Raw genomic sequence first — 229,708 nt, forward strand, 5'->3', positions numbered from 1 at the left:
TGAATTAAATAAACCCATCACAAAAAGGGAAATATTGTGTGATTCTGCTCTTGAGATATTTAAAAATGATTAGCATGGCAAGTTCATATTTTAACACAATTTAAGAAAAGCGCAAGGAAATCTCTAATCAGTCTTGTAACGCTCACATTTCTGGTGGGGAGCAACTCTTGCAGATAAGCTAAGCTTTTGCACAACAGCTTCCAAGGGCTGTCTGTACCAGAGGCAGGCGCAGAGCAGGAGATGCGCCCAGAGGCAAATTGGCTCTGCGTTAAGTGAAAGAAAACCCAGCGTCAAAGGGTGGGGGGATGGGATTAAAGGGGAAAGGAAGATGTTCTAAATTTTGTCACCAGGTTAACTTTCCTTAAGAATCACTCCACTAGGATAGAGAATTCTCTAGTGAAACCCTTGAGTCTCCTTTCCTTTCACAACTTCCTTCCTAATCAAAAATGTCCTTAACGTCAGGAATGCCTCTTCTGCCCGTTCCCATCTCTCACGAACCGCACCCCTCGGACCCCAGTTCCCAAAGATTCCATTTCTCATTCCAGACGGCTCTGGGCCACAGTCAGACCAACCGTCAAGGGTTACGACCCCGCCCAGCGAGTGCCAGAACTTGTGGGCGGGAGGACGGCCTCAAGCGCCCCGGAAGTCACCACCCCTCAGGCGGGCGGAGGCCCCCGGGCCTCGCCGCTTCGGATTGGCCTGAAGGTGGTGATGATGCGTTACGCGCAGGGTCTGGCCCCGCCCCTACGCCCCTGCGCGCGCCAAGCGTGAGGCGGGGCGGAGTGGGTGGCCCCTGGCGGCCATTACCCGGAACAATCCCCGGCCTCGGGTCAGGTGACCCTCGGCGGGGCAGGCGGGAGGGAGGGGGCGGGAAGAGGGCGTGAGGAGGGAAGGGAAGGGAGGGGAGGAGAGAGGAGAAGGGCGGAGTAAGAGGGAGGGGAAGGGGGCGGGGTGGGAGCGGGTCACGTGATTCGGCATGGAGGCGGTGGCGGCGCCCGGGAGGAGCCGCCGGGGCAGAAGCCGCACTTGTTAGTGTTGGGGGAGGTGGGGACCGGGGGACGCCGACACCGTCAGTCAGGGACGCCGAGGAGAAGGCGGGAGGGGGGTGGGGGCAAGAGCGGGCTCCGACCCCCGGCCGAGGGGATGAAGGGAGCATGGGCGCCAAGGAGTCACGGATCGGATTCCTCAGCTACGAGGAGGCGCTGAGGAGAGGTGAGGGGGGGAGGGGTCTGGGCGAGCTGCCGGGGAGGCCGGCGACGGGCCGCCCGGAGGGTGGGTGACCGGGGAAGGGGAGGGGAGCTTGAGGGCGTGGGGCGCCTGAGGCGGAAGGGAAAGGAGGCCACGATGGGGATTTTTGCGGGGGAGCAGGGTCGGGTGGGAGCAGTGTTTGGGGATTAGGATCGGGTGGACGGGGGCGAAGCTTTCCCAGAGAGAGGGGTGTCAGGCGCTGACAGGGCGCTGACCGTGCTCTCTGGTGGCGTTGTTCTCCTGGATATGTCCAGGGAAGTCCTCCTCCCCTTTTCCTTGGGTGGCACCAGCCCTTTGCAGCCCCCACCCCTTCCTTTACTGCCATTTTCTCCTATCACTCGTTCATAAACCCTCCAGCAACATCCTAACCTCGTACCTAACAGCCCTGGCTGGAAGGCAGGGAGAAGGCGGCTGCAATGCTCTCTGTTCGCTTGCAGAAGCCCCTTCCAGTTGTGTGCTGTCTCTGCCGTTTCCAAGGGCTTTTTGCCAGTCTCTTGGGGGGCTGTCACCACCCACTACCTGTCACCCCCTCACCCTTTGAGCGGCTGACTTTGATGAGAACGACCTGCAATTGAGTTGTGTTTGAGGTGAGATGAGACTGGACAGCTGGTGTTGCCACAAGACCTTGTCTTCGGTTTCATCGCCTCAGACATTGGTCAGAACCTTTCATTGCACTTGATCCCCAGTTCGCCTCCCCTCTCTGCCCATAAAATGGCATTCGGAAATCCAGCATTCTGATACTGTGTTATAGCTCCCTTTAGAGACCGGCCTTCTTGCTGCCAGTTCTAGCCTGCTACTTATCGGCTCTGATGCAGTGTGTTGTTAACAGCGCCAACCCCCTACCACTTAATCTGATACCACTGTCCATGATCACTAAAGCACACGCTAACTGGAAGTGTCTATTGCTCAGTTTATGGCCGGAATGTGACTTAATTTTTCATGACTGGGATTTGAGCGTGTGTGTGTGTGTGTGTGCACGCGCGCACACGCGCTTGTGCTTGTATTTCTTGGTGAAAAGTAAAAAAAAAAAAAAATTAAGCAGCTTAGGTGTTAGGCATTTATTGTTAACAGGTTTCTAAGTCAAGAAACCAGCCATGCTCCAGGTGATGGTATTAGTAGCTGAAGAAAAGAACTAGATTACAAAACAGGCATTCAGTATGAGAATTTAGTAGCAAACTCTTATTCGTATGTTGGAAGGAAAGGGGTAAGTTCATTGGGCCATCACCTGAAATTACATACAGAATTTTGATATATCCTTGTGAAATGACCAGAGTAACAAAAATACGCCTTTTAGGTCTTTTTTCACCCTGTGGAACAGTATACTGATTGTTCTTATGGGCAGTGTTGCTTGAACTTTTTCCTTGCTTCAATATGAGAAATAGTCCAAATTCTTGATGTGTTTCCAGCTCTAGTAGGCTAGTCATTTCCGGGATGCTGTTGAGCCTGACAGGTCTGGCCTCAATTAGGCAATGGCTTACATGGCATGGAAGAGGACTTCAGTCAAACTGATATACAACTTCAAGGTTTAGAGGTGTTTAGTTTAAGTTTGAGGGTGATTTAGCTGACATTAAGGAATTCTGAAATTAAGCTTTTATCTAACTCTAGCCACATATAAAATAAGATTCTCCCTTATATAAAGGAAATTAACAATTGGTGTATTTTAAACTGATTTGACTGAAGGTCTTTGTTCAGTTTGTTAGTTAGTTGTCTGCTTGTTGAATTTTAAAACCTATCTTTGAAGAGGTAGCAAAATATTTGTTAAAATCTTATTTAACTTGTTTGAATGAATTTATGTTTTATCATTTTTGCTGCAGAGGAAGATTAAGGCAAGAAAGAGAAGCAAGTTGACAAAACAGCATTTCTAAATGTAAACCAGGAGCTTTTTAAAAAAACAACCTTTTATTTTGTATTGTGGTATAGCCAATTAGCAATGTTGTGATAGCTTCCGGTGAACAGGGAAAAGACTCAGCCATACATTTGCCTATATCCATTCTCCCCCAAACTCCCCTCCCATCTAGGCTGCCACTGTATAACATTGAAAAGAGATGAGCTTTTTAAATAAATAAAAATAAATAAAGTGGGTAGTTCTTTTGAATGTGATACTGTTTGTTAAATGTCAGACTTAGATATAGAATTTTTTTAGTAAGGTTGTAGAAGGAATTTATAAAGCTTTTGATAGAGCTAGAAAATAGTTTGAGAACTTTTTTGAGGCATGTAAATTATCTAAATAGGTACTAAAACTTATATCTGTTAGTCTTAGCTGCTTGCTTATATTGTATAAGGTGAATGGGGAGGGTGATAGGACAAATACACAATGTGTGTTATATGAATCATTGTACAAGTAAAAAGCTATCTTGACAGACTATTGAAATACCTACTTGCTTGGCTTTACTTAAAAGTAGCCAGCCCTAAATAATGCCTAACCATAATTAGGTGGTATTAAAAAAAAGTCAAGTACGTATTGCCACCTTCAAATATGGAGTTACTGGCTGTTTATCTTGCTGAATGGGGCCTTGGAAATGCAGTGTTATGTTAATGACAGATAACACCTACTGGACCTGAGTGAAAGGGCAGTCTAGTGACTTCTTGTTTACATTTCATAAGCTCTCGAAATTAGAAGATTGCTTTTGGATACTATTTTAGCTACACTTTATATCAGCTTAATAAAAATTAATAGTTTCCTTGAAGTGTACCTTAACCTTTTTTTTTTTTTCCAAAGGAGATGTATTAGTGGTAACTTTTATTTTTGGCTCGTATCTCTATCTTTCTTAAATAGAACACAAGCTTTCCCTTGAAGGCTTGACTCTAGTTAAATTGCATATATTATCTAAAGTATAATATACTTACTATACTTTATGGATAGTGAAAATTTTAGCAGATAAGTTCTGGATTTCTTTACTTCAGTTCTTTATTGCATCTTAAGTTTGTGGCTGTGTATTCCTAAAAATGTATTCTAAATGCTTGGAGCATAGCATTAAAAAAACAAACAAACAAATGGAAGGAGTTGCAGTTTAGAGCATTTCAGAACTCAGAATATCTTCTCCAATTTTTTAGTTCTTTTTTCATGCTCCTCCTTTCCTTGCATCATTCTGGAAATAGAATTATAAGGCTTTTTTTTTTTTTTAAGGTAAGAATTGGCTAAATTAAAATTGTCCTTAGCTTTTAAATTTTGGTAATACAATACAGTGGGTAAATTTCTTCCAATCCTTTTCTTTGAGTAGAATTTGGCAGTTATATTAGACTAAGCAGCTAGGCGATGTCAGGAAATTTTGTTGTGGATTCACATTTTGAAGTGTCTCTTTACTACATTCAGCAAATTTTTACTGAGCATTGGCTACTTAGACATTGAAGGAATAGAGATGACTGAGACCCCCTCTCTTATAACCTGGGTCAATGCTTTCCACTGAAATACACAGTATATACTTCAAAGTGTATGTAGGACTATCCATGGGAGGTGGGAATAAAATATTAGGAATTCTATTTTAAGGTTCTTTTTTTGTGTTTATTTGATAATGGGCATAATAACTTCTAAATGTTTTACGAATTAAACTTATAAATAACACACAATATATTTAAGTGCTACAGTACTATAGAAGGGAGTACTGTGGGAGTGCAGTGTGTGGGAATATTTGGTGACCTGGAAGTGCCCTGCCACCATACTCATTTCATAGTATGTGCTCAATAATTGTTTGTTAAAGAATTTAGCACTTAAAGGTCATTGTGTTTGCTAGTGGAATGATTAAGCATGTAATAGTTGAAGATTGCAGAACTTCTCATTTTTCTTACCCACCAACCCTAATGTGCTCTAAGATGTTGACTCTTCAAGATTTTATCCTCCATGTTTTATAGTATTAATATTAAATTTTCATTAGTATTACACTAACTCTGATGTGATGTTAGCTGGTTTAGTGTAACATATCATTGTGTAAATGGAAATTGAATTTCACAGTTGGTACTTTCTGGGATGCACTGTTCTCTTTTATTAAGACACTAATTTGCCTTCATTGAAATTTGCTAAATTTACCAGTGAACTCTGTAGCATTAATGTGGAATGGTAGGTCTAGCCTGTTGCAAGTATGCCTCACCAACTGTTATTATAGGTAAAGGAGAAAAACAGAGCAGTTTTAAAAAAAATTTATTTGGCTGTACCAGATCTTCGCTGCAGTGTGTGTGCTCTAGATCAGTGTGTGGGCTCTAGATCCCTGAGCAGGGACTGAACCCACCTACCTGCATTGGGGGGCTTCCCTGGAGGCTCAGACGCTGAAGAATCCGCCTGCAAGGTTGGAGACCTGGGTTCCGTCCCTGGGTTGGGAAGATCCCTTGGAGGAGGGCGTGGCAACCCACTCCCATATTCTTGCCTGGAGAATCCCCGTGGACAGAGGAGCCTAGTGGGCTACAGTCCATGGAGTCGCACCCCTGCATTGGGAGCATGGAGTGTTAGCCACTGGGTTAGTTTGCTTATATGTAGTCACCTAAGTAGTTACAAAGATACTCTTCTTCATCATCTCCAGTTTGACACTCCATATGGAGTGTCAGTGACAAAGAGGAGATAAATACACCAGTGAACCCTGGATTTGGGGGGGATGAGCAGAATGAGGTGACATCACTTGACCATTAACGGCCTCGCCATTTACCAAACTGGACAGCTGTTGTTTGTTTTTTCTTGTTCATTGTTTGCCCTTGTGCTTGGTTAGTGAAACTTCACAGTGACAGCATTCAGGGTTGCCTTCCAGAAAGATGTGTAAGTTCCTTAGAGTTGGGAATATTGTGACTAGCCTATAGCCAGGTGTTTTCTCAAGAGACAGGAAAGGATTTTGGCCCTTGATTTTATGATAGGTCACTGGAAGAGTTAGGAACGTGATTATTTTCGTTGCTGTGGCTGTAGAAAATCTGTTTTTGGAGTACTAGAGTTTAATGCTGAGAGTTTAAACTGCATTGTTAGCCAGCTGCAGAGGTGGAGAGATTTTTATTTATGAATTAAAAATTGGTGGTTTGATAGTGGTACTGAGAAGGCTAAGATAGGACTTATTTTTTTAAAATTATATCTTACATTTAAAAAAATTACATTGGAGTATAGTTGATTTATAATGTTGTGTTAGTTTCCAGTGAACAGCAAAGTGATTCAGTATTCATGTATACATATATCTATTCTTTTTCAGATTCCTATCCCATTTAGGTTATTACAGGAAATTGAGTAGAGTTGTCTGTGCTATACAGTGGATCTTTGTTGATGACAGTTCTTTCCATACCGTTTCCAGAAAGCGTGGCTTCTCTTTTCAGGGCTTGTTTATGCTTCTGTTTTTACCTTTTGGGCTTCATGATATTTGTGTTTAAATTGGGCCACCCACTCAGCCTCTTTTCCTTTCTTCTACTAAGAAAGAGCCCTTGGAGGTTGGAGGTAGATAGTTGGTTACTGATCCCAAAACCTGACAAAACCAGCTTTATGGTATTTACTGATAGTCAGGAGCCTTCTGTTAGAAGATCCATCTATTCAAAGATGAAGACCTTCCCTTGTCACCCATTTTTATTAGGAATTTAATATTAATACAAGGCTCTCTTTATTTTAGAGAAATCCCGTGTTTATCACTATCTTGTGAACAAGGTTCAGGAAAATTGATGGTGGTTGGAGTCCTTGATGCTGGACTGCACTAGGAGCAAAACTGTGAGGTGTTACAGAGGAAGTTCTTCTGTTTCATTTCCATAAAGTTAGATTGTGTTAACATCTTACCCCTTGCAGAAAAAAGCTTCTAAGGTCTGCTGTGGTGTCTTGCGTTTTCCTAATAACTTGTAAAAGGGTCTAGAGAGATTGCATTGTGAGAAGGACTCTTCTATCAAGCTGGGCCTCTCCTAGTCTTTCATGTGACAGTACATGGCATCGCTATTCCAACACAATTCCTAAAGCCCAAAATTGATAGACATCCTCACTTCCTCTCTTTCACCATCTGACCTATCCGCTTATCCCCAGTTTGAGTCTGTTGCCTATTGTGTTATCTAGTCCAGTCTGTCAACTTCTGCGCATCCTCACTGCCACTACTCAACTGCCATCATCTCTTGCTAGTTTCCCATAGTTTCCTAGTTTTACATCGAAGCCAGTGTAATCATAAAATTCAGACGGGATCCTGTCATCCCTTTGCTGTCAACCTGTTTTCCTGTCAGCCTAGAAAGACTGTTTACAAATTTTCCCACATCTGGCTCATTCTTCATACCTGAAGTCCCAGCTCGAATTGCCTCACATCGGCCTTCTCATATCATCTTACATGAAGAGGTCTTCTGTCAGGGTTGGGCTGTTCTGCATAGTTCATAACTTGTGATTGTTATGTTCATTGTCAGTCATGATGCTGCATTCCCAGTAGTACCAAGATAGATTCAGTACCTAGTGTATTTTGTACTCAGCAAATATTGCCTGATTGGGTGAATATATAAATGATGGAGAGAGGATTTGGAGAACCACATGTTTGTGGAGGGTAAAGAGTGAAGCGCTGACAGGGATGAGTATACTGAACAATATAGCCATCCCAGAATTTCTTTTCCTTTCATCAACTTTGAAAAAAATTGCTAAAGATTTTGAATTGTAGTTAAAAACATGGGATCCTTAAAACTACCACATAATTTTGTGTGTTTAATTCAGGTATTTAACCTAATAATGTACATTCCTGAACAGTCATTGAGAGACTAGAATGGCAGTCAATATTGTGTTTATGAACGCTTAAGAATGTCTTTTAGTAATATATAGTATTTAGTAATTTTGTTCATGAAGTGATTTTTTTGGAAAGAGATTTATTTATATCCAATTTATTTTTATAGATTGATATCCAGATACTTTTCATCCATAGTGACAAGTATCATTCTATTGCTGGATGTGAGGTTAGAGTTGGAAACTTAGTGCTTCAAGTGTTGTACAGAGTTATTTTGGAAGCCGAGAATAAAATTCACATCAACATATAGAGTGTTTTCATTAGTTGTAAATAATCCAAATGATTTTAAACTAAATTTTATGAATAGCTTTAAAAAACAAATCTAACCTTATTTTTCTTACACTCCATGGCTAATGCCTTTCTTTCTCTTAGTCTTTTAGTTTTAATCTTTATCACAATGATATACGCACATAATTTAAAATCAAATGATTTTATAGGGCTTGTTATGGAAACAATAGTACTGTTATTCCCTCTCCCAGTTTTCATCTAGCCAGTTTTCCTCTAGCCATCAGCCAGTACTTTGAACACTTTATTAATTTGGTCCTTATGTCTTGAAATAATATGACGAGGACTTGGATTTTTTTTTTTAACACTGCTACCACTCCCCAACACACACATACGTGCTCCTGTCCTCCCGTTTTCTCTTCTTAGTATGTGTATATTTTAATTTTGTTTAGAGATAGTTGTTAACTCTTTATATATTAGGCCTTTGTAAGTGCTCTTCTCAGCTAAGCTATTTAATATACTGTGAATAGGATTACTTCCCTTTCCTGTACACTTTATTTCCTCTTAAATATTTTCTTATTAATTGCTTTTATTTTATTTGTGTAGGTTTCTATTTACTTTAATTCAGCCCCCAGAGTTGCCACCAAATGTTAAATCTATTCCATATGTTAATATACCTCAGATGTTCACTCAGTTCACCATATTAGGAAAAAACATTTTCTGGAGCCTCCTGGCCTGCTCCAGTCTGTACCTTTTGCCCTTGTGATTAAAGCCTAGCTGCTGTCCTGGAGATTTCCTTTGCTGTCCTGTGTTGGATCCTGTTGTCTGAATAGCTCTTTTCCTCTTTTTTGGTTTACTTTTCCATTTTGGTGAGGCCACACCACACGGATTGTGGGTCTTAGTTCCCCAACCAGGGATTGAACCCATGCCCCTCTGCAGTCAAGGCTTGGAGTCTTAACCTCTGGACTGCCAGGGAAGGCCCTAAGCTGGTGCTGTCCTTAAAGTTATTTTTATTTCTCTAGTCTTTAGTATCCGAGAAGCCCTCTTGTTTTGATCAACTAATTATCTTGAAGTTCCTATTGAATAATCCTAACACTTAATCTCCAGTCATGTGGGTCTTAATTTAAGGCTCAGGGAAGGTTCACTGCAGTGATCAGTTAGAGAGAGACTGGGGTGGACGGAAGACATTGCTCTAGAATGCAGTTTTCATGATCATATATGGTTCAGTGGTAAAGAACCCACCTGCTAATAAGGAGACATAAGAGATACGAGTTCAGTCCCTGGGTCAGGAAGATTCCCCTGGAGAAGGAAATGGCAACCCACTCTAGTATTCTTGCGTGGGAGATCCCATGGACAGAGGAACCTGACAGACCACAGTCCAAGCAATTGCAGAATCAGACACAACTTAGTGACTGATCAACGACAACGTACCACTACTACTATGGTATAAAACTCCACGAGGGTGGGGACATGTATGTCTTACTCACTGCTGTATCCCTCGCCCTTACACAGGGCCTGTCATATATTAGCTACTCAGTATACATTTGTCATGTTTTTGTTTTTAAGAATTACTTATTTATATATATATTTTTGATTGCACTGGGTCTTCATTGCTGTGCTGGGCTTTCTCTAGTTGTGACGAGCAGGAGCTGCTCTTCATTGTGGTGCACGAGCTTCTCATTGCGGTGGCTTCTCGTTGGGGAGCACAGGCTCTATCTAAGTGCACAGTCTTCAATAGTTGCAGCACTTGGGCTCAGTAGTTGTGGCACATGGGCTTAGTTGCTGTGCGGCATGTGGAATCTTCCTGGAGGGGGATTTGAACCCATGTGCCCTGCATTGGCAGGCAGATTCTTATCCACTGTACAACCAGGGAAGTCCTCAATGCCTATTTGTTGAATGAGTGAATTGCATATCAAAACAATCTTTTCTAAAAACTAGATTGAATTTTTAGAGGAAGCTTGGTTTGGATATATGTGTGTGTGTGCCCAGAGGCCTAAAACTCATGTTTTCATATCTATAGTATATATGTATTTAAATGCACCTTTTACTTTTAAAAAATGGTTAGTTGTATTAGGCATGTTATTATGTCATTTTTGGCTCTGCTTTAAAGTTGGTTTTGGAATCTATTGGTGAGCAGCTGTGGCGGGAAACTGTGATGGGTTTAGAACAGTTGTTTGATTAATAAATCTGGTTTAGAGATTCTTTACTTTATGTAAGCGTCTATAAATGAAGTCTTTCACTCTGTGGAATTTTATAGATCAGAAGTTATTCATTTTGTCAGATGTTGACTCAACCTCTTTATAGCTGATTATGGAAGGACAAATTGCCTATTCTTTATAGGCTTAGAGGTGTAGTAAGGAGCAGTTACCTAATGGTGATGCATTTTATATTGTTATATCACTGATACCATCTTAGAGATTCAAATAGAAGTTGACAGGTGATTGCCAAGCAGATATATTTAAATTACAAAGAAATAAGACATCATCTGAATGAACACTTGGCAGTGAATAACATCTCAGAAAAATGTTCCATTTTGATTGGAGCATATTTCTTATTTCAGTAGAGTGTAAAACTAAATGCAACCTCTTTTTCTACAAATCTGCTTTTATAATGCATATCTCTGTGATTTACCCCTGGGCCCAGGCCAGAAACCTAGTCATCAATTGAGACTCTTCCTTTCTTTCCTCTGTTCACATTTAATCAGTCACAGTGTCCCTTTGGTGCTGCCTTCTTACTGTCTTCTGTTCCTTTTCCACCTTTAAAGTCGTTGCCTTAGAAAAGACCTTCATCTGTCTCCTGGACTATTACCCTTCCAGTCCATTATTTATTTTTCCACCAGGATAGTCTTTCTGAAATTCTCAACTGCCTTGCAGCGGAAGGCACCTGTACCCTCTGGTTTAAAGTCAGCCTAGCACAGCAAGCACTTGTGGTTTCTGTGTTCTGGTCCTGGCCTGAATGCTCTTTGCCTTTGAGAATGCTGCTTCCCAGATGTGGGAATGCCTTCCTATCACTTACATATAGTTAAGTGCACAAGTCTGACTGTACAGCTTGATGAAATCTTAGATGTGTACCCAAGTAACCACCATGTAAAAGCTAGAAAAAGAACATTTTCCACACCCCACTAGGCTCCTTCCTGCCCTCTCCCAGTTGATACTACCCCTCAGAGGTAACCAGTGTTTTGACTTCTGTCACTGTAGATTAGTTTTGCCTATTTTTGAGTCTCGTGTAAATAGGATCATGTAATAATGGCTTTTTTTGTGCACAGTGAACTCATTTTTTTAAAAGTTGAGTGTAAACTCATTTTTAAGGCCAAATTTTGAGCCCTTTCTCTATGAAGTAAATTCTTGAGAAGGTTACTAGTGTCTTGAAATTAGGGTCAGTGTGTATTATTTTTATTTCTAGAAGCTGACATAGAGGCTGGCATGAATTGATGGGCATCTTTCTTCCTGCACTAGCTACCTCATCAGATCCTCATCCCTCAAAACTAAACCCAGGCATCAAGTCCTCTCAGAAGCCTTCCCTGATGCTGCTCCTACTTTCTCTCCTGCTGTAATACCCTTTTATTGTAGTAGTTATTCCACTGCATCACAGCTCCTGGTTTATTTGTTACCTCTAACTTACATTGAGTTCTGAAATTCTTGAGAATGAGAACTCTGGGATCTAGAAGGTACCTGGCAGAGCTTATATTAAAATGTTCACAGAATGAATGGGCCAGCTTAGTGCCTTTTGAATTATGAAGAAAGCAGACAGAATGAAGCTAATAGTAACAATCTGGTAAATTGTGTTTTTACAGGATAAATTATGGTTGTTTCATGACATTTATGCAAATATTTAAATGCTCCAGGAATATAAATATTTAAAATTGAGTTACAAACTGTCTCTAAACTAAAATTATCGGAATCCATGAAGCACTTCATAGAAAATATGAAGGAAAACAAACACAACCTTATGTGCAAGGACTAGTAGATTTCTAATTTGTGTTATAATTAGCACCTTTGATTAAGGTTGAGTGCCCACTTTTTGCAGATGAGCAAAAAGTTTTATTGGTTCTGAGACACTCATGTTTCTCATAAGCTGTAAAGACTAGTATGAATAGATACAAGAGAAAAGTCATGTCAGAAGTCCATGTAATTTTTAGAAATGTTTTCCATGTGATTTACACAATTTGATATTACTCCTACTTTAAAAATTTTAACTTCTCCATAATAAGCATTAAATGGGCTAGTTGGTTGGTTCTCATTTCAAATTTGTCATTTGCCTGGGTGACGTTTTCTCTACTTTGATCTATTTTAGTAATTTTATATTGTATGAAGTGTTGGACAAGCCTGATGAGGCTGGAGTATGAATGATTTCATCTCATTCTGCTCATCTTTTTGGACTTCTAGATTTGCCTAAATCTTCCTGTCTTCTCTGGAACATTACTGAACTATCCAGAGCTTACTACCCTTGAATTCCTGTGACTCTTAATTTGTATCCTTATTATTTTAGCATATGTATGGTGATGTTTTATGTGTATTAATTCAGTCTTCCTGCTAGAGTGCAAGTTTCTTGAGGAGGAATCTTTTCAAAGTCGCTTTGCAGAGATAGATGTTCAGCATTTCTTGGGTGACCTGGTGGCTAAGACAGTAAAGAATCTGCCTGCAATGTGGGAGACCTAGGTTTGATCCCTGGGTTGGGAAGATCCCCTGGAGGAGGGCATGGCAGCCCACTCCAGTATTCTTACCTGGAGAATCCCCATGGACAGACGAGCCTGGCAGGTCGCACAGTCCACGGGGTCGCAAAGAGTCAGACACGACTCAGTGACTGAGCACACAGCACAGGAGACCCAGATGGTTACAGTCATTGGTGTCTTTATATGATTATGATGTGTTGTACTTTATATAAAATCAGTAGTTATTTTTTAGTTTTCTTTTAAGATACATGCTTGACCCTCTGTGTTCTGTGGGTTTTGTGTCTGCTGATACGGAGGACTGACTGTATTCATTGTACTGCTCCATTTAACGTAAAGGACTTGAGCATCTGTGGATTTTGGTATTCTGGAACCAGTTCCCCACAGATACCAAGGGACAACTGTACCTTTTAAATTTCATTTCCGTGTCTTCATCTGAATGTTTAAATAACATGTGGCTCACACCTCAAACTTTGTAGAAATGTAACTGAAGGTTACAATTATAGGTTCAAGAGAACTGCACTGCATAGCAGTTCTGTATGTATTAGAAGAATTTATTAGAAGACAGGCACTTGTAGGTGGCACTGGGATTTAGAAGACTTTTGCTCATCTTACATATTTGTGTCAGTTTGAGGATTGGAAAATGAATGCAGGATATCTACTACTCTCTGGTGCCTTTGTGATCCTGACGGGGTAAGCTAAGCTGAAAGGATAGACTTGTCTGTTTATCTTAGTATCCTGAGTCCCTCTACCTGGAATGATAGATATTTATGCATTTTCCTATGCAGGTGAAAACACTGCAAGTGGATTTTTCAGCCTTTCAAAGTTCTCACATTTATTAAGTCCTTCACAATTATTTCCTGATAGTTAAAAAGGAAAACTGATTTGATGGTTGCACATCTGTAAAACCCTTTCTAAACACTGTGTGTGTGTATTCCTAATATTAACAAATAAATATACTTTTCTCACACATATGAGAGAAAGCAAAATTGTACTCAATTATGATTGCTGATTGTAATAGGAATATATATAGCTTTATGACTAGTATTTTCAACTGTCTTAACCTTGTAAGGAACTTCTGAAATGTTTCATGTGAATTTTTGTCTCATCTTCACAAACTCAGGTGTGTATGTCATTTTTTTTTCTGACTTCAGTAATTTATTATTACTATAGTAAACTACTATAGTAAACTGTCTATAATATGAACTTTACTCTTTGAACCATTTAGAAGTGCATACTTCACTGCCATTAAGTGCATTTCATGATATTGTGCAACCATCACCAGTATCTATTTCAAGAACTTGTTCATTGTCCCAGACAGAAACTCTATAATTGTTAAATAGTAACCCCTCACATCTGCCACCCCCCAAGCCCCTGTTAACCTTTATTCTGTTTCTACTCTGAATTTGTCTCTTCTAGGTACCTCAGGCGGAATCTTGCAATATTTATCCTTTCATGTCTCATTTCACTTAGCATAATGTTTTCAGGGTTAATCCATGTTGTAACATGTAGCAGATTTCATTCCTTTTTATGGCTGAATAATACATATATACTACATTTTGTTTATCCATTCATCTGGACATTTGAATTGTTTTTACCTTTTTGGTTATTGTGAATAATCCTTCTAGGAACATTGGTATACAAATATCTCTTCAAGACCCTGTTTCAGTTCTTTTGATATATACCTTGGAATGTTGTCCAGTCGCTAAGTCGTGTCCAACTCTTTGTGACCCCATGGACTGCAGCACGCCAGGCTCCCCTGTCCTTCACTGTCTCCTGGAGTTTGCTTAGATTCATATCCATTGAGTCAGTGATGCTATCTAGTCATTTCATCTTCTGCCACCCTTTTCTCCTGCCCTCTGTCTTTCCTTGAATCAAGGTCTTTTCCAGTGAGTCAGCTCTTTGCATCAGGTGGCCAAAGTACTGGAGCTTCAGCTTCAGCATTAATCCTTCCAGTGAATAGTCAGGGTTGATTTCCTTTAGGGTTGACGGGTTTGATATCCTTGCTGTCCAGTGGATTCTCAAGAGTCTTCTCCAACACCGCAATTTGAAAGCATGTTTTTTGGTGCTCATCCTTCTTTATGGTCCAGCTCTCACATCTGTACGTGACTACTGAAAAAACCATAGCTTTGACTATATGGACTTTGTTTGCAAAGTGATATCTCTGCTTTTTAATACACTGTCTAGGTTTGTCATAGCTTTCCTCCCAAGGAGCAAGTGTCTTTTAATTTCATGGCTGTAGCGCTGTCCACTCAACGTTAAACAGTTCGATGAACTGCCAAATTGTTTTCCAAAGTGGCTGCACTGTTTTACACTCCCACCAGGAGTGTATTTGAGATTGCAGTTTTTCCATAACCTTGTCTACACTTGTTATTTGTCTTTCTTTTTTCTTCTTTGTTTTTGATGTTTATTTTTTATTTGGCTGTGTGGGGTCTCAAGTTGCAGCAGATGGGATCTTCGTTGTGGCCTGTGGCTCTGTTAGTTGTGGCACGTGGAACTTTGTTCCCCAACCAGAGATCTGACCCGCATCTGCTGCATTGCGTGCAGGGCGGATTCTCCAGAGAAGTACCTATTTGCCTTTCTTACTTTAGCCACCCTAGTGGATAGCCGTTTTGATTTGTATTTCCTTAGTGGCTAGTGATGGTTGACCATCTTTTTCTGTGCTCTGTCATTTGTGTATTTTCTTTGCTTATTTTTGAAATGAGTTGTTTGCTTTGTTGTTGTTGTACAAGTTCTTTATATATTCTAGATATTAATCCCATATTGGATATATGATTTGCAAATATTGTCTCCCTTTGTGGGGGATGTTTTTCATGCTCTTGATAGTGTCTTTGGTGGTCAAAATTTTGATGATGTCAGGTATTTAGTTTTGTTTTTAAGTGTTATAGTGTTACAGAGTGTGTAGAAGATAAAACTGTAAATCCACAAAAAATTGAACCCACAGCTGTAGAAAGCCAGAGGAGAAAGAAGCCTACTTCCTATATCCAAAAGACCTCCCCAAATAACAGAATCCTTTGGACATAAGTAATATGCACAGGCTGTGGGTAAATTAAAAGCAAACAATATTCATAAAGGCAGTGCTGTCTGAAATGAAAGTTCTGGAGAGCCAACTTCATGATTACATTTAGCCAGGCTGGAAAATTGGGATATTCATTGAGGAACATTGTAAAGATCAACCTTTGTCATTGCAAGTCAGTTCAGTCACTCAGTCGTGCCTGACTCTTTGCGACCGCATGGACTGCAGCACACCAGACTTCCCTGTCCATCACCAGCTCCTGGAGCTTCTGCAGACTCACGTCCTTTGAGTCGGTAATGCCATCCAACCATCTCATCCTCTGTCGTCCGCTTCTCCTCCTGCCTTCAGTCTTTCCCAGCATCAGGGTCAGTTCTTCTCATCAAGTGGCCAAAGTGTTGATTTCCTTTAGGATTGACTGGTTTATCTCCTTGCAGTCCAAGGGATTCTCAAGAGTCTTCTCCAACACCATAGTTCAAAAGCATTAATTCTTTGGCACTCAGCTTTCTTTATAGTCCACATTCATGGAAGTAGACTCCCATGACTACTGGAAAAATAATAGCTTTAACTAGATCCTTTGTTGGCAAACATGTGCACAAATGATAATTGGTAGCCTCACAAGGAATGAGATGTGACTTGTGTCTTTATCAATGCTAAGGAGGCCTAAAGCCTATGTTGTTATATATGCTGTCAGAGTAGAGACCATTTTATTGTTAAGATGGTACTTAGTGATGCAAATAACGTTTATATGTCTTAAAATCTTACGTTTTTGTAGGCACTCTTTTAAAGAAAGTTTTGCCTTTTTTTTTTTTTTTTTAAACTTTCTACCTGGAAATAGATTCTCAAAAGTTATATCTTAATGGGCATATAGAGATTAATAGGTGAGTAATACTGGGTGATAACTACTTGCTGTAAGAGGTTTCTTTTTTAGCTCTGTAACCTCACAGATGTAGTTCTTTGCCATATCAAAATTGTACTATAGCAGTGTTCTTTGTGTGATTTTATTAGAGGTTGTCAGCCATTCATATAATGATTCTTACTTCCAGAAGATTTTATCTCTTGGCAGTGGCTTTTTAAAACTTAATATATTGGAGAAAACTTCTTTTCTAGACTTAAGGCTGATATTCTGTGTTAGTCTGAATATTTTTTCCCCAGGTTTTGAATGTTGTTTAACTGAATAGCTGACTTTAATCAATTATTAATACTTTAATGTTGCAATTTAGTGCAATTACAGTAGAATAGAATACTCCAAGGAAGAAGTTAAATTTTCTTCATTTTAAAAAAGTTGAAAAAATTCAAATATAATTGGCAAAAAAATTGATAGGAAAAATGCAGTGCATATTCTGACCTACTGTTTTTTGATTACATATATTGAGAGATATGAGTTATCCTTTATTTCCAAATTAATGTAGAAATTAGAAATTTGTTGGAAAAATAAAAAAAGACATGTCAAATTAGTATTTACTTTTTTCACCTTCCTCCTGCTGACATTGTGTGCTTAGAATTCACATCTCAATTTTGATTGTCATGTTAGACTTATTTCTACAGCTTTCTGTCAGATTGCTTCTACCAGTGTTGATGGGATAAGGGTAATCATAACTCTGGCCTTATCCATAGAGTATACTCAGCTCTACTACATTTAAAATAGGAAAAGGAAAAACAGTTTTAACCAGAGATAATTTAGTATATGTTATTTATACACTTTATGGGTTTGTGTATATATGTGTTTGATCTTAGAATGCAAATTCCAGCATTATGCTATATAATTTATGGTGCGTTATAGGTATTTCTTTAAATGCTCCATAATACTGTTCATGTAGTACACTATAACTTAAATTATCAGAATTAGTGTTTATTTTTTTGTAATAAAACAACTTACCAAGAGTAGTTTCAGGCTTCCTTCTTGTATAACTTAAAATATGGAGTGGACCTCTTTTGTGAATTGTCATATTCCTTTCTAAATTGGATTAACTTCCAGTACTTTTTCTTTTGTGCTTCCAGTGTTGTGAAAGTAACTCTGAGGTTTCCTTAAAGGTGGTTTTTTTTTTTGCATCTGTGTTGCTTCCTTTGGGACATCATCATTTTCAACACAACCACTGTCCTTATTTACCTTTCACCAAGTTCCTCTAAATGCATATCTAGTGTCTCTTAAAAATTAGTAATATCAATATTTCTATGGTCAGCTGTTACTTCTAAATCTCCATTTATGTTCATTTTGAATTTAGCATTATTTCTTCATTTATTTGCTACATTTTTTATCTTTATGAGTTCCCTCTTTTGATTATCCATTTTCATAAAACATGGGTTTATCATGCAAGTACCTTTGCTCTCCACGTGAGAACTACATTAACAGATGCTAAGTGACCAATTATAGACAGACTTTTAGAGAAGTGACATCATTTATCACTGATCATGATGTGCCTGTTTACATAGAGATTTGTGCACTGAAGAGATAGCAGTGAAGTTTGGACTTTATGCAGTTATTTACAGTTAATGTAATGTGATAACTGAAATTTAAGCTATGTTTTGGGGGGACTTGGGTTATTCAGCTCAACTGTTGTAACTGAAATTCATGCATGTGGTAACCATACAAAGCAAGGAATGCCTTTGTATTAGGAAGAATAACTAGTTTCTCTACAGTTTGTAAAATAAATGCTTTGGTGAGGATTTGATTTCTCAAGAAGGGAATAAATGTGTCTGTGGTTTGTAGAATAAAAAAGGACATGTGTGCTCAGGCACTCAGTTGTGTCTGACTCTTTTGAGACCCCATGGACTGTAGCCTGCCAGGCTCCTCTATCTTTGGGATTCTCCCTGCAAAAAGAATGAAGTGGGTTGTCACTTCCTTCTCCAGCTGATTTTCCTGACCAGGGATGGAACCCGGGTGTCGCGCCTTGCAGGTAGGTTCTTTACCTGTTGAGCCGCTAGGGAAGCCAGAGGACATGAGGCTTCCTGTATAACCTGGGCTTTTTCTCCCACTCAGAAACTCTGCAGCTTGTTGCTTTCAACATGGACAGTGTGTGATGTGCTTGCATTCTGTGGGTGGATTTTTAGATGCTTTTGGTTTCTCACCTACCTTATGAAATTGATTAACAAAGATAATGTTATTTCACCCCCAAATTTAGTAATGATTATTTGTTTTATATTGTTTATAGTTAAAATAATTATGAACAGTTTGTGTCCACCAGTAGATTAGTAAAGTGAATTATATTCACACAATAACTATCATATGCTCATTAAAACTGATACTGTAGAAGAATATTTAATAGCATGGAATGCTGTTCAAAATATGGTTCAGTGAGGAAAACAGTATAATGTGTGATCTCATTTTTGTAAAAATGGTATACATGTAAAGGAAAACAAATTTGAAGAATATGTTGCAAAATATTAACAGATTATCACTGTGTTTGAAGTTGATGGTGTTTTTCTTGTCTCCTTGTACGTGTGTTTTTCAAAAAAGCTTAAGTTGTATTTTCTCATTACCAAAAAAAGAGGCAGTATCACGTTTTATGCCACTTCATGAATGATGTGTGTTTCTTTCATATTTAGCTATAATAAGGAGTTCCATGTCTTTTGATATTCCAGTGGAATTAAAGTCCCTTTGAAATTTTAAATATTTATTTGTTTTTGGCTGTGTTGGGTCTTAGTTGAGGCATGTGGGATCTTCGTTGTCACGTGCAGGCTTCTGTCCAGTTGTGGGGTGTGGGCGCCAGAGCACAAGTGCTCTGTAGGTTGCAGCATGTCGGCTCCCTTGCTGGGGCTCATGGGCTCAGCTGCCCCAGTGCAGGTGGGATCTTAGTTGCCCAACCGGAGATCAGACTTGCATCCCCTGAATTGGAAGGTGGATTCTCACCCACTAGGCCACCAGGGAAGTCCCCCACTGTAAATTTTCTGTGACTTTTTTTTAAGATTAAATTTTCAGGTTAATGTATAAATATGTTTAGTGTGCTTTCTAGCCATTATGAACATGGAGTTGTGTTTTATGGAGCTTTCAACAGCTTTTATTAATTTATTCCCTTTACCATTTAACAACTTTTCAAAGTTTTTTGTGCTGCAGAAAAATAGAGGCTATTTGCTGGTATCACAATTTAAAGTGTTTCTGTTGACAGAATATCAGGTTAAGAGCTTTAGGACTTATTGAAAAGTATTCAGTTTTTTTCAATATAATTGAAGAAATTTTTCTAAAAATGTAGTATATTTTCTTCAGAATCACAGTTTGGAGAATGATTTGATAGCTGCCTCTCTCATTAGCTTATAAAAAAGATGTTTTATCATTAAAGTAATCTATATAAGTTCCTATCAAACATTTGAATACTACTTTGTTAATCTGAGTTATATAGAAAAGTTAAAGGTAAATTATTTTTAAAGTGTTCAAGTAGAAAAAATAAAGTTGAACAGTAAGAAATCACATTTCTTTCACAAATCTCTTCTGTGTGTAATTTGTAAGTTCCTTTTGCCCTTTCCCCCCTTTTAAAACCTTTACAGTTTGTTAGATTTGACAAAAGCACTTAGATTTCTTATTGAAATGAATAATTGGATGATTAATTTTTTTACTAAATGCCTATGTACTGTTCTAGGCTCTGTTGTGAGTGCTAGTTGTACCAAGATAAGACATGATATGACCTTCAGGGCCTTATAATTCATGTAAGATAAAGCACGGTCATGAAGGAGAGTTTGGGGGTGAAAGGAAAGAGGACTGAAAGATGATGAGGTGACCAGGTGGCATTGTAAAAAGTAGGGTAGTATCTATTGAGAAGGAGGGAGCATTGTAAACAAAGGCAAACAGGATGTCGTCTAACACCCAATAGCACTTCTGTCAAATGTGTTTAAAAATTAAAAAGCAGCACAATAGCATCACTGAAGAACTGGAAAAGAGGGAGAGAATTTCACTGATGATCCTGTCACCGGACATAGCCAGTCATTTGCTTTTACTTTTTTTTTCCGATAAATGTTTTATATTATTTTGCATGTAGCACATGCAGTTTTATATCTTCTAGTGTTTTCTGAGATGTCTGTTTTTATTGGTGCCATACATGCATATAGCTCAAAGGGGTAAATAATTTAAGATTTGTTGAATAATAAGCAGTTGCTTTATCTTCATATTTTCTCCTTCTCACAAGAGACTATATTCTAGGCATTATCTGTTGACTTCCCGACTTCTTAGCATGTGAATTTAGTTTTCTTCCCCTCCTTCCCTGTGAACTGCTTCTCCATTCACCTCTCCCTATTACTTCACCCTACCACTACAGTAATATGGTAATTTTGATTAGATATATATTCAGTGTTTACCTTAGGACCATGTACATATCATTCACAGTCAGTGTTATGTAGTGAGCTGTGATTTTTCTAGCGCAATTTTTTTTTCTTAGTGCTAATAAGGGTGGTTTTATTTGCATTTGTTTAGTGTTCCTAAGTAAGAATCACTAATTCAACCCTATACTCACCTCTCAAGATTATCAGATGTTATCAGTTTCTTCTAATGTTTTCCTGTAGCCTTGGAACTCAGCTCAAACTAGACTGGTTACTCTTTGAACCTAGTCCATAGTTAGGATCCTGGGAATTCCTTCTACCCTTATCCTGGGGCTTCTTCTGTACTAGATCTTTGTTACTTCTGTCAGGAGAGTGTATGTATGCTCCTCGGTTCTTTGTCTCGTCACTACAAAGATTTGGAGTGATGGACGTTAAAGCCCCCTCGGCGGGTCACAGCTCTCAGGTCTCGAACAGACCATGTTATAGCTCTTAGAGAAATCAGTGTTACAGCTCTACTTTATTTAGAAGATAGCAGGAAAATCCATCTTCGAGGCGTGAGGGCACGTGGATCCAAAGACGCGAAGAGAAGAGCACCCCATCGCGCAGGGGGGAGGGAGAGAGAGAGAGAACGAGCGTACGCACGCATGGGAGACAGAGAGCGAGCCCTTTGGCTCCTATTTTTATATGGTTTTTTCTCCCCCCTGGGCCTGTCCTATGCAAATTGGGCTTAGGCTGGAGCGCTGTTCTACCTGAAGTCCTCACGGCCCTCGGACCTTCCTTTGACCTTCCTCTCTTCTATTTTTGCAGGCTTTTCCCTTCCTGTCTTTTAGCCACCGGCGTTTTGGATTCCTTTTCCTTATTCTAACTACCTAACACTTCTATCCCATATCTTCTGCTTTCTAGATTTTGCCTTGTTTTGATTTCCTTGAGGAACTTTTTGAGCATGAGTTTATCTAAGGTAAATTATTAAAAATTTTAAGTCTGAAAATGTATACTTTTTAACAGTGTAAGCCTTTTTATTTTCATAGCTGGCATATTGATAAAAACAAAACAAAAAAAACCACTGTACTCCACAAATTCCTGACTGTTACTGTGACCACATCATTGAAGCTGTATGGACTCCTCTGCTTCATACTTTTTATTTCATTCAGCAGCTGTGGATATATGTAAATCTGAAAACATCTTAATTCTGTCCTCATACTTAACTGAAAGTTTGTCTGAGTTAGAATTCTAAGTTAGAAATCAGTTTTCTTCAGAATTTTGAAAAAGTGTTGCTTCATTTTTACCCTGGCTTCCCACTTGCTGTTGAGATATCCAGTGCCATTCTAATTCTTGAACCGTTATATTTGTTTCTGTTTCTGGACGGTTACAGGATTTTTATCTAAAATGTTCTGAAATTTCACAGTGATGTCCTTTAGTATGGCTCTGTTTTCACCTGTTTACCACTAAAAATGGAATCCTTTAATCTGAACAGGAAATGAAAAAGAATTATCTCATAGATGATTTCCTCTCTCAGATTTTCTTTCTTCTTGCAGCTCTTATTTGGATATTGAACCTCCTGGACTAATCCTCTACTTTTCTTAGCTTTTTCCATCTTTGTCTTTTACCACTTTGAGGGAGATTTCTTTAAATTCACCTTACAGTTTTTCAATTGATCTTTGCTTTTCTGCTCTCATTTTTTTTTAATTTTTAAGAGCTCAATTTTTTATTGAAAATTTTCATGTGGTAAATTTATGTGTGGTGAAATGCACAGATCTTAAGTGTACACTTCAATGAGTTTAAAAAACATGCATTCATGTAACCTACACTACTTTCAAAATAAATCTTAAATGTTTAGTTCAGTGAATTCTGACAAATGCTTTACAATTATGTTGTTACCCAATTCAAGATATAGAATATTTCCATCACCCCAGAAAGACCCTTTATGCTTTTTTCCCACCATGCAATTATTCCCACCCACCAACTGCTGCTGCTAAGTCACTTCAGTCGTGTCCGACTCTGTGCAACCCGATGGACAGCAGCCCACCAGGCTCCTCTGTCCCCGGGATTCTCCAGGCAAGAATACTGGAGTGGGTTGCCATTTCCTTCTCCTCCACCCACCAGAGGCTTCAACTTTTCTGATTTCTGTCGCCATATATTAGTTTTGTTCATTTTTACACTTAATAAAAGTGGAATCATATAGTATGTATCCTTTTGCATCTGGCTTTTTTTGCTCAAAAAATGTCTGAGAGATGTGATATTCATCCATGTTGTTGCTGAGAAGTATTCTCCTGTGTGAATTTAGTTTTCTTCAGTAGGACATTTGGGTTTCCTCGTTTTGGCTATTATGAATGAAACTGCTATAAATATTTTTTTACAAGTCTTTCTGAACATATCCTTTCATATATACCTAGGAGTGGAGTGGAATGGTTGGGGCATAGTATCGGTACATGTTTACCCTTATTAGAAACCGTCTAGTAGTTTTTCAAAGTGACTGTATGGTTTTTTCACTTTGACCAGTTTCAGTTGCCCTGCTTCCTTATCAGTGCTTGGTATTGTGAGACTTTTTAATTTCAAACATTCAGATTAGTGGGAAGTAGTATCTCAGTGTGATTTTAATTTGCATTTCCTTAAAGACTAATAATGGTAAATACTTTTACTTGTGTGTGTTGGCTATTTGTATGTCCTTAAGAGCCCTTTTTGTTCTGTGAATTTTGTTTAATAGTGTTGCTTTTTTCATTCATCTTTATATTTTATCTTTGAGGATATTAATAGTATGTTTTTATTAACAGGTTTTTTCCCCTCGCTCTATAGACTATTTCCTTAACTTTTTTCCTTTTTTTTTTTTTTTTTGCTTCTTTCATATTAGAGGCATTTTGCAGATGCCTAATCATCTTGTTTCTCTGCTCATAATGCTGATTAGAAGTTCTGTATTAGGCTTGTTGCTGAGCATTTTTATTGTGAAACCCTCCCACCTCCAACTCAGTATATTTAGGTCTTTTCTCAGAGAAAAGTCCCCTCCAGTCTTTTGTCTGGAGGGTAAATTTGTGACTGTTAGGCTCCGGAAGCTCAGAGGAGGAAGAGGAGAGATGTCTCTCCGTTCCCATTCATGTATTCAGTTAATACCCTTGTTTTTAGAATGGCTTGTCTAACCTCATTTATGTCTGATGTCCAGAGTAGTGTTTCGTATCTTCTAGACAATCAACTTTTTAGTCTTTTGCAGTGGCTGGGGAGGCTTAGTGGCCAGGCTGTGTGAAATGGAGTTGGAGATCTCTGGAATATCACAGTTTCTTAAATAGCTTTGAGCCAATAGCACAACTACCTTCTTTATTCTCATCCTTCTACACATTCTAGAGGTACCCTGGTCCCACTCATTCTGAGCCCTTATAGGATTCTGTCATATAAAAAGCTCACCTCCTGTTGTCAGCTTAGGGGTTCAGCTTTATTACATCTACTAAGTTCTGTATTTTATATGTGCCCATCCTTTATAACTTCAAAAAATTTTCTTAGCTTTATCTCCTATGCTGATTTCTTTTTTTTGGGGGGGGGGGGTTATGCATTTAAAGAAGAAAACAGTCCCTTTATTGAGTTTTAGTGGATTCTTATGAAGGGAGTGAAATTAAATATTTCAATCTAATATTCTTTTATTCAAACTCTGTTTTTTGTCACATAGTGTGTCGTATGTTAGTTTTTCAAATTGTTACATTTTCATATTTGTAATTATTCTTGGTTGCCTTATATTTGCATTGCCTGAATTGCCTATAATTTACTTTTGCCTTAGTACTAGATATTTAAATTTATTCCGGTTTTTCATTTATTACATTATGCTGAAATGAACGTCTTCATTCATTGAAGATTCTCCCAAATTTAGGTTTATTTCCTTAGGATAGAATTCAAGCAGTAACATCTTTTGTCTGAATCATTTCCTTTTTTAAAAATTAATTTTATTGGAGTATAGTTGATTTACAAAGTTGTGTTAATTTCTGCTGTATAGAAAAGTGACTCAATTATATCAATACATGTATATATTCTTTTTCATGTTCTTTTTCATTATGTTTGTTATAGAATATTGAATATTGTTTCATGTGCTGTATATATAATAGGACCTTGTTTTGATATAATTTTCTGAAAATGGTATGAGTGTTGGTTTTTTTGGTAATATAATTTGCCAAAAAAATTATTTGCTAATTGAATAGTCTAAAATGGCAACTTATTTTATTTTGTACTTTTTTATTTAGTTGTCAGACTAGAAGATTTCCTGTCATTTTTGGTAGCTGTATTTACTCATTGTCTTTTTGTCATTTTTCTTACCAACATTTTAAGTTTAAAAAAATATCATCTTGTAGAACCTCTTTATAATAAATGTTTTAAATGTAAATTGTCTGACAGATTTGCTATATTTTCTCCAGTTGGTTTACCATTTTATTGATTTCTTTTTGCTATTTTTTAATATGCATAAGTTTAAAATTTGTATATAGTCAAACCTGTGAACTGTATTTTGTACACTTTGGAAATTTCACATTTTTACTCATAACAGATGTCAAAAAAATTATCAATTTGAATTTATGACTTTATATTTTTAGTATGGAGCCTTAAAAAAATTTACCTGAAATTTATTTTAGAGTGTAGTGAAAGTTAGTATCTGAATTTATGTTTTTTTTTTAACTGCTAAGCAACTAATCCAATATGAGCCAGGGAAACATTTCCATTTTCTAAAAAGTCTTTAAAAAGAATTTGAATATGTGTAGTAACTCCTATTTTGCCTCATAAATTTTGTTCTGATTATTCCTCCGTGTAGTCTTGCCACAGAAACTTGTGTATTTTCTCAGAGAAACTTGAATTGCATCATATGTAATCTAGACTTCCTTATTTTAAATTATTTTGTTCTGCTTTGGTTGTTTGGGAAGTGTTTGTACACTTTTGGTTTTGTGTAATAACTTCAGAATGTTGCCATCTTGAGGTTGTTTATAAAGCCATGTATGGTTATCAGGAAATTGCTGACAATTATGAAGTGCTTATTGTGTGCAATAGAGAAGAGAAACTCCTAGGCTTGTTTTATGTTTATTTTTTGAAGACCAGATTCAGTTCTTGGTTTTAATAGTTTGTTTTGTTTTATTTTTGTTTCTTTAGCTGGGACCTTAGTTTAAAATATATTTTCCTGATAGCCTTTATCCCCCCTACTTATAATGGCCATATAACTGGTAGCCTTGTTTCTTTTGAACCAGGGCCTTTTGGTGAAAAGATTTTCTTCTAATAGTAAAGCTCCTTTAGATCTTTATGTCAGGATTTCTTACTAACAATAGAACCTCTCTTTCCCTTGATTGCTAGAAAGAAAAACGTAAAAACCCCACTTCATATTGAAAGGAAATTTAGTGTTTATATAATTCTGTCAAGTTTAACAAATTTTTACATTAAAATAAACAGCAAGTGGCACTCTATCCAGTAGTGTTGTGCAGCGTGAAATGCTTCATTATCTCTAAATACTGTATTTTTCTTGCAGCAGAAAGGATGAGATTGTGTTTATGAAACAAGGTGAACTTCGTTATATGAAATTTTTACTTACTGTCAACCCTTGCATTTTCTTTTTATTTGTTTATTGCCTATTAGCTTAATGGTTCTCTGAGATATATGGGTTTCTTTATTTTTATTTAAATTTTTTTTTATTTTTTATTTTTATTTAAAATTTAAAAAAAAATTTTGGCTCTGTGGGGTCTTGGTTGCTGTGCAAGCATTTCTCTAGTTTGGACAAGGTAAGGGGCAGGGCAGCTCTCTAGTTGCAGTGCTCTTGGTTCTCATTGTGCTGGCTTCTTTTTTGGAGCAGCGGTTCTAGGGTGCGAAGGCTTCCATAGTTGCTACTCCCGGACTCTAGAGCACGCTCAATAATTGTGACGTGTGGGCTTAGTTGCTCTGCATGTGGGATCTTCCCGGATCTGGGATCGAACCCATGCATCCTACATTGGCGTGACTTCCCTGGTGGCTCAGACGGTAAAGCGTCTGCCTACAATGCGGGAGACCCGAGTTCAGTCCCTGGGTTGGGAAGATCTCCTGGAGAAGGAAATGGCAACCCACTCCGGTATTCTTGCCTGGAACATCCCATGGACAGAGGAACCTGGTAGGCTGCAGTCAATGAGGTCGCAAAGAGTCAGACGTGACTTCATTTCATTTTCATTTTCATCCTGCATTGTCAGACAGATTCTTTACCACTGAGCCACCAGGGAAGCCTATGGATTTCTTTTAAAATGTGGGTTTAACCACAATGAGGTACCATTACACGCCAGTCAGGATGGCTGCTATCCAAAAGTCTACAAGCAATAAATGCTGGAGAGGGTGTGGAGAAAAGGGAACCCTCTTACACTGTTGGTGGGAATGCAAATTAGTACAGCCACTATGGAAAACAGTGTGTAGATTCCTTAAAAAGCTGGAAATAGAACTGCCATATGACCCAGCAATACCACTTCTGGGCATACACACCAAGGAAACCAGATCTGAAAGAGACACGTGCACCCCAATGTTCATCGCAGCACTGTTTATAATAGCCAGGACATGGAAGCAACCCAGATGCCCATCAGCAGACGAATGGATGAGGAAGCTGTGGTACATATACTCCATGGAATATTACTCAGCCATTAAAAAGAATTCATTTGAATCAGTTCTAATGAGATGGATGAAACTGGAGCCCATTATACAGAGCGAAGTAAGCCAGAAAGATAAAGACCATTACAGTATACTAACACATATATATGGACTTTAGAAAGATGGTAACGATAACCCTATATGCAAAACAGAAAAAGAGACTCAGATGTATAGAACAGACTTGTGGACTCTGGGAGAAGGCGAGGGTGGGATGTTTCAAGAGAACAGCATTGAAACATGTATATTATCTAGGGTGAAACAGATCACCAGCCCAGGTTGGGTACATGAGACAAGTGCTCTGGCCTGGTGCACTGGGAAGACCCAGAGGGATCGGGTGGAGAGGGAGGTGGGAAGGGGGACTGGGATGGGGAATACATGTAAATCCATGGCTAATTCATTTCAATGTATAACAAAAACTACTGTAATGATGTAAAGTAATTAGCCTCCAACTAATAAAAATAAATGGGAAAAAAAAATAAAAAAATAAAATGTGGGTTTAAGATGCTTATCCACTTTAATAATAGCAGCATGTTTCTGTTTCTGGGAGAAAAACACCAGCACCACAATTTTCAAAAATAGACTCAAATTAGAATATTTTTAGAATTATAAAAATCAGGAATCAATAGCAGGCTCTTACCAAATCTCAGTTATATTTATTTTTCCTAAAAATGCAGTGAAATATTCATTTCAGTTTTAAATAAAACTATTACTATTAAAAATATGATCTAATTTCTTCAAAAGGCAGAAGTTCGACAAACTCTTTTTGATACCCCTGTTCTAATTTTTCCTCTTATATATTTATTCCATGGCATTATTTTGGATATTTTAATAAATTTATGTATAAAATTTTATTTGTAAAAAATGCCTCTCTGAATGAATCCTTCTCGTAATTAGTTTCCTGACGACTTAATAACCACTGCTATGAGTAGAGTTATGAAGAGAGTGTAGAGTTATGATAAAAGTAATAAAATTTTCGTACATAACTAGGACAGGAATTCCTTGGGGAAATATTGAGTGAATGATTACAGGAAAGATAATTATTTAGTTACAGATTAATTGTCTTGAAAGTCAAATTCAACTTTAAAACACAGTCATTTTTAAAGAAACAAAATCATTTATGAAACTAAATTAACTGATTAATTAGAGCTTGGTTGACAAGGAAAGCTGGAAAGCAATACATGTTTTCTTCATTTGAACAAAATTAACTTTCACTTGTTGAAATAACTTCCTTTTCATTTTTGTTCAAACCATAAGTTGTGTTGTCGGTAACTCTGAGTATTTTGTAGAATAGTAATGGCTTTTCCTTCTAGGGCTTGTTGATACTTATTGCTATTAGAAAATCCGAGAGAAGAGAACTGGTAAGGGACAATATCTAAAATACTCAAGAAAATTAAGTGTCTATGGTATAAGAATCCTTCCTATAAAAATTTGAAGCTGTTAGATTTATTATAATTTTAATTAAAAATTTTCAGATTAAAGCATTTGTTATTACCAAGTTGGTGTGCACCTTATCATAAAGTATGCGTAAACTATTGAGAAAATATAAAGCGGAAACTCAGTTTGACAGTGTTAATATGTGAATTTCTTTAAAGAATTCAAAATTGTCCACATCTGACTCTTACCCATTTAAATAATTTTTTCAAAATTGCTTTTGGTATCCAAAGGAATACCATATGAAAGTTCGTCAGTTGTTATATGTTATTATCATTAGTACTGAACATGACATTTTCCCCTGTCTTTTAATAGGTGTAGTAGTTGCCAAGGCATTGGTTTATTTTCAACACTATTTCTTCCTAAATGACAGCAGTGTTGAGAATAGAGGCACTATATGTGTTCTTTTTCACTAGTTTTCCAGGACAGTTAAAAATTAGTTATTTCCACTCTGTATGGAAATTAAAAGAACAATTCCAAATTTCATTCATTTGTTTTCTTCTAATACATTTTTTTATTTCCACAGTTCATTAACTTGTTCTCTTCTAAAGTGGTTTTCTTTGTTGTGCCTGTCATCAAGGATCTTAGTGAAACATAAAGATAGGTGAATTCTCTTAGAATTGTGGGAAATTTTTCATGGTTTCTTAATTGAAAAGTATAAAAAAATAACTTTAAACTTGAATACTATGGATTTAGTTAGTACTGGTAGTAGAATACAGAATGTCAGGCTTTTAATTCTGTAATTAATTGCTAAAGATATACACCTGTGTTGTTATTTGTGATTTTTCTTTACCAAAGGGCCACAGATAACAACACAGGAAAACTGCTCAGAGGTTAAAGTGTCTGCCTGCAATTCGGGAGACCCGGGTTCGATCCCTGGGTTGGGAAGATCCCCTGGAGAAGGAAATGGCAACCCACTCCAGTATTCCTGCCTGGAGAATCCCATCGACAGAGGAGCCTGGTGGGCTACATTAATCCGTGGGGTCGCAAAGAGTCGGACACAACTGAGCGACTTCACTTTCTTTCTTTACCAAAGGGAGTCTGAAATATAAAATTTGACTTACTTGGAAGATGATGTCATTGGAGAACTGAGCTTTCATTTCTTTGCAGACATCTCAGTGAATAGTAAAATTTCTAAAAGGGGGAGATTTAGGATATACAGTAAGTCCCCTACGTATGAATCTCCGAATTGTGAACTTTCAAAGATGCGAACCTGCATTTGCATATCCAGTCACATAAGTTAGTTCATGTGTCTGGGATACATTGTCATGTGTGTGCATCCTCTAGAAGTACTTGTGCTTTTAAGTAGTTTACAGTACTGTATAGCCTACAGTAGTACAGTATCTTTTTTTCAAACCCAGATGTCTGGAAGCAAGCATAAAAGCAGCAGTGAGTTAGCTGGTACTGCTAAGAAACGCCAGGTGATGTAACGATGAAAGCAAAAATGAAAATGATTGAGAGAGTGGAGTGAGGCGAAAAGATGGAATTGGAGACCCAGAGAAAGGGCAGAGAGAGACAAGAAGAAGAAGAAATAACTGAAGAACCAAAGAGATTCACAATGCAGGAGATGCCACTGGGATTTTATTTATCTGAGGAGGCACTGTTAGTTTTGGAGGCACAGGACCTGAACATAGAACAGTACACAAAGATTGCAGCAGCCATTCCGAATGCAATCCCGTGCTACCTTGTCATCTGTGATGAGAAAAGAGCTCCTACCCAGGTATCACTGGATCATCTTTTCAGGATTTTCAGGGGTCAGTAGAATTGAAATCAGCAAAGATCTAGAACCTGTGCCATTAACTTCAGGTGTGAGTGAAATCGCAGCTTGCCATCTGTCTCCTATTACTGATGATCCTTCAGCTGTGCCATCTCTGACCTCCCCTCCCTCCTCTAGTTCACTGGATGCCAGCCCCTGTATGCCAGCTGTTGTACTTACCACTGTACTTTTCAAGGTACTGTACTGTGAAATTAAAAATATTTTCTTTACTTTTTGTGTTTGTTTTGTTAATGTACTATTTGTGTGAAAAGTATAAACCTATTGGGGCTTCCCAGGTTGCGCAGTGGTAAAGAATCTGCCTGCCAGTGCAGGAGACGCAAGAGACAGTTTCGATCCCTGGGTGGGGAAGATTCCCTGGAGGAGGAAATGACAACCCACTCCAGTATTCTTGCCTGGAAAATTCTATGGACAGAGGATCCTGGCGGGCTATGGTCCAGGGTCTTGGCAAAGGGTCGGACATGACTGAGCGCATGTGCGTGCGTGCACACACACACAGGTACAGTACTGTACTATAATATATAGCCTATTGTGTTAGTTGGATTACTAACTTTGTCAGACTTATGACCGAATTGGACTTGCAGATGTGCAGTTGGAATAAAACTTGTTTGTATGTAGGGAACTTACTGTATTATGTTATAAAAAAACTTAAAGAGAAAGAATGAAAGTAGTAAATGATTTTAATTTTAAATTCATGGATATTAAATGTGACTGGCTTAGCAGGTTTTAGGGGATAGTGGTGAAAGAAACATCATTGGTTCCCTTAGGAAACCTGAAACCAGTGTGTGGGCTGGCCTTCTCTTCCTCCCTCCCTCCCACCTTCCCATCTGTCTTTCCTCCTTACCCCTCCCCCTTCTTTCCTTCCTTCCCTTTTTCTTGCCTTTCTGCTTCCTCCTTCCCCTCCCTCCTTGCTTTCAGTCTTTTTCTCTCTCCTCAGAAGAACCAGTACAGATATATATGTTCGCCTTATCTGACTCTGTTCAGTTCAGTCGCTCAGTTGTGTCCGACTCTTTGTGACCCCATGAACCGCAGCTCGCCAGACCTCCCTGTCCATCACCAGCTCCCGGAGTCCACTCAGACTCATGTCCCTTGAGTCAGTGCCCTTCATTCTCTCTGGAGTTATTTCTCCACTGATCTCCAGGAGCATACTGGGCACCTACCGACCTGGGGAGTTCCTCTTTCAGTGTCCTATCATTTTGCCTTTTCATGCTGTTCATGGGGCTCTCAAGGCAAGAATACTGAAGTGGTTTGCCATTCCCGTCTCCAGTGGACCACATTCTGTCAGACCTCTCCACCATGACCCGTCCGTCTTGGGTGGCCCCACACAGCATGGCTTAGTTTCACTGAGTTAGACAAGCTGTGGCCCGTGCTTATCTGACTAAACAATTGCAAAAATCCATTTTTTTGGGGGGGGGGCATCCCCAGCAGTTTGTGGGATCTTAGTTCCTGGACTAGTGATTGAACCCTAGGACCTTGGCAGTGAAAGCTCGGAGTCCTAACCACTGGACTTCCATGGAATTCCGCCGCCCTGCGCGCCGCCCCCCCCCCCACTTATTTTGGAAGAATCTTACGAGATTGTATCTGTGAAAATGCCTTTAAAGTGTAAAATGCTAGGTTAGATAGAACATATATTCTTTTTTTATTTTAGAGATTAAAGGCACTGATGACAACTTGTCATTACATTTGGCTAGATTTGCAGAGAAATTTGGGCTACTGGCTGTCTTTTGACTAAGTTTTTCTATCTCTGGGGGAAAGGAGAGTACTTGGAAACATATATTTTAGTGTAGTTGAACTGATGAGTGCAATGTTGCTGATAGCTCAAAAGTTTATGAACCAGGAGAATGATAAATTGTGTGTGTGATTTGAAAAACTGCTGGAAGCAAGTGAGTGAACTAAAAAACTTGTCATCAACATATGTTAAATAGTCATTTTGTTATATTATGGAGAATAAAAAAAGCTAAGTGAATACTTAAAGGCTTTCTTTCCATGACATTTTTAAGACTCTCCTGCAGCATTTTAAGTATACAGCAGATTTCCTGTGAGCATAAACTAAGTGGTGTCTTTTCTGATTTATGCTCTTATGGGCAGTTTTCAAAGACATATTCATTCCCAGAAATTATCTGGGATTGTTAACTGTTAAGTGACATATTTGGTGTGTTTCAGAATGTGAGCTGCCATTCTTAGTAGAAGAAAACCTGTACAACTTGCCTGTTTCTCCATTTGTGCTCTAAGCTGATGAGTTGTTACTGGGACATTCATTGATAAAGTAGCTTAGCTGTCCAGCACACATATTCCATTCTGTATTTTTTTTTCACATTTTTATGCTTGTTAATAGAAACTAATAGGAAGACACAGAATTTTCTCTTCAGCTACTGCAATTTTTATGCATTGCAGCAAAGTTCAGGGATGCTGGGGAAGCAGAAGTCATGGCAGATGGTCCAACCTGATGCTCTGCAAAGATAGAGTGGTTCCTTTTGATTACAGACACTGGCAGTCTGTGAAGTGAAGATACCGAGCCAATCTACTCTACAGCATGCACTAACCATGTGTGTTGTGGTAAAGCCAAGAACAACTGTGTATGGGCATCGTAGAAGTGATGCCTTCACTTTTCCACACACCCACACAGAGCAACACTGACAACATTATATCTTTGAGTGCTAAGGCTAAATGGCATTTACATTGCCACACTGTTTTCTGCTTTGAATTACAGATGATTTAAAACTAGTACATAAGAGCAGGGAACTAGATTTTTACCTTCTCAATAACAAGAGAAATGGAGATTTCTTTTCTCCATTATTTGAATAGCTAACTTACAGGGCCATACAGGATAGATTCTTTTAGAAACTTTTGTTTGAATTATAGAGACTATATAAACAACAGTGAATAAAAGGCTAGGAAAAGCACAGTTGTAGGGATGTAATTTGGTAGAGCCATTTGGAAGGAAGTTTGTTATTTATTAAATGAAAGAAATGTGAATGACCTAGTTAGCGCTTTCAAAAGAAGCATAATATATGTGTATATGTATTTATTTTATTAGGAGGCATGATTTTTCATGGCAAATGTATGAAGGAAAAAATGAGAAACAAGATAAATGTCCAACAATAAGTGAATATCTAGACTATCTGTAGTATTGTTGCATAATGGAACACTATGCAACACATAAAGGAAGGAGCTACAATTCTATGAGTACTTCTTAAAAAGGTGTGAAAAAAGATCTGAAAGGAGGTAGACCAAACACTGATTATCCCTAGGAGAAGGGTACAGGATCAAAACTAGTGGGAGGAAGTAACAAGGATTTGGTAGTGGTGAGACCTTTAGCCTTATCTGTGTGCAGTTTGAATTTAAAAGAAGAATGCTTTTAATTATTATTTGTATTAAAAAAAAGTTAATCAAAAAACTATCCCAAAGTACTGTCCAATACAACAACCACTTTGTTTTTGTATAATATCATTCATCGTGTATATATTTTGTACACTTTAAATAATCTTTGTTCAGTTTATCTTATAAACATGTTTTCAAGGGTCTATGAAGTCTTTTTTTTTTTCCCATCTTGAATGTTATTCTTAAATTGAAACTCCCAGGAATGAACCATGTGATCAGAGCATATGAACATTTCCTGCTCTTAAGTATTTCTATATTAATTTACAAAAGGATTTTTACCAGTGTGTGATGCTACCAGCAAAGGTGAAGTACTCTAACTTCATAACCTCAGCATTCAAATTTCTTATTAAAAGCATAACATAGAGATTAACAGTATGGACCCTAGAAACTGAGTCCTTGGGTGCAGATCACATTTCTGCCACTCAGCTGCCTGATCTTGGCAAGTGACTTACCTTTTGTTCTTCAACTTCCTCATCTGTAAAATGGGAATAATAAGTGTCTACTCTGTAGGGAAATTACAAGGATTATATGAAATAATATTTGTAAAACACCTGGAATAGTGCCTCCCATAGAGCATATGTTAGATAAAAATTTAAAAAAAAATAATTTGGAGGTGCCTTGGAGCAAGACTGTGTCATATCTAGTTTGTATCTTATCTGACTTGTTTGATATTGCGTGATTCTTTTTCTTTTAAAATTTGTCACTTTTTATCTTGAAGCAAAAAACATACCATGAAAATGTATAAATACATAATTTTTGAGTACATGGTATCTGTTTTAATGATAAGGAAAGAGGTGCATTTATCAAAGTTAAGAGATTCTGAGTCATCATTTGATTTTCTGCCTTTGCACAAGCAAATGTCTAAATTATACCTATTTCACAGCACTTTTAAGAATTAACATATTATATTTCCCACCTGGGTTTCATTTAGTAGGATACTAAATGAAAGAGGAGGGAGATAACTTTTAGTGATGACAAACATTAGGTATAAGATAATGAGAAAACAGTTTTATTGAGCCCCATTGTGAGTCAGTATTTGTTTTAGATGCTGTGATTCAGTAATGAAAGGCTGTGAATAGGAGAATAGATAGGACATTTATTTGATCATTAAAAGAAATTGAAATCTTTATCCAAAAATTTATTGAACATCAGTAGTATTTAAGATTCTTTGATTGGTGTTGGCATATAGATTAATAAGGTCTTTTCTTTGTTCTCATGAGAAGAGGGGCTATACAAAATTAAATCAACGAATACAGTGTAAGTTGTATTATTTAAAGGGTGAAGCATTGAAAAATTGATGCTGAGTAAATTGCGATAAGGAAGGTCATTCTATGGGAGGATCACCTAACTTTTTAGGTAGTGGGGCATGGAAGCCTTTAGAATATGCTTCTAGGAAAAGCCCAAGAGAGACATTCAGCCCCGTCTTGAAGGATGTTGGGCCTCTCTAATAGGCAGTGCAAGAATGACAAGTATAATATTGTTGGGGAATGGTAAGTACAGTTAATCAACTCAGGTTTGAACTGCACAAGTCCATTTGTACTCAGGTTTTTTTTCAGTAGTAAATACATGTATGTATGATCATGACTGGTTGAATCTGAGAATGTGGGGCTGAAGATACAGAGGAACCATGTATTCAGAAAAACTGCACATACAGAGAACCAACTATAAGTTATACATGAATTTTTCAATTGCATGGAGGGTTGGTACCCTAGCCTCCCCCCTACTCTCACCCCTTTCATTCATTATTCAAGAGTCTACTGTAACTTGGGATAGTTGGAGCTTTTGTGTCAATACTTCTCATTCTAAGTTCTACAGTTAAATTTTTCCAAAAAAAAAGGACTTCCCTGACAGTCTGGTGGTTAGGACTCCATGCTTCCACTGCAGGGGGCATAGGTTTGATCCCTGGTTGGGGAACTAGGATTCCATATGCCAAGCGGCCAAAAAAAATATATAAAAAATGTCTGCTATTGCATGCTAAAACATCTTAGATCCTTTTGGTCTAAGACAAGGATCATCATCAGTATTCTAGTCTTGGCTAGTTTCTCCAAAATCAATATAGAATAAACTCTTTCTGTAAAAATTAATTTCATTTAAAATCTAATTTTTAGATGTAAAAACTGTTGCGTGGGGCTTGTATTCTTGATGTACAGAGTAATGTTACTTTTATTAACCCTTGCCTTTACTGGTTTTCTGATCCTTTGAATTTTGCATTATCTACATTTTTCTAGTACTGTTTCTCAGTTGTGAGGTTCTGACCTATAACTGATTTTTTCTGATTGCTGCCTTTATATTTTATATATTCAAGTAACCATTAAATTACATGCCACCCTGGTGGCTCAGACAGTAAACAATCTGCCTGCAATGTGGGAGACTTGGGTTCGATCCCTGGGTTGGGAAGATCCCCTGGAGGAGGGCATGGCAACCCACTCCAGTACTCTTGCCTGGAGGGTATCCATGGACAGAGGAGGTTGGCGGGCTCCACGCAGTCCATGGGGTCGCAAAGAGTTGGACACAACTGAGTGACTAAGCACAGCATAGCACAACCATTAAATTATCTTTTATATGCGCTCCTGATTAGATATCCAGATTTAGTTCAGAAGTTTTTCTTTTATGCTAGGTTAATGTATCTTGTACTTACCTTTGCAATGTGTTCATGACAGACATAGTTTATTCACCACTACTTTGCTTTTTACCATTTTCCTGTGTCATATTTGTAGAAATTTCTTTGTTTCTTTTGAGGGATTTCTGTTTTATTACTTGTGCTTTTATGTTTAGTTAACTGTTTATATTTTACCATTCTTTTCCTCTCTGTTAGATACTTTGAGAACTTTGAAAGAATGGTTATTTTGACTTTTCCTTCAAAATGCTGTATTTCTGTGTTTTAGAGTCAAACAAAATACTGTGAATGCTTAAAGGGATTTGTGAAAATTTATCTTGGTAGACGTGTTCAACTATCAGAAATTAGATTTATACTCTTGAGTGATTTAATGAGGCTAAGAGAAACTATTGGATTAACTGAGCAATTGAAATGTGTTTTTAAAAAATTAATTTTTTTAGTTAAACTTTTATTTTGGCTGTGCTGCACTTCGTTGCTGCTCCTGGGTTTTCTCTTGTTGCAATGGGTAGGGGCTCCTCTCTATAGTTTCAGTTCGCAGGCTTCTCATTGTGGTGGCTTCTCCTGTTGCAGAGCAAGGCTCTCGGGTGAGGGCTCAGTAGTTGTGGCACATGGGCCCAGTTGCCCTGTGGCATGTGAACTCTTCCCTTACCAGGGATTGAACCTGTGTCCCCTGCATTGGCAGGCAGATTCTTAACCACTGAACCGCCAGGAAAGTCTGAAATGTATTTTTATGTATATATAAGAGAGAGTGAGCTAGTTTTAAAGTACTCTACAAAAAAAATAAAATAAATAAATAAAGTACTCTACGCATTGAGTTCCGTAAGTTTATTTGGAATTTAAAATTTATTTCTCCATAGAAACAGTGTTAGAAATGATGATTAGATTCATAGGGTGGTGATTTACAGAAATTTAAGTCACTGTGTATCTGAAGTATTGTATATTTGCAATTAAAAAAGTAATAGAAACAATCCTGTGGGGATACTAGATGAACTACAGTAACAATAAAGTTGGAAAAGTTATTTGAAAATATATCTAAATGCTAATATTTGAATGTGTGGAATACTTTTCCCTGCTAAGTCAGTGAGTGCTTTTCAGATGCAGCCTCAGAGTGTTTATCAACTGCCATTAGTCACAAGGTTAAGAGTATTCTTAAGGAATTTTTGTCTATTTGTAAATAGCTGGGGAGTTGTCAGTAAGTCAGGTGTTTGTAGGAATGTTCCCGTGCATTTGGGTTAGATTTTTCACATGGGTAGAATCTATTCTTTTTTTAAATCAGCCTTATTTTGCTCAGTATAATAACAACTTCATCCATGTTGTTAACTTGGTTCAGTAGCTTTTGCCTCTTCTGTGCTGAATAGTATTCTGTGATATTAATGTATAATGCTCTTGTTAACCTGTTCTGTGAACATTTGGGTCATTTCCAGTTTTTTGCTGTTATCAGTGAAATTACTATGAACATTTTGTACAAGTCCTTTGGGGTCATATAGTTTTATTTCTCTTAGGTAAATACTTAGGAGTGAAATTGCTGGGTCATAGGATAGGTATGTGTTGATAAGAAACAGCTAAAATTTTTCTGAAGCAAGGTGTGCCATTTTATTACATCCCCACTGGCAGTGAGTACAAGTTTCACTTCCTCTGCATCCTTGTCAACATTTGATGTTCTCAGCCTTTGAAGTTTTAGCCATTTTAATAGTTGTGTAATAGTGTCTCATCAATGGTTTTATTTCTTGAGGAAGTTTTTTTTTTTTTTTAATGTGGACCATTTTGACAGTCTTTATGGAATTCATTGCAATGTTGTTTCTGATTTATGTTTTGGTTTTTTGGCTCTGAAGCATGTGGGATCTTAGCACCCTGTCTAGGAATGGAACCTGCACCTCCTAAGACTCCTGGAAGGGGGAGTCTTAACTGCTGGGCCGCCAGGGAAGCTTCCTCATCAGTGGTTTTAATTTGCATTTCCTATCTTCTTCTATGAAATGCTCATTTAAGTCTTTTCCCCCCATCTTTCAGTTGCGCTCTCTGTCTTTCTAATATTTGCTTTAAAGGAAGGTAATAAAAGGAGTCTGATACTTAGAAATGAAGTTGTAGATGTTCAGAAGTAATGTAGTTAATACTCTTAAACCAGGCAGTGATGTTTTCTGTATTGATGAGAGGGCTGGAGATTGGACTTTCAGTGATCTCATTTGCTTTCTGTGTTATGATGGGTAGAATTTAGAATAGAAAGCTTACTAATTTAGACTGTAATAATGGAATTTAAACTTTGGGTTCCCAGGTTAGAGCCGTAGCCATATCTGCCATAGCAGCAGTTTGTATGAGCATTGTTAGGACTCCTACGAGCCTTTAGGTTTTTTAATGGTCATATTTCTTAGAGATCACAATCAGTACTTACAATACTAGCATTGTCCTTGATTAACCAAATCAGTCTTTTTTTGGCCTCATGTCTTTTTAGAAGATTAAATACATAATCATTAAAATTAGTTTTTTTACTTTACCTTATTTAGAGTTAATTTCCTGTGTCAAAATGAATGTCTGCTTAAAAGGAGTTGATCCTTTATATTAGAAACTCTAGTTTATGGAACAAATGTTAGGCCAGATTCAGAACTTCTAATTTTGTGCTGCTTGATTAAAGATTATGAATGTGTGTGTGATTTTAATCCTTCAACTTTGCTTTTCCCCTTCTTATGAGAGGAAAAACTCATGTATCATTTGACCCTAGATATATTCTGAAACTTTTTAATTTTTAAAAAAAAATTTAAAATTTTAATTTATTATTTTCATCTGTGCTGGGTCTTCATTGCTGCGTGTGGGCTCTCTCTAGTTGTGGTGAGTGGGGGCTACTCTCTAGTTGCAGTGCGAGGGCTTCTTGTTGCAGTGGCTTCTTTTGTTTTGGAGCATGGGCTCTAAGGTACCTGGACTTCAGTAGTTGTGGTGCACAGGCCTAGTTGCCGCGTGGCAGGTGGAATCTTCCTGGATCAGGGTTCAAACCCATGTCTCCTGCATTGGCAGGCTGAATCTTAACCGCTGGACCACAAGGGAAGTCCATATTCTGAAACTCTTATTTTCTGAAGTCACTAGTGGCAAAAAAAAAACCCCGCTGTTCCCTGGTGGCTTAATGGTAAAGAATCCACCTGCTAATGCAGGAGACATGGGTTTGATCCCTAGGTCGGATCAGGAAGATCTCCTGGAGAAGGAAATGGCAACCCACTCCAGTATCCTTGCCTAGAAAATCCCACGGTCAGAGGAGCCTGGTGGGCTGCAGTCCATGGGGTTGCAAAAAAGAGTCGACATGACTTAGTGACGAAACAATAACAATAAGGATCACCTCTCCTCCAGTTTCTTCTTCCTCATTTCTATCTGATATCCTTTTTACCCAACTGAACTTGGGTTTATTTGCCTACCACTCAGCAAAGCAGTCTACTGACACCAGGTAGTGGTGAAAAAATGCATGGCCTTTCTTTACAGGGCGCTGAGCAAGGAGGGTGCACAGCTAGTGATTGAAAGACCTGAACTCCCCTGTGGCCTTCAGCAGGGTTTTAAAAGGCAGCAGTTGGGGGTTAGGGTCATGGAGTGCATGATCAGCTAGTGGACATCTTTCTGACTGGTTGGTGCTGATGTTCCGGAATCTTAATCAGCAATTTTCTGGTTTCAGTCAGCTTGGGGTCTTTGTACTTGTGGTCAGCTTGTAGTTACAACCCTCCACTGGGTAGGCATCTTAGTTTCTGTAGAACAGCTCAAAGATACATGTCAGACTGTCATCTGTATCCCTTCAGTGACTTAGTTTTGTGACTCTGTTCAAGCTATTACTACTTTTCTTGCTTGACTGCTTTTCCTTTGTTTCTGCATTTTCTGCTTCTTTAATTGTTAACTACTTGAGTCTCCTCTTTGGCCAAAACAGAGAGGGACACAGAGGGGCTAGTACCCAGGAAGATTCTGTGAGGTCCCACTTGATGTCCGTCTCCTCCTTTTCTTTGATGCTTCTCAGTCACGAGGGGCAGGGGTGGTACAGAAAGGGAATAAAGTTTCTTTTTAATTAATTAGTTTATTTTAATTGGAGGCTAATTACTTTACAATATTGTAGTGGTTTTCGCCATACATTGACATGAATCAGCCATGGGTGTACATTGTTCCCCATCCTGAACCCCCCTCCCACCTCCCTCCCCATCCCATCCCTCAGGGTCATCCCAGTGCACCAGCCCGGAGCATCCTGTCTCATGCATCTAACCTGGACTGGCGATCTATTCCATATATGATAATATACAATGCTATTCTCTCAAATCATCCCACCCTTGCCTTCTCCCACAGAGTCCAAAAGTCTGTTCTTTACATTTGTGTCTCTTTTGCTGTCTTGCATATAAGGTCATCGTTATCATCTTTCTAAATTCCATATATATGTGTTAATATACTGTATTGGTGTTTTTCTTTCTGACTGACTTCACTCTGTGTAATAGGCTCCAGTTTCATCCATCTCATCAGAACTGATTCAAATGCATTCTTTTTAATAGCTGAGTAATATTCCGTTGTGTGTATGTACCATAAGTTTCTTATCCATTTGTCTGCCGATAGACATCTATGTTGCTTCTATGTCCTAGCTATAGTAAACAGTGCTGTGATGAACACTGGGGTGCACGTGTCTCTTTCAGTTCTGGTTTCCTCGGTGTGTATGCCCAGCAGTGGGATTGCTGGGTCGTATGGCCGTTCTATTTCCAGTTTTTTGAGGAATCTCCACACTGTTCCCCAAAGTGGCTGTACTAGTTTGCATTCCTGCCAACAGTGTAAGAGGGTTCCCTTTTCTCCACACCCTCTCCACCATTTATTGTTTGTAGACTTTTTTGATAGCAGCTGGGAATGAAGTTTTGGATAGAGAGGTTAATCATAAACTCTGCAGGGGAACTTGGTTTCAGTGGGACTTGGGTTCAGTCTCACCAGAATGGCATTAAGCATTCATATTCCTAACCAACATTCTGTTAATAATGTGTTCTTTAAGATGTTGGAGACTTTCTCTGTAGCCCTCTTCTTTCTAAGCTTGCCCTGGAGTTGCCTTTGATGTCCATACTTTTGCCAACAGTTCCTTAACAGCAGTCTAAGCCTTTTCTATAAAGTATCTCAAAACTCCTCCAGCCTCTAACCGTTGTTGTTCAGTCACTAAGTCGTGCCCAGCTCTTTGAGATTCCATGGACTGCAGCACATCAGACTCCTCTGTCCTTCACTGTCTCCTGGAGTTTGCGCAAATTCATGTCCATTGAGTAGGTGATGCTATCTAACCGTCTCATCCTCTGCTGCCCCCTTCTCCTTTTGCCTTCAGTCTTTTCCAGCATCAGGATCCTTTCCAATGAATCAGCTCTTTGCGTCAGGTGGCAAAGTACTGGAGCTTCAGTTTCAGCATTAGTCCTTCCAGTGAATACTCAGGGTTGATTTCCTTTCGGATCTGCTTCCACATTTTTATACATTTGTTACAATAGCAGCTCACTTCTCTGTACCAAATTCTGTACCTGTTAATCATCTTGGGCTGCCATAACAAAGGACTTTCCTGGTGGCTCAGCAGTAGTGAACCTGCTCCTGTAGGAGATGTAGGCTCAATCCCTGGGTCAGAAAAATCCCCTGGCATAGGAAATGGCAACCAACTCTGGTATTCTTGCCTTGTAAACTCCATGGATAGAGGAGCCTGGCAGGCTACAGTCCATGGGTCTCAAAAGAGTCAGACTCGACTGAGTAACTAAACAATACCACCACCATAACAAATATCATAGACTGGTTGGCATAAAAAACATTTATTTTGTCTCAGTTCTGGAGACTGAAAGTCTACAAAAGTTTAGATTCTAGAAGAGTTTGGTTTCTGGTAAGGACTATTCTTGGCTTGCAGATGGCTGCCTTCTTTCTGAGCTCCTCACATGGCCTTCTCTGTATGTGGGAAGGTCCTAGAGACACTGTGAGTCATGTTGCTAATTATGTGGACTTTAATCTGATTGGCCTCACCCTTATAATCTCATTTAACAGGAGTTACTTCTTAACTTAAAAAGCAGAGACATTACTTTACCAACAAAGGTTCGTCTAGTCAAAGCTATGATTTTTCCAGTAGTCATGTATGGATGTGAGAGTTGGACTATAAAGAAAGCTGAGTGCCAAAGAATTGATGCTTTTGAACTGTGGTGTTGGAGAAGACTCTTGAGAGTCTCTTGGACTGCAAGGAGATCCAACCAGTCCATCCTAAAGGAAATCAGTCCTGAATATTCACTGGAAGGACTGACGTTGAAGCTGAAACTCCAATACTTTGGCCACCTGATGCGAAGAACTGACTCATTTGAAAAGACCCTCATGCTGGGAAAGATTGAGGGCAGGAGGACAAGGGGATGACAGAGGATGAGATGGTTGGATGGCATCACCGTCTCAACGAACATGAGTTTGAGTAAACTCTGGCAGTTGGTGTTGGACAGGGAGGCCTGGAGTGCTGCAGTCTATGGGGTCGCAAAAAGTCAGACACAACTGAACGACTGAACTGAACTGACTTCTTAACTCCAAATGCAGTCACACTGGGGGTTAGGGCTTCAGCATGTGAATTTTGTTAGTGACACATACATTTGATCCATAACAGAAATGTAATTATGGTCGACCTTTGATTAACCTGGGGGTTCAGGGTGCTGACCCACCACCCTAGTTAAATTTGGGTATAGTTAAATATGGGTTAACAATGAAATGTATGTTAATTTCCGATGCCTCTTTGTCTAATATTTTCTGTTTAACCTTTCTATTTTCACTTTATTAACTTTCTTATTTCATTTGCCTTCATTTCTTCAATCTTCTTCTGCTTCTACTTCCTGCATTATTTCTTTCTTAGGCCAGACAACTGATGGTGGGAATTTTGGTCAATATTTTTCCATAATGCTGGAGATCTCAAATCAGGGCCCAGAGGCCCTTCTTTCTTCTCTGTTATTGGAAGATGACATAAAATGAGGAGGGATGGATTTGTATGAGGGCTAATGTATATCTCTTTGGCTTTCTTTACAAATTTTTCAAATGTTTAGAGCAGGGGTCCCCAAACCTCCAGGATCTAAGGCCTCGTGATATGATTTGGGGTCTATACGTGGAATGTGTTGTGTTCATATGAACAGTGAGCACTTAATATAGAAGTCTTAAATCAGATTTAATTTTTCATTAGCTTCCAGGTGTGCATTCCAAATTTTAAAAATTTACACTTTTTTCACACTCTTACCAGAATAACTCCTGAAAACATAAAAACTCATTAGCATATTTATCACCCTAGATATTCTTTCCACTTCTCTTCCCAATACTTTTCTTTCACCATTCCCACACTTTGCATTCCAGCCTCTCAAACTGTCCTGCAAACCAGTGGTCTTCAGCCTTTCTGGCTCCAGGGACCTGTTCGTGGAAGACTGGGGATGGGGGTGGGGGTGGGGATGGTTTGGGGATGATTCAGGTGACTTACTCTGCACTTTATTTCTATTGTTATTACATCCGCTCCACCTCAGATCACCAGGCCTTAGATCCTGGAGACTGGGGACCCCTGCTCTAAACATTCCTAACATCCTCTGACCTCTGTGTTCACTCCCTTCCTGATACTTGACTGTTCTTCCCGTTTCTCTGTCTTGGGCTCATTCTTAATTTTCTGGCATGAGAATGGCCTCCTTTTATGAAACTTTCCTAGATTCCTCTGTAACCTTCTGTACTCCTGTATCACTTGCTTATACACTTTATTTATTATATTCTACTTTGTGTTATTAGAATGTTACTTATATGTTCATTTACTTAGCAAACATTTGAATCCCTGGGTTCTACTTACAGACTTCAGTTTATTGTTTTGGTTTGGAGCCTGGGCATTCGAATTCTTTCAACACTCCTCAGGTGATTCCAGGATTAAGAATTTATGGAATAAAGACATAACAGTGCCCACAGACAGAGTTCAGAGCTGTGGTGGCTTGCTGCTGAGATGCTGGTGGAGTGCCTAGGGATGGAGCGTGGCAGTGCCCCTCTTGCTGCTTGGGGTGCATGATGCCTCTCTAATAGTTCTTTGCAAAACAAATGCTGAAAGCTGTTTTCTCTTGTCACCTTTTTTTCATAAAAGCAAACATCCTCAGATTTCTTTTGGTTAATGAAAACAGGTGCCAATGCAAATTTCTCATTAAAAGTGAAGTGGTATAAAGTGAACCTTTGAAAAGTGGGGGATACCTGTGTATGCGTGCATGCAGAGTTGCTTCAGTTGTGTTCTGCTGTTTGCGACCCTTTGGACTGTAGCCTGCTTGGATGCTATGGCTTCTCTGTCCATGGGATTCTCCAGGCAAGAGTACTGGAGTCAATTGTTAACCTCGCCTTCCCCCAGGGGATCTTCCCGACCCAGGGATCGAACCCGTGTCTCTTATGTCTCCTTCGTTGGCAGGCGAGTTCTTTACCACTAGCTCTTCCTGGGCAGCCCCACCTGTATATAATTAGTGGAAATACATAGTTTTGTTCAGTTTTTCTGATATATTATGTAGCTATATGGGCCATTCAGAATATGCTTGGATTACTGTGTAACTGGAAACAGCTAGACAAACAGCAGTGAAATGTTTTTTCTGCTCTTGTTGATATTTTTGTTGTTGTTATTTAGTCACTCAGTCATGTCCTACTCTTTGTGACCCTATGGACTGCAGCACACCAGGCTTCCCCATCCTTCACCATCTCCTGGAGTTTGCCCAAACTCATGTCCACTGAGTTGGTGATGCCATCTAACCATCTCATCATCTGTTGTCCTCTTCTCCTCCTGACTTTAGTCTTTCCCAGGATCAGCGTCTTTTCCAGTAAGTCGGCTTTTAGCAAGTGGCCAAGGTATTGGAGCTTCAGCTTCAACATCAGTCTTTACAATGAATATTCAGGATTGATTTCCTTTAGGATTGACTGGTTTGATCTCCAAGGGACTCTCAAGAGTCTTCTCCAACACCACTGTTCGAAAGCATCAGTTCTTTAGTGCTCAGCCTTCTTTATGGTCCAACTCTCACATCCATACATGACTACTGGAAAAACCATAGCTTTGACTAGACAGACCTTTGTTGGCAAAGTAATGTCTCTGCTTTTTAATACGCTGTGTAGGTTTGTCATAGCTTTTCTTCCAAGGGGCAAGTATCTTTTAATTTCGTGGCTTCAGTCACCATCTGCAGTGATTATGGAGCCCAAAAAAATAAAGTCTGTCACTGTTTCCATTGTTTCCCCATCTATTTGCCATGAAGTGATGGGACCGGATGCATGTTCTTGGTTTTTTGAATGTTGAGTTTTAGCCAGCTTTTTCACTCATCTCTTTCGCCTTCATCAAGAGGCTCTTTAGTTCCCCTTCGCTCTCTACTGTAAGGATGGTGTCATCTGCATATCTGAAGTTACTGGTATTTCTCCTGGCAATCTTGATTCCAGCTTGTGCTTCATCCATCCCGGCAGTTCTCATGATGTACTCTGCATATAAATAAATAAGGTGGCAGCATACAGCCTTGATGCACACCTTTCCCAGTTTTGAACCTGTCCACTGTTCCATGTCTGGTTCGAACTTTTGCTTCTTGACCTGCCTGCAGGTTTCTCAGGCAGCAGGTAAGGTGGTCTGGTATTCCCATATCTTTGAGAATTTTACACAATATGTTGTGATCTACACAGTCAAAGGCCTTATATTTTTAAAATCCATTTAAAAACACCCTCTGGAGAGGCTATTTGGGAGGAAAAATTCCAGAAATTTCCAAAAAAAACAAAACTTCAATTTACCAGTCCTGTTACATGCAGACAACTATTTATATATTGATAGTATCTACACTGTGTTTGCAATTTACCTCACATTTATATTGTATTAGGTATTATGAGGAATTGTTTAGTTGCTAAGTCATGTCCAACTCTTTGTAACCCCATGGACTGTAACCTGCCAGGCTTTTCTGTCTATGGGATTTCCAAGGCAAGAATACTGGAGTGATTTGCCATTTCCTTCTCTAGGGGATCTTTCAGTTTCTTGTGTTGACAGGCAGATTCTTTACCACTGAGCCACCAGGGAAGTCCATTAGAAAGTATAGGGAGATGATTTAAAATACAGAGTATAAAAAAAAAAATCTAGAGAAGGACTTCTTTAGATCATATGCAAATACTACACCATTTTATATAAGTGATTTTGTTCTTCTCTGGATTTTGGTGGGTGGAGTGGAGGTGCTTGTCCTGGAACAAATTCCCTGAGGATACTAAGAGTTGACTTGGGTGCTTTCTTTACAATTAATGAAAATACTTTCTCTATGCTTTTCTGTCATACCTGCCGAAATTGCCTCCTTTTTCTTGATATTTCCCCTCTTCGCTTTCTCTTTTCCTTTCCTCCCTTTGTTCCAGGGTTAGGTGGGTCTGCTGGGATAGTAATATTCATCTGTAGGTAAGGAGGAAAAGGACAGGGGCAGAAAAAAATTGTTCTTTTTTGAACTTTTACCTCCTTCCTCCAGACCTCATTTTCACAACTTTCTTCCAGAGTTAGGAGTGGAATGTGAACAGGGCTGCTCTCATTACTGCTGGAAAGTCCTCCTCTCCTCCTAGACTGTCATTATCAGACATCCATCCCCTTCCTGTTTTTATTTCTTTATATATATATGTATACACACACACACACACACACACGTAAGTGACAGTGTTAGATTCAAATATATGTATGTTTTGTTTGTGCTCATAACCATTTAACCAGAGGTTTCCAAACTTGGCAGCTCATGGGCCATATTAAGACTGCATGTTGGTTAATTTTTATTTAATTAACTGCTAATACTTTTAAAGTAGAGAGATTTCACAAAAATTTTATATTCTTGGGTTCCTCATTGCTACATTGCAGCTTAGGCCTGGAACTTAGTAGCAGCTTCATGCTGGGGAAGGAATATGTGCTTTTTTGGGTTCCACCGACCCTACCTGGCCCACTTCATCATTTATGTTACCAGTATTTCCGTTTTTGAGCTTTGCATCATTAGTCTTTACTACCACCAGTAATTCCTTTTATTCTTGAACTTGTGTTCCAGAGCAGAGGAGCTACAGAATATTTTTTTTTTTTTAGAATATTTTATTCATACAACTTTTTTCCCCAGTGTCAGAACTGAGAATAGTCAGGTATAAAGGAGATGCCTTATGTTTCTGGCCTTTTGCGTTGGAATTACACATGTATGTTCATTTATTTGGACAGTATTTATTGATAGTGATGGTAGAGGATCAAATGAAATTCGGTTCAGAAATAGTGGAGAGTGTTAAAGAAGCACACGTTTCTTGTTAGTGCCCACCACCCTGACTATGTAATCTTTCACTGGGATATAGACTGCCTGGAGTGACGTCAGCATCCTCCCCTCAGCTCACTGCAGTATACTGTTACTTTCATCCTGCACTGAAAACCAAGTCATGAGAGAGGGTGGGAAAGTCTTGGATGAGAAGGTGTCCAGGAAACACAGATTTGTGGTTAAGTTTAAGCCAAATCCAGCCACATCAGTCACTGTTACATCAGTTGATACAACCTGTAAATCTTACTTCTCTATTCCCAAGTGGCACAGTGGTAAAGAATCCACCCGCCAATGCAGGAGATGCAAGAGACGCAGGTTTGATCCCTAGGTTGAAAAGATTTCCTGGAGTTCAGTTCAGTTCAGTCGCTCAGTCATGTCCAACTCTTTGCCACCCCGTGAGTCGCAGCACGCCAGGCCTCCCTGTCCATCACCAACTCCCGCAGTCTACCCAAACCCATGTTCATCGAGTCAGTGATGCCATCTAGCCATCTCATCCTCTGTTTTCCCCTTCTCCTCCTGCCCCTAATCCTTCCCAGCATTAGGGCCTTTTCCAGTGAGTCAACTCTTTGCATGAGATGGCCAAAGTATTGGAGTTTCAGTTTCAACATCAGTCCTTCCAATGAACACCCAGGACTGATCTCCTTTAGGATGGACTGGTTGGATCTTCTTGCAGTCCAAGGGACTCTCAAGAGTCTTCTCCAACACCACAGTTCAAAAGCATCAATTCTTCGGTGCTCAGCTTTCTTCACCGTCCAACTCTCACATCCATACATGACCACTGGAAAAACCATAAACTTGACTAGACGGACCTTTGTTGGCAAAGTTAATGTCTCTGCTTTTAAATATGCTATTTAGGTTGGTCATAACTTTCTTTCCAAGGAGTAAGCGTCTTTTAATTTCATGGCTGCAATCACCATCTGCAGTGGTTTTGGAGCCCCAAAAAAGAAAGTCTGACACTGTTTCCACTGTTTCCCCATCTATTTCCCATGGAGTGATGGGACCAGATGCCATGATCTTAGTTTTCTGAATGTTGAGCTTTAAGCCCCATTTCCAGTATTCTTGCTTGGAAAATTCCATGGGCAAAGGAACCTGGTGGGTTACAGTCCATGGTGTCACAAAGAGTCAGACATGACTGAGGGACTGAGCACGCATGCATATAAATCCTACTTAGCTCAAAAGACAGCTATTTTCTCTTGTAAACATAACTGGTGATTAGGTTGTTTATATTGATAAGTTGCTATATTAGGTTTATTATAGGTCATCTAGGTCTTGAGAATGTCATGCTATGGATGCCCAAAGGTGAGAAGAAATCACAATAAGGAAATCTAGATATGAAATAGATATATATGGAAATAGTCACTAGGTACACAACTGGCTATCTGCTTTGCTCTTAGTTGTACTTAGTAATGTAGTTTGGGAGCGCTCCTTCCCCTTTTTAGGTGTTCTTCCTCTGTGCACAGATGTGTCTTTTATGTTTACTGTACTGTCATTGCTTATTCATGAGTCTGTCTCTTGGCTGAGTTCCTCGAAGGCAAAGTTGGCATATTAGTTTTGTGTTCCTCATGGCCTAGCACAGTTTTTGGGCATGTGATCAGTAAGGGCCCAGTAACCTTTAATTAATGATTGATTGACTGATTGCATTTCAGAGGGTCTTATTGGAGGGATTCTGTTTCTGTGGTAAACACCATAATCTTTCTTTTATTTCTGTTTCAGTATTTGCCCTTTCTGTGTAATTGCTTTTTTCAATACTTTCGTGCTCTAATCATTAAGTGACTATCAAGTACTTTCTTTTTCTTACCATATCTTGTCTTTGATTGTGAGTTGCTAATTCTCACCAATTGAATATTTTGAAAACTGAGATGTCTTGAAATCAGGCTTTTTGTTGAATGAGGTTTGTGTTCAGTTCTCTTGAAATTTTGTTTTGATATGAGAAGAGCAAACTCTCCCTTATTCCCTGTTTTATTCACTTCCTGTTTGAGTGACTTTCACTTTGACTTTTCCTGTTTGAGAAAGGATTTTAGTTCTGTTTCTATAGTTTTCAATAAGATTCTAGTTGGTTTCTTAACTCTTATGAGTGTTATAGGTGTAGTTGAAATGTTTCTACGGTTCCTTAGATTAAGAAAAACCTGAAGTAAAACCAGTCCTTGAGATTTATTTATTTGGCTGAGCTGGGTCTTCAGTAGCAGCATGTGGAATCCCTGACCAGGGATTGAACCCGAGCCCCCTGCATTGGGAGCAAAGAGTCCAAGCCACTGGACCACCATGGAAGTCCCAAGATTTATTTTTTTTGAAGGTGAAATACCTCTTTCAGCTATTCTCATCATGGTCAGATGTGTTAGTTTACTGTCAGACTTTCCATCTTTATTCTGGAGTCCTTTCTTCATTTTTCATCTGGTCTTGTTCTCTATGCTTACTGCATAGCTGTCCTCCTCAGATACCGTAATCATCCTGGGAATTTCCTTCACCTATCTTCTGCTGCAGTCAGTCCAGCTCTCACATCCACACATGACCACTGGAAAAGCCACAGCTTTGACTAGACGGACCTTTGTTGGCAAAGTAATGTCTCTGCTTTTTAATATGCTGTTTAGGTTGGTCATAGCTTTTCTTCCAAGGAGCAAGCATCTTTTAATTTCATGGCTGCAGTCACCATCTGCAGTGATATGGGAGCCCAGAAAAATAAAGTCTGTCATTCTTTCCATTGTTTCCATCTGTTTGCCATGAAGTGATGGGACCAGATGCTATGATCTTAGTTTTCTGAATGTTGAGTTTTAAGCCAGCGTTTTCACTCTTCTCTTTCACTTTCATCAAGAGGCTCTTTAGTTCTTCTTTGCTTTCTGCCATATGGGTGGTGTCTTCTGGGTATCTGAGGTTATTGATATTTCTCCTGGCCATCTTGATTCCAGCTTGTGCTTCATCCAGCCTGTATTTTGCATGATGTATTCTGCAAATAAATTAAATAAGCAAGTTGACAATATACAGCTTTGATGTACTCTTATAAAGAAAGCTGAGCACCAAAGGATTGATGCTTTTGAACTGTGGTGTTGGAGAAGACTCTTGAGAATCCCTTGGGCAGCATGGAGATCCAACCAGTCCATTCTAAAGGAAATCAGTCCTGAATATTCATTGGAAGGACTGATGCCAAAGCTGAAACTCCAGTACTTTGGCCACCTGATGTCAAGAACTGATTCATTGGAAAAGACCCTGATGCTGGGAAGGATTGAAGGCAGGAGGAGAAGGGGACGACAGAGGATGAGATGGTTGGATGGCATCACCTACTCAATAGACATGAGTTTGAGTAAGCTCTGGGAGCTGGTGATGGACAGGAGGCCTGGTGTGCTGCGGTCCATGGGGTCACAAAGAGTTGGACATGACTGAGCAACTGAACTGACCTGAACTGAACTGAACTGACTAAACTGGACTGGACTGGATTGAACTGAACCACTGCAGTCAGTGTTTACAGGCTCTGTCTTCTTTCCTTTGTTTACCCCCTCATTTTGTTGTAGGACAGTCTCCTGTAGCTCTCTGGAAAAGGTGCAAGAGAGTGTTGTACTTTCTTTCCTTGTTATATTTTTATAGTACCCTATTCTTATTTGGATGTAATTTTCTTATTCTCTTTTTCTGAGAATCTTTGGAGGTTTTCACTTTTTTTCATCCTTTATCATTATTTCTACTTACCCCTCCTTTCCCCTTATTTGTTTGTCTTGATAATTTTCTTTCTTTTTTTTTTTTTTGGTGTTATATGATTCTTTTTTATTGAGAAGCTTTATTTAATACAATGGGTATCTTGCCATGAGCATCTGCTATACTGTTGTTCCTACAGAATTATTTGATCCTTTATCCATTCTGTGGCTGATCAATCTGGAAAGCTCCAAACTGGGATTTTTCCTTCTGGCAGGCATTGCTCTTCCACCTCCAATTTGAGGATGAGATCTGGTTTGGTAACCTGATGCCCTGCTACAGAGACCAGGTTGCTGTAGGTCTCCAGCATCACATCTTTGTACAGGGTCCTCTGTGGAGGGTTCAGGTACTGCCACTCCTCTGGGGTTCCGCCATTCCCTCCTCTTGTTGGGAAAAACAAGAGATGTGTGAAGACTGAGCTCACTGGGGCCATCTTGCCCCAGGAGTCAGAAAGAAGCCCTCAGGTGCAGATTCACTTCAACTGGAGCATTCAAAACAGGCCCCTACTTGGGGGCTCAGAAAAGGGGATATGGGCAGGAGAGGTGGGAGTGCCTAGGCAGGAGCTTGAGGATGCGTATAAACCCTTAGCTCTTTTTCGACGACAGATTTTTCTGTTCAGTGCAGAGGAGACAGTTACGAGAACTGCTGTTTGTCTTGGTAATTTTCTTATTGAAATCTTCCTCAATATTTGGTGTTCCTTGACCATTCATTTTTTTTCGGTCTATGCTATTGATACATAATTTATATACAATAAAATGCATAGATTTTAAGAATTCAGTAAGTGAACAGTTGTTCACTTTTGTAGCCACCACCCCAATCAAATATATAAAAATTTCCACACCTCAGAACAGTTCCCTCCTATCTCTTTGCAGGTGTCTGTTTCCTACAACTCCAGTCACATACTGCCCACTTCACTACCTGTCAACTGCTGTCTTTGATGCCATAAGTGGTTTTGCCTCTTTGCGACTTTTATATATAATGTAGTCATATGGTATATCCTCTTCTGTGTCTGGCTTAGTTTGCTCAGTGTAGTTTTTGAGATTCATTTATGTTGATGCATGGATCAGTGGTTTCTTCATGTTTATTGTAGAATACTATTTCATTGTATGAATATACCACATTTACTTCATCACCTGTTCCTTTATCAAGGGGTTGTTGTTTCTAGGGTTTTTTTTTTTTCTATGTATATTTCTGTGCTGTATTTTCTTGTGTAATTAACAAGGAGTGGAATTAATTGGGTCATAAGGTTAAGTATATGCTTAATTTTATAATGACTATCAAACTGACTTTTTATTTTAAATAGTTTATGCATTAAAAGATTGATTGGAAGACTTAAATGTTTGAGTATATCCCTTGTTGACTTGTGGATTTTCCTTTTGGGGACCCAGCCATTTTTAAAAGGGGAATGGAGGAATCCCCCTTACCCCATGTCAGTAACAGTAGGTCTTTGTTCTAGGATCATTTACTTTCTTCAGAGAAGAATACTCATTGATTCTGTCCAGGTGATACATATGTCAGAATAGGGGGAGGGAGGGCAGCGAGATGCAGATGCTCACTTAATCTTCACCTTTTTTCATACCTCATTGTCCTTCCTGTAGCTGTCAGCTAAACCTGGTGTGGTCGAGTACGGAGCCTTTGTGTCTCAGTGTTTCAGAGAATGTGTCTTTGGTTTCTTGATGTATATCTACATCTAAAAGTGGTGTGTGGTGGCTAGATGGTAGATTGGTTCCTGACTCTGTTGTGCTTTAAGGGACCTGAGATTAGTCTAAGCACTTCTCTTGTAACTTTCAACCAATTTCTCTTCCATCCCAGTTTTTACCACCACCTCCACCCCCTTTTTTTTGTGGAAATTGGTACGGTGAATTCCTGAGCCTTTTTTGGGTGCTCTAGACAGGGTAAGTTAGTTTACTTTCTTGTTCATATTTCTCAACTGGTTTCGATTGCTTAGGTTTCAATTTTCATGGGTCTGCTTAAGTTAGTCACCACTCCTCCAGACACTAATGTTCCCCAGAAAAAAATTGACTGTCTCATCGTTCCTCAGTTCTTTTTTCTCCTATTTTCTTTGTCTTTGTGAGTTTGTGTCCTTTCTCATTCTTGCTGGAATTTTAGTGAAGCCTGTAGAAAGGAGGTAAAGAAAAATCCCACGTGTGTTGAACTTTCTAATTTTTCCAGAAATTGCCTTTTTGTTCTAAAATAAGTGCATTAGTATTATGTTTTCCTACCTTAAATTTTCTAGACTTGATTCTCTTTTGTTTTCCATCCTGCCTAAATTTTTATTTTTAAAGTTTTCAAGGTTTCACTTGTATAGTGAACACTTTTAGGTATTCCTTGTCTACAGGTGAACTAATTGTCAGACTTTATTTTTTAATAAAAATACTGTTTATTTTCAGTAAATATGGACCTCTGGCAGTATGTTAGTGTCTGATAGTCTATTTTGTGTCTATACAATAACTTATTCAGTCTGTCTGTTTGCTTTTATTGTTTGGTCACTCAGTCGTATCGGACTCTTTTGGCTATCATAGACTGTAACCCGCCAAGTTTCCCTGTCCATGAGATTTCCCAGGCAAGAATATTGGAATGGGTTGCCATTTCCTTCTCCAGGGGATCTTCCTAACCCAGGGATTGAACCTGCGTCTCTTGCTTTGGCAGGCGGATTCTTTACTACTGAGCCACCAGGGAATCCCTGTTTGCTTTTACAAATGCTTTAAAAAATTTATGTGTGTGTCTTCTCATGTTATAAATTAATAGATTCATTAGTCATCAGTCATCATTGCCTTTTTTTTTATCATTTTTTTTAACATATTTCCAAGCATTCCTTCAAATGTCTGTAACCAACAGTGTATAGCTTATCATTTTATATCACAGTGATTGATTTTTCTTGTCTCCTCCTCTGTACTAGGAGCATCCTAATTTGTTAGTAAAGCCATTAATGAAAAGTAGGCATACTGAAGAAATAGATATTCCAGTAGCTGAAGTAACTTCTTCTCCATAACTGTAATTTATAAAATTACCTTTGTTTTGTTTTTTCACTTTTGCATTCTAAAAAGGGGGGAAAATCAGTAAATTGGGGATGTTAATATTATGAATTCATTTTTTTATTGAATTAAGCATCTAGTAGTTATACTTTTCTGTAGCTGCTTATTTGAGTATTAGTTCTTATTATTTTATCATTGCCCTACAGGTTGTAGAATTTGTGAACTTTCCCTCCCTACCACAGAGTTTTCTTGAATGATAATCTGTGGGCCAGGCACTCTTCAGTCTTTATCTTGCTGGCCCTTTCTGCCTTACTTGAGACTGTAGACCAGCCCCTTCTTCTTGTCCTTTGGAAACTGTGCTTTTGTTTTTCCTAAGTATTCCTTGTCAATCTTATTTGAATATTTTTTTCTTTCTCAGCAGGTACTGTAAGCATTGCTTTCTTCCAGTTTTGTCTCTATCTCATTTATGCTCTTTATTCATGACTTTAATTGCCGCCTACATGCTTATGACTTTCATCAAACCTTTCCTAAACTTTACACTCATAATTGTAAAAACTCATTGGGTCTCCTGAAGGTTCCTCATTTTCAGTATGTCCATATCATTTCAGTTCAGTTCAGTCGCTCAGTCGGGTCCAACTCTTTGCGACCCCATGGACTGCAGCATGCCAGACCTCCTTGTCCATCACCAACTCCCGGAGTTTACCCAAATTCATGTCCTTTGAGTTGGTGATGCCGTCCAACCATCTCATCCTCTTTCGTCCCCTTCTTCTCCTGCCCTTAGTCTTTCCCAGCATCAGGGTCTTTTCAAATGAGTCAGCTGTCTGCATCAGGTGGCCAAAGTATTGGAGTTTCAGCTTCAACTTTAGTCCTTCCAGTGAACACCCAGGACTGATCTCCTTTAGGATGGACTGATTGGATCTCTTTGCAGTCCAAGGGACTCTCAAGAGTCTTCTCCAACACCACAGTTCAAAAGCATCAATTCTTTGGTGCTCAGCTTTCTTTACAGTCCTACTCTTACGTCCATACATGACTAATCATTTAATTTATTATTTATTATTTTTCCTTCCTCACTTTTTTTTTCTTCCATTCCCTTTCTACATGCTAAGACCATCCTTCCAGGTTTCTCAGGGTAGAATCCTGAATGTTATTCTACATTGGTTCTACTTTTCAGTTAAGTTTCAAATTCTGTTGACTTTTCCTTCTAAATAGTTCCTGAATAGCTCCTCCTTTTTCTTCTCATATTAGCAGTCCACCTTTTGCTTCCACATTTTGCTTACCACAGAACTGGTAAACTACCTGAATTTTATCTGACTGTGTTCTGTTTCCTATCTGCCTGGAGTTCATACCTGAATTGTGTCTGACTGAATCCCTTCCTTATTGTGTTAGAATTTCTATGACTTGGTCAGTGACTGCCTTAGGTTTATCTTTTACAACTCCCAGCTTTGTTCATTTTGTTCTGGTAACATGCAGTTCTCTGTAGCTCTATACATCATCCTCTGTATACTTTGAAACAAAACTATTATCTCTGCGTGGCATGCCCTTGTCTATTTTGCTTGGGTTAGCCTTTATAATTTTATGTAATCATCCTCTCCATCCAGAAGTCTATCTTTCTTCTCTAGCATGGGCTAAAGGTACCATTTGTGATACCTTCACTGACCACGTAGTACTAAAGAATATTTTTCTCTCCTTGTAGTCAGAGATTGTTCTATTCAATGAAAGCCTTCAATGCCTAAAATAAAGTAATGGCTCAGTAATTTTTTTGTTAGTGGGTGTCTAAAAATTATAGTGTATTAGCATCATCTATTTATAGGTTACTTTGTTGAGGATGACACAGTTTAAGCTAAACTTGGGAGCATGGATAAATACGTATTCAAAGAGTACAAATAATATAATTTTTATTCCAGAGGAAATGAGTACATTGCTGCTGAAAAGGTATTAATGCCAGAGCCTAATGCCATTCAGCTTACCTGCTAATTGTTACCTCTTCTTTACCCCTGCCTAAAATTTGTATGCATAACTTAATGTTCTGCCATTTGAAGACAGTGGGTCAAGAATTTTCATATTTATTTTTAAGATTAAATTTGAAAATATTAGAATTATGAAAAATATCTTTGGGTTTATTTTACTTATCTGGGAAGAGAAGTAATGTTTGCTAGTTTTTGTTAGGAACTGGATTGAAAAAAAAGTAAAGATTTTGAGAGACGTCTTTTCTCCTCAGGTTTCTCACCTGTCTTCTGTTTCTGAATTGCAGTTACAGATGTGGAGCTGAAACGACTGAAAGATGCCTTCAAGAGGACTTGTGGACTCTCGTATTACATGGGCCAGCACTGCTTCATCAGGGAAGTGCTTGGGGATGGAGTGCCTCCAAAAGTTGCCGAGGTAATCTTCATGCTCTCAGTTTTCCTGTGAGATAGTTAGCCACCAGTCTGAATTCTTGAGGGTTCTCCTGGTCTTGACCGATTTAATCTTCCCGACAGTTATTTTTCTTGCTAAGTAGGTAAATAGGTCTTGCTTTAGGTGTCAGTAGGGCTGTGTTCTCAGAGGCCACATGGGGGAACTGCAGGAGCGCAGCTCTGCTTCTGTGTCCTTCTGATCTTTAAGAGCTGCAGATCATAATCATGGGGCCATTTATATGATTGGCTTCTTATTCTCATGAACTTTGTCACTCTGACATGTCCTTTTTATGTTGGGAGTATTTTTTATAAACTTAGAGTTTTAAACCTTTCCATATAGTAAAACCTAATTAAATTAATTCTGTAAAATTTAGTGTTGTATATGAAACACTAGCTTATTGGAAGTTGTAAAGTCTTGTTTAGATTCCATGAAAAATTTTTAAGTAGAGATACAGTGAGCTAAGTTGGTATAAATATCCCCTTTCTAACAGTAAATTCACTGCCTTATAAAGTGAATAAAGTATATATAGTTAGGTATATATACAGTTATGTAATATGTCATTTGAAAGGAGAACTGAGAATACAATTAATAAAACAGTGAAATTGTAATAAGAATTTTAAGCTTAGTGTATTTCATAAACCTTAATTCACTATTCCTAATTAGTGACAGTTGCAATTTCTAACCTATGCTATGTGCTTTTGAGTCTATGGTTTATACTATAGAAAGTATATTTATTGCTTTTTTATGTGTGTTTTACTTTTTTTCTTGGTGGAGATATATGTTGTGTTAATTTTATCATGTATTCTTGTGTAGAATTATGTACTTTTTTGTTGTCTTTAGTTTGGATTTATGACAATTAATTTTTTCCTAATTACTATTTATTGGGACTTTTTTTTCAGTATGAATTCATCCTCCTGTTTTGCCTTAAATGCTAGTATAATATAAAAATCTGGAATTTAGAATTTTTCATTTTAGGATATAACTAGCAATTTAACGAGTTAATAAAAGTTGCCAATTAGAGGAAGGGATTTAAACTGAATCCATAGTAATTAAAACAACATTCTTCCAAATTCAAATATATACTAACTTAAGCCTTTCTTTTTCTTCAGTTTCTTCCTTAAAGTCGAAATTGTCAGACTGTAAATTTGTGGTGCAGAGAAAACTTACGTTAGAATAGCTGATTTATTTCTTTGGATCATGTATAAAGATTTACATGTGTCCATCTACATAGCTATAAATAGATGTCCATTCAGGTCCTTGTCCAGTTTTTAATTGGGTTGTTTGTCTTTTTAATACTTGAGTTGTAAGAGTTCTTTAAGTGTTCTAGATCCCAGTCCCTTATAAGATATGTGGTTTGCAAAAATATTCATCCATTCCATAATTCACTCTCTTGATGGGCTTACCCATTCTTCCTTTCATCCCTTGTTTCATCTGGGAAACTAAGGTCACAAAGACTTACTCTTATGTTTCCCTGTGAGAATTTTAGCTTTTACTTTTAGGTCTCATCTGTTTTGTGCTAATTTTTGTGTATGGTGCGATGAGTCCAACTTCATTCTTTTGGAAATAGCTTTTTAGTTGTCCTGTTACCAAGTCCAAGCTCCTATTGCTCATTGCATGACAGGTCAGTAAACCAAGAGATGTGTTGTTGGTGCAAGAAATAGTGACTTTTTCGAGAAGCCAGCAGATCAGGAAGATGGTCAGCTAGTGTCCCAGAGAACCGTCTTAACCTGAATTAGAAGTTAGTCTTTTATACTGAAAGCGGGGAGAGTGTGTGGCAGGTTGTTGCAAACTTTTTGGTACCTTTGTGCTTATAGCTGTCCAGGCAGGTCGAATCACAATGTTCCTAGACCTTCTATGAGATAACTATTATTCTCCATTCTACAGCTTTTTATCTCTATATGAGTGAGCCTTGAGAATGGGCTCTCCTGTGTGTTTCAGGCTATAGCAGCATTCTTTTACAAAAGGTGCAGAGCCTGCATGGCTAAGCAGAGGCAGCAGAGCACACGGGTTAAAGGAGTGGATTCAGCATGGAGTCAAGTTTCTTCTCGTCAGTTACAGTCCCATCACTGTTGGGAAGATTATTCTTTCCCACTGAACTGTCTTACCACTGTTGTTGAAAATCAGTTGACCATAAGCATACGGTTTTATTTCTGAACTCTCAATTCTATTCCATTGATTTCTGTCTGTCCTTGCATCAATATTGCATTATCTCGATTATGCTGGCTTTGTAGCAAGTTTTTAAATCAGAAAGTGTCATCTCCTCATCTTTATTCTTTTTCAAGTTGTGTCTGTTCTGGGTCCCTTGCATTTACATACGAATTTTAGTATCAGCTTTTCAGTTTCTGCAAAAGAGGCAGCTGAGATTTTGATAAGGGTTGTATTGAATCAGAGTACTGCCATTTTAACAATATATTAAATCTTCTGATTCATGAAATTAGAATGCCTTTTCATTGCTTTAGATTTTTAATTTCTTTCAGTGATGTTTTATAGTTTTCAGTGTACAAGTCAAATGTCCATCAATAGAACAAAATGTGGTGTATCTGTAGAAAGGAATATTCTTAATAAAAAAGGAGTGAAGTTTTCTGTTACATTCATGGATAAACTTTTAAAACATTCTAAGTCAAAGAAGCCAAGCACAAAGACCACATAATTTTTTGTTCCATTTGCATAAAAATGGCCAGGATATTAAAACATTCTAAGTCAAAGAAGCCAAACACAAAAGACCACATATTTTTTTGTTCCACTTGGATGAAATGGCCAGGATAGCCAACTCTATAGAAACAGGAAATAGATTAATGGCACTTTCATTAAAATTTTAGCCAACTTTTTTTTCTTACTTGCTTGCACAGTAGTTGCCTCTTCCCCCTGTTGTTTTGGAGGAATCTATCCTTCTTGAAATGTCAAATACAGGTTTTCCTGTTATTTCAGCTCTCTGATATGCTCAAGAAATGTAAGATGATAGTTAAACGTTTTTTTCTTGTTTTTTGGTTAGGAGTGATACTCAGGCTTTCTGCAGCTAAGGTGGAAATGGAACTCCCTGGAGTATCATTTATATGTGAATATTTTGTAAATTTCATTTTACTGAAAACTATTTCAAGAGTCTCTGTCCTTTGGACTATGTGTTAAGAATTATCACTGGCTAGATTAACTAAAGTAATTGTTTTACAAGAATGATCTTAATTTTAAATTGTAAAATCTACAGTGATAGTTTCAAAATTTCAATTTCTTTGCAGCTAACACGTTTTTGTGTGTAAACTCTAGCACAGTATTAAACACAAAAATAATTTTATAAATGCTTTTAGTGATGATGGTGTGAGCTTCATTTATCCTATTATTTACTGACCTAGGCTTATTTTAAGTGAGGAGTACTTTAGCATGTGAGTATTGATTAGTATATATAACATAGTGTAAGTTTTAAAGTACTATAAGGAATTAAGTACTTCTGTCTTTGATCTCTGGTATTTTCTCGTGGAATGGGTGCCTGTATAGTGTCTCATACAATAATCTCAAAGAACGAGTGACCCCATTGAGCTCAGTTCTGGAACAGTTTCAGCATTTGTATAAAATGAGCCTTTTGCTTATTTCAGGCATCTCTCCAAGGCAGGCAGGTTAATAGATAAATTTCATCAACTTTTGTTTGTATTTGGGAAAAGGAATGAATTTATGAGTATGTTTCTCCTTGCAGAGTACATAGTTATTTGCTAAAGAAGAAATAGTACATTTGAAGTAGACAGACTCATAGAATGGAGGATCTGTATTCTCTAGTTGCAGGGAAATCAAGGGAAATGAGGGAATTTCTAAACAAAGTGATTAGCTGCAAAGCTAAGGAAATAATCATTCCACTTTATATAGTCATTGTGAGATCTTTCTTAAAATCCTCTGGAGAGTTTGGGCCTTAAATCTGGGTGAAGAGGGTCACCTACTCCTGGTGAGAGTATGAAAATAATGTTTTGAGGCAATAGTTGTGTTTTAACACCAGTATCTCTATATAAGAAAAGCCACAAGCCAGAAAGATAAAGACCAATACAGTATACTAACGAATATATATGGAATTTAAAAAGATGGTAACGATAACCCTATATGCAAAACAGAAAAAGAGACACAGATGTAGAGAACAGACTTTGGGACTCTGTGGGAGAAGCGAGGGTGGGATGTTCAGAGAGAACAGCATTGAAACAAGTATACTACCAAGGGTGAAACAGATCACCAGCCCAGGTTGGATGCCTGAGACAAGTGCTCAGGGCTGGTGCACTGGGAAGACCCAGAGGGATGGGATGGGGAGGGAGGTGGGAGGGGGGGTTCAGGATGGGGAACACATGTAAATCCATGGCTGATTCATGTCAATGTATGGCAAAAACCACTACAATATTGTAAAGTAATTAGCCTCCAACTAATAAAAATAAATGAAAAGACAATAAAATAAAAGAAAGAAAAGCCATAGAACCCCTATAAGCTGCCAATTGTGGATGGAGAAAGAACTTTATTCCCTAGTTAATTAGAGTTTTTCTTTACAGTAGTAGTAATAACATAATATCAAGAGCAAGGAAAGGTAGTTTTGGCATCTTTGTGCAGAAGGATGCTGAAACCACAGTCCTCTTTGAACATTGAATCTTTTTCAAATTAGAGGAAAATGCACATTTTAAGCAAAAACAATCACAGACCCTGGAGTGTTTTTAGCATAGTGATCAACATGTGCAAACAAGCAACTGATTAGTAGTATATTTTTCCATTAGTATTGGTAAATTTATGCTGAGGTATTCGTATTGCATTTAGATGCCTCTTGGGACTAGAGACATGCATTTACTAGACAGTCTAGGTTTAGGGGGACTACCCATAGAATACTGATTTGTGATTTTTTTGGTTTGTTTTCATGTTTGTTGATCTGTATTATTGACTACATTTCTTTATGTTGGATTTACTAGCATCATGGGTAACAACTTTCTTGACAACTCTAGTCATTGACTGTTATCTTTTGATGCTATTGATCATTGACTGTTATAAAATCTAAAGTAGTATATCAACCAGAGAAAAGCAACTGATGTTTTCATTTGTCACAATAAATCCTAATCTTGACCTTACGGCTAATAGGAGAAAACTAAGCAGGCTACTGATTTAAAATCTTTCCTTGGAACTAGAATCTGTAAAATATCCACTGGTCTTTATCTTAACTGCGTCACTTAAAAAAAAAAATTTATTTGGTTGTGTTGGTTGTGGCATGTGAAATCTTTGATATTTGTTGTGGCATGCAGACTCTAAGTTGTGACATGTGGGATCTAGTTCCTCTCCCAGGGATTGAACTTGGTCGCTCTGCATTGGGAGATGGAGTCTTAGCCACTGGACCACCAAGGAAGTCCAAGTGAATCACTTTTGTTCATAGTGTAATATTCGTGCTATTTCTTAAATTTAATTTTTAAAAAATATTTCTCTTTGTATGACTGGTCAAAAAAGATTCCTAAGGCTCTGTTAGAGGAAGATAGTAAGAGAATATATCACTCCCTTCTTGTAAAATTATATATAGACTTTTTTAAAAAGTACATTATTGTCTTGATGGTACTTAACTGCCAAGTTTTATCCTAGAGCAATTTTTTCCCTTGTCTGTAGATACCACTTATTGAACAATGGGGTGCACATTTAGTTGGCAGTTCTATAGTTCGCATGGATTTCTGGTTTCACATCAGACGATGCTTAAAAGCTTGTTGACCACACTTTCCATGGACTTGTAGCTTGCATTCAGTTCTTTTATCTTCTTCAGTGTTTCCACTTCTGTTTCTCCTGATGTGTGTTTCTGTCAAAACTGCTGATTTTTCATTCTATACTGGTCAGTAGCTGCTGTCTCCTCTTACTTGGCTTGGTGCAATCATCTTGGTTTTTCTCTTCTTGACTTCCTTGAGTTTGTCCTTGTCCCTTTTCTCTGCCTGGAGGAGCTGCTGGATTCCCTGTGACTGGCTGGTCATGGTGGCAGCTTCAAGTCAGGCAGCTTCTGTGACTCTGGGAAGTGATGGATCTATTCATCCTTAGAGAAATCACTGCACATCTCACACTGTTGTGTCAACAGTGAGTTCTGAGCATAGCTGCCTGTTACAAATGGCCTGACAGAGTGGGCTCTCCTAGAGGAGTTTTTCAACAGTTTCATAAACTGTTGAAAAACAAAGTTTATAGTAGAAGAGCTGACATGTCATTAAACATAATGGGACTAGGGAACTCCTTGTATAAAACATTGCGTCAAATACATTACATAAATTATGAATGTTCTAAGTGGTATGCCAGATGTCAAAGAAGTTACTTATTTACATTGGTACTAAAAATTACTCTTATAGAAAATAACTTATGCATAATCACTTATTTTGAATCCTGGGTATATTAAGTGAGCTACTGACATGATGAGTGAAGTAGATAATGAAAATAATTAGTATCTTTTTCAAGTCAGTCTTGATAAGACACTTCTATCCAATAGCATATTCCTAATTGGTATTATAAGATAAAATAAGGTTGATTTAATAGGTAGTTGAGAGTGTTAAAAACCTCTGCCTAAATTTAGCTGATAAAATTCAGCCAAGTTTGACAATAGAAGCTGGAAATTTTTTATAAAATGAATTCTAAATGGGGGGAAAAATAACAACCCAAGTTTTCTATTCTAAACTTGGGTGAATGTAGAAGGAAAGCATATTCATTGTTATCCTTTTCCCCCTTTCTGCTTGCCCATGGAATAAATACAGCTGTAATTTATTGAGTGCCTACCTAATAAATTTCTGTTTGTAACAGAAATGGAGTGGTTTTATGTTTGCCTTGTATATGGTAGTTATTATCTTTTAGACTATCATCTTTGAGTAGTATGAGTTATTATATTCTGTATTTAGATTAAAATGTAAGGAGGAGGGTTATAAAATACAGTTGAACTTTATATATTTCCATGTTTTTGTCATTAAGTGGTAAATATGAGTATCCTTTTTTTTTTGAGTATCCTTTCTTAATGTACTTCTAAATGTGATTTCTTGATGCTTTATATTTTATGAGTAGCTGCCTGAAAATATGAAGAGAGAAGAATTTGTGTTCAGAGTCATTTATACTTATAGCTTTCAGGTATACTTTTTCGTGCCTGGGTCTCTCTCAAGTCATAGCAACATCCTGAAGCACCTTTCTGAGAATCTGAGGTGTAGTCCCAAATATTCTATTATAAAAAACGATGGACATAATTGTTAACTGTAATGGTTAACTTTTTCATACTATATTTATGTTGTGATTTTGAATACAAATATATACAATACATATGTTGTAGTTTCAAAAATATATAACACTTTATAGTCATCAAAAATTGTGATTTTTAGGGTTAACTTTGCAATGAAGGAACATTTCACTCAATTTTGAGACTTTCAAGGGTGTATTCTCAAGAAATAAATGGCCTGAAGAAACAACAGTGTATCCTCCTATATTCACACAAACTAATACAGGATAGCAAATTATTTATTGAAAAATGTTTATGTATGATGGCTTAAAAGGAAGTCCTTCTATAGTCTATCCTTTTCTTTAGTGTTGTTTTTAGTAAGAGTCTCATTTATTCCCATTATTTAAAATAGTTATTTGTTGTAAAATGATTTTTTGTGAATATATAAAAGGTTTTTGAAATGAATTCAAAATAATAGTGCGTAATAAATGAGTTACAATACATACACTAGTATGTTATCACTGTATTTTCTCCCATATTAGTTACCTTTTCTCAGCAATGTACATTTAATAACTAATTCATGGGAATATATTTTAAATAAGTCTTGTCCTATATTTTTAGCTGCTAAAGCTAAATTAGTGAAGTCTTTAATTTATTCTTACTTTTCCTGAGAGTTTGATACTAGTAAAATATATTTCTTCATTAGGCAATCTTTGACATTCTTCCTTTTAAAACAGAAGTATATTGAAAATGTTCATTCTGCTCATTATACATGTAGTACGATGTTTTTTCCTAGAGTATTCTTTTTTTTTAGACTATTGAGTCCTTTTTTAAAAAATTTATTTATTTATTTTTGATTGCCCCGAGTCTTTGCTGGGTGTGGACTTTGTCTAGTTGTGGCCAGCTGGAGCCGCCCGTGGGTGTGGTGCACGGGCTTCTCAGTGTGGCGGCTTTCCTTGTCACAGGGCACAGGCTGTAGGTGCCTTGGCCCCGGCAGTGCTGCGGGCGGGCTCAGTAGTTGTGGCTTACGGGCTCTGGGCGTGTGGGCTTTAGTAGTTTTGGCACAGGGGCTTAGTTACTCAGCGGCATGTGGACTCTTCCTGGACCAGGGATCAAATCTGTGTCCCCTTGCATTGGCAGGCAGATTATTATCCACTGCACCACCGGGAAAGTCCACAAGGAATTTTTTTAACTACTTTATAAAATTATATTCAATGACTTAGCAGTAAAAAGGAAGATTATTGTACACTCAACAGTATGAGTGAATCTCACAATAATTATGCTAAATGAAAACATAATTGGTAAAAATAGAGCACGTGCTATGATTCCATTCATATAAAATTCTTTAAAATACAGAGTCTGTCATGAAATGACGCTTACCTAGAGACTGGGTACTGATGCTGGTGCAGGAGGAAGGAGAGGGAAGGATAATTCCTCAGGGATAAGAAACTTCTGAGGTGATAGAAATGTTGGAAACTTTTCTTGATGGTGGTGATTTCAATGATATGGCATGACATATGACAAAATGGATAAATTGTAAACATAGAATATGTGAGGGTAATTGTATTTCAGTTATTCCTCAAAAACTTTGTAAAACATTTGATTGGATGTATTTTTTGAGCTTTTCAGGAAGAATACTTAATCTACTTGGAAAAGTGAGCCAGAAATATAAAAATTGATTATTGACAGATGTATGATTTCCTTTTCAGTCTTTGTTAGGATACGTGGGTTTTAGTTCTAACTTTTATTATTTACTTCATGATCTTTTACTAGTCACTTAAGTTCTGAGGCAAAAGAACCTCTAAACCTTTCATCAGAATCATTGTAGGAATTTATAGGTTTATGACCAGCTTGACTGTAATTAGAAGAGTTTGAAGTGCAGTTAAATTGTGATGTTCTTCTGTTGAGTCTGAGATCTGCCTGAATTGGAACAGAGAAGGTTGTGAGCTCGGATAGTCTGGGAAAGTTGGAGCAGTGAAAGGAAGGAATTCCCAATGATAAATTTGGAGTTCTACCTTTTTCTCCTAATTTAAAGTCATGGGTTAAATTAAACTTTTAGAAAACAAAAGTTACAGCAAGGCAATTCTAGAATGAGATCATTGATCATAAAAGGTCTAGGATAATTAGCTTCTAAGTATGGATAATAAAGTAGGTAAGGACAGACAGGGGAGCCAGTGTAAAGACAAAGATCCAATGTTACCATCATGGATCAAGATGTGGAACAGCAAAGAAGAAAGCTAGCCAAGAAGTCTCTCTAGACAGAATTCAGGAATACTAACTCCAGGGGGAACAATTTTCACTTGAAACTTAGTAGCTGAATTTGTAGCATATTAACAGGTTTCTTTCTTCAACCATCAGTGGGTTTACGGAAAATTCCATTAAGTCAGGGCCAAGCTAATTGAGAGGGTATACCAATAATTTACCTCACTGATGTCTAGTGACGCTGTAGTTTATACTCTGAGTCTCTTTTCTAGTTGTGTATTTGAATAGACTTCAGTAGGCAAGATATCTTTAGAGATGAGAAAGGAGGGTATAAACTGAATCTCAGGACTTGCCATCCATTGTGATGGAAGCAGAAATTTACTTAAGACAGAGGTAATAATCTGGTTTGTTTAGTCATTCCTGGGAGTAGTTTATTGGTTTGACAGTCTGTGAGATATAAAATAAGTAAGGTACAGAGGTATTCTGGATGTTTTGTTTAGGCAAGGCTCCTTGACTTTTGGACTTGAGGAAAAGAGAGAAGATTTTCTATGTTTGAAAAGAATATTTCTTAGTAACTTACTTTCTGACTCTTACATAAACATTTAATGGCATGGATTCATGACTAGCATATAACAGTCAACAGTTTTGTGGGATATATATCTGACACAGGTCTGGGATAATTCTTAACATGAAAAATAGTGGGTTGTAGGACAAATATTAGTGAAATAAATATACCAGGAATATGGAGCAACTAACATGTTTTAATTTTTTCTGAAAATAATATTTAATGTTTTCCCTTTAATAATAAATTTCAAAATTTATTCTTTAACAATCAAGTTGACAGGATAGTAATTTATATAAATAAAATTAATATCTGTATCTTATACTATCCTGTGAAAATAACCAGAGTTGTGCCACAAAACCTGGTTAAGTATGTTTGGGGAGCTAGGACTTACAAACTATTCTGTATTCTGTGCATGAACTTTTCTTCTTTAGGATAATTTCAAGGAGAGAGGCATCTTACAGAATATCTCATACTGAGATCCATGTGACTTAACACAAGTATTAAGTCTCAGCAGAATGAGAAAATAAACCATGATTTCAAATATGGACCTTAAATCAAGTGATAAGGGTAGATGGGCTGACATACTATCAATAAATAATAAACCACCTTCTCCCACCTAAAATCCACAGTGACTAAATATATTAATTTTTTCTTTTATGTAAAAGAATTTCAAAGGTAGGTATTCTAGGGCTTGAGTGGCAGCTGCCCTTTATCATTAGGGTTGTTGTTGTTGTTTAGTTGCTAAGTTAATTTGGAAGTCAACCCTGAGTATTTATTGGAAGGACTGATGCTGAAGCTGAAGCTCCAATACTTTGGCTGGCTACCCATTGCAAAGAGCAAACTGATTGGAAAAGACCCTGATGCTGGGAAAGATTGAAGGCAGAAGGATAAGACTCTTTGCGACCACATGGACTGTAGCCTATCAGGCTCCTCTGTCCATGGGATTTCCCAGGCAAGAATACTGGAGTGGGTTGCTATTTCCTTCTCTGTGGCATCTTCCTGACCCACTGCCATCTCCTGTTTGGCAGGCAGTCTTTCTACTGCTGAGCCACCAGGGAAAACTGTATTATTAGGGACCAAGGCCATATTTGATCAGAGTCTTTTTGGAAGTCCATCCGTTGACTTTCAGTTTTATCTCATTGGTTCTCTCCAGTTGCAAGAGATGCTAGAAAATGGATCTCAGAAAAAATTAGGGTTAAAGAAAATAGAATTATATAGATAACTAAGGTTTCTGCGATGTGCTGTATCATACAGGGTGTATTATGATCCAGGATAAGTAGCAACAGGAATATACTTAAATATATTGGACAGTTGAATATATTATTTAATAAAACTGCCTTTAAAAAAAGTATGCAATAAATGTTTATGTTATACTATTTATACTGAATAGTATAAATATGTATAGTGCTCTTCTGTTAATTGCTCTATACTTCATGTTTTATAATCCTATGAACTCTTATTTATGATCTGAATTATTATTTTTATCATAGTGATATATGCATATAGTTCAAGTGGAATCAGAGATTTAAAAACAAGAATCCTTGTTCCCACCTATTTAAATCTTATCATGGTTCCAGAAGCAACCACTTTCTAGTAATAGTTTCTTATATACATATTTCCATTTTCTAAATACTATTCTTTACTGCTAACTCTTAATTTTAGATTTTATCCTTTGCTTTCCAATGATGGTGGTGGTTGTTCAGTTGCTCAGTCGTGTCTGACTTTTTGTGACCCCATGGACTGCAGCATGTTAGGCTTCCCTGTCCTTCAGCATCTCCTGGAGTTTGCTCCAACTCATGTCCATTGAGTTGGTGATGCCATAGAACTACCTCATCCTCTGTTGTCCCCTCCTCCTTCTGCCTTTCTTTCCCAGCATCAGGGTCTTTTCCAATGAGTTGGCTCTTCGCATCAGGTGGCCAAAGTATTGGAGCCTCAGCTTCAGCGTCAGTCCTTCCAAGGAATATTCAGAGTTGATTTCCTTTAGGATTGACTGGTTTGATCTCCTTGCAGTCCAGGGAACTCTCAAGAGTCTTTTTCAACACCACAGTTCAAAGGCATCAATTCTTTGACACTCAAGCCTTTTTTATTGCCCAGCTCTCACATCTGTACATGAGTACTGGAAAAACCATAGCTTTGACTATATGAACCTTTGTCAGCAAAGTAATGTCTCTGCTCTTTAACACACTGTCTAGGTTTGTCATAGCTTTCTTCCAAGGAGCAAGTGTCTTTTAATTTCATGGCTGCAGACAGCATCCACAGTGATTTTGGAACCCAAGAAAATAAAGTCTGTCACTGTTTCCATTGTTTCCCCATCTGTTTGCCACGAAGTGATGGAGCCGGGTGCCATGATCTTCATTTTTGGATGTTGAGTTTTAAGCCAGCTTTTTTACTCTCCTCTTTCACCTTCATCAAGAGGCTCTCTGATTCCTCTTCGCTTTCTGCCATAGGGGTGGTGTCATCTGCATATGTGGGGTTATTGATATTTCTCCCCGCTCTGCCGGGTCTTAGTTGCAGCATGTGGGATCTAACTCCCTGATCCTCCTGGATCAAATCTGGTCCCCCTGCATTGGGAGTGCACAGTCTTAGCTATTGGACCACCAGGGAAGTTCCTTTCCAATGGTAGAAGATATTTAACATCCTTGCACACTCCATACCATGTCATCCCAATGCAATTGTATCATAATCTTTGATTAAATTGATACTTGTTATTTATAGCATTATGACTGTAGATATTCTCTGCAACATGTCGTAGTATTATTTAATTTTTTATTTCTTTGGTTTTTTTCCTGGAATTATAACAGTTTCCTTCTTTTTTAAAAAAATTGAGGTGTAGTTTATTTACCATGTTTTATAATGTTCAACAGAGTAATTCACAATTTTTAAAGATTATGCTCCATTTATAGCTGCTATAAAATATTGCCTATATTTTTATTTGCTTAGGTTTCTTTTCTTTTTTTTTTTTCCATTTATTTTTATTAGTTGGAGGCTAATTACTTTACAACATTGCAGTGGTTTTTGTCATACTTGCTTAGGTTTCGTACCTGTGGCTAAATCGTTCTACACCTTCCAACAGCTTTTTGGTTTAATTTTCTGTGAGATGGTGGTTAACTTTTTACACTGATCTTTTAAATGTATTTTTAGTTTAAGTATTTTTGTTGTGGTAGATACATATATGCATGTCATATTCTTCTATTTATATCAGGCTGTCTTTGTTTCCTCTAATATTCCATGGATTTTTGTGCTTTTTGAACTTCTTTGTCCTAACCATGAATGAAGAAAAAATTTGATGCAAGATTTAATTAGTGAGTTTTCCTTACTTGCTATTGAAGTAATGTGGGACATTGAGATAAAATATAGGAGGTGAATTGAGGGTGAATTTTAATCACATCATTTGCATGTTGTTAAATCACCGTTAATGACAACAGTGGGAATATACTAGGTATAAAATTCTATCTGTACAAAGCAGCTGACCTCAGAGGAAGGAGAAATCAGGCTTAAGAATTGTTTAATTTAACCCTAAAGACTCTACCAGAAAATTACTAGAGCTAATCAACGAATACAGTAAAGTTGCAGGATATAAAATTAACACACAGAAATCTCTTGCATTCCTATAAACTAACAATGAGAAAACAGAAAGAGAAATTAAGAAAATGATACCATTCACCACTGCAACAAAAAGAATAAAAAACTTAGGAGTATATCTACCTAAAGAAACAAAAGACCTATACATAGAAAACTATAAAACACTGATGAAAGAAATCAAAGAGGACATAAACAGATGGAGAAATATACCGTGTTCATGGATTGGAAGAATCAATATTGTCAAAATGGCTATACTACCCAAAGCAATCTATAGATTCAATGCAATCCCTATCAAACTACCAACGGTATTTTTCACAGAACTAGAACAAATAATTTCACAATTTGTATGGAAATAACAAAAAACCTTGAATAGCCAAAGTAACCTTGAGAAAGAAGAATGGAACTGGAGGAATCAACCTGCCTGACTTCAGACTATACTACAAAGCCACAGTCATCAAGACAGTATGGTACTGGCACAAAGACAGAAATATAGATCAATGGAACAGAATAGAAAGCCCAGAGATAAATCCACGAATCTATGGTCACCTTATCTTCGACAAAGGAGGCAAGGATAGACAATGGAAAAAAGATAACCTCTTTAACAAGTGGTGCTGGGAAAACTGGTCAACCACCTGTAAAAGAATGAAACTAGAACACTTTCTAACACCATACACAAAAATAAACTCAAAATGGATTAAAGATCTAAATGTAAGACCAGAAACTATCAAACTCCTAGAGGAGAACATAGGCAAAACACTCTCCGACATAAATCACAGCAGGATCCTCTATGACCCACATCCCAGAATTTTAGAAACAAAAACAAAAATATAAACAAATGGGACCTAATGAAACTTAAAAGCTTTTGCACAACAAAGGAAACTATAAGCAAGGTGAAAAGACAGCCCTCAGATTGGGAGAAAATAATAGCAAATGAAGCAACAGACAAAGGATTAATCTCAAAAATATACAAGCAACTCCTGCAGCTCAATTCCAGAAAAATTAATGACCCAATCAAAAAATGGGCCAAAGAACTAAACAGACATTTCTCCAAGGAAGACATACAGATGGCAAAGAAACACATGAAAAGATGCTCAACATCACTCATTATCAGAGAAATGCAAATCAAAACCACAATGAGGTACCATTACACGCCAGTCAGGATGGCTCCTATCCAAAAGTCTACAAGCAATAAATGCTGGAGAGGGTGTGGAGAAAAGGGAACCCTCTTACACTGTTGGTGGGAATGCAAATTAGTACAGCCACTATGGAAAACAGTGTGGAGATTCCTTAAAAAGCTGGAAATAGAACTGCCATATGACCCAGCAATACCACTTCTAGGCATACACACTGAGGAAACCAGATCTGAAAGAGACACGTGCACCCCAATGTTCATTGCAGCACTGTTTATAATAGCCAGGACATGGAAGCAACCTAGATGCCCATCAGCAGATGAATGGATGAGGAAGCTGTGGTACATATACACCATGGAATATTACTCAGCCATTAAAAAGAATTCATTTGAATCAGTTCTAATGAGATGGATGAAACTGGAGCCCATTATACAGAGCGAAGTAAGCCAGAAAGATAAAGACCATTACAGTATACTAACACATATATATGGACTTTAGAAAGATGGTAACGATAACCCTATATGCAAAACAGAAAAAGAGACTCAGATGTATAGAACAGACTTGTGGACTCTGTGGGTGAAGGTGAGGGTGGGATGTTTCAAAAGAACAGCATCGAAACATGTATATCTAGGGTGAAACAGATCACCAGCCCAGGTTGGATGCATGAGACAAGTGCTCTGGCCTGGTGCACTGGGAAGACCCAGAGGGATGGGGTGGAGAGGGAGGTGGGAGGGGGGACCGGGATGGGGAATACATGTAAATCCATGGCTAATTCATTTCAATGTATGACAGAAACCACTGCAATGTTGTAAAGTAATTAGCCTCCAACTAATAAAAATAAATGGAAAAAATAAAAAAACACACAGTCCTCAGCAAAAAAAAAAAAAAGAATTGTTTAATTTTATTTTTTTCCCCTCATGAAAGAAGCTGAAATATCCTTTAAAATCAGGTTAGTAGCATCTCTGAAAATGTTTTTGTTTTTTTCTAGATTCTGGCTAGAAATCTTCAAATAGTTTACAAATCTAAAAATCAGTTTATAATTTGTGCTGTTTGTAGAAATTAGTAGTAGGAAAATAGTTTTATTTTATGTATGGGTGGCAAATTTAATAGTATTCTGTCTTTGAAGAATAATTTTTTCGTAAGTTTCCGAATGACAGAAGCAGTAAAGGTATTTTGACAGTTGTACAGAAAACTATACTGGCATATAATACCTCATGTTAAGATTCATCCTGAACTGTTTTTCCCATCTTTGCTTTTTCTTGTAGTTACATTTGATTTTCAGAAATTTCAGATTAGGAATCAAAAGACTTACAGGAGCAGTCTTCAGAAAAGTGTATTAAACCAACTTTGCTATGGATGCCCCGTCTTTGCTTTAAATGAAATAGTAGTATTTCTTTCCCAAGCAGCTTTTTCCTTAACAGTTTCCTAATTATTGAATTACAATATATGCTCTTTAATTCACCCATTTAAAGTATATAGTTAATGGTTTTTAGTTGGTTCACAACATTGTGCAACCATCACCACAGTCAGTTTTATCACCCTAAAAGAAACCTTTTTTTCTCCATCCCCTCGTCTGCCAGGCCCTAAGCTAACGAATATGCTAGATACTTTCCATCTCTATAGATTTACCTGTTCTGGACATTTCGTATAAGTAGAATCACATCATATATGGTCTTTAGTGACTGACTTCTTTGACTTGGTGTCTATTTTGCAGCATGTATCACTTCTTCATTCCCTTTTATAGAATAATATTCTATTATGTGGATATATCACATTTTGTTTATTTGTTAATCTATGGTTGGATATTTGAGTTATTTTCACTTTGGGCTGTTATAAATAATGATGCTATGAACATTCATGTGCATTTGTGTGGATGTATGTTTTCATTACTCTTGAGTATATACCGTGGATGGAATCTTATGTATCTTATGATAACTCTGTGTTTAACCTTTTGAAGAACTGCCAGATTGTTCTGCAAAGTCACTGCACCATTTCACATAACCATCAACAGTGTGTGAGGGTCCAGTATTTCTCTACATCCTTGCCAACCTTGTTATTTGTTGTTTTAGTTGGTAAGTTGTGTCCAGATCTTTTTGCGACCCATTGGACTGTAGCCCGCCAGGCTCCTCTGTCCATGGGATTTCCCAGGCAAGAATACTGGAGTGGGTTGCTATTTCCTTTTCCAGGGAATCTTTCCAACCAAAGGTGGAACCTGTGTCTCTTGTGTCTCCTGCGTTGGCAGGTAGATTCTTTACCATTGAGCCACCTGGGAAGCCCAATTTTGTTATTAACTATATTTGATTATAGTCATCCCAGTGTGTGTGAAGTAGTATGTCATTGTGGTTTTGATTTGCATTTTGTTGAATAGTGGTATCCTGAAATAAAGTTTTTATTTTCTTAAAGAAGAGTGTTTGAAAAGAGTAACTGTTCAGGTATCCTGACTAAATACATGAGTGGATCTACAATGTATAGTAAAGGTTTATACATTCTGTGGTATACATGTAAGTGAGAGTTTGTATTTGGCTTGGTTGGCTCAAGCCATTTCAGGGCACTGAAGAATTTGAGGTTTTCTGTATTTCATCAATAGATACTTTTGAAAAAACAGTGAACTTGTTTTGTACCTAGTAGTCACATTTTACTTATTTTTTCTTCTCATAAGGACTTAAATTTTGATATTATTTATTTTTGTTTGTTAACATTATTCAGTAGTCATTTATTGCAAGCTATAGGCCCTTTATCAAAAAGGGGTGACTAATGTTGTGACAAAGTTGAATACAATGTCTCAGAGTTATGAAGAAAGTCATCTCATTAAAATAACACTGAGGTGTTAATAATATAGTTGGTCTTCAAGGAGTTGTCACTCTTAAAAGATGAACTTGTTTTCCCAGATTTCTAATCAGTTGATCTAGGGAAATGAATTCTATTTTTTATTTTTTTGGTTGTTGTATACTTCAATACTAAAATTTCCATTCGGTTCCTGTGTTGAGACTTTCCATCTTTCCGTTCAAGAGTGTTCTCATTTCTTTGGGCTCCTCCAAAATCTTTGGTAAGTCTGATATCTGTCTTGTGTAATTGTTGATTCCTACTGATTGTAGTTTCCTAGTTGAATTGAAACTTTACTGGTTCTTTATATAATGAGTAATTTTGGATTATATTCTAGATATTAAAAAATTTTTTTTTTTCTTCTTTTAAATTTCTGGCTGTGCCATGAAGCTTGTGGGATCTCAGTTCCCCTTCCAGAGGTCAGATCCGGGCTACAGCAGTGAACATGCCAAGTCGTAACCACCAGGCCACCGGGGACTCCCTCTAGGCCTTTTCAGGATTATGTTATGGAACGCTGCATCTCTTTACATACCATGGGGATGTTGCTGCAGTCGACCTTCCAGGTCTTCTAGGTCTTCCAAGTGAGGATTCAACCAACTATGGTCAAAAACACTTGGAAAAAAATTCTAGAAATTTCCGAAAAAGCAAAACTTGAATTTGCCATAGGCTAGCACTTACAATTGTATTTGCAACTATTTACATAGAATTTACATTGTACTAGGTATTATAAGTAATCTAGAGATGATTTAAAAGTGTAGAGAGAATTTCATAGGTTATGGGCAAATACTACTCCTTATTTATTTATTTGGCTTATTTATTTATTTTACTTATTATTTATTTGTTGGGTCTTAGTTGTGGCACACAGACTCTTTAGTTATCGTGCATGAGCTCGGTAGTTGTGACGCTTAGGCTTAGTTGCTCCATGGCGTATGGGATCTTAGTTCCCTGACCAGAGATTGAACCCACAGATTCTTAACCCCCGGACCACCAGGGAAGTCCCATTGCTCCATTATATGTAAGGGACTTGAGCATCCATGGATTTTGGCATCTTCCAAGAGCTTGAAACCAGTCCTTCATGGACACCAAGGGACAACTGTATATTTACTTTTATCATGCTGTGGGTATTGATGGGTTCAAGCTGCAAGTTGCAACCAGTCTTCTTTTGCTTGTGTCAGTGAAGGTTTCACAGCCTTTGCAGTGCTGTTTGGATCTGTACCACATGTGCAGCCCACCCAGTGGACAGTCTGGAACCTGGGTGTTGATCTCTCTTCAATTTGAAATTCTGTTTAGGGTCAGTCCATGCTGGTTAGGGCCACATCCGTGCATGTGCAGTTTGGAGCCAAACCCAGAAGTTCAAAAACATCTTTCCTGAGCTCCTTCCTCCTCTCAATATCCATAATACTTTTCCTTTCTTTGAGCTCCCATTTCTAGTCCTCCTATCAAAGCCAAGCCAGAGGACAACAGAGAGAGGAAAAAACCAATCATGAGAGTTTGTCTCACCCTCTTGGGACTGAGCTACTCTAATTGGAGAGTATGACAGGCTGAATCATGGACCCCCAACTGTCCAGCTAGTTCCTGGAGTCCACATGTGGCGTGTGTCTGTGGAATTGTGGTAATAAATGTGCATGTTCTAAAATGCCAGGTTCATTACTTTACCTGAAAATATTTTTATTTATTTAATTGAAAAAATCTTCCTTGACTACTGGAAATAGGTTTACATAATTATGTATTCTTGGTTGTTTCTCAATTAGAGATTTTCAACAGTGATTATTCTCTGAAAATTTATTGTGTGGGTGGCATTGTGCTAATGATGATATTGAAGGTATTTATAACCTGTCCTCTTTGGTTTTGTAATAAGTATTCTAGTTGCCCTTGTGATTTAGTTGAATAAAATTTGGCTGTTTACACAGTGTTTATCACATCCTCATATAAATTGTTGAGTTGGGTCTTGATATTCCCATTTCACAGAGAGTTATGTAGTATTTACCTATACCTAATAGTTACGTGGCATGGTGTTTAGGTCAGTATAAGCTACCAAAGGTTGTAGGTGAGGGCATGGACTGGCCTAAGTTTCGGATGATTGTGGTCTGAGCCTTCCTGGCTCTTAGCTGGAGGGACAGGTCAAGCTAATAACAGTATAATACTGTAATTTGCTCATTTTTTGTCTCAGTGAGAGGTATTGACTATGAAAGTAGTTCTCAGAAGAGCTGTCCTTACTGCAAATTTTACATTTAAGAAATAAGATTGACAGGAATTGCCTGCTGATCCAGTGGCTAAGACTCCATGCTCCCCATGCAGGGAACCTGGGTATGATCTCTGGTCTGGAAACTAGATCCCACATGCCGCAACCAAGAGTTCTGATGCCGCAACCAGAGCCTGCATGCCACAATGGAAGACATGGCACAGCACCTCCCCCCAAAAAATTCTCTAAGAAAAATAAATAGGGATGACATGCCAGTGGATCAAATAAATCTATTTCCATTTCAAAGGACTTTTAAAAAATCTACAAGAAAAAGTTCCAAGACACTTTTAACAAGATGAAGATGTAGACTGAGGAAGCAAATCAGGCACATGGAACAGAAGAGGTATATGTCAGTTTCTGATAAAGTTCAACAAAATGTTGGTGCCAAGAAAGATCAATTAAGTTGTTTGTTCTTTACTGTCTCTCCATTTGATGCCTGGCACATAGATAATATTAATATTTGTTATGTGGGGTATAATTTTATTACTTTTTTGGCTTTATAAATAATTTCTTTCTTTCTTTTTGGCTCCGCTGTGCAGCATGTGGGATCTTGGTTCCTAACCAGGGGTCAAACCCATGCCCCTTGCATTGGGGGCACAGAATTTGAACCACTGGACAGTGAGGGAAGTCTCAGTTTGATTCTTCTTTTTAATTGGAGAAGTGTTATATTATTTTTTGTTTTCAAATACACTCATGTTGTAAGTGTGTGGATCTTTGTGGAATTTTTTCCCGTGGTCACTTGCCCTCTAGGAGAAAAACTAGCTATTATAGCTAATAGTAGAGAGAAAATATTATGTAGAATACATTTAATAGAAAATTTTTCCTAAAAATTCTTTCTGTGGTACATTTACTCAAATATTAAGATCTGTTCATCCTAAATTTTTTAACTGAAATTTTTAGTAAGATAAATACAGATTCACATGCACTTAATAACAAAGAAAAGAGCACTTAATAACAACACAAAAATATATTTTGCCATTTTTCCATGAAGATAACATTTTCCAAATGCAAGAAAACCACAACCAAGTATTGTCACTGGTATTATCCACTAACCTCATTTTGCTTTCCGTTTGTGTGTGTGTGTGTGTGTGTGTTTAATTCTGTATAGTTTTATAACTGTGTGGGTGCATGTATCTACCACCACAATCAAGATATTAGATAGTTGGTAAAGTCATCAAAGCTTGATAGCTTGATAACCTGTGGGTTTTCTGTTGGTAGAAGTCGCAACATGGAACCGCATGCAGTATGATTTACCACAGTCCATTTATCAGTCTTCCAGCAAAGTTCTTTTGGTTTCTGGTTCTGATTGGTCTGGGGCACTTCTCATGATACCCTTTAGTTCCTAAGAATTGAAGTCTCTCATTCAAGTGTGTTTGGGGATCCTTTCATTTGTCCAAGAGAGCCCTGAAAAAGGGCTGGCAGCTTAATTGTACTGATATTTTGAAAGTGCTGTATTGAATGTTTTTGGACCTAAAAATCGTCCCCATTACTGATTTTTATTGTCTCTTTTTTTTCCCTTATTAGGATCAAGAATATTTTTTCAGTCACCCCTGGGAACCACATTAAGCCCTCACCAGCCTGTTTATTTGGAGGATAATAGGGCATTTATTTCATGTGCTTGAATCCCGAAGAGATACAACCTGGGCTTATTACCATTAGCCTTTTCTCCACTAGGTCACTTGAGAGCATCATGCTATGATGACCAAGGTTGTTTGTTTTATCCTTCTATGGATAATTTTAGCTCAACCCAAAACTGTCAATATCAGAGTTGTATATGATAACATGGTTTGCAAACATTACAGGAGGTACAAATAAAAGTAATTTGTTTATTTGAAACCAAACCTTTCCCTCAGATATTATATGACCGTGAGAGACTTTGGTGCTTGTTTATTAATATTATATGCTGCTTTGCAAATATATCTTTTAATATTATACTTTGAACAAGCACATAATGCTGTTAATGGGGATATTAACTTTGATTACTTGGTAAAAATTGTGTTTGCCTAGTAAATTCACAATTTTTTATCTTTTCATTTAACTTACACATTTGTATATATTACATTTTTCATAATGCAAGTACTAATGTTACTGCCATTTATGAATGAGAAAAAGATACCAAGTCTTAAGGATGTTTGGTTACTTGCCCCAGTATTAAAGCTAATGAGGAGATCCAGGATTCAGGTCTAGGTATCCAAATCCTTATTAGCTACTGTTCTGTGTTGCCTCCCATGGATGATGATAATGACTAAAATGTATGGAGTTATTTACTATGTACCTGGCTTAGGATAATTATTTTATGTAAATTATCTCATTTAATTTTCACCATACTATGTGACTGGTGTTATTATTAATAGCACCATGGAGGTTCTGTTAGTCCCATTATCTAGACTAGCAAATTGAAGTTACATAATTTATATGACCAGACAACTCCTAATTAGAAGAGCTAAGATTTGACCCCAGATCTTTTTGGTTCCAGAGTTGGTAACAATTATGTTTCACTAAAAACTTACTGCAGTTGCAAGAACGTATGTTTATTTGTCATGTTAATTTTTTTACCCTCATAAGATGCACAACACTGTCTTCTATTGAAAAACTGCCTTCTCTGGTGACCATGGCTTCATTTTTTATATGATTTATATCCCTGTCAGTATGATATGGCCAGTGAGGACAATTAGAAAATATATTTTTTTTTTCTTGTTCTCTTTCTGTACTTTTAAACAAATGATGCATTCTCATGGTTCAAAATTTATAAAAGAACAGACAGTGAAAAAAATCTCCTTTCCACTCAGTCCCCTAAGGCACCTCATTTTCCTTCCCAGAAGGAAGAATATTTCTTTCCAGGATTTTTTTTTCCTTGGCCTAGTGTGTAGCTTGTGGAATCTTAGCTACTTGACCCAGCCCCCGGCGGTGAACCCAGTCCCCTGACAGTGGAAGCGTGGAGTCCTAACCACTGGACCAACCGCCAGGGAATTCCCTCTTACTGATTTTTGATATATCCTTTTAAGAGTAAAGATGTATCTTAGAAGTATGAATTGGGATATTTACTCCATTTTTTAAAAAATTGCCATCACAGCAGTTTCTTTAAATTTCCAAAACAGTTTGTTATCCTGGAATTTACAAAATCTAACTCTTGGGATTTTTTTTGTTTGTTTTGGTAAGAACACTTAAGTTCTAACAAATTTGAATTAGTAGTATATAATGTATTAATAGTGTTATCAACTATATTCATGTTGTACGTTAGGTTCTCAGACGTGCTTCTTCATCTTATAGCTGAGAAGTCTGTGCCTTTCCTTGGGGGAACAAGGACCCCCAAGCCTTGGTAACTACTTTTCCACTCGGTTTCTAAGAGTTTGACCTTTTTTTATTTCCCTTGAAAGATTTCACATGTCAGTGACACCAGAATTTTTCTTTCCCTTTCTGGTTTATTACTTGTAGTATAGCGCCCTCAAGCTTTATCCATGTTGCTGAAAATGACAGGATTTTCTTCTTTCTTGGGGCTGAATAATACTCCATTGTAAATGTATGTGTGCTTAGTCGCATCTGACTCTGTGACCCCATGGACTGTAGTCTGCCAGGCTGTTTTGTCCATGGGATTTTTCAGATAAGTATACTGGAGTGGGTTGCCATTTTCTCTTCAAGGGGATACCACATCTTTATTCATTTATCTGTTGATGGATACTTAAGTTGTTTACATATCTTGGCTATTGTGAATAATACTTGCTGCATTGAAAGTGGGAGTACATATATGTCCTGACACCCTGTTTTTGATTCCTTGGATATATTCCCAGAAATGGGATTGCTGGATTATATGGTAATCCTATTTTTAACTTTTTGAGGAACCACCATACTGTTTCCATAATGACCGCACCAATTTACATTCCTGCCAATAGTGCCCTGGGGCTCCATTTTCTCCACAGCCTCACCACTTTGTTTCTTTCCCAGTTTTATCAAGATACAAATTGACATACAGCATTGAAGGTGTACAGCATAATGATTTGACTTACATATTTCTTGAAATGTTGCCACAGGAAATTTAAACGTCATTCTATATAGATATCAAAAAGAAAAAAAATTTTTAAGACCTCTTTCAGTTTGCTCTCTTGACAACTTTCATGTACACCATATAGCAATGTCTCATATCTTTTAATGACAGCTATTCTAACAGGTGTGAGGTGATATTTTCTTGTGATTTGATTTGTATTTTCCTAATGACTAGTGGTGTACCTAATAGACCTGTCGGTCATTTGTATGTCTTTGGAAGAATGTCTATATTCCATTCCTCTGTCCTTATCCAAACCTGGTTTCCTTTTTGTTTTGTTTCTTTTGGTTATTGAGTTCTTTATATATTTTGGATATTAACCCCTTATCATATCATGACTTGCAACTGTTTTTCCCGTTGCTTCGTTGTCTTTTCATTTTGTTATTGATCTCCTTTGCTGTGCGTAAGCATTGTAGTTTGATGTAGTTATTTATTTTTGTCTTTGTTGTCTGGAATGAATGTGTGTTTGGGTTTGTGTGGTGGTTCTCAAATTGCCTGGTGATAAGATATCCCAGAATGTTATTTATTTGTTGAATGCATATTTTTGGCTACTGGGGGAAATAGGAATATAAGAATATCTTGGCACAAAGACATCTCAGTTCTTTAAAATGGCATTTTAGAGCCCATATATTCTTAAGTGTAGCTACAAGGGAGCAGTTGCATATGACAGTGCCTTGCTGGTTCTCTTAGTTTCGCTGTTGACTTCCCTCCAGGTTTATTTTTACCAGTAACCAGTGTACATGTGTGCAGAAAGAGCACTGTATGCTCAATTACTTCTCTTTTTAAAAATTTGTTTTATTAATGTATAGTTGCTTTACATCACTGTATTAGTTTCTAGTATACAGTAAAGTATTCAGTTATACTTCTGTTAGGTTGGTGCAAAAGTAATTGGGGTTTTGCATTAATTTTGCCATTTGATATTGAAATACATTCTTAAATAGATGTGGTTTCATGATACATTATTTTAATGCACATTTCTTGCTTTTATGTTTTTTGCTAATGAATTATTACTTCTGTTTATTTTATGTTTATTTGAGACTAGGGAAATAATGTTAGACAACAAGCAAATTCGAGCGATTTTGTTACTCAAGTTCAAAATGGCTCATAAAGCAGCAGAGACACCTTACAACATCAACGTGTTTGGCCCAGGAGCTGCTAATGAATGTACAGTGCAGCAGTGGTTCAAAAAGTTTTGCAAAGAAGATGAGAGCCTTGAAGATGAGAAGTATAGTGGCCGGCCATCAGAAATTGACAACACCCAACGGAGAGCATAACTTCAACAAGCTAACCTTCTTACAACTTACATGAGAAGTTGCTCAAGAACTCAACTTTTGATCATTCTAAGGTCATTTGGCATTTGAAGCAAATTGGAAAGGTGAAAAAGCTCGATAAGTGGGTGCCTCATGAGCTGACCACAAATCAAAAAAAAAATTGTTTTGAAGTGTCATCTTCTTTTATTCTACGCAACAAGGAACCATTTTGTGATCGGATTGTGATGTGCGATAAAAAGTGGATTTTATGCAGCTACCAGTGATGACTGACTCAGCACTTGGACTGAGAAGAAGCTCCAGAGCACTTCCCAAAGTCAAACTTGCTCCCCAAAAAAGGGTCATGGTCACTGTTTGGTGGTCTGCTGGCTGTCTGATCCACTACAGCTTTCTGAATCCCAGTGAAACCATTACATCTGTGAAGTATGCTCAGCAAATCAATGAGATGCCCCCAAAACTGCAACGTCTGCCACTGGCATTGATCAACAGAAAGGGTCCAGTTCTTCTCCACGACAATGTGTGACTGCATGTTACATATCCAATGCTTCGAAAGCTGAACGAATTGAGCTATGAAGTTTTGCCTCATCCTCCATATTTACCTGACATATCACCAACCAATTACTACTTCTTCAAGCATCTCAACAACTTTTTGCAGGAAAAATGCTTCCACAACTAACAGTATGCAGAAAATGCTTTCCAAGAATTTGTCAAATTCCTAAACAAGGATTTTTATGCTCCAAGAATAAACAAACTTACTTCTCATTGACAGAAATGTATTTACTGTAATGGTTCCTATTTTGACTAATAAAGATGTGTTTGAGCCTAGTTATAATGATTTCAAATTTGGGGTCCAAAACTGCTATTACTTTTCACCAACCTAATAGATAATAGTATCATACTCATTACTTCTTGACTTGAACTGATTCCTGAATGAGAATAAGACATGGAAAAAGGATAACCAAACATGTTAGTATCTTGCTTGCTTGATCAATCTTCAGAGGAATGGTAGTCTAGGTTCTGGAAATGTGATTTTAGATAGATGTATTATCAAGGACACTTCTGGCATGTAGGGACTTGATTATTTCCTCTGTGGCTATTCCAACTGCTCACTTTTTCTTTAGCTTTCTTTTGTCTGATTAATAATCTCAGCAGTGGGACTTCCCTGGTGGTCCAGTGGTTAAAAATCCACCTTGCAATGCAAAGGACACTGGCTCAGTCCCTGGTCCAGGAAGACCCCACATGCTGTGGGGCAGCTAAGCCTGTGCACCTTAGTGCCTGAGCCCATGGGCTGCAACTGCTGATGCCCACACACCCTGGAGTCGGGGCTCTGCAACAAGAGAAGCCAATGCACTGAGAAGCCCAGGTACCAAGCTGCAGAGTAGCACTCCACTCAGAGCAACCAGAGAAAGCCCAGGACAGCAGCAAAGAACCAGTGCAGCCAAAAACAAAATTAAAAAAAACAAACAAACAAAAAAAAACATCTGAGCAGTGGGGACTGCATAGGGCCAGGGTAAAGAGGAGAAATGGACTGAGACATTCATATTGTCTTTTTATTTCCTTTTCACCACATAGTGTACGATATTTGTAAATAATGACTGCATTCTTATACTTAGCCCCTAAACTTATTTAGTTCATAACACAGATGAAATGAATATGTTCACAGTCGTATACTTTTAAAGTGTTTTTTAAATTATTGTTACTTACTCAGTATTTTAACCATGTTATAATTTATGTAGAATTCATGGGGTTAACCAGGGAAATCTGATCATTGGTTATGAAGGAAAATGCATTCTGAATTCTAAGCAATTCTCTCCATAAGGTGTAGTTTGTGAGTGGGGAATGATTTCCTTCTTTCTTAATAACTAAATAACTTAATAATTAATTGCTTGAGTTGTTTTAAGAGCTACTTATATGTGAAATCATACACATGGCTTTTTGTGTAATGTTTTTAGCATTCATCCACATTGTATGTGTTAGAACGTCATTTCTTTTAATGGCTGAATAATATTCCATTGTAACTGATAACTTGCTTATTTTTTAATTAGTTTTTGGCTGTGCTGGGTCTTCATTGCAATGCATTAGCTTTCTCTAGTTGCAGTGAGCAGGGGCTTCTCTCTAGATGCAGTGCTCGGGCTCCTCATTTTGGTGACTTCTCTTGTTGTGGAGCCTGGGCTGTAGGCACTCAGTCTCAGTGGTTGCGGTACATGGGCTTAGTTGCCCTGTGGCATGTGTGATCTTCCCGGACCAGGGATTGATCACATGTCCCCTGCATTGGCAGGCAGATGTCAACCACTGGACCACCAGGGGAATGCAATAACTTTTAGTAACGGTCAGTTTTATCTCAAACATCCTTCTCTGTTTAACATTTCTCTTATGTTGTTAAAGTTTTTGTGTCTTGCTAAGTGTTAGATGTTATAAACTGATGTGACACATCACCTTGAAAATGTAAAATATCATTAATTCAGTGAAATTTTTGCTTTTCATTTACCCCCTTTAATTTGGGGCATTGAAACAGATCTGTATAGTCACCTGACATAGTCCCAGCCTCATTTTCCGGTTCTAGAGATAGGGATGGAGATAGAAGTCACTGGGAATTTTGGCATGTTATCATGAATCCGTTTTTTTTGCTGTCACCACTAGAACCCCCCATTGGAAATTTACTACTACTCAGAGGTGGAATTCAACTATTTGAATTGCAAAATGGGAACCTGAACAAGTCCTTTTCCCCTACTGCTCCTTAACCATAGTTGATATGCATACTGGTTAATCCCATGCTGTTCTCTAAATGGAATTAGATTAGTGTACAGTAAGAGAATATTCTTTAATCACTACCATGCAGCATAAAATTGTATTAGCTTAAGCAAAAAGGTCATAGCTTTGTTGGCTAAAATTTCCAAGCTTGATCTTGTTCTTCTATCCTCACATATAATTCTGACTTTTTAAAAAATCCTGAATACATTACATTTAATCTTGTTGCATTTAGCCTTGTGTTCCTGCCTAAGATGAAGTTAATTCTGTATTCAATTACCTATTTTATTAGTCATTCATTCCTCCCAGCTTTGTCTTTTATGAAATTAATACACATGCCTTCTATGTCATAATCCAAATCACTGATTTGTTGTTGTTGTTCAGTCGCTAAGTCATGTCCAACTCTTCGTGACCCCAGGGACTATAGCACACCAGGCTCCTCTGTCCTTCACCATCCTCCCAGAGTTTGCTGAAATTCATGTCCATAGCGTCAGTATTGCTAGCCAACCATCTCATCCTCTGCTGCTCCCTTCTCCTTTTGCCTTCAGGCTTTTTCAGCATCAGGGTCTTTTCCAGTGAGTCGGCTCTTCGCATCAGGTGGCCACAATATTGGAGCTTCAGCTTCATCATCAATCCTTCCAGTGAATATTCAGGCTTGATTTCCTTTAAGATTGACTGGTTTGTCACCTTGCAGTTCAAGGGACTGTGCAAGAGTCATCTCCAACAAAAAGTGTTTAATAGTTGGCAGGTTGGCACTTCTTTAGACCTATTTTTTCCAAAAAGATGTAGAATTTTAATCAACACTCTTTTGTATTTGAGTTTCAATGAAATTTGCATGACCCTAACTCTTAATTATTCAGTCCACAATTTATTATCTAAAATGTGTTGTTATTGATATGAGACATTGTCAAAAACTTTCCTAAATAAAGTCAGCATGTTCATCTTAATTCTTATTAGTTAATTTAATCATTGTACCATTTTAATTTTCTGGAACATGATCTTTGTCATAATATGGACTGTAATTAACTTTTTTATAACTTCTAGGCTAGCTTTATAGCTAGGTATATGAAGAAATTGGTTTACTCTTATGTGATCTCTTAAAGGGAAAGATATTTTTTAAAATTTTACTTTTCAGCTTTTTTTTGTCTGGTTTTCTTTTTGTTTTTGGCTGCACTCAGTCTTCATTGTATGTCCTCTGAAGGGGATGACAGAGGATGGGATGGTTGGATGGCATCACCAACTTGATGGACATGAGTTTGAGCAAGCTCTGGGTGTTGGTGAAGGACAGGGAAGCCTGGGATGCTGCAGTCCATGGGGTCACAAAGAGTTGGACACGACTGAGCAACTGGACTGACTGACATTTTTTTTAAATTTTAATTTTCAGCGTTTTTTCTTCTGTTTTTCTTTTTGGCCGCACTGAGTCTTTGTTGTGCGTGCAGTCTTTGTCTAGTTGCCCTGAGTCGGGGCTACCCTTCCCTGGGGTGTGAGGGCTTCTCATGCGGCGGCTCCTCTTGTTGAGGAGCGCAGGCTCTAGGCGTGCAGACTCCGTAGTTCTGGTGCGTGGGCTTAGTTGCCTTGCAGCACGTGGGATCTTCCTGGACCAGGGATTTAACACTTGTTCTCTGCATAAGCAGGCAGATTCTTAACCACTGGACCACCAGGGAATTCCTCCACATTAATATTTTTAAAAGTAAGCAATTTTTTTTGGTCACACAGTGCTGCTTGCTGGATCTTAGTTCCCCACCACAGATCAAACCCGGGCCCCCTCCAGTGGAATCTTGGAGTCCTAACCACTGGACCTTAAGGGAATTCTCATAAAAATTCGCTTTTATAGAGATTTGAATGAATCCTTTTTCAAAATAGGTGTAGAAAAATATAAGAATTGATATATTCAGTTATTATTAGAAGATTGTTTCATTTACTTGAAAATAGTTGCTTCTTATGTTATGGTAAATCAAAGAATATGTCAAGTTGACCTTTTGTCAGTGCTATAGATTGTTTATTTTTCCAAATTAAACATTCATCTCATTATTTCAGGAGAATCTGAAGCATAAGATTAATTCAAGTCTAAAATTGATTTTGCTAAGATTTCTGTATAAGATTCAAAATCATTTGAAGTAAAAACAAGTGGTATAAATTTGATCTAAAAGGAACTACTTAAGGAGAAAACAAATGATTTGTCTATTATAATTATCTTTGAAAATGTGTTTTTCTAATAGCATTTATATAAAGAGGAATAGTGAGTGCTGAATAGCAGTTAATAGTCACATAGAATCCCTGCCCCTTGTATAACTTACATTTTTCTCAGGAGAGACAGATAATAAGTAAAACATACAAAGTGAAAAACTGCCAGTCTTTTAAAACTCCCAAATAACTATATTTTGTGTAATTTCAGCTTTCCTTTAAGACAACATAAACAGAAGGATATATGTCATTAGTTCTTTTGATCCTAAGCAGCCAGAGAATCCAGTTTCCTGAAGTAATGGGTTATAAGTAATACAAGGCTTCCTCAATGGCTCAGGCGGTAAAGAATCCACCTGCAATGTAGGAGATGCAGGAGATGGGGGTTCGAGCCTTGTTTTGGGAACATCCCCTGAAGGCGGTGGCAGCCGACTCCAGCATTCTTGCCTGGAAAATCCTATGGATAGAAGAGCCTGGTGGCTACAGCCCATAGGGTTCAAAGGACTCTGACACAACTGAGCATACACGAAGACAGAAATCTTAGACTACTGCTATGTGTGGTTTCAACACTGAATTCAGAGTTCACATTCGGACGAAGGGAATGGACTTCAGGAACTTCAAAATTGTCTAGGATCTTATGTATTTTAATTATTAGTATGTCCCATGAATCTACTCCTAATTTCTTGTAGTTGTAACATTTTAATGGAAAGTAGGTTTGCACAATGGGACTCTAGCTGCTGATAAACCTGAATACTGGGGTGAAATGTCTATTTTCTTAAGAGCACTCAATAATTCAAAAAATATTTGTTGTCTGTAATGTATGAAGCACTAAAAGATTTATTGCAATCTTTAAGATCTAGCAGAAGCATAAAGAAATAAAGCAGACTGAAGCATTTTGTTTTTTGAATGTGCAACTGCGGTTTTTGAAATTTTTATTTATTTATTTATGACTGCTTTGGGTCTTCGTTGCTGTGCAGGCTTTTCTCTGGTTGCCTGAGAGCAGATGCTGCTCTTTGTCGCGGTGCTTGGTTTTCTCATTGCCATGGCTTCTCTCATTGCAGGGCACGGGCGTGCAGGCCTCAGTAATTTTGACACATGGGCTTGTTAGCAGTGGCTCTTGGACTCCAGAGCACAGTCTCAGTAGTTGTGGCACTGGGTTTAGCTGTCCCGTGGCATGTGAGATCTTCCTGGCATGCATTCATGGTTAGTGACTCAGTCATGTCCATCCATGTTGTAGCAGATTGCAAAATTTCATTCTTTTTTATGGCTGAGTAGCATTCCATTGTGTATATGTAGGTATATACACACACCCCACATCTTTATCCATTCATCTGTTAATGAATACTTAGGTTGCTTCCATATCTTGGAAGCATTATTGTAATAATGCTATGAACATTAGGATACTTGTATCTTTTTGAATTAGTGGCTTTGCTTGGCAATGTCAAATCTTTGGCACTTAACATATCAGAAAGAGCTCTGTAAGTCAGTAGTGTAGTAATGGAGGGCATGCTCATTACTCATGCAATTAGGTACTTGGCCCAAAAGTGGTGACTGTCATTTCTCTATATAACCTTTTAGCCAGAAGTCATTACACAGCCCTGTTCATCTGCAAGAAGCATGAAGGAAATGTCTCCATGCCTTATGTCCCCAAGGAAAGGGGAACTATGTTTGTGAGAGCATCAGAAGTCTCTTTTACAAATATCTAGGTCCAGTATTCTCATGCTTTATGTTCTCAGAGCATAAAAAAGAAAATTTTTACTTATTTGGCTATGCCAGATCTTAGTTGCGGCACACGGGCTCTTCCATCTTCATTGCAGCATTTGTGTTCTTTGAGTTGCAGCATGCGGGATCTTTATTTGTGGCATGCGAACCCTTAGTTGTGGCATAAGGGATCTAGTTCTCCAACCAAGGATTGAACTCGGGCTGCCTGCCTTGGGAGCACTGAGTCTTAGCCACTGGACCACCAGGGAAATCCCTAGATTCCCTTTGGAAGTTATCCTTTAGAATTATCTTCTTGTTATCCTACTTCTCTGTTACCTGAGTTCAGTAATGTCCTATACATTGTTAATATTGAAATATTTAATCTATCAAAGGCAGTCATTAACTTAGTTGGAGATTAAATGGAAAAGACTGTATATATGTGGGAGTATTAGTATACATTATTCTGGGTTTTACTTTCCTAGATCTGTCCACTGAAAAGTTTGAGAAACAGTCAGTAATACCCAAGCAGCAAGCACCCTTAGTATCCTGATTGTGATCTCTAAATAGAACTTCCCACTTAAAAGAACCAGACTGCTTTGGGGAAATGTCTGATTCTAGGTTTGGGTCCGGAAATTTATAAAGTGAGCTTAGAACATCTTGTACCAGAAAGGAAGGAAAGTGTCAGACAATACTTAGAGTCATAAAAAATGGATTCAGGAGCCAATTTGAAGAACAGTCTTCCTCTACAAAGGGATAGGGAAATTGATCATGGCTAAATGAAGTATGAGTGTAAGGAAATTGAAACATATCAAATATATTTTAAACATTACCCTTTTAAAGGGGATTAAGGGAGAATGGAGACGTGTATATGTGTGGCTGAGTTCCTTTGCTGTTTATCTGAAATTGTCACACATTGTTAATCAGCTATACCCCAACAAAATAAAAATTGCAAAAGAAAATAAATACCCCTTTTGGATACAGATTTCTAAGACCAATCCCAGATTCATGATTCATAGGAAGGGCTCCTAGGACTGAGCATAGTCATACTCAACTATTCTGTTTCATTATCACAAAAGGATACAAAGCAAAATCAGCAAAGAGAAAAGGAATATGGGGCAAAGTCTGGAAGAGACCAGGTGTAAGCTTCTTCCATTCCTCTTCTGGAGAGGATATACTTAGTTTCTCTAGCAGTAAGTTGTGACAACAGGTGTGAAATGTTATCACCAGGGACGCTCTTTAGAGAGACATGCATTGCTTAGGGCTTTTATTGGTCACCTGGACACCTACTTACCACAGGCCAAAATTCCAAACTTCCAAAAGAAAGCAGATGTTGAGCATAAACCACATTGTTTTCATAAACAGTTTTGGCAGTTAACCTCATTTAACATTTAGGGAGCAGTTAGATTCAGGAAGTCTCCCCAAAATCCAAGTTCACAGATACCAGTCAAGAGCCAAACTTGAAAATGGATTTAAGGATAACAGTCTCAGGTAGTCTTTATTTTCTTCTTTCTGCACAGATACCTCTGAAAGATGCTGGGATATTTTAAAAACTGATTAATGAAGGAAAAGAAGTGCATCTCAGGGTAACCAAAAAGAGTGATAAGAAGTCATTATGTGCCTCCTGATGAAAATACAATAGCGCCAACTGGGAGATGGTTCTTGGCAAAAAATATAATTTAAACGTGATCAGTTTTCTGGGTCTAACTGCTTATTTACAGGAACTACAGAGGACAGACAATACAGTCATCAAAATGTCGACCCTGGGAAACTCCCCAGGACAGATGTCTTTGTTTCTTTAGCGAATCAATTGTGTTGAAAAAGAGAGGGAGAGAGAAAGAAAACCTACAGATCCAGAGAGTTAAGAGACTAGCAATCAATTATGTATTTTAGATCTTAAGTTAAAAAAAAAAATGAGATAGTAGGAGAAATTTGAATACTAACTAGATATTTGATGATACTAAGGAATTTTTGTTAGTGTTGTCTCAGTCCATTTTTAGGCTGCTATAATGATACCATGTTCTGGGTAGGTTATAAACAGAAGTTTATTTCCCATAGTTCTGGAGGCTGAGAATTTCAGGATTAAGGTGCCTGCAGATTCTGTGTCCGGTGAGGGCCCACTTCTGGTCATAGATGGCCATCTTTTTGCTGTGTCCTCCAGCGGCTGGAGAGGTAAAGGAGCTTTCCGAGGCCTCTCATGTATGAGAGTACTGGTCCCCTGAGGACCCCAACTACTGAGCTCACATGCTGCAACTGCTGCGGCCCGTGCGTCCCAGAGCCTGCGCTCTGCGACAGGAGAGGCCGCCACAAAGAGAAGCCCGTGCGCTGTGACTGGGGAGTAGCCTCTGTTCGCTGAAACAAGAGAAAGCCTGCTCAGCAACGAAGACCCAGGGCAGCCAAAAATAAGTAAATTTAAAAAAAAAAGACCACCCATCCCACTGATAAGGGCTTTGCCCTCATCACCTCCTGAAAGTCCCATTACTGGGTTTCAACATAGGAATTTGGGAAGAGAGGGTTTTTTTAGTTGTGATAATGATATTATGTGTTATATTTTAAAAGTATCTTGTGGAGAGAGACAATATTTTCATATCAAATTAAGATAAGCTGTAACAAGTTTTAAAATTTTATTTACTTATAAAAAATTTTTTTTGTAATGGAAAAATAGTTGATTCATAATGTGTTAGTTTTTGGTATATAGCACAGTGATTCTATACACACACACTATTTTATATTCTTTTACAAGACATTGAATATAGTTCCCTGTGCTGTACAGTAAGACTTTGTTGTTTATCCATTCTATGTGTAATAGTTTGCATCTGCTAATTCAAAACTGCCAATCCATCCCTTCTCCCCTCCCACTGTTGACAACCGCAAGTCTGTTTCCTGTTTCTGTGAGTCTGTTTCTGTTTCATAAATAAGTCCATTGTGTCGTGTTTTTTATTTTTTAAAATCTCTTCTTTGGCCACACTGTGCCGCTTGTGGGATCTTAGTTCCTCAACCAAGGACTGAACCTGGGTCCTCAGCATTGAAAGCATGGAGTCCTAATCACTGGGCTGTCAGGGAATTTCTTGTGTCATATTTTAAATTCCACTTATAAGCGATACCATAGTATGAAACCTGGCATGAATTTGCATGTCATTCTTGCGCAGGGGCCATTCTGATCTCCTCTGTATCATTCCAGTTTTAGTACATGTGCTGCTGAAGTGAGCACTGCAGGTGGTTTTTGTTTTTATTCAGGCACACAGTTAAGAGTTTGTTGTTGTTTAGACATTTCTAGAAAAATCAATTTTTCACCAACAAACTTAGATCAGCTAAATTTGATGTAAGAAGACTAGGTTTGATAGTTCAGAAAGTTTTGATGTGAATAAAACCCAGCTGACAATCAAATATCTATTAAAAATTTAAATGGAAAAATTAGATTCTCTTGAAAATTATATAAAATGAATGAAAATTTGAAGATATTAATTTGGTTCTTTTGACTGTGAATCAAAATCGTTTAAAAAATGTAATATTGTTTACTCAGGAAAAATTGTATCCAAGGGAGAAGCCATGAGCTCATCAATGCTGAATTAATTCTTACTGATAAACAGAATGGAGTCAGGCTCCAGTCTGCCTTCTGCCCTAAGAGTAGCCTTTCTCACACAGGGGCTGCTCTTCCACCTGGGTTCTAGAATGAGAAGACATGTGACACATAGCCTCATAGGACTGGAACTAAGGCTCAGATAGTTCAGTGATTTGCCCAAGATCACGTAGCTGGTAAATTAGTAAAGCCTGGCTTCAACTCAGGAATGCCTGACCCCAAAGGCAATGCTATGAAACAATTTGCATCACTTACTGCTTTCCCCTAGGAATAGTGGTGTATCCTTGTACTTTATGTCCAAAAGATGCTAAAAGGAGGACGAGGATCGTAGAACATCAGTTAAAACATGGCACAGTCTTTCCTTCACACTGGACACCTACGTACATCTGCCTTTTAAACCTTCTAACGATATGGAGAGGGTTAAGTTCTTCGTATATTATAGTATAAGTCTTTCTCTTTTAAAATGCAGACTAATTCCCCAGTCTTTTCAACTAATCATATTATTTACTGGATGATATCATTGTCTGAAAAGAGGCTAGTGAGATCATTACCATAAGCGTCAATTTTACACATTAGTGTAACAGTATGCCAAAGTCTCAATCCAGATGTTAACGGCTACCAAATGTTTAAGAAAATATGTTTTTTATTCTTCTTCATTTTTAATAGCTACAGAAACTTATTAGAGGGATTTTAAAATAAAGATCTTATAACAGATTATAGTAATAAGTTAACACCTAACCTTTTCAAAAGTAGCATCAAAGTTGCTTATCCTGTACAGCCTCTCTCAGTGGATCCTAAGGACAGTGTAATGAGCGCGGCACTTAATATTTCATTAATGTTAGAGTATTGTCAGTTATAAGGTGACTGTTGATATAAAAATAACTTCTGCAGAGTGAATGAAAGATATTACACATTTAATGTTAGATGCATAATGATTTCTGGAACATTAATAAAAGGTGGAAAATACATTCATCTTAGAATTCAGGGGATATGGTAATTTTCTTGGGCCTGCCTTCATCATCTGTTAAATGAACTTTTGAACTTTGTGGTTTTAGAAAGTTATTGCTGTTCTTATATTTTGGGTATGAGGGACCACTGTATTCATTCCAGCATTCCATCCAGATGTATTCAAAACAAAATCTACAATTTACAGATACTTGCAAAACTGAAAAATCATATCTTACTCAGACTTTCTTGGTTAAGTTTACTTTTACGACTTTGCTGTCTTTGTATAAAAGCCAGTGAAGTGACCACATTATCAAGTTAAAGTGAAAGAAAGGGATGCCAAAAACATAGTGTCTGTAGATGGGGTTTGTGAATACTTTGAAATTTCTTTTGTTTAATCTTCAGTATATTTGACCAAAATGGTGTACATCCTGCTGGTGATATTTTTCATTTTATATGCTAGAGAATGTGTATAATGGTACTGTGGAACAGTGAAGGGGTTAAGAGTTCAGTGTTGGGAACCTTGGTTTCAACCTTGACCCTGCTACTTCATTGATGTATGACTTGGGAAAGGTTATTTCAGTCTCCTTGGGCTCTAGTTTTTCTCAGCCATAAAATAGGGACACCAGTAATATCTTCCCCGTGGAATCATCTTGAGGCTTAATACTGGTGAAGCAAAGCACTTGGATTAATACCAGACTTCCCTGGTGGCTCAGGTGGTAAAGAATCTGCCTACAGTGTGGGAGACTGGGTTCAGTCTCTGGGTCAGGAAGATCCCTTGGAGAAAGGAACGGCAACCCACTCCTCCAGTATTATTGCCTGGAGAATCCCATTAACAGAAGAGCCTGGCGGGCTACAGTCTGTGGGGTTGCAGAGAGTCAGACATGACTGAGCAACTAACACAATAATAGTTATATGCCTTATAATAGCCATTTAAATGTATTAACTATTGTTTTTATAATAATTTATTAATGGAGTTGATGTTGGGTTAAACACTGTGCTGTGATTAATTTCTCACTGACTGGCAATGTGAAGACTGAGCCACAACATGGTATAACATTTTAGAATACAGTAGTAAACTTCCAATTCCTCTGTCCCATGTTCTATTGTCATGTGTTTTACATATGCTATAAACACATTAAAATTGTACTGTTATTCCTTCCCTAGTAGCTCAGCTGATAAAGAATCCGCCTGTGATGCAGGAGACCCGGATTCGATTCCTGTCTCAGGAAAATCCTCTGGAGAAGGGATAGGCTACCCACTCCAGTGTTCTTGGGCTTCCCTGGTGGCCCAGGAGGTAAAGAATCCACCTGCAATGAGGGAGACCTGGGTTTGATCCCTGGGTTGGGAAGATGCCCTGGAGAAGGGAACAGCTACCCACTCTAGTATTCTGGCCTGGAGAATTCCATAGACTGTATGGTCCATGAGGTGGCAGAGTCGGACATGACTGAGCAACTTTCACTTTCTTTATTTCATTAGCCAGCCAATTATCTTTTAAACCAGTGAAAAATAAGGAAATTTCATATTTACTTTCATTTATTTCCTATTTCCTACTCATTTTTCTTTGTGTTGATACAGTTATTTTGTTTGATAACTTATTTCCTTCAACCTGAAGTACTTTCTTTCACCCTTTTATGTAGTATACGTTTGCTTCTCTGTTTTTATTTTCCTGAAAAAGTCTACTTTTTCTTTTTAAAAGGTATTTTCACTGGGAATAGAATTCTCAGCTTTTTTTTTCTGTTTTTAATTGCTGTAGAATTGTCATTCCACTGCTGTGTGGTTTATGTAGTTTTCAATGAGAAATGTTTTTCTCAATGTGATGCATCCTTTTTCCTCTGGCTGCCTTAAAGGTTTTCTTTTTATTTTTGCTTTGAATAGCTTGGATATGATTTGTCTAGCTGGTTTTGGGGAGTTAAAACTGTGATTGTCCTACCTGTTCTCTGAACAACTTATATCTGTGGTTTTGTGTCTTTATTTTATTTTATTTTTCCATTTATTTTTATTAGTTGGAGGCTAATTACTTTACAATATTGTAGTGGTTTTTGCCATACATTGACATGAATCAGCCGTGGATTTACATGTGTTCCCCATCCTGAACCCCCTCCCACCTCCCTCCCCATCCCATCCCTCTGGGTCTTCCCAGTGCACCAGCCCTGAGCACTTGTCTCATGCATCCAACCTGGGCTGGTGCTGTTCACCCTTGGTAGTATACTTGTTTCAATGCTGTTCTCTCAGAACATCCCACCCTCGCCTTCTCCCACAGAGTCCCAAAGTCTGTTCTCTACATCTGTGTTTCTTTTTCTGTTTTGCATATAGGGTTATCGTTACCATCTTTTTAAATTCCATATATGTGCATTAGTTTCCTCGGTGTGTATGCCCAGAAGTGGGATTGCTGGGTCATATGGCAGTTCTATTTCCAGTTTTTTAAGGAATCTCCACACTCTTCTCCAGCGGCTCGGGCCTGGTACACTGGGAAGACCCAGAGGGATCAGGTGGAGAGGGAGGTGGGAGGGGGGACCGGGATGGGGAATACATGTAAATCCATGGCTAATTCATTTCAATGTATGACAAAAACCACTGCAATGATGTAAAGTAATTAGCCTCCAACTAATAAAAATTAAAAAAAAAATTCCATATATATGCATTAGTATACTGTATTGGTCTTTATCTTTCTGGCTTACTTCACTCTGTATAATGGGCTCCAGTTTTATCCATCTCATTAGAACTGATTCAAATGAATTCTTTTTAATGGCTGAGTAATATTCCATTGTGTATATGTACCACAGCTTCCTTATCCATTCGTCTGCTGATGGGCATCTAGGTTGCTTCCATGTCCTGGCTATTATAAACAGTGCTGCGATGAACATTGGGGTACACGTGTCTCTTTCAGATCTGGTTTCCTTGGTGTGTATGCCCAGGAGTGGGATTGCTGGGTCATATGGCAGTTCTGTTTCCAGTTTTTTAAGGAATCTCCACACTCTTCTCCATAGCGGCTGTACTAGTTTGCATTCCCACCAACAGTGTAAGAGGGTTCCCTTTTCTCCACACCCTCTCCAGCATTTATTGTTTGTAGACTTTTGAATAGCAGCCATTCTGACTGGCGTGTAATGGTACCTCATTGAGGTTTTGATTTGCATTTCTCTGATAATGAGTGATGTTGAGCATCTTTTCATATGTTTGTTAGCCATCTGTATGTCTTCTTTGGAGAAATGTCTGTCTAGGTCTTTGGCCCATTTTTTGATTGGGTCATTTATTTTTCTGGAATTGAGCTGTAGGAGTTGCTTGTATATTTTTTAGATTAATCCTTTGTCTGTTTCTTCATTTGCTATTATTTTCTCCCATTCTGAAGGCTGTCTTTTCACCTTGCTTATAGTTTTTTTCACCTTGCTTACAGTTTTTGTGTCTTTATTAGTTTTGGAAAATTCTCAACCTTTATCTTTTCAGCTATTCTGTTCCATTCTCTTTTACTTCTTGGATTTCAGTTGCATGTATGTTAAATCATTTGGTATTTTCTCACAGCCTTTGGATTTTCTGTTTTGTTCCCTCCCATCTCCATACGTCTCCCCCTGTGTTTTGTTTGGATAATCTCTAACTTGAGCCTGATGAGTTTGCTATTGAGCCATTCCAGAGCTTTATAAAACTATTTGTATGTTTTTCCTTTGTCAGTATGTGAGGTTTTGGGTTTTTCTCTGCTTCCTTGTGTGACTTATAATTTGTGGTGGGAAGATAGATGTTTTATGTAGGACAGTAGAGACTTGAGCTAAACAGTATTTATGCCTGGCTGAGTCTTCAGCACAAGTAGTTGAGTCAGTCTAGTCTTAGTTGAGCTGGGTTTTTAGTGTGTTGTTATGACTGCCTGCAGTGCACACTACAGGCTTCAAATTCCACACTGAGGTTACCTCTTTTAGATTAGAGGCCCGTTTGCCAGGGGAGATCTGTAATGTCTGCTCTACCTTTAACTTGTGATCTTATTTTCTCTTTGGTACCGTAACTCAGAGAAGATCTCTCCACACTCTTTCCTCTCCTTTAGCGGTAGACTGCTGTTATTGATTGCCCAGTGTCTGCTAGCACAGTGGTGGAGGTGGGTGAGGGGTACCAGGGTGGGGGATTCCCTGTTGTCCTGTTGCTGTCTCAGTTTTAGGCGGTCCTTACGTCTCTGCAACTTGGAGGGCGAGACTTTCTCACTGATTCTGCCGCTTGTCAAATGGCAGGGGCCTTTTAAAGGTCTGTGGCTATGATGTTTTCCTGACCTCCCTCAGGGGTGGAGGGTGCCTTCCTCTTGGGCAGTAAAGAGCCTGCCTGCAATGCTGGAGACCCAGGTTCCATCCCTGGGGTGGGAAGCTCCCCTGGAGAAGGAAATGGAAACCCACTCCGATATCCTTGCCTGGGAAATCTCATGGACAGAGGAGCCTGGTGGGCTGCAGTTCATGGGGGTCACAAAAGAGTTGGACATGAATGAGGGACTATTACTTTTTCCCCTGGTTATGCAGGGGCCAACTTGAAATAGTTATTCTACAAAATATACTTGTTGCATTCTTTTTATGTTTTGTATATTCTGATTTGGAAACATCTCCCTATGCTAGTTTTTGCTGAGTTTGCTATCAGTGGCACTGTAGACACACAGTTTTTAGCATCAGCTGTCATAGTGTTATTAAATATATTTATAAATATCATTTAATGAATATGTATTTTCATATGTTGACTCTCTAAGTTTTATTCCTTGAATTATCTTTTAATCATGTATTTTAATGACAGATTCTTCTTGGCAGATACTAGGTCAGGTTTTTTTCTTTTTTAAGCCACACAGTACTTCTAACACCAAATGTGTGAAGTTTTTTCCCCACATCAATCAGTTCTCCAACTCTCTGGACATCAGCTGGGTGTCCTATAAATCAATTCATTTCTGATACTAACTACCCAGAGTTAGGCAGATGCCCAGGTCTGCCCCCCACTTCAGAAGATGCCAGTTTCAGGTCCCCAACTTCTTCTACTTCTGACCACTCAGCTGTAAGTCAGGGGTTCCCATGTATCCCTCCTGGGATGCAGTAATTTGCTGGAAAGGACCCACGGAGCTCAGGAAGGCATTGTGTTCCCTGTTACCAGTTTACCACAGAGGATACAGCTCAAAACAGCCAGATGGAAAGAGATGCATGGGATGGTGGATAGCGTGGGGGCGGGGGGACAGTTCGGAAGGAGATGGTGCACAGTACTTCTGTGTCCTGGTGTTCCATCCTTCTTGCACCATGATATGTTCACCAACATACCCATAGTTTAGGGCTTCTTCTGGAAGTTCCATTACGTAGGCATGGTGGTGATTAGCTCCGTCTTCACCCCTTTGCTCCTTCCTTGACTCTGGAAAGTGGGGCTGAAAGTTCTAACCCTCTAATCATATCATTAGTTCCTCTGACTACCAGCGCCCATTCTAAAGCTTTGTAAGGACCCACCAAGGGTCACCTTATTAGCATAAATTCAGGTGTGGTTTAAAGAGGCTTATTATCAATAACAAAAGATGCTCCTTTCATCTGTGGTGGTGGTGGTAGTGGTTTAGTCGCTAAGTCGTGTCCAGCTCTTGTGACCCCATGCCAGGCTCCTCTGTCCTTGGGATTCTCCAGTCAGGAATACTGGAGTGGGTTGCCATTTCCTTCACCTTTCATCTGTACCACTCTGGGAATTCCAAAGATTTTAGAAGCTCTTGCGTTGTTTTTTTTTGGAACCTGGCAGAAGACCAAAATACGTTTGTTATATGACAGTATCACACTAGGCTCTCAACACGGAACTGTTGAATAAATGAATTTATGTGACTGCTGTTACTGTCACTTTCTTATGAATCGCTTTTCTTCTTTATTTCTGATTATTATAATATTCAATTTTCAGAGTATAAAAATGTCTTTATTTTCTTTTCTTTTACTTAAAAGTTGAATATATTTCGGAGAAGGCAATGGCAACCCACTCCAGTACTCTTGCCTGGAAAATCCCATGGACGGAGGAGCCTGGTAGGCTGCAGTCCATGGGGTCTCAAAGAGTCCAACAGGACTGAGCTACTTCACTTTCACTTTTCGCTTGCATACATTGGAGAAGGAAATGGCAACCCACTCCAGTGTTCTTGCCTGGAGAATCCCAGGGACGGGGGAGCCTGGTGGGCTGCTGTCTATGGGGTTGCACAGAGTCGGACACGACTGAAGCGACTTAGCAGCAGCAGCGGCTGCAGCGGCATGTTAATTAGGTGCATTTATATATTGTAGTATAGTTGCCATTGTATTCCTGAACATCTATTTACAGAATGTTGATTTTTCAAATCAAAATGATGTATAGACATTTAACAGAGTTGAAGGAGTTTCTCTGTTCAAAATTCTCACCACATTATGGGACTGTTGAAGGGCAGGAACTTACCTTCTCGGGCTTTGATGAGGACTCCCAAGAGAAAGGAAATTCAGCGTGTCAGCCAGTGGTGCATATACTTCAGGGTGGACACAGTATGTTCTTAACTGAGTGCGATAACAGGCATAAGGGAGGAAGATGAGGGAGAAGTTTAACATCACTGCACTGAAGTTTACCAGGACCTTGTTTGGAGATGGAGACAAGATTTATTAAAGGTGATGGTGCCAGCCTCAAATTCCTCAACAACTGAAACGTCTAAGGTTGGCTTTACCATTTATTTTCTCCTAGGTGATTTACTGTTCTTTTGGTGGAACATCCAAAGGACTGCACTTCAATAACTTAATAGTTGGACTTGTCCTTCTTACAAGAGGCAGAGATGAAGAGAAAGCAAAATGTAAGTACTTTTATTATCTCAAAATGTTAAAATACTACTTTTATGTACAGAATAATCTACCTCAAAATTTTGATGACTGTCAAAGGATTTGAATTGATGTTTCTTCAAAGAAGATATACAAATAGCCAATAAGCACTTGAAAAAATGTTAAACATAAGTAGTTATTTGGGAAATGTAAAGTAAAATTGCAATGAGATACCGCTTAAGTGTAAGATAGATAATGCAGCCGTTTTGGAAAACTTAACTGGCAGTTTCTCAAACTGTTGAACATTGAGTTTTCAATTTCATTCCTAGATATATACCCAAGGAAACTGAAACCATATATTCATTCAAAAAAAGTTCATAACAGCACATTCATAATGGTTACAAAATGGAAACAATCCTAATGCCCATCAACTGATGCATTTATCATAAACAAAGTGTAATATAACCAGCAGTAGAATATTGCTTGACAGTAGGAAGAAATAAGTACTGTGAAAGAGCAGAAAAAACTTCCTTTTTAGGTTCTTTGGCTGATTTAATAATTAAGTTGATGTAAGACAGATTAACAGGAGAAAACCAAACACTTTTCACATGTACGTATTTGTTGTAGTCTTTCGTTATGGCTTTTCTTCCAAAGTGCAAGTGTTTTCCTTTTGTGACTGCAGTCACCGTCCACAGTGATTTTGGAGCCCAAGAAAATAAAGTCTGTCCCTGTTTCCACTGTTTCCCCATCTATTTACCATGAAGCTATGCAACCAGATGCCATGATCTTAGTTTTTTGAATGTCAAGTTTTAAAAATCAGCTTTTTCACTCTCCTGTGTCACTCTCATCAAGAGGCTCTTTAGTTCCCCTTTGCTTTCTGCCGTTAGAGTGGTATCATCTGCATATCTGAGGTGGTTGATACTTTTCCTGGCAGTCCTTAGTTCCAGCTTGTGATTCATCCAACCTGGCATTTCGCATGATGTACTCTGCATATAAGTTAAATAAACAGGGTGACAACATACAGCCTTGACATACTCCTTTCCTAGTTTTGAACCAATCTATTGTTGCATGTCCGGTTCTAACTGTTGCTTCTTGACCTGCATACAGATTTCTCAGGAGACAGGTAAGTGGTCTGGTAGTCCCATCTCTTTTAAGAATTTTCCACAGTTTGTTGTGATCCACAGTCAAGGACTTTGGCATAGTCAATGAAGCAGAAGTAGGCATTTTTCTTGAATTCTCTTGCTTTTTCTGTGATCCAGTAGATGTTGGCAACTTGATCTCTGGTTCCTCTGTCTTTTCTAAATCCGACTTGTACATCAGGAAGTTCTCAGTTCATGTGTTGTTGAAGCCTAGCTTGAAGGATTTTTGAGCATTACCTTGCTGTCATGTGAAATGAGTGCAATTGTCCATGACAAACTAGACAGTGTATTAAAAAGCAGAGACATCACTTTGCCAACAGCAGTCCTTATAGTCAAAGCTCTGGTTTTTCCAGTAGTCATGTACAAATGTGATAGTTACACCATAAAGAAGGCTGAGTGCCAAATAATTGATGCTTTTGAACTGTGGTGCTGAAGAAGACTCTTGGGAGTCCCTTAGACTGCAAGGAGATCAAACCAGTCAATCCTAAAGAAAATCAACCCTGATTGTTCATTGTAAGGACTGATGCACCAATACTTTGTGCATCTGATGTAAAGAACCAATTCATTGGAAAAGACCCTGAAGCTGGGGAAGATTGAGGGGAAGAGGAGAAGGGGGTGGCAGATGAGATGGTCAGATAACATCAGTGACTCAATGGACCTAAGTTTGAGCAAACTCCAGGAGATAATAAAGGACAGGGAAGCCTGGCTTGCTACAGTCCACGGTGTTGCAAAGAGTTGGACATGACTTAGTGACTCAACAACGAACAACAAATTTGTGTTGTTATTTAGTTGCTGAGTTGTGATCCACATAGTCAAAGGCTTTAGTGTAGTAGTTGAAGCAGAAGTACATATTTTTCTGGAATTCCCTTGCTTTCTCCATGATCCAACAAATGTTGGCAATTTGATCTCTGGTTGCTCTGCCTTTTCTAAACCCAGCTTCTACATCTGGAAGTTCTTGGTTCACGTACTGCTGAAGCCCAACTTGAAGGATTTGAGCATTATCCTGCTAGTCTGTGATATGAGCACAGTTGTACAGGAGAAGTCCAAAATTAAGATATTAGCAGAGTTTTGTTCCCTCTGAAATCCACAGGGAAGAATCCTTCCTTTTTCCTAACTTCAGGTGGTAGCCCTCAATGCTTGGTGTTCCTTGACTTGCCAGTTGCTTCCCTCCACTCTCTCACTCTGTCATCAAGATGGCTTTCTTTCTACTGTTTCTGTCTTCTGTTCTTATAATTAGTCATATTGAATTAGGACCCAGCCTAATAACCTCATCTTAATTTGATTTTATCTGTAGAGACCCTTTTTCAAATAAAGTCACATTCGTGAGTACTGGGGTTAAGACTTCCAACATTTTTTTTTGGGGGGGGGTATAATTTAATCCATAACAGATGGTCAGAGCCTTCCAGCAGAGATTCCCCCTAATGGAATCAGCTATGGCATGTGGGTGGGCAGGCAAGAAACCCAGTGGGCCTCCAGAGGAATGGAATGTCTCTTTTTTCTGTCACCTATGTTTCCAAATAAATTCAAATTCTCAGGTGCTTGGAGATAAGGATTTCAGCATATCTTTTGGGTGGATGCAGTTCAACCCTTAACAGCAGTGTTTCAAACATAATAAGTACTTCTACCCGACTTTATTATTTCTTACCGTTGTGTCGTATTTGTCCCAGATCTTTTTTTTTTTTTATAGAATTAAAGATCATGGCCAAACCAAATAAATGGTATACTATACAGATTTTTCAGTTTGCTTTTTGTACTGAAGATTATTGATATTTACTCAGTTGGAACATTAATTCATTTATTCTGATTGCTATATAGTATTTCATTGTGTGTGTGTCTCAGGTTACCTATTTTTTTGTTGGTAGACATTTATCTTTTCTTTTCCCCCCCTAAATTTTGCTATTACAAAGATTGCTTCAGTGTCTGTTGTACTTCATGCAGATATGTATGAGAGTTTTTCACAAGTGGAGGTGGAGTTGCCTAGAAATTGAACTTCTAGCATAAATCTTCATCTTTACATTTTGGCAAGATACATTTTGTTACAGTAATATATATTCATTAACAGTATATAAGAGTTCCAGTTTGTCCTAGTTTATTGCTAACACTTTGTATTGTCACACTTAAACATTTTTTGCAAATTTGGTATGTGAAAAGATACCACATTGCTGTTGTAATTATCATTGTTTTTTTTTTTTAAGGGATAAATTGTATATTTATAAAATGCTTAACACTAGTAGTCACCCAATAATTGTTACCTTTCTCTTTCCTCCCTACATCCACCAGGGTACGTTTAATCTATGATAAAATTAATTCGTTCTTTCTTTTTCCTAGACATTTTTAGTCTTTTTGCAAGTGAATCCGGGAGCTATGTTATACGGGAAGAAATGGAAAGAATGCTTCATGTGGTGGATGGTAAAGTCCCAGATACACTCAGGAAGTGTTTCTCAGAGGTACATTTAAAGATTTAAATTGCATCCCTACCTGTAGACAGAGTATTAAATCTTAGTTGTAAAATGAGTTTAGCTGTGATGAATAGACGTTTATGTGTGGCATATTCTTGACATTTTTGTATCTAATGATTGAAGTTTTTTAACGATTTGTGTGCTAGGCTCAAAGGTCCATGACCCACACTACTGCTATGTTTGTGAATCTGAAAATTCCCAATTCTACTGTAAAGGCAACTATCTCTACTTATGGTGTAATGAAACATATTCCCCCACTCTCACATCAGCATGCGCACACACACTCACAGGTGATCCTGCAAACACCTGAGCATTGCTTCAGTTGTGGTGCTGTTCGTTGCTTTTCCTCATGAGCACGTAGAAATAGCACTCTTTGGCCTTGAGCTGTAGGTGACCTCTGTGATCCATCAATGCCTAGTTTATCATGAATGCATTTTATAATTTATTTTTTTAATTGGTTTTCATAGTGAAATATTTGGGTTTTAAAAACCGGTCATTTTCCTGTTTTCATAAATAATATATTCTCATTGTAAAAAAAACTTTAACAACAAAAAATGTGTATCTTTAACAGAGAAAATTTTTCTTTAATTTCTTTTCAGAGGTCTGCTCACATGGGAAAAGTCCCAAGAGGTGGCAAAATAAAGCTCTTTTACAAGTTTTTGATCCTTTCCTGCAGCACTCAGTGCTAATTTCTTATGGTCATTTGAGTCTTTCACTGCTGTTGGTTTTATTCAGACTTTTTATTCAGTTTAGTTTAGTCTCCTTCCTAACTATATAAGCATTGATTATTAATACTCCAGCCATGTGCATATATCTGGTTCTAATATCTGTTAGGACTCTCTGGCTTTAGCTTTTCATCACTCTGGCTTTAAGTTTCCTCTGTGTTGATAGCACCTGAAGATTTCCCTTTCTTGCTTTTCAGCAGTTTTTGGTAGTAGTTATGCTATTACGTTTTACTCAGCGATTCTACATGTTTGGTGCTAGAAGGATTGTCTTTTGCATTTTTGGTTGTCTTATTGACTGGAAGTTGCTGTGATGATATTTCAGTACCTTAAGACAAACTAGATCATATTTTTTGTTTTTCCTCTCTAAAATTTGCTGGCCAAATTTTATTAGGAAAAAAAAAGAGTTATCTAATCTTTGCAAGCCTGATAAATTGGATTTTTCACAGAAATAGCAGGTGGTTTGCTTATTTTAGGGGAGAATATTTTTTCATTTTAATAAGGTTTATGCAGACATTCCTATTTTATAGACAGGGATTTAAGTTGGTTAGCCACCCAGTTCTCCTAAAATTTAGGCACAATAGCAGGTACGTATGCTAAGATAATAATTAGTGCTATACAGAAAAATTAAGTAGACTACAGGAGACAGGTGGTAATAGGGAGGCGATGACCAGGTATAGGTATTTTTTAATAGGATGGTTAGGAACAGCTTATAAGAGAAAGGGACATTAGAACAAAGAATTTTAAGGAAATGACTATGGTAGTAAGTGGCTAGGGAAGTCTTATATGAAGAACAAGGTCTTTGGAAGAGAGGAGATCAAAGAAATGAGAGGCCAAGGTTTGGGGATACTCATGTATGTAGCTATTTACATCATTAGGTACTTATGGTTGTTTAAAGAAAAAAAAAAGACTGTGAATGGGCTAATTTTACCTAATTCAACTATTTGATGTATTTACCTACATAATTTTTGAGTAAGGTATATGATGTGACCCACACTCTTGCTTTTTGAGTTATCATGTTTCCAGTAACTTGAGATGAAGGAAATCTACATAGGAGTTACACTCGTTTTTTTCTTACTGAATTTTTTTGGTTGTTGATTCTCATGGTGGGAATTCATACTTTACATTGCTCTTCAAAGATGTATCAATTTCAGAAGTTTGTTTGTTTTTAATTGCCTTTTATAGTACTGGAAGCTTTTTCCTAGACTGCTACTGTGACAGTTTATAAAAGGAGATTTCCGTTTTGCTTCCTTATTTAGAGCGACTCAAGAACATAGAAAGTCATGTTTGACAGATAGGATTTTAGTACTGCCAGTTATATGGAGTGATCCTAATGGACAAGCAGATTTGAGAGGTCACTTTGTATTTCACTAAGTTGCCAGGCAGCATATATAGTGTGTAATTCAAGCACAGAGACTTTGGAGCTTAGACTGCTTGGGTTCAGTTCTATCTCTGCCACTGTATAACCTTGAACATACAGCTTTCAGAGCTTCAGTTTTCCCATGTGTAAAATGGGGATAATAGTATCTCCTATTATTGCTTGAGGGTTGCTTGAGGATTAAATGAGTATAAAAATACTTCGAATTGTGCTTACGGCATTGTAAATACTCATTAAATATTAACTATATGTGAAGTTGTTAGAAGTACCTTATTATAATGGGCAGTTTTTTCCTTAGTGGTACATGAAGGTGCATCTTATAATAGCATCTTAGCTTCATAAAACCATTAAAACTACCGTGTTCACTGAATATAAGATGCTTTTGATTAATAAGATGTGCTTTTATGTATTACTATAAAGAACAAAAAAACTACCAGTTACAATTAAAGGGTATTATTGATTTTAAGACTTAGCCCAATGTCAGAGATGTTAACGTGTAAAAATGTGCATCAGCTTTTGGAATTTATGCTGTAAACCCTCTTTGTAGACCAAATATGGGTAGAGAAAGAAAATGGGTCTGATCCTCTAAACATGCAGCAATGTCCTCATGTCCCTGCAGCAAGTCTGAGTGCCATATTCCTCCATTTAGAAAACTAGACTTCCAGTGTTGTCTTATTTATTTATTGGCTGCTCTGGGTATTCGTTGCTGTGTGTGGACTTTCTAATTGCAACCAATGAGGGCTCTTCTATGTTGTGATGCATCAGTTTCTCTTTGTTGTGGAACACAGATTCTAGGCGCACGGGCTTCAGTAGTTGCAGCACACAGGCTCAGTAATTGTGGCCCATGGGCTTAGTTGCTCCTTGGCATGTGGGATCTTAGTTCGATAACCAGGGATTAAACCTGTGTCCTCTGCATTGGCAGGTGTTTTCTTAACCGCTGGACCACCAGGGAAGTCCCTCCAATGTTGTCTTGATTTCTCGGATTGTACTGTTAAATATTCTGAAACCATGAAGCTAAGCATATTACTGTACTTAATAGGATGCTACTGCTGCTGCTGCTAAGTCGCTTCAGTCATGTCCGACTCTGTGCGACCCCATAGACGGCAGCCCACCAGGTTCCCCCGTCCCTGGGATTCTCCAGGCAAGAACACTGGAGTGGGTTGCCATTTCCTTCTCCAGTGCATGAAAGTGAAAAGTGAAAGTGAAGTCGCTCAGTCGTGTCCGACTCTTAGCGACCCCATGGACTGCCACCTACCAGGCTCCTCCGTCCATGGGATATTCCAGGCAAGAGCACTGGAGTGGGGTACATGCTACTAACAATATAGAAATTATTTCTACCATAACTCTTTTAGGTTATAAGTTATTTGTATCACTTAATAGCTCCATCAGGATTATAGCTACTAGGTTCTTGAGTGTCGTTCTTCATTATATTTCTGTGTGGGTTGCTTCTGCCTTTTTCTCATAGAAATATCTGGCCCTTACTCTTGTCTTCCAGTCAAAGAGATTGAGTTGCACAGCCATATGATGTTTTTTCTCAGCCTGGACACTTTTTCTCCACAGATTTAGCAAGACAAGTACTTGGAAAGAAAGCAAAGAAATAGAAACCTCCTTGCTTCTTTTTTGTATTCTAGTTGACTTGTGAATGTATGTTTTCAGTGATGACTTTTGGAAGGGGACTCCTGGATAGTTTTTAATTCACCAGTGAAATTTAAAATATTGTTTATATTCCATACACATTGATTAAAATGTGCTAATTCTAACCAATGGAAGTGTTGAAGAAGCAAAATAAAGCAAATGAAATTGCTTTTATTAAGTATTGAAAGAAATGCAGTTTACTGATTGCAAAATGTACCTTAGCAAATAAAATGTGACTTAGTAGAAATTCATTGCTTTAATGAATTGATAAAATAATTTGCAGTTAGCATATAGGTTTTATACAAATAAAAGTTCTGAAATAGTTAATTTGAAAACAGTTTTTTTTTCCAAATACATACCTAACCTATAATGGCATGTAGATTATTCTTCTATAGATAGTAGAAGGGAGTAAACATTAATTAAATGCAAATTTAAAATTGTGTAAGTTCCAAGTAAGAGGTACCTTGAAGTTTAACTAAGCCTGTGTTTTCTTGTTTTAATTTTAGGGTGAAAAGGTAAACTATGAAAAGTTTAGAAATTGGCTTCTTCTAAACAAAGATGCTTTTACCTTCTCTCGTTGGCTACTGTCTGGAGGTGTATATGTGACCCTCACTGATGATAGTGATACTCCCACTTTCTACCAAACTCTGGCTGGAGTCACACATTGTAAGTAATGGCATTTTATTGTGCTCTGTTCACTTTTTAATACAATTGCCTGGTAATATGAGAATATGCCTGTTATCAGTGTGGCTTTTTTTTTCTTCCAAAGAGTAATAACATGGAATGCTGGAGGCTTGAGTACATAACTGAAAAAGATAAACTTTTTTTTGTTTACTCACTGAATACTTTTGTACTCCAAACATGTGAGTTTTTTCCCCCCACATCAAGCAATTCTCCAGTGCTCTGTGGACACCAGCTGGGTATCCTACACTTTAGTTCAGTTCTGACACTGCCTGCCTCGGGTTAGCACAGACCCACCCCACAGGTTAGGTCTCAGTCCCAAAAGACTGCCCCTCTGCCCTCCCCGCTTCAGATGCTAAGTCCAGACTGTGACCTGTGCTTCTGACTGACCACCTATAGATGAGACTTCCCATGACCCTTTCCTTGGGTTTGGTAATTTACTAGAACTTCAGGGGACATTTACCTGTACTGATTTAATATACAATAAAAGCTGTATTAAAGGATACAGATGAATAGCTGGGTGAACGGATACACAGGATGGACTCTGGAAGGGTCCCAAACACGGGTGCTCTGTCCACATGGAGCTGTGTTGCTCCCCTCTTGGCATGTCGATGTGTCTAGACGCCCTCCAGACCCTGTGCTTTGGGGTTTTTGTGCAGGCTTTGTTACATAAGCATCATCATTTATTAACTGTATTTCTAAATCTTTTCTTCTTTCCAGAAAATGGGGGGGAATGGGGTTGAAAGTTCCAAGTTTCTAGTTTATGGCTTCGTCTTTCTAGTGACCAGCCCTTTTCCAGGAACCTACCGAGAGTTAACTTCAGGCATCAGAAAAAGGTTCCCGTCACCCAGAAAATTCTGAGGGATTTAGGAATGTCTGCATCAGACATTCCTGTCACTCAGGAAATTAAAGAAATTTCCTCAAAGAAAATATTAGCAAGAACTGGGATCAATATCACTTATTTCACAGCAGCCCTCTACTAACTGTTCTTGACCAAACTGTATTAGTTCCCTAGGGCTGCTGTAGCAAATTGACACAATCCATAAACTGAAAAAACAGAAATCTACTCTCTCACAGTTCTGGAAGCTGAAATCAAAGTGTTAATAGAGCCATGTTCCCTCTGAAGATCCCAGGGAAGCATCTTTCCTTGCCTCTCCCAGCTTCTTGTGAACCCAGGCTTTGCTTTCATACAGCTGTGTGTGTGTGTGTGTGTGTGTGTGTGTGTGTGTGTGTGTGTGTGTGTCTGTCCTCTCCCCTTCTTTTAAAGACACCATGCATTGGATTTAGTGCCCAGTCTAAATTTAGGATGATTTTAACTCTAGAGCCCTAATTCATTACATCTGCAAAGACCCTATTTCCAACTGAGGGAGGTCACATTCTGTGATTCCAGATGATAGTGAACTTCCGAGGGATGCTGTTTAGTCCACCACAGCACAGGCTTGAATGTTAACTTCTACTGTTCTTTTCTGTGGTTACAGAAATGGATGTACTCTGGGCTTTTGCTTGTGCTACTTCTTAACACTAGAAGGAATGCTTGTCCCTTTTTTTCTTCCTGTAAACCCTAGTCATCTTTGAAGATTAAGTCACATGCTGCTTGCTTTGCATAAAATGTTTTCTTGCCTTTCTGTGAGAAATCATCTATCCTTCCTCTGAACTCTCATAACACTTTCTTTTGTACTCTTCTTGGATGAACTTACCACTTTCATCTTTGTATTCTAATTATTTATAACATTTTATTTATTTGTACATGTCATTTCTCTTAAATCATAGAGAGTCTGTATTATTCTTTTATTCACTCTCAGTGTCAAGCCTTAAATAAGTATTTGTTGACCTAGTAGAGGACCTTGGTTATCAAGCACTGTTTGTATTTATTTTTTCTTGTAATTTATGAGTTGGCTACTAATTATTCACCAGCTGCTTTCCCTCTCATTTTTATTCCATTGTTACCAAAAATTCTGACACATAAATTCTGGCATGAATAGGCAATTAATTTGATGCTCCTACTTTTTCAGCACTACCGTCTTTATTTTGAGAGGAAAGCCTTTTTAAAAAAATCGTTCTGTATAAAAAATTAGGAAATCTTTTTATACTTTAAGCTCTATCATTGTCAGTCATATGGATGTTCTGCTGAACTCTTGCTTTCATTTGTAATTGTATGGTAAATTATTTTTCTATTATTGGCTAAGGGTGTGATTACTTTCCTTGAATGACTCACATTATAGAAAAAATTGTCCTGGTACTTAATGAAATGATAAACAAGACTTTAAAAAAAAAGTATTTATTTTTGGTTGCTCCTCGTCTTTGTTGCTGTGCTCAGGCTTTCTCTAGTTGCGGATGTGGGCTCTAGGGCTCTCAGGCTCCAGGAGTTGTACCGCACGATCTCAGTTGCTCAGCATGTGGAATCTTCCCAAACCAGGGATGGAACCCGTGTCCCCTGGATTGGCAGGCGAATTCTTATCCACTGTGCCACTAGTGCAGTCCCATAAACAAAACTTGATTCAAGATTTTTGCAGTAGCATATTGCAGTAGTGGAGAGAGATTGGTCTTACCTCCAGATGTTACAGGAAAGCAACTTACAGCCCAGGAACAAGGTGAGGTGATCAGTGGAAGGAAAATTACTAAGAGAAATCACCAAGGGTGGGGCAATTCTTACTGAAGGCGGGCCAAAGACTTATTTGTTAAATATGTGGTATTCCTTGATCAGGTATCAAGGGTGGGGGATGATGCAGCAGGGTTCTTAGCTAAGATTCAGCTGGGCAGGCCAAAGACAGAATAAGGGGCCAACTTCTGGGCCTAGTAGAAAAGAGGGCTCAAAGGAGTGGGACTAAATTTTAGTCAAGGAGAGAGTCTCTGTCAGTTGCTTCAAGTTGAATTAGTCTGACACACTTTGCAAATGCAAATGCTGCTTATTGCTTGTTTTTCAAAGCACCGTGTCAAAGATTACAGGCTTGTGTAAATTTAATCAGTCAAAATAATTATCAAAATATTAAAAATGTTATCCCATTATATGGCTCCATTTTAATTTGAAAATGACCTTTTAATTTTTTATCAGTTGGGAAGATTTTTGGATTTTTAATGGCATCTAAAAGTATGTGACCTTTGCCTTGTTAAAAAATATTTTATCTTGAATTTATGCATTGTTTCATCTGAAATAATGACCTGATTTCTAAACTGAGTGACTTTCTCCTAGGCTTATTGTACCTACTAATATCTCTGCAGCATTTTAGCACTATTGACAGTTTTCTTGAAATTCTCTTCTCCCTTGATTTTGAAACATTGTAGCTTTAAGTTATTTCTCATGAATCAGCCTTTAGCTCTATTCTATTCTTAACTGGCATGCATACTTTTGCTTCATTACAGCCATTTCTTTTGCTTCATGTCTTTGCAGGTGATACCTAGTGAAGTTTACTGATCTTGAGGTGTCAAACTGTATATTCATTTTAATAAATGCCTCCTGGATGTGTATTCTAACATGTTAATTTCATATCTAACACCTTTCCTTACTTCAGTCTATTTATAGGTCAAAAAAAGCAAACATCCTGTTCCTCCTATGATTTTTTTTTCTCTCTTTTTTTAAATTGAAGTATAGTTTTTGCTTTTTTTTGCCAAATTGTGTCCAACTCTTTTTGCAACCCCATGGACTGTAGCCTGCCCGACTCCTCTGTCCATGGAATTCTTCAGGCAGGGGTACTGGAGTGGGGAGCCATTCCCTTCTCCGGGGATCTTGCCGACCCAGGGACTGAGCCTGGGTCTCCTGCATTGCAGGCAGGTTCCTTCCTGTCTGAGCCACCAGGGACGCCCTTACATCTCTGTAACTAGGCTCAGACACATTCTTATTAACCGAGATAGTAAACAGTGCAGTCAACTCATTTTTACCAACGAGAATAAGCTTGTTTATTCCTCTCGTATAAAAATCCTTGCTTCAGGATTCGACGAACTCTTGGAAAGCATTTTCTGGATCCTGCTGATTGTGAAAGCGTTTTCACTGCAAAAGAAGTTGTTGAGATACTTGAAGAAGTAGTAGTCAGTTGGCTGAACATCGGATGAATGTGGCAGATGAGGCAAAGCTTAGTAGCCCAATTCATTCAACTTCTGAATTACTGGTTGTGTGATGGTCGGTCAGGTGTTATGGAGAAGAATCAGGCTCTTTCTGTTGACCAATGTTGGCTGCAGGCACTGCAGTTTTAGGTGCATCTCATCGATCTGCTGAGTATAGTTCTCAGGTATAATGGTTTCACCAGGATTCAGAATGCTGTGGTGAAGCAGACTGATTTCAGACATGCACAGCAGTAAATGGCAGTTTAACAGTAAGCAGCAGCGAGCAATAGCTGGAAGCAAGGTCTTAGTTTCCCAGACTGGGAGTCCTAACCAGTGGACCACAGAGGCCAGCAGTGAAGGCTAAAGTCCCTTCCTAGTCCTTGCCTAACTAGTTAAAAACGAATTCAGGCAAGGAGGCAGAAGGTAAAGAGTAGAGTAAGAAGTTTTTGTCTTCCTTCAGGCCAATCATCTTGCTTTGTTCCCCTCCCCCCGCTAATTTGTATCAGGATATCAGGACTCTCCTCTGGGGTGTACATGCACCCCTTTAGCCAAGATGAGTCTTGAAGCAGACTTCTGGGAGGAGCAGGACTCACTATGGCCTGGAATTATCCTCTGACTTTTGATCCCAAGAAGCCTTTGTGGAAATGTATAGTGTCTCCCTTATCCTAAAAAGGGGGAAGCGGAGATCCTTCAGTCTTTACTCAGAAAGGGTTTTGCCTCTCAGTCCTTGCCATAATTATTTCCTCGCCGTAATTATATTTCCTCAAGATGTTTACAAGAGAAAAAGACTGGCTGTTTACCTTGTTTCTGTTGTTACTACCATTTCGGAGGGCGATTGTAAATTCCTCAACTGGATCCCACATAGCTCTTGTCTCAGGAAATGCAGACAGGAGGCTGGCTGATTGTAAATGTCCAACTTGGAACCCATCTGTCTCCTATCTTAAGGTGGGCAGCAGACCACCAAACAGTGACCATGATCTTTTTTTGATGCAAGTTTGGCTTTGGAAAGTGCTTTGGAGCTTCTTCTCAGTCCAGCCACTGAGCTGGTCATCGCCAGTTTTTGTAGAAAATCCACTGTTCGTCACCCATCACAATCCAATTGAGAAATGGTTCATTTTTGTTGAGTGGCATAAGACAATAACTTCAGAATGACGATTTTTTTGATTTGCTGTCAGTTAATGAGGCACTCACTCATCAAGCCTTTTCACTTTTCCAATTTGCTTCAAATGCCAAATGACTATAGAGTGGTCAACATTGAGTTCTTCAGCAGCTTCTTGGGTAGTTGTAAGAGGATCAGGTGTGATGCTTGCTCTCACGCAATGCAGGAGACCCGGGTTTGATCCCTGGGTCGGGAAGATCCCCTGGAGAAGGAAATGTCCACTCACTCCAGTATTCTTGCCTGGAGAATTACACGGACAGAGGAGCCTGGTGGGCTGCAGTCCATGGAGTCACAAAGAGTCGGACACGACTGAGCGACTAATACACACACTCAATTGGTTGTTGTCAACTTCCGACGGCCGGCCACTATGCTCCTCATCTTCAAGGCTCTCGTCTCTTTTGCAAAACTTCTTAAACCACCACTGCACTGTATGGTTGTTAGCAGTTCCTGGGCCAAATGGATTGTTGACATTGCGAGTTGTTTCTACTGCTTTAGGACCCATTTAGAACTGGAATAACAAAATTGCTTGAATTTGCTTTTTGTCTAACATATCCCTGCTGCTGCTAAGTCACTTCAGTTGTGTCCGACTCTGTGCGACCCCATGGACTGCAGCCTACCAGGCTCCTCCGTCCATGGGATTTTCCAGGCAAGAGTACTGGAGTGGGGTGCCATTGCCGTCTCTGAACATATCCCTAGTCTAAAATAAATATGAAATACACATCAAGTAGTAAGTCATTAGCAAAAAATATAAAGTGAGAAATGTGTATTAAAATGCTGTGTAACATAACCACGTTTATTTAAGGATGTATTCCAGTATTAAACGGCAAATTTCAGCAATGCAAAAACTGGAATTACATTTGCACCAACCTAATAATTCTAGTAATCCAATTTGAAGTTACCTTTGACTTTTCTTATCAAGCTTCATATTGAATCCTATCAATCTTAACTCAGCCATATTTCTTGCATCTTTCTTTGCTACTGTCATCATTATAATAGTTTTTCTTACTTATCTGACCTGACAGTGGTTTGATAATAGGAGTAATGAAAGACACATTTCTGTTTTTGTTTATTTAGTTTGCATAAAAGCAAAAACAAATCATTCTTACTTCCCTGCTTTGAAACCTTTGAGAAATCATATTCTGTAGAACAAAGTTTTAAACTCCTTAATATGACTCTAAAGTCTCTTAGTTTATTATTCTTAATTTTCAATACCCCTTTCTCCTCACTTATGTTCTCAGCTTCAACTGAAGAGCACTGGTCAGTATTCCATGACTGTACCATCAACTTTCATGGCTACCCTATCTACCATCACTCCTAATATTCCTTCATATAAGAATACATTCCATCTTTCAGTTCTTGACAGGTAAAATACTTTTTCATCAATCCTAACTCAAATGCCATAACCCGTTTGTCATGCCTTCTCCATTTTTCTGCATTTGTAATTAATCACTTTTTCTCTTTGCATTCCTTCGCACTTTATTTTTGAATTAAAGTATTTAAGATGCTTTTTGCCTTACTGTAAAGTCAGTTGAAAATGGCTTTATTTCTCAGCAGAAGTTACAAGTCTCTTGAGGACAAGGATTATATTCTATTCATCTTTGGCTTTTTCTTAGTTCAGTGAACCACAGTGCATGTTGCTGGACTGAACTGTGTTGGAAAATTTTCAACAACCAAAAGTCTGCATTCTGAGTATTGATTTAAACATTTGAATTCCCCAGGAGAGAGCAGAAGGAATATGTTGTTTTAGGATTGTGGGATTAAACCCATAGGAGGGAGAAGGACCAAGATAAATCATCATGTTTGAATAAAGTTTAACAACTTCATAGTATGTAAGTGTTCATATAAAGACCTACCATATTTTTAGGGTGAAAATTAATTGTATATGTCAATTTAAAGAACTGTTTAAGATTGCAAAATAGTTGTTCATAGATCTTCCCTTTAAAACTTTTGGTTAAAAAAATTATGTGAGCTACGGAAAATTGGTTAGCAGTAACTCGAGGCGCACAGAGATCAGTCTACTTTAAATACTATAGGGAAAAAGAAGATATGTGTATACATACAACTGATTTACTTTGCTGTACAGTAGAAACTAACATTGTAAAGCAACTATACTCCAATAAATATTAATTTTAAAAATATATAAAATTTTGTCAAAGAAAACAAACACTGCACAGAATAAGCTGTCTGAACTAATTATTTTATCTCCTTCTATAATGTACCTGTTGGTTTCCTTGGTGGCTATAGGAGTAAGTTGGCAGTATTTGGTAAAAACCTGAAGAAACAACTTATACTTTTTATTTTCTCGCTTATTTATAATATTTTTAATTGTTGACCTCTTAGCTGAATTTTATTGTATCCTTATTTTTTGTAAGAAGGATATACCAAAATAATCAACTATTCAACCACTATTTTGTAGTTAATGGCCTTTATCTTGAGCATTAGAATTATTTGAAGAGTGTGTTAAAAGTGCAGGTTACTGGTTCTGTCTTCAAAGATTTTTTATCTGTGGGCCGTAGGGCTCTGTACTTTTAACTCTGGGTAATTCTGATATGGATGGACCATGAACTGCATTTTGAGAAATAATTTGTTATTGTTCAGTCACTCAGTTGTGTTCAACTCTTTGCAACCCCATGGACTTCAGCCTCTCAGAGCTTGCTCAAACTCATATCTATTGAGTCAGTGATGCCATCCAACCATCTTGTCCTCTATCGTCCCCTTCTCCTGCCTTCAATCTCTCCCAGCATCAGAGTCTTTTCTAGTGAATCGGTTCTTTGCCTCAGGTGACCAAAGTATTGGAGCTTCAGCTTCAGTATCAGTTCTTCCAATGAATATTCAGGGTTGATTTCCTTTAGGATGGACTGGTTTGACCTCCTTGCTGTTCAAGGGACTCTCAAGAGTCTTCTCCAGCACCACAATTCAAAAGCATCAGTTCTTTGGTGTGCTCAGCCTTCTTTATGGTTCAACTCTCACATTCATACATGATTACTGGAAAAACCGTAGCTTTGACTATACAGACCTTTGTTGGCAAAGTAGCGTCTCTGCTTTTTAATACGCCGTCTAGATTTGTCATTGCTTTTCTTCCAAGGCGCAGTGAAAGTGAAAGTTGCTCAGTTGTGTCTGACTCTTTGTGACCCCTTGCACAGTCCATGGAATTCTCTAGGCCAGAATACTTTAGTGGGTAGCCTTTCTCCTCTCCAGGGGATCTTACCAACCCAGGGATTGAACCCAGGTCTTCCACATTGCAGGTAAATTCTTTCCCAGCTGAGCCACAAGGGAAACCCAAGAATCATGGAGAGGGTAGCCTATCCCTTCCACCAGTGGATCTTCCCAACACAGGAATTGAACCAGGGTTTTCTGCACTGCAGGTGGATTCTTTACGAACTAAGCTTTCAGGGAAGCCAGAATACTGGAGTGAGTAGCCATTCCCTTCTCCAGGGGATCTTCCCAACCCAGGGATCCAACCCCGGTCTCCTGCATTGCAGGCAGATTCTTTACCAGCTGAGCCACCAGGGAAGCCCTCCAGAGAGCAAGTGTCTTAATTTCAGGGCTGCAGTCACCATCTGCAATGATTTTGGAAGCTAAAAAAAGTCATCACTGTTTCCTTTGTTTCCCCATCTATTTGCTATGAAGTGCTGGGACCAGATGCCATGATTTTAGTTTTTGAATGTTGAGTTTTAAGCCAGCTTTTTCTCTCTCCCCTTTCACTTTCATCAAGAGGCTCTTTAGTTCTTCTTCACTTTCTGCCATAAGGGTGGTGTCATCTGTATTTGTGAGGTTATTGATATTTCTCCTGGCAGTCTTGATTCCAGCTTGTGATTCATCCAGCCAGGCATTATGCATGTGCTGCACTCTGCATATAAGTTAAATAAACAGGGTAATAATATACATACTCCTTTCTCAATTTGGAACCAGTCTGCTGTTCCATGTTCAGTCCTAACTGTTGTTTCTTGACCTGCATACAGGTTTCACAGGAGGCAGGTGGTATGATATTTCCATCCCTTTCAGAAATTTTTCACAATTTGTTGTGGTCCACACAGTCAAAAGTTTAGCGTAGTCAATGAAGCAGAAGTAGATGTTTTTCTGGAATTTCCTTGCTTTCTCTATGATCCAGTGGATGTTGGCAGTTTGATCTCTGGTTCCTCTACCTTTTCTAAATTCAGCTTGTACATCTGAAAGTTCTCGGTTGATGTACTGTTGAAGCCTAGCTTGAAGGATTTTGAGCATTACTTGCTAGCATGTGATTTAAGTGCCATTGTGGGGTAGTTTGAACATTCTTTGGCATTGCCCTTCTTTGAGATTGGCATGAAAAGTGACCTTTTACAGTCCTGTGCCCACTGCCAAGTTTTCCAAATTTGCTGGCATATTGACTGTAGCACTTTAACGTCATCATCTTTTAAGAGTTGAAACAGCTCAGCTGGAATTCCATCACTTCCACTAGCTTTGTTCATAGTGATACTTCCTAAGGGCCACTTGACTTCACACTCTATGATGTCTGGCTCTAGGTGAGTGATCATATACCATCATGATTATTTGGGTCATTAAGATCTTATTTGTATAGTTATTGTTCTGTGTATTCTTGCCACCTCATCTTAACATCTACTGCTTCTGTTAGGTCCATACAGTTTCCGTCCTTTATTGTGCCTGTCTTTGCATGAAATACTCCCTTGGTATCTCTGATTTTCTTGGAGAAATCTCTGGTCTTTCTCATTCTATTGTTTTCCTCTCTCTTTGCAGAGTTCAGTGAGCCACTTATTTAGTCTGCAGACCTCTTCTTACTTTGTCTATGGAAAACAGGGATAATGATACAACTTACGTCATAGATTTGTGGTAAGGAGGGCAGGGAAGGAAGAGTATTTTCCTCTACTCATCCTGGGTTCCTTGGGTGGGGACCTTTAAATTAGACTAACAAAAGACAGAAAACAAGAGAAAAATATAAGCTTACTTATTACTTACTTAATTACTTACACACTGGAACATTTAGTGATGAATAACTCAAAAGGGGTGGTTAGAGCTTGAGCTTACATAGCATCTTAGCAAAGAACAACAATTTTGTGGAGAAGTGACAAAACAAAGGAAAAGAACTTTGAGCTGCTAGGGGTGGCACATTGTGGGAAAACAAATACATGGAAGAACTATTGCTTGATGTATGTGTGTTAGTCACTCAGATGTGTTCAGCTCTTTGCAACCCCATGGGCTGTCCATGGAATTCTCTAGGCAAGAATACTGGAGTGGTTTGCCATACACTTTTCCAGAAGATCTTCCCAACTCAGGGATCGAACCTGGGTTTCCTGCATTCCTGGGAATCCTGCAGATTCTTTACTGTCTGCGCTACTAGAGAAGCCTTTGGTTGATTTGGCTGGTTAATAAGATTTGTTATGTAGATTCTTTCTTCTGGTGCCATCTCCAGGTTGATAAGAATCTAGAGTTTTCTCTGGTGATTAACATTTATTCTTCCTGGTAGAAGAGTTATTATTGTTCAGTTGCTCAGTCTTTGCAACCTTGTGGACTGTACACTCCAGGCTTACCTGTCCTTGACCGTCTCCTGGAGCTTGCTCAAACTCAGGTCCATTGAGTCGGTAATGTCACCCAGACATCTCGTCCTCTGTCGTCCCCTTCTCCTCCTGCCTTCAATCTTTCCCAACATCAGGGTCTTTTCTGATGAGTCGGTTCTTCGCATCAGGTGGCCAGACTATTGGAGCTTCAGCATCAGTCCTTCCAATGAATATTCAGGGTTGATTTCCTTTAGGATGGACTGGTTTGATCTCCTTGCAGTCCAGGAACTCTCAAGAGTCTTCTCCAGCACCACAGTTCAAAAGGATTGGTTATTCAATGCTCAACCTTCTTTATGGTCCAACTCTCACATCCATACATGACTACGGAAAAACCATAGATTGGACTGTATGGACTTTGTTGGCAAAGTAGTATCTCTGCTTTTAATACACTTTCTAGGTTTGTCATAGCCTTTCTTCCAGGGGGCAGGCGTCTTTTAATTTCATGGCTGCTGTGATTTTGGAAGCTAAGAAAGTAAAGTCTTGTCACTGTTTCCATTGTTTCCCCATCTGTTTGCCATGAAGTAATGGGACTGGACTCCATGGTCTTAGTTTTTTCAGTGTTGAGTTTTAAGCCAGCTTTTTTTACTCTCCTTTTCACCTTCATCAAGAGGATCTTTAGTTCCTCTTCACTTTTTTCCATAAAGGTGGTGTCATCTGCATATCTGAGGTTATTGATACTTTCCTGGCAATCTTGAATTCAACTTCTGCTTCATCCAGCTCAGGATTTCGCATGATGTATGTACTCTGCATATAAGTTAAATAAGCAGGGTGACAATATACAGTACTCCTTTCCCAGTTTGGAGCCAATCCATTGTTCCATATCTGGTTCTAACAGTTGCTTTTTGACCTGCATACATGCTTCTCAGGAGACAAGTGAGATGGTCTGGTATTCCCATCTCTTTAAGAATTTGCCACAGTTTGTTGTGATGCACACAGTCAAAGGCTTTTGCATAAGTCAGTGAAGCAGAAGTAGTTGTTTTTCTGGAATTCTCTTGCTTTTTTTTTATGATCCAATGGATTTTGGCATTTTGATCTCTGATTCCTCTGCTTATTCTAAATCCCGCTTGAACATCTGGAAATACTTGGTTCGTGTACTGTTGAAGCCTAGCATGGAGAATTTTGAGCATTACTTTGCTAGTGTGTGAAATGAGTACAGTTGTGCGGTAGCTTAAACATTCTTTGACACTGTCTTTCTTTAGGATTGGAATGAAAACTGACCTTTTCCAGTACTGTGGTCACTGCTGGATTTTCCAAATTTGCTGTTATATTGAGTACACCACTTTAACAGCATCATCTCTCAGGATTTGAAATAGTTCAGCTGGAATACCATCATTCCACTAGCTTTGTTCGTAGTAATACTTCCTAAGGCCCACTTGACTTGGCCCTCCAGAATGTATAGGTGAGTTATCACACTATCATGGTTATCTGAGTCATTAAGATCTTTTTTGTATAGTTCTTCTGTGTACTCTTGCTACCTCTTCTTATTATCTTCTGCAGGCCATACTGTTTCTGTCCTTTATTGTACCCATCTTTGCATTAAATATTCCCTTGATATCTCTAGTTTTCTTGAAGAGATCTCTAGTCTTTCCCATTCTATTATTTTCCTCTATTTCTTTGCATTGGTCCCTGAGGAAGGCTTTTTTCTCTCTCCTTGCTATTCTCTGGAACTCTGCATTTAGATGGGTATGTCTTTCTTTTTCTCCTTTGCCTTTAGCTTCTCTTTTTTTCTCAGCTATTTGTGAGGCCTCCTCAGACAACCATTTTGCCTTTTTTGCATTTCTGTTTCTTGGGGATGGTTTTGATCACTGCCCCCTGTACAGTGTTATGAACCTTTGGTCATAGTTCCTCAGGCATTCTATCAGATCTGATCCCTTGAATCTATTTGTCACTTCTGTATAATCGTAAGGCATTTGATTTAGGTCATACTGTTATGGCCTAGTAGTAGTTTTCCCTACTTTCTTCAATTTAAGTTGAATTTTGCAATAAGGAATTCATGATCTGAGCCACAGTCAGCTCCCAGTCTAGTTTTTGCTAACTATATAGAGCCTCTCCATCTTTGGCTGCAAAGAATATAAAAGTCTGATTTTGGTATTGACCATCTGGCGATATCCATGTATGGAGTTGTCTCTTTGTGTTATTGGAAAAGGGTGTTTGCTACGACCAGTGTGTTCTCTTGGCAAAACTCTTGCCCTGCTTCATTTTGTACTCCAAGGCCAAACTTGTACTCCAGGTATCTCTTGACTTCCTACTTTTGCATTCCAGTCCCCTGTGATGAAAAGGACATCTTTTTTTGGTGGTAGTTCTAGAAGGTCTTATAGGTTGTCATAGAACCGTTCAACTTCAGCTTCTTCCACATTAGTGGTTGGGGCATAAACTTGAATTACTGTGATACAGAGTGGTTTGGCTTGGAAATGAGCAGAGATCATTCCATCATTTTTGAGATTGCACCCAAGTAGTGCATTTCAGACTCCTGTTGACTGTGATGGCTACTCCATTTCTTCTAAGGGATTCTTGCCCACAGTAGTAGGTATAATGGTCATCTGAAGTAAATTCACCTATTCTTATCCATTTTAGTTCACTGATTCCTAAAATGTCAGTATTCACTCTTACCATCTCCTATTTGACCACTTACAGTTTACCTTGATTCATGAACCTAACATTCCAGATTCCTATGCAGTATTTATTGTTCTTTATAGCATCAGATTTTACTTTCACCACCAGACATCCAACTGGATGTTGTTTCCATTTTGGCTCAGCCTCTTCATGCTGTCTGGAGTTATTTCTCCACTCTTCTTCAGTAGCATCTTGGTCACCTACTGACCTGGGTAGTTCATCTCTCAGTGAGGCCAAACTATGGTAGGGATAATGACGGCCTCCTGCAGAAGGACTTAGGCCAGCGTGCTGCAGCTCTCAGGGCTATTGTAGTCAGTGCCTCTGACCTCGAGGCCGGCTCCTGTCGACACGCATCTCAGCCGGAGATTCCTGGGCTCTCCCTTGTGAGTCTGACTCCGTCTCTTGTGGGCTCACCGCTCCTTTCTCCTGGGTCCTGGTGTGCACACTGTTTTGTTTGTGCCCTCCTAGGGTGTTTCCCCCGTCCTGTGGAAGTTCTGTAATCAAATCCCACTGTCCTTCAAAGTCAGATTCCCTGGGGGTTCTCAGTCCTTTTGCTGGATCCCCAGGTTGGGAAATCTGTTGTGGGCACCAGAACTTTTCCAAGAGTGCGAGAACGTCTTTGTTATAATTGTTCTCCAGTTTGTCGTCTGCTCAGCGGCTCTATAGTGAAGCTAATGGTGACCTCCTCCAAGAGGACTTATGCCATACACCGCGCCTCCCAGGTCTACTGCAGCCAGAGGCCCTGTCCTCGAAGCAGAACACTGCTGATCCGTGCCTCCACAGGAGACCCTCAAACACTCAAAGGCAGGTCTGGCTCAGTCTCTTGTGGAGGTCACTGCTCCTTTCCCTGGGTGCAGGTAGAGGGGTCGGGAAGCCATCTTTTTAAAATTAGGCCAGTAGGGGGAACTATAGGGCTATTCTTATATCTGCTGCTTCTCATTTGCCTTCAACTCAAAATAATCCTTATGCTGAAGCAGCATTTCTGGTAGCATATGGTGCTACGTGAGATACTACTTTTTTTAAAGGACTCAGCATTGTGCCTGGTATAGAATGGGTGCCTTACAATGAATATGCATCCTCTTTTTTTTTTTTTTTGGAGGTGCCGCAAGGCATGTGAGATCTTAGTTCCCTGACCAGAGATTGAACCTGTGCCCCCTGCATTGGAAGCACAAAGTCCTAACAAGTGGACCACCAAGGGATTCCCTTCATCCTCTTGTGTTAGTGAACGCTTGGCTAGGAAATGTCAGTGAGCGTCATCCCACTTTCTCAGAGAGTCATTGTTTTGGGGACAAGCAATTTTCTAACAGGACTGTGGATCACTACAAGAATTAACTCATCCGTGTCAATAGGAAGAAAATGTTTTCCTTACCAATTTGCTTTCCTTTACAATTTATGAAAATAAAGGTGTAACAGACAGCTCAGTTGCTCCTGGCTTCAGCAAATAGCTGCTTTCTTAGTGAACTTTCCTATGAAAGCATTATCATAAAATCAGAATTACTGCTAAATTTCTTATAGAAATTCTGACATGGGCAGGTTTATATTCTGATGACTGTGATTTATTGTATTAGTTTAAATTCTAAGTTTCTGGCAAAGCAGTTCACTGTGGACCACTTGGCAGGGTTTTCCACTCAAAAATATTTGGTACATTAAATTTTTCAAATAGTATATTAGGAATGTGGAAAATTGGGATAAAAATAGAGAATGTTATTAACTTATCATTTATAAGTAGACATTTATTTTAAAGCATCAGTGATTCCATTAAAATTTGTGTAATAAGCCAGGGTATCTAGGAAACAAAAAGGAGTTATAAGTTTTCACTTGTAAATAACATTTATGTTAGAGTACAATTGCATTTAGTTACTTTTTCACATACTATTCTAAAGTAAAACTTGAAGTCCAGTAAGTTGAACATACTGCCATTTTTAATCAAATTTTTTCTCTTTTATATATATCACAGATGAAACTGAGGCACTTTTTATATTATTATACACTGAATACTGCATATTCAGTACAGAGTTTAGAATAATTAACTGATTTGATTTATTCAAGACTTTAGGTTTTTTCATGGCCAGTAATTTTTAGAACTTAAGATTCCAAACTATTGTTACTTTACCTTTTATTTAAATTTAAGAAATTGAATGAGAACTTTTTGGATTTTTGGCCATGCCACCCACAGTGCAGGATTTTAGTTCCCCAACCAGGGACTCAGTGAAAGCACTGAACCCTAACTATTGGACTGCCAGGGAATTTAATGAATTAGAACTTCAGCCAAAAGGTCAAGTTGTTAAACAGGTTTTTATCAAGTTTTTATACAGATTTTTATGATATGTTTTTATTTTGTAATTTGCTACTTAAATACCTACGATTAGATTTCCTAAAAAGATCTTTTTTGTCAAATGTTAATATATATATATATATATATATATATATATATATATACAGTGTTTTATTGACAAGTTAATTTTTACACATTTTGATGATATTCCAAATTGGAGAACATGTATAGATAACATAAACATTTTCTATATAGTTTAAATATTTGAAAGAGTTTGTACAGATTTTGTTGTTGTTGTCATCATTATTATTGATATCTGAAAGAAGATTCTACTTTCTAAGACTTAACTAATCATTTGGTTTTTTTCTTGTAATATGCTTTCCTCACCCATTTTGTTCATGATTATTTAGCATCACGTAGTGTTGAATTTTGGAGACACAGACTATAAACTCAAAATGTAATTTGTTTTAATCAGCTTTTTACAAATTTAGTATATTGAATCCCCTACTATTGTACATACATGTCAAAGTGAAGTCGCTCAGTCGTGTCTGACTCTTTGCAACCCCGTGGACTGTAGCCAACCAGACTCCTCCGTCCATGGGATTCTCCAGGCAGGAATACTGGAGTGGGTTGCCATTTCCTTCTCCAGGGGATCTTCCCGACCCAGGGATCGAACCCAGGTCTCCCGCATTCCGGGCAGACGCTTTAACCTCTGAGCCACCAGGAAAACCCATTGTACATGCATAGTCCTATCTAAACACAGTTTGGAAGCTCTGCTTGAGTTTAAAGGTTCATCCTTTAGATGCTAACCTTTGGAATGTCTACATTTGAACTAAACTGTCTACTAATTCTAGGTTGAATTGCCATCTTTAACATTCCTTTTTTTTTTTTTTTGACAGGGCGTGGGGAGGTGTCACTCACTGGAAAGTGAAGTTCTTTCTTGTTTTTTGTCTTTTATTATGGGTCCATAGCATAAATCCTGCTTATAGGTTCTCCTTTTTCTTTTTTTGAATTGTAGCAGAATACAACGTTATTCTTTGTTTTTGCTTATCTGTCCTATTATTAGGTTGGTGCAAATGTAACTGCAGTTTCAGACCATGAATTTTAAATAATTATAACTAGGTTCAAACACATCTTTTATTAATCAAAATAGGAACCATTACAGTCAATACATTTTTGCCAACAAGAACTAAGTTTGTTTATTCCTGTGGTGTAAACATCTGTGCTTTGGGATTCTAGGAACTCTTAGAAAGTGTTTTCCGCCTCCTCCTGGTTGTGGAAGCATTTTACCTGCAAAAGCTGTTGAGATCCTTGAAGAAGTGATAGTTGGCAAGAGGTCACGTGAATATGGCGATGAGGCAAACTTCATAGCCCACTTCATTCAACTTTTGAAACATTGATTGTATGATGTGCTGTCAGTCCTTGTCGTGGAGAATTGGGCCCGTTCTGTTGACCAGTACCAGCTGTAGTCATTGCAGTTTTCTCATCAGTTTGCAGAGCATACTTCTCAGATGTAATGTTTCGCCAGAATTCAGAAAGCTGTAGTGGGTCAGACAGGCAGCAGACCACCAAACAGTGACCATGACCTTTGTTTCATTCAAGTTTGGCTTTGGGAAGTGCCTTGGAGCTTCTCAGTCCAGCCAGTGAGGTGGTCGTCGCTGGTTGTCTTATGAAATCCACTTTTTGTTGCACATCACAATCCGATCAAGAAATGGTTTATTTTGTTGGGTAAAATAGAGGAAGACAACACTTCAAAATGATGAGTTTTTAAATTTGCTGTCAGTTTATGTAGCACACGTTTATCGAGCTTCTTCATCTTTCCAATTTGCTTCAAATGCCAAATGACTATGGAGTGGTCAATGTTGAGTTCTTCAGCAACTTCTCAAGTAGTTGTAAGAGGATCAAGTTTGATGATTGTTCTCAAATGGTTGTTATCAACTTCTGATAGCTGGCCACTACACTCCTCATCTTCAAGGCTCTTGTCTCCTTTGCAAAACTTCTTGAACCACCACTGCACTGTACGTTTGTTAGCAGGTCCTGGACCAAATGCATTGTTGATGTTGCAAGTTATCTCTGTTGCTGTATGACCTATTTTAAATGCAAATAAGAAAATAACTCAAATTTGCTTTTTGTCTGACATCATTTCCCTAGTATAAAATAAATATAAAATACACATCAAGTAATAGGTCATTAGCAAAAAAAAGTAAAGTGAGAAATGCACATTAAAATGATGTATAACATAGCCATATTTATTTAAGAATACATTCCAGGATCAACTGGCAAAGTACAGTGCTTGCTTCGGCAGCACATATACTCAAATGGCAAAGTGCAACATTGCAAAACTGCAATTACTTTTGCACCAACCTAATGCTACCTGTTTTCCATAGAGAGTTTTACATGTGTTTTTGCCTTTGTTTGTAATATCCTTCTGCTACACTCTTTTTTCCTTTCCCTGGTCAATCTTTAGATGTTCTGTGTGTACTTCTTTTAATATCAAGACTTCCAGGGCCTATCTGCTCATGTGCTCTCTGAAAACTCTTGTCTCTATTCCTTCATTGTTCTTTCCACACTAGATTAAAATGACCTATTTTCTCTTCTACTAGAATCTAAATACAATTATTTTGTTCAGAATCATGTCTAATTTTTAACACAATGTCAGACACATAAAATGTTTTTATGAATGTTTGCCAAATATTAAATGATCTTGACTATTGCTCCTGTTTTTTCTTTTCCTCCCCAAAAAAATGCTTTGGAAGGTTTCAATTTACCACATGCAGGTTGAGCACTTACTAAGGAAGCACTGTGTTCCTTGTACTTTGTCTCATTTAAGCCTGTGCCACCTCCGAAGTTCATTTTATCTCCATTCCAAAAATGAGGAAACCACAGCTATGAAGAATTAAAGAAACTTTTTTCAAGATCAAATAGCTAAGAGGTGCTGAAATTGGGATATTAGAATCCAGAGTGCATATTATTGTTATCACTTTAGGATTTGAAGACAGTTTATTGACACGCGGTCATTTTGTTTCTTTAATCTTTTATGAGTAGTTTGTGATTGCAGGTAAAGGGAGGTGGTCATGTGATAGTTGTGGTTGTGGTAAGCCATCTTCCTCAGACTTACTTTGGACAGCCTTGCAGGCTCACTTTTCCAGTTTCCTTTTTTTCCACCCTTGGGATACCTTCAAATGATTATTATTTTGAATTTCTCTTTAATAATTAATTTCACTGCATCCAGCAAGATCATTGAATGATTGCCCATTTACCAGCAGTGAATTGGGTGATTAGAAGAACTGTGAATTTTAAGGACTGTGTTTTAAATTGAGAATTTTTTTCCTTAATGATGATCATATTTTCATAGAGTTCAGGTATATTATTTAGAATAAAATATGTGTGCTAATTCTTTCTGTAAATGTGTGTTTCAAATAGTAGAATCTAGATCCTGAGGTAATTTATAAATATTGGGGCTAATTTTAGGGCCATTGAACTCTTTTTCATTGTTTTTCTTTTCTTATCTGAGTCAAATTTATATAGTCTCTATTTTAGCATTTATCTCAACTAAAATATACATATTATATTACCTTGCCACATTTTAGTTTGCAGTGTTAAGATCTCCTTTGTGTAAGAAAAAAGTACTTGAGTGATTCTTAGGCCATCAACTGCCTAGTAAATCTTCATGTCCCTTCTTCAATATCCTCTTCATTATCCTCTTATCTGATTGTAATGATGTAAGGCTTAAGTAGATTGCAGAAGGTCATTGCTTTTGAGAACAGGTTGCTTTCTCAGAAAGGTTGCAGAACTGTGTTATTCTTTGAAAATACTTGGTATTTTGCTGGGCCTTGTTTTGGTTTTTAAATGAGAATCCAATTCTGGCATTAAAAAGCAGTTTCTGCAGCTGGAGCCTTCCGGTAAGGTGGGACTTGATTAGGTTGGCCCAAAGGGCAGGCCAAGACTGTTGGGAATATGTTATGCTACTGTTGTGAACCAGAAAAAATTATACCCATAGATGGGTGATAAATTCATTCCTGTTTAGCAAATAAAGTAGAAGTTTTGGTATTGATTTTTGAATTGCAAATAGAGTGAGTACTACAATTATTACCTCTGACTTCTTTAAGTGAAAATAAAGTTAGTTATTTTTCTTCTCAGCAGTTCAGCTGACAACTCATAGAAGTTTCATATAATTTTAAAAATCAATTCCAGTTACAAAGTAATTGAACCTTTGCAAAAGTTGATTCATCAAGAGGTTACAATATAGTAATGAATGTAGTATGGATGTAATATATTTGTTATTTGGTTAAATAGGAAAAAATATATGATAGTTATATTGTATGTACCTGAGACATGTACCTTGTATGAAAATTGTATCTTTTTTGGTGTCATCTCTTTTGATGATTTTGGGCTTCCCTGATAGCTCAGTTGGTAAAAAAAAAAAAAAATTCTCCTGCAATGCAGGAGACCTCTGTTCAGTTCCTGGGTCAGGAAGATCCCCTGGAGAAGGGAAAGGCTACCTACTCCAGTATTCTGGCCTGAAGAATTCCATAGACCGTATGGTCCATGGGGTCACAGAGCCGAACACAACTGAGTGACTTTCACTCACTTTTGATGATTTTTCTGTAAAATCTTAAAAATGAATTTATCCCATTGATTATTTAAAACTGTGAACTAGGGGGAGTTCCCTGATGGTTAGGATTCAGCACTTTCATTGTTACTGCCTGAGTTCAGTCCCTAGTTGGGTAATTGAGATTCTGCATCCTGCAAGCCATGAAGCATAGCATAAAAAAACCCCTTCTGAACTAGGATTTTGTGTAGTGTGAAAAATCATACAATGGTATAGATGATAGAATGAAATTATTAGATGTAATCTTCCCAAACAATCCAGGTGACAATCAAGTACCTTTATGATTATAGTTAAATGAAGGCAAAGAACTATGTTTCCTTTTCCTTTTTTAAATTACCTACATTTTTAATATTTTTCATGCAGCAAAATATATCACTAGTTTAATAAAAACAAGTAACATCAAATTTTAAAATCAATTTAGTGTTATTAGTATTTTCATTTTTTAACTTCATGAAATACATTATCTTATATCCTTATCACTCAGCTACTTATTACTTTTAGTAAATAATAAGTGATTAGTTTCCTTTACTTCAAGAAGTGGGAAGTGGAATGTGACTGCTTTCTGACTTAGTCACTCAGTAGTGTCACTACTACCGACTTAGTCACTCAGTAGTGTCCGACTCTTTGCAGCCCCATGGACTGTAGCCTGACAGTTTCCTCCGTCCATGGGATTTTCCAGGCAAGAATACTGGAGTGGGCTGCCATTTCCTTCTCCAGAGGATCTTTCAGAGCCAGGGATCAAACCTAGGTCTCCCGCTTTGCAGGTGGATTCTTTACAGTCTGAGCCACCAGGGAAGCCCTTACAAGTGTAGGGTAACTTCACTGTTGCTCTTGGACTCCTTCTCCATAGGTTTCAAGAATATCTGTTCTAGGATAGGCAAGGCAAGAACTTTCCAGGAGAGCATTCGTCTTTGTAAATTGTGGGGACTAATTAGAATCAATGTACTTGACTCCAGGTACATGTCTCAAAGTCTTTTTTATTTTCAGCTATGACAGGTGTATAGTTATTCCGATGAACTTTTATTTCTACTTAAGAATAAATTAGAACAGTGTCTTTCTGAAAATCTCACTTCTTTCATTTACTGACGTATAAGATGATGTGTACAAAATTTTGTTCTCTTTATTTTTTGTTTTCAAAAGAAAGTCATTCCTAGGTCCTTTAAGTAAATATTCTCTTTCAGATCTTAGAAATAGCATCAGAGTAGAGTAGGGGATAGGAAGGAAAAACAGACACATTAGCTTTCTGTCCTGGGAGCCCCTTGAAGGTCAAGCCAAAGGAGTAGTTTTTTTTCTTAAAATTTTAAGTAAGTTGGTGGAATATGTTTTCATTTATTAACCAGTTTTTATGGCTATGATATTTATGTTGATTTGACTATCTCTTAGATATCTTGCTGATGAGGACAAGTTTTTCCCTGAAATTTTTATTAAAACTGCTAAGAAATAGTGTAAGAATGAATGCTTTGAAGTCACTGGAAATTTAAAATACATTGTTCTTGTCTTCTCAGGTAACTTGTAAGCTATTTGTCCATTAAAAAAATTTACGGAGTGCTCAAAATGTACCAGGTATTTTAAGTTTTAGAACATAGCAAAGAATAAAATAGACCCAAAAACCTGCCTACAAGGAGTATATGTTCTAGTTGAAGGAGACAGCAATAAACAAAACAAATGAGTCGTAGAGAGCAAAGTAAATAAAGAAGGAAAGGGGTGGAGGAATGTCATTGGATGGGATGGACTTTGGAAGATCTGAGAATGTGACATAAGAGAAAAGATCTGAAGGAGTTGTGGAAATAGCCATGCAGGTATCTTGGAAAAGAGGGTTAAGAAGTTTTGAAGTAGAGAAGTAGCATGATTCTGTTTAAATTGTTCTTTTCAAATGACATTTTATTCTTAGTGAAAAGTTCTCCCCATTTTTATGAATTGTATGTCTTGTACTTGTTAATCTATTATAGTCTTTATGTTTTTTAACTGCATGTATTGATTTAAACACACTTCTCTTCTTAGCTGCCCACCAGGCTATTCCTAACTCAGCAGTCGAAAGTGGTGTTTATTGGTTGGATTATGGCATTCCTCTGCTTCAGACCCTCCAGTGGTTCACAGTTTCACTTAAAATCAGAATCCTTCCAGTGACCTGTATAATCTGACCACTGTTTTCTTGCTGACTTTATCTCCTACTACTCTCTCCTTACTACTATTATGATTCCTTCCGCTTACTAACTTCACTTTAGCCACTCTTGTTCTTTCTCTTCCTTGAGCTTTCGAGGCATGCTTTCATCTCAAAGCCTCTATCCTTGTTCCTTCTTGGTGTTTTTTTCTCCATGATTGGACCCTTGCCTCCTTGAGATCTCTGCCCATGTAACCCTCATACTGTCAGGAGTTAATCATCTCCAGCCAGTAGTTCTGCCCTGTGGAAATTTTGCTGAGACTGAAGCTAGGCAGTTTCATGGGTTGGCAATTTCATGGACTCACAGTTTTGAAGTCTCAGAATCTTGAAGGTTGCAGTCTGAAGACTCTATGGTCCTCAGATGCTGTCATTTTATAGAATTGGAGTCTTGTGGTTGTGCAATTTCAATTCAAGGATGGCACACATATTCTTAAAAAGGCAGTAAGTATTTCAGACTTGTGGGCCATATGGCTCTTCATTACAGTTATTCAACTCTGCCATTGTAACAGATTAGCAACCATAAACTATGTATGTAAATGTTGTGTGCTAATAAAATATTGTTCATACAAACATGCATGCAGCCAATGAGGCTAGAATTTGTAGACCTCTAGATTCAAAAACTGGTAGTTTCTGGGCTCTCTGGAATAGAAATATGAGCTTACCTTCAGAACGTTTGAACTAGAGGTATACTTCATCTAACCAAAGCTGCAGCTAAACGCCCACCCACAATCTGTTATGATTAATGATATCAAGTGGACTTTAGGAGCCGAGCATTTCCTGTTTTCATCATTCCTTTGTATAGATAGTGGTTTCCATCTGGTATCACTTAACTTAATCTGAAGATCATCTTTTTATATTCCTTTTGGTATAGTTCTGCTGTTGATGAATTCTCTCAGCTTTTGTTTGCAAAAAAAAAATGCTTTATTTTACCTTTATTTTTGAAGGAGTTTTCATAAGTTATAGAATTTGAGATTAATAAGGTTTTAGTTTTTTACTCCTTTTTGATCCTCTTCCCCTCCCCCCGCCCCCATTGTCTTCCGGCTGCCTTGTTTCTGAAGAGAAATCATTGCTTAATTCCCCTGGTTATAATGTATTTTTTCTCCCCTTTCATGCTGCTTTAGAGATTTGTTTCTTTATCAACAATTTGATCACATCTTACCTTGGTTTGGTTTTCTTTGAATTTTTCTTACACAGGGTTCATTGAACTTCTGGATTATAGGATTATAGTTTTTATCAAATTTGAAGATTTTTCAGTTGTTAATTGTTTTAAACATTTTCTGCCCACTCTTTTCTGGGACCCCCGATAATATGTATGCTGTGCTTTTAAAAAAAATTTTATTTTGTTTTTGGCTGTGCTGAACCCCTGCTGCTGCGCAGGCTTTTCCCCAGTTGTGAGGGCTGCTCTCTCGTTGCGGTGCGTGGGCTTCTCTCGCGGAGCACGGGCTCCAGAGTGAGCAGGATCCAGTGGTTGCAGAGCACAGGCTCTGGAGAACAGATCGGTGCTCATGGCACGTGTGCTTGGTTGCCTCACGACATGTGGGATCTTCCTGCACCAGGGATCTGGCCCGTGGGCTCTCTCACTACTGAGCCACCAGGGGAGCCTTGCTGTACTTTTGATATTGCCTTACAGGTCACTGAGATTCTAGTAATTTTTTCAGTCTTTGTTTCTTGGAAGGAAAAAAACCACACATATAGAATGTAACCATAGTTAGAGCTTATCTGTGATATTTTTTTTTTTTTTTAAAGAAAATGCATTTTCTGATGAATGAGGAGAAAAAGTTGTTCATGTTTTCATGATGCCCCTATTACCTATCACATTATAAATTCTAACCTACTTTCTTTCTCATTTATTGACTTCATAATTTTTGTTTTTTTTTAATATATATCTTTTAACTTTATGGGATATAGCCGATTAACAATGTTTTGTGATAGTTTCAGGTGAACATCGAAGGGAACTTCATTACTTTTAACATCTTTTATCCTATTCCTTTTCGTTTCTTTATTAAGTATTGAATGTGTAAGTAGTTACCATATCAACAGAATGAATCAGACATGGGATCCTTCTGTTAGGATGTTTACAGTATAGCCAGGAAAGAAAATATATATATATATATAGTATATAAATAAATATTTTTATATATTTCTAATATTTTATATAATATTTTATATAATATATGTTTATATAATTTATATTATACATTAATTATAATTATATTAGTATATAATAATATAATTATAATATATGAAATATATTTTATATACTATATTTATATATAAATATAATTATAATTAATATATATTTATTTATATGATATTTATAAAAATATTTATATATTTATATAAAATCATCAAATCCAGGATAGAGATTGAATATTACCAAAAATGAGTACCGATAAAAATGTTGTAGGAAACCAGAATGAAAAATCTCAGTTGTTTACTGTTTTACATGTTGGACTTAAAACAGCCCACTGGGAAAAAAAATTCCATTTTAAAACCTGTTTTATGTTCATTTGACTTACTTTTCATTTCATTTTAGGTATAATGTGTTTGTCTTTCAGAGTTTTGTTTTAGGTAGTTTTTAGCAGTTATAACTGGGAAATTAAAATATATCCTTAGAAGTTACATTATCAGGATGAGCTAACTAACTGCCTAGAAGAGAAGACTGAGGTTTTATGATCTTGTTTGATTTGACTCTCAGTGGAGGAATCAGACATCATTGATCTGGAGAAACGCTATTGGTTGCTGAAGGCTCAATCCCGAACTGGACGATTCGATTTAGAGACATTTGGCCCATTGGTTTCACCACCAATTCGTCCATCTCTAAGTGAAGGTAGGAATCATTCTGTTTCTGTGATGTTCCTTGCTAAACACACGAGACCATCTTTTATTTCTAACCAATATGTCTTAACTCTAAAAGACCATAATGTTATGGGTTTGCAGGTTTCTTGCAAATAGTTTGTTTGGTGGGGAGGAAAATTAAATTGGGAATTAAGATTATAGTCTTGAGCGTCCTGTTCTACTTATGTAACCTTGCATAAGTCAGTTTAGCTCTCCCATCTGTATGTATGTGCTAATTAGTCACTCAGTCATGTTCAATTCTTTGACCCCATGGACTGTAGCCCGCCAGGCTCCTCTGTCCGTGGGATTCTCCAGGAAGAATACTGGCGTGGGTTACCATGCCGTCCTCCAGGGAATCTTCCCAACCCAGGAACTGAACTAGGTTCTCTTGTGGCTCCTGCATTGGCAAGTAGGTTCTTTACCACTAGGGCCACCTGGGAAACCTCCCTCTCACCTATATATCCTCATATATAAAATGTTTTGACCGTGACAGTGGTTATGAAGCTGCTCCTATGGGTGCCTCAGAAACTCACTCCTATAGTGCAGAAATTAGGGGGGTGGCCACTGAGCAGGCAAAGCTCTGGACTTCCACATACAGCCCCACCTCTGCCTTAGCTCAAGAACCTCCACAATTTTTCTTTTACGTAAGAAGGTTCACTGGGGAAATTCCCTGACAGTCCAGCGGTTAGGACTCCTTGATTTCACTGCCAAGGGCCTGGGTTCAATTTCTGGTTGAGAAGTAGGGTCCTGTGTGTGGCACAGCAAAAATAAAAAAAGAAGAAGAAAAAGGTTCCACTGTTGTTATCACTCCTTCCCTCACCCAAAAAAAGATTAGGAAACCACTGGACTGGACCATATCTACAGTTCCCACTTAGCCCTAAATTTCTCATTGCTATCACTTAAAAAGATGGATATGTAAACAGTAGTCGTTGGGTGATATCACAAAAACCACATATGGAGTCTGAATGCCTGGGTTTTTCTTCTGGTTCAGACCTTTTTAAACTTACTTTTGGCAAGTCGTTTAACTCCTCCTTAGTTTTGCTTTTTCTTCTCTTTAAACTGAGGGCACAGAAGTAGAGTCTTGTAGACTATCTGTATTCTTCACATTCCCAGTGTATTTCAGAAATACTTGATAGGGGAACCAGAACAGATAGGACATCACCTACTTCAGAAGTGCAGTTGTGTTTTAACCTTTTTAGAACTAGAGAGTGATAAGTCATTTTATTTGAAAACAAAATTATTTCATTTCTATGTTTTATAAAAAGTTTGAAAACTACAAGATTATATTATAAATGCGCTTTTATTTCTGAAGTTTAAGATATTTATAATATTAAGTAGCACAAAGAAGACTGCAATACAGAATTTCTTTCTCTTATACTGTATTATTATTTTTTTTGCCTCATGAAAGAGCTTAATGTAGCTTATAAATAACAGCACAGTATATCTTTGGTATGCAGTTCAACTTTTCTTCTTTTTTCCTTTTTCTTCTCATCCTTTCCAAATAAGGATAGTTGTGGTCTCTTGACTTTTTTTTTTTTTCTGGTTCTTAATTTTTTAAATTTGTTTTTATTTTTTTACATACTATAGTCATTTTTAGCTATAGGAGTTGATATCAGATAAGAGATAGGCAGGCAGACAGAACCAAACACTAAATGATAGTAATGTATTTTCTGTTAAAAAAAAAGTTAAGTTTTATAATTATATCAGGAAAAAAAAACTTCCTGAGACAATGGGAGCTACTGATAAACTTTTATTTTTAATTCAGTAGTTTATGGGGAAAAGTCATGCCTCCTTTCATAAACATGTCATTAACATTAGGAAATTTGTTGATTCTGATTTATGTTGTCTTTTCCTATTTTATAGGTTTGTTTAATGCTTTTGATGAAAATCGTGACAATCACATAGATTTTAAGGAGATATCCTGTGGGTTATCAGCCTGTTGCAGAGGACCTTTGGCTGAAAGACAAAAATGTGAGTGTGTTAAACATTGTCACAAAATTTGCAAACAATACGGAGAAAAATATAAGCATTCATTCATGTAGAAATCATCTGTGGATTAAAGCTTAAATTTTCATTACTTTGGCAAATATCTATGTTGAAGTTCTAGTGAGGTCATTGTAAGGGTTTAGTCATCTTCTTTTTTCTTTTTTTTTAAACTGTGGAGTGATTTGGAATCTTTGTCATTAGTAATGGGGTTGATTTTCCAGATGAAGGTGCAGTTCATGATAAATGAACTACATCGATCATGATATCTTTGAAAATGTTAAGCATTTAGAAAATATTTTCTGGTAGTCTGTATGGAAAATTTTGTGTCTTACATGACTTGAATTATAATTTATTTTCTCTCACTTCTATACATTAATATTAACAAAATGAAATTTATGATCAAAACACAATTTTATTAAATACTAAAATCTTTTAAACCTAGCTAAAAATGTTATGCCATAATTTATAAGCATTAGTATATTGCTTTAATAAATCTTAACCATATTTGAGAAAACATAACAGTTTACATTTAATTGGAATCTAATTCTAATATATTTACAAAAGTCATTATCTCTGTGTCTTTCAAAAATACAGTTTCACAAATGTTGCCTGTTTTGGATATGCTACTTGTTAAATTTCTTTTTTCTTCTTTGATATTGTATACCATTATTCCAGCATGACTTTATGATAGATTATTTGTTTCCATTAAAGTTCAAATAATAAAGAGACTGACATCTTTGCTTCTCAGTTGGAGTTTACTATTGCCTTAAATTTTTTTTTTAAATTGTTTTTTGCTAGTGCAAGTTAATAAGCTAGAGTGATTCATTTGGTGTTAATTAGCAAATGTTAGTATTTCTGTTAGCCTGTTGTATATAAACAAAAATTGAAGAGTTGAACTTGTTCTTTAGCAAAAAAAAAAAAAAAAAATTTGAGTGTGCCTTTAATTACACTGGAGAGGGAATATCTTTGTATGGTTATCTCTCACTATCAGCTGGGAGTTGGTTCTGGGACCCCCCAGGACACCAAAATCCATGAATACTCAATTATTATATAAAATGGCAGAGTTTTTGCATATAACTATGTACATATTCTTATGTAACTTTAAATCATTTCTAGGTTACTTATAATACCTAATACAATGTAAATAGTTATAAATACAATGTAGATGCTATGTAAATAGTTGCCAGTGTGTGGCAAGTTCAAGTTTTACTCTTGGGAGCTTTCTGAAGATTTTTTTTTTAATTTTTATATATTTTTGTTTTGTGATTGAATCTGGGAATGTGGAACGCATGGGCATGGAGGGCCAAATGTACCAGCTTGTTGTTGATTCTTAATGTAGATGGAGTATTTTCAGCATTGTGAGAATCACCTGTGAAATGATCAGTTTTTAAATATTGGAAATTAAAGGCTTGAATTACCACCTCAAAATCTGCAAGATAATGTATAGTAACTTGCATCTTATTAATATTTTTCAGTTAATAAGGAATTTAGCTCTAGATTTAGGGAAAGGATAGGGTTCTCCAGCCTGGTTAATGATTGGGAGAGAGAGACTTAGAAATGTGTGCAAGAAGCCCTACAAATTCAGAGGACTTCCATGACATAGTCCGCTCCAGATGAGAACTTAATCCAAGATATACTTGCTTGAGAAACTTAGTAATTTTACTAGGGCAACTTCTACTAATATGTATTGTACTTCAGAGTATAAAAGTGATTTCCCTCCAAAAGAGTTTCTTTTGTTTAGTTTGCTTCAAGGTGTTCGATGTTGACCGTGATGGAGTTCTCTCCAGGGTTGAACTGAGAAACATGGTGGTTGCACTCTTAGAGGTCTGGAAGGATAACCGCACCGATGATATCCCGGTAAATTCTGATTGTGTATACATTTTAGTGCATGTAAACTTCATGCCAACAGGGAAATGGAGTGAATAAAGTTTTTAAAGAGATTAAGAATAAAGGATTTGCTCTGACTTCTAGTTGCTATATTATGCTACTCAAAATATCTATAGTTAAAAGTACAAAATTGGGAAGAGAATTTGCCTTAGAAAATTTAATAAACTGAATGTATTGTAAATATTTGACCAAAATATCATATACTCTTGTTGTTTGGATGCTAAGTTGTGTTTGACTCTTTTGCAACCCCATGGTCTGTAGTCTGGCTAGGCTCCTGTGTCCATAGGATTTCCCAGGCACCAATACTGGAGTGGGTTGTCATTTCCTTCTCCATATGATCTTGCCAACCAAAGGACTGAACCCATGTGTTCTGCATTGGCAGGCAGACTCTTTACCTCTGAGCCACCAGGGAAGCCCAACATCATATACTTAGTCACTGACTAATAAAAATGATATCTGCTTTTTTCTAATTACTTCTTTGGGTTTCTGTTTTTACAGGAATTACACATGGATCTATGTGACATTGTAGAAGGCATATTGAATGCACATGACACCACAAAGGTGAGTCCAGCTGGGACTGATTTTTTTCTAAAAATGTCTCATACTTTGAATTGGTATATATAGCTTGAATATATATTTAAATCTCTTCCACATTGTCTCAACCAAGTGTTTATTTGGACCAGTGGTTACAGTCCCTCCAAGTTGTCTCTAAAGATAGCCCATTCCATATTTCCAATTTTAGTATATGTGCTGTCGAAGCTAGCACAGCCTATTCCATCTTTAAACAACTCCACTGAAGTGCTATATACATAAAAACATTTATATTTTATAAGGTAGGCATGTTATAAAAATTAAGTAAACACAGCCCTTGCCATATACAGTTTATAATCTTTATTTCTCCCATTTTAATAAGTTATAGAAAGGCTAGTCTTGTATTGAGCAAACGAAATGCTGGAAAAATGAAAAGACATTGTATGATTCCATTTATATGAAGTTTGAGAATAGAGACAAAACCAGCAAATGGTAATAGGTGTATGACAGTGGTTTTGCAGATGAGTGATTAAACTGGGAAGGACCATAAGGAGATGATGGAAATTACTATCTTAATCTGGATACATACATTCTTTTACAAAATTTCTAAAGTAATATTGGTAAAGGTCTCTTCTGAGTTCTTTAATAGCACCCAGAATAACCATGTAATATAAATAAGCATGTACTTTACAAATAATAAATTCTTGAACTTAGTTTGACAACACTTATTAGTTAGGGATATTATAATAGGTTTTCTCCTGTAGCTTGCTGTGATTTTCATACAGAATGTATGAAAAATGTAATTTTTGGTACACTTTGAAACCAAAAAAATATTGCTTTACTCAAAAGAGTAACATTAAATTGTATTTTAGGGAAATGTAATATAGATACTCATTTTTTATTTTTATTAAGTTCTTTTCAAACTCTTAAGAACTCTGATGAAATTGCTAGATATTTCTAAGAAGGAGGTCTTAGAAAATTGTTAGGAGCAAAGCGCGTAATCCAGAGTCTGTAAAAATGCTTTCAAAATTAGCGAATACTTCATTTTCCCTATCTGGGGCCTTTTGTAGGTTCCATAGGTAACCTTTGAACCAGAAGATGATGTGAGTTATTTCCCAGGTGTTGTTGAAGGAAGAAGATGGTTGGTGATAAATGATCCTCATTGCCATTGACTACTTTAACGAAGTTTGGTTACCTTTAAACTTATCCTGGCTGGCCTATTTCTCAGATAAACAGATAGCACCTACCTTAAATTGTTGGATTTCTTTCAGACAAATAATCATTAGAAGTTTAATAAACCAGATTTTACTCAAATAAAAAATGAGGGCATTCTTAATATGAGATCTTTTAAAATAATGTTTCTCTTTCAGATGGGTCATCTTACTCTAGAAGACTATCAGATCTGGAGTGTGAAAAATGTTCTTGCCAATGAATTTTTGAATCTACTTTTCCAGGTATGTTTAAGGTAAATGACAGATACAGAGGGCAGTGATACTAGTAGCTCTGCATCTTTTCCATTATGTAGTAGTTACTGCATCTAAGCTACAAAACCATATATTATTTAAAAAACTACATTATCCTGTATACCACCTGAAAGATGGTGAGATAAAGCATGAGTGCCTACTGAAGTTTCTCAAAGTCATGAGAAGTTAGGAAAGTGGAATATAGCTGATTATGTTTATCTTAAAATTCATGACAGAGCAGAATGTAGACACAGAATAATTTAAATTTTAAAAGCCATTATAATTGCTATTTTTCTTCAAAGACCCCTCCTAATAAGGCCATGGAACAGAGATGGTTCATAAATAAGCACCTGTAAATTTTTCACAAAATATTCAATCTTTCCAGTTCAGAGATTATCTTAGATGAAAAATTATTTCTTTGTTTTCCTAATTCCTTATAAGGTCCAAAAAAGATCAAAGGAGAAGGAAGAAAGAATAGCTGCTAGGAATGAGCAGCCAGTTTTTAACTGTTTTCCCAGTTAAAGTAGTTCTCTTGCTCCCATTTTAAAAAATAGTTTATGGTTTCCATTTTTCATAGTTTTTCATAAATATGTAAGTTGACTTAATATAGTGATATTTTAGATTCTCCTTATATTCCTTTCCTTGTAAAAGCACCCCTGTGAAAGTCAGAAAAGTTTGGTATCTTTGTCTTTATCATGATCTTCCATTATAAATAAAGAGGTCTATGACATAACTGTTAGAATAAATGGAAATTGAACTCTTCCTGATGGGTAATTACTAACTAATGTATATTTTAAGCATATGCAATCTGATATGCTTATAATACCCATTTAAATCACTCAGCTACTCCACTATCAATTTTCAACAGTAATTTAAGTTGATGGCTTTGGAAAATAAAAAATGTACAAAAGTAATATAAATCACTGCTGTAAATAGAAATGACTTACTTGGTAATATAAATCACTATTGTAAACAGAAATGACTTACTTGGTAATATGAAAATTGATGAGCTTTTTTTTTTAATCTCACTTAAAATAATATTCTCAAATTTTAAGTCATAATTAATTATATAAACATTTCAACCACTTGAGTTTGTATTTACGTCATCCTGTAGCTCTCATATAGCAAAGCATTTTGAATATTTGTATTGCCTTGACTGTTTTTTCATGCTTATCAGGGACTTGCAGTGACAGTATTTTCCTGTGATTCTAATTTGTAAATAAGCGTATGCTTGAGATTTGTTTTTGTATGTCAGTGTTTCCAGTATTATATTAAACAGTTGAAAGATTTTTTCATTGAGTACCCATTTACCCATCATCTAAGTTTTAGCATTACATTTTACCGTGCTCACTTTATCCCATATTTAGACATGCTTTAAAAACTTTATGTTCACTTAATATATGTGTAAATAGATTGGGCTGAATTATCCAGATGGGTCCAGTCTAATCACACGAGTCCTTAGAAGTGGAAAACCTTTCCCAGCTATGGTTAGAGAAAAAGAGATGGCATTGGGAGCAGGGCTAGAGAGGTGCAGATCTGCTAGCTTTGAAGATAAAGAAAGAGCCATGAGCATAGGATTGTGGGTGAGCTTTAGACACGGGCAAACGGAAGGAAGCATATTCTTCCCTTGAGCTCCAGAAAGGAGTACCACCCTGTTGCCATCTTGATTTTTAGCCTGGAGAGATCTGTACCTTACTTTTGACCTGCATAACTGTAAGATAATAAATTTGTGTTGTTTTAAGCTATAAATTCTGTGATAATTTATTGCAACAGTAATAAAAATCCAGTACAGAGGGAAATAACCCGTATTTATAGATTGGAAGGCTCAATGTGTTAAAGGTGTCAGTACCCCTTCAGTTGACTTAAAGATTTGTACACTCAAAATCAGAATCCCCAGAAGCTCATTGTTGTCACTGAGATTTTGTAGAACTTGACCAGAGGACTCTAAGTACACATGGAAGTATGAGGGTCAAAAATATAGCAAAGAAGAAATTCAGGAACAATGGATTTATATTACCAGATATTAAAACTTTTTATAAAATAGCAACAGTGTTACAACAGTGTGATGTCTGCATAAAGTTAGATCAGCCAGTGGAACAACATTGAGAGTTCTTACACAGACCACGTAGGTGTGGTCACTTGATTTATAACAAAGAAGACATTGCACTGCAGATGAGAGGGAGTGGTCTTTTCAGTAAGTGGTACCAGATTAATTAGTATTCTTATGGGAAAAACTATGCATAATTATTCACCCCATTACATGAAAAATAATTTTAGACCCTGTGACACAATATTGTAAAGTAATTAGCCTCCAACTAATAAAAATAAATGGGGAAAAAATAAATAAATAAAATAAAATTTGCTTGTCCAGGAAAAAAAAAGTGAAGTAAGTCAGAGAAAAACAAATATTGTATATTAACGCATATATATAAAATCTAGAAAAATAGCACTGATGAACCTATTTGCAGGGAAGCAATAGAGATGCAGATGTGGAGAACAGAATCGTGCCACAGCAGGGGAAGGAGAGGGCAGGATGAACTGAGAAAGTAACACTGACATATGTACACTGTCAGGTATAAAACAGATGACTGGTAGGAGGCTGCAGTATAGGACAGGGAGCCCTGCCTAGTCCTCTGTGATGACCTGTAAGGGTGGGGTGGGAGCGGGAAGGGAGGCTTAGGATGGAAGGGCTATCTATATCTATAATTATGACTGATTCGGGCTTCCCTAGTGGCTGAGACAGTGCAGAATCTGCTGCGATGCAGGAGACCCAGGTTTGATCCCTGGGTCAGAAAGCTTCCCTGGAGAAGGGAATGGCTACCCACTCCAGTGTTCTTGCCTGGAGAATTCCATGGACAGAGGAGCCTGGCGGGGTATAGTCTGTGGGGCTGCAGAGAGACACCACTGAGCAACTAATGTGGCTGGTTCACACTGTTGTACAATGGAGGCCAGTGCAGCATTGTAAAGTAATTATCCTGCAGTTAAAAATAAATTAATTTCTTAAAAGTAATTTTAGGTAGATTATAAATCTAATAAATTTGGAAAGTAAAGAATAAAGTGTCTAGAAAATAACATAGCTATTTTAAATGACTTTGAGGTGGCAAAGAGTTCTTAAACAGGGCACAGAGAGCGCCAAGCACAAATAAAAGTTTTAAGTTGGACTTCGGTAAAATCAAGAATTGTTTTTTTCAAGATATGCCATTAAAAAAATGATAAGAATTTATTTGCTTTACTTGTGTCCAGGGGAAGACTTGTGTATAGAACGTGTGTGTGCTAGTCACTCCGTCATGTTCGACTCTTTGACCCCGTGGACTATAGCCAGTTTCCTCTGTCCATGGAACTCTCCAGACAAGAATACAGGAGCAGGTTGCCATGCCCTTCTCCAGGGGAATCTTCCTGACCCAGGGATCAAACCAGTGTCTGTTACATCCCCTGCATTGGCAGGTGTGTTCTTTACCACTAGCGCCACCTGGGAAGCCCATCTAGTGCATACAAAGAACAAAAATCAATGGGAAACAAGGCAGAAGCTTAATATTAAAATGTACAAAAAATGTGAATGGGGTGCTTCACAAAAGAGAATATCCAAATAGCTAATAATTATGAAAGAGGGCTAACTTCTTTAGTCATAATGAAAATACATATTAAAATTGTACTTGGAATACCATTAGACATCCACTAGAATGGTTAGCCTTGAAGTGATAATGAAGCGTTGTTGAAGATAATAAGAAAGTGTAACTCTTTCACATTGCCAGAAGGAATATAAATTCTTACAAATATTGGCTGTTTTTATTTATACCCTATAGAAACTTGTATATCTGAGCACCAAAAGATGTAGAATAAGTTCTTATAATCACTTCTTATTACAGCCCCAAACAGAAAATGACCTAAACTACCTATCAGCAATAAATACATAAAAGTAAAATCGTGATACTTGCATACACATGGTTTAGTTTAAAGCAATAAAAATAAATATATTACTGCTACACACAACTGCATCAAGGAATCTTACATAATATCGAATGGAAAATACTGGACCAGAAAACTCAAAAGCAGACAAAAAGCAATCCGTGGTGGTAGAATTCAGGGTAGTGAATACATCAAAGGTTGCTGTAGTGTCTGGGAAGGAACTCAAAGTGGAACTTTGGGGGAGGTAGCAATGTTCTGTTTCTTGCCTGGATGAAGGTCATGTGAAACTAGCACAACATTATACATGTGAAACTAACACAACATTATAAATCAACTATACTTCAATTTAAAAACCCTTTAAAAAATTGTCTTAACAATAAAAGAATGAACTATTGATAAATGGATGAATCTCATAAACCTAATTTGTGTATTGTTAAGTAAATTTTACCTCAAAAGGTAAACAAAATTATAAACAGGCAGGCTGATATATTTACAGGGAGCTGTACTAATATCTATAACTTACTTTGAAATTCATGCAAAAATTAAGATGGATTAATAGATGAATTGAGGGAAGGATAAATGAAGTATAATAAAATGTTAATGTCAGAATTAGGTAATGAGTATGGGGTATTCAGTGTAAAATTCTGTAAACTTTTCTGTATTTTTGAAATTTTCCATGATAAAATGGCAGGGGAGGGGGTGGAGAATCACTTCTTTTATAATGATTTAGAGAAGGCAAATAAATTGAGGAGAAAATGAGCCTTAAAAAGCATACTTAGAACTTCCGTGGTGGTCCAGTGGTTAAGAATTTGCCTGCCAGAAAAAAAAGAATCTGCCTGCCAGTGCAGGAGACCTCTGGTTCGACCCCTGCCCTGGGAAGATTCCACGTGCCATGGGGCAGCTAAGCTTGTGGGCCACAGATACTGTTTCTGCATGCCATAACTACAACTACTGAAGCCCACTACCCTAGAGGCCATCCTCTGCAACAAGGAAAGTCACCCACAGTGAGAAGCCCATGGACTGCAAAAGAGAGTAGCCCTCGCTCACCGCAGCTCGAAAAAGCCCAGGCAGCAACAAAGACCCGGCATGGCCAAGAATAAAATAATAAATTCTTTTTTTAAAAGCATATTTAGCACTGGTAGCATTGATGTTCTTCTTAGAGCTGTTTAAGTTGAAATGCTACCTTTATCCTTCATTTCTGGTATCCGTTTCATCTCCCCTTTACCTTTCTACCCAAGTGCTGTAGTATGCTCTTCAGATTTCAGGAAAGGAGATAATATTCTCTGTGTGAGGTAATTAAGGTATATAGTATTAATGAAACATTCTAAAAAGTAGTTTTTTCCTTTTTTCTCCTTTTCTTCCTTTCTCTCTCTTTTTTCCCCCCAATCACAGAGATTTGGAAATTACTTCCATTGAAACGATTTATTTCTTTAAAAAAAAAAAACAGAACAAAATTTAAAGTTCAGATTTGCTCAAGTGGATCATTGGTAACTCATCAGCCAAAAGCTATTGTTAGTTTAGGTTCCCATCTAGAAGTGGATCTTATATAGAGAATGTGAAATATTCTATAGTTCAGTCATTGGCACCAATGAAGTTTAATTTACCATTTTATGTCTAGGTATGTCACATAGTTCTGGGGTTAAGACCAGCTACTCCAGAAGAGGAAGGACAAATTATTAGGTAAGTTTATAGATACAGTCTGTGTATATTTTCATTAAATAGTTACAATTTCAGACATCTGAAATATATTGTTACTGGGTAACAGTATGTTTCCATGTTAATGTAATCTTTATGGTAGCACCCTGTTTCTCCAAATAAATCACATAATGAAGTGTTTTTTTAAATTAGCTTCCTAACCAAGGGATTGGGTTAAGATATTTAAAGTGTAAGATGTGATGACTTGTATATTGTATATGTTCTGAAAGAATCCCCCCTCTGAGTTAATTAAGGCACCCATCACCATCACATATCTTATAATGAAAATTTGTACCTTTTTACTAATCTCTCTCCTAGCTCCTGGCAGCCTCTTTTCTATTCTGTTTCTGAATTCAACTGTTTTTTGGATACCATGCAGTATTTTTCTTTTTCTGTCCGGCTTATTTCATTTAGAATAATACCCTCAAGCTTCATCTGTGTGTTTTTGTAAAGACATGATTTCCTATTTTGAAAGGCTGGATAAAATTTCATTTTATATATTCACAAACACCACGTTTTCTTTATCCTCTCATCTGTTTTGGACTCTTGGATTGTCTCCATACCTTGGCTGTTGTGAATAGCGTTGCACTGAACATGAGTGTAGAGCTGTCTCTTCAAGACACTGGAGAGGCCCGTGTCAGGACGCGTCGTCATTAGGCTTTCAAAAGCAGGAACAGCGTTCAGATACCTACGTGCATCCTTCGTAAAATGTAAAGCGCTGAAAGAGAAAAAACACTGTAGCCAAGAATTCTATATCCCGAAAAAATATTTCTTCAAGACTGATTTGGATTTTGAAATGAATTCTTATATCTGACTCTTAGAACAGAAGCAGTGAAAGAAAAAATAGGTAAATTTGGCTTCATCTAAATTAAAAACTTGTTCTTCAAAGGGCACTGTCAAGAAACTGAAAAGAAAACCTACGGACTGAGACATAATGTTTATAAATCATAGTTCTGACAAGAATCAAGTAACTAAAATGTATAAAGAACTCCTACAACTCATGAACCAAAATATAACTCAGTTTTAAAACGGGCAAGGGACTTCAATACACATTTCTCCAGAGATGATATACACAAATAATATACACGTGGTTATCCAGCAATTGAAAAGATGCTCAAAATCATTTGTCATTAAGGAAATGCAACTCAAAACCACATGAAATTCCACTTTGTGCCTACTAGGATGTTTGTAATTTTTAAATGGAAAATAAATTTCATGATGATGTAGAGAATTTGGGATTCTCATTGTATCACTGGTAGAATTTGGTGTAACTGCTATAGAAAACAAGTTGGTATTTCCTCAAAATTGCAATTACCACATAACTCAGCAATTCCCTTCTAGGTATTTATCTAAAAAATTGAAAATAGGCACTAAAATACTTGTACCCAGATCTTCCTATTAGCACTGTTCACAATAGCCATAAGGTGGGAACAACCCAAATATCAATCAGTAAGGTGAATGGATAAACAAAATGTATATATATGCCATGAAATATCACTCAGCCATAAAAAGAAATGATGTACTGATGCATGAGATGACATGGATGAACCTCGCAAATGAAAGAAGCTAGACACAAGAGGTGACGTATTATACGATTCCATTTATATGAAATATCCAAAATAGGTAAAACTAAACTATCAGTACAGAAAGCAGATTGGCGATTGTCAAGGGCTAGGGAAAAGGAGTAATAGAAAATAACCGCTTAGCTGTGGTGTATGAAATTGTTTTGGAGAAGTTTGCATAAGATAAAATTAACTGTTGTAAAGCATATATAATATTCAGTGGCATTTAGTACAGTCAGAATGTGCAGAGACCACCTTATGTTATATGAATTTCTTCTCAATAAGAATAGTGTTTTTAAAATCACATTGTGATACCACTTCACACCCACTAGATAGATTTGTGATAGAAAAGACAGAAAATAACAAGTGTTAGTGAGAATGTGGAGCAACTAGAACCATCATACAATACTGATGGGGAAGTTAATGGTGTAGCCGCTTTGGAAAACAGTTTGCCAGTTGCAAATTATCAAGTATTAGATAGATAAACAAAGCATACACAAATACCCTATGGAATATTACTCAGTAATAATAATAATTTTAAAAAAGCACAAAGTAATAGTATCTGCTCCAACATAGATGAACTTCAAAAACATTATGCTAAGTAAAAGAGATCCGATGCAAGAGACCATGTGTTATAACATTCCATTTATTTATTTAAGTCCCTTGCCCATTTTAAAATTGTGCGATGTTCAGAAATGGCAGCCCACTTGAGTATTCTCACCCAGGAAGTCCCATGGACAGAAGCCTGACTGGGATAGTCCGTGGGGTCCTGAAAGAGTCAGACACGGCTTAACAGCTCTACAGCACTGTATCTGATATAGAAAGAACGCTTAAAAATCAAGTTAAAAAAAATACCAAAAAATGTATAGAAACAAGGGCAAAAGACATGAATAAACAATTCACAAAAAAGCTATATAATGGCCCATCATCATATGAAAGGATCAAATTGACTTTATAAGAAGAGAAGTACAAACTAAAGCTACCCTGAGACATCATTTGTCTCTTTTGCAGATTGACAAAAAATGATTTTGACAAGCCACTCTGATGACAGTACTGGGAGAACAGGCATTGTTACATCCTGCTCTCAGGAGTGTGTGACTCAGACAAGTAAAGAATCCACTTGCAATCCAGGAGATCTGAGTTATATCCCTGGGAAGATCCCCTAGAGAAGGGAATGGCTATCCACTCCCATTATTTTTGCCTGGAGAATTCCGTGGATAGAGGAGCCTGGTGTGGGCCACAGTTCATGGGGTTGCAAAGAGTCAGGCATTACTGTGTTACTTTTTAAGAGACAGAAAATAAACTAGTGGTGTCATGAGGCTGAGGGCAGTAATTTGACTTAAAAAAATGACTAAAAATAAAGCATAAGATGTCTTCTGGGGGTATCTGAAATAGTCTAAAATTGGATTGTGGTAATAGTTGCACATGTCTGTAAATTTACCAAAATCATTGAGTTCTACACTTAATTCAGATAACTTTTATGTTATTAAATTATTCTTCGGTGAAGCTGTTTTTGAAACATCAGTTGGAGTCTTAATAGTGGTATTATGACTCCTGAAATTAGATTATCAGTGTTTCACTAATTTAATATGTAGCCATTTTCCAAGTGTATCTGTTTCATGCTTTTCCTTTGAAAAGTTTCTAATGATAATTTGTGGGTGTATGGTCATCTGTTTTACACACCATTTGATGTACTGAATTTCTTCTGTATGCAGAGGATGGTTAGAACGAGAGAGCAGATATGGTCTGCAACCAGGGCACAATTGGTTTATCATCTCTATGCAGTGGTGGCAGCAGTGGAAAGAATATGTCAAATATGTAAGTAAGATTCCTATTTATCTATATTTAAAATAAGATTTTTTGTGTGACTACTGGACAGTAATAAAATGCTCCAACCTAGAAAAAGATTTGAAGGTGAAACAAATGAATACCTATATGATGCTTGCTAAGGACCAACCTGCTTTTCTAAAAAGCAAGTTCCAGAGCAAGTAATAGATTCACTAAGAAATCAAGTACTTATATACTTAGTATTTATAGCACATTATGAAAACAAAAGTATGAGACTGTAATTCTCACTTGGACAGTGGTTAGCAATTCTGATTGCATAGCAGAATCACATAGAAAGCTTTAAAAAAAAAATTCCCAAGCAAATAAATTTATAAAACATAATTGGAGAAAGGGATTGAATTAATTTAAGTCATTTCTGTATACTGAAAATTTTCTTTTGAATTCTAATTTAAATGGAATGCATTTTGTCAGTATGAACGCTGTCAGAAAGCTGTGAGAAGATCAATATTATCTTTAATGAATTGCCAAGAAGTCAACAAACTGAAGTCCAAATATATGATTAATAATTTAAATACTCAGGCCTAATTCACAGGCCATAGGTCAGTGTGATTCTGTTGTTCTGTTGTCGATACAATTATGGCTTCTTTAGTTAATAGTTGAAGTTAAAATACTGATGGCTCCAAATCCATACTTACTGTAGATTGCCAGTTTTTAATCATTTGTATACTGTGGTCACCATTTTTTTGCCATATAATTTCCATACTATTATTTTCTTAGTTACATTTATATAAATAACTTTATTATTTTTATGTAAATAAATATATCTTATTTTAATATATCTTATTTTAAATCTTATTTATGTCACTATCTTAAATAGAAAATCAGTGTCACATTCCAGAAACAGAAGATCAAAATAAAACTAAATTTAATGGAAATAAAATATATTAAATTCCAAGTAGTGTTGCCTTTTGAAGACTAATACTGAGGCCTGTTCTCTGTTAAAAAGAGAAATTATCAAGTATTATATTGGCATATCAGGTATTCAGTTAGCACATTAACACCAAACTGAGACCCTCTCCTCAAAGTAATCAAAGAACTGGAAGAGGATTGAATAGGGAATAATTTTTTCACTGTGAAGTAGAGTTATTTAAAACCCAACAATCTGCTACCTTTCATGTATTTTAAGAAAGTTAATAATTAATAGAAGATACTAACATTTGGGTCTGTAATAAAGAATATGAATCTGTGTGCTTCTGAATTATTTGAAGTTTTAACAATAAAGCTATAATACTTTTTTAGTTCAATAAAGTTGATTGGTATGTAGAAAGAAATCTAGGTTTTATTCTCATTCTTCTTGCCACTCTTGATTAAATCACTGTAATTTTTTCAGAACTGGCTTTTGAAGAATCTACAAATTGATAGTGTTCACCTGGCTTACAGATCAAAGAGGCAAAAAACATCTAATAAAATATTGATAAAATGTCTCATTGTTTTGGCTAAAATTAGGGCTTTCCTTGTGGCTCAGATAATAAAGCATCTGCCTGCAATGTGGGAGACCTGGGTTCAGTCCCTGGGTTGGGAAGATCCTCTGGAGAAGGAAATGGCAACCTACCCCAGTACTCTTGCCTGGAAAATTGCATGCACAGAGGAGCCTGGTAGGCTGCAGTCCATGGGATCACAAAGAGTCAGACACGATCGAGCAACTTCACAGGGATGCTGTAATTACATTAAAAGAATCTAAAGTTTCCACTGTGCTATTGCTATGCTGTGACTTGGAGTTTATGTTTTAAATTTGATGTTTTTCTTAAGTTTCAGTTAGTTACTTTCTAAGTGGTGCCTTCAAGACCCCAATCCATTCATCAGTTTCATCTACTAAAATTTATATTGCTGTTTACTGAATACCACTTGAGTTCTCTAGCCATGCTATCTGTCTCAGATGCCTCTGGGACCTTGTTACTGTTTAGCGCCTTTAGTCTTTCTCTTTGCCTTTACTTAAAAATATCCTGATCTTTTAAAAGCACTCACAGATACATATCCCCATAGCACCTTCCCTTCTGCTCCTGTCAGTCTTCATTCTCTGTTTTTCTGTGTGTTTTTTGTTTGCTGATTTTTTTTTTCCCTCACAAATAAGCTTAGTAGAAAATAGTTCTGTGCTCGCTGCCTCTGCTTCTAGGACTCTGTGTGTATGTTTAGTCACTCATACGTGTCTGACTCTTTTTGACCCCATGTACTGTATGTAGTCAGCCAGTCTCCTCTTCCATGAAATTTTTCAGGCTAGGATAATGGAGTGGGTTGCCATTTTCCTCCTCCAGGGCATCTTCCCAACCAACAGAGGGATTGAATCTGCATCTCATGCATTGGCAGGCAGACTCTTTACCCTTAGTGCCACCTGAGAAGCTACCTCTCCTGATTTTTCTCTGGTCATTCAGACTCAGTATCCTTCCTAGATTCTTCTGCCACCTATCCTATAAATACTGTTCTCTCTTTATTCTACATATGCCATATTCTTGTGTTTGCAGAAATGTATATAGTCCTCAATCTATATCTCATCTCTTTCTCTGTCCTGAGCACTAGACTCAAATGTCCACAGAATCTCAAGCCAAAATAAGCTCATTCCCAAAACTATCCTGTTCAGTTATACACCTTATCTTATGAAGATGTCAACTCCCATCTAGTCATCTAAGTCAGCATCTCATGTTCTACTTTGGAATTAACTGTGCCCTTCTTTCATACACAATTAATTGCCACTTTTTTTTTTTTTTTTGTCTCCTAAATTCATGCTCTCTCTCCATCTTCTTACTACTGGTTCTAGCTTTATGGTTGAGTACCTCAGTGTCTGTTGTCTAAATTACTATAGAAGGCTTCTAACTTGTGTCTCAGTTTTCACTCTGCCTGCTTTTTTGCACACTATAGAGTTATTTTTAAAACAAAAACTGGATTATGCTGTCCCCTGTTTAGAAGCCTCTCACAGAAAAATCCTGTCAATATAATGTTAAGTGAAAGAAAAGGAAGCAATATGCTGTATTTAAAATGTGTTTTCTGACAACAACCAGAATGATAGTTCACATTTACTAAATGCCAGACAATTTACATGTGTCACTCATGTAATCTTCGTATAACTCTGAGATACTAATATCCTAGTTTTTACCCATAAAGAAACTGAGGCTTGTAGGTTTATGAAAAGCAGCATAGCTGGTAAGTCAGTACCCTGCCCTCAATTCTAACCATATTCCCCACATTTATCTTTTATAGATATGTGTATATGTTCAGTCACAAAAAATAAAGGAAACATCAAAATGTCAACTATAGTTAATGCTAAATGATGGAATCTGAGTACTTGTGATGTTTAGTTCCTTCATGTTTTTATATATTTTCTATAATAACAATGTAATATTTAATAATAAAGGAATAAATATTATTTAGCTTTTTAATATCAATAAAAACCTTCCATGATTTTCAACTTTCAACAGAATAAAGTCTGAATTACTTTATGTAGCACAGTGTTGCTTGCAGTCTATTCCCATTCTACCTTACCAGTTTTACTTATATACACTATTCTTCTTTGAAGAAATTAAAACTCAGTTATACATTCAAATGTTTTAAGTGCCATAGCCAGCCACAGGAGAATTAGAAACAGTAGAGTAGAAACAGTTGGGGGATTCATTTTTGAAGGCTGCATAATTGTCAGATTATTGAATTTTACCTCTTAATATCTGACTGCATGATTTTTAGGATGCCAGCCCTGTTGTGATTGAGCCATCATCTGTGCTAAATGGAGGGAAGTATTCCTTTGGAACAACAGTACATCCTGTAGAGCAGAGTGAAGATAGAATTGGGGGAGGCAGCCCAAGTTACGTGAACACCACTGAAGAAAAATTTTCAGACAATGTTTCTAGTGCATCTGAAGCCTCAGAAACTGCTGGCAGTGGTAAGTATGACTTATTTTCTGTGAGGTTTAGGCAGGGTCATTTCTTAAAGTGGTACAGTTTGTCAGAGAGTATGCTTGGTGGTATATTCGCATCAGGCTTCCATTCACAGAAACAGGTTTTGAATTAAATAGTCAATTAACAGATTCTTAAATGTATTAGTAGCTTTACAAAGAGGAACTCGTCTATGTTCTATGTCATTAATCTCCCAATTTGAAAATATTTTCACAGTTTTCATTGATTAGGTCTATCTTTCCATATTGTTATTAAATCATTCTGTCAATAACTTTAGTTTAGAGAAGCCATTTTTGAAGAAAATCTAAACTTTTATCTCCAGAACTCTAACCATAGCACACCTTCATTGGATCAAATGCATCCTCATGTCAGATTCAGACATTCCAGGCTGGAATTTGGGAGTTATTTTGTCAACATATTTAGAAAGAATTGATAATGTTGCCCATAATCCCCTTCGGTTGTTGATACCTACCTAAAACTTAGTAGTTTTACACTTACATGGAAGGTGCTTTGCTATATTTTGGCCCAGATGAATTTAGTTGATTCCTATTATTCTGCTGGTACAGTAGCAGGACTCTCAATCTTATTCTGTTGTTTCATCTTGGAGATTTTTCTTCTCCTTTTCTGTGGAGCAAGAAGGCAAATTGAACAGAGCTAGCATTTTCTCTACAGAACTCCTTGTAGAATCTCAGTTCACTTCAGTTGCTCAGTCGTGTCTGACTCTTTGCAGTCCCGTGGACTGCAGCACGCCAGGCTTCCCTGTCCATCACCAACCCCCAGAGCTTGCTCAAGTTCATGTCCATGGAGTCGGTGATGCCATCCAACCATCTCATCCTCTGTCGTCCCCTTCTCCTCCTGCCTCCAGTCTTTCCCAGCATCAGGGTCATTTCCAATGAGTCAGCTCTTTGTTTCAGATGGCCAAAGTATTGGAGCTTCAGCTTCAGCATGAGTCCTTCCAACGAATATTCAGGACTGATTTCCTTTAGGATTGACTGGTTTGATCTCCTTGTCATCCAAGGGTCTCTCAAAAGAGTTTTCTCCACACCACAGTTCAAATGCATCAGTTCTTCAGTTCAAAGGCATCACTTTCCCCGTCCGATGTCATTGCAGAGGTCACCCAGCAGTCCTGAAGCGCCGTCTTTGGTCAGCTTCTCGCTGCTTCTCGACCCTCCTCAGGTCCTGTTGGTACATGCTCGCTCTGCACACAGCTCAGCTCTGTGCTGTCCACATGCTGAGCAGCACCGCAAGTAGGTTACCAGTGGTTGATGAAGAGAATATTTACCACGATTAACATGTGGTTGAGAGTTGAAATACCTTAAGATACCATTCAGGTTCACAGCGCTTAAGTCATTATCAATCATTTTCCTGTATATATTTTTCTGTTGTAACATCCATGCCTTCCTTTCAAATAGATTTATTGGGGAACAGTTTCTTCTGTCCTAGCATTCTCCATTCTCCTGTTGGCATTCTTGTTTTAGCTCCTGCTCTTTGTTTTAGAGACTTGTTATCACCCTTATCTACTAAGAACCTTTGCGGGCAAAAGAGAATTAAGGAAAGATATGGGAGAGTCCAGCTACTTGGCCATATTTCTTTCTTTCTTATCAGAGGACATAGAATTCTTGTGAATTATTAGATATTCTAGGAGTCTGGCCAAATGTTCATTTGATAATAGCTTTTAAAACTTTTATTCTACCTAGTGTTATTCTAGGTATTTTCCAAAAAGAAATACCTGTGTGTCTTCTACACAATTACAGAATCTAACACTGTACTGACATGTCCACAGAATAATAGCATTAACCTAATGCATGGACTTTGAGTTCGTATCTTAGAGACTATTTTATGTTTAGTAAAACAGATTTTCCATCTTCTTGGTCCTTACAGGCTTGCTGTATTCTGCCACACCAGGAACAGATATGTGCTTTGCTCGACAACATAACACTTCTGACAATAACAATCAGTGTTTACTAGGAGCCAATGGGAATATTTTGTTGCACCTCAATCCTCAGAAACCAGGGGCTATTGATAACCAGCCACTAGTTACTCAAGAACCAGTAAAGGTAAGTAATTGGACATCTCTTTCAAGTTGCTAATAAATTTCATTCTGGAAATTTCAGCACAAAGGAAATGTTTGTGATTGATTTTATTAACCTATTGTAGATAGAAATGTTTCTGTGAGAGTATTTTATGACTTACTACTTATATAGCCTCAGTTTAGTGATCTTTGGAAATGTTATTTTTCTTACTTAGAACAGCTACTATGAAAATGTAGTTTCACATGTATGTGAAAAAAGTTTTTTTAAAAAATGACAATACTTTTTACTGTTGGAAAGAAGTCTGTGAAATCTATCCTTAATATTTTTCAAATGTTTCAGTGATTTTCTTTCAAATAATTTACCTTGAGTTTCCTTTCTTAAATAGTTTATTTTGAAAGTTCAAAATGAAAACCTTTTAGAAAATTCTTTTTTTTTTCTAGTAAAGTGAAACTGAGTAGTGACATGTGTTTATTTTCCTGTGTCTAGGTTTTGTTAAAACACAAGAGACTAATTTTAAAAATACATTGGGGGAATTCCCTGACAATCCAGTGGTTAGGACTCCGAGCTTTCACTGCTGTGGGCCTGGGTTCCATCCCTGGTCAGGAAACTAAGATCCCACAAGCCAAGAGGTGGGGCCAAAAAAAAAAGTCAACATTTACATTCCATTCTTTCTAAGGCTACATCATTAACACTAGAAGGAGGACGATTAAAACGAACCCCACAACTGATCCATGGAAGAGATTATGAGATGGTCCCAGAACCTGTATGGAGAGCACTTTATCATTGGTATGGAGCAAACCTGGCCCTACCTAGACCTGTAAGTACAGCCAATATTGCCTTATATAAGAAACATTTATAATAGGGTCTTCTATTAATTCACTATATGGACCTTACTATCCACAAATTAGTACTTAACCATGATAGAGCATTCAATACCTGTTCAAATTAGTTGAATAAATTTTAGGTTCTTTTATTTTCATTCATTCACTTACTCATACATTTATTGAGCACTGTACCTAGGTACTAACCACAAAATGATATTCCTTTGGGAATGGGCAACTTGTATAAAATGGAGGACATAATCACTGGACTAAATAGAGTCAAGGAATTATGAGGCTAGGCAATTAAATAAGTCATCCACATAAACACAGACATTAAGATAATGCAGAACTTAGACTGGAGCAGAAGTCTGAGAGTCAGTGCCAAGAAGTTCAGTGAAAAAAGAGAAGTGGTACAGATATTATTTCTAAAACTGTTATTCCCCTTAGCCACACAGACATCCACTTAGCTGTTCTGGATTTTTGTGGTTTGTCTTTCTGAAGGAGGGACATAACAAGATCATAATAGATAATAGTAAGAATTCAAAGCTGGTGAATTCTGATTGTGACCATTAATAGAATGAGTCATTTAGAGCATAAGTAAAATGCTGTGAAGTAATTTAAAGGGCTTGGAGTGTGTAATATCAAAATATTAGTTAACTCTATAGCATCATTTATTTTGCTTATACAGTAAACAGCAGTATTCATTGCCTTGAATATTCTTTGCATTATTGGTGCAGCAAAATACTTTTATAAGATTCTTTTGCTATATCACAAAACACTCTCCCTTATATAATGTCCAAACTAGAACTTTTTTATATCAGGAAGGTTTTACATAGATAAGATATAGTAAGTTAGATCACTTCCAAAAAGAGTAAAACTCTGCTGTATATCCATAGTCTATAATTTTAATAATGATTTTGTTATTAATAATTATGTTTACAAAAATTATGTTTAAATCTTAATCAGGAATTTAGGGTATGTGTTTGTTGGCTCCAAAAGGTTTTTACTATATTTGTCAACAGAACTCCTAGGTAGTTACATGTAAATATGAATATACATAGATATATATGCATACATATTCTTTATTTATTGGGGTTTGGGGTAGTCCTTGAAATAATCACTTAATTTCTGGGACTTCCCTGCTCTGTCTAAAATTCTGTATCTGTAAGAGAATCATTGTGATAATGGTAGATGTTTGATGGATAGATGGATAGACAGATGCAGTTTGATATTTTAGAGTCTGCCTGGATTCACATTCAGTTCAGTTCCGTTCAGTCGCTCAGTAGTGTCCAACTCTTTGCTACCCCATGGACTGCAGCACACCAGGCTTCCCTGTCCTTCACCAGCTCCTGGAGCTTACTCAAACTCATGTTCATCAAGTCGGTGATGCCAGCTAACCATCTCATCCTCTGTCGTCCCTTCTCCTCCTGCCTTCCAATCTTTTCCAGCATCAGGGTCTTTTCCAGTGAGTCAGTTCTTTGCATCAGGTGGCTTCAGGACTGATTTCCTTTAGGATTTATTGGCTTGATATCCTTGCAGTCCAAGGGACTCTCAAGAGTCTTCTCCAACACCACAGTTCAAAAGCATCAATGTTTTCATCTCTAAATCTTAGTTTCCTCATCTGTAAAATGGAGTTAACAGTGGTATCTACCTCATTAGGCTTGTTTTGATAAGTAAATAATGCATATGATTAGCACAGCATCTGAGTTATAGTAATGGTCAGTAGCAAATTTTGCCTGTTGCTGCTGTCATCATCATCATAATTATTAAATGAGTTTTTTCAAAACCTCACAAAAGGTCATGCTTTTTAACATTGATATCAGATAAATATTAGTTAAGCTACCATTTTACTACATTAAAGCTTCATTTGCTGGTTTGACAGTATTTTTTCACCTCTAAATATGATGATTTGCCTGATTTCAGGAAAAATTGCTGTAAAAACATTTAAAGTATGGTGTTCCATGTTAAAGAACACTAAGTTCTTTAGTGTCAGCAAGGTTAAAAATAAATACTTTCATCAACATGTTTACATAAATCACACCATTTTTTTAAAAAATAACTTTAATTCTTGTGAACAAGCTCAATAACAAATTGAGCATTGTAAAAAAATACAAAGAAAATAAAAACCATATCCTACTCCTTAAGTATTTACTATTTTATTTTTTTTAGAAGTAATTACTGTTAACGTTTCAATGTACGTCTTCCCAAACATTCCTGTGCCTATTATATACAAATATGTATAAATAATTTTATGAAATTGAATCATATTATGCTTGCCATCTTATAGTCTATTTTCAATCTAAGATAGATGTTATTGATATCTTTCGAGGTTAATAACTCATAATTTATTAGCCAATCACCATGGATGGACATTTAGTTTGCATCCAGATTTTCGTTGTTTAAAACAATTTTCTGGTGAATATTCTCTTCTCCAATGTGTGGTGATCTCTTTAACATCAATTCCTACAAATGGAATTGCATTTATTGTTATCCAATTGTAGTTCAGTTAGTTCATAAACAAGAATAATTAAAATGTAAATAAATATGTATATATGTTTGATTATGCATGAATGTGTAAGAATTTGTTGATCTGTAATTTGCTCACAAAATCACTTATCTTGGAAAGTAAGCTACACATTATAAAAGTTACTTCATTATCAGTTCAGATTCTGCCAAAAGTATGTTTTCTGTGTAGCCTGATAACTACGGGTACAGAATTTTTTTTTTTTTTTTATCTTTCCCCAAATCACAGTTAAACTGAAATCCTGGCTTTGTAGCTCTCAGTGACTCTCTAGAAGAAATAGAGACTTTTGTTTTTCTCCAGTGGTCTTACTGTTGGGGAGAGCTCCTTTTACTGCTTATTATTTAAATAGTAGTTGATAAAGCTTACAGTGGAGCTTTTGTAGTATACTATAGCATATCAGAACATGCAGAATACTTTAAAGAAATAGTCCTAAAGGTTTGGTTTGTATCGTTTTTATCTGGCTCTTCACTGCCCCCTCTTGATATTAAAAAATGCTTTGTTGCAGAATACGTTGATTTCTAAAGCAAAAGAAAATGAAAGCCCAGTTACTTGAGGGTGTTAAAGATTCTGTAAGATTTTACGTGTTAGAGAGTTTGGAGACTTCCCTGGGGGCCACGTGGTGGAGAGTCCACCTGCCAGCGCAGAGGACATGGGCTCAATCCCCAGTCCAGGAACACCCCACATGCCACTGATGCTATAGGTCCGTGTGCCACACCACTGAGCCTGCATTGTGGAGCCCATGAGGGCTGTTTCAACCATGTGACCTTCATTTTAGTACATCCAATTTAGTTTTTTTAATCATAGACAAAAAAATATGGCAACAGTCCAGTTAAAGAAAATATAGATAGTAAATTTTTACATGGAAACATTTTTGTTCTCACTATTAATACAAGAAATAAAATTTAAAGTACATTTAAAATATTCTTGGTGGGAGGGGGGTTCAGGATGGGGAACACATGTAAATCCATGGCTGATTCATGTCAGTGTATGGCAAAAACCACTACAATATTGTAAAGTAATTAGCCTCCAACTAATAAAAATAAAATATTCTTTATATGTATTAAAGAAATTAAAGTCATGTCCAGTGATAAGGTTTTGTGAAAGTAATACATTCATACATTTCTAGGAATATTGTAAATTGCTGCATTTTGGGTGGCAGTGTAACTTAATGTAGTTAATGACATGAATGCTTTTGTGCTCAGTGATTTTAGTCTTGTCCAACTTTCATGACCTTGTGGACTATAGCCCTCCAGTCTTCTCTGTCCTTGGGACTCCCCAGGCAAGATTGATGAATAATCCTGTGCTTTTTTACTTGTGATTCCATTCCTAAGAATTTGTCCTCTAAAAGAACATCATTTTTCTATATGAGATATGTAAAAGTGAAAAGAGTTATTGTGTGAGAGTACTAGAATTGTAGATAATATTTAAGATTTTTTCCCCTTAATATTGATGTTACTTGCTTTTAAATGGAGTGGGAGAAAATACCCACCAGGAATCCTAATCCTGGAAAATGGACTTAGATGCAGGAGCCTGAGGGCCTATAAACCCATGTCATATAAACTGATGACTTTCTGAAATATAGGCAGTGAACCTTTTGAACATTTCAGTTTGGAAATAAATCTCAGAAATTAGGTAAAAAATGGCAGGTTTTATTTCATTTATAGTGATCACTTCGTATCTTTTAAAACAACAGGTGATCAAAAATAGCAAGACAGAAATCCCAGAACTGGAATTGTTTCCTCGCTATCTTCTCTTCCTGAGACAGCAGCCTGCCACTCGGACACAGCAGTCTAACATCTGGGTGAATATGGGTATGATGAGCCTGAGAGTGTTTCCTCAGCATTTACCAAGAGGTAACTTAAGAATGCAGCAAGAATACCGTGCATTTCCTTGAAAAAAATTAAAATGAAAACCAATTTGCTCCAAGTCTGGTGCCACTATAATAATACACATTTTCATCTGTTTTCATACAGAATCAGAAAATCTCTTATGGGCCTTAGATCTACGGTCATGCGCAAGACTAGCTGGGGTAGAGGCAAAGTCCCAGCAGCAAACTGCAAAGGGTTGTTTCCTTTTCTGGCTTGCAAACATAACAAAGATAATAAGCAGAAATGAATTTTACACACTTTGTTTCTTTGAGAACAAGCCATTGTAAATTATGTGCTTGACCTCAGAGTCTGCCAGCCAGTGACTGTTCTTTTCAACTCCACTCAGATTGCTAAGAAGTAATTTCTTCGGCAATATCCTCTTCTTGTGTGTGTGTTTTGAGTTTTTTGTTTTGGGGGGTTTTTGTAACAAAACATGATATATTTCTCATGCTAGGCCCAAGGAGCCTTAATAACAGATAATACAAAGGAGAAGATCTGTTTTTGAGAATGAAAGTGACACATTTTCTTCAAAAACATCAAGCCTATCAAAATGATGTATAAATAAGTTTTCATTTTAATGTAATAGATGCAAAAAGTTCCCTTTTGATTTCTCTCTGAGGTTAAGTTTTACCGATGGGCCGGGCTTGCTCTATGCTTTTGCCTTACAAATATTTGAAATAGTTCTTCAGCAAAAATAATGAGTTCATCCATTTACACAAAATCTCAAACTGTGTTAACAATGCCATAATGTTATTACAATTACTGTAACTTACTATGCAAAAGCCACCTATGAACCCAAACCAACCCTGTAAGTATCATCCCTCCTTTGAAATTAGTTTGAAATTAGTAGGATTAGTTTTATGTCATCGTTAAAGATTATATTCAGATAATATATCGAAATTCTTACATGTGCTGTTTGGTAAGAATTATACCAAAGCAGTGCCCTCAAGCTTTGTCTTTAGGTAATACATTATAATAAAAAAACAGTGAAATAAGAATCTCTCTGAAACACTCTTGATTTAATTTTCCATTGAATAATATCAATAGTATTTGCCTTTCTTTCATGGCACCCATAGTACCTATCTTTTTCAATTCTCTTTGAAAGATTACATGAGAGGCAAGATGTGTTGTTGCGCTTTTAGTAAGTATTCTTTATAACTCTTGTGCTGATCCTAGATTTTTGCTGCTTCTGTAAATTCCACTAGATTTGTTGGTGCTATTCAAAAGTATGAAATTATGTATAATAAGTGGCTGCCTGCTTAATGAGCTATGCTACAAAAACTGTCTAGAATTCAAATAAATTTCTTATGGCTTAGGACAATAGAAATTGACTTGGACACTAGCAAATGCTTCTGAATCCTCAAACTGTATAGTCATTATGCTCCAAATTTGTTCTTAATTTGAAATTTTATTTCTTACTAATTAGTTGTGAAATCAATCATTAATCATTTTGAAGTTTATAAAAAATATGCTTTCTTGCTGTAATCTTATAACTAATCCTCTGATGTGTATTTAGAGAAATTTGCCCTTTTGTTTTCTTCTAGGATTATCCTTTTCTTGCTGATAGTAAATGATTTGCTTTGCTAGAGTTTAAGAGTTAATCATAGTTGGGTTTTGTTCTCCATACATAGTTTTCATCTTTCTTTCTAATGTATCACAGCTGTGTACTGGGCTCTTTTATTCCTTTTGGGCTTCCCTGGTTGCTCAGACAGTAAAGAATCTGCCTGCAATGCAGGAAACCTGGACTCAGTCCCTGGGTTGGGAAGATCCCCTGGAGGAGGGCATGGCAACCCACTCCAGTATGCTTGTCTGGAGAATCCCCATGGACAGAGGAGCCTGGCAGGGTTACAGTCCATGGGATCAGAGTTGGACACGACTGAGTGGTTAAGCACACAATTTATTCCTTTTGAAGTGACAGGTTTCCAAACCTTGCTACAGTTAGCAATGACTTAATAGTAGCCTTTTTAACAGACAAAGCTACAGAAGTCATTGTTAAATGATTTTTCAGCCTATTTTAGGTGAGTTGATTCTTGGAAGCTCTGAAAAGTAGATGATGCCAGTGCTTTTCTCCTCTGTTTAGTAAGTAAAGACTCAAAGCACATTGGAGAAGGCAATGGCACCCCACTCCAGTACTCTTGCCTGGAAAATCCCATGGACGGAAGAGCCTCGTAGGCTGCAGTCCATGGGGTCTCGAAGAGTCAGACACGACTGAGTGACTTCACTTTCACTTTTCACTTCCATGCATTGGGGAAGGAAGTGGCAACCCACTCCAGTGTTCTTTCCTGGAGAATCCCAGGGAGGGCGGAGCCTGGTGGGCTGCTGTCTATGGGGTCGCACAGAGTTGGACACGACTGAAGCGACTTAGCAGCAGCAGCAGCAGCAAAGCACATTTAGGGAGGAAGAAAAGCCAAGTCACCATTGAATGGATAGAAAATTACCTGGAGTGTATAATTGTGCCCTTGATAAATTATATTGATACATTGAGTGTATTTTTGGTTTGGGTTGTTCAGTGAACTAAATGTAACCTCCCATAGGCCAAGATGACCATTTCAAGCTACAGCTTTTGTCTAAATTTTTGGCTGAATAGTTACCCATGGTTTAGCAGATGGTTTTAGCAACCATTATGTTTTTGATTTCCATAATTTCTTCTCATTTTATCCCCTTTTTCTTTTGAAGTATATGGTTAAACTTGATACATTTTCCTTTAGTGTTTACTCTTTCCCTTTAGTGCCTCTTTTTGTTTGCACTTTGAGCCCTTCAAGAATTCAAGGTCATGTCTACTGTCCTCTTACTGTGTAGACATGCCTTATGGTTTCCCCGTAGTACCTTTCAATAGGGCAGTTTCTTTTTTGTCATGGGACGTTTCTTGGCTTACTTTAAAGCTCTGTTGGCCATGTAATATCTGTGCCTCCTTAGAATTCTAAGTAAAAGTTTCTTAAGTAATTATGCCACAGTGGGCCAGGTAATTGGGCCACTTAATGAGAGTGAGGGATTAGCAATTCAAAGACAGTTTATTTTAAGAAAGTAGATCAGGTGAATCCAATTATCCTTCTGTGGCGTTCAAATCCAGTCCCATTTCCCAGTGTAAGACTCCTCCCCATTCTTTAACACTGAGTTTTGATTTTGCTATTGAGTATGACCCAGCTGAGGGCCAAGAAATCAGTGCCCTGATTTGCCACTCTTCTTGGATTCTAGATGCTGCCAATTATTTGCGTGTCTGATTTTGTTGTTCTTCCTTTCAAAGTTAAGGCTTACTGTAAGATGCTTAGGTCTCCTGTCTTCATTTTTAAACTTATTAAAATTTCTTAATTTATAAAATTATTAAATCTGTAATTCTTATTTCCTTCATTATTATTTCCTAAAATAGTATGGTCCCCATTACTAAAAGTGGTGCTTTCTTTTTTTTTAACATCTGCCTTTTTCCTTACTGTGATTACTATGACCATAGGAAATGTCCCTTCTCCAAATGCACCATTAAAGCGGGTCTTAGCCTATACAGGCTGTTTTAGTCGAATGCAGACCATCAAGGAAATTCATGAATATCTGTCTCAGAGGCTGCGCATCAAAGAGGAAGATATGCGCCTGTGGCTATACAACAGTGAGGTAAGAGACATGTCAGTCAAGGAAAGTCCTCCTTGTTAGATCCATGTTTCATAAGTATGGAGGTTTTGTCTACATTAATTGTACATGGACAGTACAATCTTATAAAAATTATTATAAAGTAACAGCAACTATATCTTTTTAACAAATAGTTTATTTTGGATTTGTCTTTTAAGTTATACACAAATTAAAAAAAAAATTCAAACAATACAAAAGTATGTGGTGGAAATTCTTCCCATCCTCTGACCTCTGTCTTCCATTCTTCTTAGAGGCAGTGCTTTTAATTATTTATGTATTCTTCCTAACACATGCAGAATGTTTTCATTTTACTCTGAAATTGGATGGTAAGTAGTTTTAACCAGCTCTTTATCCCTTAGTTCCTTCTTTCTTACATTCTCCTTTGGTCACCATTGATAACTGAGAAGCAGTATAGTAAAGAAAGTGGAGAGCACAGCTCCTGGAGCCTCACTGCCAAGAATTAGGTCCTGACTATCACCTGTTAGTTAACTAACCAAGGACAAGTCCCTTAACTCTCTGTCACAGTTTTTCCATGAGTAAATGGGGAAAATAATAGTATTTCCCTTAGGATAGTAGTAAGAATTAGATGAGTTAATTTTCCAAGCACTTTAGACAGGGTGAGTGTCAACAAAATGTATAATTCTGTTGCATGGCATTTGGTTTTACATTTTCATTTCCTAGTTAATGATCAAATTCCATCTTGAATACAAGCACATTTACTCAATTTAGAATATACTTACTATATACTAATCAAACCTTCTTTTCTGTAAGCTGTTTAGAAAATCTAAATCTCAGTGAATTTTGGTTTGTGTGATCAGTCTTTCCTGGTCTCTCCAAAATCAGATACAACTTTTTTTTAGAAACATAAAATAAGTGTTTACAGAGTATACATTGTCTTTCTCTCATTTTGCCACCAAAATTATAAGTACTTTTGAATAACTATAATATGCTAAATGTCTGTACATGAGTTATGTACCTTCAAGGAATTTTTTAAATTGTGATTCATTTTTATTTCAGCATTTGTTTCAAAGTTAGTAATTAACAAAACATTTCCTCTTCCATATACAGAATTACCTCACTCTTCTGGATGATGAGGATCACAGATTGGAATATTTGAAAATCCAGGATGAGCAGCACCTGGTAATTGAAGGTACAAGATGGAAGCATACCTCTGTATTAGATTTTAGGGGAAGAATGAAAGATTTAATTACTCACTGATAGTCTACTTCATGGGGCTTCCCAGGTGGTGCAGTTTAAAGAATCCACCTGCCAATGCAGGAGATGCAGGTTCAATCCCTGGGTCGGGAAGATCCCCTGGAGTAGGAAATGGTAACCTGCTCCTACTTTGTTCTTGCCTGAAAAATTCCGTGATGTTGCAGAGTTGAAGATGACTGAGGGACTGGGCATGACAAACCTACTTTATAGTTTCTTCCAGCTGGCGTTTGATCACTGTATTCTTCATAGTAGAGAAAACCCGTTAAACCTTGATGTAATCCTTTTGTAATGGAATACTATTTAGATTGCTTCAGGAGGAAAAACATGTCTACATTCATTATCTGGCAAGGGTGGAAACAGTTGTAAAAACAAGTGAATTCAGTTTTAAGTTTATAGTTTACTAAAATTTTCAAGCTCCCTCCTTGAGTTTGAATGAGGAGATTAACATTCTTGCATTGTTGGTGATACCGGTTTTTCAGTAGTCCTCAACACTGATCAACAGAGCTTAGCTTGAGTAAGCATTCACTTACACACTGGCATGCACACGTCACTGAAAACGTAGTGTGTCTTTTCTCAAGACTCATGAAACAGTCCTAGCTGCCTTTGTATTAAAAGGCATAGATTACTCTGGCAGTTTCACAATTTAAGAAAGAATTGTAAAAAAGAAAAAAGAAAGAATTGTGATAGTTCCGAGTGTTTTAGGCTTAAGAATTTTAATTCCTTCTATAGAAGGTTGAGTATAATTTTACTTCAGGTATGCCATTGAGGGATTAGCTTACCAATTAATTCTAATCACTGACTATAGAGCCCCCTATCTAAAGAATTGGAATGGTTTCAGAGCCAATTAAAAAAAAATTTTTTTTTTCAGTTTCTGGTTTAGAAATAAGTCTTTGTTTTTAAACAGAACACTTGAGTGGGTGTGATTTGATTGGATAAGAGATTAACACATTATTGTCTGTCTTTCTAGTTCGAAACAAAGATATGAGTTGGCCTGAAGAAATGTCCTTTATAGCAAACAGTAGTAAAATAGATAGACACAAGGGTAAGTTTCCACTGTATTTATTTTTAAACAGATGATCTTAAAATTATTCTTTTATGTTTTCTTCTCTCAACTGTTGAAGTGTTAACAACTTGTAGCTTTCTAGCTCAAAAGTGATTAGGCCCCCTCTTATTTTTCTTTTTCCTGAAGCATCACATTTCTTTCTAACCTTGCAATTAAATAATTTATTCATTTTAAAAGATACAATTCTAGGAGAGAATTGTTTGAACTCTAAAAAACCATCAGAGCAATTGAAGAGAATCATTTCTACTTCTAGAGTACAAATGAGCATAGATTAATAGATTATCGTGATTGCCAGTGAGGCTTCATGAAAAACTTCTACTTTAACATTGCAAGACCCAATAGAAAATTATTATCTCCGTTTAACTGATTAGAAAAATTATAAAAATCATTGCATTGAATACAAATAACTGTTTGGTGTATGACATCTTGCTGCAGCTAGGCTTCTGTTCTCATATTGTTTGTTCCAGTTCCGACAGAAAAGGGGGCCACAGGTCTGAGTAACCTGGGAAATACATGCTTCATGAATTCAAGCATCCAGTGTGTTAGTAACACGCAGCCACTGACACAGTATTTTATCTCAGGGAGACATCTTTATGAACTCAACAGGTAATCTTCCTTGAGTCACTGACTCTTAACTTTTGTAATTTTGATATGAACCCAATATTACCTAAATCTGTTCCTTATTCACCCTGAGGGAGAAAAGTCTTCATCTTATTTGCCCTGTTAAGCATGAAGTAAGCTTCCCTAGTAGCTCAGTGTTAAAGAATCCGCCTGCCAGTACATGATACATAGGTTGGTAAAGAATCCGCCTGCCAATGCAGGAGACATGGGTTCAATCCCTGGGTCAGGAAGAGCCCCTGGAAAAGGAAATGGCAACCCACTCCTGTATTCTTACCTGAAGAATTCCATGACAGAGGAGCCTGGCAGGCTATAGTCCACAGGGTTGCGAAGAGTCTGACACGACTGAAGCAACTAAACGACAAGGACCAAATGTTGCTTCTCTCGTTTTGAAAATGTATTTTGATGTGAGAAGACAGATACTGGGCATTTCTATGTTCACATGATTGTGATTTATAAGAATCATTAAGCACATGGCTGATTCATGTCAATGTATGACAAAAACCACTACAATATTGTAAAGTAATTAGCCTCCAACTAATAAAAATAAATGAAAAAAAAAAGAATCATTAAGCAGTACATTTTCCTCTCAAACTTGTAGGACAAATCCCATTGGTATGAAGGGGCATATGGCTAAATGCTATGGGGATTTAGTACAGGAACTTTGGAGTGGAACTCAGAAGAATGTCGCCCCATTAAAGCTTCGGGTAAGCGTGTTAAAATAATATAAAGGTCTTAAGTCTTAAGCAGCTGTTAAGTAATTTTCTTTGTTTTTTATATTCATCTTTTAATTTTAGCTTAATGTTTTTGGGTCTTTCATAAGACATAAACTTTTACTTGTTCGAACATAAGCAAAATACTCTTATAGACATAGTAGATAGAAAAAGTTCAGAAGTACAGTCTAAATTTGGAAATTTCATTCATTTTACTAGTTTATCAGATATTTTACTTGTATATACAGTAAACTTTTCTTTATTCAACCTTCACTATTAGCAGTATTCTAACTGCAAGGTAGCCTTGAGTCTAATTAATGATACTCAGTACATTTTTAACATTACTAAGATGATTAGTTCTATCTGTAGAACGAAAAAAAAAGGAGCAGAAAGAAAAAATGTAATTAATGAATACAAATTTTACATTAATATTATTATAGTGAATTTTAGTAAAGTTTGAATTATTTTTTATCTCTATTTAAAAGTAAGTTGAAAACTTCCCTGGTGGTCCAGTGGCTTATTAGACTCCTTGCTTCCAATGCAGGGGCCCTGGGTTTGATCCCTGGTCAGGGAACTAGATCCCACATGTTGCAGTGAAGATCGATCTGTGTACTACAGCTAAGACCTGGTGAAGCCAAATAAATAAATAATTTTTTTAAAGGCAAGGCAAAAGCTTTTTAGGTTAAAAATTAATAATCATAGTAGCTAAAAATTTGACTACTTATCACTTACCAGCCACTATCTGATTATTTTATGTGTACTTTACTCATTTAATCTTCTAAATGGCCCCATAATATAAAGCAGTGTTATTATCCCCATTTTATGGCTCAGGAAACTAAGGCTTATAGCAGTTAAGTAGCCTATCCAAGGTTGCAAGCTAGTTAGTAAGTCCTCACAGTTGAACACTGGGCTATTCTGCCTCTAATAATAAAAGTTAGGATACAACACCAGAAAAGCTAACTGTAAAAGAAAACAGGCAATCTTCCAATGTGACCAAATGCTATTTTAATGTTTTCATCTTATATCTTAAATAGCATCTATGTATCTGAAGAACTGTTTGCCTATATGATACTAAACCAGGACACATGACTGGCCATAATACTTTTTTTAGTGGGCTGGGGGTGCATCATTTGATACGAAGATTAGAAAGATTTCCTGATTATCCAAAATATATTTGCTGAAATAGACTAAGTACTATATTGTTTGGGCTTCCCTGGTAGCTCAGCTGGTAAAGAATCCGTCTGCAGTGCAGGAGACCCCAGTTTGATTCCTGGGTCAGGAAGATCTGCTAGAGAAGGGATAGGCTCCCCACTCCAGTATTCTTGGACTTCCTTGGTGGCTCAGCTGGTAAAGAATCCACCTGCAGTGAGGGAGACCTGGGTTCGATCCCTGGGTTGGGAAGATCCCCTGGAGAAGGGAATGACTGCCCACTCCAGTATTCTGGCCTGGAGAATTCCATGGACTGTATAGTTTACTTATTCTCATGTCTCTGATTGAATTATGGGTATGGTCATTCTAAATTTTATGGGATAGCAAATAATGAGTTTGATTCCTTTTACATTTATAGTGGACCATAGCAAAATATGCTCCCAGGTTTAATGGGTTCCAGCAACAAGACTCCCAAGAACTTCTGGCTTTTCTCTTGGATGGTCTGCATGAAGATCTCAACCGAGTCCATGAAAAGCCATATGTGGAACTGAAGGACAGTGATGGCAGACCAGACTGGGAAGTAGCTGCAGAGGTTTGTCAGTTTTGAGTTTCTAATGTAAGCACAGATAAAATATTCTGGCCCCAAATAAGTTTTGCACAACTTAAATGCTAACTAAACTGTTCTGTGATCAGAATTTTACTGTGAAAATGAAGGAATTTTATAATTTTCTGATTATTTCTTGTGCCATAATCCCAAAACAGAGTATCTTTAATGAACATAGAAAAATGTTTCCTTTTCACGTCACACATTTTGAAGGAAAAGTTAAGGATTATATTCCTGACATTAAATGTAATATATTTAACAATTGCCTTGAATTTTTGGAGAAAAGCTTATCTTTTGAATTTGGAGGGGATAAAAAAAATTCTCTATAATCTTTTTTCTTGCTAGGCCTGGGATAATCATCTAAGGAGAAATAGATCAATTGTTGTGGATTTGTTCCATGGGCAGCTAAGGTCTCAAGTCAAATGCAAGACATGTGGGCATATAAGTGTCCGATTTGACCCTTTCAATTTTTTGTCTTTGCCACTACCAATGGACAGTTACATGCACTTAGAAATAACAGGTAGGTCACAAAGTTCTGAAACATTATTTAATTGCTTTGTCTTTTATCTTGTATTCAGTCAGCTTGAATTTGTAAGTTTAGTCATTTGTTTATAGTTCGTTCTCATAAAGACTGGTAGTCAGCATGTTATAGTTTTTTAAAAAATTTTACTGGAGTATAATTGATTTACAATGTCCTATAATGGTTACAGTCTGGTTTCAGGCATGATGTGAGGTTTGAAAGACTTGAACATGGGTCCATTTTTGTGCTCATTGAGTTCTTTTAATTTTAAATGTACCAGAAGCTCTCTTGAAAAATCTTGCAAAGCCACTCACACTTTATCAGGTGAACATACAAAAATAATGATTTCACTTAATATTATTTTAAACACCATCTGTTGTGTACATATAAAATAAAAATTCTAGACTGAAATGTTTACTAGTTCCAAGTCTCATACACACACAAACACACACACAGATATAAAGCTTTCAGTGAAACCGGAATTTTACTAATAAAAATCTTTTCTCTTCACTAGTTATTAAGCTGGATGGTACTACCCCTGTACGATATGGACTAAGACTGAATATGGATGAAAAGTACACAGGTTTAAAAAAACAACTGAGCGATCTCTGTGGACTTAAATCAGAACAAATCCTTCTTGCTGAAGTACATGGTTCCAACATAAAGGTGATATTAACTATTCTCTCTGGGAAACCCTTGATTCTTTAAAAAATCACAGTTTTCTCAAGTAATTTTTGTGTTAAATGACCAAGGGAGATAATAAAACACAACAGAAATGGGAAAAAAATTGTAAAGCTTTTATTCTAAAAGAAACTAAGAGTTTTCCACCAGAATAAAATAATAAAATAATGGTGATATTTTTAAAGAAGAAAAACATGTAAGCCCAGAGCTACCTATATGGAGTGATCTAGCTATCAGTACAGTCTAAATTTACCCCAAGGACCGCCGTTGCTTTGGTTTACATCTCTTATGTGTTACTACTGTTCCTAGAATTCTTAAAGTATTTTATGTATTTATGAATGTGTGTTTTTAGTACTTATTTATAAATATATATACCTGGCCTTTTAACACACTAAGAGGATAAAAACAAAGTGACGCAAATCACTTCTTCCTCCATACCAGCTAGAGAAAGAAGCAATTCAATAAATATGTTGCCCTATAAAAAAAAAAAAAAAAAATATGTTCCCCTAAATTGAGTTCCTACCATTGGTATTACTTATATTCATCTTCGGGATTTCTAAACAAACTCCCACCTCCTTAACATTTTTTTCATATGTAATGCAGAGGTGAGATCTCTAGGGATTTGGGGTTTAGATTCTTGAAATGAAGGAAAAACTTAAGTCACTTATACACATCATACTTCCTTCCTATGAAAGGGGATAATGGTTTCATCGGTAAGGTTAGTTTTCATTCAGACATCTTTTAGTTATTTTAGAAAATTTATTCAGACATCTTGTTTGCTTTACTGATAAAAGGATCTAAGACATTTGCTTCAAATATATCAGAGATGATTCTCCATTTTATCTGAAACATCTCCCCCTTCTCTTGCTCCTTTTTTTGTAGAATTTCCCTCAGGACAACCAGAAAGTACGGCTCTCAGTGAGTGGATTTTTGTGTGCATTTGAAATTCCCATCCCTGGATCTCCAATTTCAGCTTCTAGTCCAATACAGACAGGTAAGAGAGAACTGGAGCTCTTTCTCATGATTTTAGCTTTGAATAATAGTCTAAGGGTTGTTATTCTTTTTCGGCTTTTGTGTAGGCTAAAAATATTAGAGCAAAAAAAAAAAAAAATTACAGCAAAAGAATTTTGGAGCCTGCAGGAAACCTTAGTGATCATCTTAAATTCTTCATTTTATTGATGAGGAACCTAAAATTCAGAGAACCTAAGTTGGATAGGTAGTTCTTAGCTAAATCTACCACTGAAATTCAGATCTTTTAACTCTCTTATCTAATACTAACATAGCAACAGATGGTATGAGAGAAATGTGCTTTAGAAAACAGAATAGTGAAGTTGACTAAAAAAGAAATTTGTTTATACTCTGATATTTATATGGTCACTCATATAATTTAATATGGTCATCCAGTGAGTCTTCTTGGCCATCGTCTCTTCTTTTTATTGTTGATAATTAGATTCATTTCCCAGCTATCGAAGGCTTCAGAGAGAAGGGGGCTCCTCTCGTTGGTGCTCAGTAGATAGTACTGATGGTGGGTTGGTGGATGATTTATTACTGCTTTTTTGCTTGTATCATTTATACCACTGCCCTGTAGAACTCTCTGCAATGATGAAAACTTTCTTTACTCTTTGCCATCCAATAGAGTATCCAATACTCTATTACACCAACTGTTTAGCACTTGAACTGTGGCTAGTAAAACTAAGAAAATGCATTTGTAATTTAAAAAGCAACCTCTTTAAAAAAAAAAAAAAAGCCACCTCTTTCATCCGTTATAACAAATGTTTCACTCTAGTGGGGGATGATGCTAATGGGGGAGACTGTGCTTGTGTTGGGGCAGGGAGCAGATGGGAGTTCTCTGCAGGTGTTTTTAAAAATAAAGTGTTTGTAAAATATCTGGCTAGAGACTACATGGAGAAATGAATTTTTTGAGGATAAGAAAAAGAAAAGCAGAACTATTTTCATGCCACAACATAAGACTGATAAAGATTGTTGTAAAAATTGTACTTACTCTTTCTAGCAGTTACTCGTTTAGTCGTTTAGTCAAAAATATTAATAATAAAAATAAAATCTAAAATGAAAATCTTCCAGTTAATCTAGAATTATTTGACCTATGGTTACTTCCGGTCCTATGTTAAAAGAGACTGTCAGTGGTCTGGGTCCCACCCAGCAGTGTTTGAGAAAAGAGCAAAGATAAAGGTACCACAAACTTATGATCCTGTGCTTACCTTTGAATTTGTAGATTTCTCCTCCTCCCCATCTACAAATGGAATGTTCACCCTGACCACCAATGGGGACCTGCCTCGACCAATATTCATTCCCAATGGAATGCCAAACACTGTTGTGCCATGTGGAACTGAGAAAAACTTCACAAATGGAATGGTGAATGGTCACATGCCATCTCTTCCTGACAGTTCCTTTACAGGCTACATCATTGCAGTCCACCGGAAAATGGTTAGTTTAATGTTAGATAAATTACTGCTGGTCTTGCCAGTGCTGTTTATGAAACAGCAGTTTCTGCCTTGGCAACATCTTCAGTGTGTGCACTTTCAATGTGTTTTGTATGCTGTGTTAAGTGATTACAGCCAGGATCTAGTACCACATCTGACGGGCCTACATAGGAAATGATATTCCTCACTCACATCAAGCAGCAACAAGACAGCTGGTGCATCGGAATACTGTTGTCTCTAGAAAGTCTGTGACTCCTATATGTTCATGTCAGTGTATACATCTTCTTTACTATTTAAGTGTGGATGCCTTAGATAAGGTTTTGTTTGTTTTTAGAGGGAGAAACAAGAAGATTCCTAGGCAAGACAAGTTGTTTCCTAGGAGTGCTATAGCAAATTGGCACAAACTTGGTGGCTTGAAACAACAGAAATTAATTCTTTCACAGTTCTGAAGACCAGAAGTCTGAAATCAAGGCATCAACATGGTTGTGCCCCCTCCACAGGTTTTAAGAGAGAATCCTTCTTGCCTCTTCCAACTTGTAAACACCTGAAAATAAATTTTACAAAAAATATACATGGTACCTATGTAGAAAACAATAAAATATTATTGCTAGAAATTAAAGAAGACTCAATTTGAAGGAATAGACTATGTCCGTGGGATGGCAGCCCACCCCAGTGTTCCTGCCTGGAGAACCCCATGGACAGAGGAGCCTGGAGGGCTACAGTCCACGGGGCCACCAAGAGTTGGACACGACTGAAGTGATAGAGCATGCACTCACAGATTAGAAGGCTTAATATTTCAAAATTAACGATTCTCCACAAACAGATCTATAGATTCAATGCACAGTCCTAATAAAAATGCAAACTCTGTATGTTATGCTTGTGTGTGTATAACTTCATAAGCTGATTCTGATATATGGAAGCGCAAAGCACTAAAATAACCAAAGCAGTCTTGAAGAACAAAGAATGAGGAATTGACCTATCAGATATCATGATTTTATTAAGCAGTCATATTTGAGACGTTTTGATATTGGTATGAGAAAAGGCAGATAGACCGATGAAATAAAATAGCCCCCAAACAGGTTCACACATGTATGGGCACTTGATTTATAACAAAGATGGCATTACAGAGCAATGAAAGACAACTCACTTGGTAAATGGTGCTGGGATAATTGGGTATCCATATGAAATTTGACATACCTACATCTCACCACATAAAAATCAGTTGCAGGTGGACTATAGAGTTAAATATGAAGGCAAAACAAAGGTGAATATGTTCATGACCTTGGTTTAGGGGAAAAACTTCAATAGGACACAGAAAGCACTAAATATAAGAGGAAAGATTGTTAAATTGGACATCATTAAAACTAAGAACTTCAATTTCGTCAGAAGACATCACTAAAAATTAAAGGCAAGCCATGGAGTAGAAGATATTTGTAACTCATATTACCAACAAGAGCTCTCATACACTGCTCATGAGTGCACATTGATATAGCTACTTGGAAAACTAAATTTTCTAACTGAAGATGAATAATTCCACCATTCTGTTTTGTGTTTTTTAAAATGTCCATTATTTGTAGAAAGGATAAAGCAGTTGAGTCTTAGTCATAGAATATTATGCAGCATTGAAAATGAATGAATTTATACTTATTCCCAACATAAATGAATCTCATAAAAATAATGCAGGAAAGAAGTCAGAAACAAAAAGAAATGAAATAATACTATATTTATAAATAAAACTTTAAAGACAGGGAAGATAAAATTTACTGTTTATTATGCGTAGGGTATAAAACAAAGAAAAGCAAAGATATAATTACCATAAAATTCAGCAAACTGTTACCTTGAGGAGGAAGGAAGAACTTGTGATTGGGAGGAAGCTCGAGGAAGGCTTTGGAGTGCTGACCGAAATGCTTCTTGACCTGATTGGTGATTACACAGCTAATTACTTTGTGATAATTCTTTGAAATGTACATTTTCCCTCTGAATTAGTAACTCCCAACTTAGAGTGATTTTTCTGACCATGTAGACAGTGCTCTATGGATCATTTTCTAGACATGGTTGTTTGAGTAAACATCCTAGAGAATTAAGGGATATATTTGTGTCTTAGAATTTTAAGTGTAGCTCAACTCTTGTTTAAGCACCGTCCCATCAGCTAAGATCATTGGAGTGATTTGTGCATTTCCCCATGTCTTTAAACAAAACATTATCAGATTAAATATTAAGAACTCTGATTTTTTAAAAAAAATCTTTCTTACAAAGCAGCTCCTTTCATCTATCACGTATGTTATATAAAGTGGTTGGTAAGTGCTAAAGCATTATATACAGGTTTTTTTTGTAATTATTAGACCATAAAATCTGCTCTAAATTTTTACCTTTTAACCAGTTCCCTGTTTCCAATTTACTTCATAATCTAGTTGCTGCTTTTGGGAGTGCCTAAAATCGATTTTACCATCTGTCCCAACTCAACTCCCTTTCTCATTATGTGAAAGGCAGTGCCATCCTTCCATGTTAAAGGCTCAAGGCTAGAGATGTTCTTAGATTTTTTTCCCCTTTTCTTCTGAAACTCTGTATTTACTATATCATGCCTTTTAATTTCTTCTTTCAAAATGCTACTTGACTTTACCATTTTCCTTCATTTTTGTTGCCACCTTCTTCTTTCAGACACTTCGATCTCATGATTGAATTGCTTTGAAAATAGTTTTTTTATCTTCTACTCCCTTCTACAAGATAGAAAAAGAAGAGGAATAAGGCAAGGTAACATAGGCAAGAATATCAGAGAATAAAGGGAGAAATAATAGTGTTGTGTTGCCACAACTACTAAAGAGAAGTCAACTTCAAAAAAGGAAAGAAAGAAGTGGCTACATGGGCTAGAGACATCGAAAAGAATGAAAACTGAAAAGTTTGGCCAAGTAACCAAGTAAAGAAATCGGGCAAGAATTTAGCACAGTTAGGTCAAGTGAGATTTTTCAGATTAAAGAAGTTGTTAGGGTAGAACCAAAGAAAGATTCCTATACAGTAAAGCTGGGAGCATTATCCCATGAAGAACTGAGCAGGTATGGGAGGTGTAGGCCACAGGGCCCTGGAAGAAGTTACCTCCAAGAGGAAGAAAATCGTATGAGTTTAAGAAAGAAATAATGCTGAGAAGTGTAGAGGAGATAGTTGCTTAAGTGATCTCATTTATTTAGTAACATAAGTCATTGCTGAGAGTTGTAGGGGAAGAAAGGTTAAGTTTAAGGAGAGGAAAACTAATCAAAGTTCTTTTATTTTAAAAAATAGTTCTTCTGAACTATGTCTGCTTTCTATAGGTCTTATAATAATATAACCACCAATACATGAAATGGGGTCTTAAAAGCGTGTATTTAGCTAATAATCTTAAGTGAATAACAGCAAAATAAAATACTTGGGTATCTGAAATAAGAGTCTTCCACTTAGAAACTAGTGAGTTTATAAGTTGTTGGCTTAACTTCTCTACTACATAAAGTTCAAATTTAAAGAATTAAATGTCCAAGTGCTCAGCAGATTTTTTTAATAATCCTGTAACTCCCAGCAGCTTTTCTATTATACTAAACTTTTGTTTTAAGTCACCATTTCCAGGCTACTTCTGTGCAGTATCTCCCATGTTAAGAAGTGATAAAAATCTCCTTTAACATACTCAGAACAAACATTTCAAAAGTTTACCTTTTATTCCATTATATAATTAAAATATGATTTTAAAATTTTTTATATGTGATTCAGTGTGTGTGAGAAATGTTTATCAGAGAAAACTGTGTAATTTGAAAATATTAAATGCTGAAAACCTAAGCTTGATAAAGAGCAACTCTGAAATTGGCACCCCTTCAATGACTCCATTTTGAATAACCATTCTCTTCACATTTTAATAAAAGATAGTTCTGTAAATAAAGAGAAGTGTGATAGTGACTGATTTGAAAATGGTAGTGATGCCTGTTCAGGGGCAGTCCTAGAAGAACAAAAGAGAGGAATCAGGCCTCTTCTCAGCTCACTCGTCTCTTGTTTGTACTTATAGATGAGGACAGAACTGTACTTCCTGTCATCTCAGAAGAATCGCCCCAGCCTTTTTGGAATGCCTCTGATTGTTCCATGTACTGTACACACCCGGAAGAAAGACCTGTATGATGCCGTTTGGATTCAAGTGTCACGATTAGCCAGCCCACTCCCACCTCAGGAAGCTAGTAATCATGCTCAGGATTGGTGAGTCTCTGGGCATCTTCCTAGATCTACAGTTTCCAAATGTAGAAAAAGGAGAATTTCTGTTAATTCTGGGTAATCTATAGGACTCACTACAATTCAACCATTTGTTTTGGTTTTCTGAGTAGTAAAGACACTACACCTTCCTTTCATCACCTAGACATTCCAGAGTACTGTAATCCTTGTAATCTCTGATCTCTTAGCTAAATCTTTCTGGCAAGTATTGTAAGTAAAGAAATTTTTTAGAAGAGAATTGTTGCACAGTTCTCTGCCAGAGTATTACCTGGCTGTTTTATCTCTTTATCTTTCTTTGCATTTCTTACTTACCGTTGACCCTGGTTATCACTGACATGATACTGGACAACATGGGCTATCCATAATCATTCAGTCAACGATTAGACAGAAAGATGTGAACTGCTGTGACAGGCATAACACTCATTCTTGCCCTTACAATGGTTGCCCTTACAACCATGAGTCCTTATCATAGTTTCATTACCTTTAGCAGTCGTGCATGTAGCAGCCACTACAAATTGCCGAATGATCCATAAAGTGTATTGCTCTTATGTTATATTCTTTGTGTTACTTCTTATTGGGGCAAGGATGAATAGTTTGTTTTTTTTTTTTTACAGTCGGAGAACTCATAAAGCTATCTTGAAGTTAACACATTATTCTAAATATGTTATATAGCTTATAGCTTTAGATAGTTAAGACAAGGAAAAAGGGATGTCTATCATGTACCACATCAGGGATTCTGATTAAAGAAGCTTCTAAATATATAGTCAGTCAACTCCTCTAAAACCATTGTGACCTTTCACTCCTGTGTTGTCTATGTTCTTGTCATAGAAGGAGTCTGGTTTAATGTGAATTAAATCTTTTGATAGAATTAGGGCTGAAAGATAGCTAGGATTCGATCTCATGATTAGCTTATTTTATGAAATTTCCATGGACCACATGGACTCTGTCAGAGACATCTGGCGGTCTGCTGTGTTTCCCTCTCCAAGCAGGGAGCCCTGAGCACGCTGTGCAGGGCTGACGTTAATGGGTTAGGATAGCCGGCATGGAGCTGTCAGTGTGAGCACACTGCTCTGGCAGATGCCCCTTTTAGGGGTGCTTCAGAGAAGATGAAAGAGACTCCAGATAAGAGATGTTTCTTACACTCTGTGGTTTATGTTCTGTTTCAGTGATGACAGCATGGGTTATCAGTACCCATTCACTCTGCGAGTTGTGCAGAAAGATGGGAACTCCTGTGCCTGGTGCCCATGGTACAGGTAAGGTCACCTTCTGCAGAAGAAAAATGTTAGTAGAATTGCAGCTTTGGATATTATACCTTTTTCATAAGCTTTCCAGTTTTTAGACGTAATAAGCAGTAATGGGAAGCTTGAAATAAACTTAGGAGTTCTTCGTTCATCTCTTCTCTATGAGGTCGATAGCTGAGTTTTGCTCTTGAGACTTAGCTGGTTTTGTTAACTCTACAATCCTCATCAGATTCATAGTTTATGATCAACATTTATCATTCTATACATTCTGCTCCTTAGTTATAAATCAGTTTAGCAATTCTGAGTTCAGTAAAACATGTTCTATTTACTAGACCTTACTGGAAATCTATTTTTGGTCTTAAGAAAAGTTATAGAGATTGATTAGTCATTAGTGTTCTAGCCTGGAAAATACCTGAGTACTGAAGTCAGCTTTCAGAGAACTATAATAGCCTTAGCAAACTTGAGTTGTATAGGCAGTGAAGCCGTGGCCTTTGTCATGGTTCCTACCCCCTCATAAATTTTTATATGTATTTAATGTGCCACTTGACAAACACGGAAATAGGCATTGTTATGCCCCATAAGTTATCCTAACTTCAAGCATTAAGTAACTAAATTTAGAATTTCATGAGAGGTAAATTATCTCAAATATCTACTTCCCATATCATTTATTTGCCATGAAGTTTCACATATTCATGTGGATTAACAATTGGTTATCAAATGCCTTGAAAAACTTAAGATTTGAGAAGTGTTAAGTGTGATTCACTGAATTAATAATAATTACTAACACAGATTCATGCATTTATCAGTCTGAAGTTAGAAGCCCATGACAAATTGTGATGCCCAAGAAGGAAAGTAGAGAAGTAGAAAAAGAATTTTTTACTTTTTGGCCATGACTTGCAGGATCTTAGTTCCTCGGCCAGAGATGGAACCCCTGGGACATGGTAGTGTAAGCACCAAGTCCTAATCACTGGACCACCAGGGAATTCCCAGGGAGAATAATTTTGATAAAGAAAATTTGGACTCCATAATTATTCTTTCCTCAGTAGATTGTTTTTCCCCCCTTTAGATTTTGCAGAGGCTGTAAAATTGATTGTGGGGAAGACAGGGCTTTCATTGGAAATGCCTGTATTGCTGTGGATTGGGACCCCACAGCCCTTCACCTCCGCTATCAAACATCACAGGAAAGGGTAAGTACTCCAAGTCGCCATAAGATGGCAGTTTTTATATGTAAATAAAAATATATACATTTTTTATATGTAAAATATATGTAAAATTTTTCCCAGCTTAACTGTATCATGCCGTTTCTATTTTCAGACAGTTTAAATAATAACCAGGCAAATATTCATTGATACTCTCTGTGGCACTTAGATATATTAGCATGATTATGTGGTTGTTTCAGTTTTCCCATTTGAAGAGATAATTGTGGGGCTTCACAGATGACACTATTGGTAAAGAATCCACCTACCCGTGCAGGAGACCCAAGAGACTCTGGTCCGATTCCGGGGTCAGGAAGATCCCCTGGAGTGGGAAATGGCAACCCACTCCTGTATCCTTGCCTGGAAAAATTCCATGGACAGAGGAGCCTCATGGGCTACAGTTTATGGGGTCAAAAAGAGTTGGACACGACTGAGCACCAACACACACACACACACACACAATACAAGTTAATTGTACTGTTGTTGTTGTTCAGTCCCTCAGTCATGTCCAACTCTTTGCGACCCCATGGACTGCAGCCTGCCAGGCTTCCCTGTCCTTCACAATCTTCCCAAGCTTGCTCAAACTCATGTCCGTTGAGTTGGTGAGGCCATTCAACCATCTTGTCTTCTGTCCTCCCCTTCTCCTGCCTTCAGTTTTTCCCAGCATCAGGGTGTTTTCTAATGAGTCAGCTCTTCACCTCAGGTGGCCAAAGTATTGTAGCTTCCAGCTTCAGCATCAGCCCTTCCAGTGAATATTCAGAACTGATTTCCTTTAGGATGGACTGGTTGGATCTCCTTGCAGTCCAAGGGACTCTCAAGAGTCTTTTCCAACACGACAGTTCAAAAGCATCAACTCTTTGGCGCTCAGCCTTCTTTATGGTCCAACTCTCACATCCATACATGAACACTGAAAAAACCATAGCTTTGACTAGATGGACTTTTGTTGGCAAAGTAGGGTCTCTGCTTTTATATGCTGTCTATGTTTGTCATAGCTTTTCTTTCAAGTAGCAAGCGTCTTTTAATTTCATGGCTGCAGTCACTATCTGCAGTGATTTTGGAGCCCAAGAAAATAAAGAAAATGTTAATAATAAGTAAATCTTGAAACCAAACTTTGGGCATAAGTAAGAAGATATATTCTTTGTCCATGGCATGTCAAGCTTGCCAATCTCTCTGCCTGTTAATTAATTATTATTGAAGTTGCAGCATTTGGTAACCACTATTACTTAGCTCAAATGCATTCCAGGGCTATAGCTGTTACCTTTAATAGACATAGTGGTCAGAAAAATTAGAGAAAGGTTTGAATGTTTCAAAATGAGGCACCTAAGAGTACATCTCCATGCCGATTTTTCACACTTAGCATTCCTCTACTGCCACTCTCAGTCCAGAGCAGTTCTTCAATTTTGAAAATAAAACTTCCAAGAGAATACTAACTCCACATCCAAAAATGTTGGAAGGGAAGATTGACTAGATGGCTTGTGTGTAGAGATAGGAAGAATCTGATGGGAAAGTAAAAGCAACAGAATCAAAGGCGATGTTTTAGTCGCATAAAGAAATGTAGTGGATTTTGCATTTATATGACTCTTGATGGAAATTTCCTTCACTGTTTCTAAATACATTCCCTTTAGATAAGGTAGTAAGGAAAATTGAATTTTCTTTTTTTTTTTGGAAGTATAGCTGACTTAGAGTGTTGTATTCCTGGTGTACAGCAAAGTGATTCAGCTATACATATATACATTCTTGCCCATTATGGTTTATAATCAGGGTACTGACTACAGTGCCCTGTGGTATGCAGTAGGACCTTGTCATTTATCCGTTCTATATATAATAGTTGGCGTCTGCTAATCTCAAACCTCCATTCAACCTTTCCCCACCCCCTTGGCAACTACAGTCTGTTCTGTATGGACTTTTCTGTCTTTCTGTGCTGTTGAGGAGTGGGGGAACTCCCAATTCCAGACCAGATTCCCTGTTTGGAACCCTAACTATGCCCCCACACATCCTCAGGCTCTTACTAACCAAGAATGAGTATTCTTTATGGATACTTGCCAAATGAAAGATCACTGGGCTAAAGGAAGCTGCAGAGAAGTTGATGTTTTGGCAGATTTTGCTCATTGGAGCAAGGTTAATTCAGTAACCTCCACCACACTTCCTTTGAAGAGGGAAAATTTTAGCAACTGAAAGATTCTTAAATCTTTGTTAGCACAGAATCTGACAGGACATTACTGAGACAAGATACTCCTGTCAAAGATGAAAAACTATTTGGCTGTAAATCTCCTTCCCTTTTTAAGAAGCCCAGTGTGCAATCTGGAAAACTCTAGAGGACATCCTACTTACAGGAAGAAGGACCTGTGTGACCTGTTAAATCTCACCCCACTTCCATTTTCAGTGGTACTTGTAGGGTACCATGGGAACCAAGTTGCTGCTGAGATATCCTTCCTTTCTGGGGAATGGGGCTACATGACTAATATCTTCCTACAAGTGACTTTTGCATGTGCTTGGAGAGTCACGTAGACAAAAGAGATATCTTGGTTCAAACTTGAGATTATTCCTGTGGCCCCATAAAATATATGTTTTATGTTTTTTATTCTAGTAATTTCCCTTTTCCCTTTTAAGACTTTATCCTAGGGAAATACTCTGATTTGCTGACAAATTTCATCATAGCATTTGTTAGAGTAGTAAAAAAAAACTAGAAGCAACTTGTATTTGTCTCACATTAGAGGAGTGGTTAGATAAAGCATGGTATAGTGATTGGATAAAATACTATGCAGTCACTGAAAATGATGATTACCAGAAGTTTTTACACCAACATATATGGGAAGATGCTCATAATATCATGTGAAGTTTTTTATAAAGTAAGATATAAAATTGCATATTCTGAAAAATATATAAAAAGGGCTGAAGAAATTCTGCCAATATTTTGACAGTTTGCCTTTATAAGGTTTCCTGCCTTTTAACATTTTTCACTGCTTTCCAAAATTTCTACATGATTGTTTTATTTGATAAGGAGGGGAAAAATAGACAATTGCTCTTATTCTTTTAATTTTTTCCCTGTTTGAACCTCATCTTCATTAATAGAAAATTAAACTAGATAATTTCTTAGATCTTCCTCTTTTTCTATTATTCTTATAATGTATGAAAGCTGTTACTTCATTACTTTATGTTTTGGACTAAGGATGAGCTTTCAAGCAACTTAGAGAAAAATAAAAGAAGAGGGTGCCAAAAAGTAATTTAGACTATTTAAATAATTATAGAGAATCTGGGGCTAGATCCCAAGGGGAAATTTTATTAATAAATAAAAATTACTGTCATCTGCAGATATGTCTTTTCATCCATTTTCTGGTTCCTTCCTGTCTCTATCCAACTGTCTAGCCTGTGTGTTGTATAGAAAATATAGTCAGTAAAAGTCAACATTCTTTACCTGCTTACTGTAGTTTGTGGTTGGCCATAAAGCATCCCTGGTAGAGATAATGTAGATAATGTTTAACTGGCTGTGAGAAAAGAGACAATACTATATTTGACATACCTCTTTTTCCTTTTTCCCTTAAACTTTAAACTTTTTATTTTGTATGGAGATATAGTCAATTAAGAGTGTTGTGGTAGTCTCAGGTGAACAGCGAAGGGACTCAGTCATACATATGCATGTATCCATTCTCCCCCATACCCTCCTCTCATCCAGGCTGGCATGTAACATTGAGCTGAGTTCTCTGTGCTATACAACAGGTCCTTGTTGGTTATCCATTTAAATATAGCAGTGTGTACATGACCTTCCCAGCATACCTCTCTTTCTACTCTATTTTTAACCACCTGATACAGCATGTTTCTTTTTGAAGCATGTCAGTTTTCCTTGGGGAAAGTGTCAGAAAAGAAGTCAGTGACTCAAGGTCAATCCAGATTTCCCTTTCTGAAAGAGTTTTCCTCGAAGTTCCCCCTTGTCAAATAAATTCTTTAGAAATGATTGGTGATGCAATGCTAAACTCTTCATTGCATGATCAACCCCAACCTTGATAGTTCATACAAACATTTGACAGCCTCTGACTCAGCCATCTTCTCATGCAGGGAAAAAGTCACACCTGAACGCTGTTCTAAACTGAGAGCTCAGGAAGGAAAACTGGAGGGAAATTGCCTTGGGCAACGAGAACCAACTCACCCCGGGAAGGGAGGAGTAACAAGTAGGGTGAAGGGACCTGAGTATGACCTTTGCCAAAAAGAGACATTCATTGTTGTGCTCGTCTGGGCTCCACCCTGGGATGTGATCCCTGTGTGTGGTCTCACGGTCATTCATAGTCATGCAATGTGTGCCTCACCCGCTGTGGTTCCTGATTGCTTTCTAAGTGGCAGCCAAGAATGGCAGAGGGAAAAGTTCTTTCTGTTGCATCCTAGGCCCCTCAGTGTCTCCTTCCTCCTGATTCCCACGCCATCTCCAGTATACATCCTTAAATACCTACTTCCGCTTCGCTCCTTCCTCATGTTGACCTCCTTCTTGCTTCAGAGCCTAGCATGCTGGTTAATAGGGACCACAGAGGTCTGAGCAGGTATTAGTGTCTTGGCAAAATCAGGCTTTTTTGAGTCTGCTATTCCTTTTGTTACCATGTCAAATAAAAAGGCACCAAGAGGCAGGAGACAGGTAATGATACACATGGTGTTTTTTTATATTCATAATTTTGTTTATTTATTTATTTTGACTGTGCTGTGTCTTCATTGCTGTTCAGGCTTTTCTCTAGCTGCAGTGCTCAGGCTTATGGCGGAGGCTTCCTTGTTGCAGAACACAGGCTTTAGGGCATGCGGGCTTCAGTAGTCACGGCTCCCAGGCTTTTGAGCACAGGCTCAATAGTTGTGGCCCATGGGCTTAGTTGCTCCTCAGCATACACATGGTGTTTTGATAACTGTGTTGTGACTTGGCATCGACATGCAAATGAGTTGTGGCTTTGGGTTTTAACGCCCTGGTGATTGTCCTCTCAAGGTGAGTTTGTCTGTACCCTTTCTTATTTAATCCAGATCTGGCCTCTGTTCTAGTGATATTATTTCTCCTAGCCTCTGTAGAGTCTGCAGCATACTAATCATGTCCCCTGTCCCTGTTAAAAAAATAAATGTCCTAACCTCAACACCCCTGACTTGAAAGCCAGCCCACATATAAGCTGTTTTCGGATTTCAAAATTGTAAACAGGCAATTCCTTGTTTGTTTTATTTTTGTCATTTAGTAGTATGCAGAAATTTTCCCCAAAAAGCTATGGTCATTTAAGTAGAAATTTGATCAAAGATGTTATTGATGTGATATCTAGGAATAAATGTGCAAATGCTCTATTTGCTCAGACTCTGCTTTGGGTTGTATTTTAAAGTAGAGTAAATGAGGTTGAGTCACCAACAGGATGTTGCATAGCTGGTGACCATTCTAAACTCCCTCCTACCCCTTCTCCTCTTCCTCTTGTTTCCTCCACCTGCAGGTTGTAGATGAGCATGAGAGTGTGGAACAGAGTCGCCGAGCACAAGCTGAGCCCATCAACCTGGACAGCTGTCTCCGAGCTTTCACCAGCGAGGAGGAGCTGGGGGAGAATGAGATGTACTACTGCTCCAAGTGTCAGACCCACTGCTTGGCAACCAAGAAGCTAGATCTCTGGAGGCTCCCCCCCATCCTGGTATGTTACAACCCCACCTCAGAGAGTAGCAGTCTAGCTTGAAGGAAAGTTGTGAACAAATAAGAATCTTTGAGAATCATCTTTCTTGCCAGAGTGTTTAAAATGCTTTTGCTGGGAATTCCCTGGCAGTCCTGGGTTTTGGACTCGGCAGTTTCATTGGCAGTTCAGTCCCTGGTCAGGTAACTAAGATCCCACAAGCCACGCAGTTCACCCAAATATTTACATACATAAAACACTTTTGTGGGGTATGCAGACCTGAATTGTCCTACAGATGTTTACTAGTTCTGTATCCTAAAGAGGGTACAGCCTCCAAGGGAAGAGAAGTCATATGGACCAGTAACTGCAGTTGAGTGAGACATGCAAGAAGTGCCCCAAGTGGTACAGCCTGGTGAAGTTGAACTTCAGGAGAATGTGAAAGCACTGCTAGCTCTAGGGAGAGAGGAAGTTTGAGGCTCGCGCTTTACAGACTGCAGAAGAGCAGCGGAGCCTGAGCCCCAGTCCCACTGCGCTTGGTCACATAGGCACAGACACTGCTGAATCAAATGTGCGTGCACCAGGTACGCGGGCGCTAATGTGTTCTTTCCGATGTGATGTACTTCTGCCTTCTCCATTCATAGATTAGGAGACTCTCCTGTTGATTGTCAAGAGTTGGAAGTGTCAGTTCTTCCTGTTCATTTAAGAAAGTTTTTTCCCATAAGGGAGGAAATCATATTGATAACCAGACCTTGTGTCTATTTTTTTATTCATATCTTCTTCCTACCACTCTGTGAGACTGAATGTAGACAAGAACAACTTCCCAGGGAAGGAAGCACAAGAAATTACTAACAGGGATTGGCTAGCTCCAGGGATAGCTTCCCTGGTAGCTCAGCTGGTAAAGAATCCACCTGAAAATGCAGGAGACCCCAGTTCAATTCCTGGGTCAGGAAGATCCCCTGGAGAAGGGATAAGCTCCCCACTTCAATATTCATGGACTTCCCTGGTGGCTCAGCTGGTAAAGAATCCACCTTCAATTCTGGAGACCTGGGTTTGATCCCTGGGTTGGGAAGATCCCCTGGAGGTAGGCATGGCAACCCACTCCAGTATTCTTGCCTGGAGAATCCCCATGGACAGAGAGGAGCCTGGCGGCTACCGTCTATGGGATCGCAGAGAGTTGGACACGATTGAGCGACTGTCCCACACAGGGGTGGGATGCTGAGCAGAGGGGCAGGCTTGGGAACAGGTAGGTGGGGAGGGGTAAGGTGGGAGTGAGGTGTGTAGTTAACATGGAGTTATCTTCATAGATTTAAAACATCTAGTTTGATGAATTTTGACAATTATTTATACTCATATGACCATCACATAAAATATATCACATATCATGAAGTATCAGTATTTATAAAACTGTTTTTCAGACAGGAGACTCAGGTTCAATCCCTGGGTTGGGAACATCCCCTGAAGAAGGAAATGGAAACCCACTCCAGTATTTTGCCTGGGAAGTCCCACAGACAGAGGAATCACTCTGGCAGGCTACAGTCAGTCCATGGAATCACAAAGAGTCAGACATGACTTACCAACTGAACACAAAGAATAATGAGGAGTAAACGTTATGTTGATAGCTTGATGGGCTTTTGTTACATCCACACACCAGCATGGCTCTTAGAGAGGGATTCTCTTTCTCTAAATAGTAAATAGTTAAGCATTTGGGATAGAGGTAGCCACCCAAATATCTGTGCCCACAATCAGTTCAGTTCAGTCACTCAGTTGTGTCCAACTCTTTGTGACCCCATGGACTGCAGCACGCCAGGCTTCCCTGTCCATCACCAACTCCTGGAGCTTACTCAAACTCATTTCCATTGAGTCAGTGATGCCATCCAGCCATACCATCCTCTGTCATCCCTTTCTCCCACCTTCAATCTTTCCCAGCATCAGGGTCTTTTCCAATGAATCAGGTCTTCACATCGGGGGGCCCAGAGTATTGGAGTTTCAGCTTCAGCATCAGTCCTTCCAATGAATATTCAGAACTGATTTCCTTTAGGATTGACTGGTTGGATCTCTTTGCAGTCCAAGGGACTCTCAAGAGTATGCTCATGATAGGGAGCATAATAACACTGTGTTTAAGCCTGAAGGAATTCATTGCTTTTGGAAAAAAAGAGAGAAGTCAGAAAGGAGAAGGGAGATTGTTATGCTCTTCAGGACAGTGAAACCCCCTGATCGCAGCCAACAGAAATGTTAAGAAAGGAGAGGCCTCCTGTTGGAGGCTGAGTAACTTTCATCTGTTAAAAACGCCCCCACTTTTCTTCAGATGATTCAGTCTATAGTATTCTAGCCTCGTGTGTTTGTGAATGGATGATATTGGAGAGAGGTAAAGGTCAGTGAGAGTCACAAGCCCAGAGGACATGGAAGAAGAGGCTCCTATGATGTTAAAGACATTTGGGAGAGAATTTGGATGTACGCTGATTATGATATTAGGGGGATTACCATTCTAGCCACATAGCTAAAGGGCAGTGGCCTCTTAACTAGGTTACATAAGAAAATATATTCTTTTGGGGGGAAAAGACATATTTTTGGAACATTTACATATGTTTTAGACTCTGGTTTTTTTAGTGTCTATTTTGTATCTTCAGAACATGTTAATGCAACTGTTTTCTGTTCTCCAGATTATTCATCTCAAACGATTTCAGTTTGTAAATGGTCGATGGATAAAATCACAGAAAATTGTTAAATTTCCTCGTGAAAGTTTTGACCCTAGTGCTTTTCTGGTGCCGAGGGACCCAGCTCTCTGTCAGCATAAACCACTCACCCCCCAGGGGGATGACCTCTCTGAGGCCAGGATCCCCGCAGGAGAGGTGAAGAAAGCAGACGCTCAGAGCTCCGCTGGGGAGGATGCCGTGCTCCTGAGTAAGAGCCCGTCCTCACTGAGTGCCAACATCGCCAGTAGTCCTAAAGGTGAGGAGCCTAAGCCTCACTTGGGGGTGGGGGGCCTTCCTGGGACCCCTCTAGGCTGCATGTTTCCCTCCATCTTCCACTCTAGAGCAACAACTTGGTTGTACCAGGATCCTTCTGGACTCAGACCTATCTACATTTGAGCTGTGTGACTTTTAGCAAGAGATATAGCCTCACTAAATCTCTCTTCTCATTCATAAAAAGAAAAAAATACTAAGTTCACAGAGTGAGAAATTGATACATCAAGAGTTAAGCACTGTAGAGACTTCCCTGGTGGGCTAGGGGTGAAGAATCCACTTGCAGTGCAAGGGTCCAGGCTTCAGTGCCTGGGGGGGGGACTAAGCTCCCACCTGCTGTGGAACAACTAAGCCCAAGCACCTCCACTGCTGAGCCTGGGCACTGCAAGGAAGGTCTCTCGTGCCGTAGCCAGGACCCAGTGCAGCCAAATAAATAAATATTAATAAAATGGAGAGTAAAGCACTTTATATAACGCCTGGCATTTGGTGATTATGAATGATAGTGGTCATCCTTATTTCCTTATATCAGGAGTTCTCAAAATAAAATTTGGGGAAACCCCTAGAGGGTGCCTGAGATCTTTTCTGAAGATCAAAACTGTTTCCATAAAAATACTGAGTATTTGGGAATTCCCTGGCAGTCTGATAGTTAGGACTCGGCACTTTCACTGCTGTAGCCCCAGGTTCAGTCCCTGGTAAGGAAACTAAAGATGCCACAAGTCACATGGTGCAGCCAAAAAAAAAAAAAAGACTGAAAGCTAAGTATCTGCCTTTTCACTCTCATTCTCTCACAGGTTGACTTAGAGCCAACATATATGTGATATTGTCAATGAAATATATGTGTCTTGTGTTTCTCAAACTCCTCAATTTTAACTTCTAATACAGTAAATATATAACATGGTAAATATTGATAAACGGAACTCAAAAAAACAAAAGTTCTCAAGATCCTCAACAATTTTTAAGGGTATACAAGGAAGTCAGGAGCTGTTTGAGATCTGCTCCTTTGCAGGATTGTTGTGAGAGGTAGAGATAATAAAGTTTCTGATGTCATGCCTTGTAGGAGTAAGTGCTTGATAATTTGTGGTCATATCTTTTAATCTAAAGAAGAATATATATATTTGTCAAACCCCTTCATCTAATATTATTTTGAACTGAACTGCCCTAAATCATCTTTCTGCTCTTTTTCTGAGTCCATACTTACTGTACTTCACATTTTCAGGGCATTGCTGCCTTGAGAGGGTTGGCATTGAGGAAAACAAGAATGTAACTTATTGGCCACATAACAGGAGTAAAGCCTAGCCGGTCAGGATGCCCCTGTCTTTACCTTTTTGTGTACACTTGTGCAGTTGACTGCAGAGTTAGCTTTTCGTAGCTGGTTTAACTTGTGACATTTGGATTTATCTTTTCTTCCCTTTCACAGGTTCACCATCTACATCAAGAAAAAGTGGAACCAGCTGTCCCTCCAGCAAAAACAGCAGCCCTAACAGCAGCCCTCGGACTTTAGGGAGGGGCAAAGGGAGGCTCCGCCTGCCCCAGATCGGCAGCAAAAACAGATTGTCGAGCAGTAAGGAGAACTTGGACGCCAGCAGGGAGAACGGGGCTGGGCACATTTGTGAGCTGTCTGATGCCTTGAGCCGAGGGCACGTGCTGGGGGGCAGCCAGCCTGAGCTGGGCACCCCGCAGGACCACGAAGTAGCTTTGGCCAATGGATTCCTTTGTGAGCCTGAGGCGTGTGGCAATGGCTGCAGCAATGGCCAGCTTGAAAACCACAGTGAGGAAGACAGCACTGACGACCAAAGAGAAGATACTCATGTTAAGCCTATTTATAACCTATATGCAATTTCGGTAAGTGGTTTCTTGTATGATTTTTTTTTGGTATCAAAAACTCACTTTACTATAATTTTTTTTTTCTGGAAATATAAAATATAATGAGCAAAGGACATTTCTGTCAGAAACTTCAAAAGAACGATATAGTCTGGTGCTTTTGCTTTACTCACTTATCTTTTTTTTTCCCCCATTTATTTTTATTCGTTGGAGGTTAATTGCTTTACATCTTGTATGATTTTTAGAATGAGCTACCTTTTCAGTGGTTGGTTTGTTCATCTTCATTCATTCATCATTTTTTCAGAGCCTGCTCGTTTGCTGGGCATTGAGCTTGGTGATAGACTAAGTAAGCAGTAAAATATCTTGGCCTTTTGGGTGGAATCCAAGATGCTCACAGTTTAATAAAGGGAACAGTCATGTAATCTAGGTGGAGTGACAGGCTTAAGCTGTTCACAAGTGTGTATTTCTGAGGGAGTTTTGCTTTCCAAAAATAATTATAACAATAGAATGGTAAGATTCAAAGTTTTAAAATTTTCAGTTTTCCTTCTTGGTTTGCTTTTGGAAGAAGGAAAACACTTTTCCTTGGATTGCATCCTGGTACTTGGCCTGGCCTGAGTATTGTCAACTACTAACACCCCTCCACTTTCTCCTCTCTTACAGTGCCATTCAGGAATTCTGGGCGGGGGCCATTACGTCACTTATGCCAAAAACCCAAATAGCAAGTGGTACTGTTACAATGACAGCAGCTGTAAGGTAAATGTCCCTGATCTTTTACTAAAAGAAGCAGAAATATCAACAGATCTAGAGGACATTTGTTGAAATAATGGATTTTCTCCAGAATTATTATTGTTTAGTCACTAATTCATGTTCTCCTCTTTGCAACTCCATAGACTGTAGCACACTAGGCTTCTCTGTCCATGGGATTCTCCAGGCAAGAATGCTGGAGTGGGTTGCTATTTTCTTCTCCAAGGGATCTTCCTAAACCAGGGATCAAACCTGTGTCTCCTGCATTGGCAGGCAGATTCTTTACCACTGAATACCAGGGAAGCCCTTTCTCCTGAATAGGAAGTAGTTGTTTCTATTAGAATCTGTATATAGATGCCTTCAATATAAAGGAATAAAAGTGACAGGCAGAAAATTCCCTGGCAGTCCAGTGGCTGAGACTCGTCACTTTCACTGACAAGAGCCTGGGTTCCATCCCTGATCAGGGAACTAAGATCCCACAAGCCACACAGCATGCCCCTTCACCCCAAAAAAGTGATACGCAGAGCAGAAAATGAAAACAGTGGAAAAATAGAAGGTATTGATTAACAAGAAAAAGTTCCTGTCTTTTGAGCTATTAGAATTTGAGGTGTTTGTTTTCTATCATTCTTTTGACTTGTCTATGGCCTGTATATTTTCCCAAAAACAAACATTGAAAATAATGCGTCTTATTTTAGGGGCAGATATGAGGTAGCCAAAATATTAAGCTGATTGGAAGCAATCCGTTTTAGTCATGAAACAGGGTTGGTCCTCCCTTCCCTGGTGAGGATTTAGAGTCAGCATGTGTGCTGTGTGCTTAGTCGCTCAGTTATGTCTGAACGTTTACTACCCTATGAACTGGGGCCCGCCAGGCTCTTCTGTCCATGGGGATTCTCCAGGCAAGAATACCGGAGTGAGTTGCATTCCCTCCTCCAGGGGATCTCCCCCACCAGGGATTTAACCCAGATTTCCCGCATTGCAGGCAGATTATGTCTGAGCCACCAGGGAAGACCGGCTTTTTTGTTAAAGACTTTTCTTGCTCCTCCAGGAACTTCACCCTGATGAAATTGACACCGACTCTGCCTACATTCTTTTCTATGAGCAGCAGGGGATAGACTATGCACAATTTCTGCCAAAGATCGATGGCAAAAAGATGGCAGACACAAGCAGCATGGACGAAGACTTCGAGTCTGATTACAAAAAGTACTGTGTGTTACAGTGAAGCTACCACTCTGGCTGCTAGGTAGATTGGTGATGAGGGAGATGACTCCCCGTAGCTGACATTTGGCAAAAGCGTCGCTGAAAGGCAAGCTCAATGTGTACTTATTTTATCCTGTGACCCTGAAGCACAAAATAAAAAAAAACTAATTAAAATAGCAGTTAACATGCCAGTAGTAGTAATTTTGTTTGGAAGTGTCTCACATAAGCTCCCTGGTAGAGAGCTTTCAGGCAGAGCCCACCATTAGCCTGTAAACAAAAGGGTTTGGCACCAGCCACCTGGGACCAAATAAGAACTAAATTGTGCTTGTCCAGATACGAACAACCCTGTAGTGAATATAGTTTACCAATAATCATAACAGAATACTACAAATCTCCTTGGAGTCAAAGTAAAACAAAAAATTGTAGTGTTGTCTGGGGACGACATGATATGCTACCTCCTTTTTCCTGAAGTTTTATTCCATTGTAGCGACTGACACGATGGAGAAAGCAAGATCATGAAGGCGTGCAAAGGATTCTTACAGCATGGACACAGATTTTTCTTTCAATTTACTTTTTAAACCATTTCCCACTCTTTCTATGTCTTCATCGCTTTTTGTTTTTGTTGTTGTGTTTGTGTCTGAGACACAGCCAGTCATTGTAGTAGAGACATATTTAAGTGGTCAGTCTGAAAGGGAGGCTCTCTTAAGAGCTGCGTGCCTTCTCCCCTGGGCCTTGGTTGGGAGACCCTATAGGGAAAAAAAAGGATCGTGGGAGATCCAGCTAAAATAAAATAGCCCTCCAGATAGAGGCGGCTTGCTTTGAGGGTACTTAAAGTGCCCTCAAAAACATACCCTCCAACTGCTGAGAGTGGGAGGGGAGTGGCGGCCGACATTGACACCATCCTTCCATGCAGTGTTGCACAGTGTCTGAGAGGGAACAGGGCCACAAAGCTAGATGGTGTTTTGCAGCTCGTGGTTGTTTGTTCTTTGTTTCTTTGTTTTGCACTTTAAAAAAGAATATGTGCAAATGAACTTTTCAAAAATTGTTCATATTTAATGGCTGTAAGGGCTATACATTAACTTGATGGGGGTGTTTCCCCCTATTATATTAAATTTAAAAACAAAACACATCCCAAACGTTGATAATGTATAAGTATTTTTAATGCAGTTGGGGGATTTAGGAAGTAAACTTTTTGTTTGCATCTCCATTTGCTTTTTTTTTTTTTTTTTTAATAGTACTGGTCATCTAAAGGTATTTCTTTGCTCACTTCATTTTATCCTCCAATAATTCAAGACTGGAACAAAAACATAAATGTTATTTATTTCAGGCAGCATTTTTTTCCTGTGTTGTTTCTAAATATATATTCAAGGTAAATATTTCACTTTTTTTATTCATCTGGACCCTGGAAGTTGATTCTCATTAACTGTCAGATTCCATTACCCTTCCTTCCTCATAGATAGTAGGTACCAATGTAATTAAGCGTTTGTGTTTTGATACCTAAGGTCGATTACTAACCAGTTCTCAGAGCATTTACAAAGGTAAATGGCTGAGTTGAAAGCCTATTCAGAATAAGACTATAATTGCAAGTAGGAAGGAGTGGCCTAAATGCTATAATATAATGAAGTCAGACAAAATGCAGACTTTAGAATTTCATGATTCTCGGTGTATAAAATCTGTCCATTCCTAACTGGACAAGTCCCATGAAAAAGTGGAAGATTTTAAATAATTTCCTTACAGATGTTTTATTTAAGCAGGTAGCACAATCTACTAATGTTGTTTGATCTGTGTTTGTTACATTGGTTGTAATTAATTTTTTTAATTCATGACTAGCAGAAAATTTATTAAATTAACTAACTACATTCACCTTGTAAATTACTGTATAAAACTTGTTGACAATGCACTGACTTTAGAAAGATGTTAATGTACATAAATAGAGTGTAAATAAAATAGTGTTGATGTACTGAAATATGAACTGTATAAAAAAGTATTGGTAATTGTATATGGAGTGTACCTGTTTCTCTGTAACTATTATCCAAACAAATTAAATACTGTGGATGCATCTATGTGCTCTTTTTCCTCTATACAAGTAAACACAAAAATGTCAAATTATTTAGCCTTCCTCTCTGTGACCCTGTTTTAATTCTGCTATTTGAATACCTATCTGACTTACAGAATTGGATGTTCCATCTCTGAGAGAATGGAAGGTGTGTTCAATGTAGAACAAGGTACTTGCAGCAACCAGATAAATTTGCTTCACATCCCTGTTAGGAAATTGTTTGGAAGGCACTGAAAGGGTTCAGGAGAAGAATAGCTTGTTCATTTGAAACTGAGAATTGAAGGAGTTTTCGCAACAGTTTTCATGCAGATTAAGGAATAAGGTGAAGAAGAGGTGCACTTCTTACACGATGCCTGGAGATGATCCTTGGTTTCTAGGGGACGCTGAGAAACCAGGGATATACCCCAGGTTCTGGGAGGTCTCCAGGGAGCCCATTGACAGTGTTAAGAAGAGTTGAAGATTTAGAGTTATGGGACCTTCACATTCAGTCCTGTTTATTTACCTTTAAAATCAGAATACCTGCCTCTTGGGCTCATTTTTAGGAAATGAGGTATACAAATGCCTGACATGGTTTCTTGGTAAGTGCTCAGTGAATATGAAATCCTACCCCCATGAGATTCAGTCCTATTTGACAAGGAGATTTATGTATTCACTTATTACACTGACTCTCAAAGAATTTAATCTCTCTCTGCTTACATTCTCTAAAACACAGGAATAGACATTAAAAATGTATAGAATGAAACATGTTGAATCAGCAGCAGTGGTAGCTTGTTTAAGGAAATGAACAAACAGAAAAAGGATCCAAAATGAAGCACCACTTCTAAAGTGCAGTCTGTGTCTCTGGCTTTTTAAATGACCACGTTGAATATCTTCATCCTTGTATCTCAAACATTGTTCCTGGCACACAGGAAGTCAGTAATCTATAAAATAATGTTTTAATGAAAAAAATATGAATAAAGGACAACTTTGTAAAGAAGCAGCATAGAAAGATGGGCGGGTGTTTCACTTCTAGTTCCTGAATGGCCCTGTAAATTGAGAATGGTCATCAGCCTCCCAGCCTCTCTGGCTAAGGCAATTCAACATGGAATCTCTCTTCCATGTGGTGGCATTGCTCACTTAATTGTACATACCATTGAACAGGAGCAAGTAGATGAGTTGGCTTTTTTCCCCTAACTGTTTTAAAGGCCAGAGCCAGAATGTGCAGCTTAGGGAACAAAGATCCCAGCTTTCCTCAGTGACGTATCACCAGGTAGGTAGGTTCCTTAGTATTGAAATCACGAGGTCAAAAATGTACCTACCTCTGATGAGACCCATAAAAAATGGTGCAATAAAAAAGAGGCTGCCAGGCTTCCCTAGTGGTCTAGTGGTTCAGAATCCACCTGCCAAGGCAGGGGACATGGGTTTGATCCCTGGTTTGGGAAGATCCCACCTGCTTTGGGGCAACTAAGCTGTTGTGCCTAGAGCCCATGCTCCACAACAAAAGAAGTCACCACAGTGAGAAGCCTGCGCACCTCAGTGAAGAGTAGCCCCTGCTCACCTCAACTAGAGAAAACCCTCAAGCAGCAGTGAAGACACAGGGCAGCCAAAAACAAATCTTTAAAAAACAAATGAAAAAAAAAAAGCTGCCTTTAGATTTCATAGCAGTGGAAAGCAAGGTAATAAATAGTGCAGTAGTAGCACATTCAGAGGCCCATAGGGGCTAGGTTGGGAGCAGAGAGTCAGAGAAGCTGGTCCCGTCATGGAGAATGGGGAACAGTGGGGACTGGTGAGTTCTAGGGCACCCATCCCATCTGAAGGCTGCATTTGATTGTTGCCATGCAGAAATGTGGGCTCCAGCGTTACCAAACCTCTTCCACCCCAAAGAGAAGCCAGAAACCCAGGTATTTATACAGAACATCCAATTTAGAAATGTTGGCAGGGCTTTTTTTTTTTTTTTTGGTTGTTGTTCATTTGTAAACATCATACTGTCTAAATAAAAGTTATTTGCAAGCCAGATACTAGCCCCCAGTGTTATGCCCTCTGGTAAGTAGAAGGCTTGAAGTCCATTATCAGGGTCAGATTCTGCATCTTGCCATGTTAAAACTCTGCACTAAAGCAAGCTCTTAATTTTTGTTTTTTCATTCCAAGTGTGTTTATGTCTTCTCTCTTTTATTCTTTTTTTTTTTTTTTAACTGTTATTTTATATTGGAGTACAGCCAGTTAACAATGTTGTGATGGTTTCAGGTCGACAGCAGAGGGACTCAGCCACACATATACATGAATCCATTGTCCAACGGACTGGCTCCAAATTGGGAAACAAGTATGTCAAGGCTGTATAGTGTCACCTTGCTTATTTAACTTATATGTAGAGTACATCATGTGAAATGCCAGACATCCAGCACAAGCTGGAATCAAGATCGCAGGGAGAAATATGAATAACCTCAGATACGCAGATGACACCACCCTTATGCCAGAAAGTGAAGAGGAACTAAAGAGCCTCTTGATAAAAGTGAGAGAGTGAAAGAGCTGGCTTAAAAGTCAACATTCAGAAAACTAAGATCATGGCATCCAGTCCCATCACCTGATGGCAAATAGATAAGGAAACAATGGAAACAGTGACAGACTTTATTTTTGGGGCTCCAAAATCACTGCAGATGGTGACTGCAGTCATGAAATCAAAAGATGCTTGCTCCTTGGAAGAAAAACTAACAAAGCTAGACTGCATATTAAAAAGCAGAAACAGTACTTTGACAACTAAGATCCATCTAGTCAAAGCTATGGTTTTTCCAGTAGTCATGTATGGATGTGAGAGTTGGGCCATAAAGAAGGCTGAATGCCGAAGAATTGATGCCTTTGAACTGTGGTGTTGGAGAAGACTCTTGAGAGTTCCTTGGATTGCAAGAAGATCAAACCAGTCAATCCTAAAGGAAATCAACCCTGAATATTCATGGGAAGGACTGACGCTGAAGCTCCAATACTTTGACCCCCTGATGCAAAGAGCCAACGCATTAGAAGAGACCCTGATGCTGAGAAAGATTGAAGGCAGGAGAAGGGATGACAGAGGATGAGATGGTTGGATGACATCACCGACTCAATGGACATGAGTTTGAGCAAACTTCAGGAGTTGGTGATGGATAGGGAGGCCTGGCATGCCGCAGTCCAGGGAGTCGAAAAGAGTCAAGACACGACTGAGCGACTAAACTAAACTGATTCTCCCCCAAACTCCCCTCTTATCCAGGCTGCCACATAAACTTAATGTCCTATAACAGTAAGTCCTAAAAAAAAATCCTTCACACCCTCAGATTTCTCATGCCCAATGAGAATACCACTTCAAAATGTTATTAGAAGGAATAAATAATGCATGTAAATAGGCACAGGCCCTGACACCTATTGGGAAACCAAATCACAGTATTCTTTCCCCACTTAGAGCATTAGAACACAGGTATACCATAAGTAATACTAGGATCAAATTCATTACCAGTCAAGAAGCATATGACATAGGAGTGCATGTACAGAGCTCTGTGCTTGGTTCTTTAGGGGCAGCAGTTCCCAACCTGTCAATTCAACAGCATCATCAAAATCAACTAGGAGTTGGGCTTCCCTGGTGGCTCAGTGGTAAAGAATCCCCCTGCCAATTCGAGAGATAGGGGTTTGATCCCTGGTCTAGGAAGATCCCACATGTGGCAGGGCAACTAAGTCCATGCGCCACAATTACTGAGCCTGTGCTCTAGAGCCCAAATGCCACACGCCCTAGAGCCGGTGCTCTGCAACAAGAGAAGCCCTGGCGATGAGAAGCCCATACCCTGCAACTCGAGAGTAGCCCTCCTCTCTGAAGCTAGAGACAAGCCTGCACAGCAACAAAGACCCAGCACAGCCAAAAATAAATAAAAATTTTTTAAAAATCAACTAGGAGTTTGTTAAACGTGCTCTTTCCAGAATTCCACCCACGTTGTCATGTACTATCTGTGCTCTCTGCCTGTTGACACACAGATTTATGAAATCATCTCCTTCCACGCAGTCCAAACTCTGCATTTTAGTAAGTTCTCAGGTGATTCTTTTGCAGCCGGTTGGCACTGTCCTGCAGACTGGTCATTTGTGGAAACCACCTCTTCAGAGAATGACTCAACTTCCAGTCTAATTGGGGAAGAATGGTATGTACATGCACACAAGTAAGGGGGATTGGTAGATATAATTGTCTTGGGTGAAGTGATGGTAGACAGTAGCTATGGCAGAGTACTTAAGGAAAATCATATAGGAAGGGGGAGGGAGCTATGCCATGAAACAAAACCAGGATTTTCTCTCTTTTTTTTTCCCAACTTTTTGTTTTGTATTGGGCTATAGCTGATTATACCCCAATTATAAGAAAGCCTTCCTCAGCAATCAATGCAAAGAAATAGAGGAAAACAACAGCATGGGAAAGACTAGAGATCTCTTCAAGAAAATTAGAGATACCAAGGGAACATTTCATGCAAGGATGAGCACAATATAGGACAGAAACAGTATGAACCTAACAGAAGCAGAAGATATTAAGAAGAGGTGGCAAAAATACATAGAAGAACTATACAAAAAAAGATCTTCATGACCCAGATAACCACAATGGTGCGATCACTCACCTAGAGCCAGACATCCTGGAACAAGAAGTCAAGTGGGCCTTAGGAAGCATCACTACGAACAAAGTTAGTGGAGGTGATGGAATTCCAGTTGAGCTATTTTAGATCCTAAAAGATGATGCTGTGAAAGTGCTGCACTCAATATACCAGCAAATCTGGAAAACTCAGCAGTGGCCACAGGACTGGAAAGGTCAGTTTTCATTCCAATCCCAAAGCAAGGCAATGCCAAAGAATGTTCAAACTACCGTACAATTGCACTCATCTCACATGCTAGCAAAGTGATGCTCAAAATTCTCTAAGCCAGGCTTCAAGAGTACATAAACCATGAACTTCCAGATGTTGAAGCTGGATTTAGAAAAGGCAGAGGAACGAGAGATCAAATTGCAAACATCTGCTGGATCATAGAAAGAGCAAGAGAGTTCCAGAAAAACATCTACTTTTGCTTTACTGACTATGCCAAAGCCTTTGACTGTGTGGATCACAACAAACTGTGGAAAATTCTTAAAGAGACAGGAATACCAGACCACCTCACCTGCCTCCTGAGAAATCTGTATGCAGGTCAAGAAGCAGCCATTAGAAATGGACATGGAACAACAAACTGGTTCCAAATCAAGTACATCAACGCTGTATATTGTCACCCTGCTTATTCAACTTACATGCAGAGTACATCATGCAAAATGCCGGACATCCAGCACAAGCTGGAATCAAATTTGCTGAGTGAAATATCAATAACCTCAGATACCCAGATGACATGACCCTTATGGCAGTAAGCGAAGAAGTAAAGAGCCTCTTGATGAAAGTGAAAGAGGAGAGTGAAAAAGTTGACTTAAAACTGAACATTGAGAAAACCAAGACCATGGAATCTGGTCCCATCACTTCATGGCAAACAGATGGGGAAACAATGGAAAGAGTGAGAGACTTTAGTTTTTCGGGCTCCAAAATCACTGCAGATGGTGACTGCAGCAATGAAATTAAAAGACGCTTGCTCCTTGGAAGAAAAGCTGTGACCAACCTAGACAGCATATTAAAAAGCAGAGACATTACCAACAAAGGTCCGAAGAATTGATGCTTTTGAACTGTGGTATTGGAGAAGGCTCTTAAGAGTCCCTTCGACTGCAGGAAGATCCAACCAGTCCATCCTAAAGGAAATCACTCCTGAATATTCATTGGAAGGACTGATGCTGAAGCTGAAACTCCAATACTTTGGCCACCTGATTCGAAGAACTGACTCATTGGAAAATATCCTGATGCTAGGAAAGATTGAAGGCGGGAGGAGAAGGAGACAACAGAGGATGAGACGGTGGATGGTATCACCAACTCAATGGACGTGAGTTTGAGTAAACTCCGGGACTGGTGATGGACAGGGAGGCCTGGTGAGCTGCAGCAGTCCATGGGGTCACAAAGAGTTGGACACGACTGAGCAACTGAACTGACTGACAGAAAGTGCGTGGGAAGCATAGTAGATTATAACAAGCAGGAGAAACCATGTTGTAAAGGCCTTGATGCTGATGTGGTTGCAAAACACAGTTTTCATTACATACACACTGATCTGAGACCTTTTAAACAAATTTGCACTTGCTGTAACAACTTTCTCTCTTTCAAATACCCAATCGACTTCGGCTGAAATTTCTCTTGGTGCTGCACTGTGGACCTTACCTCAAGCCCTAGAGGAATGCAGGCGGAAACCAGGCTTCAAGTGCTTCAAAAAGTTCACAGGGAAAAAAAAAAGGAACCAGGCAGGAGGTGGAGGGAAACAGCAGAACCGTGGAAAGGGAGGAGGAGTGCATGCCAGAGGAAAGAGCCTGCTCAGCGTGGCTGGGAGAACAGAGGAGAGGAGGATCCAGAGAGAAAGGGGGCTGGTGGCGGCACCTAAACCCTTTGGGGGCCCCTTTGAGGGCAGGCATCTGCAGCTCTTCATAGAAGGATCCTCTGCCCTGGTGCCTAAGCCCCAGCCCTCACTGGGGTTTATAGAGAGGAGGCCTTCATGTTGAACCTTGCGGGGAGCGTCCCCAGGATGGATCAGGAGACGCCTGTCGTCAGCAGGGCAGCTCTGGCCCCTAGTCCAGGGCCATCGTCTTCACTGACACCACAGAAAACAATGTTGCTCTGCTTCCTGCAGGACTGTGTGGCTCGGGTGGGTCCCTCAACTCCTCTGGCCTCAGTTTCCTTGTGAATCATGAAGGGTTTGCCCGAGGTCAGTAGTTCTTCAGCTTTTACTTTGAAACAACACTGGAGCAGAACACTTTCGGCCAACTGCATTTTACCTGCAGGCCCTATATATCACTAAAGCAGGTGAGGTTGGAGGTGCTCAGGTGGAAGTGACGGTCAAGGATAGGGACCGTCCTGCTCAAGGACGGTTGAGCAACTTTTGAGAGCTCTGGACCAGATGTTCCACAAGGCCCCATGGATACTAAAGCATTCAGGAAGTCCATCATGGGGAATTCCCTGGTGGTCCAGAGGCTCGGACTCGTGCTTTCACTGCCTCAGCCCTGGGTTCAGTCTCTGGTTGGGGAACTGTGCAAACCAGACTGCACAGCCAGAGAAAGGAAAGAAACAAAGAAAACCGATCATGATGCAGTGCTGATCCCCAGAGAATGGTCCGCAGCAACAGTGCTGTCAAACCCAAGTTCCGGAGCCTGGCACTGAGGCTAAACAAACCAAAACATCGGAGTTGGAGTTTGGAGCAGAGAGAGAGTTCAGTCGCTCAGTCATGTCCGACTCTTTGCAACCCCATGGACTGCAGCACACCAGGCCTCCCTGTCCATCACCAACTCCCGGAGCTTACTCAAACTCATGTCCATTGAGTCTGTGATGCCATCCAACCATCTCATCCTCTGTCGTCCCCTTCTCCTCCCACCTTCAATCTTTCCTAGCATCGGGGTCTTTTCCAGTGAGTCAGTTCTTTGCATCAGGTGGCCAAAGTATTGGAGTTTCAGCTTCAGCATCAGTCCTTCCAATGAATATTCAGGGCTGATTTCCTTTTGGAGCAGAGAAAGTTTTATTGATAGGATGGCAACCGAGAAGATGGGAGGGTAGGTTTGTCTCATATCTACTTTACTGGCTGATCTGAGCCTGAGGTTTTTAGGGATAAAAAGGGGGGGGTCTCGGGGTGAGTGATCATCTTGTATCAGTCCTCTGATTGGTGCCTGGTGAGGTAACATGGTGAAGTTTCACAAGAAAACACCAACCACCTGTTTCCAAGCAGCCTGGGGTCTTTGTGCTTGTGGTCAGCATGAAGTCACCTTCCCCCACCGGATGTGGGTCTCAGTTTCTGCAGAACAACTCCAAGGTGTGAGTCAGATTTTCATGTATAATTGTGACTCTGTTCATGTGCTCAGTCGTGTCCAACTCTGCAACCCCTGGACTGTAGCCCACCAGGCTTCTCTGCCCATGGGGATTCTCTAGGCAAGAATACTGGAGTGGGTTGCCATTTCCTGCTCCAGGGGATCTTCCTGACCCAGGGATCTAACCTGAGTCTCCAGCATTGGCAGGTGGATTCTTTACCGCTGAGCCACCTGGGGATCCCATGTGTGATTAGGACTCTGTTTAATAGCTAAACTATTATTTCCTGATCGCTTTCCCTCTGCTTCTGCGTTCCCTCAGTTCCCTAATTAGTAACTGCTTGAATCTGCTCTTAACTCAGGGAAGGCCTGAGACCACAGCCTTTTTCTATTGGGTTGAACAAGATTTTTGTTTGGGTTTTTCTGTTACCTCAACTTTTTGGCCAAGCCAACACAAACAAGAAATGAGAGGGTGGTGGGGCTGGGGGCATGGAGAATTCCCTGGCAGACCAGTGGTTAGGACTCTGAGCTTTTACTGAGGCCTGGGTTCAATCCCTGGTTGGGAACTAAGGTACCACAGTGGCATGGCACAACCAAAAAAGAAAAAGAAACAGGGTGCTTTTGCACCCACGAGGGCCCCATAGGGTCCCGCTCAATTTCAACAGGAGAACATTCTCCTTTGTCTGCTGGAAATGACTGTGCCAGCAGAGTGGGCCTCTCCAAAGCCATTTTGCTTCTCTCCGTACATCTGGGCAGGGAGGGAGAGCCAGCCAACCAGGCTGAAGGCCAGGCAGCTTCCCTCCCCTGCAGAGACCCCTGGAGCAGGCGGGGGCAGGGCACCTGTCAGACCCAGCCCCGGGGCCTTGGCCTCTCGTGCCACCTGGAGAACGTCCCAGCTGCCACTCCCTGTTTGCAGAGCTCCCAGTGGCTTGGAGCTGCAAATAAACATCGTCTCACTTTGGGAGAGATGGGAAAGGGCGAGGACAGTTTATCACTCATCCATCAAATGTTTATTGAGTTCCTGCATGCGTGCATACTCAGTCGTGTCCAACTCTCTGCGACCCCATGGACTATAACCCACTGGGTTTCTCTGTCCATGGGATTCTCCAGGCAAGAGTACTGGAGTGGGTTGGCATTTCCTACTCCAAGCAATGTTCCTGACCCAACGATTGAATCTGAGTCTCTTGTGTCTCCTGCATTGACAGGCAGATTCTTTACCATGGCGCCACCTGGGAAGCCCTATTAAGAACCTACTCTGTGGCATAAAAGATAGTCCTCTGCTTGGAATCAGGAGAGAAGTTGAAGAAAGCACTGAGCCACGGAATGGACAGGTACTGTTGCCAGACCCCAAGCTATGCCTGTTTTGTTCATTATTTATTGCTCACCACAGCTCTGTTAGGGATGCACTATCATCTTTTTATAAATGAGGAACCACAATCAGTGAGATTACAGTATCATGACAATCACTGAATCAGAAACTGAACGTGAACTGCTCTCACAACTGATAACACTTATGCAAATGCAAAGTATTTTTGTTCTGTAAGGAGGTAAGGAGAGGAAGTAGGTGTCCTACAAGCAACCCCTCTTCCTGGAAGATGGAAAACTTTTAGGAGCTAACAGACACACAGTGACTCTTGAGGGAGACCGACGTCCTAGCTTTGTTCTCGTCACCTCTGGTGGCCCAGGGACTTTAGGAGCCAGACAGATGGAGGAAGCGGTGTAGAAGGGGCTGTGGGACCAGGGAGGGGGAAAGGATGGACTCTGGGGCGGGTCAAGGCCACGAGCTCCAAACTGGACTTCGGAGCGTCTGATAGGATCTTATCAGGGATTTAGCAGGGATGTGATGGTGTCAGAGGCAGGATGGGAAAGACCAGGATTGAGTGATCTAGTTTCAGGAAGGCAGCCGCCAGCCACGGAAGCCATGAGAATCCCATGTTCCCCATGGGCCCCCTGCCAGACGGGCTACCTGAGAGGCCGACCCACCAAGGACAATGCCTCCTCCTCCCTTCAGCTGGGGCCTTTTCCTTCCTGGCCTTTCCTGGGAAGAGAGGAAAAACAATCGAGCCTGACCGTTTACACCCAGGTATTTGCACCCACAAGCCTGGGCTTCTAAACCGAACACCACATGTCCATCCGGCCACCACCGCGGGCCAATCGCGCAGCAGGCAGACTCTGCAGCTGCCTTCTATTCGATTCTGATTGTGCTGAGTCCCAGCGTGGCAGCCCATTGTCTTTCTCTCCAGGGTTTATGGGCCCAACTTTGGTTTTCTCATCTCTCCACTATGATGATGAAGACACGTCAAGCCTCAATCCAGAACTCATATATATCAGGACTTCCCTGGTAGTCCAGTGGCTAAAACTCCATGCTCCCAATTCAGGGAGCCTGGGTTTGATCCCTGGTCAGGGAACTGGATCCCACACACCACAGCTAAGACCTGGCACAGCCAAATAAGTAAAAAATATACACAAAACTCATATACATCGAGAGAGAGAAAGGGAAGTAGAAAGGGAAAGCATGGCTAATTTGGACCCTGGGGACATAAGCAGTATAAATTTGGAGGGAAATCTCAATGCCCTAGCTGATTAGGAAAGAACTGTTAAAGCTGGGGGTCTGCTGTGCTGCCCAGGGAACATTCTGGAAGTGGCAGCACGGTTACAATACCAGGAAAAGGCTTGAATGAAATGTTTCATCCAATCCTCTTTGCAGGTTATTTTGTTGAGGAAACCATTTCCTCATTTAGACCACGGAGCAGCCTCCTCCCATTCCCTGGAACTTGAACTATCATCAAATTCCACATGGCAGCCTCTGTGACCTGGCTTCTGGGCTGGCTGTGGCTGGCCTGGCCAAAGCAGCCTTGGGCTCAATGAAGTCTACACTCTGAATTTGCAGGTTGATTGGATCATACTTTTCTTTTAAATTTTATTTATTTCTGGTCTCATTGAGTCTTCATTGGTGCCCACAGGCTTTTTCTAGTTGTGGTGAGTGGGGGCCACTCTTTGGTGTGGTGTGTGGGCTGCTCATCACAGTGACTTCTCTTGTTGCAGAACACAGGCTCTAGGCGCTTGGGTTTCAGTAGTTGTGGCTCCTGGACTCCAGTGCACGGGCTCAGTAGTCGTGACGCAAGGTCTTAGTTGCTCCACGGCATGTGGCATCTTCCCAGACCAAGGATTGAACCCGTGTGCCCTGCATTGGCAGGCAGATTCTTACTCACTGTGCCACCAACAGTCCTGGATCTTACCCTTCCCGCTCTTTCCCACTCTGTCTACACACTGATGGCAGCCTTCTGAGGGTATCTAGATGTGACTCAAACAAGTCCTTTTAGCGACTTCCCTGGTGTTCCGGCAGCTAAGACTCCTGGCTTCCAATGCAGGGGGCCCAGGTTTGGTCCCTGGTCAGGGAACTAGTCCTGCATGCTGCAACTATAGATTCTACATGCCACAACTAAAAGGATCCCACGTGCTACAGCTAAGACCCAGTGCAGCCAAATAAATAAATATTGAAAACAAAACAGGGACTCTCCAGGTTGTCCAGTGGCTAAGACTCTGAGCTCTCAATAGTGGGGCCCTGGGTTTGATCCCTGGTTGGGGAACTAGATCCCATAGCCACAACTAAGACCCTACCCTGCCAAATAAATAAAAGTAGGTATTTCAAAACAAAGCTAGTCCTTTCAGCAGCCACGTGGTACCCACTGAGCAGGACCTCTTGATTTTTCAGGCACTGCTCATCCAACACCAGGACAGCCTCTCCCAGGCCTCCCCTCACAGACGAGGGCGCCAGGATCGGAGTCTCCCACTGGTCCCTTCTATTTACTAGATCCTTCCCAAAGCAGAGCTGTTCCCCCCCGCATTCGTGTTTGTGTGTGTCTCACTGAAAACGCGAGGAGTTGTAGGAACCGTAGACATTCTTTATTCACAGCATTAAGGCCGACATGCTGTATTCTCTCCTGGCTGATCCAGCGGACACAGCCCTGTGTTCCAAGGGCTTTTCGGGTGGTGTTTGTGTAGGGAGGGTGCCCCTATGCAGGGCTGTAAATGATCTCAGCAAAGTCACCGTTTACAGACTATGGGAGGAGAAGGCGAAAACGTGGGCCGAAAGCCCGACCACCGCCATTTTGGCGGACTGTTATTTCCTTCCAGGGTCAAAGTGCTCTTCCGGTTTTTTTAGGCCACTTCCCTTCCCCTTATGACCCCAATGTGAATCTCAGAAGCTTGCTGATAGAAGCCGCACTGAACTCTGAGCCCCTCTGAATCCTCCAACTCAGAGACTTCACTTGGACCCAGCAAGTCGCAGCCACTTGTCACACCCAACGCCTCTCCCCTAAGAGAGGTTCCTCCCGGGAAACCGCTGGGGCGACAGACCAGGACCCTGCCACCACCCTCCAACCAGCCCCAGTGTGACTCAGCCCGCGACTGCGTTTGAAGTCAGAGCTTAAACTAGACCTGAAACCCCAATTTGACCTGCAGCCTCCTGGAGCCTGGCCAGGCCTGCAGGATGGAGAAGACGAGCATCTGAGGGGCCACAAATTGGGAACCGGTTTCACTGGGGAGAACCCGCGATGCTGGGGAACAGCGGTAGGCAGGGATCAAGCACCTCTATGCCCGGGGCCCACATATGGAAACAGCTGCTCAAACTATAACAAAACCAGGCTGATTGTGTCAGTCACTGAAGGAAAGTCTGCATGAATAGAGCTCGGAAGACCAGGCTTATCTCTCAGGATTGCCCAATGGGCAAAGTAAATATTTAGTCCCAGCCCTGGAATGGTGCCTGCTAATTCTGTGCTGTGCTATCATTTTTCCCTTTATTCACTCACCCTGCCGACATTTGCTGCCAGTCCCACCCTGCATGGCCAACCCTGGCCTGGCACCACCATCCTCCAATGGCTCAGATCTGATCCTCCTGTTCTCTTCCCCGTAGGGCATGTTGTTGGAGAAGGTGGGCAGCAGAGACTAGCAAGGCTTCACAAAGGAATCACTTTTAAGCTGGCTTTTGGCTGCCGTGTGACCCTCATGAAATGCAAGCCACAAACGGGAGGGAAGGGAAGAGCCTTCCAGATCTAGGGAACAGCACATGTCCCCAAGTCTCTGGCTGGACTGGTGGTTTCTACACTCAAGCTTAAGCACTGAATTCAAGCAAGGACTGTAGGGTTTATGTGATATCTTTTGGAAACCCGTGAATGGACTTTTGGGCCAACCCAATAGATAGGGTGGCCACTCACTGTCTGGGAAGGGGTGAGCTTCTCTACCTCGCCAAGCCTCGGTTTCCTTCAGAAAAGTGATGTAAGAGAGGGTGCTTGAGGATCAGATTGTCTGGGTCCAAATCCTACTAGCCATCCCTGGGTCCCTGTCTTTCACTTCTTTATCTAGAAAGTGGAGAACATACCCATTTCAGAAGCTAAGGCTTGAGATAGTACGTCAAATCCTTCCATCTATGTAAAACGTTGGCTGCTCTGATTATACTGCTGCTATTTGTGTACAGTTGGAAGCAGCAATCCCTGCCCCAGGGTCCTTCCCAGCAAATATTGATTGAAAGCCTATTGCGTGCTCTGTGCTATTTGGACATTTGATGGCCCCAGGAAGCCCAAGCAATTGCATGTGCAGGATGTTTACTAAGGTTCGCCTTGAGGATCAACACTGGGGGTGGGAGGAGATGGAGCCAGGGATCCTAAGGAGAGAATTGGGGTGGTTGTGCAGGCACAATGCTGACCTCGATGGGCCACCACGGAAAGCTCCTTGCGGGTCACCGTAAATGGGGCCCGCCCTTTGTCTGCACCCCCCCAACCCTGTTGACCAGTCAATGGCTGGGGATCTGCAGAGAGGAGTGTGACCTTGAGCAAAGAGGCCTCTCCTCCCTGGAGCGGCCAAAGGCTGAAGATGTCTGAACTCTGACAGCACCCAGAGTTGGGACTCGCTGTTCCTAGATGGGGCCCCTGCCCTGAGCCCCGCATCACAGTGTCCCCATGAACAGGAAGCAAAAACAGATGAAAATCCCCTGCTGTCCTGAAGCAGTTGTTCTAGTGGGAGTTGAGGTTCTAAAGGTTGCTGTCAGGATGAGATGAGATAATAGGTGTAAAGTACCTTTCAAAGGGCCCTGCATAACAGAGCAGGCATGCAGACAGGGATAACGACAGATAGTTAAACAGATGGGGAGATTTCCAGGTGAAAGGACGGCAAGGAAGAGCCTCTAATGTGAATGGATGGAACTCAGAGTGTCTGGATCCTTCTCTGCCTGCACCCCAGGCTGTGACTTGGATGGGCGGTCCAGCCCCGAAGGGGTCCCGCACTTCTTAAGCCTTTCCTCAGTTTGTAAATAAAACCCTGGCATCAGGTCCCGCTGGACCCCACCCGAGCCGGCAGCCTGGCGCGGCCTGAGGGCTCCCTTCCGCCAGAGGTGGCTGGAATGATGGGCGGGAGCCTGGCTGCAGGAAGGGAGTCCTGGCACGCTCTCTGGAGGGGGGCTCCAGGCGGAGACCAGGGAGATAAAGAGATTTCCCTGGCACCCGCCTCTCCCTGGTTGTCAGGGAACAGTGGGGAGGAAATCCACTGACAGAAAGGCCTGCTCTGACGCCCTCCAGGGCTGAGCCAGCTGCCCTCCCCTCGAGAGCCAGATGAAACACAGTCAGGTCTTCAGGGAGAGGAAGCCCACTGATCAACCTGCTCGCAGTTTCCAGGGCTGTGGGCCCCTGGAAGCAGAGAGAAGCCGGCCAGGAGATGGAAGGCGGTGGTCTCAGCCTCTTCGTCCCTCTTTTTTTCTTTTTTCCCTTTCTGTCTTGTCCCTCTTTTGTCCACCCTTTTCTCTTGGCCTCAGTTTCCCAGGTGGGACGAGGGAAGGGCCATCAGACCCAGTAAACCCAAATATGTGACACAGATAAATAACAGCAATAACGTAAGGGTGAAATGAAAGTCGCTCTGTCATGTCTGACTCTTTGTGACCCCGTGGATTGTAGTCCATAGAATTCTCCAGGTCAGAATACTGGAGTGGGTAGCTGCTTTCTTCTCCAGGGGATCTTCCCAAACCAGGGATCAAACCCTGGTCTCCGGCGCTGCAGGCAGATTCTTTATCAGCTGAGCCCCCAGGAAAGTCCAATGTAAGGGTGCTCCATGCAACTTGGGAGGGAAAGGCTAAAATCTATTTGTTGTTTATCTGAAATTCACATCTGTCTGGCAACCCTAGGCGGGTGCCAACCTTGTGCTGGAGGAGGCCTACAGCAAATCCGGATAGGAGCGGTGCCCTGGGACAGCAGGGACAGAGCCAGAGCTGAAGGGAGAGATGTGTCAGAGGGCGTGGGGGTGAGTTCACAGCTCCTCAGGGAAGGACTGCAGGAAAGTGAAGTGGGAAGCCAGTGCCCAGGCCCTCTCAGTCCCACAGCGGGGAAGCAGATTGCCCTCTGACCTCACCTGACAAGGTGGGGACAGGAAGGACAGCTGTGGGGCAGCCCCGGCCTCCATTGGCCCCCTGGCTCCTGCTGATGCTGGAGTGAGTGTCCCTGGTGACCCTGGCAACGCTGGGCAAAGGTGGGCTGGGAGGTCTGACTCTGAACTGTTCTGTGGATGAGTGAGATGGGGCAGGGGGCTGGGGGATGCCTCTGAGTGTCTGAGCAAAGAGGCAGATACCGTGTGTGTGTGTGTGTGTGTGTGTGTGTGTGTGTGTGCGTGTGTGCTGTGAGGTGGGGGAGATCCTCCCTTAGGTAGGAGCGACACGGGTCCCCCACCATACACCAGCTGCTGACGCCAGAGGCGAACCAGTGCTTCTGTCCTTGGAATTCCAACCTCTGCCTCCCGTTCCCTACTTCAGGCCCTGGAAGCAGCCAGTTTTTTCCCCATCTGTAGGCCTTACCCATTCTTCAATGCTCTCTCTCGCTCTCTAATACTACTACTAATAATAAAAACATAATAGGGACTTCCTGGTGGTCCAGTGGCTGGGCCCCCACTGTCCTAATGTAGGGGGACTGAGTTGGATCCCTAGTCAGGGAATAGATGCCACAAGCGACAACTAAGATTTTGCATGCTGCAAGTAAATAAAGAAGAAAAAAAAAAAAGACACACATGATAATAACTACAAACTATTTAATACAGCCTCTTGGCACAGTATCTTGTTTCATCTTTACAGCAACCCTAAGAGGTAGATGAGCTTCCCTAGTGGTTCAGTGGTAAAGAATTCGCCTACCAATGCAAGAGACAAGGGCTCCGTCCCTGGCTTGGGAAGATCCCTGGAGGGCATGGCAGCCCGCTCCACTATTCTTGCCTGGAAAATCCCAGGGACAGAGGAGCCTGGCGGGCTGCAGTCCATGGGGTCGCCAAGAGTTAGGATGTATCGACTTAACAACTCAAACCACAACAACAAAGGGGTAAATAGCGTCCTTACCCCATCTCACAGATGCGCAGACAGGCTCAGATGGTGACTTAAATGACCAAAGTCACCTCACAGAGCTAGTCAGCAGGAGAGGGACCAAACCCATGTCTGTGTGGCTCTGGGGTGCCTGCTCTAGGGTCTGTACCTGTGGTTTGTGGACTCTCGGCCCAGGAGTCTTGGGGGAAAGGCTCAGATGGGACTCTTTCTCCCTGAATCATCCATCCCCGGCACAGAGGAAACAATAGCATGTGTTGAAAGAAAAATCTTGTTCCCGAATGTACTCAGTCATTTCCCTGGCCCCCGCGCCTCACCCCGCCCTCCAGGCTCTGCAGGGCCGACTCGTGGAATAGGAGTCCGGTCTTGGCTGGTCTCGGCTGGGACGAGGGCTCTGAGGAAGGAACTGGCTTGTGACTTGTCTGTCCTGTGGCTCCCTCCAGAGGAAGCCCCTCCCTGGGCGCAGGCGGGCCAGGAACATGTCCTTGGTCCCCAGAGGAGATAATGCCTTTGTCCCAGTTGAGATAAACAAACAGAGCTGCTAGAACTCGTGTAAGGTAAGGTGCAGGAGCGCCCCACCCGCAGTCGTGGGCCTGGCCTTCCTCCCAAGGTCACCAGCAGGAGCCTGAGGACAGCTAGGCCCACCCCACTTGGATCAAAGGGCCACGCTCAGCCCACTTTGCAGGGGGATAAACTGAGGCCCCGAGCAGGGAAACCAGTCAGCTCCATTCCTGCGAGGGTACCAGCTTTCTGGCTTCTTCCCACCCCTCGCCTACAGGGGGCACGGGCCTCAGGCCCACCACAGTGTCTGCAGCGTGGTCTCCGCGCAGGCAGGCCCTGGAGTTCTTTGAAAGGGCAGCCTTCACCTACGTCCATTTCCACCGCCACCACCCTTGACTCGGGGCCCCTATAGACCCCTGGACCCTCCCCTCCACCCCCACTTCCCTTACCCCCTCCCAACACTGTCCTCCCAGAGCCTCAGGAAGCAGGGCCAGCGAGTGTGCAAACGAGCCAAGATGGGGAAGTTTATTTTCTAAGAATCATCTAAATACATGGGGAGTATTTTTAGCCCCTGGCTCCCTCCCAGATGCCAAATCTAAACAGGGGGCCCGAGAGACAGCCCGTCAGGGACACGGAGTGGCGCGTGGAGACTGGGTGGGACGGGGTGCTGTAGGACCCCACCCTGTCCAGGCCCAGAGGTTGGATGACTGTCGGGGAGAAGGCTGGCCGCGGAGCCGAGGGTGCAGAGAGTGACCGCAGCCTCTGACAGGTGCCCTAACCCCGCCGTCTGCCTCAGCACCCTCAACCCACACGCGACTGCAGGAATACAGCCTTAAAGGATTGCCTTGGAGCCCACAGTGGCTCCAGTAGGCATTCACTGAATTCCAGCCTCCCCGTGCTAGGAGCCAGGGAACTAGAAGTCAAGTGGGGGCCCAACCCTCCAGCCACGGAGGCTTCCCCAGGCCTGGCCAGCTGCAATGCCTTGTGTGTGTGTGTGTGTGTGTATACACATTGTTATGCCCAAGGACTCAGAAGCGAATGAAAGAGCTAGGGGCTCCTCGTAGCGCCCCCTCCTCTCTGGGGGAGCTGTGTCAGGAGCCAGGCCAGACTGGAAGGACTGATGCCGAAGCCGAAGCTCCAGTACTTTGGCCACCTGATGCAAAGAGCATCACTGGAAAAGACCCTGATGCTGGGAAAGATTGAAGGCAGGAGGAGAAGGGACGACAGAGGATGAGATGGTTGGATGGCATCACTGACTCGATGGATAAGAGTTTGAGCAAACTCTGGGAGATAGTGAAGGACAGGGAAGCCTGGCATGCTGCAGTCCATGGGCACAAGGAGCTTCAAACCCATTCTCCTGAGACGGGGTCTGCAGGGGTGGGTGCCGCTCTCAGGAACACACCAGCCCCTCTTCCCCAGCCTCTGGGATTGGGGCCAGTCCCCGGGGGCGGGGCTGCCTACTGCCCGAGTGACCGGCCCGCCGTGACCTTGCTGTGAGTGGAGCGCGGATGGCACCTGCTCTGGCCGCCAGGCACAGGCTCTGGACAAGCCGTGCCTGTTCCGGGCCCCACTGGTCAGGTTTATTACTGTGGGGTCAGGGGGCGGAGGAAGAGGTCGTGCGCCTTCAGCTGGGGGGTTGGAGAAGCCCAGGCTCCCCTAGTCTTTGGCAGAGAGCTGGGACTTCCTGGTTCTGCTGCGGTGTTATTAGTTACCAAATATTGCCAGGAGGGCAGGGTTGGGGGTGGGGGGTGCAGGGGGGAGGGGCAGTTCAGACTTCCAAGAGAGAGAGTGCTGAGCCTGGGAGGGGTGAGGAGGAGGGCACAGCTGAAATCTCAGATCCCCCCCCCAGGCTGTGTGGGAACCAAAGAGAACAGGTTTCAGTCCATACACCCCCTGCTGACACAAGCTGCCTGCTGTTGCCATAGTGACGGCAACACCTACCCCTCCACCACCCCACGGCTGGCTGTGTGGTCACCAGTGAAGGGAGAGGGTGCTTATTCTTGGCCACAAAGGAGAAAAGGGAGAGGGAGGCTGCTATGGAGGGGGCATACCCTTCTCCGTCCCCCAGGTCTAGCTGGGGGTGGTCAGGGCCTCTGAGGGTTTTGGAGCCCAAGAAGGCTCAGAGGTCACCTCCTCCAACCAGCTCTGCTCCAGAGGCCAGCAGCAAGCCAGAGCTTTGAGCATCGGGTGCTAGAATCCCGTGTGTGCTGGCCGAGCCCCGTGACTTCTGCAGGCATCACCCCCAGACCGGAAGCCTGTTACCGAGGCTGTTCCCATGATGTCAGGTGACCTTGCCCTGCAGTGGTGGTTTGAAGTGGGGCTTGGGTTCCCAGCCAGAGATTGAGACCTGGTGGTGGCAGTGAAAGCTCCAGATCCCAGCCACTAGGCCAGTGGTCAGTGAGGGGCCCTGGGCCTTCAACTTCGCAGGAAAGAATTCCCACAAAGACGGAAAGTAGGGAAGCCAGTAAAGTATTTATTAGGAGGCAAAAGTGTACAGTACGTGTGGATAGACACACGGGCAGCCTCAGAGGGAAAGTCCCTGAGTCGCGCCCTCATGACAATTTAAATCACTCACAAGGGGCATTTCTTCCGGGTTTCCTTTGGCCAATCTTTTTGATTGACCTGGTTCACAGTCCATCTTTGATATAGCTCAGGATCCTCCCATGTGTACACAAGCATCTTAGCCCAGGTGGATTCTACTGCAAAGGACTGTGGGTAGAGTATCCCTTGACTTCACTCTCCTTTGACCTCCAAGGAGCCTTTCTGCAATTATGTGGTTGGGGAGGTCTCCTGACTTTGAGAATGAGAGATGTGGTCTGGGCAGGGCCTGCTTCCTGCCTTAATTTTCCTGCTCTTCTTGTCTTGGAGCTTCGGTCCACAGGGAATAAATCTGCAGTCACTTTACCCCCGGGGAGGGGGGCCCTCTACCTCCTGCCTCACCTGCACCAACTGACCAGGCCCTGGCCCTGGCCCCAGGGCCCCTATTCACCCAGTAAAGCCCGTTCTTGGCCTCTTCCCCTCATCTCACATTCCTCCAAAATCCATTCTTAAAATCTATCTCACGCTCTTCCAAAACTCCAGCCCTGCCCTGGGGCCCCTCAACTCCTGGCTCCCGGGGCCTGACCTGACTTGGGACCTGCCTCTGGGGTCTCAGAAAAGGCCTTATTTCTATCTCCCTGGTTTTTGGACCCTCCTCTCCACACCTGCTACCTCCCAGTCTTACTCCCTCCTTGGGCTCGGGAAAGGGAAAAAACCATTAGAGACTGTGGAGGGGTGGGGGGAGTGCCTTTATTGACAGCTCAAGGGCCAAAGACCCTGGGGTTCATGTGTGACCCTCAGCTCCTGGACACTGCAGCAGGCTCCTAACTGCCCCCACCCCTCCCCCCTGCGCCGCAGACTCACTGGGCCCCTCCCCTCCCCTCCTCCCTCCCTCTATTCCAGGCATGAACACTGGCTGGCCTCAGATGCCCCCCGCCCCTCATCCCGCCTCCTTCAAGTCTTCCAGTGGGCGCCCCTACCCACTGAGGTCTTCCCTGACCACCTTCCCTTTCTGGTTCAGCTGCTTGCAGCTCTCACGACCTTCCAATAAACTGTGCAATGTGTCTCTTTTATGTATAGTGTCTCCAGCGAGACTGTGAACTCCAGGAGGACAGGCATTTCTGTCTTATTCCCTGCCATAACCCCAGTGCCTAGAACATAGGTGCGCAAGAAATATTGAGGCAAAGCAATGAACCCCACCACCCACCCTGCGTAGGCTGTATGCACACACTTTGCATACAGAAAGGGCAGGCTGGGTCTCAGCTGCCTCTGCTGGGCGCTCACTGGGCAGCCTTCACCAGCCTCCTCTCCTTTTGGGGCTTCTGCGTGTGTGTGCATGTGTGTGCATGTGTGTGTGTGTGTGTGCAAGCATGCATGCGCGCTTATTCTGTTCAGTCGTGTCGTGATTCTTTGAGACCCCCACAGACTACAACCCACCAGGCTCCTCTGTGCATGGAATCCTCCAGGCAAGAATACTGGAGTGGGTTGCCATTTCCTTCTCCAGGGGATCTTCCCGACCCAGGGATCGAACCCAGGTCTCCTGCATTGCAGGCAGGTTCTTTATCAGCTAATTGACCAGGGAAGCCTTTCTGGGCCTGTGCATCCCCCCTTATATGAGGAAAGGCTGGGCTGGACTTTCTCCAGCTGTCACTGCGTCGGAACTCTGAGGTCCTTTCTCCAGTTCCCCAAGTGGGGTGTCAGTGAGAGGGGATTCACAAGGGTGGGAGGGGTGCCTAGCAGGTCCTGCTCAGAAGAAGTCTCCAGGCCCTGAGGCCCCTACCCTGGCAGCCTGGGGTGGGTTGAGAACAAGGCAGCAGTAGTTGGGAACTAAAGACAGACTTTCCTCCATCCAGTGGTTAAGAATCCACCTTCTAACGTGGGGGACATGGGCTCGATCTGTGCCTGGGGAACTAAGATCCCACATGCCTTGGGGCAATTAAGCTCACCTGCCACAACCACTGTGCCCAAAAGGAAAGATCCCAAGAGACACACAGAAAAAAAAAAGCGAAACAAAAAAAAAAACTGCGCAGATTTGGGAAAGTTTTTTCCGAAAATAGATCCATATTTTAATCACCATCGAAGTCCAACCTGAGAAGCCTGAGGGACAGAGGCCAAGCCCTCTTAAGGGCTGAGACCAGAGGTCAAGTGTCCAGGAGGGAAGGGTCACCGGAGGAAGCCCACCGTCAGGCAGGCGAGCGCGGGAGCCAGCAGGGTAGGCTGGGACAGCAGCGGTCCTGGGGCCCTGGACCTGAAAACCTGGCGCTGGCCCAGGCTCTGCACGGGCCTGACGTTGTCCGTCATGTTCATGCTCTGCTCGTGGTCATAGAACAGCTTCTGGGAGAAGGCCAAGATCTGTGGGAGGGACTCGTCAGGGAGGGAGCCGGCGGGCCAGCCCTGCTCACTGGTGGCCTCTCTGAGCCGGCTCAGGTTCTCACGCAGAGGAAAGGAATGAGGGATGCTAGGCGCGAGGCGTCCGCGGGTGGGGGCAGTGGGGACGGGCTCAGCTCCCATTAGCTTCCTAAGCAGAGGGGCTCGGTTCCTCTTCCTACCGTCGTGTTATCAGAGAAGGGTGGTTCTCAAGCTGGAGCTGGCATGAGCCTCACCTGGGGCTTCTCGGGCCCCAGTGTGCCCCGCGGCCCGCCCCCGCCCCCCGGGCGATTGGTTCCCGGGAGCCCAGCAGGGCAGGCTGCACCCTGGGGTGGGCCCCGTGTACCTGGTCCCTGTGGAGCTGTATTGGCTCCTGGAACACGGTCCAGACCACCTTCTCGTCGCAGGTCGGCGTGGTGAGTGAGCCCAGGTAGCGGAAGTAGTGCCTCAGACTCTCCTCCTCCGGGAGCAGGTGGAAGAGGCTGATGCTACTTTTCATCGTGGTGTTCATATCTGCGGGGACAGAGGTCACCCCCTCACACACCTCACTCAGAGCTCAGGCCCCCCACCATGTGGACCTTCCTTAAAAAATATATATATATATACATATATATATACGTATTTATCTATTTGGCTGTGCTGGGTCTTGGGGGGTCTTTAGTTGCAGCATGAGGAATCTGATTCCCTGACCAGGGATCGAACCCCGGCCCCCTGCACTGGGAGCACGGAGTCTTAGCCACCGGGCCACCAGGGAAATCCCTGGACCTTCCTTCGTAGGACAAAGTCTCCATCCCACCCCCCGCTCCCGCGACCCACACCTCCCCTCCCAGACCCCCATCTCCCAGTCCCCTCCTGACTCACTGGGTCTGGGGATGTCCGACAGCGCCTCCACCAGGGGCTGGAAGTTCACATTGTTGGATCCAGCCTGGAATAGGAGGGAAGGGGGCTTAAGAGAGGCTTGCGGGGGGAGCGGAGCTGGGGGTGGGGTGACCACCAGGTCATTCTCCAGGTCTGGGGTGGGGTGGGCGGGCAGTTTCTAGGACGGAGACCCTGAGAGGCTCCGGGCTCCCCACGGTGGGGTACACAAGTCAGGGCACCAGAGGGGATGTCCGAGCCTCCCCAGCCCCCTCCCGCCTTGCTGGGATCCTGGGCGCCTGAATCCTAAGACCCAGCCCCTCCGACCCTGGGGCAGCGGCCCACCTCCACCATGAAGGCCAGCACTGCGATGTCATCTTCATTCACATTGCTGGATGGCGCCTTCTCTTTCTCATGCACTATGTGCATCTGGTCAGGGGTGAGTGGCATGGAGAGAGAGCCCGTCAGAGCGTGGACCACCCTCCTCGCCCGAAGCAAGCATACCCAGGGCCCAGCCAAGCCATGGACCCCCAGGAAGAAGTCCCTCACCTCCATGGCAAAGCGCTCCCCGTTGAAGGTATGCTCTGAGCCCTGATCCATCGCCCTGGACCAGTGCAGGTGCAGCTGCTTGGCCCGGTACCGCGTGCTCAGTCCTCCTCCGGCGATCGAGACCTCGTCTCCCAGCAACACCATCACTGGAGGGGACGGGAGGGGGCAGCTCCTCACACCCTCCTCCTAGCCTCTCCCAGCCCCCATCCCAGCTCCCCCCAGGCAGGACTTCTCTCCCATCTCCCTCCCATCCCGGGCTGCATCCTGAAGGGACAGGGCGAGTGGCACAGCCTGGCCCTTCCCCTGGCCCCTCACCGCCTGCGTCTCCCTCTGCATGCCCCCCACTGCCCAAACCCACGGCTCAGCCTGGTCCCACCCTTGTTTCAGCCTCCCTCCACGCGTGGCGCCCCAGTGTCTTCAGGGCAGCGTCCAGACTCCCCAGCCCCGAGCCTGGCTGGGCTGGCCCTGCGCTGCCTCTGTCCTGCACGCACATGGGGCCACACGCAGCCCCTTGAACACTCCGACTGCTGCACGCCCTCATGCCTTGGCACATACTGTTCCTTCTTCCTAGAACCTGTCTCGGCCCCAGCCCAAACGGCTCTGATTGAAACTCCCACTAGAGGTCCCCTCCTCTCCCAGGCCCACCCTGCTCCCCCTCTCTACACCTCCCCTCCACGAAGGGCTTGTCGGCCCCTCCCCTGGCAAAGGTGCCCCTGCCGGGAGGAGCCCAACCTTCTAGTCCCCAGGGAACGGGGGTCCCAAGACCAGGTGCCCCTGCTGCCCTGCCCAGGGCCTCCACCTCGCATGCCCGATACTCACCTGTATGCCCATTGTTTTCCACGACCCACTGGTGCTTCCTGTCGTAGCCAGAGAAGGAGAAGCGCCCCAGGTTTGGGTCCAGCTGAGTCTTGGCTGTGACGATGTTGACGGGGGACTGACGGTTGCTCTGGCAGCTGCCTTCCCACTCGCCTGGCCCTGAGCAGGGAGGGAGGCTGGGCTGGGAATCAGGGGCGCCTGACTCAGGTCCGGCCAGGTCAGCAAGGTCCTTCTCTGGCGGCTGGCAGACTGTGCTGGGGGATGCCCGGCATAGAACTCCGCCCTCTCCCTCCTTCCTCCTCAACACACACACACACACACACACACACACAGTCAGCAAGGCATGATGTGGGATGGGTGGGACTAGGTTGTGAGCTCTGGGGTATAGGACCACCTCAGATGCTCAGCTGTGAAAGGAGAATGCTGGTGATACCTGCTTCCTGGGGGTTCTGAAGTTCGAAGGAGGTGAGTGGGAGAGTGAGTGGAAGCCGTGGAGTCCCCTGGAAGGGCCTCTTGTGAAAGGACCCCAAACCCTGACACTGAGCCTTGTCCAGGCACTGGGGGGCAGGAAGGCGCCACCCCAGGGAGCCCAGCCTCTGGACCTCTGACACTGGGGGGCAGGGCCGGGGTGGGGAGTGCCCTCCGGCCACCGAAACCGCAGAGGAGGCAGCAAAACGTTTCTGCCTCTGATGATGCTGCTGATTTATTTCAGAGGATGGAAGGCTGACTTCTTAGGTGACAGAGGTGATGACAGGAGGTACCAGAAAAAACTCCTCTCACTCTACATGAGCACCAGGAGTGTGTGTGTGTGTGTGAAGCTGATATCTGCCTGCGGCCACCACCGCCTCTCATCCTTCCCACCCTCCCTGGGTCTCCGTTTCTACCTGGACTGTCCCTACCCCAAGACTCCCCGCACTTACCCAAGCAGGTGTAGTTGGAGGGTTTGAGTTGAATCTGGTAGCACCAGTGCGATGCTGGAAGGGAGAGAGGAGGGACGTGAGGCCTGAGCAGATGCATGTGGGAGACATTGGCCCCTCCAAAGCCGGTCAGTTCTCCCCAGGGGCCAGCATCACTGTTGTTCATCAGCCTCCCCCAAGCAGACCTGGAAGGAGAGGCTCTGGGGAAAGGGGAAGAGGAAGATTAGGGCCGGGCACCCCCCTCTCCTGGGACAATACAGCCACGTTCAGCCTGGTTGCTTTCCCAGAGCTGATGGGGTGATGGGGAAGATTAGGCTAGCCCCTTCCCAGAACACGCCCTCTTACACTGTGTTTGCCAAAGGCACCTAGGCCTTCTCCCCTGTCCCAGCATCTCACAGTCCTGGTGAGGGTCCTGACTTTGCCTTCCTATCCCCCACTCTGCCTCAGGAGAGCAGAAACAGCATCGCCCCCAAAAAAGGCTGCATCACGAACGTAGCACCCTAATGAAAGATTTGACAAGAGGACAAACTGCACAGGGAAACCTCTCCTCTGTGCTCTCTGCCCAGTGTTTCCGTAGACCTGAAGCTGCTCTAAAATCAGTCTACTGATTTAAAAAAAAAGGCTGGGCCAGCAGAGTGGATGAAGCATTTGATCAGAGCTGGAATTCTTAGGTGGGCCACTTACGAATGGTGGGTTTAGGGATAAATCACGTAATCTCTCTGTAATCTCTCTGAGCCGAGCCTTAGTTTTGCCACGTGTAAAATGGAACTAATACCACCCACAGGGAGGATTAAATGAGAGACTGGGAGAGAGTGTTCCAGGCAGCCTGGAATTTAGTCAAGTCCTTCCCTTTCCCTTGCCTCCCTCCCTGCCCCCTCCTGTCAGGCACAGATGGCCAAAGTTAAGGAGGGGCTGAGAGGAGAGAAATGAAGTGAGCTGGAAAGAACTCAGGGATGAGGAAATTCCTAAGAAAAGCACAGCTTCTCCAGCTCAGCCTGAGCTAAGGCCTCTGAGCATGTCCATCCCCACCCAACCCCACCTCCTCTGGGGTCCCTGCCTTGAACATGAGATGGGGAAGGGGCAGGCTCTCAGTGGGAGGTGGGAGGGAGGCCAGCAGAGTAAGCATCTAGAGGACCCTGGCCCCCACCCTCCCCAAGCCCCCCACCCCCATTCAGCCTCCCCAAACCAACCCCTCACCACCACCACCCCTGAGAGCCACCTTGGGTTTCCCAGTCTCCAAGTTCTGGATTAAATGCTTCTCTTACTTTGCTGGCAGAGCCTCTTTCAGCGATAGAGCATCCCTGCAGTGTCTTCCCCAGGCCAGTCCATCCCCTGCCTGGGACAGGGTTCTGCTGCCCCCCAGGACTCTGCATCTGGGCAAGCCCCACGAGGGGCAGCAAAGGGTAGCAGCTGCTTCCCATCCAGGCCCCTCTCTGCACACAGGCAGAGGTCGGATGCAGGAGCCCATCACCTGGCCTCCAGTCCTGCCCTGAGTCTTGCTTCTTCGCAGCAGACTTCCTTAACTCTTCTGGGCCCACTAGCTTCCTTCCCCAGGCAAGAGGAGCTGCCACGGATCTCCCGGACCCAGTGTCTGAGGACACACTGGATGGGAGATCAGCTGCGGCCATAAAAGGCTCCCTGTGTCTCCACCTCTCAGAGGTCCCGACGGCACGAGGAGCCACTGGAGTTGGGCCAGTCCTTCCCTGTAACTGAAGCCCAGTGGGAAGGGCTGTTACAGGGCAAGCCTGACCTGAGCCAGGCTCCTCAGGACCCAGTTCTGGCAGGTGGAACCCCCATCGCCTCCCCAGAGCCCATCTGGTCCAGCCTGAGCTTTTCTTAGGAATTTCCTCTTCCCGCCTTCTGGCTGCAGCTACTGGGATTGTAATGGTGACCTCTGATCCAGCGTCTTAATCACAGAGACTTTTGACCTGCTTGGTTGAGTGCCCTTGTAACTACCCTCTTCAGGAAGCCAAAGCCAGAAAAAAATGTGATGATGAGGCCAAGGCCAGGGTCAGGTCTGTATCCAAAGGCTGAAGGTAGGGGCTGGTTTTTAGGCAAGAGATGGCAGGCTCAAACCAGCTCGGGTTCTGTGCTGGCTCGTGAGCAGGCAGCCCTTGCAGATGACTTTCAGCTGGCAGTCTCAGGCCACTTCCCAGGGGCCCGGGGAAGGAGAGGAGCTACTGGAAGGTCTTGGCTCCGGGCTCAAGGTTCTGCCCAGTCCCTCTGCCCTGACCAGGGATGGAGTGAGGAACTAAAGGCCATTGCCAGTCGCTCAGCTCCGGCCCCCCACCCCTGACTTACCCACCCCTCCAGCCCCCTGCTTTAGGGATGACTGAAGACGTTCCCTCCAGTGGACCTTGCTCACCCCGCCCTCCAACTCCAGGGGGAGGGAGGGATCTTGAAAACCAGCTCAGCAAAACCCAAATATGCCCTGGGCAAAGTCTCGGTAGCTTCTGGCCAGATCTGGGGCTCTGAAGGGGCCTGTGACCCTCTCTGCTCCTCTCTCCAGGGCAGCAGATGCCCTGGGGAATTCATTGTGCCACCTGGTCACCCTGCAGCTTCAAGCCCCCTAGGAGATGAAGTGAGGGACAACGCTCGGCATCTCCCAGTCAGAAAGCCCCAGCACTTCTGGGGCGCACAGCTTGTTCGAGGGGGTGGCTGAGAGAGGCTCCTGGCTTGCTGGGCCCAGTCCAGTGGTAGAGCTGTCAGAGCCACATGGCTGCGGAGCGCCTGCCATGTGCCATGCTAAGCGCGGACACCCACTGCCTCCCTTGAATCCTTAGAACGGTACCTGAAGACAGAATTACTTTCTGTTTTGTAAGCGAGGAAACTGACTTACCCAAGGAGGAAGCCGACTTACCAAGGAGGAAAGTGACTTACCCAAGGCCATGCAGCTACCCGGCAGCCACATTAATTGCAAAGCTGTTTCTCTTTCTATCAGCCCAGAGGCTTAAGTAGGTTTCAAACCTCCAGCCCTACATACAAAAATGTTCACATCCTGCCTTCTCTCTTAGGATGCCTGTCACGTCCCCACCATTAAGTCTAAGTCTCTCCTGAAAGAGGCACCCACTGGCCTCTTTCTCTGCTCACCCTCGACTCACTTCCAGGGAGGAGCATCTAGCTTTAGAGAGGAGACGTGGCCAGGTGGACCCCAAGGACCATCCCAGGGGTAGCTGGGAAGGGGAATGGCAGATGGGGGCCTCCTTGCAAGGAGATGGTTCCATTTGGAGACGAAAATCACCCTGGCCGGAAAGACCGGCTTGGCCGGGACCTCGGGTCTCCGGATGCCCCCCGCCAGGCTCCATACACGGCGCTGGAGGTGAAGGGTGCTGGCAGCCTCCGGGGGGCAAGGAATCAGGGCGGAAAGCGGCGATGCCAGGGCTGCACGGCACCCAGTTTGTTGCCCTTGGTCCGAGCCGAGGGTAGCTACCAAGCACTGAGGCCCCCCGGGACGGACAGCGACCCAGGACAGACCGAGGCGCACAAGCAAGGGCGTGAGACGCCAGAAAGGGTGAGAGGCGGAGGCGGGCTGCGGGCAGAGATGCTCCCCTGAGCGGCCCCGCGGGGCCTTGCCTGCATCCTTGCCCACAGCCCGCACGGCGCCTGGAGGAGGACCGCGGGCCCCGAGCCCCGAGCCCAGCAGCCGCGCCCTCGCTGCGCTGGCTCCCCGGCGCCCGCCCCGCCCGGCCGCACGCGCCGCCGCATCTCGGGCGGGCGCAGCCTGGGCGCGGGCCGGAGCGCGAGGGACCACTGAGGGGCCACCGAGGGGTCCCCGGGCCGAAGCCCTCGTTCACCTGCGCGAGCCCGGGGCGGGGCGGCGGCGAGGACCAGGAGAGCCAGCAGCAGCCGCATCCTGCGCGGGAGCCGAGCCGGGGGTCGCGCACCGAGAAAGTCGCCGCGGGTGCCGCTGTCATGCCGACCCGGGTTTTATAGCGGAGCCGCAACGGGAGGGAGCCCCGACCGTAGGACGCGGGTAGCGGCTCCTCCCCCTGGCGGAGCCTCCCCTCCCCTGGCCCTCCTGATCCGAGCGCCTCCGCTCCCCGACTAGTGCTCCCGCCCCGCCCGGGGTCACCTTTCCACCAGTGCGCGGGGGCCCCCCCTCACCCACCTGCGTCGGAGGCTGCGCCCCCCTCCCGGCTCCTCCCCAGTCCCACACCTGCTCTCCTGTTGGGGACTGGGAGAGCGACGTCGCCAGGTACCTGGGTCAGACAAGAGTGGGGCCCCAGATTCCTGCCTTGGATCAAGTTGGCGTGGACCCCTGCGCCGCCCTGTCGCCTCGGGAGCAGCCCGCGGGGCGGCTTGGAACGGACTGGGGTTAGGGGCTGGGGGAAAGAAGCTGTCCTTCGGTGGGGTGGCGGAGTTGAGAGATGTGCGATGCTGTTTCTCCAATCCGGTGTTCCCCGAAAGCGGGGCTTGCTTCTCTCTCTCCGGCAGTGAGCACGGATTCTCTGGGTCTTACCTCTTTTTCAGCATCTCTCCCAGGCTGCTCCGCACTTAATTTCTAAGCAACCCAAAGACTGTTCTCACAGAGAATGAGGAGGCCTGTGAATTGCTGTGCGAGGGTGTGTGATGGCCAGCGCTGGGGATGTTGAGGGGCAGAACTGAGGAGTGCATTGCCAAGGGGCTCAGTGAGAGAGGAACTGATGGGATCAGAGGGGAGGGCCTGGCCCTCTTGAGCCACCACTGCCAACCCCCCCACCCCCCAACTCCTGCGGAGACTCCTGAGATAAGATGGGAAGAGAAGAGACTGGGGTCTGAATGGACCTCTCCTTATCTCATCTGTCAGAATCTTCAGAGCAATTTAGGGAAAGGAGACTTTCCTGGGAGGAGGCTCTAGGATTTGGGGAAAGCGGGCTGGGGCCCTCCCTAGAAAGGAAGCTGCCTCTGGTCCCAGGATGGCCGTTCCCTTGCCTGGATTTGGCCCGGGGCTGCAGGAGACCCCTTCATGGCTCTAGGTACTGTCTGTCCCACATGGGGTGGGGGCTTCCGTGGGAGTGTCAGAAGCTCACTCAGACTTGGGTGGGGAATGTGGACTTGGATGGGCCTGGGCCCCCTACATCAACAGGAAGCCCCGGTTTTCTGGTCGAGTCGCTTCCCCATCCGCTGCCAACCTCTCAGCCCCCACAGGCCTTTGAACCTAGGCAAGAGACCTCTGAAGAGGGATTGCCTCCCCCAGAACGATCCAGGCAAATGGGCTTCCTCCCTGGTCTGAGTCCTGGTTGACTCTCCCCGACCTTCTGGCCCGGGATCACACAGTCTCCCAGAGCGGCTTTGATCCTCAGAGAGGGGAGGGGAGAACCACACCAGGTGTAGGGTCCTATTGTCTGCACTGCCTTAGAATTTAATCAGCAGCCTGGGGGAGTGATTTAATCACGAGTCAGGGGAAGATTCCACACAGGAGAAGATTCTTCTCTGGGAAGTGGATCTGTGGTCACAAGGCTGTAAAAATCTATCGTTTAGGACAGGGGAATGGAGCGAGGAGAAAGTCTATTCCTAGGAATGAAGTCTACTTCAGCGGTCCCTGTAACCCCAAGCCAGCCCCTCTTACAGGCAGGAGAGAGACTTGGAAACCTTTGGCGCGGTTAAGAGGCTGTTGACTAGTGACTTTAGGTTAGTGCTCAGTTATTTCTGAGTCTACCGCCCCGTGGATTGTAGCCCACCAGGCTCCTCCATCCATGGGATTGTCCAGGCAAGGATACTGGAGTGGGTTGCCACTTCCTACTTCCAGGGGATCTTCCCGACCCAGGGATGGAAGCCTTGTCTCCTGTGTCTCTGGCATTGGCAGGCGAATTTTGTACCACTAAGCACCACCTGGGACGCCCCTGGTGACTTTAGAGGCACTTCAAAGTCCCTTTGGGAAGAGGAAGCTGATTTCAAAGTAATCCTGCTCCCCTCCAGTCAGGGCTCCCCTTAGTAGGACCATTGAGTTGAGGGAGGAGAACCACGCCCCTGGGGGATGTTCCCTCTGAGGCAGAAGGTGGTGAGGAGGGAGGATGTTAAGGATGGGCATTTCCTCAAGGCTGCATCTTAATCACCGGCACCACCAAGACTGCTCATCTGTGACGCAGGAACTCAAGGCGGGGGGTGGGGGGGGGTGGGGGGGGTGGGGGAGGGGGGTGGGGTGGGGGGTGGAGGGGTGGGGGGTGGAGGGGGGTGGCTCCTGCTCTATCGATCATCACTGACTCCAAGGTCACACAAAGCAGATTACTTTGTGTTGTCAAGGTCACCCAGCCTCATCTTCCAGCCTGGACCCCTGTCCTGCCTGCCATAAACTTGTAACCTGTCACTGTCTAGGTCACCCTGGTCCTCGTTCCCTTGGAGGGGACAAGACCCCCTCATTACAGCAGGAATCATAAGATCAGGGATGGGCCCTAACACATCACTGTGACTGACAGGGCCCATAAAGCTGCCAGCCTCGGGCCCAGCAGTGCCAGCCTGTCACAGCCTCCTTCCTCTTACTCCACACACAGGATCCCCGAGTGTCCTGTGTTCAAGTCTCGGGTCTTCCTTTGACTCAGGGATGACCTTGGGCAACTTTCCTGCTCCTCTCTGATTGCAACTTCCTCATCTATAAAGTGGGGAGGATAACCCTGCCCTGCTGACCTCTGTCAATGAACAGTTATTAGGCCAGAGCCTGCCCAGCCCAGACTTTCACAACCAGCCTCCCAGTGCCCTGGGTGTAGCTGCTGGCACATTGAAGATGCAGAAATGAATCACAATTCTTATCCTCTGGGGGTTTTCGTGCCACAGTCCTGTCTGGATCAGGAGGGAGGCACTGGGGGAACTATAGGGCTTCAAGGTCAGACAGCCCTGGATCACTCCTGACCCCACCCACTTGCTCTGTGACATCAGCTGAGCCTTGGTTTTCTTACATCTGTGAAATAAAAATCATATCCCCATCTTCCTCCCAGGTTTCTGATTCTCATCATTCACTATGAGAATTCAGTGACTAAAGCCTGAGAAGGGCCAACCCAGCCCTGGGCACATTAGCATGTGTCACTGCGACCTCTAAGCAGAGGTCCTTTCACCTGGATTGAACACGATCCTAGGCATGGATGTGGCGTTGGGTGGAGAGGACACTGGGGTCGTACCAGAGGGGCCCGGTCACATCCCGGGTCCTCCTGGTCCCCCAAGACCTCGGGAGGGGTGGGGAAGGCTGAAGGGCAAGGAGGGAAACCCCAGCCTCGGGGACCCAAAACAGGGAGATTTGGATTCAGCCTCTCCTAGGACTCTGATGGACCTTGGGTGGAGGCACACGGGGGCAAGACGCCACACTCCTGGTGTCTGTAGGTCAGAGGAGGACCTAGGATGTAGCCCTTAGCAGGAAACGACCAGGAGGTCTGTGATCAGGGGGTGAGGTGGGCAAATGGAGGATAAGGTAGGAGAATAGGACAGGCTTTGGAGCAACACTGCCCTGGATTCAACATCCCCGCCTCCCACTCACCCTGCACTCCCTCAAGCTCAGTGTCCTGAACCGGAAAATGGGGATGACAGCAGGGCCTCCCTTCCATACATATGGTTAGGATTCAACTAGAGGATGCTGGGTAAAGCGCCTGGCAGAGGTTCAGGCACATAGCAAGTGCTCAATAAACCTCGGCTTTAAGCATAGCTACTATAGGTAACAGTAGCAGATGCCCATGAGGTTATTGGAGCCCAGAGGAGGTCTCCCTGGCCCAGCCAGTGGGAGTTGGGGGATGCTTCCTGGAAGAGATAAGACTCAAGCTGAGACACATCAGTGGGGCAAGAGGGAGAGTACTGAAGGATGAGACTGGAGAGTTATCTGGCACCAGACAGGGAGGACGTGTCTGTTGGGGTTAGAAAGTTGGACTGATCTTCCCTTTGATGAGGGGTAGATATCAAGATCCTGATTATATAGGCCAAGAAAAATCTCAAGAGAGAGAGTCACTTGGTTGTAGAAAGCAACAGAGATGCTCAGCTATTTCTTTGAGTTATAGAAGAACTGAGGCTGAGAGAGGGCAGGGATGCACCCTTGTTGCCCAGCCCCCAGCCCAGCCCACCCCTCACCCCAGCGCAGCCCAGCCCACCCCTCAACGCCCTCCAGGCCACCTCATCCTCCCCGACACACACTCCTCCCTGCCATTGGAACCCCAGCATCCTTTTCCCCTTGTGTTCTGCCCCAGGCAGAGTCCTCTTCAATTAACATGATTCAAGGAAATGTTTGCAGAGGCTTCATGTCCTTGGATATTGAGATTAAAGCCACATGCAAAGCGGGCACATGCAAAGTGGATTCCGCCACGCCTGAACCTGAACCTCTGCCACGTTCTAACAGAGACAAGAAGGTGCCTATCCAGCCAGCATCTGTGGAAAGGAAGCTGCATTCCCCGTCCCCTGGTCTCCACACCCAGCCAATTCCTCTGGTCTGCAGGGAGAACCGGGAGGGGAGCAGAGAGAGAGCTATCTTGGGGGTGGGAACACGACCCTCTTTGGTAGAGAGCTTGGCGGAAACTTCTGCCCCTGCACATTTCATAATTGTAGCAGCAAGAAGCATGGAACAGTCCAGCAATGGAGATACCATATGTTCTGTCCCCGCCCCGCAGAGGCCTCAGGAAGTCTCCCCCAGGGCTGTCCCTCACCTCTCAGCCAGGGAGCCGGGTCACACCAGCCGGAGGCCGGGCTCAGAGCCGCTTTGGATTTTCCCTCATAGCATTCATCTGTGTTCTGGTTTGTGGTGGAGGGACCACCAGGGTGATGAGGGTGGAACCAGACAGAGAGAGAAACGAAGAGCCTCGTGGGCAGCCTTGTGGACGGAAGGGCGTAGTTAACGCGATGCCAACATGAAGAGACAGCCTCTCTTAGGAGCATGTGTGTGTCTGTTAACTTCTCTTTCTCTGGTCATCCAGATAATACCTACTCATTGTAGCGTATTTGGAAAGAAGCAGGGGGAGAAAACTGCAGATAACCTTATCTCCCAGAGGTAGCCATTTTACAATTTTAACGTGTTTCTGAGGAAAAAATATTTTAAAGAAAATAGTCATTCATTCCCACCTTAATTTTTCGGCTTCATTTTTCCAACTTCCCTTTCCATTTTTATCTACAGGCAAAGCCCTGTGGATGCAGTGAGCAATCGAGTATCTTAACGTTCACCTTTCAGTGTCAACACGCGTCCCTGTTACCTCACCGCCCTGGCAACTGCCGTTCTGTGTTTCCACATTGTTCACAGCCGTGTCATCAGTTTACTGTCCATTGTAAATAACACTGCAGAGAACATCTCCCCGGTGGGGTGGGAAGGGCCACAGGCGGGGGAAGGCGACCGGGGCCCCCAGACCCTCTCCCTAGCTCCTCACTATGAAGGACCACCCTCAGCTTGTGAAAATGGTTTGGAGGTAGGGTTATGGTCCAAGGGACCCCTAGAGGCCGGGTAAAGAATCTTAATCAGAAAAAAAAAAAAAAAGACTCTTTATCAGACATTCTAACTCTTTGATTGCTGAAGCACTTGTAAGATGGGGAATATGGGCCGGGGCTGGCGGGGGGGGAGCGGTGCACGGATCAGGGAGTAAGGAATGTGTTTCTGTGTAGATTCGCAGAGGCAATGTGGGAAAAAAATGCTTGCCTGTGGGGGCCCCTCCCTATGGGCGTGTTTACACAACAACAGCGCCCTCTGCTGTCCCTGCCCTCCCAACAGTTCTGTGCCCTTGACAGTTTAAAAGTTCTTCCTCCTGTTTAACCTTGGGTTAGTCTGTCTTTCCCTAGTGTTTCTTTTTCAGTTCTGGGGAACACAGAAAGATAGTGACAATAAAATAACTTTCAAAGAGTTGAAAAACAATTCTTCAGGTTCACCGGATACCTGGTATTCAGATCTTTAGCTCTGATAAGAACTAATTTAGCTGAGTAAATGTTAAAGATCTGTTTGGCTTTATTCAATGATTAATTTATTTTAAAATTTAATTTATTTATTTGGCTGTGCTGGGTCTTAGCTGAAGCGTTTGGAATCTTTATTTGTGGCAGGCAAACTCTTAGTTGTAGCATATAGGATCTGGTTCCCTGAACCCAGGCCCCCTGCATTGGGAGTATGGAGTCATAGCCGCCGGACGCAGGGAAGTCCTTCAATGATGATTAATTGGGCAGCATCCAATCTAGTAGATGGAATGGAGTTCCGAGGAGCTGTACAAAATGAAAGACTTACGTAGGCAGAGGGAGTAGGAACAGAGACATTGTACTAGACGAAGCAACAAAACCAGATTGGTTATGGCAGGTTCGCTTTCCTTTACAGAATGGCAGGGGTTATTCAGAATGAGGCAGATTGCTTAACCAGCGCTGGTCCTCTGAAGATCCGGCCCGAGCCCCTTACTTCAGGAAGTGACTCCGCGGCTCTGGCTCCCGCTTGCCCCGAGAACGGATGAAGGTGTCAGAGCTGCAGATAGAAGCTGAGATGTAGCAAGGCTGCCAAGATCACTTCCCACCTTTGATAAGGGCTATACAGGTGGGTACCTGTGGAAGGGCCAGATCCATCTGCCCTGGTTCTTCCCTTATGGCAACAGAGGAAGGGGGCAGTGATTATGCCTTAGTAAGTAACCCCAAACTTAACCTTGCAGGGTAAAGTTTATTAAATGAATTTCATGTTGGGTGGGTAGGAGCAGGGCTGGCTTCAGGGGCATGGGACTTGTATAGTCGCACAAGGGCTGCACTTGATTTAATGTTCTGCCGTTGCCCTCTTGAAAATCTTCGTTTTTGAACCAGGGGCTTCTGCGTTTCTATTTTGTAGCAGATCCGAGTTGGGGGCGGGCACGCGCAGTCTTTCCGCTGGCTCTCCACCCTCCTAGGGCGCCCGGAAGCTGCCGGGCAGCGGCGCCTCGTCGAGTCCGTGGACCAGCAGCAGCTTGTGGAGTCCTTGGCTGGCTCGTTCTGCTTTCTCGCAGGAAACGCTGCACACTCGCTTGTTCCGGAGCGCCGTCGGCTGTGTGCAGGGGCGCGTGACTCTGAGGCACTCGCCACTCGCACCCGAGCACCGGCCACCCGGCTCTGCCCTCACTGGGAGGTAGTGCTGGGGCTTGCCGCAGGCTCGGCTCGCGGGGAACACGCTGGACAGCACCGGTTCCGCAAACTTCTGCCTCCACTGTCTGGTTTCACACTGCGCCCGGGGCTGGTCATCAGAAGGCGCGGAAGTTCCTGAGCTGCGGGCGGCCCTGGAAGGCCGTGCAGAGTGACAAGGGACGCACAGGTGCGGCAGGACCCTCCCCGGGCTCGGGAGCGCGTGAGCCCCGCGTCCTGGCTGCTCACTGTGACTGAGCCCTGGTTTCTGAACTAGCCGCATCTTCTTCGGGCTTCTCAGAATTACTACCAGTGCGATCGCGTTTAGCTCTCTGGGTAATCTCTCCATCCACACCCTCAAGGGCAAAACATCTGGACCAGAAGCGGCTGTACTCTACCTGGGGACTCGCTGGCACCTTCTTTCTTGCTCGGACTTTGGGAGCACGGGATGGGGGACGCCCACACAAGCTGGGGGTCACCCAGAGTCCAAGGAGGGCATATTCACTGTGTGAAAGGTGCAGGGGAGGAAGTTCGAGGGATTTTTCTGTCCTTAATTTTTGAACCAGGGGCCCTGCTTGTTGGGGGCAGTCATGTGCAGTCTTCTCGCTGGAAATCCACCCTCCCAGGGCGCGGGGAAGCAGCCGGGCAAAGGCGTCTGCAGCCGCAGGTTTTGAACCAGAGCCCCTGGTTCAAAAATTATCGGCCAGGTAGCAGCGTCTGTACAGCTCGGATGCTCATAAGGGGGTCCAATCCCTGAAAATTGAGGGAGGCCTTCCCAGTCTCACCAAACAATTCACAAGACAGGTTTAGAGTGGGCAAGGGCTGTGTTCACAATGTGTGAGTTCCTACTAACTCTAGGACAGAGCATGAGGTTGGAGTTTTGCCCACCACTCCCACGGTCCCTGGGTCTGGCCATTCTCCGAG

The 229,708-nt window shown here is 40.3% G+C and overlaps 2 protein-coding genes and 1 non-coding gene across 6 annotated transcripts; 1 reads left to right on the forward strand and 2 right to left on the reverse strand.

Annotated features, from left to right (window-relative positions):
* The first annotated feature begins 971 nt into the window (after positions 1-971).
* USP32 (ubiquitin specific peptidase 32) lies at positions 972-193,041 on the forward strand. Its single transcript, XM_020875914.2, has 34 exons — positions 972-1,212; positions 57,063-57,190; positions 100,037-100,142; positions 103,575-103,693; positions 107,947-108,106; positions 133,230-133,361; positions 135,233-135,340; positions 137,097-137,212; positions 137,741-137,803; positions 139,144-139,227; positions 144,761-144,822; positions 148,115-148,217; positions 151,920-152,115; positions 154,010-154,185; positions 154,838-154,978; positions 159,200-159,317; positions 162,823-162,977; positions 164,061-164,142; positions 165,175-165,249; positions 165,738-165,876; positions 166,490-166,595; positions 168,169-168,342; positions 168,700-168,874; positions 169,389-169,540; positions 170,438-170,549; positions 171,789-172,000; positions 176,018-176,202; positions 177,381-177,467; positions 178,522-178,642; positions 184,090-184,281; positions 186,918-187,206; positions 188,638-189,062; positions 189,702-189,794; positions 190,831-193,041. Exons 1-34 carry the CDS (start codon positions 1,155-1,157, stop codon positions 191,002-191,004), a joined length of 4,818 nt encoding a protein of 1,605 aa, XP_020731573.2. The 5' UTR covers positions 972-1,154; the 3' UTR covers positions 191,005-193,041.
* On the reverse strand, positions 91,950-92,056 carry LOC139039258 (U6 spliceosomal RNA). The gene has a single exon (XR_011492581.1). It is a non-coding gene; the product is annotated as a U6 spliceosomal RNA (small nuclear RNA).
* A 21,287-nt stretch (positions 193,042-214,328) lies between the features above and the next one.
* CA4 (carbonic anhydrase 4) lies at positions 214,329-222,018 on the reverse strand. 4 transcript variants are annotated; one of them, XM_070478597.1, is made up of 8 exons: positions 221,995-222,018; positions 217,799-217,995; positions 216,882-217,037; positions 216,063-216,208; positions 215,859-215,942; positions 215,520-215,583; positions 215,005-215,171; positions 214,329-214,643 (listed from the first exon to the last, which is right to left on the reverse strand). In XM_070478597.1, the coding sequence occupies exons 2-8, from the start codon at positions 217,959-217,961 to the stop codon at positions 214,455-214,457; spliced, it is 969 nt and encodes a 322-aa protein (XP_070334698.1). In that variant the 5' UTR covers positions 217,962-217,995; positions 221,995-222,018; the 3' UTR covers positions 214,329-214,454. The 4 variants fall into 4 exon arrangements, with proteins under 4 accessions (XP_070334698.1, XP_020731576.2, XP_020731577.2 ...); XM_020875917.2 differs by lacking the exon at positions 221,995-222,018 and adding an exon at positions 221,590-221,818; XM_020875918.2 differs by lacking the exon at positions 221,995-222,018 and adding an exon at positions 221,590-221,816 and having other exon boundaries at positions 217,799-217,852.
* Positions 222,019-229,708: the final 7,690 nt, after the last annotated feature.

This window comes from Odocoileus virginianus, chromosome 17, assembly GCF_023699985.2.
Source record: "Odocoileus virginianus isolate 20LAN1187 ecotype Illinois chromosome 17, Ovbor_1.2, whole genome shotgun sequence".
Taxonomy (NCBI): Eukaryota; Metazoa; Chordata; class Mammalia; order Artiodactyla; family Cervidae; genus Odocoileus; species Odocoileus virginianus.

Coding starts and splice junctions, on each gene's coding strand:
- USP32 (XM_020875914.2), top strand. CDS start 1,155: ATGGGCGCCAAGGAGTCACGGATCGGATTCCTCAGCTACGAGGAGGCG. Junction 162,978..164,060: donor TGTGGCTATACAACAGTGAG/GTAAGAGACATG, acceptor TTCCATATACAG/AATTACCTCACTCTTCTGGA. Junction 172,001..176,017: donor TTGCAGTCCACCGGAAAATG/GTTAGTTTAATG, acceptor TTGTACTTATAG/ATGAGGACAGAACTGTACTT.
- CA4 (XM_070478597.1), bottom strand. CDS start 217,961: ATGAACAACAGTGATGCTGGCCCCTGGGGAGAACTGACCGGCTTTGGA. Junction 216,209..216,881: donor GGAAAACAATGGGCATACAG/GTGAGTATCGGG, acceptor CGTCCCCTCCAG/TGATGGTGTTGCTGGGAGAC. Junction 215,943..216,062: donor GGGAGCGCTTTGCCATGGAG/GTGAGGGACTTC, acceptor ACCCCTGACCAG/ATGCACATAGTGCATGAGAA.